At 40.6% G+C, this 288,358-nt stretch overlaps 2 long non-coding RNA genes and 1 pseudogene across 2 annotated transcripts; 1 reads left to right on the top strand and 2 right to left on the bottom strand.

The window, feature by feature from the left end:
- LOC100714883 (olfactory receptor 8U9-like) overlaps positions 1-19,609 on the top strand; it is a 22,177-nt pseudogene extending 2,568 nt beyond the window's left edge.
- Positions 19,610-54,414: 34,805 nt separating this feature from the next.
- LOC134475140 (uncharacterized) lies at positions 54,415-115,032 on the bottom strand. Its single transcript, XR_010046106.1, has 6 exons — positions 114,978-115,032; positions 96,384-96,559; positions 93,951-94,018; positions 75,369-75,544; positions 72,942-73,009; positions 54,415-54,589 (listed from the first exon to the last, which is right to left on the bottom strand). It is a non-coding gene; the product is annotated as an uncharacterized LOC134475140 (long non-coding RNA).
- Positions 115,033-117,412: 2,380 nt separating this feature from the next.
- Positions 117,413-283,469, bottom strand: LOC134475148 (uncharacterized). Its single transcript, XR_010046110.1, has 16 exons — positions 283,401-283,469; positions 264,810-264,985; positions 262,380-262,447; positions 243,826-244,001; positions 241,396-241,463; positions 222,588-222,763; positions 220,162-220,229; positions 201,580-201,755; positions 199,158-199,225; positions 180,459-180,634; positions 178,033-178,100; positions 159,490-159,665; positions 157,064-157,131; positions 138,401-138,576; positions 135,981-136,048; positions 117,413-117,577 (listed from the first exon to the last, which is right to left on the bottom strand). It is a non-coding gene; the product is annotated as an uncharacterized LOC134475148 (long non-coding RNA).
- Between the last annotated feature and the right edge of the window lie 4,889 nt (positions 283,470-288,358).

Genomic DNA, 288,358 nt, shown 5'->3' with positions numbered 1-288,358 from the left:
GATACAAAATATTAGGATAATCAATGATGTAGTTACTCCAATTCACCCAATGGTCCTTAAGCCTTTTACTATATTCTCTCATATCCTTCCCTCCACTACTCACTTCATAATCCTACACATTAAAGATGCCTTTTTTACCATTCTCCATATACTCTGATTGTCAGGATACCTTTGCGTTTATGTAGACTGACCCAGACACTCTCAGGCCTCAACAACTGACACTTGTCATCTCTATATTAGAACCTCTCCTCACAGACAGATATCACCCCCTTCCTTTCCTATTCATCAATTTCAAAGGCACACTCCTGGCCTGGCAGGTAGGTTTTACACACATTCCCTGCCACAGAACTCTCAAATATCTTCTCATATTTATTTGTACTTTTTCAGGATAGTTAAAAGCCTCTCCCATAAACAGGGAGACTGATAATATAGTTGCTAAAGTCCCATTAAAAAAATCATTCCAAAGTGTGGTCTATTTCAGAACATCCAGTCAGATAATGGTCTAGCCTGTATTTCTCAGGTATCTCAACAAGACTGCAATTAAAGTAGCGTAGACTCTACCTGGACTTCCTCAGAACTTCAACAATAGTCAAGGTTGCTCCACTGCCATCCTGGTTCCACGTCACTCAAGCTAAGCAACACCCTCGTAACTCTAACTCCCCTGACTCCAAACATCCTGAGTGGTCTTCTCATCTCCTGTCCTCTGTCTCCATCTCACCAAGGCCCCACACCCACAATTTCAGGCCAGGTCATGTTTTGCTTACCTTTTTGGTTCCCGATCCCTTTCATTCTATTCTATTAGTTAAGTCTTTCACTGGATTTATCTTGGTTCTCTCCAGCCTTACCTGTTTAGTTAAACATGACACTCTTGTAGGTCTAAGATCTTGTGTCACAGTGACACAGCTACAGCCCTCCCCACTGCCACTCTATAATTTCCCAAACATGATTCAACTGTCAGACATTATGTTTCTTGTGCTTCTTGCTCTTTCCAGCTCAACGTATGGAGGAAATATAAGTTCTACCTACACTTTGACCATCTACCCTTTCGGATAGGGGAATAATTACCTCTCATAACTCTCCCCTCCCAATGCCACACAGTTTTCAGATTCTACCTTAGTATATCCCTGATGGAATGATACATTTAGATCAAGGGCACCTTTCCTTATACCTCTCCTGCATCCTTTAATTATGACAGTGGGCTGCCTCATCATACCACCTTCTCTCTTTGTTTTTCCAATCTAGAATGTGAGCATTCAACAATTATAAATTTTTCCTGTTAAAATACCTGGTACCATCTTCTACATGGGCTTCAACTGTCATCTTGTCAACCTTCCTAAACCTCAATATGGAACCCTCTTTCAGCAGGAAATAGTAAGAGACAGACTTTGCCCTTTTTCTAAAATACAAAGATGGGAATGAAGGTTCTTGCCCTAGTATAAATTACTGTAGAGTTATTGTGGTGGTCTAATGTGAAGGAAGACCAAAGCAGGAAAACTAACCACTTCCTGCTTCTTTAGCCCTAATTGCAGCTTTCCTTCCAGTTTGCATGCACAGGGAATTCCAATTGGAATACATAAATCCACTATAAGAAAACAACATGATGATGCATCATTAGGCTATTCATTTGCTCATTAATCAATGGAAAACACTGAAGTGTTCATATTGCCTAATGTTCCCTAAAAATCATTAATTATCTAAATATTTGTATCTGAGGTGCCAAGCTTTCCACTGGTAGTGGCTTAAGTATAGTTTTATCATAAGCATAATGTCTTATAAGCTCTGCAGAGATCCAACAGATGAAAAGTGGATGTTGTAGGGTTCACTAAGCAATAGGTCACTTAAGGACCCTGGTAGTGGTTTTTACCACATTACATATAAAAATATGTAGTTTTTAGTAAGAGCACCAAGTGTTATATATTCATATCCACTGCATAAAGTTTGTGAGCTCCCTAAATAAATTGAAACAACACATATATGTTGCTTCTGGATCTCTGTAAAACATACTCCATGATTTATTTTGATCACTTAATTTGCAATTCATAATATACTAAATAAGTGCAAACATATACTCTCCCAGTTAAACTTCTGTTATAAAAAACAAGATTCTGTTTTTCCTTATGACAAAATAATAGTCCACTGTTCTTCTGTATCATTTTTTTAAATTTTATTTAAGAGGAAAAAGAGAAAAACACAAAACAAAACAAAGCAGTGTAAGGGTACACGTAATAAAGAACTACAAAAAAAAAAACACATAACAGTCAGAAATCACCTGTTAATAGATTACATATTATCATCTTGGAAATAGTTGCTCAAATCACAGTATCAAAGAATACAAAGTGGACATTCAAACAGAGAGACTGCAAACAGCTGTGTTCAATGATCCAAAAACATTAATGTAGTCAGCTATTTAACACCCCTAAACACACTTGCTGTTATATCCGTTAGAGCTCTTTTTTTTCCCTCTCTTTTTTACAACAAAATTTACACATTTTGGATTTTATTACTCCTTAGTTCTTATTACTTTTGGGGGGGGGAGAGAATAAAGTCAAATATGGCAAAACAAAGCTGTCAGTCAAAACCAAGGATAGACATAGCACATGATGTAGAACAGAGTACCAGGTTATCAACAATGGTTATCAACGTTGTCTCTTGTTTCCTTAAAAAGAATTGTCTATCTCATTAGATATTATAAAGTTGGACAAAACAGTAGAGAACAAGACCAATAAAACTTAGGCATTGTAAACATTACAGGACTTCCAAAGGAGACAATAGTCAAACCAGAATGTGCATCTTAGTGAATCTTATTGCCTTCAAAGTAGTTGGCTATACCCTCAAACTTGATACTATCACACAGAATGGAACAGAGTCTAATCAGTCAAAACAAGATCGTGGGAGTATTACAGGACTTCAAAACAAGTTAATAGGAAATCAAAAAGTTACTATTATATATCCTAAATTTTTAAATTTATCCCGTTAATTAAAACAAACATAAGAAATAACTAAATAATTTTTTTAAAGAATAAGGGAGAGATTGAGATAAAGCAGGACATAACAATATAACAATAGAGGTCAAAGCATGACTGTTTCAGCAACCTAGTGCTTCACCACCAAATAACCCGACTTAATAGTAGTTACCATAGTGTCTGTCTTTTTCCTTGAAATATTTAGATAAAACTTCATATACTATAGCTTCAAATATTTCCATATCAAGAAGCCCAGAATAAAGCCTTTCTAATTAAAAAGTGGAAACTTTATAAGGCTTCAAGGCCACATAATGGGGAATCATGATTACCACATATTTTTATATATTTGAATCATTACTTACATTAGGGAAACTATTCGGTATTCACACATGCGAGATTGATTTATTTCACTTATGAGGATGATCTCAAGCTGCGCCCATTTATTGATAAATATCTCAATGTGATCCTTCTTTATAGCTGAATAATACTCCATTGTATAGAAATACCACAACTTTTTTATCCATTCCTCAGTTGATGAACACTTGGGTTGTTTCCAAGATCTGGTGATTACAAATTGTGCTGCTATAAACATAAGTGCACATATATCACTGTGGTATGATGCTTTCAGTTCTTCTGGGAAGATGTCTAGAAGTGGAATACCTGGAATAAATTGGATTTCCAATCCCAACTTGTTGAGAAATCTCCAGACAGACCTCCACAAAGGCTGTACGAGTCTACAGTCCCACCAACAGTGTAGGAGAGTTCCTTTTTCCCTACAGCCTCTCCAGCATTTGTTGTTGGTTTTCTTGATCCTGGCCATTCTTTCAGGAGTGAGATGGTATCTCAGTGTCGTTTTAATTTGCATTTCTCTAATGACCAATGATGATGAGCATTTTTTAATGTATTTATTTTCCATTTGCATTTCTTCATCTGAGAATTGTGTATTCATCTCAGATGCCCATTTTTGGATTGGATCTTTGAATTTCGGAGGTCTGAGTTTTTTTTAATTCTTTATATGTTTTAGACAAGGGACCCTTGTCTGAGAGAGAGTTCACTAAAACCTTTTCCCAGTTTGTGAGTTTTCTTTTCACTATGCTGGAGATTTCTTTTGACATGCAGAAACTTTTTAATAAGAAGTGGTCCCAGTTATTGATTCTGGGAAGTATTTCCTGTGCGGTTTGAGTCCTGTTCATGAATTCTCTACCTACTCTTACGTCTCCAAGGTTTCTACCCAATTTGTCTTCCAATAGATTTAGTGTTTCTGTTTTAATATTCAGATCTTTGACCCATTTAGATTTTAATTTAGTACATGGTGATAAACATGGGTCTAGCTTTAGTTTTCGGCAAATGGAGAGCCAGTTTTTCCAGCAACATTTATTAAAGAGACTGTCGTTCTTCCAGTGAACCTGCTTGGCTCCTTTATCAAAAATAAGGTGGTTGAGTGTGTTCGTAGTTGTGGTTGTATCTTCTAATCTACTCCATTGATCTTCGGCTCTGTTTTGATTCCAATACCATGTTGATTTTACTACTGTTGCTTTGTAGTATAACTTCAAGTCAGGGATTGTGATGCCTCCTGCTTTGTCTTTGCTGCTTAGAATTGACTTTGCGATTCTAGGTCTCTTCTGGTTCCAGATGAAATTTAGGAGTGATTTCTCTAGATCTATAAGGTATGTTGATGGTATTTCTATTGGGATTGCATTGAATCTGTATAACAGTTTTGGGAGAATGGCCATCTTCACAATGTTTGTTCTTCCTATCCATGAGCAAGGGATGTCTTTCCATTTTCTGAGATCATCTTCAATTTCCTTTTTCAGTGTATTATAATATTCACTGTATAAGTCTTTCACTTCTTTCGTAAGAGTAATTCCTAAATATTTCATTTTTTTGCTTGCTAATGTGAATAGTCCAGTTTCTCTTATTTCCCTCTCTGTGATTTTGTTGTTCGTGTATAGGAATGCTATTGATTTCTGAGTATTGATTTTGAATCCAGCCACATTACTGAATTTATTTATTGTATCTAAGAGTCTTTCAATGGAGTTTAGGGGGTCTTCTATGTAGAGTATCATGTCATCTGCAAACAATGATAATCCAAACTCCAGAGCACCCAGTTATATAAAACAATCATTAACAGAAATGAAAACTCAAATTATCAGTAACACAATTGTAAGAGGAGACCTTAATATGCCATTGACACCAAGGGACAGATCAACCAGACAGAAAATGAGCAAAGAAATAACAGAGCTGAATCACACCTGTAAACAAATGGACTTGATAGACATATACAGAATGTTCCACCCAACAACATCACAATACACATTCTTCTCAGCAGTACATGGATCATTTTCTAAAATAGACCATATATTAGCTCACAGAACATATTTAAACAAATGCAAAAGAGTTGAAATCATCCCTTGCGTGTTATCGGATCACAGCGCTCTGAAATTAGAAATTAATGATAAAAGATACAGCAAAAATCCCGCAAACACATGGATACTGAATAACACACTCTTGAGTAATCAGTGGGTCACAGAAGAAATTAAACAATACCTAAAAGAAAGTGAAAATGCAGATACAACTTACCGGCATCTGTGGGATGCAAGGAAAGCCATCTTTAGAGGATAATTTATTGCACTGAGTTCCCACATCAGGAAAACAGAACGAATACAAATAAATAACTTGATGCTACACCTCAAACAGCTAGAAAAAGAAGAGCAAGTCAAGCCCAAAGCCAAAAGAAGAGAGGAAATTATAAAAATCAGAGCAGAAATCAATGCAATAGAGACTAAGAAAACAATCCAAAGAATCAATGAATCAAAGAGTTGGTTCTTTGAAAGAATAAATAAAATCGATAAGCCCCTAGCCAACCTTATTAAAAAAGGAAAGAAAAAGCTCAAATTCATGCAATAAGAAATGAAAAAGGAGAAATCACTACAGACCCAATAGAAATACAGAAGATCATCAACACCTATTTCGAAAACCTCTACTCTCAAAAGTTTCATAACACAGAAGAAATAGACAGATTCTTAGAACCATATGAAGTACCAAAGCTAGATCAAGAGGATGTAAAACTGTTGAATAACCCAATCTCTGTTAATGAAATTGAGAATGTAATTGGGTCCTTACCCACCAAGAAGAGCCCAGGCCCAGATGGATTCACTGCCGAATTCTACAAGAATACAAAGAAGACCTAATGCCGACACTCCTCAAACTATTCAATGAAATTGAAATGGAAGCAATCCTTCCTAAGTCATTCCTGAAAGCAAATATCACTCTAGTACCAAAACCTGAGCAAGACCCAACTAAAAAAGAGAACTATAGACCGATCTCCCTAATGAACACAGATGCAAACATCCTCAATAAAATATTGGTAAATAGGATCCAGCAAATCATCAAGAAGATTATACACCATCACCAAGTGGGATTCATCCCAGGAATGCAAGGATGGTTCAACATGCGCAAATCAATAAATGTAATCCACCATATCAATAAAGCCAAAAATAAGAATCACATGATCATTTCTATAGATGCAGAAAAAGCCTTCGATAAGGTCCAACATTTATTCATGATAAGAACTTTGCAGAAAATTGGAATAGATGGTCTTTACCTCAATATAATAAAGGCCATTTATGACAAACCAACAGCCAGCATCATACTAAATGGCCAAAAATTGAAAGCCGTTACTTTAAAATCGGGCACAAGACAAGGATGTCCTTTATCACCACTCCTATTTAATATAGTACTGGAAGTACTAGCCAGAGCAATTAGGCAAGAAAGAGAATAAAAGGGGTAAAGATAGGGAAAAAAGAAGTTAAATTATCATTGTTTGCTGTACCATTTTTTTATGTATTCATTTATTTCAGATCACCTGAGTTGATCATATATGTTGGTCATCTTAATTGTTGCTGGGCTAAGCCTGAGTCTGAATTGGAACAAGGCAGATACTTAAAGTACTTCAAACTCTATTTCATACACCAAACTTAAAGTCAAACTGATATAGGGGACTGAAACTTTTAACCTATTGTGTCTGGTATGAGTTTGTGTTTTTTAAAATCAAAGAATGCATTTGAGGAACAGCACAGATTAAAAACAGAAAATATTTATTGAGAAATGAAAGCATTTGTATGAGAGAGAGAGACAGAGACAGAGAGGGACAGACAGGCAGACACATAGATAAACAGAAGGGGTCCTGACCTAGATGCCAAGGACTCTGTGTTTTCTAGGGAGTTTATAGACTACAATCATGAGGTGAGACAGGTTTATGGTGGGGAAACTGAGAATTTTCTAGGCAGAGGGGCATGAGGTGAGACAAAACTATGGTTAACCCATAAGGTTAACACTTTAGGTAAAACTAATTAAATTGGGGACAAAAGGGGAAGGGAGTCACCTATCAAGTGGGCATTCTTAAAGAGCAGTGACTCTTACCTAGGGGTTTAAGATGGTGACTTCTGCCTTCTGCAAGGTGATTGCAAACTATTTAAAATATCAGTCATTAGGATATGGATGCATTTGTGTGCTCTTTTGTCTTGAGACCTGGCCCAAAGCAGGAAGTGTGTATCTCCTCCCAGTTGCAAGGTATCTGGGATTTTGCACTGGCTCCTTTGAGGACTTAACCCTCTGTCACTGCCTATAGTGTTTCTGACTCAGCTACCTATAAGAAAATCATACAATCAGTGGTACTAGAGGTTGAGGAGAAGGTTGGAGGAGGCTGGATAAAGGGGAGATTAGAATTCATTAGTGAATGCTATAGGCTGTGAATGCCATAGGCTGTGAATGTAGAAATTTGCAAAGCAACCCTTTAACATGTGCCACCAACGTATTTTATTCAAGAATGAAATACAAACATTTACAGTAATAAATGCCATTTCTACACACAGTGTCTTTCTTTCTTGATAAATGACTAGTTTTATATTCATTAGTACAAAACATCTCCTTCAGGATCACCTTCATCACTAATGCTCCTAATTTTTCTCTGTGTGTGTATGTGTCTGTGTATGTGTTATTTGAGCACATGAACATGTTTATATGTTGTGCCACACATACAGATGCAGCATCTCATTACTAGATCACAAGGCATGGCATTTTATCACTAAGCAAAAACAAAGATGGCATGCAGTACCAGGGGGTTGATAGCCCATCTCTATCTAACTTGAGAAAAAACTGTACAAAAAAGTGTCATCTAATACCTGGACTATAGAGTCCCCACCAATGAAATCTGTATTTTTACCATTAGTATAATTATATCTTGAGGCAACTTCTATGCATTTATTCTACTTTCCAAGTACATATTGTGTTCATATGTGAGAGCAAAAAGCATGATTCTTCTTATCACCTTCATCACTGTATTACAGTCCATGTTCACTGTTAAAAAGTTTTAAAGTATAAAACTAAAGAACAGAATTTAATTTGATGACCATAATATCATGCATAAATGCTCCCCCATACCTACATAAAACGTTGACCAAATATTTCTTACATGTCCTTGACCTCAGTCTGACTGGCAGGTAAGCACATGGCCCAAGAACTTGACATTCTATCAACATATCACAAAAAAATTGTTAGTAAAAATTCCTAAAAGGTATTTCCTAAGGACTTCAATACGAAATCTGAAGACTGACACTAACGATTTAAGATACAAATGTACCTAAATCAAATATGCACTTTTATGTTACAGGCTAGATAAATCTTAGTGATAATCCACACTATGCACATAAGGATACATAGACACTGATTCAAAACATGTCCCCATATCCGTGGGCTCCTAGAGGAGCATGCAATCTAGTTTTTCTCATCACCTTGTTTGTTCAGACTGAAGTAAGATCCCATGGGACAGAGATGCAGACAGGACCATGAGCCATCCGCCATCTGCACCCACCATAGAAACACAAAAGCACATCTTCCCTGAGTAAGTTCAAAGACATTATTTCAATGGTGGACTTTATATGTTCATGGGTAAAAACATCACAATAGTGTTTTAAGAATTTAATTAAAATGCAGGTTAGTTTGTAGGGTAGAGTAAAAACTATTTAGAGTACATTTTCTAAAATTCAGTTAAACAGTATTTTCTACATATTACTTACATTTGATACATATATTCACAATGATTTATGAATATTCCTGAATAGTTTGAATTGCATAAAACTTCTGCGTTAAAATGACCAAGCTTCTGACTGCAGAGATTACATTCCATGAACAAATTGCTTTCTACTCTTGCACACCTGAGATTTAGCTGGGTTTCGTGCACATACATTAGCGAAGGTCACCACAGCCTATGTAGAGTTATTTTACCCAGAAAGGACTATTACTTGAGAGAAAGTGGAGAAACTTTCAAATATCACTGATAAAGTATTTCTTATATTCTCTAGCACCTAATAGCTAGAAGGAACGTAATTAACAAATGAAGAACAGCTCTTCTCAGGACTATAAGGCATCTAAAGTCCATCAGAAGAAAGGGTGAGCACAGATGTGTTAAGTGAGAGAATATAAATGAGACGATATCCAAAATGTTTCCAAAACACACTTAGGGAAGATGCTGAGTTAATAGAAGGGACAGCAAGTAGGGTTTCATAAAAGAGACTTGGATTAAAAAATGTCTTGAAAGATAGGAAAGTCCCTTTTAATATCCATTTTTCCTTAAAGACAAAGGAAGTTAAGATGGCAGGAAGCAGAGATGGATCATGTTGACTGGAACACAAATGAAGGGAGCGGAGATTGTAAGTATATTCTGTACTATGGTGTAAAAAGTCACATTCCCATTAAAAAATAAGCATGAATTGTCTCTACTAGTCAATATTAAGGGAAGGGATCTGGTTTTTTCTTTCCACTTCTTTGCTTTCATTTTTCCTAGGTTTTTGGGTCCAAATTGACTTTCATTTTCGTGACATAGTCATTGGAGATTTGGAAGTTGTGGGTTCCGAAGTACTTATTTTCTTACATTTTTGTGATGCTATGATTATATCTGAATGTCTTCAGTCAGTTTTTAGGATGTCTAGTGTACACTTTACTGAGAATTCTTTGAATTTATTACATAGTGCTTCTCAATAAATGTGTTGAGAAAAAATTAGAAAACTATATTTTTCAATAAAATAAATACTTGTTAGTACCTGAAAAATTTGGTTTATTTAGAAGACACATGACAAGAGCCCAGCCTGTTTAGCTGCTGCGCCTGGCCATAGGTCTGCAGAGGAGGAGCTGGGCAGATCTGGGGTGCCCTCACTGGCCTCTCTGCGTGTCTGGAGGACTCTGGATATCTGCGCCCAGACTGCTGGAGTTCCCTCAGGCTTCCAGGTGCAGTGAAGGAGAGAGGTGGGTTTGAGGCTTCCACATCAGCCTCCCCATTCCCGGCTTCATTTGGAGACCTGCTGAGCTCCCCATAGGTGGGCTGGCCCATACTACCAGCCTAGCCCAGCCTGTTTAGCTGCCGCTCCTGGCCATAGGTCTGCAGAGGAGGAGCTGGGCAGATCTGGGGTGCCCTCACTGGCCTCTCTTCGTGTCTGGAGGACTCTGGATATCTGCGCCCAGACTGCTGGAGTTCCCTCAGGCTTCCAGGTGCAGTGAAGGGGAGAGGTGGGTTTGAGGCTTCCACATCAGCCTCCCCATTCCCGGCTTCACTTGGAGACCTGGTGACCTCCCCATAGGTGGGCTGGCCCACACTACCAGCCTAGCCCAGACTGTTTAGCTGCCGCGCCTGGCCATAGGCCTGCAGAGGAGGAGCTGGGCAGATCTGGGGTGCCCTCACTGGACTCTCTGCGTGTCTGGAGGACTCTGGATGTCTGCACCCAGACTGCTGGAGTTCCCTCAGGCTTCCAGGTGCAGTGAAGGGGAGAGGTGGGTTTGAGGCTTCCACATCAGCCTCCCCATTCCGGCTTCATTTGGAGACCTGCTGAGCTCCCTATAGGTGGGCTGGCCCACACTACCAGCCTAGCCCAGCCTGTTTAGCTGCCGCGCCTGGCCATTGGTCTGCAGAGGAGGAGCTGGGCAGATTTGGGGTGCCTGCATAGGCCTCTCCATGTGTCTGGAGGACTGTGGATATCTCTGCAACCAGGGAGCGTCCACAGGTTCCTGAAGCACTGCAGCCTGTGGTGAGTACCCTAACCCGGCTGCGATTGAAGAACTGTGGAGCTTCCAAGGGGCAGGTGGGCGCACAGTATCCCTGAGGCCCAGCTTATCTGGAACTGCGGAGTTCTGAGCAGGCAGAGGAGGGCCACTGGTTCTGTAGGCCTAATGGCTTGGGGTAGCGTGGCGCCAGAGTCTCAGTAGCTCCAAACATAGAACGGGATTTTCAACAGATCCTGAGGAAGCTTTCAAATAACACTTGAAACACAGAAATATAGGAAAATGACAAAACGAAAGACCAAATTACAACCTCAAACCTCCAGCCCATCTCAAGAAACCCTAGGAGCGATGTATATAGAACAAAATATATCCCATCCACCTCATATATCGGACACAATAGCCACTGAAATCGACAAGCAAATCAAGGAAGCGTTAAAGAAATTCAAACTCAAAATAATCGCCCAGATAAAAGAAGAAATGATAAAAGAAATGAAAGAGATTCTAAATATATCTAAAGAAAATACAGATAAAAAATTGGAGGAACTAAACAAAAAGATAGAATCCCTAGACAAGCAATATAAGAAACAAACAGAATACATAATGCAGATGCACAGAGATATACAGGAAATAAAAAACTCCACTGAAAGTTGTAAAAACCACCTTAATGAAAGTGAAGATAGAATTTCAGACCTTGAAGACAGGATTGCAGCTAGTGAACAGGAAAGGAAAGATCTTTTGAAAATAACAAGGAACCAGGAAACAACAATTCAACAACTGCAAGACGATGCAAAGAAGAATAACATAAGAATGATAGGGATTAATGAAAGAGAGGGAGACAACATGAAGGATGTCAGGAGGATATTTAGAGAAGTAATAGCTGAAAATTTCCCAAGCATGAGATCAGAAACTGACATCAGGATCAGTGAAACATATAGAACTCCAAACATTCATAACCAAAATAAAACTACACCCAGACATATAATAATCACCATCCCAGAAATCCAACACAAGAATAGATTATTAAAAGCTGTCAGAGAGAAAAGACAAATCACTTATAAAGGAAAACCTATCAGAATCACAGCAGACTTCTCAGCACAAACGATAAAGTCAAGAAGAGCATGGAGTGAAGTATTCCAGATCCTAAAGCAAAATGATTTCCAACCAAGACTGATATATCCTGCAAAACTATCATTCAAAATAGATGGTGCAATACGACACTTCCATGACAAAGAACAGCTGAAGAACTTCATGAACACCAAACCAACCCTGCAAAAAATATTGAAAGACAGTTTAGATACACAAAGGAAAAAAGCACTAAGCAAAGCAAATAATTAAACAGAACAGAAAGATAAAGATGCAACAGCAGAGAAATAACATTCCTACAATTAACCAGCATTTAACAGTAATAACCATTAATGTAAATGGTCTCAATGCACCAATCAAAAGAAACAGACTAGCAGAATGGATCAAGAAACAAAATCCAACCATATGCTGTTTACAGGAAACCCATCTAACCCAGAAAGATACTCACAGACTGAAAGTCAAAGGATGGAAAACAATTCTTCATGCAGCAGGAATCCAAAAAAAGGCAGGAGTAGCCATTCTGTTTGCAGACAACGTGAACTTTAAACCAACAATGACCATAAAGGACAAAGAAGGTCACTACATACTCGTAAGGGGAAAACTCCAAGAGGAAGAGATAACTATCTTAAATATATACGCACCAAACTCCAGAGCACCCAGTTATATAAAACAATTATTAACAGAAATGAAAACTCAAAATATCAGTAACACAATTGTAACAGGAGACCTTAATACACCACTGACACCAAGGGACAGATCAACCAGACAGAAAATGAGCAAAGAAATAACAGAACTGAATCACACCTGTGAACAAATGGGTTTGATAGACATATACAGAATGTTCCACCCAACAACATCAGAATACACATTCTTCTCACCAGTACATGGATCATTTTCTAAAATAGACCATATATTAGCTCACAGAACATATTTAAGCAAATGCAAAAGAGTTGAAATCATCCCTTGCATATTATCGGATCATAGCGCTCTGAAATTAGAAATTAATGACAAAGGATACTGCAAAAATTCCGCAAACACATGGAAACTAAATAACACACTCTTGAGTAATCAGTGGGTCACAGAAGAAATTAAAGAAGAAATTAAACAATACCTAAAAGAAAATGAAAATGCAGATACAACTTACCGGAATCTGTGGGATGCAATGAAAGCCGTTCTGAGAGGAAAATTTATTGCACTGAGTTCCCACATCAGGAAAACAGAACGAATACAAAGAAATAACTTGATGCTACACCTCAAACAGCTAGAAAAAGAAGAGCAAGTCAAGCCCAAAGCCAAAAGAAGAGAGGAAATTATAAAAATCAGAGCAGAAATCAATGCAATAGAGACTAAGAAAACAATCCAAAGAATCAACGAATCAAAGAGTTGGTTCTTTGAAAGAATAAATAAAATCGATAAGCACCTAGCCAACCTTATTTAAAAAAGGAAAGAAAAAGCTCAAATTCATGCAATAAGAAATGAAAAAGGAGAAATCACTACAGACCCAATAGAAATACAGAGGATCATCAACACCTATTTTGAAAACCTCTACTCTCAAAAGTTTGATAACACAGAATAAATAGACAGATTCTTAGAAGCATATGAAGTACCAAAGCTAGATCAAGAGGATATAAAACTGTTGAATAACCCAATCTCTGCTAATGAAATTGAGAATGTAATTGGGTCCTTGCCCACCAAGAAGAGCCCAGGCCCAGATGGATTCACTGCAGAATTCTACAAGAAATATAAAGAAGACCTAATGCCGACACTCCTCAAACTATTCAATGAAATTGAAAGGGAAGCAATCCGTCCTAAGTCATTCCTGGAAGCAAATATTACTCTAGTACCAAAACCTGAGAAAGACCCAACTACAAAAGAGAACTATAGACCGATGTCCCTAATGAACACAGATGCAAAAATCCTCAATAAAATATTGGCAAATAGGATCCAGCAAATCATCAAGAAGATTATACACCATGACCAGGTGGGATTCATCCCAGGAATGCAAGGATGGTTCAACATACGCAAATCAATAAATGTAATCCACCATATCAATAAAGCCAAAAATAAGAATCACATGATCATCTCTATAGATGCAGAAAAAGCCTTCGATAAGGTCCAACATTTATTCATGATAAGAACTTTACAGAAAATTGGAATAAATGGTCTTTACCTCAATATAATAAAGGCCATTTATGACAAACCAACAGCCAGCATCATACTAAATGGCCAAAAATTGAAAGCCTTTACTTTAAAGTCGGGTACAAGACAAGGATGTCCTTTATCACCACTCCTATTTAATATAGTACTGGAAGTACTAGCCAGAGCAATTAGGCAAGAAAGAGAAATAAAAGGGGTAAAGATAGGAAAAGAAGAAGTTAAATTATCATTGTTTGCAGATGACATGATACTCTACATAGAAGACCCCCTAAACTCCATTGAAATATTCTTAGATACAATAAATAAATTCAGTAATGTGGCTGGATGCCAAATCAATACTCAGAAATCAATAGCATTCCTATACACGAACAACAAAATTACAGAGAGGGAAATAAGAGAAACTGGACTATTCACACTAGCAAGCAAAAAAATGAAATATTTAGGAATTACTCTTACGAAAGAAGTGAAAGACTTATACAGTGAAAATTATAATACACTGAAAAAGGAAATTGAAGATGATCTCAGAAAATGGAAAGACATCCCTTGCTCATGGATAGGAAGAACAAACATTGTGAAAATGGCCATTCTCCCAAAACTGTTATACAGATTCAATGCAATCCCAATAGAAATACCATCAACATACCTTATAGATCTAGAGAAATCACTCCTAAATTTCATCTGGAACCAGAAGAGACCTAGAATCGCAAAGTCAATTCTAAGCAGCAAAGACAAAGCAGGAGGCATCACAATCCCTGACTTGAAGTTATACTACAAAGCAACAGTAGTAAAATCAACATGGTATTGGAATCAAAACAGAGCGGAAGATCAGTGGAATAGATTAGAAGATACAACCACAACTACGAACACACTCAACCACCTTATTTTTGATAAAGGAGCCAAGCAGGTTCACTGGAAGAACGACAGTCTCTTTAATAAATGGTGCTGGAAAAACTGGCTCTCCATTTGCCGAAAACTAAAGCTAGACCCATGTCTATCACCATGTACTAAATTAAAATCTAAATGGGTCAAAGATCTGAGTATTAAAACAGAAACACTAAATCTATTGGAAGACAAATTGGGTAGAAACCTTGGAGACATAGGAGTAGGTAAAGAATTCATGAACAGGACTCAAACCGCACGGGAAATACTTCCCACAATCAATAAATGGGACCACTTTTTATTAAAAAGTTTCTGCATGTCAAAAGAAATATCCAGTATACTAAAAAGAAAACCCACAAACTGGGAGAAGATTTTAGTGAACTCTCTCTCAGACAAGGGTCTCTTGTCTAAAACATATAAAGAATTAAAGAAACTCAGACCTCCGAAATTCAAAGATCCAATCCAAAAATGGGCATCTGAGATGAATATGCAATTCTCAGATGAAGAAATGCAAATGGCAAATAAATACATGAAAAAATGCTCATCATCATTGGTCATTAGAGAAATGCAAATTAAAACGACACTGAGATACCATCTCACTCCTGAAAGAATGGCCAGGATCAAGAAAACCGACAACAAATGCTGGAGAGGCTGTGGGGAAAAAGGAACTCTCCTGCACTGCTGGTGGGAGTGTAGACTGGTACAGCCTTTGTGGAGATCTGTCTGGAGATTTCTCAAAAAGTTGGGACTGGAAATCCCATTTATTCCAGCTATTCCACTTCTAGGCATATTCCCAGAAGAACTGAAAGCATCATACCACAGTGATATATGTGCACCTATGTTTATAGCAGCACAATTTGTAATCGCCAGATCTTGGAAACAACCCAAGTGCCCATCAACTGAGGAATGGATAAAAAAAGTTGTGGTATTTCTATACAATGGAGTATTATTCAGCTATAAAGAAGGATCACATTGAGATATTTATCAATAAATGGGCGCAGCTTGAGACCATACTCATTAGTGAAATAAATCAATCTCGCATGTGTGAATACCGAATAGTTTCCCTAATGTAAGTAATGATTCAAATATATAAAAATATGTGGTAATCATGATTCCCCATTAGGTGGCCTTGAAGCCTTATAAAGTTTTCTTTCATTAATTAGAAAGGCTTTATTCTGGGCTTCTTGATATGAAAATATTTGAAGCTAGAGTATATGAAGTTTTATCCAAATATTTCAAGGAAAAAGACACTATGGTAACTACTATTAAGTCAGGTTATAAGGTGGTGAAATACTAGGTTGTTGAAACAGTCATGCTGTGACCTCTATTGTTATATTGTTATGTCCTGTTTTATCTCAATCTCCCCCTTATTGTTTCAAAAAAATTATTTAGTCATTTCTTATGTTTGTCTTAATTAAAGAAAAAATTCCAAAAAATTAGGATATATAAATAGTAACTCTTTTCAATTTCCTATTAACTTGTTTTGAAGTCCTGTAGTTCTCCCACGATCTTGTTTTGACTGATTAGACTCTGTTCCATTCTATATGATAGTATCAAGTTTGAAGAAATAGGCAACTACTTTGAAGACAATAAGATTCACTAAGATACCCATTCTGGTTTGACTATTGTCTTCTTTGGAAGTCCTGTAATGTTTACAATGCCTAAGTTCTATTGGTCTTGTTCTCTACTGTTTTGTCCAACTTTATAATATCTAATAAGATAGACAATTCTTTTTAAGGAAACATGGGACAACGTTGATAACCATTGTTGATAAACTTGTACTCTGTTCTACACCATGTGCTATGTCTATCCTTGGTATTGACTGACAGCTTTGTTTTGCCATATTTGACTGTATTCTTCCCCCCCCCAAAGAAAGTAATAAGCACTAAGGAGTAATAAAATCCAAGATGTGTAAATTTTGTTTGTAAAAAAGAGAGGGAAGAAAAAAAAAAGAAAAAGAGCTCTAACGGATATAACAGCAAGTGTGTTTGGGGGTGTTAAATAGCTGACTTTATCAATGTTTTTGGAACATTGAACACAGCTGTTTGCAGTCTCCCTGTTTGAATGTCCACCTTGTGTTCTTTGATACTGTGATTTGAGGAACTATTTTCAAGAAGATAGTGTGTAATCTACTAGCAGGTGATTTCTTACTGTTATGTTTTTTTGTTTTGTTTTGTTTTGTTTTGTTTTGTAGTTCTGTATTGCGTGTACCCTTACGCCGCTTTGGTTTGTTTTGTGTTTTTCTCTTTTTCCTCTTAAATTAAAAAAAAAAAAGAAGACACATGACGAAATTGAACTCAGCTGTAGATTTCCTTGAAGAATAATTTTAGCATGTACAAAGAAATTTGCACATTTTAATAAGATTTCTGTTTCAATTTTTAGATGTAAAAAGGACAGAGAATAAGGGTGTAAGGGAAAGAAGCAAGGCAATAGGGATTACTGGCATTATTAGGACATTTGCTAATTCAATTATAAAAATTAGTATGATTAATAAAACCTAAAGATACACAAATTAAAGGAGAGCAGAGAAACCAGAATTAATTTACAAAGTATGAATTTACAAAGTGACTTGTAAGTTAATAGGTAAACAAATTTCCATAACTCTTAGAAAACAAGCATAATTTTTATTCTGATTACAATTTCAATATAATTTGATATACAATGGTGTTATATTTGAAAATTTGGATAGAAAGAAGGTATCTACCAAAAGAAGAAATATGATGTATCATATTGTGTACAGTCAAGACCTGCAAGCTCTTTAGTAGAAAGTATATGGCTATAAAGCCAAACTTATACAAAACATATCTGATGTTTGGATGTTTCTAGTTTACTCTTCCCTTTATAACTTGTAAAATGGGCATAAACATAGGATTTTCCATTAAGCTTTTGATATAAACATGATATTGTGCCTTCCATATAGTTAGTTTGAAGTATTCACATACGACTATGATTATATTGTGATCCAGACTGCTATATGTAACAAATCACTCATGCAAAATAAAAAGTACAACATTGTACACCTGGTACCCTTGGGACAATAAGCAGTTTGTTTGCATCTGTACTAGCCACATTATTGCAGTAGATTCACTGTAGTTTGTGTTGTAAATAACAACACCTCTTCTGCAAATGCACAGCTGAGGCAAGGCAACCTCTCCTTCTAAATAGCATGTAAATCCTTTGCTCCTACACCAAGATGATATGATGTATTTCACAGTCTATATTTATGTGTCTCAGAATGGAATATAGGGAAAATAAAGCACTTTTCTTACAAATATATCTTTCCACCATCCATCCATTCCCAAATCCAGTGCGATTGTCATCTTTATAGGAGGGGAAAATAAAACACACAAACAAAAAGAGTTTAACTAGCAGTACAAGATACAGTCACAGATTGTCTGAATAATGTCACAAATACAGACCTTGTATGTAAATCAGTCTCCTGTACTCAGCCACACTGATGTCCTGAGGACATAGAGCTGACACAGAGTTGAACTGCACACAGGTGACAGACTTCATTCTTTCTGGTCTCACAGACCAGGAGGTGTTGAATATATCCCTCTTCCTGGTCTTCTTATCCATCTGCATTTTCGCAGTCATGGGAAACTTGGGTTTGATTCTGGTCACCAGAGCAGTTTCAAGACTCAACACTCCCATGTACTTCTTCCTGAGCAACCTGGCTTTTGTGGATTTCTGCCACTTTGATAAGCACACACAAAATGCTGAGAAGTTTCCTCTACCCATCTTTCCATGCCTGTGCTGTTCAGCTGGGCTGCCTTCTGACCTGCATGATGTCAGCGTGCTTGCTCCTGGCCTCCATGGCCTAAACCAGGTATGTGGCCATTTGCAGCCCTCTGCTCTACATGGTCCCCGGACTTCTGCACTCAGCTCATAGCTGTGCCTCGCAGCTACTGCTTCTTCCTGGCACTGTTCCACACCACCCTGACCTTCCACCTCTGCTACTGTCACTTCAATGTCATCAATCATTTCTACTGGGATTACTTCTCAGGTTCTTCTCAGGTTCACATGTTCAGACACTCACTCCAAACTGCTGCAGGTTTTGACCTGGGCCAGGATCACATTCATTGCCTCTGTCTGCTTATGTTGGTTCCCCAAATGCTCATTGTCTCTGCCATCCTGAGGATGCACTTGGTTGAGGGAAGATACAAAGCCTTCTCCACCTGCGGCTCCCACATACTGGTGGTGGTCCTGATCTTCATGTACCTGAAGCCCAGCTCTACCCACTCCAGGGTCATGAACAAGGCGGTCTCAGTCTGCTAAACAGTGCTCATCCCATGCTGGACCCCCGGATCTGCAGCCTCCAGAACAGAGAATTCAAGGAGGCACTGAAGAAACCTGTGGATAGCAGCAGCCAGGATTCCATGCTCATGAGATTTCAAAAATTAACTCTTTCATTATCTGCTTTTATCCCCCTAATAAATCATTTTCTGGTTTTGTTTGGGTTTGGTTTTTTGTAGGCAAGTTTCACTTAGAAAGATACTTTTATAAGTAGGGGATGAAAAACATTTTACATTAAATGATGTAAAATGTCTTCCAAAAATTGCACTTTAAGCTTCTTTCATCTGATAAATATGCAACTAGATTTCATCCAATAATGAACAAATTTAATGCACCACTAGTGCCCTGTTTAGGGTTGAGTAATTGTAATAGATAATTAGTATATATTAAGCTACTTGAAGTTTCTAATTAAGTTTTGGACAGTTGTAAACTAGGTGCTTATACATCAGGTCATTTTGCTCTGCACGATTATTAAGCAATGGAGATAATTATTAATTGTTAGGACAATGGCATAGTGCAAATCTTGCTAGCTGGAGGGAGATGGCAAGCATGTTAAACCTAAGGTTCACATCAGAGACCTCTGCACATACAAGCTCCCGACAACCTGGGGAGATCCCCAGAATGAAGAAGCTCACTGTAAACAGTTATTCACTGACAGCCGCTATGACGATTTCACTCAGATCAGCAGGCTTCCTGGGCTATTCTTGTCTTGCCTGCTGGTCTCTCCTTACCTGTTCTATCAATTATTAAGTCTGATACTAGAATCTCACGCTAAATATGATTATCCCTGGTATTTGTCAGTTCTTTATGATATTTTGGTGCTTTTATCTCAAACAGTAATTTGTCCAAATAATAATCATCTTTAATTTCCTATTAACTTAATCTGGAGCTGTGTATGACTTATAATGTTTTATTATGATTGATCTTATTTAAATCTGATTTGATTGCTGTTTGGTATCAACAGATTTTATTCAAAGCTGATATGATTGATAGTATCAAGTCTGAGAGTATAGGCAACTACACTGAAGATGACAAGACTGCAATACACAGTCTGGTTTGATTACTGCCAGTTTTTGAAGTTCTATACTAAATACTACATAAAGTTTTATACTAAATACTACATTGTGTTTTTATTAATACTGTTATATACTGATGTATTCAATTATACAATATTTGATGATATAGCCAATTCTATTGAAGATAACAATAGACAACACAAGAACTATGGTAGAACTCCTTGTACAACAGTCTTATATGTCTTTTGTGTTTCATGTGTTTATAGGAATAAGCTTTGTTTTGTCTTGCTTTGTTTTGTTTCTCCCTCTAATACAGAAAGTATAGAAATACATGTTAAGGCTCATGCATGCGTAGACTCTATTAACAGTTTATGACAACTGATCTTATGACACATGATGAAATGAACAAATACTTTGAAGAAAAAGAGACATTAATGTACCCAGTGCTGATCCTGGAGTGTCATAATGTGACACCCAGCAATAGTATTATTCTTCGTTCAGAGTGATATTAGCCTGCTTGGGTTTACTCAATCTCAAAATAATTGAAAAAAATGGACAACTGCATGTATGTTTGTTTAAGTGTATAATATTGATAACCATATTTCTAAGTTTTTGTTGGGTAGTTGAACAGAATTGGTTTCAGTCTCACTATTTGAATCCCCACTTTATATGCTCCACTTTAGTATCTTGAATAACTATTTGTAAGAGGACAATCTGTAATCATCAGCTAATGATTTCTTACTGTTTTTTTTTTCTTTAAAAATATGTATTGGTTCTGCCCATTTTCTGTTTTGCTTATCCTATCTTTGGATAAAATTTAAAAAGAAAAAAGGACACTATAGTACCCAGTGCTGATCCCGGAGCATCATGATATAAAATCCAGCAATTCTGTTATTCTTTGTTCAGAATGATTTTGGCCTGCTTTGGTATGTTTAATCTTAACATAAATGAAGATATGGATAACTGCGTGTATGTTTACGTGTATAGGATTGACAACAATGTTACTAAGTTTTTGTTGGAATTCCCAATTTATCTGTTCCACTTTTATTTCTGAAATAACTATTAGTAAGAGGACATTATGTAAACATCAACTAGTTACTTCTTACTGTTTATTTTTTCTTTGAATTTATGTATAATTTCTACCCATTTTCTGTTTAGTCTTTCTTAAATAAAATTTTAAAAAATATTTCCCATAATTTTTGTTGATATTTATCTTGTTTTTTAAGAATACAAAATTTGATGGCAGAAAAGAATGAAAATGTGAATACGGAATACGAATAATTGCTGAAAGACAGGACAAATGTCAAATGAAATTTTGTTGATTTTTTTATAAGAATGCATTCATACAAATCTTGACTACAATATTCCATAAATCCTTCAATTTTTTATTTTTTAAATACACAATAATCATTTACATTCACTCAGTTAATTATAATCGTAAGACTATGCAGATAAAAACATTTTATTATAAAGGTAGAGAAACAGGAAAACCCTAATAGAAATGACTTAACATGTCTTTCATAGAAATAAATCAGCATATGACTATCTACTAATGCTGTTTTAAAAGTTTATTTCCTTGTCTCATCCCCTATGAGACAAAGTTAAAATTTTGCCATCAAAGATGGGTTTCTGCATAGAAAGAAATACGAAGACAGATAAACGTTTCTGTGAAGTTGTACACTGCGATCTCTTCCTCTCTATGTAAATTATTTCTGAAAATTGACTTAAATGACAGTGAAGATCAAAAGTTCCATGAACTTCTGCTTTAAGAAGAAGAAATAAAATCTGGTGACTTAATTCTGATCAGCATGGAATGCCTGTTGTCAAGAGGAGCTTTGAAGTTTACCTGTAGTCTAGGCAGAAGGACTGAGAACCAGGACCCAGAGTCAGGAGGCTGAGCACAACACTACCTATCGGGGGAAACCTGGAGCCAAAGTTCGGAGAACAGAGGACAAGACAGACAGATGCTCCAGAAAATAAAACATGAGAATAAGCTTTTCTTCTACCTTTGCTTTGCTTTTGTGTTCAGTCCATAGTAGGATGTCACCGGCACTGCTTGGGCGGATTTTCCCTTTTGCTATGGACTGAAAGCCTAAGTCATCCAGCAACACACTCTCATGAAGATATCTAGAAATACCTGACCACAGATCTGGATGTCCCTCAACCCAGCTAAGCTGACAGAAACAGAGCCATTCCAAGAGCCACAGATTGTATCTGGATCCACATGTTAAAACAATATCTGTTCCACTGACTGCAGAAATGCCCATGGAGAGAAAGCAGTCTTTGAAACCAACTCATGTGGGCACCTGAAAATTTGTATTTTACCTAGGATTTACAAATTTTTTAATTCATACATGCTTGTACATATAATAATTACAGTAAACAGAGGGTCGGCACACAAATGCAGAGAGAAACTTAGTCATTTCTAAGCCCCTTGCCCCTGGATTTCTCTTCTTGCTCCTGTTCCAGTCCTCCTCTCATCTCTCCAAAGCCTACCTCTCTGTTTCCTAACAGTTCTCCTGTATTTTGCTCTGTAAATTTTTACACCTTTGATCTTTCATATTAAGAAACTCTGTGATATGTAACCTTTTGTAGATGACTTATTTCATTCAGTATTATAATTTCCCAAGCCATCTATTTTCCTAAAGATGACTCATATTTATCCCTCCACCCCCTATGACTGAACACTGTTCCACTGTATACACAGTACTCTATTTTCTTTATCAATTGATTTGTTGATGTGCATATAGGTCACATTCATGATTTAGGAGCTGCAATTTATGCTACAATAAGTATGTGTATATAATATAATGAATTTCACTCTTAGCTAAATACCGAGGAATGGTAATTATGAATCAAATGAAATTTCTATTTTTACTTTTTGAAAGAGTCTCCATATCAATTTTCATAGTAGTTGCACGAGTTTACAATCCTACCAGCAACGTGGAAAGATTTCTTTTTTTCTATAATTTTGCTTTCATTTGATTGTTGTTTTTCAAATTTCTAATGAATATTCTTGCTGCAATAAGGTGAATTTTAAGTATCACTTAATTTGCATGTGTCTTCCACAAAGATTCCAGAAATTTTTACTGTTTATTTTCCATTAGTATCTCTTCTTCAGATACAGACAGATAATTACTTTTCTTCAAAATAAAAATCAATTTACCTCTATTCTTGCCAGGAGAATGATTTGCAGTTTAAGGAAAAGAAATCCCACAGTTCATGAAAACTGGACAACAAGGTGGCCATAATCTTAGAAGAACATGTTTTAAAGCGGTGGATTCCATACACTGAAGAAATGTGTGCAGGATTTTATGCAGGAAAAGAGTGAACATTTCAAAGTCAAATCACCAATGTCTCACTTTAAAAAATCTAATATATGAAATAACATAGTTATGAACAACTAGTACAAGTATTAAAAGGTTATTGCAAAAGACAATGTTTAATTTTCCAGCACAAAATATATATGAGGCTATACAATAAAATAAATAGAAAGTCATAGTGTAGGGCTGTGAAAGGTCTGTTGAGAGATGAAGGAGGAACATGGGTAGGAACCATAGATGGGCACACATTTCCAGAAAACAAGTAAGAAAGATGCAAATGGAAACCAGAGGGACCCTGAAGTGTCTCCTTTAATTCCTAGACGAGGATTTTTCTTGGGAGCTGATCCCAAGTGGCACTTTCCCCAAGGATGCAGCAGCAAATATTTGGCTGAGTCACCTGTGCTTGTGACGTGCGCTCTCAAAGTTTTACAGGGCCATCAGTTCTTACTGCTGTCACAACGTGGACTCTGACACTGACAACTGGAAGTAGCTTCCTCAGTAGAAGTGGTTACAGGGTGTGTTATTTATTTTTCTTGTAAGTACCTTTAAAAATTACAAACCATATCTCCAAAGGAGGCAACCCACTCTCATTTTGAAAGACATTATGAAATATGTAGAATCAAACAAATAATACATAATCTAAATTTATTTATAAAGTTATAATTCCTTTCAGTAATACAGGTATTTATATTTGAGACATAATAAGATCTCATGTATTAACTAAATCATACCAGTTCTTAATGTTTTTCATCAGTGAGTCTATTTATGTAACAATTTTTTCTTTACTCTTACATAAATAAAAATTCCATTAAGTAAACTATATATCTCATAGTATATTATGTGTTCTAACATTTCAATTAAAATATATTAAAATGATTACCTTGGTGCAATGTTATAGAGGTGGGCCTCCACAACAGGAGGGGCAATGGCCTGGGAAGCCTGGAAGACTCCAGCTGCATAAGCATGGACTGCTGACTTGATGAGATGAGACCTCTACGCTATTTTCAAAGAAAGAATAAACCTGAAATGAAAGTAAACACGTTTGGTTTGCCCTAGTCCAACTGACCACAATAGAGTGTTTTTAAAATTTCCCATGCCTTCTATTTTCATTTAAGGCCTCTCTTTGAGATTGGGAAGACTGGCCTCCTCTACATTAAGGGGACTGACCTTCAGTGAAAAAGCATGTGAAATCAATGGTGAACAACCAGAAAGAAAAAAAGGGGAATTCAAAACAGAAAAACCAAAATAGATGCACAAATCCTAATTATTAATACTGAGGTTATTGAAGTATGGGTAGAATGTAATATTTAGTTATCTGAATGTTTAATAAATCCTTTATAGCTGACCAAAGAGTGCTGTGTTGGAAACATCAACTCAATTACTCTGTCTTAAACCATACACCACAGGGATGGCAGATCTTTGAGAGACTGAGAGCCAAACTGTAACCCAGAAGCCATGTATTTATTACAAATTGCAAATAGTGCAAATAAATCTGAAGACTGAAATTTTAGTTCAGCAAAAGCAACCTGCACATTAACATTTTTCCCTGAAAGAAAAGCACAATAACATGGGTGTCACATGCTCATCACAGCTGCTTCAATGTGCAAAGTAGGTCATGAGCAATGACTTTTCCTCCAAAGATCTCATAAAGTCTACTTGTAGGGAACCCCACTTACTTCACGTGTGTGTCACCTGAGTCATCATATGATTTATGTGGAAGGGAGCATTGTTTTCACCTCCAAACCATCAGCTTTAACTGATTGTCTGTACATAACTTCCCAAATTTGGTTTAACAGGCATTATCTTATTTCAAAACATCCCATAAGATGTGAATAAATGATCTGATAATTTTAAAACCTTCAACATATGTCCTTCTGTATTTTTATCCAACTCCTCCTATAAATGGTTGTCTTCATAACTGCAGGAGTAATGGTTTAAACCTCAAAGGTGAGTATGAAACTCATTTGCCTTAATATATCATTATTGTAAAGATAGTTTGTGTATCTTCCACTTTTCTAGCTGCTCATTATTATTCTATGGCATTATTAAGCAACCACTTTCCACATATAATAAACCTAAGTGTTAATTCTCTACCTCTAAGATCCCCTAAATCGCCCACTGTTTGGAATCCTGCACTCCTCATGCTAGGATGTAGTGAGTAGCTGTTTCCTTCTGTTTAGATTTTGCACCAAATATCACCACCTCAGAAAGGATTTTTCAAACATCCCAGGCTAGTTTCATGAATCTTCATGTTTAATTTCCTCATTCAACAATACAACTCAGAACTACCTCTATTCAATGTTTCATAACAGATTTTTGTCTGCTCTCCATAAATGGAACAGTATTTCCATGACATGATATGAGGGACAGTAAATTCATTTATAGCTAGAACATCATTAGAGACAGAGTATAAATTCAGTAAGTATATGATTAACGAATAAATAATAAACCACTGGGAGAAATGAAAAGGACAATGCTTGCTGTCAGAAATAAATACATTATGAATTCAAGGGCTGGGGATTTAGCTCAGCATCATAAGCACCTGCCTCGCAAGCAGTTCGATCCCTGGTACCGATAAAAAGTTAAAATAAAAAAAAAATTCATTATGAATTCAAAATGTTGTTGGTTATTTTAGTCTTTAGTATAATCATTCTGTTTTCTCTTTTCCTCACATAAGACTTAATTTGCATATTTTGTCCCATGCTGCTATGCTGTATTCAGAGAGACAGACAGACTGATAAAGAGACAGAGACAGAGAGACACACAGAGACAGAGTCAGAGAGACTGAGAGAGAGAAGGTGAAAATGTATATCAACAAGTATATGGTTTTACTACTACACAGTGATTCAGTCTGTACTCTGGAAGAGCAATCCGCAAGATTTAGAGGTGGTACTGTGACCTGAGCTGCTCAGGAGAGTGCCATCCACCACTGAGACAGAGCCTCTCACTGCCCTTCCAGTGGGCATAAAATCTTCCTGCAATACACAGAAGAGGGCCAGAATGCATTAAAAATGTGATCATGTGGCAAATACACATACTGAAATTATGTTAGAAACTATACAAAGTAAACATATCTCTGAACAAAACTCCATGTATCTTCCTCCCATTTAATTAAAAATAAATAAGGACAAAGCAATTTTAAAAAGTGGATATTAAAGTAGAGACAGGAAACATTCATTCAATACAAATGGTGGGGCAGAATGTTTCCCAGAATGATTAATTCTTGAATAAAAAGCATGAGTTGGAACTAAACAGTTTTCAAACAGAATTTGGCTTTTGAAGGATTGTGAAATTTCTCAAATCTGTCTCATTTTCATTGAGATATAGTGATAATGAATTTAATCAGTGCAAGATAACCCTTCTAAAACTCAGTGAGTGCTAAAAAGTGAATGTTCACATCTTCATACCATTCAGTCATTTACTTAACTTTATAATTATTTCTGCTTTCTTCCCAGCATTGTAATTTCCCACGTAATCCTTAGAAACCTGAGGTTACAAGTAGGTTACATTAATGCGTGATTCAGGGAAATATCACCAAGTGTTGCCTTATCTTCTAAGAGAAGTATAACTGTACTCTCTTCACTTTATGCCACTTCCTCTTTTCTTCCCTGCTTTATTTAGCAGGTTCACCACCATGTTTTTCCCCAGGACCCCTTCCTCCAAATGACAAAATTCAATTGTTGCCACTGATTCCCATCATCTGAGTGTAGCCCAGCCTCACATAAATGTGTGTACCTGTGAGCATGTGTGTGGATGTGTAGATGTCTATGTTTATGCTTAAACATGAGATGCATTCCTAAATATAAATAAAAATTGCAAAATGTGACATATACATGTAGCAGTTTTTAAATCTGCACAATGGAAAGAATCACAAACATTATAAAAGAAACAAGCCAAAATCTAGGGAAAATAGCTAAGTGTGTAATTGTATTACAATTAAAAGAACTAAAAGTAAATTCCAAAGGATAATGAGGAAATGTCAGAATATTTAAGATTAGTAGAATATTAGAGGATTAAATTATATTGAGAAAGTTGTGCAAGCAGAGAAAGTTAGCAGATGGGGAAAATCTTCAAGGCCCCATCTTCTCAGAGTCACACTATTCGAAATTAATTCAAGCACAAAATGCACTTCAGAAGAGCGAAGGATTCAAGTGACAGACCTGGTCATGGAATACAATGTTGAAAAAGATGGAAAGAAAGGGTTCTGAGCATTTTCCTTCCCACCACACTAAGGCAACAGCACAGAAAATTCTGTGAAGAAAGAAGCTTCCACCTGGTGAGAGGAAGAAACAGTGCAGCTCAGGCTTTAAGCCTGAGCTCCATGTCATTCCCTGTACAGTGAATCCTACCAGTAGGAAGAGTCCCAGCCCTACATGAAGCTCTGTACCTGCTGGATGGGTCACTGGCCCTGAGATCCTGATGCTATACAGCGAACCCCAATTCTGGGGGCAGAGCAATTCAGACTCCCACCATGGGTGGAGCAGGGTGTGAGTGTGAAAGGCAGCTCACAGTCTGTTTTAAAGCTCAGCACCACTGCAGGGAAATCCATCATGAGGTAGAAAGATAGATGCCCTGGACTAACAATAGGTCCCAGAGACCAAATCTCCAGCCTCATGGTTTAGAACTTCATTTGCTATGGTAGGTGAGGTTACTTAACATGGAACTCTATCCCAAAACTCAATTCAGGGCAGTAGGGGATCTTCATTGACCCAGAACCCAGGGCTTGCTGTGAGTGGACTCAGTGACACCCTGAGGGTCAGCAGAGACACACAGTTGCAGTGCATCCACTGTCACCATAGTAGGCCAGCTGCAGGATCTGTGGCCATGAGGAGACCTCAGCAGTAGGCAGCATACATCAGTGTGCACTGTGGACTTTCCAGTACTGACTGGTCTTACAGGCTGTACACTGAGGCTATGACACAGCTTGTGTTCTTGGCAGAGAAGGGCTTAACAATGGATTCTCGGTCCAATGGGTATTTGGCACAGAACCCATCAGAATCCTAGATTTTAGGCTAAGGACAGTAGAGGAGAGAGTGGCGCCTAGTGGTGTCTGCAAATAAAGGACTGTGCAGCATTAACAATCTTTTTAAAAATCCCCTTTGTAAATAATTTAAAATAATTTTACTGAAGAGCAACATGCTTTTGCAGACCCAGCTGTGCTCCCACAGTCTTCTAGTGATGAAACAGGACAAAACATCAGCAGTCGTAGTTTGAAATACGAACTCACATTTCCATCTAGTGGTATGGAACAGAAAATGGCTATAGGATCAAAAAAGGAGCACGTTGCTTAGCTTTTCTGGAAAGACAAGTACAAAGATATCTTACAAAGATTAGAATAAAAACCCAGTCATTTGGTGACTTTATGTTATCACATGCTCACAGAAATAAAAATTTCAAGTGAATGATAATCTTGTGGAATGGTCAGAATTTCTCCACATAGATAATAGTTGTCAGTACACAGAATTTAAAAAACAAGTCATTTCCTTCCAGTAGATGGTTAAATGACCTGGTCACTTAAATAATCAATTGCATGTAGTAGGCGCATTACAATATTCAAACAAAGAAGTGGTCAAAGGTAACCCCACTTGAAGATTTTGCTTCATTTGCATAGCACTTACATGCAGCACTCTAACATGTATCATAACAAAAACTGCAGTACTGTTCTCTGCAGTACAAATACCAAAAATAACAGTGCTCTATACATAAGATTCAGTTTACAGAAGGACACTGAAGTTGTATGAATAGAGATGTGCCAAAAAAAAAAACAAAAAAAATGATGAATGGTATGGTTCTGAGCTATGGTTCCTAAGTCCTCTTAAAAAGCACACATTGGGTCTTTAATTAAGGGATCCTTGAATGTAACACATAATCAGCATCCTCAATCATAAGATAAATGCAAATCTGAAATGTTTTAAACACTGCAATATCAGCTATAAATATGTACAATATTAGTAAAAACTTAAAACATTTTAATCAGGGTTAGAAGCCGGCTAATCAACACATAGCAGCAGACTAGGCCTTATTCCAAGACTTTACACTTTTTCATTTCAGTGTAAATCATTTTGCTTCTGTTTTGGAGATAATTGAGCCCTGCTCCCTAGGAAGACAGTGAAAGGACTACATAAAAACAACTTAATCAAGCATCTTCGCAGTTTGCTGTTCCTTAGGGAAGAGAAATTTTCAGATAATTTGAAACACATTTTTGTGGAGTTACAACTAAAATTTCAGGAATATCTGTTATTTTCAGAAATTTATTTAGGGCCAGAGGTTTAGCTCAGCCAATTAGCACCTGCATGGCAAGTGCAAGGTCATGAGTTTGATCCCCAGGAACAAAAAAAAGTAGATACATTGTTGCTAACTACCAAACATTCAACATTGCTTGTGTATGCCATGTATGAATAAAGTGTACACATTAGGGTCTAATTGTACCAGAATTTTCACAAAAATTTGAAAAACACTCTTTGGAAGGAAAGAAATAATTTAAAAATACGTAACTTACAGTTGTATAACTAAAAATGAGAACTACCTTTAGAGTGAATTCTTTATTTCCAGTGACTCATGATTATAGTTCAAAATAAGAACAAGTCACAGAATCTATCAATATAGGGTAAGGAGCAATTGACATATTGAACTATAAGTACTATGCTTTGATATAAGAAAAACTACCAATAACACTTTACAATCTGTATCACTGAAATCATCTACTGTTCTTTTAATATCCTATGTGTTTTGTGTTTCTCAAATTGAGTTATTTAAAAATACAAGCACTCACCAAAATTTCTTTCCTTTTAATTCCCCAGGGAACATGGATTTTCCAGTCGTGTCATGAGGTCATTCTGCAGAAAAAGCAGGCAAGCACTGCAGAAATTGTGATGTGATAGAGGAAGATTTTGGAGTGAGTCTTGACTCTATAGTTATTAACTAAGGAACAGCAACTAACATGTCACTATTTTACCAAGTGTGTTTGCACACGCATTTTGCACTTGATTTTGCAGTGAGTGATACAAGCACTCCTATCAGTCTGACATGAATCTGTTGTGGGAAATTAATACCATCCAAACACGCTGTCATACACAGACCTTACGGAAACATACAGGCTTGGTTCCTGTTATGTAAGGTTACAGTGAGGTTCACTCTCCCCTAGAAACATCATCTATCACTCCCAGGTATCTTCAAGTTTGTCTTGTGACATGATGACATAAAGAATCTCACCAAATTCACCACATTTGCAGTGAAGGGATTCACTGAGAACCCTGATCTGCATCTCGTCCTCCTCCTCCTGTCCCTAGCAGTTTACATTTTCACTCTCCTAGGAAATTTAGGGATGACTGTGCTGTCACTGTGGATTCCCAGCTGCACAATCCAATGTACTCCTTTTTGAGTGTCGATTCCTCAGTGATTACCCAAAGTATGCTGGTAGATTTCATGTCAAAGGAGAAAGTCATTGCACTCCTGTGATGTGCAGTGCAGATGTTTCTGTCTGTACTGCTTGGAACCACATAATACTTTGTCTTGCCAGCAATGGCTTATGAGCGCTATGTGGCCATCTGTGACCTGCCCCTTTATTCCATGAGCCTGACACCCAGGGTTTACACGCTGCTCATCACCACTTCCTGCCATGGTGTAGGGGTGACTTTGCATACTACTGTGCAGACAAGGGCCACATTCAGTCTGTCCTTCTGTGGACCTAATGGAATCCAACCCATCTTCTGTGGCATCCCTGTTCTGCTCTGCACACAATTTCTTGCTCTGACACACAAACCAGCCACTACCCTGTTACTTCACTGGCTTTATTGAGATGTTTACTATACTAATCATAATGATCTCCTATGGCTTTGTCCTGTCAGTTGTTCTCAAGACAGACCCTGCAGAAGGGAGGAAAAAGTTCTCTACACGTGGATCTCACCTCACTGCAGTGTCCATGTGCCATGGATTTGTGCTTGTCATTTACAGGAGACCAAGTTCCAGTGATGCCTTGAAGCATGACATGGTGTTTTCTGAAATCTACACCATTGTGATTCCTGCACTAAAGCCTATCATTGGAAGGCTGAGGAACAAAGATGTCAAAGAAGCAATACAAAAAATGTTTGGGGGCTGGGAATTTAGCTCAACAGCATAAGCACCTGCCTTGCAAGCAGGCAGTCATGAGTTCAATCCCTGTTACCAATAAAAAGGAAAAAGACAAAAAAAACTGTTTGGGAAAAATCAGCTTATGAATAAAGTATTGTTCACATTACAGTAGTGCGAAAATTACAGTTATTCTTTTGTATGCAACTGTAAGATTAATTTGAAATATATTCAATATACTATGTGTTTCTACTTTGTGACTACTTAAAATTTAAGACATGAGCTATATTCTGCTGTGATGTATTGAAAGCAGAAATAAACTAATATACATTTGTTTTCATAATATTCATACCAATATACATACACGATCCCATACATTAGACACAGGTATCAGGCAAAGTGCACACACTGCATGCGCACACTAAATATCTGTAAACTTTCACACACTGTGTATCAGATTTCCTTAGCTTCTCTATATTTTGTCTAGGAGTTTCCCATAATTACATTTGTGAATAGTTCTGCAGCTTTAGCTAACTGCTTGATCAGAGGCTGGTATTCACTGGATGTTCACACCACTCCCACAATCCCAGAACATTTTCCATAGTGACCTGGATGCTTAATTCCAATTTGCAACAACCTCCTTCATTCTTGGCAGTGTGCATCAATTGCATCTTTATTATCTTTCAGACTTCTGGGTTCATCGGGGAGCTGATTTTAAGAGTGAGGTTATACTGCTTCATATATTAATTATATGTACTATTGAAACACAGGCAGAAATTCCATTCCTTAATTTGATAGCAATAAGAGTTAGAATTTATCAGGACTCTACTTGAACTCACCAAAGACAACCATGAAAACACAGTGCATTCAATTAAAACGTTTAGCCTCTTTGACACTGGAGTCAGCAGTACTCCTTAGGAGATTTCCCACAGCCCTGCCGCTACTCCACTTTGGTCTGTTTTCTTTTGACCTCTTCCATGCTCTGACACCCTTGGAGGACCCACCGTTCCTCGCTGCCCAGGTCGCAGATGGAAATGACAGAATATGACCTCACTGTGCTGATGCTGAGTCCTTCTCCCAACACATCTCAATTTCTCGGCACTTCTCCACCTTCATCAAGGTAAATATGACTGTACTCTCATTACCGCTTTCTCCTTAAATTATTACACTTAAATCATACTTTTCTGAATTTGGTTACTCTCTCAAGGATTCCTTTTATTCATTAATTATAGTAATTCTCTTAGAATGTAGAGCATAGCCATTTATAAATTGCTGAAATGTGATTACACATTTAAATAACACTACCACAGTCAAAAACACTGTGTACAGAGAGGTATACTCCAATATATTCCTACACACTACCGCCAAAATGATTTTATTCTTCTGTTGGACAATTCCAAGTAAACAATAAAACAATTAATGCTTTGATATCACAACATTAATTCCTTCAAATGTAAAAATTCAGACCTTACCCATGATTACTATGTAGTCAGATAATATATATTTGGGCTGTCGCAGCATATATGAACTTATATGTATATGTTACGGTATGTACATTACTAAGAACTGAAGAGTTAATTGAACAAGCTAACATAAAACCTCGCAAATTCAATGCACATACAAGTTCACTTTTGAATCAAGGGCTCAATCACAATCATAATGAAAGAATAAAGCATACACTCAAAAATTACACATTTCTTGACTTAATAAACAGCACACTATTAACCCATAGGTAAATATATAGCAAATACATCAAAATAAAAATTATAAATGAAGAAATCTCTCATGGCATTTCATTTTTAAATCACCTCAAAATCTCATATATAGAGCCATGTTAAATGCAGGCAAATCTTATAAACTTGATACAAATTTAAAAGCTCAAAGTGGAAAGTGGCGGTGGGGAAGTTTCTGTGATCTGGAAAGTTTTAACACTGACATATATTTTGCCAAATATTATAAAAACTTCTAACAGGTTTATGCATTCATCCAAATGAGAGAATATTTTATTGCTAAATGAATTAACAAAAAGGTCAAAACAAAATGAAAAACTAAGATATTGGGTAGTATGTTAGAAAGATTTGCATAAATTTCTGCATATTTATAGAATATTTTACTGATGAAAACATAAATCAACAAGAATTACATGTGATAGTTATGTCTTATATGAGAAAACTGAGTGAGCTGCATAAAACTAGAATTCATTGAAAAACATGCATACAGTCATTTCAAAGGTATAAACACAATTTAATGCTAACATGAATAAAAGATAGATTAATCTAAATATAAGTAGAGTGTCACTCTATTAAATATCTGTAATAATATTTCTAATTCAAGTTAAAAAATAAAATGCTATTATTTTTCACAAGTACAAATTGCATAAAATTTCCTTAGATTTTAAAATGTCACTAGTTGTGTGAGAACCTGACATAAACAATTTGAAAGACAAAAAGCTTATTTTGGTTCACAATCCACAGGTTGCAGTCCATGGCCTACCTTTTCTCACTTTAGACCTGCAGGAAGTCAGAAAGAGCAGAAAAGGCCAGGAAGAGGAAAGTGTCTCAGCATGGCAACCAGGCACCAAAGAAGAGTCCAGGAGTCAGACAGGAAAAATTCGGGGAACACATATATGCCTCATGTTCACCCCCATGACCCAATAAGGCTATTGCCTTTATCCATCACCTGCCTATAATGACATCCACCTATTCTTGCTGCCTTGATTATCTGATCATTTTCCAAAAACCCCATCGACTCTCAACAAAACCTTTAGTTTTATGGAACATTTCACTTCCCTACCATGACACTCCCATAGTTGCAATCATAGATAATATCACTGTATCTGAATGGCTTAAACAAACATCACCTTATCTAAAGGAAAACCATGATCAGGTAAACTCAGATGGTTTTCCACAGGCTCACTGCTACCTGATTGCAGGTTCTGCAATGTGTAACAAATAAATCATGCTATATGGTTTGGATACCAATGATAATGTGCTCAAATTCCTGATGCCATCACTGAGATGGTCACGGGGGTGAATTAGTTCCCATTTCATTATGTCCTCTAAAGCACAGGCATCCATCACATTCTTTAAATTCTCACAGATTTTTAAGACTACATCTTAGCAGTTTTCAAGGTTTGATCTAAATGGAAAATAACTTCCCCAAAACCTCATTCCACTCATAAAATTGAACCAACTGAAAGGGTTGGATTCTCTAGCAGGTGGGGGGCTCTCTCCTCCTGCTATGGGAAACCTTGTGCTTACTCATGTTTTACTGTTTTCCTTGATATCCACTTCTCTGAGTCACTTAACAATAGCACCTTCCTTACTGCCCAAGTCCTAGAAGACACAACAGAAAAGCTCACCACTACCATTTTCTGCACACTGCTGCTCATACCTCATTTTTTTTGCAAATGTGTATTTCTGAAAAAGGTTTAAATTTTCAGAGTTTTGCTCGTTTCATCTTTAAATTATTATGGTACTTTTCATTCTGTAAACTATTTCTGCCTCTAGAGCTTCCTTTATATACAGTACAAAAGTACTCTTAAAACATACAGGACAAAAAGAATATTTTCCTAAAATATTTGTGCAGGCTTCAATATTATCTCAGGAGTACAGATGTAGGCCATTTTCCATAATAATATCTAGCTACCAAAAAGGCTTTTCATTTATTGAGTTGCTCTCCTACATGATATCACATTTTTCCTCGAATCAAGTGGCACATCTTACCCACTGATATCTGTGGATCTTCTTTACTAAATGTAATACTTCGTATGCTCACAGTCTTTCTCTTTAACTCTGTTTCAACTGATATCAATACAGCCGTTACAGCACTTCTAATTATGGTATTTGCATTGTGATTCTTACTCCTTTTTGGAATGTTTCCACATTGATTTACTGTTTTTAAATTTTCATGTACATATGAAGTTCATCTCTTTTAGAAAGTACTTGGCTTGGAATGGCTCTTCTATCCAGTTGGATAATGTCCTTAACTGAATGCTACATCCTTTACATCCAGGAAAATTCTTTGTTTTTATGGTTTCATTTTTTTGTTGTTGTTGTTTTTCACATCTGTTCTTTTTCTGCATAAACCTCATCTTCCCAGTACACCGACCCCTATATATAACCCAACAATTATCAGGAACTAACCCTCCCCAAAGATTCATCCTATTAGAAAATAATCCTAACTCTAACATAACACTAACCCTAACTTTATAACCCTAAGACTCTGACTATAACACTAAAACTAAGCAATGAGCTAAGCATAAATGAGCAGTAACCCCAAACCTATTACTCATGCTCCCCTACCCTAACACTGACAATACCCTACAATAACACTGACAACATCACCCACTCTGATTCCTAATCCCACCCCTCACTCTAAAACAAAAGAGATGAAAACTAACCATAGTCCTCCACCATTCATCCTATCCCTAACTCTGCTTCTATAAACACAGATTAAACTCAACCAATGTCAAAACCTAAACACTAAACTTTACCTTAACCCTAACTTGAACCCTAAATATGACCCCAGCTCTGACACTGATATTATCCCAACTGGACCTGTATCCTGCAGTATTAATCATAAATGTAACCCTAACCTTAACTCCCAACTGGAAACTCACACTGATCCCCAAGACTAATCACTAAAACCTGCCCTAATTCCTAATCTGAACCCGAACTCTGTTTTTGAAATCTAATCCTAACCACTAACCACTGCCCCTAACACTATATTTAATACCTTTAGCACTTACTGTAGCCCTAAACGTGGGCCTAAGCTAGCCCTCATTCCAATCCCAAAGCTGACTCTGCACCATACACCTCCTTTACTTATTCCCCCAAACAAAACTGAACCCTTAAAAAACCATTAGCTCAAATAAACATCTCCTCATAAATTGGGACTGTTGCTTATTTATTCTCAATAACAAGAAAATGTCCCACATCCCCCTTAGATCTTTATCTCCCTAAACCCAAACCCTAAACTCAATTACAATGCTAATCCCTACCCAAATCCTGAGTAACAGAAAGAGCCAAGGTTTATAGCAGCATGGTCTTAAGAGCAAAATCAAGGAAGCCATCTGTGTATCCACTGGTGACTGTGTAAAGAAAATGTACTATCTACACATAACGGAAAATAAAGAGAATAAAGATATGCCATGTGCAGGAATTTAATCTGCTAAGTGAATGTGAGCACTGTGTGTTTTATGCATGAGATGAGTTTAATAACATTAATGAAATCAAGCAAAAGGGATTTAGAAGAGGAAGAGGGAAGGGGATTACAAAACAACTCTACGGTGAATGTGCACCTACTCCCCACTGTGTGTAACTACAGCTACTGCAAGGATGTACTAAGAAGGAAATACTTTTCAAAAACCTGGAACCTAATTTCTAACACTTCATCTCTCATTCTCAGCCATAACACAGTGCAAATCTCATGTTAAACCTCCACTACATCCCAACAAACCTCAACCCAAACGCCATCTTGTTCCCTCACCCTAACATTCATCCCCTTCCTCATCCTAACTGTAATGGAATTTTGAAGAAATGACCTCATGACCTCGGTGATAGAACCCAACAAGGCTTGGAACTCTGGTAACCAAGCCTCCACACTTTTGAATCTATCTCCTGCCCTGATCACTTGGAGGGAGACATTCAAGAGTAGAAGATGAGCTTTTGCTGTTTTCCTGGTTTCCAAAGTTCTAGCCGCAAAAGGCACAGGAACCAGAGCCTTTTCAGATCTTGGTTCCCACCTCACTGTGGATGTTTCAAGCTAATGTTCAGGAGGAGCCGACAAGTAAGAGAGATAACCCCATGCCAATGCCAGCCTCTTAAGGGCAGTCATTCACCAATGGATTTGGGGGGATGTGCAGGGGTTGACCCAAACAGGGGGAGATTTAAAGTGTCCCAACTTTGACCTGTCCACTTCCTATTTCCTACTTCATGGTTGGAAGTATGACAGGCATCGAAGGTCTATAGTTACGGGATTATTGGGGATCAGTTTATCTGATGGGAGGTTAATCAACTGATTCAAGCTGTCCTCTCGCACCTCTCTGTCTCAAGATTATACATATACCGCCCTATGCCGCCTAACGTGGAGAGATTTTTCTATGAGGGCGCTGTGTGGGGATGGCCAGGAGGAGTGAATGATAACTTGTGGCTCAAATGTCAGGTACTCTCTTGGCAGAGCTCTGTGCAGATCATCAGCACACCATGTGGCAACTCGGTCTCCATCAACCCAGAGCAGGAGCATGAAAACTCCAACAGTGGCCAGTGCTGGTCTAGGGTGCAAGTGAGCACACAAGGGTCTGTACAGGTGAGAACTCATGCTGACCAGCACTAAGATCAAAGAAAGATAACTTCCCCGGGTCATGGCTTAGGGCTTGACCATAGAAATGACCTGTAGTCCCATTGCCAAAGGAATCTGGTCTTCCTTATAACCCTTGTTCACTTAAATAGGTATAAAGTTTCATATCATGCATTTGTAGAATCAGAGCAAGTATGTTCTGAATCATTTCCCTCTAAATCAAGATATGGACAACTTGGTTTGATGTAGTGTTTACTTAACTGCTCCAAGTATCCCATGTGCAATCAACTCCAATACCTTTCTGGGCCTTCTACACATCCAAACTCTTACCAGGAGGGTTCCACAAACAAATGAGTTATGTACACTCACAAAAATATAAACTTTGCTAAGCTGCTCTGCACATTTCTCAATAGTGTCACATCAAGAACATGTCACTCAATTCCCAGTACCAAAAAAAGAAAATAAAAACCTATGCCTGTAGCCATAGCAGATATCAGATGTGGCCTCCCATGGCTGCACAATATTCCATTAAGAAAGGTAAATTCTGGCAGAAGCTAATTTTTTACCATGAGTGGATCAGATGGTACTTCTCAATCATGTGCAGTGAGCAGGATGTGACTCTGTGTGTCCTAGTAGGTGGTGTTTAGTGTCCAGCACTGTCACATACAATGACACAAGTGGCAGTTTTAACAACAGTTCCAGAAACTGCATGTCAAAGTGCTTCCCAGAAAGGTTTCTTCAGAGGCCACCCTGCATCTCAAAATCTCTGTGTCTTTGAAGGGAAATAAGGTTGCAGTACTGATCCTCAGGGCTCCCCTTAAACTAATCTAGGGCAAACCAGCTGTACTGCTTCAGTTAAAAAGTTTTTCCAGAATTTTGTCCCATGCACTATCCTTATCAATGTGGAGGGAAGTTGGTTACTCCAGAACCTTCCAGTCTATATCAACAGCAGCCCACATTCCAAGTATTTTAGGAGGAAGTCTACACATTACTCACTATGGGTGATTCTCAGTCCTGACACGTGTGCCACTCAACAGTCACTTGTCATACAGAACCTTTTACTTTCTCCTCTCCACAGTAGGGATATTTTGGACAACGCTCTTCATGTAAGTTATCAATAAAGGCCGGGGCTGCTGAACCACAGCAGAGACTACCTTAAAGACACAACTTGTTTAGCATTCCCTGGTCCTAACTCTGAATTTTGAGTGAAAATATTTGAATCGTTTTCACTATGGAAACACACACCCACGCCACCACCGCTGCATTCACAAACATAAATGTTTGAGTCTTTCTTGTCCGAACTCTGGATCCCAATCTTCTGGTGACTCATGCTGTTGCTCCTGGCTATATGTTTCTCCTTGTTTTCTCCAGGGTAACATTGAGTCTACTTTGAAGGAAGCAGTGACCTGCAGGGCGCAGACTCTCCAGTCAGAACAATGGGAGAAGTTGGTTGGGTTTTTGGTACCATCAAGCCTAATTAGACCCATTTCATACTTTACCAACTTTCTTTGCTCCTCCTGGGACTTTGACATCGTTCCATACTCTGTGCACAAGCTCTTCGGGAGGTGAGTGCACCCGCCAAGGCACAGTACACACACCATCACATACTGTTTCGGGAATGCAACTGCAGCTCTCCTCTCTATGCTCCTCTGAAAACTAGGAAAGGAAAGGAGCAAACCTCACAGGGTTTTTGTATGGATACATACCATAATATGTGTTAGGCCAGTGCCGTCTACCTTGGCCTGCTGAAAGGGTGCTGGACAAGCTGTCCTCATTCATGTTTGTATTTTTCTGTGTCTCCAGAGAAGAGGTTCTCTGCCTCATATCCCATGTCCATTAATATGCATAAAAACTTGTAACAGCAGGCAGGATTTCCACGTCTGAAGTACATTTATGGCTTTTTCTAGCTTGTGTTTCTCCTGATACACAATAAACAAGGGACCACTGGGTGCAGAAAGGGGAGCCTCCAAGCATGACTGATACAAAAGAAGTTACATAGCGATTTCGTTCACTCAACCTGCATCTATATAACAGTTACATTACCCAGTGACATTTCTGCACACAGAGCATAATGCTGGGATCCAAGAAAACCATTGCTGAGCTCAAATTCTACTGTTTGCACACAATAATACAGAGGCTGCAACACACAGCTCAGGACTGGGAAGAATTTCAGAACAGAGGGAGTGGTGAGAAATGAGTGATGGATATGAGGACTTTGGTAATAGAGACAGTGACAGAATCCTGGTGCTGGTATATATATATATAAATAAATATATATATATATATTATATATATATATTGGTCTTTTGCCTTTTTATCGGTACCTGAGATCGAACTCACGACTGCCTACTTGCAAGGCAGGCGCTTATGCGGCTGAGCTAAATCCCTAGTCCCTGGTATATTTTTTGATTCTATGGTAGAGACATGGTTTTGGGTTTTTCTTGTCAGAAGTAAGAGTCAGATAGTGCTGTAGGTGGAATTGTTAGAGTCCTTTAATAGGAGAGTGGAGAATGAGCTTCAATGCCAGTACCTAGGAGGCTCATCTTGAGTAAAGCAGCTTTCATTTCTGCTGGATCGCCATGTCAACATGTCCATCCCTACTCAGAGCAACCAGGGGCCAGGCTGGAGTTGGGATGCACAGACTGCTGTCAAATTTGCTTGAAGCCCAAACCTGGGAGATCAAATCCATGGAATTTTGCAACTGTTTCTTTCGGAAAGAATGATTGTAATGAAGTAGAGACTCATAGGATTAGAATTTGCCTTTGTAGGCAGACTCAGCAATGCTAGGACATTCACAGGGGGCTGGGGGGTGGGTTGGGCTTTCCTCAAGGCAGAGAGACAGGACCAGGCAAAACACAAGCTTGTCTTGGAGAGACAGGGTAACAGGCAACTCTGAGCCTCTGACTCCTGCTCATTCATTTCTCCCCAGCACAATTTCTTCCATGTTTGAAAACTGGCCTGAATGGTACCATCCACCGTACATTCCGAAACTCACAGTTTCAGAGGTCTGCATGCAGGCAAAGTCACGTGGAGCACACCTGGAGCCTGCTTTAACAGATGGTGAGGCACAAACAACACAGTCTGGAAGACTGTAAATGGGTTTCAACTGGGCATTGGAATTCCCAAAAGAGTAGCTGTGTCTTTTATGCATTTGATAGGTGACTAACTTGCTAAGCTTTCCCCCTTCTAGCTCCTGCTCCATGTCACCCGCGACATGAACCTGCTTTGCAGACAGAGCCAGCAGTAGAGTCAAAGCCTCTGCTGGAGAGAGCAGAGCAACAGAAGCCAGCTGTAGAGCCCTCCTGCCTGTCTTCTGAAATGGAGGACGGGTCCATGCAGGAGGTGCTCTTAGCCCTCTCTCCTAAGAAAGTAGCTCAACAACTGACGCGGATGGATGCGGTGAGCAGCTGAGCTCAGTGGGCAGGGTAGGGGCAGCCTCTTCTCCTGCATGCTCATCTCAGTCAAACCTTTCCTTGACCAGATTACATGGATCGATGAGAGACCACAGTTCCATGTCCTATGTTCTGTGACACCTTACTGATCCTTAGCCCCTAAGCTACTCCTGTCCTCATGTGGATGAAGGCAATGGAGATGAGGCCCTGAGGACAGCAGCTTCACAAAGTGATTGTGAAGTCCAACTAAGACTGGAAAAATGGAAGCAGGACAGAGATCAGGCCCTCATGACAAAATAGGGTGTTCACACAGATGTACGTAGGGGTATGCATCACATAGCCATCTTCCCAGAACACATGGCCACAATTACCACTTGCCAGGCATTTGAAGTACACTACCTTCTACATCAGACAGCCAGACACATCCTCTAGTCATAGTTGTCACAGGAAATTTGCATTCAAGTGAACATAGGAGCAGAGGGCAGACGAGTTTAGGAAAAGAAAAAATAATCTCAGAACTAACAGGACTGACAACCTTCTATTGCTGGAAATTTGAGGATGGTCAAGGAGGAATTCGAACTCATTTTCGCATCATTGCTGGGTCCTGGGTCTTCCTCAGTTGGCCTCCAAAAGTGGGGAGAGAACAAAACTCTGTCCTTATCTCGAGCTCATGATGTCTAACTCAGACCTCAGCCACCTGCCTGTCACCAGCTGAAACTGCCAACTCTAGCTGGGGTTGACTAGGCCCATGTGACATTTGTCCACAGGAGCTGTTCAAGAAGGTAGTGCCCTGTGACTGCCTGGGCTCCATCTGGACACAGCGAAATAAAAAGGGAAATGAACACCTGGCACCCACCGTTCGGGCCACCATCGCCCAGTTTAACCAGGTGGCCAACTGTGTCATCACCACCTGCCTTGGTGTCCCTGGCATGCGGGCCACAGACAGAGCCAAAACCGTGGAGCACTGGATAAAGGTGGCCAGGGTAAGCTGTGACAGGGCACTGACAATTTCTCTGGAGATCTAGGATCTGCCCCTCATTCAACAGATCTTAGGTTTAAAAGATTTTTCTGAGATGTACAATCCTTTGGTCCTGCCTGACATGGGTCCTGCCTGATCTAGACTCACATGTCATGTGGCATGAAGGGTGTGATCATCCTATCTCAGCTTCTTCTTTGACTTTCACTAAAATTGTTACCAATGACAGTTATGTAACTTGAGCCCTAGTGACTTTCATTCTGGCACTCAGTTAGTTGCTTGTGGGGAACCCTGGGCATCGTCTCACTGAGAAGGGTTAAACCATCTGACACAGCTGAAACTGCAACAGGCTGATCTCCAGCTGCCCCAAGCCCACATGAAATGACTGTGTTGTTTGCCTTCCTAGGAGTGTCTAAAACTGAGGAACTTCTCCTCACTGCATGCCATCATCTCTGCTCTGCAGACTGCACCCATACATCGTTTGAGCGAGACGTGGGGAGAAGTGTCCAGGTGGGTCTGCCAATCTTCATAAGGAAACCGCAGTAGATAAGTGACAGATACGGTAGACTAGATCTACCTTCTGCCCTCTGCATGGCCCTGGAAAGATCTGGGGCACTAAGGGTAGGAGTCACCTTGTAAGTGGGATATCTAACCCTCTCTGCTTTGATGCTAGGGTTTCCTTCTCAGGATTCAAGTTCCTTAATGTAATGCACAATTGTTCATAAAAAGTCTTTCTTCAAGTGATCACTAAGCAGCAGTTGAACTCTTTGTCCAGTTGAAACCATAACTGTCAAAACAGACAACTCTATGGTCAGCTAAAATGTGAGGGACAGGATGATCAAATGAGAGCTCCTATCCCAGTCCTTGGGCTTGCATAGGTTTTATATGAACTTAGTTAGAAATGCACATCCAGGTAGTTGGTTTCCTTTGGTTCTCAAGTGAAAAGAATTTGAACTCACATGCCTGCTGTTATTCTGCAGTTCCTCCTTATGGTTTCTCTCTCAAACAGGAAAACATCAAAACTTTTCACAGACCTGTGCACAAAAGACACTGCAGAGAACAGGAATCTGCTTATTAAGGTAGAGAAGGGGATCTGGGCTAAAAGCATTTCAAAGAGAGAAAGGAGCAATTTTGGAAGAGGTTCGGGGGCAGATATGGATTGCTCATTTGTTTTATCATTTCTTTGTCTTTTCCTCATTGATAATTTGAGAAATTCCAGTTGTATCTTTGGGAATCACAGGAAGGCAGCTCGATTTGTCCTTGGTGAGGCTGGAGGCTTTGGGCACATGAAATTCTAGTTTTGGTAAGCTTCTGGGCTCTCAGAAAGGCTAAGTGAGCAGGAAGGGTTGGTGGACTGGTAGAATCAGCAAGTCGCTGGCTGCCATGCTAGGAAATGAGTGGACAAAGGGAAGCTTAGCTCATGTCCCACTGGGTGCAGCTGGGACTGATTCATGGGTGTGCTGTCGTTTCTCTCTCTGCCCCTGTGCCTGAACTGATGGGTCTTCAGATTTCTACTTCAGAGCCCAGCTGGCAGCAGCACTGACTCCTGATGACTGAGAAATAACTTGAGGTCTCACATATTCAATAGCGGATCCTTAGTGAGCAGAGCTCAGACTCTACTTCCCAGGGAATTCCTTGCCCTGTCCTTCATAGATGACACTTGAGGAGACCACATTCTAAATGGATGTTCAGAGACCGTGTCAGAAGATCTCCCTTGGCAGATTCCTAGGACCAGATGAAGTTGGATGTCACCTCTGATCTAGCTGTTTGTCCATAGGTTGAGGGGCCTGGGCCAGGAAGGAGTTTCTCACACATGATAGGTCACTGACTCTTCCACTCTGCATGGGCATGGCAGGGTACCTGGACACACTCCAGGAGCTCAGAGGATAGGATGGTGATTAGGGGTGCTGCTGGAATATATGGTAAAAGCAGCTGAGATTTTATTTGAGCTGGCAGGAACAGCTGGCTGCCCTCATAGTGTCCTGGGAAAGTCACTGGCCTGCTTGAACCTGACTCCTCATTTGGAGAGAGGAAACTTGAGAGCTTAGTGCAGGGAGCACACTGTGGCAATGAGTGCAAGTTCATGTGCTTCCTCCTGGATCCTCCTCAGAAAGGTGACATTAAGAGCAATGATAATTATACAAGCTGAGTGCTTTGAGAGGCTATGAGGCAGGTGTATGTTGAGACGGGGGAGCAGGTTTAGAATTTCCAGGCCACATGCCAAGGGTGACTTTCCAAGCAGTCATGGAAGCTGGGATTGAATCTAGAAGTAGACTGAGAGGGTAACAGGTGTTTTACCAGCTGACCGGAGACTGGCCTGTAGGGCATTGCTTGGAGGGACAGGGCTGTAAGGAGAGAAAAATGTCACTAACCCTGCCTGACCCTGGCAGGTGGGGCTCTCCAAGAAGGCCACCCTGGAGACCAACCCTCAGAGAGCCCAGATGAGGCAGTGGAAGAAGAAGAAGGTGAGTGAGCTGTGCTAGGGTGGGTGTGAGGGCTCTCAGGGCAGGAGACCCTCCAGACCATCCAGCCTGAGCCAAGCCCCAGAGGGTCTTTGCTTAGAGCAGATATGGGCCCATGGGATACAAGTCAATTTTTACCACTTAATCTATGCATGGTGGGCTGTGACGTTATTCATGGCACTCTGGGAAGATGGGGTAGAAGGATCACATCTTCAAGCCCAGCCTGGCAACTCAGTGCTTTAGTAAGGCCCTGTCCCAAGGTCAAACCTACAAAAGGCTTCAGAATATGTCTTTTGCAAACACCCTAGTTTTGGTATCCAAGAAGAAAAACAATTGCCATGGAGGTTATTAGGGATATTTAATGTCATAAGAAAAGAGTCAGAAGTGAGAGAATTGAAGGAAAGTAGGTGAGTGTCCCAGAGAGGGACAGGAGAGAGGTGCATCAAATGTCAGGGGACCTTATAGGCCTCGAGTGGGACCTGGGAGTGGGGACTCATCATCACTACCTCCCAATGGCACAGGGCCTGGTCCCCTTCCTTGGCACATTCCTGACTGACTTGGTGATGCTGGACACTGCGATGGAGGAGTATGTGGATGTGAGTGATCCTTGGGGTATCAAGTGTGGGAACAGGATCACTGGACTTGAAACAAAAGGCTCCTGGCATTAACCCTTAGTCCCCAGCTAACCTACTCTTGTCAGATCCTTACACCTGGCCCTGTGTGCTGTTGGCACCAAGTCCATCATGCCCATGAGTGAAGGACCCTCTGAAATGACCCTGAGTCTCTCTTATCCAAACCCTGAAGCTGCCCTGCCACAAAGCTGCATAGGGCCTTGGCTGAGCTGAACTCAGTCTCTCCCTCAGCTGATGAGCAAGGGAGGGTAGAGATATAGGTTCCCCAAAGTCCATATGGCTAGTATTCTTTCCTTTCTTAGGCCCTAGTTTTCCAGTCTGCTCTCAACAGGTTTTTGGGTTTAAGTCCCTCAGCCTCAGCTCTCATGTATGTCCTCTCCAGAGCCCAAACCTGACCTGGGTCCTCATCCATTTCTATGCACTCTTGACCCCCATGGGCCTAGGCACAATGCACAATGGCCACAGGTAGGGATGGGCTATTCACGTTCCAGTCCTTCTCATGAATATCTGCTATCTTTTTTGCAGGATAATTTGATGAACTTTGAGAAAAAAAAGAAAGTAAGCCACTGTGTCCTAAAGTTCCTGGAGGGAGGGAGGCAGAATTCAGAGACCCCATGGGCTGAACACTCTTTAGCCCCAGCCCTCTGCATCTTGGTTTTAGTAGGAGGGGTTTTTGCACAGAAAAGATGAAAACCATCCTGATGGAGTATGTGCCTAAGACACTGGACACATGTGTAACTACCTGGACATGGGGCTGTTTCAACCCAACTCACAACAGCTTGGGTTTGGAAGAGATAGAGAAGCAGAGGGGACTACTAAACAGAAAGCCCTGTAGACCAGTCCTTAACTCTCCCTTCTCTGGGCAAGGCCCCCACCTCATTGCCAGTGCAAGCCCTCTCAGTATGCTGCCTGCCCCTCTTGCCCCAGGAAATGACAGTCCTTCAGGAGATTCAACTTTGCCAGGTAGCAGCCAGAAAATACAACTTCAAGCCAAAGGAAAATTTTCAAAACTGGTTTAACTCAAAAAAGTGGCTGACTGACAATGAAAGGTGAGGACCAGCCAGCTATTGTGGGAAAGCCCAGGGTTGGGGGTTCTCCTTCCTGGACTGCTGCAGACAGCCCAGGCCCATGGCGCCACTGCTGTCCACAGACCATGCTGCTTGGTGACTGCTGCCTGTGATAACAGGACTTGGGCTGCTGGGCAGGCATTGCTGGGCAGACTCAAGGCAGGGCTCTTGGGAGACTAAAAAATGCCTCTCTGTCCTGCAGCTACAAGGTGTCCCTTCTTCGGGAACCCCGATCCAAGCATGCCAGCAACACACTCACTGCCAAGAAACAATCATAAATCTTAGAGGCAACTGACTGCCCAGACCAGCATGTGCAGGTGGCCTCAGCACTCCATGAGATCTGCATATGAGCTCCTGCCAGAGTGTGGACAGGAGCAGGTCTCTCGCTTTGAGTGATCACCTCACCCACACTTTGGAATGACAGAATATGGCAGAAGATTGATGTCAAACGTGTAGGGCAATAGCACTGTTTTGTTAATGTATAAACACAAAACCTACAAAGTTTTAAAAAAGATAAGAAGTTATCCACTTTGCATTCTAAATAAAGTTAAATATTAAATTAGTTAAATATTAGTTAAATATTAAATTAAATTAAACTGTTAAGTTTAGGAAGCTAGTATGTCTTAATATTGAATACACTTTATATTTGTACTTTGCATATCCAAAGTAAAATACAAAAACTCTATTTGGACTGACGTTTATCAGTCTTTTACTAATTCAAAACTTTTGATGAATTCATTTGTATATTTTACATTCTATTGTATTGCTCATATTTCTGAGTTAGTGACAAAATCACACACTGTTCTACATGAATGTTATAGAAAATTATCATTTATTATTTGTTTGTATCTACATTTTATGAATGCTATCTTTGTACATATTTCTAGTTGTTTTTCTTTGCAATTTAATTAATAATTTAATATGTATGTATGTATTATTTAAAATGTTCGGGCTCATCTCTCAAAACATAAAAGTCTTCAGTTTCATACATTTACATGCTGTTGTCTTTTTTCAGTTATGTTTACTACATGTGATTTCTTCCTTACATGATTTTTTTTTTGGTACTGGAAATCAAACTCAAGAGCTCACACTTGACAGGCAGGCACTTGTGCCCCTGAGCTACACCCCAGCACTCTTACATTCATTTTTATGTATGTGTATGAGTTTGAAAGTTTGCTGTTGGTTTTGGGTATGAAACACATCAATAGAATCTGACATTGCAAATAATATATAAATTCAGGAAACTTTATAATTCTAAATAAATTAGGTATATGTTATGTCCTTTATTACACAGGGTACAAAGCATTTATATCATGTTAGTAAGTAAGCATAATACAATCTACTGGCTAGAAGGAACATCTGAACTATTTCCTTTTGCCCACTCATTTCTTATATCACTACACATATCACAAAATGGAAATTATTTCTGAAATAATTGAAGATATCATGCTGTCTCTCTTGCTGTAAGGTCAATGTGCTATGAAATACAATATGATTTTTTAAAAAACTACAATGCTGTGCAACAAATTATGAACATGTTTTTGCATCCGAATAATTAATGAGTAGAAAGTAATACTGCCGTTACATTTACTAAAACAGAGGTCAGTGGAGAGAACACTTATCAGATGGTGCCTGATTACAGGCAGGCTAATCACACCAGCAAACAGCTTTCCTAGCACAATATAATTTTCAGAAATAGACTCGTCTGACATAAAACAGCGTTGATGGCTGTCACTGGTTTTCCTGCTGCTTCATACTTATCCTATTGCTCAGGTTATTTTCAATTTGCCTGCTTTGGGCAAGTAATTCAGTGCCCAGGATGCCCTATCTTTTTCTTCTTAAATACTCTTATTAGCATCTTTCACATGAAAAGAGAGTGCATGCAATCTGTTGTCCATCATTCCAGTGGGAAGGGTAGGTGAGAATTTGCTTTACAAAGGAAAAACTACTACTAATATTTCATTCCTATGAATAATTCTCATAAAATTACTGCACTTATGAAGTAGGCAATTACTCTTATTATCTCTCTTTTTCTAATGTACCTTTAAAGAATTTTGCTTTTTCATCATCAAACTCATTAACAGGAAACTATATTTTACTTTCCATTTTAAGTTTTTTGAAGATTTGGTGATATCTTTATTCTTGATATATTTGCTTTTTTCATGCAGTAATGACCTTTTATTTTAAAATTCATGATATATTAAGGTCACTTTAATATATGAAATAATTTCATGTATTCATAATGATATATGAAATAACTTCTCTTTTGGTGTTGGAGATTGAACTCAGGTGATGGAAAACAGTAAACATGGACTATATAGGTCAACCCTTATTGAACAACCTCCTGCGTGAGAAACTTTGCATAATATAAATCAATCTTCCCCAATTCTTTATTTTCTCATAAATGTTATTATTATATGTGGCTGAAAGTTATAATTGCAATAGTATAAGTTTTCTTTAGTACTTTAAAGTTATTATTATGCAGTGTTTTCACACTGAATTTAAAATTTTTGCATTTAGTATTCCTTCTGTGCACATACTGAGGACTCTTCTAGAGTTGTCCTTCCCAGGATGCTTTGAACTGCATAACCAATGGCTTCTTCAGTTTCTTATTGCGAAAACAGTATTAACTGTTGATGGCTCAGTTTTCTCAGATTTTTTCATAGTGTCCTGAAGTTACTCTAGACTTCTGTTCATTCCTTTTTCTTAATGTTATTTCTCATTAGCGGTTTGTTGTTTCTTTTTCAAGTTCACAATTACTTCCTACTCTGAAGTACCACTTGTAGGATTGCTGATCCTCTTGCAGGATTCTAAGTATCACATTTTCTGTGTGGATACGTGTGTGTGTGTGTATGTGTGTGTGTGTGTGTGTGTGTGTGTGTGCATGCGAGTGTATTTCCAGTATTATACGGAGTACTTTTCATAACTTCCTATACCTAGGGTAAATGCTCACATATTCATGAATGGTGTTTACTATATCAACTATAACTTTTATTCAAATGACTGATGATGCTGTTAGATAAACACTAACAAGAGTGCATGTAGTTGAACAACATGATTACATTATTTATTCTCATATGTATTTGACGGTGACAAGAGAAGGCTTTCAGAGTAAGGTGAGCTCTCTCAGTGGCAGGCTGCCTGGTTTCTGCATCTGCCCAAGTTTGACTCTAACTACTGCTCTGTATTTCAGCCCCGCCTTACTCTTAATGTTCCCTCCAATAAAGCTTTACCTGGCTCCTGTCAGGATTAGCCAGGAAACCTGAAGAGGCCTTTGTCTGCCTACAGACCCCTTTCCTCTGCCTGCCAGCCTGTCAGACACATGCACCTGCTTGCTCATTCACTGGGATAATCTCATTATGTTTTTCTCACATTTCATTCAAATTCACTTCCCTTGTTTGTTCCTTCTCTTTTCATAGTCTCTCACATACTCCATCCCTCATTTCTGTTATACAAGAATATTCTCATTAAAGCCTACTGCTCCCCTAGTAGGTCCCAAATTATTACTTCCTCTGTCAGTTCCTGAGGAATGAAACACTTGGAGAATATTTCAAAGAAGTTTTAAATTACACGTGAATTTATGGATTATTTTTCAGATACCGATATACTTGGTGGTTACTCTGTCCTCAGAAACAGTGCTAAGAGCTCAATCTAGTGCCAAATTGGAGAACAAAGGGTTGACTGCATTGTTTCCTGCTGGGACCCTGACAGCCTAAGAAACATCACAATGAATAAGGCACTTCCTCAAAAGGTTTATGCACAATAGGTCTTTCACTCTCCAACCCCAGTGATCCTCAAACTTCAACATATTACACTCACACACATTCTTTCTCTGTCTCTGTCTCTGTCTCTGTCTCTCTGTCTCTCTCTCTGTCTCTCTCTCTGTCTGTCTCTCACAGACACATAAACTCACACACACTAGATTCATCAGAAAGCCAAGAAAACAGATTCCCAATATTTGCAGTTCTCTAAAACCAATTCTACTGATATCACAATTGAAATATCAAAGAATTTGAAACCAGAATACTGAAAACAATCAATTACATTAAAGATGATACAAATAAGGAGCTGAATTAATCAAATAATTTATTATTTAATGAGGTCAAATAAGATACAATAGAGAACTGAATGATTCCAAGAGGAAATCATTATGCAACATATGATACACTGCTGCAGTAGAAAAAGAGAATTAGGGAAAATAAACTAAGAATTCCTAGAAGTCAATGCACAAATAGACTTATTAGAAATACAACTGAAAAAAATTCAACTGAAATTCTCAATTTAAGATGAATCACAAGTTATAGTATCAGAATCATAGGACATACTGGATGCGCTAGATTAATGACACAGAGAATAAAAATGAGAAGTGATGAGAAGTGGAATAGGCCAGAGTAGAATATGAAATTAACATTTCAGATGTATAATAATGTTACCTAATATATATTTTAAAAATAATTCAGAAAATCATATTGCATTCACCTATTAAAGGGGAAAACTCACTTTACTGATGCAATATGAAAGAATAAGAGAAAACCAACTAAAATACAAAAGTGAAAAGTAAAGTGACACCCTCAGAGTAAATGGAATTGTATTTTAGCACTGTGAAGCACACGGAATTTAAGAAAGGGAGCTAGTAAAATTAGCAGTAGAGACAAAAATAAATTCAATCAATAAAATTAGAATAATAAAATGTTCAAATATTGGAATTGAGTACTATTTTTCACATATTCCATATCATTTATCAAACAGTGAAAGAGATTACAAGTTATATACTGCAAAGGAATGATAAAGGTGTATTTTGATATATATGCTATCACAGCTGAGTTAATAGCTATCCACATGCATGTATCAAATTAACACAGTCTAGTAAATTCACACAAATATGGTCACTTCATCTATGTAACCTGTACTTTAGTTAATCTTTGAATAATAATGGTTGAGATCTGGAATACCCTCTTAACATCTCTTACACTTATAGGCTGGGCTTTTAGAATGTGAGGAAATCACAGAGATACTTATAGCTAGGAGCCTGACCACTGGGCCCATGAACCTGGGGGAATGGATGTCTCTCTCTGGCTCCTCCCTTCTCCCCCTGCTTCCTGGTCTTCATGAGGAGAGCAGCCTTTCTTCCACGATGCCCTCCATTACCCTGTTTCTAGCTTGCAACCAGCTCACCAGGGACTGACACTGTGAAACATAGCAAACTTTACCACTTCTCTGCTGTCAACTGCTTTGTCCCAGTCACAAGGAAAGAAAGTCATGCATAGGAAGTAAGCACCAACTGTCTTCTGGCAAACACAAAGCAGAAAAAATACTGAACTTACATTTGCAGAGGTAGACATGGGTCTCCTAGTTGTGCCTGTGTGTTCCTTCTCCTGACGGTGAAGATAACCTGAAGGAAGGACAAGCAGGAGTCTAACACTAGAAGATAAATGTTTGCCACGTTCAACATTTGGTTCATTCTATTTTATGAAGAGGAAAGGAATTTCATAAAATACATGTGCTAGAATACACACATGTACACACACCCTGCACACACACACACACACACACACACACACACACCGTACACACACAAATACACATGGACATTGTTCATACCCTTGACGATCACGGTGGTCATCACAATTTGATGAAAGGATAAACTGTAAGTTTTGGCTATCTTCCATTTTGTTCTCTGAGATTTCACCATAAAGAGTATCAGGGAAGTTACTGTATTCAGACTGAGGGATTCAAAGAGAATCCTGAGCTGTGCATCATTCTCCTGTTCCTTTTACCAGCAATTTATCCCTTGATTCATGGACATTTAACACTCACTTCATCCATCGCTGGCAACTGCAAACTGAAAATCATGTGTGTGTGTGTTTTTCTTTTGCTTGTCAGTAGCTGCATGCTATTTCTCTGTCACTGTCAAACATGCTCTGGCTCTCCTATTCCTTCCATATAGACTTGAAAACTCAAGCCACAGAAACCTGCAATGCTTTCTTATGTTTTTATTTCCACCAAAAAAATATTTTGCTGGCCCCGTTAAATAACTCTGTTACACACAATTGTTCCTACACACTTTCTCAACATTCTGCCGTTTCTTCAGATGTCAGCCAGGAAGAACATTAGCTACACAAAACTGCAAATATTAAGGTTTTTTTCTTTTTTCTCTTACTCAAACCCTGACTTTGGATTTCATCGCAGGGCCTTAGTGAGTGATGTACTGTGGAAATGAAATCGTTTTTCCCAGGAGGTTAGAGATAATCTGCAATGCATCAGTGCCATGAGATAAGCATTGAATATCTTTGAAGTTATGAGTATACGTTCATCTGAAACTTTAATGCATCTACTTGGTGCTCATACACCTCCTTCACCACATATCTCAAACCTGTTCTTGATTGCATGGTTTCGGGCCTAGGACTTACCTCAATGGCATAAGTGCCTGCCCTTGCAAGCATGCAGGCATGAGTTTAATCACAGTACCAAAAAAAAAAAAAAAGAATGGATTTTGATTTCATGATTTCTTTTCTTATTGTTGAGTTTTTAAATTTCTTTGTGTATTATGGATATAATTTCTTTATCAGAAATAAATTCTTCCAATAATTTCCCCCTGCAATTATCTTCATTCTGTTTCCTGATTGCCCTAATGTATGAAATGATCTGCACATTCACAGCAGGAGAAAGAACTGAACAGTAGCTAATATAAGTATTTAATAAACTCCTGGGATAAGTTTTGTATTACTGGGATCCCATTCTTTGCTGTGATTGATTATATTCTATGTGGAAATTCAAACCAAGATACAAGACTTTCACCACTTTTAAATCCCTGGATTTAGGGGAATATCTTTGACAAATGGCTGCAACCCTAAGAAAAAAACAAGCAATAAACCAATTTAGGCAGATGCACCTTTTCTCTCTGGAAGTTTAGGGAGCAGATGCTGTTTCCTTGCGTTTTGTTTTGTCTGGGTTTGACTTTGTTTGTTTACACTGATTACACTCACTCGTGCAATTCAGTACATATTCATCCAACCAATGAAAAGACACACACATATGCTCCTGCTGTGTAACCCCTGAGTTGTACAGTGCTTTCTCTTTCCCTCCCTAGTGGATCCATGACTCTTAATTGTGGACTGAGTTGAGCTATAGCTGCTCAGTTATGCAACAGAATTACCTAAGAAATATCTACATTGTTCACTTCCAAGCCTTCAAAGATCAGAGAAACTAAAAGGCTATTTCCCTGGCCATAACAGACAGAATGGGAAAAAGAAAATTGCATGAAATTTGAATTTCCTTTTACCAAATCAAACATATGCAGAAGGCAACAAAGTGAAATGGACCCTGTAAGTCAGACCCAGGTCTGCTACTCAATGGCTGTTGACTTCATGGAACTTACTACATATCCAGTGTTGTTTTCAGATGTAAGAAAGAGTTAATGATGCATAGCGGCTTTTCAGAGTTGCTGAGAGAATGAATTTATGTAATGCATTTAAATAACTAGATGAATTATACAATATAATAAATGCTGAGTTATCCTTGGTCTTTTAAAAATTACTTTTTCATTCCCTATTCTTATATTTCTGCCCCTCTGCAATGAACGTTTTACATCTTCTACTGGTGCATAAAATGTATTACACTTTGAGATCTCTGAGTCATTCATTTTCTTCTCTCTCCTGATATATGATAATTAATTGTTTACATGATCTACATTTATGTTTATATGTTTTACACAAGTAGAAGGAGCACTCAAAACCACTCTTACTCACCAATACCTGGATAAATGCCCAACCAGCTCCAACCAACACCTGATAGCATATGATGAATGACAGCAGAACAGTGGGGTCTTTGGAGAAGCGGAACGCAGCATTCCTAGGAAGCTCAGCTCTTCTTCTACAGTGCATGGACACCTGGAGAAGCCACACAGCCATCACATTCACCAGAACTGTGGGCAGGAGAAGGATCTTTGAGAATCACCCTGAACAAAATCCTCATTTACTTCTACATATAAAATCCCAATGGCCTGGTTGTTTAGCTCTGATTTAAATGTTTCCAGTGACACCGATTTACTGCCCTCAGTAGTAACCCAAACCCAGATCTGTATACACATGGATGAACTAAAGAAGAACTAACCCTATTATAAAAACTTCTAACAGGTTTATGCATTCATCCAAATGAGAGAATATTTTATTGCTAAATGAATTAACAAAAAGGTCAAAACAAAATGAAAAAATAAGATATTGGGTAGTATGTTAGAAAGATTTGCATAAATTTCTGCATATTTATAGAATATTTTACTGATGAAAACATAAATCAACAAGAATTACATGTGATAGTTATGTCTTATATGAGAAAACTGAGTGAGCTGCATAAAACTAGAATTCATTGAAAAACATGCATACAGTCATTTTCAAAGGTATAAACACAATTTAATGCTAACATGAATAAAAGATAGATTAATCTAAATATAAGTAGAGTGTCACTCTATTAAATATCTGTAATAATATTTCTAATTCAAGTTAAAAAATAAAATGCTATTATTTTTCACAAGTACAAATTGCATAAAATTTCCTTAGATTTTAAAATGTCACTAGTTGTGTGAGAACCTGACATAAACAATTTGAAAGACAAAAAGCTTATTTTGGTTCACAATCCACAGGTTGCAGTCCATGGCCTACCTTTTCTCACTTTAGACCTGCAGGAAGTCAGAAAGAGCAGAAAAGGCCAGGAAGAGGAAAGTGTCTCAGCATGGCAACCAGGCACCAAAGAAGAGTCCAGGAGTCAGACAGGAAAAATTCGGGGAACACATATATGCCTCATGTTCACCCCCATGACCCAATAAGGCTATTGCCTTTATCCATCACCTGCCTATAATGACATCCACCTATTCTTGCTGCCTTGATTATCTGATCATTTTCCAAAAACCCCATCGACTCTCAACAAAACCTTTAGTTTTATGGAACATTTCACTTCCCTACCATGACACTCCCATAGTTGCAATCATAGATAATATCACTGTATCTGAATGGCTTAAACAAACATCACCTTATCTAAAGGAAAACCATGATCAGGTAAACTCAGATGGTTTTCCACAGGCTCACTGCTACCTGATTGCAGGTTCTGCAATGTGTAACAAATAAATCATGCTATATGGTTTGGATACCAATGATAATGTGCTCAAATTCCTGATGCCATCACTGAGATGGTCACGGGGGTGAATTAGTTCCCATTTCATTATGTCCTCTAAAGCACAGGCATCCATCACATTCTTTAAATTCTCACAGATTTTTAAGACTACATCTTAGCAGTTTTCAAGGTTTGATCTAAATGGAAAATAACTTCCCCAAAACCTCATTCCACTCATAAAATTGAACCAACTGAAAGGGTTGGATTCTCCAGCAGGTGGGGGGCTCTCTCCTCCTGCTATGGGAAACCTTGTGCTTACTCATGTTTTACTGTTTTCCTTGATATCCGCTTCTCTGAGTCACTTAACAATAACACCTTCCTTACTGCCCAAGTCCTAGAAGACACAACAGAAAAGCTCACCACTACCATTTTCTGCACACTGCTGCTCATACCTCATTTTTTTTGCAAATGTGTATTTCTGAAAAAGGTTTAAATTTTCAGAGTTTTGCTCGTTTCATCTTTAAATTATTATGGTACTTTTCATTCTGTAAACTATTTCTGCCTCTAGAGCTTCCTTTATATACAGTACAAAAGTACTCTTAAAACATACAGGACAAAAAGAATATTTTCCTAAAATATTTGTGCAGGCTTCAATATTATCTCAGGAGTACAGATGTAGGACATTTTCCATAATAATATCTAGCTACCAAAAAGGCTTTTCATTTATTGAGTTGCTCTCCTACATGATATCACATTTTTCCTTGAATCAAGTGGCACATCTTACCCACTGATATCTGTGGATCTTCTTTACTAAATGTAATACTTCGTATGCTCACAGTCTTTCTCTTTAACTCTGTTTCAACTGACATCAATACAGCCGTTACAGCACTTCTAATTATGGTATTTGCATTGTGATTCTTACTCCTTTTTGGAATGTTTCCACATTGATTTACTGTTTTTAAAATTTCATGTACATATGAAGTTCATCTCTTTTAGAAAGTACTTGGCTTGGAATGGCTCTTCTATCCAGTTGGATAATGTCCTTAACTGAATGCTACATCCTTTACATCCAGGAAAATTCTTTGTTTTTATGGTTTCATTTTTTTGTTGTTGTTGTTTTTCACATCTGTTCTTTTTCTGCATAAACCTCATCTTCCCAGTACACCGACCCCTATATATAACCCAACAATTATCAGGAACTAACCCTCCCCAAAGATTCATCCTATTAGAAAATAATCCTAACTCTAACATAACACTAACCCTAACTTTATAACCCTAAGACTCTGACTATAACACTAAAACTAAGCAATGAGCTAAGCATAAATGAGCAGTAACCCCAAACCTATTACTCATGCTCCCCTACCCTAACACTGACAATACCCTACAATAACACTGACAACATCACCCACTCTGATTCCTAATCCCACCCCTCACTCTAAAACAAAAGAGATGAAAACTAACCATAGTCCTCCACCATTCATCCTATCCCTAACTCTGCTTCTATAAACACAGATTAAACTCAACCAATGTCAAAACCTAAACACTAAACTTTACCTTAACCCTAACTTGAACCCTAAATATGACCCCAGCTCTGACACTGATATTATCCCAACTGGACCTGTATCCTGCAGTATTAATCATAAATGTAACCCTAACCTTAACTCCCAACTGGAAACTCACACTGATCCCCAAGACTAATCACTAAAACCTGCCCTAATTCCTAATCTGAACCCGAACTCTGTTTTTGAAATCTAATCCTAACCACTAACCACTGCCCCTAACACTATATTTAATACCTTTAGCACTTACTGTAGCCCTAAACGTGGGCCTAAGCTAGCCCTCATTCCAATCCCAAAGCTGACTCTGCACCATACACCTCCTTTACTTATTCCCCCAAACAAAACTGAACCCTTAAAAAACCATTAGCTCAAATAAACATCTCCTCATAAATTGGGACTGTTGCTTATTTATTCTCAATAACAAGAAAATGTCCCACATCCCCCTTAGATCTTTATCTCCCTAAACCCAAACCCTAAACTCAATTACAATGCTAATCCCTACCCAAATCCTGAGTAACAGAAAGAGCCAAGGTTTATAGCAGCATGGTCTTAAGAGCAAAATCAAGGAAGCCATCTGTGTATCCACTGGTGACTGTGTAAAGAAAATGTACTATCTACACATAACGGAAAATAAAGAGAATAAAGATATGCCATGTGCAGGAATTTAATCTGCTAAGTGAATGTGAGCACTGTGTGTTTTATGCATGAGATGAGTTTAATAACATTAATGAAATCAAGCAAAAGGGATTTAGAAGAGGAAGAGGGAAGGGGATTACAAAACAACTCTACGGTGAATGTGCACCTACTCCCCACTGTGTGTAACTACAGCTACTGCAAGGATGTACTAAGAAGGAAATACTTTTCAAAAACCTGGAACCTAATTTCTAACACTTCATCTCTCATTCTCAGCCATAACACAGTGCAAATCTCATGTTAAACCTCCACTACATCCCAACAAACCTCAACCCAAACGCCATCTTGTTCCCTCACCCTAACATTCATCCCCTTCCTCATCCTAACTGTAATGGAATTTTGAAGAAATGACCTCATGACCTCGGTGATAGAACCCAACAAGGCTTGGAACTCTGGTAACCAAGCCTCCACACTTTTGAATCTATCTCCTGCCCTGATCACTTGGAGGGAGACATTCAAGAGTAGAAGATGAGCTTTTGCTGTTTTCCTGGTTTCCAAAGTTCTAGCCGCAAAAGGCACAGGAACCAGAGCCTTTTCAGATCTTGGTTCCCACCTCACTGTGGATGTTTCAAGCTAATGTTCAGGAGGAGCCGACAAGTAAGAGAGATAACCCCATGCCAATGCCAGCCTCTTAAGGGCAGTCATTCACCAATGGATTTGGGGGGATGTGCAGGGGTTGACCCAAACAGGGGGAGATTTAAAGTGTCCCAACTTTGACCTGTCCACTTCCTATTTCCTACTTCATGGTTGGAAGTATGACAGGCATCGAAGGTCTATAGTTACGGGATTATTGGGGATCAGTTTATCTGATGGGAGGTTAATCAACTGATTCAAGCTGTCCTCTCGCACCTCTCTGTCTCAAGATTATACATATACCGCCCTATGCCGCCTAACGTGGAGAGATTTTTCTATGAGGGCGCTGTGTGGGGATGGCCAGGAGGAGTGAATGATAACTTGTGGCTCAAATGTCAGGTACTCTCTTGGCAGAGCTCTGTGCAGATCATCAGCACACCATGTGGCAACTCGGTCTCCATCAACCCAGAGCAGGAGCATGAAAACTCCAACAGTGGCCAGTGCTGGTCTAGGGTGCAAGTGAGCACACAAGGGTCTGTACAGGTGAGAACTCATGCTGACCAGCACTAAGATCAAAGAAAGATAACTTCCCCGGGTCATGGCTTAGGGCTTGACCATAGAAATGACCTGTAGTCCCATTGCCAAAGGAATCTGGTCTTCCTTATAACCCTTGTTCACTTAAATAGGTATAAAGTTTCATATCATGCATTTGTAGAATCAGAGCAAGTATGTTCTGAATCATTTCCCTCTAAATCAAGATATGGACAACTTGGTTTGATGTAGTGTTTACTTAACTGCTCCAAGTATCCCATGTGCAATCAACTCCAATACCTTTCTGGGCCTTCTACACATCCAAACTCTTACCAGGAGGGTTCCACAAACAAATGAGTTATGTACACTCACAAAAATATAAACTTTGCTAAGCTGCTCTGCACATTTCTCAATAGTGTCACATCAAGAACATGTCACTCAATTCCCAGTACCAAAAAAAGAAAATAAAAACCTATGCCTGTAGCCATAGCAGATATCAGATGTGGCCTCCCATGGCTGCACAATATTCCATTAAGAAAGGTAAATTCTGGCAGAAGCTAATTTTTTACCATGAGTGGACCAGATGGCACTTCTCAATCATGTGCAGTGAGCAGGACGTGACTCTGTGTGTCCTAGTAGGTGGTGTTTAGTGTCCAGCACTGTCACATACAATGACACAAGTGGCAGTTTTAACAACAGTTCCAGAAACTGCATGTCAAAGTGCTTCCCAGAAAGGTTTCTTCAGAGGCCACCCTGCATCTCAAAATCTCTGTGTCTTTGAAGGGAAATAAGGTTGCAGTACTGATCCTCAGGGCTCCCCTTAAACTAATCTAGGGCAAACCAGCTGTACTGCTTCAGTTAAAAAGTTTTTCCAGAATTTTGTCCCATGCACCATCCTTATCAATGTGGAGGGAAGTTGGTTACTCCAGAACCTTCCAGTCTATATCAACAGCAGCCCACATTCCAAGTATTTTAGGAGGAAGTCTACACATTACTCACTATGGGTGATTCTCAGTCCTGACACGTGTGCCACTCAACAGTCACTTGTCATACAGAACCTTTTACTTTCTCCTCTCCACAGTAGGGATATTTTGGACAACGCTCTTCATGTAAGTTATCAATAAAGGCCGGGGCTGCTGAACCACAGCAGAGACTACCTTAAAGACACAACTTGTTTAGCATTCCCTGGTCCTAACTCTGAATTTTGAGTGAAAATATTTGAATCGTTTTCACTATGGAAACACACACCCACGCCACCACCGCTGCATTCACAAACATAAATGTTTGAGTCTTTCTTGTCCGAACTCTGGATCCCAATCTTCTGGTGACTCATGCTGTTGCTCCTGGCTATATGTTTCTCCTTGTTTTCTCCAGGGTAACATTGAGTCTACTTTGAAGGAAGCAGTGACCTGCAGGGCGCAGACTCTCCAGTCAGAACAATGGGAGAAGTTGGTTGGGTTTTTGGTACCATCAAGCCTAATTAGACCCATTTCATACTTTACCAACTTTCTTTGCTCCTCCTGGGACTTTGACATCGTTCCATACTCTGTGCACAAGCTCTTCGGGAGGTGAGTGCACCCGCCAAGGCACAGTACACACACCATCACATACTGTTTCGGGAATGCAACTGCAGCTCTCCTCTCTATGCTCCTCTGAAAACTAGGAAAGGAAAGGAGCAAACCTCACAGGGTTTTTGTATGGATACATACCATAATATGTGTTAGGCCAGTGCCGTCTACCTTGGCCTGCTGAAAGGGTGCTGGACAAGCTGTCCTCATTCATGTTTGTATTTTTCTGTGTCTCCAGAGAAGAGGTTCTCTGCCTCATATCCCATGTCCATTAATATGCATAAAAACTTGTAACAGCAGGCAGGATTTCCACGTCTGAAGTACATTTATGGCTTTTTCTAGCTTGTGTTTCTCCTGATACACAATAAACAAGGGACCACTGGGTGCAGAAAGGGGAGCCTCCAAGCATGACTGATACAAAAGAAGTTACATAGCGATTTCGTTCACTCAACCTGCATCTATATAACAGTTACATTACCCAGTGACATTTCTGCACACAGAGCATAATGCTGGGATCAAATAAAACCATTGCTGAGCTCAAATTTTACTGTTTGCACACAATAATATAGAGGCTGCAACACACAGCTCAGGACTGGGAAGAATTTCAGAACAGAGGGAGTGGTGAGAAATGAGTGATGGATATGAGGACTTTGGTAATAGAGACAGTGACAGAATCCTGGTGCTGGTATATATATAAATATATCGGTACCTGAGATCGAACTCACGACTGCCTACTTGCAAGGCAGGCGCTTATGCGGCTGAGCTAAATCCCTAGTCCCTGGTATATTTTTTGATTCTATGGTAGAGACATGGTTTTGGGTTTTTCTTGTCAGAAGTAAGAGTCAGATAGTGCTGTAGGTGGAATTGTTAGAGTCCTTTAATAGGAGAGTGGAAAATGAGCTTCAATGCCAGTACCTAGGAGGCTCATCTTGAGTAAAGCAGCTTTCATTTCTGCTGGATCGCCATGTCAACATGTCCATCCCTACTCAGAGCAACCAGGGGCCAGGCTGGAGTTGGGATGCACAGACTGCTGTCAAATTTGCTTGAAGCCCAAACCTGGGAGATCAAATCCATGGAATTTTGCAACTGTTTCTTTCGGAAAGAATGATTGTAATGAAGTAGAGACTCATAGGATTAGAATTTGCCTTTGTAGGCAGACTCAGCAATGCTAGGACATTCACAGGGGGCTGGGGGGTGGGTTGGGCTTTCCTCAAGGCAGAGAGACAGGACCAGGCAAAACACAAGCTTGTCTTGGAGAGACAGGGTAACAGGCAACTCTGAGCCTCTGACTCCTGCTCATTCATTTCTCCCCAGCACAATTTCTTCCATGTTTGAAAACTGGCCCGAATGGTACCATCCACCGTACATTCCGAAACTCACAGTTTCAGAGGTCTGCATGCAGGCAAAGTCACGTGGAGCACACCTGGAGCCTGCTTTAACAGATGGTGAGGCACAAACAACACAGTCTGGAAGACTTTCATGGGTTTCAACTGGGCATTGGAATTCCCAAAAGAGTAGCTGTGTCTTTTATGCATTTGATAGGTGACTAACTTGCTAAGCTTTCCCCCTTCTAGCTCCTGCTCCATGTCACCCGCGACATGAACCTGCTTTGCAGACAGAGCCAGCAGTAGAGTCAAAGCCTCTGCTGGAGAGAGCAGAGCAACAGAAGCCAGCTGTAGAGCCCTCCTGCCTGTCTTCTGAAATGGAGGATGGGTCCATGCAGGAGGTGCTCTTAGCCCTCTCTCCTAAGAAAGTAGCTCAACAACTGACGCGGATGGATGCGGTGAGCAGCTGAGCTCAGTGGGCAGGGTAGGGGCAGCCTCTTCTCCTGCATGCTCATCTCAGTCAAACCTTTCCTTGACCAGATTACATGGATCGATGAGAGACCACAGTTCCATGTCCTATGTTCTGTGACGCCTTACTGATCCTTAGCCCCTAAGCTACTCCTGTCCTCATGTGGATGAAGGCAATGGAGATGAGGCCCTGAGGACAGCAGCTTCACAAAGTGATTGTGAAGTCCAACTAAGACTGGAAAAATGGAAGCAGGACAGAGATCAGGCCCTCATGACAAAATAGGGTGTTCACACAGATGTACGTAGGGGTATGCATCACATAGCCATCTTCCCAGAACACATGGCCACAATTACCACTTGGCAGGCATTTGAAGTACACTACCTTCTACATCAGACAGCCAGACACATCCTCTAGTCATAGTTGTCACAGGAAATTTGCATTCAAGTGAACATAGGAGCAGAGGGCAGACGAGTTTAGGAAAAGAAAAAATAATCTCAGAACTAACAGGACTGACAACCTTCTATTGCTGGAAATTTGAGGATGGTCAAGGAGGAATTCGAACTCATTTTTGCATCATTGCTGGGTCCTGGGTCTTCCTCAGTTGGCCTCCAAAAGTGGGGAGAGAACAAAACTCTGTCCTTATCTCGAGCTCATGATGTCTAACTCAGACCTCAGCCACCTGCCTGTCACCAGCTGAAACTGCCAATTCTAGCTGGGGTTAACTAGGCCCATGTGACATTTGTCCACAGGAGCTGTTCAAGAAGGTAGTGCCCTGTGACTGCCTGGGCTCCATCTGGACACAGCGAAATAAAAAGGGAAATGAACACCTGGCACCCACCGTTCGGGCCACCATCGCCCAGTTTAACCAGGTGGCCAACTGTGTCATCACCACCTGCCTTGGTGTCCCTGGCATGCGGGCCATAGACAGAGCCAAAACCGTGGAGCACTGGATAAAGGTGGCCAGGGTAAGCTGTGACAGGGCACTGACAATTTCTCTGGAGATCTACGATCTGCCCCTCATTCAACAGATCTTAGGTTTAAAAGATTTTTCTGAGATGTACAATCCTTTGGTCCTGCCTGACATGGGTCCTGCCTGATCTAGACTCACATGTCATGTGGCATGAAGGGTGTGATCATCCTATCTCAGCTTCTTCTTTGACTTTCACTAAAATTGTTACCAATGACAGTTATGTAACTTGAGCCCTAGTGACTTTCATTCTGGCACTCAGTTAGTTGCTTGTGGGGAACCCTGGGCATCGTCTCACTGAGAAGGGTTAAACCATCTGACACAGCTGAAACTGCAACAGGCTGATCTCCAGCTGCCCCAAGCCCACATGAAATGACTGTGTTGTTTGCCTTCCTAGGAGTGTCTAAAACTGAGGAACTTCTCCTCACTGCATGCCATCATCTCTGCTCTGCAGACTGCACCCATACATCGTTTGAGCGAGACGTGGGGAGAAGTGTCCAGGTGGGTCTGCCAATCTTCATAAGGAAACCGCAGTAGATAAGTGACAGATACGGTAGACTAGATCTACCTTCTGCCCTCTGCATGGCCCTGGAAAGATCTGGGGCACTAAGGGTAGGAGTCACCTTGTAAGTGGGATATCTAACCCTCTCTGCTTTGATGCTAGGGTTTCCTTCTCAGGATTCAAGTTCCTTAATGTAATGCACAATTGTTCATAAAAAGTCTTTCTTCAAGTGATCACTAAGCAGCAGTTGAACTCTTTGTCCAGTTGAAACCATAACTGTCAAAACAGACAACTCTATGGTCAGCTAAAATGTGAGGGACAGGATGATCAAATGAGAGCTCCTATCCCAGTCCTTGGGCTTGCATAGGTTTTATATGAACTTAGTTAGAAATGCACATCCAGGTAGTTGGTTTCCTTTGGTTCTCAAGTGAAAAGAATTTGAACTCACATGCCTGCTGTTATTCTGCAGTTCCTCCTTATGGTTTCTCTCTCAAACAGGAAAACATCAAAACTTTTCACAGACCTGTGCACAAAAGACACTGCAGAGAACAGGAATCTGCTTATTAAGGTAGAGAAGGGGATCTGGGCTAAAAGCATTTCAAAGAGAGAAAGGAGCAATTTTGGAAGAGGTTCGGGGGCAGATATGGATTGCTCATTTGTTTTATCATTTCTTTGTCTTTTCCTCATTGATAATTTGAGAAATTCCAGTTGTATCTTTGGGAATCACAGGAAGGCAGCTCGATTTGTCCTTGGTGAGGCTGGAGGCTTTGGGCACATGAAATTCTAGTTTTGGTAAGCTTCTGGGCTCTCAGAAAGGCTAAGTGAGCAGGAAGGGTTGGTGGACTGGTAGAATCAGCAAGTCGCTGGCTGCCATGCTAGGAAATGAGTGGACAAAGGGAAGCTTAGCTCATGTCCCACTGGGTGCAGCTGGGACTGATTCATGGGTGTGCTGTCGTTTCTCTCTCTGCCCCTGTGCCTGAACTGATGGGTCTTCAGATTTCTACTTCAGAGCCCAGCTGGCAGCAGCACTGACTCCTGATGACTGAGAAATAACTTGAGGTCTCACATATTCAATAGCGGATCCTTAGTGAGCAGAGCTCAGACTCTACTTCCCAGGGAATTCCTTGCCCTGTCCTTCATAGATGACACTTGAGGAGACCACATTCTAAATGGATGTTCAGAGACCGTGTCAGAAGATCTCCCTTGGCAGATTCCTAGGACCAGATGAAGTTGGATGTCACCTCTGATCTAGCTGTTTGTCCATAGGTTGAGGGGCCTGGGCCAGGAAGGAGTTTCTCACACATGATAGGTCACTGACTCTTCCACTCTGCATGGGCATGGCAGGGTACCTGGACACACTCCAGGAGCTCAGAGGATAGGATGGTGATTAGGGGTGCTGCTGGAATATATGGTAAAAGCAGCTGAGATTTTATTTGAGCTGGCAGGAACAGCTGGCTGCCCTCATAGTGTCCTGGGAAAGTCACTGGCCTGCTTGAACCTGACTCCTCATTTGGAGAGAGGAAACTTGAGAGCTTAGTGCAGGGAGCACACTGTGGCAATGAGTGCAAGTTCATGTGCTTCCTCCTGGATCCTCCTCAGAAAGGTGACATTAAGAGCAATGATAATTATACAAGCTGAGTGCTTTGAGAGGCTATGAGGCAGGTGTATGTTGAGACGGGGGAGCAGGTTTAGAATTTCCAGGCCACATGCCAAGGGTGACTTTCCAAGCAGTCATGGAAGCTGGGATTGAATCTAGAAGTAGACTGAGAGGGTAACAGGTGTTTTACCAGCTGACCGGAGACTGGCCTGTAGGGCATTGCTTGGAGGGACAGGGCTGTAAGGAGAGAAAAATGTCACTAACCCTGCCTGACCCTGGCAGGTGGGGCTCTCCAAGAAGGCCACCCTGGAGACCAACCCTCAGAGAGCCCAGATGAGGCAGTGGAAGAAGAAGAAGGTGAGTGAGCTGTGCTAGGGTGGGTGTGAGGGCTCTCAGGGCAGGAGACCCTCCAGACCATCCAGCCTGAGCCAAGCCCCAGAGGGTCTTTGCTTAGAGCAGATATGGGCCCATGGGATACAAGTCAATTTTTACCACTTAATCTATGCATGGTGGGCTGTGACGTTATTCATGGCACTCTGGGAAGATGGGGTAGAAGGATCACATCTTCAAGCCCAGCCTGGCAACTCAGTGCTTTAGTAAGGCCCTGTCCCAAGGTCAAACCTACAAAAGGCTTCAGAATATGTCTTTTGCAAACACCCTAGTTTTGGTATCCAAGAAGAAAAACAATTGCCATGGAGGTTATTAGGGATATTTAATGTCATAAGAAAAGAGTCAGAAGTGAGAGAATTGAAGGAAAGTAGGTGAGTGTCCCAGAGAGGGACAGGAGAGAGGTGCATCAAATGTCAGGGGACCTTATAGGCCTCGAGTGGGACCTGGGAGTGGGGACTCATCATCACTACCTCCCAATGGCACAGGGCCTGGTCCCCTTCCTTGGCACATTCCTGACTGACTTGGTGATGCTGGACACTGCGATGGAGGAGTATGTGGATGTGAGTGATCCTTGGGGTATCAAGTGTGGGAACAGGATCACTGGACTTGAAACAAAAGGCTCCTGGCATTAACCCTTAGTCCCCAGCTAACCTACTCTTGTCAGATCCTTACACCTGGCCCTGTGTGCTGTTGGCACCAAGTCCATCATGCCCATGAGTGAAGGACCCTCTGAAATGACCCTGAGTCTCTCTTATCCAAACCCTGAAGCTGCCCTGCCACAAAGCTGCATAGGGCCTTGGCTGAGCTGAACTCAGTCTCTCCCTCAGCTGATGAGCAAGGGAGGGTAGAGATATAGGTTCCCCAAAGTCCATATGGCTAGTATTCTTTCCTTTCTTAGGCCCTAGTTTTCCAGTCTGCTCTCAACAGGTTTTTGGGTTTAAGTCCCTCAGCCTCAGCTCTCATGTATGTCCTCTCCAGAGCCCAAACCTGACCTGGGTCCTCATCCATTTCTATGCACTCTTGACCCCCATGGGCCTAGGCACAATGCACAATGGCCACAGGTAGGGATGGGCTATTCACGTTCCAGTCCTTCTCATGAATATCTGCTATCTTTTTTGCAGGATAATTTGATGAACTTTGAGAAAAAAAAGAAAGTAAGCCACTGTGTCCTAAAGTTCCTGGAGGGAGGGAGGCAGAATTCAGAGACCCCATGGGCTGAACACTCTTTAGCCCCAGCCCTCTGCATCTTGGTTTTAGTAGGAGGGGTTTTTGCACAGAAAAGATGAAAACCATCCTGATGGAGTATGTGCCTAAGACACTGGACACATGTGTAACTACCTGGACATGGGGCTGTTTCAACCCAACTCACAACAGCTTGGGTTTGGAAGAGATAGAGAAGCAGAGGGGACTACTAAACAGAAAGCCCTGTAGACCAGTCCTTAACTCTCCCTTCTCTGGGCAAGGCCCCCACCTCATTGCCAGTGCAAGCCCTCTCAGTATGCTGCCTGCCCCTCTTGCCCCAGGAAATGACAGTCCTTCAGGAGATTCAACTTTGCCAGGTAGCAGCCAGAAAATACAACTTCAAGCCAAAGGAAAATTTTCAAAACTGGTTTAACTCAAAAAAGTGGCTGACTGACAATGAAAGGTGAGGACCAGCCAGCTATTGTGGGAAAGCCCAGGGTTGGGGGTTCTCCTTCCTGGACTGCTGCAGACAGCCCAGGCCCATGGCGCCACTGCTGTCCACAGACCATGCTGCTTGGTGACTGCTGCCTGTGATAACAGGACTTGGGCTGCTGGGCAGGCATTGCTGGGCAGACTCAAGGCAGGGCTCTTGGGAGACTAAAAAATGCCTCTCTGTCCTGCAGCTACAAGGTGTCCCTTCTTCGGGAACCCCGATCCAAGCATGCCAGCAACACACTCACTGCCAAGAAACAATCATAAATCTTAGAGGCAACTGACTGCCCAGACCAGCATGTGCAGGTGGCCTCAGCACTCCATGAGATCTGCATATGAGCTCCTGCCAGAGTGTGGACAGGAGCAGGTCTCTCGCTTTGAGTGATCACCTCACCCACACTTTGGAATGACAGAATATGGCAGAAGATTGATGTCAAACGTGTAGGGCAATAGCACTGTTTTGTTAATGTATAAACACAAAACCTACAAAGTTTTAAAAAAGATAAGAAGTTATCCACTTTGCATTCTAAATAAAGTTAAATATTAAATTAGTTAAATATTAGTTAAATATTAAATTAAATTAAACTGTTAAGTTTAGGAAGCTAGTATGTCTTAATATTGAATACACTTTATATTTGTACTTTGCATATCCAAAGTAAAATACAAAAACTCTATTTGGACTGACGTTTATCAGTCTTTTACTAATTCAAAACTTTTGATGAATTCATTTGTATATTTTACATTCTATTGTATTGCTCATATTTCTGAGTTAGTGACAAAATCACACACTGTTCTACATGAATGTTATAGAAAATTATCATTTATTATTTGTTTGTATCTACATTTTATGAATGCTATCTTTGTACATATTTCTAGTTGTTTTTCTTTGCAATTTAATTAATAATTTAATATGTATGTATGTATTATTTAAAATGTTCGGGCTCATCTCTCAAAACATAAAAGTCTTCAGTTTCATACATTTACATGCTGTTGTCTTTTTTCAGTTATGTTTACTACATGTGATTTCTTCCTTACATGATTTTTTTTTTTTGGTACTGGAAATCAAACTCAAGAGCTCACACTTGACAGGCAGGCACTTGTGCCCCTGAGCTACACCCCAGCACTCTTACATTCATTTTTATGTATGTGTATGAGTTTGGAAGTTTGCTGTTGGTTTTGGGTATGAAACACATCAATAGAATCTGATATTGCAAATAATATATAAATTCAGGAAACTTTATAATTCTAAATAAATTAGGTATATGTTATGTCCTTTATTACACAGGGTACAAAGCATTTATATCATGTTAGAAAGTAAGCATAATACAATCTACTGGCTAGAAGGAACATCTGAACTATTTCCTTTTGCCCACTCATTTCTTATATCACTACACATATCACAAAATGGAAATTATTTCTGAAATAATTGAAGATATCATGCTGTCTCTCTTGCTGTAAGGTCAATGTGCTATGAAATACAATATGATTTTTTAAAAAACTACAATGCTGTGCAACAAATTATGAACACGTTTTTGCATCCGAATAATTAATGAGTAGAAAGTAATACTGCCGTTACATTTACTAAAACAGAGGTCAGTGGAGAGAACACTTATCAGATGGTGCCTGATTACAGGCAGGCTAATCACACCAGCAAACAGCTTTCCTAGCACAATATAATTTTCAGAAATAGACTCGTCTGACATAAAACAGCGTTGATGGCTGTCACTGATTTTCCTGCTGCTTCATACTTATCCTATTGCTCAAGTTACTTTCAATTTGCCTGCTTTGGGCAAGTAATTCAGTGCCCAGGATGCCCTATCTTTTTCTTCTTAAATACTCTTATTAGCATCTTTCACATGAAAAGAGAGTGCATGCAATCTGTTGTCCATCATTCCAGTGGGAAGGGTAGGTGAGAATTTGCTTTACAAAGGAAAAACTACTACTAATATTTCATTCCTATGAATAATTCTCATAAAATTACTGCACTTATGAAGTAGGCAATTACTCTTATTATCTCTCTTTTTCTAATGTACCTTTAAAGAATTTTGCTTTTTCATCATCAAACTCATTAACAGGAAACTATATTTTACTTTCCATTTTAAGTTTTTTGAAGATTTGGTGATATCTTTATTCTTGATATATTTGCTTTTTTCATGCAGTAATGACCTTTTATTTTAAAATTCATGATATATTAAGGTCACTTTAATATATGAAATAATTTCATGTATTCATAATGATATATGAAATAACTTCTCTTTTGGTGTTGGAGATTGAACTCAGGTGATGGAAAACAGTAAACATGGACTATATAGGTCAACCCTTATTGAACAACCTCCTGCATGAGAAACTTTGCATAATATAAATCAATTTTCCCCAATTCTTTATTTTCTCATAAATGTTATTATTATATGTGGCTGAAAGTTATAATTGCAATAGTATAAGTTTTCTTTAGTACTTTAAAGTTATTATTATGCAGTGTTTTCACACTGAATTTAAAATTTTTGCATTTAGTATTCCTTCTGTGCACATACTGAGGACTCTTCTAGAGCTGTCCTTCCCAGGATGCTTTGAACTGCATAGCCAATGGCTTCTTCAGTTTCTTATTGCGAAATCAGTATTAACTGTTGATGGCTCAGTTTTCTCAGATTACTTCATAGTGTCCTGAAGTTACTCTAGACTTCTGTTCATTCCTTTTTCTTAATGTTATTTCTCATTAGCGGTTTGTTGTTTCTTTTTCAAGTTCACAATTACTTCCTAATCTGAAGTACCACTTGTAGGATTGCTGATCCTCTTGCAGGATTCTAAGTATCACATTTTCTGTGTGGATACGTGTGTGTGTGTGTGTGTGTGTGTGTGTGTGTGTGTATGTGTGTGTGTGTGTGCATGCGAGTGTATTTCCAGTATTATACGGAGTACTTTTCATAACTTCCTATACCTAGGGTAAATGCTCACATATTCATGAATGGTGTTTACTATATCAACTATAACTCTTATTCAAATGACTGATGATGCTGTTAGATAAACACTAACAAGAGTGCATGTAGTTGAACAACATGATTACATTATTTATTCTCATATGTATTTGACGGTGACAAGAGAAGGCTTTCAGAGTAAGGTGAGCTCTCTCAGTGGCAGGCTGCCTGGTTTCTGCATCTGCCCAAGTTTGACTCTAACTACTGCTCTGTATTTCAGCCCCGCCTTACTCTTAATGTTCCCTCCAATAAAGCTTTACCTGGCTCCTGTCAGGATTAGCCAGGAAGCCTGAAGAGGCCTTTGTCTGCCTACAGACCCCTTTCCTCTGCCTGCCAGCCTGTCAGACACATGCACCTGCTTGCTCATTCACTGGGATAATCTCATTATGTTTTTCTCACATTTCATTCAAATTCACTTCCCTTGTTTGTTCCTTCTCTTTTCATAGTCTCTCACATACTCCATCCCTCATTTCTGTTATACAAGAATATTCTCATTAAAGCCTACTGCTCCCCTAGTAGGTCCCAAATTATTACTTCCTCTGTCAGTTCCTGAGGAATGAAACACTTGGAGAATATTTCAAAGAAGTTTTAAATTACACGTGAATTTATGGATTATTTTTCAGATACCGATATACTTGGTGGTTACTCTGTCCTCAGAAACAGTGCTAAGAGCTCAATCTAGTGCCAAATTGGAGAACAAAGGGTTGACTGCATTGTTTCCTGCTGGGACCCTGACAGCCTAAGAAACATCACAATGAATAAGGCACTTCCTCAAAAGGTTTATGCACAATAGGTCTTTCACTCTCCAACCCCAGTGATCCTCAAACTTCAACATATTACACTCACACACATTCTTTCTCTGTCTCTGTCTCTGTCTCTGTCTCTCTGTCTCTCTCTCTGTCTCTCTCTCTGTCTGTCTCTCACAGACACATAAACTCACACACACTAGATTCATCAGAAAGCCAAGAAAACAGATTCCCAATATTTGCAGTTCTCTAAAACCAATTCTACTGATATCACAATTGAAATATCAAAGAATTTGAAACCAGAATACTGAAAACAATCAATTACATTAAAGATGATACAAATAAGGAGCTGAATTAATCAAATAATTTATTATTTAATGAGGTCAAATAAGATACAATAGAGAACTGAATGATTCCAAGAGGAAATCATTATGCAACATATGATACACTGCTGCAGTAGAAAAAGAGAATTAGGGAAAATAAACTAAGAATTCCTAGAAGTCAATGCACAAATAGACTTATTAGAAATACAACTGAAAAAAATTCAACTGAAATTCTCAATTTAAGATGAATCACAAGTTATAGTATCAGAATCATAGGACATACTGGATGCGCTAGATTAATGACACAGAGAATAAAAATGAGAAGTGATGAGAAGTGGAATAGGCCAGAGTAGAATATGAAATTAACATTTCAGATGTATAATAATGTTACCTAATATATATTTTAAAAATAATTCAGAAAATCATATTGCATTCACCTATTAAAGGGGAAAACTCACTTTACTGATGCAATATGAAAGAATAAGAGAAAACCAACTAAAATACAAAAGTGAAAAGTAAAGTGACACCCTCAGAGTAAATGGAATTGTATTTTAGCACTGTGAAGCACACGGAATTTAAGAAAGGGAGCTAGTAAAATTAGCAGTAGAGACAAAAATAAATTCAATCAATAAAATTAGAATAATAAAATGTTCAAATATTGGAATTGAGTACTATTTTTCACATATTCCATATCATTTATCAAACAGTGAAAGAGATTACAAGTTATATACTGCAAAGGAATGATAAAGGTGTATTTTGATATATATGCTATCACAGCTGAGTTAATAGCTATCCACATGCATGTATCAAATTAACACAGTCTAGTAAATTCACACAAATATGGTCACTTCATCTATGTAACCTGTACTTTAGTTAATCTTTGAATAATAATGGTTGAGATCTGGAATACCCTCTTAACATCTCTTACACTTATAGGCTGGGCTTTTAGAATGTGAGGAAATCACAGAGATACTTATAGCTAGGAGCCTGACCACTGGGCCCATGAACCTGGGGGAATGGATGTCTCTCTCTGGCTCCTCCCTTCTCCCCCTGCTTCCTGGTCTTCATGAGGAGAGCAGCCTTTCTTCCACGATGCCCTCCATTACCCTGTTTCTAGCTTGCAACCAGCTCACCAGGGACTGACACTGTGAAACATAGCAAACTTTACCACTTCTCTGCTGTCAACTGCTTTGTCCCAGTCACAAGGAAAGAAAGTCATGCATAGGAAGTAAGCACCAACTGTCTTCTGGCAAACACAAAGCAGAAAAAATACTGAACTTACATTTGCAGAGGTAGACATGGGTCTCCTAGTTGTGCCTGTGTGTTCCTTCTCCTGACGGTGAAGATAACCTGAAGGAAGGACAAGCAGGAGTCTAACACTAGAAGATAAATGTTTGCCACGTTCAACATTTGGTTCATTCTATTTTATGAAGAGGAAAGGAATTTCATAAAATCCATGTGCTAGAATACACACATGTACACACACCCTGCGCACACACACACACACACACACACACACACACACACTGTACACACACAAATACACATGGACATTGTTCATACCCTTGACGATCACGGTGGTCATCACAATTTGATAAAAGGATAAACTGTAAGTTTTGGCTATCTTCCATTTTGTTCTCTGAGATTTCACCATAAAGAGTATCAGGGAAGTTACTGTATTCAGACTGAGGGATTCAAAGAGAATCCTGAGCTGTGCATCATTCTCCTGTTCCTTTTACCAGCAATTTATCCCTTGATTCATGGACATTTAACACTCACTTCATCCATCGCTGGCAACTGCAAACTGAAAATCATGTGTGTGTGTGTTTTTCTTTTGCTTGTCAGTAGCTGCATGCTATTTCTCTGTCACTGTCAAACATGCTCTGGCTCTCCTATTCCTTCCGTATAGACTTGAAAACTCAAGCCACAGAAACCTGCAATGCTTTCTTATGTTTTTATTTCCACCAAAAAAATATTTTGCTGGCCCCGTTAAATAACTCTGTTACACACAATTGTTCCTACACACTTTCTCAACATTCTGCCGTTTCTTCAGATGTCAGCCAGGAAGAACATTAGCTACACAAAACTGCAAATATTAAGGTTTTTTTCTTTTTTCTCTTACTCAAACCCTGACTTTGGATTTCATCGCAGGGCCTTAGTGAGTGATGTACTGTGGAAATGAAATCGTTTTTCCCAGGAGGTTAGAGATAATCTGCAATGCATCAGTGCCATGAGATAAGCATTGAATATCTTTGAAGTTATGAGTATACGTTCATCTGAAACTTTAATGCATCTACTTGGTGCTCATACACCTCCTTCACCACATATCTCAAACCTGTTCTTGATTGCATGGTTTCGGGCCTAGGACTTACCTCAATGGCATAAGTGCCTGCCCTTGCAAGCATGCAGGCATGAGTTTAATCACAGTACCAAAAAAAAAAAAAGAATGGATTTTGATTTCATGATTTCTTTTCTTATTATTGAGTTTTTAAATTTCTTTGTGTATTATGGATATAATTTCTTTATCAGAAATAAATTCTTCCAATAATTTTCCCCCTGCAATTATCTTCATTCTGTTTCCTGATTGCCCTAATGTATGAAATGATCTGCACATTCACAGCAGGAGAAAGAACTGAACAGTAGCTAATATAAGTATTTAATAAACTCCTGGGATAAGTTTTGTATTACTGGGATCCCATTCTTTGCTGTGATTGATTATATTCTATGTGGAAATTCAAACCAAGATACAAGACTTTCACCACTTTTAAATCCCTGGATTTAGGGGAATATCTTTGACAAATGGCTGCAACCCTAAGAAAAAAACAAGCAATAAACCAATTTAGGCAGATGCACCTTTTCTCTCTGGAAGTTTAGGGAGCAGATGCTGTTTCCTTGCGTTTTGTTTTGTCTGGGTTTGACTTTGTTTGTTTACACTGATTACACTCACTCGTGCAATTCAGTACATATTCATCCAACCAATGAAAAGACACACACATATGCTCCTGCTGTGTAACCCCTGAGTTGTACAGTGCTTTCTCTTTCCCTCCCTAGTGGATCCATGACTCTTAATTGTGGACTGAGTTGAGCTATAGCTGCTCAGTTATGCAACAGAATTACCTAAGAAATATCTACATTGTTCACTTCCAAGCCTTCAAAGATCAGAGAAACTAAAAGGCTATTTCCCTGGCCATAACAGACAGAATGGGAAAAAGAAAATTGCATGAAATTTGAATTTCCTTTTACCAAATCAAATATATGCAGAAGGCAACAAAGTGAAATGGACCCTGTAAGTCAGACCCAGGTCTGCTACTCAATGGCTGTTGACTTCATGGAACTTACTACATATCCAGTGTTGTTTTCAGATGTAAGAAAGAGTTAATGATGCATAGCGGCTTTTCAGAGTTGCTGAGAGAATGAATTTATGTAATGCATTTAAATAACTAGATGAATTATACAATATAATAAATGCTGAGTTATCCTTGGTCTTTTAAAAATTACTTTTTCATTCCCTATTCTTATATTTCTGCCCCTCTGCAATGAACGTTTTACATCTTCTACTGGTGCATAAAATGTATTACACTTTGAGATCTCTGAGTCATTCATTTTCTTCTCTCTCCTGACATATGATAATTAATTGTTTACATGATCTACATTTATGTTTATATGTTTTACACAAGTAGAAGGAGCACTCAAAACCACTCTTACTCACCAATACCTGGATAAATGCCCAACCAGCTCCAACCAACACCTGATAGCATATGATGAATGACAGCAGAACAGTGGGGTCTTTGGAGAAGCGGAACGCAGCATTCCTAGGAAGCTCAGCTCTTCTTCTACAGTGCATGGACACCTGGAGAAGCCACACAGCCATCACATTCACCAGAACTGTGGGCAGGAGAAGGATCTTTGAGAATCTCCCTGAACAAAATCCTCATTTACTTCTACATATAAAATCCCAATGGCCTGGTTGTTTAGCTCTGATTTAAATGTTTCCAGTGACACCGATTTACTGCCCTCAGTAGTAACCCAAACCCAGATCTGTATACACATGGATGAACTAAAGAAGAACTAACCCTATTATAAAAACTTCTAACAGGTTTATGCATTCATCCAAATGAGAGAATATTTTATTGCTAAATGAATTAACAAAAAGGTCAAAACAAAATGAAAAAATAAGATATTGGGTAGTATGTTAGAAAGATTTGCAAAAATTTCTGCATATTTATAGAATATTTTACTGATGAAAACATAAATCAACAAGAATTACATGTGATAGTTATGTCTTATATGAGAAAACTGAGTGAGCTGCATAAAACTAGAATTCATTGAAAAACATGCATACAGTCATTTTCAAAGGTATAAACACAATTTAATGCTAACATGAATAAAAGATAGATTAATCTAAATATAAATAGAGTGTCACTCTATTAAATATCTGTAATAATATTTCTAATTCAAGTTAAAAAATAAAATGCTATTATTTTTCACAAGTACAAATTGCATAAAATTTCCTTAGATTTTAAAATGTCACTAGTTGTGTGAGAACCTGACATAAACAATTTGAAAGACAAAAAGCTTATTTTGGTTCACAATCCACAGGTTGCAGTCCATGGCCTACCTTTTCTCACTTTAGACCTGCAGGAAGTCAGAAAGAGCAGAAAAGGCCAGGAAGAGGAAAGTGTCTCAGCATGGCAACCAGGCACCAAAGAAGAGTCCAGGAGTCAGACAGGAAAAATTCGGGGAACACATATATGCCTCATGTTCACCCCCATGACCCAATAAGGCTATTGCCTTTATCCATCACCTGCCTATAATGACATCCACCTATTCTTGCTGCCTTGATTATCTGATCATTTTCCAAAAACCCCATCGACTCTCAACAAAACCTTTAGTTTTATGGAACATTTCACTTCCCTACCATGACACTCCCATAGTTGCAATCATAGATAATATCACTGTATCTGAATGGCTTAAACAAACATCACCTTATCTAAAGGAAAACCATGATCAGGTAAACTCAGATGGTTTTCCACAGGCTCACTGCTACCTGATTGCAGGTTCTGCAATGTGTAACAAATAAATCATGCTATATGGTTTGGATACCAATGATAATGTGCTCAAATTCCTGATGCCATCACTGAGATGGTCACGGGGGTGAATTAGTTCCCATTTCATTATGTCCTCTAAAGCACAGGCATCCATCACATTCTTTAAATTCTCACAGATTTTTAAGACTACATCTTAGCAGTTTTCAAGGTTTGATCTAAATGGAAAATAACTTCCCCAAAACCTCATTCCACTCATAAAATTGAACCAACTGAAAGGGTTGGATTCTCTAGCAGGTGGGGGGCTCTCTCCTCCTGCTATGGGAAACCTTGTGCTTACTCATGTTTTACTGTTTTCCTTGATATCTGCTTCTCTGAGTCACTTAACAATAGCACCTTCCTTACTGCCCAAGTCCTAGAAGACACAACAGAAAAGCTCACCACTACCATTTTCTGCACACTGCTGCTCATACCTCATTTTTTTTGCAAATGTGTATTTCTGAAAAAGGTTTAAATTTTCAGAGTTTTGCTCGTTTCATCTTTAAATTATTATGGTACTTTTCATTCTGTAAACTATTTCTGCCTCTAGAGCTTCCTTTATATACAGTATAAAAGTACTCTTAAAACATACAGGACAAAAAGAATATTTTCCTAAAATATTTGTGCAGGCTTCAATATTATCTCAGGAGTACAGATGTAGGACATTTTCCATAATAATATCTAGCTACCAAAAAGGCTTTTCATTTATTGAGTTGCTCTCCTACATGATATCACATTTTTCCTCGAATCAAGTGGCACATCTTACCCACTGATATCTGTGGATCTTCTTTACTAAATGTAATACTTCGTATGCTCACAGTCTTTCTCTTTAACTCTGTTTCAACTGATATCAATACAGCCGTTACAGCACTTCTAATTATGGTATTTGCATTGTGATTCTTACTCCTTTTTGGAATGTTTCCACATTGATTTACTGTTTTTAAATTTTCATGTACATATGAAGTTCATCTCTTTTAGAAAGTACTTGGCTTGGAATGGCTCTTCTATCCAGTTGGATAATGTCCTTAACTGAATGCTACATCCTTTACATCCAGGAAAATTCTTTGTTTTTATGGTTTCATTTTTTTGTTGTTGTTGTTTTTCACATCTGTTCTTTTTCTGCATAAACCTCATCTTCCCAGTACACCGACCCCTATATATAACCCAACAATTATCAGGAACTAACCCTCCCCAAAGATTCATCCTATTAGAAAATAATCCTAACTCTAACATAACACTAACCCTAACTTTATAACCCTAAGACTCTGACTATAACACTAAAACTAAGCAATGAGCTAAGCATAAATGAGCAGTAACCCCAAACCTATTACTCATGCTCCCCTACCCTAACACTGACAATACCCTACAATAACACTGACAACATCACCCACTCTGATTCCTAATCCCACCCCTCACTCTAAAACAAAAGAGATGAAAACTAACCATAGTCCTCCACCATTCATCCTATCCCTAAATCTGCTTCTATAAACACAGATTAAACTCAACCAATGTCAAAACCTAAACACTAAACTTTACCTTAACCCTAACTTGAACCCTAAATATGACCCCAGCTCTGACACTGATATTATCCCAACTGGACCTGTATCCTGCAGTATTAATCATAAATGTAACCCTAACCTTAACTCCCAACTGGAAACTCACACTGATCCCCAAGACTAATCACTAAAACCTGCCCTAATTCCTAATCTGAACCCGAACTCTGTTTTTGAAATCTAATCCTAACCACTAACCACTGCCCCTAACACTATATTTAATACCTTTAGCACTTACTGTAGCCCTAAACGTGGGCCTAAGCTAGCCCTCATTCCAATCCCAAAGCTGACTCTGCACCATACACCTCCTTTACTTATTCCCCCAAACAAAACTGAACCCTTAAAAAACCATTAGCTCAAATAAACATCTCCTCATAAATTGGGACTGTTGCTTATTTATTCTCAATAACAAGAAAATGTCCCACATCCCCCTTAGATCTTTATCTCCCTAAACCCAAACCCTAAACTCAATTACAATGCTAATCCCTACCCAAATCCTGAGTAACAGAAAGAGCCAAGGTTTATAGCAGCATGGTCTTAAGAGCAAAATCAAGGAAGCCATCTGTGTATCCACTGGTGACTGTGTAAAGAAAATGTACTATCTACACATAACGGAAAATAAAGAGAATAAAGATATGCCATGTGCAAGAATTTAATCTGCTAAGTGAATGTGAGCACTGTGTGTTTTATGCATGAGATGAGTTTAATAACATTAATGAAATCAAGCAAAAGGGATTTAGAAGAGGAAGAGGGAAGGGGATTACAAAACAACTCTACGGTGAATGTGCACCTACTCCCCACTGTGTGTAACTACAGCTACTGCAAGGATGTACTAAGAAGGAAATACTTTTCAAAAACCTGGAACCTAATTTCTAACACTTCATCTCTCATTCTCAGCCATAACACAGTGCAAATCTCATGTTAAACCTCCACTACATCCCAACAAACCTCAACCCAAACGCCATCTTGTTCCCTCACCCTAACATTCATCCCCTTCCTCATCCTAACTGTAATGGAATTTTGAAGAAATGACCTCATGACCTCGGTGATAGAACCCAACAAGGCTTGGAACTCTGGTAACCAAGCCTCCACACTTTTGAATCTATCTCCTGCCCTGATCACTTGGAGGGAGACATTCAAGAGTAGAAGATGAGCTTTTGCTGTTTTCCTGGTTTCCAAAGTTCTAGCCGCAAAAGGCACAGGAACCAGAGCCTTTTCAGATCTTGGTTCCCACCTCACTGTGGATGTTTCAAGCTAATGTTCAGGAGGAGCCGACAAGTAAGAGAGATAACCCCATGCCAATGCCAGCCTCTTAAGGGCAGTCATTCACCAATGGATTTGGGGGGATGTGCAGGGGTTGACCCAAACAGGGGGAGATTTAAAGTGTCCCAACTTTGACCTGTCCACTTCCTATTTCCTACTTCATGGTTGGAAGTATGACAGGCATCGAAGGTCTATAGTTACGGGATTATTGGGGATCAGTTTATCTGATGGGAGGTTAATCAACTGATTCAAGCTGTCCTCTCGCACCTCTCTGTCTCAAGATTATACATATACCGCCCTATGCCGCCTAACGTGGAGAGATTTTTCTATGAGGGGGCTGTGTGGGGATGGCCAGGAGGAGTGAATGATAACTTGTGGCTCAAATGTCAGGTACTCTCTTGGCAGAGCTCTGTGCAGATCATCAGCACACCATGTGGCAACTCGGTCTCCATCAACCCAGAGCAGGAGCATGAAAACTCCAACAGTGGCCAGTGCTGGTCTAGGGTGCAAGTGAGCACACAAGGGTCTGTACAGGTGAGAACTCATGCTGACCAGCACTAAGATCAAAGAAAGATAACTTCCCCGGGTCATGGCTTAGGGCTTGACCATAGAAATGACCTGTAGTCCCATTGCCAAAGGAATCTGGTCTTCCTTATAACCCTTGTTCACTTAAATAGGTATAAAGTTTCATATCATGCATTTGTAGAATCAGAGCAAGTATGTTCTGAATCATTTCCCTCTAAATCAAGATATGGACAACTTGGTTTGATGTAGTGTTTACTTAACTGCTCCAAGTATCCCATGTGCAATCAACTCCAATACCTTTCTGGGCCTTCTACACATCCAAACTCTTACCAGGAGGGTTCCACAAACAAATGAGTTATGTACACTCACAAAAATATAAACTTTGCTAAGCTGCTCTGCACATTTCTCAATAGTGTCACATCAAGAACATGTCACTCAATTCCCAGTACCAAAAAAAGAAAATAAAAACCTATGCCTGTAGCCATAGCAGATATCAGATGTGGCCTCCCATGGCTGCACAATATTCCATTAAGAAAGGTAAATTCTGGCAGAAGCTAATTTTTTACCATGAGTGGACCAGATGGCACTTCTCAATCATGTGCAGTGAGCAGGACGTGACTCTGTGTGTCCTAGTAGGTGGTGTTTAGTGTCCAGCACTGTCACATACAATGACACAAGTGGCAGTTTTAACAACAGTTCCAGAAACTGCATGTCAAAGTGCTTCCCAGAAAGGTTTCTTCAGAGGCCACCCTGCATCTCAAAATCTCTGTGTCTTTGAAGGGAAATAAGGTTGCAGTACTGATCCTCAGGGCTCCCCTTAAACTAATCTAGGGCAAACCAGCTGTACTGCTTCAGTTAAAAAGTTTTTCCAGAATTTTGTCCCATGCACCATCCTTATCAATGTGGAGGGAAGTTGGTTACTCCAGAACCTTCCAGTCTATATCAACAGCAGCCCACATTCCAAGTATTTTAGGAGGAAGTCTACACATTACTCACTATGGGTGATTCTCAGTCCTGACACGTGTGCCACTCAACAGTCACTTGTCATACAGAACCTTTTACTTTCTCCTCTCCACAGTAGGGATATTTTGGACAACGCTCTTCATGTAAGTTATCAATAAAGGCCGGGGCTGCTGAACCACAGCAGAGACTACCTTAAAGACACAACTTGTTTAGCATTCCCTGGTCCTAACTCTGAATTTTGAGTGAAAATATTTGAATCGTTTTCACTATGGAAACACACACCCACGCCACCACCGCTGCATTCACAAACATAAATGTTTGAGTCTTTCTTGTCCGAACTCTGGATCCCAATCTTCTGGTGACTCATGCTGTTGCTCCTGGCTATATGTTTCTCCTTGTTTTCTCCAGGGTAACATTGAGTCTACTTTGAAGGAAGCAGTGACCTGCAGGGCGCAGACTCTCCAGTCAGAACAATGGGAGAAGTTGGTTGGGTTTTTGGTACCATCAAGCCTAATTAGACCCATTTCATACTTTACCAACTTTCTTTGCTCCTCCTGGGACTTTGACATCGTTCCATACTCTGTGCACAAGCTCTTCGGGAGGTGAGTGCACCCGCCAAGGCACAGTACACACACCATCACATACTGTTTCGGGAATGCAACTGCAGCTCTCCTCTCTATGCTCCTCTGAAAACTAGGAAAGGAAAGGAGCAAACCTCACAGGGTTTTTGTATGGATACATACCATAATATGTGTTAGGCCAGTGCCGTCTACCTTGGCCTGCTGAAAGGGTGCTGGACAAGCTGTCCTCATTCATGTTTGTATTTTTCTGTGTCTCCAGAGAAGAGGTTCTCTGCCTCATATCCCATGTCCATTAATATGCATAAAAACTTGTAACAGCAGGCAGGATTTCCACGTCTGAAGTACATTTATGGCTTTTTCTAGCTTGTGTTTCTCCTGATACACAATAAACAAGGGACCACTGGGTGCAGAAAGGGGAGCCTCCAAGCATGACTGATACAAAAGAAGTTACATAGCGATTTCGTTCACTCAACCTGCATCTATATAACAGTTACATTACCCAGTGACATTTCTGCACACAGAGCATAATGCTGGGATCCAAGAAAACCATTGCTGAGCTCAAATTCTACTGTTTGCACACAATAATATAGAGGCTGCAACACACAGCTCAGGACTGGGAAGAATTTCAGAACAGAGGGAGTGGTGACAAATGAGTGATGGATATGAGGACTTTGGTAATAGAGACAGTGACAGAATCCTGGTGCTGGTATATATATATATATATATATATATATATATATATATATATATATATATATTGGTCTTTTTCCTTTTTATCGGTACCTGAGATCGAACTCACGACTGCCTACTTGCAAGGCAGGCGCTTATGCGGCTGAGCTAAATCCCTAGTCCCTGGTATATTTTTTGATTCTATGGTAGAGACATGGTTTTGGGTTTTTCTTGTCAGAAGTAAGAGTCAGATAGTGCTGTAGGTGGAATTGTTAGAGTCCTTTAATAGGAGAGTGGAGAATGAGCTTCAATGCCAGTACCTAGGAGGCTCATCTTGAGTAAAGCAGCTTTCATTTCTGCTGGATCGCCATGTCAACATGTCCATCCCTACTCAGAGCAACCAGGGGCCAGGCTGGAGTTGGGATGCACAGACTGCTGTCAAATTTGCTTGAAGCCCAAACCTGGGAGATCAAATCCATGGAATTTTGCAACTGTTTCTTTCGGAAAGAATGATTGTAATGAAGTAGAGACTCATAGGATTAGAATTTGCCTTTGTAGGCAGACTCAGCAATGCTAGGACATTCACAGGGGGCTGGGGGGTGGGTTGGGCTTTCCTCAAGGCAGAGAGACAGGACCAGGCAAAACACAAGCTTGTCTTGGAGAGACAGGGTAACAGGCAACTCTGAGCCTCTGACTCCTGCTCATTCATTTCTCCCCAGCACAATTTCTTCCATGTTTGAAAACTGGCCCGAATGGTACCATCCACCGTACATTCCGAAACTCACAGTTTCAGAGGTCTGCATGCAGGCAAAGTCACGTGGAGCACACCTGGAGCCTGATTTAACAGATGGTGAGGCACAAACAACACAGTCTGGAAGACTGTAAATGGGTTTCAACTGGGCATTGGAATTCCCAAAAGAGTAGCTGTGTCTTTTATGCATTTGATAGGTGACTAACTTGCTAAGCTTTCCCCCTTCTAGCTCCTGCTCCATGTCACCCGCGACATGAACCTGCTTTGCAGACAGAGCCAGCAGTAGAGTCAAAGCCTCTGCTGGAGAGAGCAGAGCAACAGAAGCCAGCTGTAGAGCCCTCCTGCCTGTCTTCTGAAATGGAGGACGGGTCCATGCAGGAGGTGCTCTTAGCCCTCTCTCCTAAGAAAGTAGCTCAACAACTGACGCGGATGGATGCGGTGAGCAGCTGAGCTCAGTGGGCAGGGTAGGGGCAGCCTCTTCTCCTGCATGCTCATCTCAGTCAAACCTTTCCTTGACCAGATTACATGGATCGATGAGAGACCACAGTTCCATGTCCTATGTTCTGTGACGCCTTACTGATCCTTAGCCCCTAAGCTACTCCTGTCCTCATGTGGATGAAGGCAATGGAGATGAGGCCCTGAGGACAGCAGCTTCACAAAGTGATTGTGAAGTCCAACTAAGACTGGAAAAATGGAAGCAGGACAGAGATCAGGCCCTCATGACAAAATAGGGTGTTCACACAGATGTACGTAGGGGTATGCATCACATAGCCATCTTCCCAGAACACATGGCCACAATTACCACTTGGCAGGCATTTGAAGTACACTACCTTCTACATCAGACAGCCAGACACATCCTCTAGTCATAGTTGTCACAGGAAATTTGCATTCAAGTGAACATAGGAGCAGAGGGCAGACGAGTTTAGGAAAAGAAAAAATAATCTCAGAACTAACAGGACTGACAACCTTCTATTGCTGGAAATTTGAGGATGGTCAAGGAGGAATTCGAACTCATTTTCGCATCATTGCTGGGTCCTGGGTCTTCCTCAGTTGGCCTCCAAAAGTGGGGAGAGAACAAAACTCTGTCCTTATCTCGAGCTCATGATGTCTAACTCAGACCTCAGCCACCTGCCTGTCACCAGCTGAAACTGCCAACTCTAGCTGGGGTTGACTAGGCCCATGTGACATTTGTCCACAGGAGCTGTTCAAGAAGGTAGTGCCCTGTGACTGCCTGGGCTCCATCTGGACACAGCGAAATAAAAAGGGAAATGAACACCTGGCACCCACCGTTCGGGCCACCATCGCCCAGTTTAACCAGGTGGCCAACTGTGTCATCACCACCTGCCTTGGTGTCCCTGGCATGCGGGCCACAGACAGAGCCAAAACCGTGGAGCACTGGATAAAGGTGGCCAGGGTAAGCTGTGACAGGGCACTGACAATTTCTCTGGAGATCTACGATCTGCCCCTCATTCAACAGATCTTAGGTTTAAAAGATTTTTCTGAGATGTACAATCCTTTGGTCCTGCCTGACATGGGTCCTGCCTGATCTAGACTCACATGTCATGTGGCATGAAGGGTGTGATCATCCTATCTCAGCTTCTTCTTTGACTTTCACTAAAATTGTTACCAATGACAGTTATGTAACTTGAGCCCTAGTGACTTTCATTCTGGCACTCAGTTAGTTGCTTGTGGGGAACCCTGGGCATCGTCTCACTGAGAAGGGTTAAACCATCTGACACAGCTGAAACTGCAACAGGCTGATCTCCAGCTGCCCCAAGCCCACATGAAATGACTGTGTTGTTTGCCTTCCTAGGAGTGTCTGAAACTGAGGAACTTCTCCTCACTGCATGCCATCATCTCTGCTCTGCAGACTGCACCCATACATCGTTTGAGCGAGACGTGGGGAGAAGTGTCCAGGTGGGTCTGCCAATCTTCATAAGGAAACCGCAGTAGATAAGTGACAGATACGGTAGACTAGATCTACCTTCTGCCCTCTGCATGGCCCTGGAAAGATCTGGGGCACTAAGGGTAGGAGTCACCTTGTAAGTGGGATATCTAACCCTCTCTGCTTTGATGCTAGGGTTTCCTTCTCAGGATTCAAGTTCCTTAATGTAATGCACAATTGTTCATAAAAAGTCTTTCTTCAAGTGATCACTAAGCAGCAGTTGAACTCTTTGTCCAGTTGAAACCATAACTGTCAAAACAGACAACTCTATGGTCAGCTAAAATGTGAGGGACAGGATGATCAAATGAGAGCTCCTATCCCAGTCCTTGGGCTTGCATAGGTTTTATATGAACTTAGTTAGAAATGCACATCCAGGTAGTTGGTTTCCTTTGGTTCTCAAGTGAAAAGAATTTGAACTCACATGCCTGCTGTTATTCTGCAGTTCCTCCTTATGGTTTCTCTCTCAAACAGGAAAACATCAAAACTTTTCACAGACCTGTGCACAAAAGACACTGCAGAGAACAGGAATCTGCTTCTTAAGGTAGAGAAGGGGATCTGGGCTAAAAGCATTTCAAAGAGAGAAAGGAGCAATTTTGGAAGAGGTTCGGGGGCAGATATGGATTTCTCATTTGTTTTATCATTTCTTTGTCTTTTCCTCATTGATAATTTGAGAAATTCCAGTTGTATCTTTGGGAATCACAGGAAGGCAGCTCGATTTGTCCTTGGTGAGGCTGGAGGCTTTGGGCACATGAAATTCTAGTTTTGGTAAGCTTCTGGGCTCTCAGAAAGGCTAAGTGAGCAGGAAGGGTTGGTGGACTGGTAGAATCAGCAAGTCGCTGGCTACCATGCTAGGAAATGAGTGGACAAAGGGAAGCTTAGCTCATGTCCCACTGGGTGCAGCTGGGACTGATTCATGGGTGCGCTGTCGTTTCTCTCTCTGCCCCTGTGCCTGAACTGATGGGTCTTCAGATTTCTACTTCAGAGCCCAGCTGGCAGCAGCACTGACTCCTGATGACTGAGAAATAACTTGAGGTCTCACATATTCAATAGCGGATCCTTAGTGAGCAGAGCTCAGACTCTACTTCCCAGGGAATTCCTTGCCCTGTCCTTCATAGATGACACTTGAGGAGACCACATTCTAAATGGATGTTCAGAGACCGTGTCAGAAGATCTCCCTTGGCAGATTCCTAGGACCAGATGAAGTTGGATGTCACCTCTGATCTAGCTGTTTGTCCATAGGTTGAGGGGCCTGGGCCAGGAAGGAGTTTCTCACACATGATAGGTCACTGACTCTTCCACTCTGCATGGGCATGGCAGGGTACCTGGACACACTCCAGGAGCTCAGAGGATAGGATGGTGATTAGGGGTGCTGCTGGAATATATGGTAAAAGCAGCTGAGATTTTATTTGAGCTGGCAGGAACAGCTGGCTGCCCTCATAGTGTCCTGGGAAAGTCACTGGCCTGCTTGAACCTGACTCCTCATTTGGAGAGAGGAAACTTGAGAGCTTAGTGCAGGGAGCACACTGTGGCAATGAGTGCAAGTTCATGTGCTTCCTCCTGGATCCTCCTCAGAAAGGTGACATTAAGAGCAATGATAATTATACAAGCTGAGTGCTTTGAGAGGCTATGAGGCAGGTGTATGTTGAGACGGGGGAGCAGGTTTAGAATTTCCAGGCCACATGCCAAGGGTGACTTTCCAAGCAGTCATGGAAGCTGGGATTGAATCTAGAAGTAGACTGAGAGGGTAACAGATGTTTTACCAGCTGACCGGAGACTGGCCTGTAGGGCATTGCTTGGAGGGACAGGGCTGTAAGGAGAGAAAAATGTCACTAACCCTGCCTGACCCTGGCAGGTGGGGCTCTCCAAGAAGGCCACCCTGGAGACCAACCCTCAGAGAGCCCAGATGAGGCAGTGGAAGAAGAAGAAGGTGAGTGAGCTGTGCTAGGGTGGGTGTGAGGGCTCTCAGGGCAGGAGACCCTCCAGACCATCCAGCCTGAGCCAAGCCCCAGAGGGTCTTTGCTTAGAGCAGATATGGGCCCATGGGATACAAGTCAATTTTTACCACTTAATCTATGCATGGTGGGCTGTGACGTTATTCATGGCACTCTGGGAAGATGGGGTAGAAGGATCACATCTTCAAGCCCAGCCTGGCAACTCAGTGCTTTAGTAAGGCCCTGTCCCAAGGTCAAACCTACAAAAGGCTTCAGAATATGTCTTTTGCAAACACCCTAGTTTTGGTATCCAAGAAGAAAAACAATTGCCATGGAGGTTATTAGGGATATTTAATGTCATAAGAAAAGAGTCAGAAGTGAGAGAATTGAAGGAAAGTAGGTGAGTGTCCCAGAGAGGGACAGGAGAGAGGTGCATCAAATGTCAGGGGACCTTATAGGCCTCGAGTGGGACCTGGGAGTGGGGACTCATCATCACTACCTCCCAATGGCACAGGGCCTGGTCCCCTTCCTTGGCACACTCCTGACTGACTTGGTGATGATGGACACTGCAATGGAGGAGTATGTGGATGTGAGTGATCCTTGGGGTATCAAGTGTGGGAACAGGATCACTGGACTTGAAACAAAAGGCTCCTGGCATTAACCCTTAGTCCCCAGCGAACCTACTCTTGTCAGATCCTTACACCTGGCCCTGTGTGCTGTTGGCACCAAGTCCATCATGCCCACGAGTGAAGGACCCTCTGAAATGACCCTGAGTCTCTCTTATCCAAACCCTAAGCCCTGCCACAAAGCTGCATAGGGCCTTGGCTGAGCTGAACTCAGTCTCTCCCTCAGCTGATGAGCAAGGGAGGGTAGAGATATAGGTTCCCCAAAGTCCATATGGCTAGTATTCTTTCCTTTCTTAGGCCCTAGTTTTCCAGTCTGCTCTCAACAGGTTTTTGGGTTTAAGTCCCTCAGCCTCAGCTCTCATGTATGTCCTCTCCAGAGCCCAAACCTGACCTGGGTCCTCATCCATTTCTATGCACTCTTGACCCCCATGGGCCTAGGCACAATGCACAATGGCCACAGGTAGGGATGGGCTATTCACGTTCCAGTCCTTCTCATGAATATCTGCTATCTTTTTTGCAGGATAATTTGATGAACTTTGAGAAAAAAAAGAAAGTAAGCCACTGTGTCCTAAAGTTCCTGGAGGGAGGGAGGCAGAATTCAGAGACCCCATGGGCTGAACACTCTTTAGCCCCAGCCCTCTGCATCTTGGTTTTAGTAGGAGGGGTTTTTGCACAGAAAAGATGAAAACCATCCTGATGGAGTATGTGCCTAAGACACTGGACACATGTGTAACTACCTGGACATGGGGCTGTTTCAACCCAACTCACAACAGCTTGGGTTTGGAAGAGATAGAGAAGCAGAGGGGACTACTAAACAGAAAGCCCTGTAGACCAGTCCTTAACTCTCCCTTCTCTGGGCAAGGCCCCCACCTCATTGCCAGTGCAAGCCCTCTCAGTATGCTGCCTGCCCCTCTTGCCCCAGGAAATGACAGTCCTTCAGGAGATTCAACTTTGCCAGGTAGCAGCCAGAAAATACAACTTCAAGCCAAAGGAAAATTTTCAAAACTGGTTTAACTCAAAAAAGTGGCTGACTGACAATGAAAGGTGAGGACCAGCCAGCTATTGTGGGAAAGCCCAGGGTTGGGGGTTCTCCTTCCTGGACTGCTGCAGACAGCCCAGGCCCATGGCGCCACTGCTGTCCACAGACCATGCTGCTTGGTGACTGCTGCCTGTGATAACAGGACTTGGGCTGCTGGGCAGGCATTGCTGGGCAGACTCAAGGCAGGGCTCTTGGGAGACTAAAAAATGCCTCTCTGTCCTGCAGCTACAAGGTGTCCCTTCTTCGGGAACCCCGATCCAAGCATGCCAGCAACACACTCACTGCCAAGAAACAATCATAAATCTTAGAGGCAACTGACTGCCCAGACCAGCATGTGCAGGTGGCCTCAGCACTCCATGAGATCTGCATATGAGCTCCTGCCAGAGTGTGGACAGGAGCAGGTCTCTCGCTTTGAGTGATCACCTCACCCACACTTTGGAATGACAGAATATGGCAGAAGATTGATGTCAAACGTGTAGGGCAATAGCACTGTTTTGTTAATGTATAAACACAAAACCTACAAAGTTTTAAAAAAGATAAGAAGTTATCCACTTTGCATTCTAAATAAAGTTAAATATTAAATTAGTTAAATATTAGTTAAATATTAAATTAAATTAAACTGTTAAGTTTAGGAAGCTAGTATGTCTTAATATTGAATACACTTTATATTTGTACTTTGCATATCCAAAGTAAAATACAAAAACTCTATTTGGACTGACGTTTATCAGTCTTTTACTAATTCAAAACTTTTGATGAATTCATTTGTATATTTTACATTCTATTGTATTGCTCATATTTCTGAGTTAGTGACAAAATCACACACTGTTCTACATGAATGTTATAGAAAATTATCATTTATTATTTGTTTGTATCTACATTTTATGAATGCTATCTTTGTACATATTTCTAGTTGTTTTTCTTTGCAATTTAATTAATAATTTAATATGTATGTATGTATTATTTAAAATGTTCGGGCTCATCTCTCAAAACATAAAAGTCTTCAGTTTCATACATTTACATGCTGTTGTCTTTTTTCAGTTATGTTTACTACATGTGATTTCTTCCTTACATGATTTTTTTTTTGGTACTGGAAATCAAACTCAAGAGCTCACACTTGACAGGCAGGCACTTGTGCCCCTGAGCTACACCCCAGCACTCTTACATTCATTTTTATGTATGTGTATGAGTTTGAAAGTTTGCTGTTGGTTTTGGGTATGAAACACATCAATAGAATCTGACATTGCAAATAATATATAAATTCAGGAAACTTTATAATTCTAAATAAATTAGGTATATGTTATGTCCTTTATTACACAGGGTACAAAGCATTTATATCATGTTAGTAAGTAAGCATAATACAATCTACTGGCTAGAAGGAACATCTGAACTATTTCCTTTTGCCCACTCATTTCTTATATCACTACACATATCACAAAATGGAAATTATTTCTGAAATAATTGAAGATATCATGCTGTCTCTCTTGCTGTAAGGTCAATGTGCTATGAAATACAATATGATTTTTTAAAAAACTACAATGCTGTGCAACAAATTATGAACACGTTTTTGCATCCGAATAATTAATGAGTAGAAAGTAATACTGCCGTTACATTTACTAAAACAGAGGTCAGTGGAGAGAACACTTATCAGATGGTTCCTGATTACAGGCAGGCTAATCACACCAGCAAACAGCTTTCCTAGCACAATATAATTTTCAGAAATAGACTCGTCTGACATAAAACAGCGTTGATGGCTGTCACTGGTTTTCCTGCTGCTTCATACTTATCCTATTGCTCAGGTTATTTTCAATTTGCCTGCTTTGGGCAAGTAATTCAGTGCCCAGGATGCCCTATCTTTTTCTTCTTAAATACTCTTATTAGCATCTTTCACATGAAAAGAGAGTGCATGCAATCTGTTGTCCATCATTCCAGTGGGAAGGGTAGGTGAGAATTTGCTTTACAAAGGAAAAACTACTACTAATATTTCATTCCTATGAATAATTCTCATAAAATTACTGCACTTATGAAGTAGGCAATTACTCTTATTATCTCTCTTTTTCTAATGTACCTTTAAAGAATTTTGCTTTTTCATCATCAAACTCATTAACAGGAAACTATATTTTACTTTCCATTTTAAGTTTTTTGAAGATTTGGTGATATCTTTATTCTTGATATATTTGCTTTTTTCATGCAGTAATGACCTTTTATTTTAAAATTCATGATATATTAAGGTCACTTTAATATATGAAATAATTTCATGTATTCATAATGATATATGAAATAACTTCTCTTTTGGTGTTGGAGATTGAACTCAGGTGATGGAAAACAGTAAACATGGACTATATAGGTCAACCCTTATTGAACAACCTCCTGCATGAGAAACTTTGCATAATATAAATCAATCTTCCCCAATTCTTTATTTTCTCATAAATGTTATTATTATATGTGGCTGAAAGTTATAATTGCAATAGTATAAGTTTTCTTTAGTACTTTAAAGTTATTATTATGCAGTGTTTTCACACTGAATTTAAAATTTTTGCATTTAGTATTCCTTCTGTGCACATACTGAGGACTCTTCTAGAGCTGTCCTTCCCAGGATGCTTTGAACTGCATAGCCAATGGCTTCTTCAGTTTCTTATTGCGAAATCAGTATTAACTGTTGATGGCTCAGTTTTCTCAGATTACTTCATAGTGTCCTGAAGTTACTCTAGACTTCTGTTCATTCCTTTTTCTTAATGTTATTTCTCATTAGCGGTTTGTTGTTTCTTTTTCAAGTTCACAATTACTTCCTACTCTGAAGTACCACTTGTAGGATTGCTGATCCTCTTGCAGGATTCTAAGTATCACATTTTCTGTGTGGATACGTGTGTGTGTGTGTGTGTGTGTGTGTGTGTGTGTATGTGTGTGTGTGTGTGCATGCGAGTGTATTTCCAGTATTATACGGAGTACTTTTCATAACTTCCTATACCTAGGGTAAATGCTCACATATTCATGAATGGTGTTTACTATATCAACTATAACTCTTATTCAAATGACTGATGATGCTGTTAGATAAACACTAACAAGAGTGCATGTAGTTGAACAACATGATTACATTATTTATTCTCATATGTATTTGACGGTGACAAGAGAAGGCTTTCAGAGTAAGGTGAGCTCTCTCAGTGGCAGGCTGCCTGGTTTCTGCATCTGCCCAAGTTTGACTCTAACTACTGCTCTGTATTTCAGCCCCGCCTTACTCTTAATGTTCCCTCCAATAAAGCTTTACCTGGCTCCTGTCAGGATTAGCCAGGAAACCTGAAGAGGCCTTTGTCTGCCTACAGACCCCTTTCCTCTGCCTGCCAGCCTGTCAGACACATGCACCTGCTTGCTCATTCACTGGGATAATCTCATTATGTTTTTCTCACATTTCATTCAAATTCACTTCCCTTGTTTGTTCCTTCTCTTTTCATAGTCTCTCACATACTCCATCCCTCATTTCTGTTATACAAGAATATTCTCATTAAAGCCTACTGCTCCCCTAGTAGGTCCCAAATTATTACTTCCTCTGTCAGTTCCTGAGGAATGAAACACTTGGAGAATATTTCAAAGAAGTTTTAAATTACACGTGAATTTATGGATTATTTTTCAGATACCGATATACTTGGTGGTTACTCTGTCCTCAGAAACAGTGCTAAGAGCTCAATCTAGTGCCAAATTGGAGAACAAAGGGTTGACTGCATTGTTTCCTGCTGGGACCCTGACAGCCTAAGAAACATCACAATGAATAAGGCACTTCCTCAAAAGGTTTATGCACAATAGGTCTTTCACTCTCCAACCCCAGTGATCCTCAAACTTCAACATATTACACTCACACACATTCTTTCTCTGTCTCTGTCTCTGTCTCTGTCTCTCTGTCTCTCTCTCTGTCTCTCTGTCTCTCTCTCTGTCTGTCTCTCACAGACACATAAACTCACACACACTAGATTCATCAGAAAGCCAAGAAAACAGATTCCCAATATTTGCAGTTCTCTAAAACCAATTCTACTGATATCACAATTGAAATATCAAAGAATTTGAAACCAGAATACTGAAAACAATCAATTACATTAAAGATGATACAAATAAGGAGCTGAATTAATCAAATAATTTATTATTTAATGAGGTCAAATAAGATACAATAGAGAACTGAATGATTCCAAGAGGAAATCATTATGCAACATATGATACACTGCTGCAGTAGAAAAAGAGAATTAGGGAAAATAAACTAAGAATTCCTAGAAGTCAATGCACAAATAGACTTATTAGAAATACAACTGAAAAAAATTCAACTGAAATTCTCAATTTAAGATGAATCACAAGTTATAGTATCAGAATCATAGGACATACTGGATGCGCTAGATTAATGACACAGAGAATAAAAATGAGAAGTGATGAGAAGTGGAATAGGCCAGAGTAGAATATGAAATTAACATTTCAGATGTATAATAATGTTACCTAATATATATTTTAAAAATAATTCAGAAAATCATATTGCATTCACCTATTAAAGGGGAAAACTCACTTTACTGATGCAATATGAAAGAATAAGAGAAAACCAACTAAAATACAAAAGTGAAAAGTAAAGTGACACCCTCAGAGTAAATGGAATTGTATTTTAGCACTGTGAAGCACACGGAATTTAAGAAAGGGAGCTAGTAAAATTAGCAGTAGAGACAAAAATAAATTCAATCAATAAAATTAGAATAATAAAATGTTCAAATATTGGAATTGAGTACTATTTTTCACATATTCCATATCATTTATCAAACAGTGAAAGAGATTACAAGTTATATACTGCAAAGGAATGATAAAGGTGTATTTTGATATATATGCTATCACAGCTGAGTTAATAGCTATCCACATGCATGTATCAAATTAACACAGTCTAGTAAATTCACACAAATATGGTCACTTCATCTATGTAACCTGTACTTTAGTTAATCTTTGAATAATAATGGTTGAGATCTGGAATACCCTCTTAACATCTCTTACACTTATAGGCTGGGCTTTTAGAATGTGAGGAAATCACAGAGATACTTATAGCTAGGAGCCTGACCACTGGGCCCATGAACCTGGGGGAATGGATGTCTCTCTCTGGCTCCTCCCTTCTCCCCCTGCTTCCTGGTCTTCATGAGGAGAGCAGCCTTTCTTCCACGATGCCCTCCATTACCCTGTTTCTAGCTTGCAACCAGCTCACCAGGGACTGACACTGTGAAACATAGCAAACTTTACCACTTCTCTGCTGTCAACTGCTTTGTCCCAGTCACAAGGAAAGAAAGTCATGCATAGGAAGTAAGCACCAACTGTCTTCTGGCAAACACAAAGCAGAAAAAATACTGAACTTACATTTGCAGAGGTAGACATGGGTCTCCTAGTTGTGCCTGTGTGTTCCTTCTCCTGACGGTGAAGATAACCTGAAGGAAGGACAAGCAGGAGTCTAACACTAGAAGATAAATGTTTGCCACGTTCAACATTTGGTTCATTCTATTTTATGAAGAGGAAAGGAATTTCATAAAATCCATATGCTAGAATACACACATGTACACACACCCTGCACACACACACACACACACACACACACACACACACACACACACCGTACACACACAAATACACATGGACATTGTTCATACCCTTGACGATCACGGTGGTCATCACAATTTGATGAAAGGATAAACTGTAAGTTTTGGCTATCTTCCATTTTGTTCTCTGAGATTTCACCATAAAGAGTATCAGGGAAGTTACTGTATTCAGACTGAGGGATTCAAAGAGAATCCTGAGCTGTGCATCATTCTCCTGTTCCTTTTACCAGCAATTTATCCCTTGATTCATGGACATTTAACACTCACTTCATCCATCGCTGGCAACTGCAAACTGAAAATCATGTGTGTGTGTGTTTTTCTTTTGCTTGTCAGTAGCTGCATGCTATTTCTCTGTCACTGTCAAACATGCTCTGGCTCTCCTATTCCTTCCGTATAGACTTGAAAACTCAAGCCACAGAAACCTGCAATGCTTTCTTATGTTTTTATTTCCACCAAAAAAATATTTTGCTGGCCCCGTTAAATAACTCTGTTACACACAATTGTTCCTACACACTTTCTCAACATTCTGCCGTTTCTTCAGATGTCAGCCAGGAAGAACATTAGCTACACAAAACTGCAAATATTAAGGTTTTTTTCTTTTTTCTCTTACTCAAACCCTGACTTTGGATTTCATCGCAGGGCCTTAGTGAGTGATGTACTGTGGAAATGAAATCGTTTTTCCCAGGAGGTTAGAGATAATCTGCAATGCATCAGTGCCATGAGATAAGCATTGAATATCTTTGAAGTTATGAGTATACGTTCATCTGAAACTTTAATGCATCTACTTGGTGCTCATACACCTCCTTCACCACATATCTCAAACCTGTTCTTGATTGCATGGTTTCGGGCCTAGGACGTAGCTCAATGGCATAAGTGCCTGCCCTTGCAAGCATGCAGGCATGAGTTTAATCACAGTACCAAAAAAAAAAAAAGAATGGATTTTGATTTCATGATTTCTTTTCTTATTATTGAGTTTTTAAATTTCTTTGTGTATTATGGATATAATTTCTTTATCAGAAATAAATTCTTCCAATAATTTTCCCCCTGCAATTATCTTCATTCTGTTTCCTGATTGCCCTAATGTATGAAATGATCTGCACATTCACAGCAGGAGAAAGAACTGAACAGTAGCTAATATAAGTATTTAATAAACTCCTGGGATAAGTTTTGTATTACTGGGATCCCATTCTTTGCTGTGATTGATTATATTCTATGTGGAAATTCAAACCAAGATACAAGACTTTCACCACTTTTAAATCCCTGGATTTAGGGGAATATCTTTGACAAATGGCTGCAACCCTAAGAAAAAAACAAGCAGTAAACCAATTTAGGCAGATGCACCTTTTCTCTCTGGAAGTTTAGGGAGCAGATGCTGTTTCCTTGGGTTTTGTTTTGTCTGGGTTTGACTTTGTTTGTTTACACTGATTACACTCACTCGTGCAATTCAGTACATATTCATCCAACCAATGAAAAGACACACACATATGCTCCTGCTGTGTAACCCCTGAGTTGTACAGTGCTTTCTCTTTCCCTCCCTAGTGGATCCATGACTCTTAATTGTGGACTGAGTTGAGCTATAGCTGCTCAGTTATGCAACAGAATTACCTAAGAAATATCTACATTGTTCACTTCCAAGCCTTCAAAGATCAGAGAAACTAAAAGGCTATTTCCCTGGCCATAACAGACAGAATGGGAAAAAGAAAATTGCATGAAATTTGAATTTCCTTTTACCAAATCAAATATATGCAGAAGGCAACAAAGTGAAATGGACCCTGTAAGTCAGACCCAGGTCTGCTACTCAATGGCTGTTGACTTCATGGAACTTACTACATATCCAGTGTTGTTTTCAGATGTAAGAAAGAGTTAATGATGCATAGCGGCTTTTCAGAGTTGCTGAGAGAATGAATTTATGTAATGCATTTAAATAACTAGATGAATTATACAATATAATAAATGCTGAGTTATCCTTGGTCTTTTAAAAATTACTTTTTCATTCCCTATTCTTATATTTCTGCCCCTCTGCAATGAACGTTTTACATCTTCTACTGGTGCATAAAATGTATTACACTTTGAGATCTCTGAGTCATTCATTTTCTTCTCTCTCCTGACATATGATAATTAATTGTTTACATGATCTACATTTATGTTTATATGTTTTACACAAGTAGAAGGAGCACTCAAAACCACTCTTACTCACCAATACCTGGATAAATGCCCAACCAGCTCCAACCAACACCTGATAGCATATGATGAATGACAGCAGAACAGTGGGGTCTTTGGAGAAGCGGAACGCAGCATTCCTAGGAAGCTCAGCTCTTCTTCTACAGTGCATGGACACCTGGAGAAGCCACACAGCCATCACATTCACCAGAACTGTGGGCAGGAGAAGGATCTTTGAGAATCTCCCTGAACAAAATCCTCATTTACTTCTACATATAAAATCCCAATGGCCTGGTTGTTTAGCTCTGATTTAAATGTTTCCAGTGACACCGATTTACTGCCCTCAGTAGTAACCCAAACCCAGATCTGTATACACATGGATGAACTAAAGAAGAACTAACCCTATTATAAAAACTTCTAACAGGTTTATGCATTCATCCAAATGAGAGAATATTTTATTGCTAAATGAATTAACAAAAAGGTCAAAACAAAATGAAAAAATAAGATATTGGGTAGTATGTTAGAAAGATTTGCAAAAATTTCTGCATATTTATAGAATATTTTACTGATGAAAACATAAATCAACAAGAATTACATGTGATAGTTATGTCTTATATGAGAAAACTGAGTGAGCTGCATAAAACTAGAATTCATTGAAAAACATGCATACAGTCATTTTCAAAGGTATAAACACAATTTAATGCTAACATGAATAAAAGATAGATTAATCTAAATATAAATAGAGTGTCACTCTATTAAATATCTGTAATAATATTTCTAATTCAAGTTAAAAAATAAAATGCTATTATTTTTCACAAGTACAAATTGCATAAAATTTCCTTAGATTTTAAAATGTCACTAGTTGTGTGAGAACCTGACATAAACAATTTGAAAGACAAAAAGCTTATTTTGGTTCACAATCCACAGGTTGCAGTCCATGGCCTACCTTTTCTCACTTTAGACCTGCAGGAAGTCAGAAAGAGCAGAAAAGGCCAGGAAGAGGAAAGTGTCTCAGCATGGCAACCAGGCACCAAAGAAGAGTCCAGGAGTCAGACAGGAAAAATTCGGGGAACACATATATGCCTCATGTTCACCCCCATGACCCAATAAGGCTATTGCCTTTATCCATCACCTGCCTATAATGACATCCACCTATTCTTGCTGCCTTGATTATCTGATCATTTTCCAAAAACCCCATCGACTCTCAACAAAACCTTTAGTTTTATGGAACATTTCACTTCCCTACCATGACACTCCCATAGTTGCAATCATAGATAATATCACTGTATCTGAATGGCTTAAACAAACATCACCTTATCTAAAGGAAAACCATGATCAGGTAAACTCAGATGGTTTTCCACAGGCTCACTGCTACCTGATTCCAGGTTCTGCAATGTGTAACAAATAAATCATGCTATATGGTTTGGATACCAATGATAATGTGCTCAAATTCCTGATGCCATCACTGAGATGGTCACGGGGGTGAATTAGTTCCCATTTCATTATGTCCTCTAAAGCACAGGCATCCATCACATTCTTTAAATTCTCACAGATTTTTAAGACTACATCTTAGCAGTTTTCAAGGTTTGATCTAAATGGAAAATAACTTCCCCAAAACCTCATTCCACTCATAAAATTGAACCAACTGAAAGGGTTGGATTCTCTAGCAGGTGGGGGGCTCTCTCCTCCTGCTATGGGAAACCTTGTGCTTACTCATGTTTTACTGTTTTCCTTGATATCTGCTTCTCTGAGTCACTTAACAATAGCACCTTCCTTACTGCCCAAGTCCTAGAAGACACAACAGAAAAGCTCACCACTACCATTTTCTGCACACTGCTGCTCATACCTCATTTTTTTTGCAAATGTGTATTTCTGAAAAAGGTTTAAATTTTCAGAGTTTTGCTCGTTTCATCTTTAAATTATTATGGTACTTTTCATTCTGTAAACTATTTCTGCCTCTAGAGCTTCCTTTATATACAGTACAAAAGTACTCTTAAAACATACAGGACAAAAAGAATATTTTCCTAAAATATTTGTGCAGGCTTCAATATTATCTCAGGAGTACAGATGTAGGACATTTTCCATAATAATATCTAGCTACCAAAAAGGCTTTTCATTTATTGAGTTGCTCTCCTACATGATATCACATTTTTCCTCGAATCAAGTGGCACATCTTACCCACTGATATCTGTGGATCTTCTTTACTAAATGTAATACTTCGTATGCTCACAGTCTTTCTCTTTAACTCTGTTTCAACTGATATCAATACAGCCGTTACAGCACTTCTAATTATGGTATTTGCATTGTGATTCTTACTCCTTTTTGGAATGTTTCCACATTGATTTACTGTTTTTAAAATTTCATGTACATATGAAGTTCATCTCTTTTAGAAAGTACTTGGCTTGGAATGGCTCTTCTATCCAGTTGGATAATGTCCTTAACTGAATGCTACATCCTTTACATCCAGGAAAATTCTTTGTTTTTATGGTTTCATTTTTTTGTTGTTGTTGTTTTTCACATCTGTTCTTTTTCTGCATAAACCTCATCTTCCCAGTACACCGACCCCTATATATAACCCAACAATTATCAGGAACTAACCCTCCCCAAAGATTCATCCTATTAGAAAATAATCCTAACTCTAACATAACACTAACCCTAACTTTATAACCCTAAGACTCTGAGTATAACACTAAAACTAAGCAATGAGCTAAGCATAAATGAGCAGTAACCCCAAACCTATTACTCATGCTCCCCTACCCTAACACTGACAATACCCTACAATAACACTGACAACATCACCCACTCTGATTCCTAATCCCACCCCTCACTCTAAAACAAAAGAGATGAAAACTAACCATAGTCCTCCACCATTCATCCTATCCCTAACTCTGCTTCTATAAACACAGATTAAACTCAACCAATGTCAAAACCTAAACACTAAACTTTACCTTAACCCTAACTTGAACCCTAAATATGACCCCAGCTCTGACACTGATATTATCCCAACTGGACCTGTATCCTGCAGTATTAATCATAAATGTAACCCTAACCTTAACTCCCAACTGGAAACTCACACTGATCCCCAAGACTAATCACTAAAACCTGCCCTAATTCCTAATCTGAACCCGAACTCTGTTTTTGAAATCTAATCCTAACCACTAACCACTGCCCCTAACACTATATTTAATACCTTTAGCACTTACTGTAGCCCTAAACGTGGGCCTAAGCTAGCCCTCATTCCAATCCCAAAGCTGACTCTGCACCATACACCTCCTTTACTTATTCCCCCAAACAAAACTGAACCCTTAAAAAACCATTAGCTCAAATAAACATCTCCTCATAAATTGGGACTGTTGCTTATTTATTCTCAATAACAAGAAAATGTCCCACATCCCCCTTAGATCTTTATCTCCCTAAACCCAAACCCTAAACTCAATTACAATGCTAATCCCTACCCAAATCCTGAGTAACAGAAAGAGCCAAGGTTTATAGCAGCATGGTCTTAAGAGCAAAATCAAGGAAGCCATCTGTGTATCCACTGGTGACTGTGTAAAGAAAATGTACTATCTACACATAACGGAAAATAAAGAGAATAAAGATATGCCATGTGCAGGAATTTAATCTGCTAAGTGAATGTGAGCACTGTGTGTTTTATGCATGAGATGAGTTTAATAACATTAATGAAATCAAGCAAAAGGGATTTAGAAGAGGAAGAGGGAAGGGGATTACAAAACAACTCTACGGTGAATGTGCACCTACTCCCCACTGTGTGTAACTACAGCTACTGCAAGGATGTACTAAGAAGGAAATACTTTTCAAAAACCTGGAACCTAATTTCTAACACTTCATCTCTCATTCTCAGCCATAACACAGTGCAAATCTCATGTTAAACCTCCACTACATCCCAACAAACCTCAACCCAAACGCCATCTTGTTCCCTCACCCTAACATTCATCCCCTTCCTCATCCTAACTGTAATGGAATTTTGAAGAAATGACCTCATGACCTCGGTGATAGAACCCAACAAGGCTTGGAACTCTGGTAACCAAGCCTCCACACTTTTGAATCTATCTCCTGCCCTGATCACTTGGAGGGAGACATTCAAGAGTAGAAGATGAGCTTTTGCTGTTTTCCTGGTTTCCAAAGTTCTAGCCGCAAAAGGCACAGGAACCAGAGCCTTTTCAGATCTTGGTTCCCACCTCACTGTGGATGTTTCAAGCTAATGTTCAGGAGGAGCCGACAAGTAAGAGAGATAACCCCATGCCAATGCCAGCCTCTTAAGGGCAGTCATTCACCAATGGATTTGGGGGGATGTGCAGGGGTTGACCCAAACAGGGGGAGATTTAAAGTGTCCCAACTTTGACCTGTCCACTTCCTATTTCCTACTTCATGGTTGGAAGTATGACAGGCATCGAAGGTCTATAGTTACGGGATTATTGGGGATCAGTTTATCTGATGGGAGGTTAATCAACTGATTCAAGCTGTCCTCTCGCACCTCTCTGTCTCAAGATTATACATATACCACCCTATGCCGCCTAACGTGGAGAGATTTTTCTATGAGGGCGCTGTGTGGGGATGGCCAGGAGGAGTGAATGATAACTTGTGGCTCAAATGTCAGGTACTCTCTTGGCAGAGCTCTGTGCAGATCATCAGCACACCATGTGGCAACTCGGTCTCCATCAACCCAGAGCAGGAGCATGAAAACTCCAACAGTGGCCAGTGCTGGTCTAGGGTGCAAGTGAGCACACAAGGGTCTGTACAGGTGAGAACTCATGCTGACCAGCACTAAGATCAAAGAAAGGTAACTTCCCCGGGTCATGGCTTAGGGCTTGACCATAGAAATGACCTGTAGTCCCATTGCCAAAGGAATCTGGTCTTCCTTATAACCCTTGTTCACTTAAATAGGTATAAAGTTTCATATCATGCATTTGTAGAATCAGAGCAAGTATGTTCTGAATCATTTCCCTCTAAATCAAGATATGGACAACTTGGTTTGATGTAGTGTTTACTTAACTGCTCCAAGTATCCCATGTGCAATCAACTCCAATACCTTTCTGGGCCTTCTACACATCCAAACTCTTACCAGGAGGGTTCCACAAACAAATGAGTTATGTACACTCACAAAAATATAAACTTTGCTAAGCTGCTCTGCACATTTCTCAATAGTGTCACATCAAGAACATGTCACTCAATTCCCAGTACCAAAAAAAGAAAATAAAAACCTATGCCTGTAGCCATAGCAGATATCAGATGTGGCCTCCCATGGCTGCACAATATTCCATTAAGAAAGGTAAATTCTGGCAGAAGCTAATTTTTTACCATGAGTGGACCAGATGGCACTTCTCAATCATGTGCAGTGAGCAGGACGTGACTCTGTGTGTCCTAGTAGGTGGTGTTTAGTGTCCAGCACTGTCACATACAATGACACAAGTGGCAGTTTTAACAACAGTTCCAGAAACTGCATGTCAAAGTGCTTCCCAGAAAGGTTTCTTCAGAGGCCACCCTGCATCTCAAAATCTCTGTGTCTTTGAAGGGAAATAAGGTTGCAGTACTGATCCTCAGGGCTCCCCTTAAACTAATCTAGGGCAAACCAGCTGTACTGCTTCAGTTAAAAAGTTTTTCCAGAATTTTGTCCCATGCACCATCCTTATCAATGTGGAGGGAAGTTGGTTACTCCAGAACCTTCCAGTCTATATCAACAGCAGCCCACATTCCAAGTATTTTAGGAGGAAGTCTACACATTACTCACTATGGGTGATTCTCAGTCCTGACACGTGTGCCACTCAACAGTCACTTGTCATACAGAACCTTTTACTTTCTCCTCTCCACAGTAGGGATATTTTGGACAACGCTCTTCATGTAAGTTATCAATAAAGGCCGGGGCTGCTGAACCACAGCAGAGACTACCTTAAAGACACAACTTGTTTAGCATTCCCTGGTCCTAACTCTGAATTTTGAGTGAAAATATTTGAATCGTTTTCACTATGGAAACACACACCCACGCCACCACCGCTGCATTCACAAACATAAATGTTTGAGTCTTTCTTGTCCGAACTCTGGATCCCAATCTTCTGGTGACTCATGCTGTTGCTCCTGGCTATATGTTTCTCCTTGTTTTCTCCAGGGTAACATTGAGTCTACTTTGAAGGAAGCAGTGACCTGCAGGGCGCAGACTCTCCAGTCAGAACAATGGGAGAAGTTGGTTGGGTTTTTGGTACCATCAAGCCTAATTAGACCCATTTCATACTTTACCAACTTTCTTTGCTCCTCCTGGGACTTTGACATCGTTCCATACTCTGTGCACAAGCTCTTCGGGAGGTGAGTGCACCCGCCAAGGCACAGTACACACACCATCACATACTGTTTCGGGAATGCAACTGCAGCTCTCCTCTCTATGCTCCTCTGAAAACTAGGAAAGGAAAGGAGCAAACCTCACAGGGTTTTTGTATGGATACATACCATAATATGTGTTAGGCCAGTGCCGTCTACCTTGGCCTGCTGAAAGGGTGCTGGACAAGCTGTCCTCATTCATGTTTGTATTTTTCTGTGTCTCCAGAGAAGAGGTTCTCTGCCTCATATCCCATGTCCATTAATATGCATAAAAACTTGTAACAGCAGGCAGGATTTCCACGTCTGAAGTACATTTATGGCTTTTAATAGCTTGTGTTTCTCCTGATACACAATAAACAAGGGACCACTGGGTGCAGAAAGGGGAGCCTCCAAGCATGACTGATACAAAAGAAGTTACATAGCGATTTCGTTCACTCAACCTGCATCTATATAACAGTTACATTACCCAGTGACATTTCTGCACACAGAGCATAATGCTGGGATCAAAGAAAACCATTGCTGAGCTCAAATTTTACTGTTTGCACACAATAATATAGAGGCTGCAACACACAGCTCAGGACTGGGAAGAATTTCAGAACAGAGGGAGTGGTGAGAAATGAGTGATGGATATGAGGACTTTGGTAATAGAGACAGTGACAGAATCCTGGTGCTGGTATATATATATATATATATATATATATATATATATATATATATATATATTGGTCTTTTTCCTTTTTATCGGTACCTGAGATCGAACTCACGACTGCCTACTTGCAAGGCAGGCGCTTATGCGGCTGAGCTAAATCCCTAGTCCCTGGTATATTTTTTGATTCTATGGTAGAGACATGGTTTTGGGTTTTTCTTGTCAGAAGTAAGAGTCAGATAGTGCTGTAGGTGGAATTGTTAGAGTCCTTTAATAGGAGAGTGGAGAATGAGCTTCAATGCCAGTACCTAGGAGGCTCATCTTGAGTAAAGCAGCTTTCATTTCTGCTGGATCGCCATGTCAACATGTCCATCCCTACTCAGAGCAACCAGGGGCCAGGCTGGAGTTGGGATGCACAGACTGCTGTCAAATTTGCTTGAAGCCCAAACCTGGGAGATCAAATCCATGGAATTTTGCAACTGTTTCTTTCGGAAAGAATGATTGTAATGAAGTAGAGACTCATAGGATTAGAATTTGCCTTTGTAGGCAGACTCAGCAATGCTAGGACATTCACAGGGGGCTGGGGGGTGGGTTGGGCTTTCCTCAAGGCAGAGAGACAGGACCAGGCAAAACACAAGCTTGTCTTGGAGAGACAGGGTAACAGGCAACTCTGAGCCTCTGACTCCTGCTCATTCATTTCTCCCCAGCACAATTTCTTCCATGTTTGAAAACTGGCCCGAATGGTACCATCCACCGTACATTCCGAAACTCACAGTTTCAGAGGTCTGCATGCAGGCAAAGTCACGTGGAGCACACCTGGAGCCTGCTTTAACAGATGGTGAGGCACAAACAACACAGTCTGGAAGACTTTCATGGGTTTCAACTGGGCATTGGAATTCCCAAAAGAGTAGCTGTGTCTTTTATGCATTTGATAGGTGACTAACTTGCTAAGCTTTCCCCCTTCTAGCTCCTGCTCCATGTCACCCGCGACATGAACCTGCTTTGCAGACAGAGCCAGCAGTAGAGTCAAAGCCTCTGCTGGAGAGAGCAGAGCAACAGAAGCCAGCTGTAGAGCCCTCCTGCCTGTCTTCTGAAATGGAGGATGGGTCCATGCAGGAGGTGCTCTTAGCCCTCTCTCCTAAGAAAGTAGCTCAACAACTGACGCGGATGGATGCGGTGAGCAGCTGAGCTCAGTGGGCAGGGTAGGGGCAGCCTCTTCTCCTGCATGCTCATCTCAGTCAAACCTTTCCTTGACCAGATTACATGGATCGATGAGAGACCACAGTTCCATGTCCTATGTTCTGTGACGCCTTACTGATCCTTAGCCCCTAAGCTACTCCTGTCCTCATGTGGATGAAGGCAATGGAGATGAGGCCCTGAGGACAGCAGCTTCACAAAGTGATTGTGAAGTCCAACTAAGACTGGAAAAATGGAAGCAGGACAGAGATCAGGCCCTCATGACAAAATAGGGTGTTCACACAGATGTACGTAGGGGTATGCATCACATAGCCATCTTCCCAGAACACATGGCCACAATTACCACTTGGCAGGCATTTGAAGTACACTACCTTCTACATCAGACAGCCAGACACATCCTCTAGTCATAGTTGTCACAGGAAATTTGCATTCAAGTGAACATAGGAGCAGAGGGCAGACGAGTTTAGGAAAAGAAAAAATAATCTCAGAACTAACAGGACTGACAACCTTCTATTGCTGGAAATTTGAGGATGGTCAAGGAGGAATTCGAACTCATTTTTGCATCATTGCTGGGTCCTGGGTCTTCCTCAGTTGGCCTCCAAAAGTGGGGAGAGAACAAAACTCTGTCCTTATCTCGAGCTCATGATGTCTAACTCAGACCTCAGCCACCTGCCTGTCACCAGCTGAAACTGCCAATTCTAGCTGGGGTTAACTAGGCCCATGTGACATTTGTCCACAGGAGCTGTTCAAGAAGGTAGTGCCCTGTGACTGCCTGGGCTCCATCTGGACACAGCGAAATAAAAACGGAAATGAACACCTGGCACCCACCGTTCGGGCCACCATCGCCCAGTTTAACCAGGTGGCCAACTGTGTCATCACCACCTGCCTTGGTGTCCCTGGCATGCGGGCCATAGACAGAGCCAAAACCGTGGAGCACTGGATAAAGGTGGCCAGGGTAAGCTGTGACAGGGCACTGACAATTTCTCTGGAGATCTAGGATCTGCCCCTCATTCAACAGATCTTAGGTTTAAAAGATTTTTCTGAGATGTACAATCCTTTGGTCCTGCCTGACATGGGTCCTGCCTGATCTAGACTCACATGTCATGTGGCATGAAGGGTGTGATCATCCTATCTCAGCTTCTTCTTTGACTTTCACTAAAATTGTTACCAATGACAGTTATGTAACTTGAGCCCTAGTGACTTTCATTCTGGCACTCAGTTAGTTGCTTGTGGGGAACCCTGGGCATCGTCTCACTGAGAAGGGTTAAACCATCTGACACAGCTGAAACTGCAACAGGCTGATCTCCAGCTGCCCCAAGCCCACATGAAATGACTGTGTTGTTTGCCTTCCTAGGAGTGTCTGAAACTGAGGAACTTCTCCTCACTGCATGCCATCATCTCTGCTCTGCAGACTGCACCCATACATCGTTTGAGCGAGACGTGGGGAGAAGTGTCCAGGTGGGTCTGCCAATCTTCATAAGGAAACCGCAGTAGATAAGTGACAGATACGGTAGACTAGATCTACCTTCTGCCCTCTGCATGGCCCTGGAAAGATCTGGGGCACTAAGGGTAGGAGTCACCTTGTAAGTGGGATATCTAACACTCTCTGCTTTGATGCTAGGGTTTCCTTCTCAGGATTCAAGTTCCTTAATGTAATGCACAATTGTTCATAAAAAGTCTTTCTTCAAGTGATCACTAAGCAGCAGTTGAACTCTTTGTCCAGCTGAAACCATAACTGTCAAAACAGACAACTCTATGGTCAGCTAAAATGTGAGGGACAGGATGATCAAATGAGAGCTCCTATCCCAGTCCTTGGGCTTGCATAGGTTTTATATTAACTTAGTTAGAAATGCACATCCAGGTAGTTGGTTTCCTTTGGTTCTCAAGTGAAAAGAATTTGAACTCACATGCCTGCTGTTATTCTGCAGTTCCTCCTTATGGTTTCTCTCTCAAACAGGAAAACATCAAAACTTTTCACAGACCTGTGCACAAAAGACACTGCAGAGAACAGGAATCTGCTTATTAAGGTAGAGAAGGGGATCTGGGCTAAAAGCATTTCAAAGAGAGAAAGGAGCAATTTTGGAAGAGGTTCGGGGGCAGATATGGATTTCTCATTTGTTTTATCATTTCTTTGTCTTTTCCTCATTGATAATTTGAGAAATTCCAGTTGTATCTTTGGGAATCACAGGAAGGCAGCTCGATTTGTCCTTGGTGAGGCTGGAGGCTTTGGGCACATGAAATTCTAGTTTTGGTAAGCTTCTGGGCTCTCAGAAAGGCTAAGTGAGCAGGAAGGGTTGGTGGACTGGTAGAATCAGCAAGTCGCTGGCTACCATGCTAGGAAATGAGTGGACAAAGGGAAGCTTAGCTCATGTCCCACTGGGTGCAGCTGGGACTGATTCATGGGTGTGCTGTCGTTTCTCTCTCTGCCCCTGTGCCTGAACTGATGGGTCTTCAGATTTCTACTTCAGAGCCCAGCTGGCAGCAGCACTGACTCCTGATGACTGAGAAATAACTTGAGGTCTCACATATTCAATAGCGGATCCTTAGTGAGCAGAGCTCAGACTCTACTTCCCAGGGAATTCCTTGCCCTGTCCTTCATAGATGACACTTGAGGAGACCACATTCTAAATGGATGTTCAGAGACCGTGTCAGAAGATCTCCCTTGGCAGATTCCTAGGACCAGATGAAGTTGGATGTCACCTCTGATCTAGCTGTTTGTCCATAGGTTGAGGGGCCTGGGCCAGGAAGGAGTTTCTCACACATGATAGGTCACTGACTCTTCCACTCTGCATGGGCATGGCAGGGTACCTGGACACACTCCAGGAGCTCAGAGGATAGGATGGTGATTAGGGGTGCTGCTGGAATATATGGTAAAAGCAGCTGAGATTTTATTTGAGCTGGCAGGAACAGCTGGCTGCCCTCATAGTGTCCTGGGAAAGTCACTGGCCTGCTTGAACCTGACTCCTCATTTGGAGAGAGGAAACTTGAGAGCTTAGTGCAGGGAGCACACTGTGGCAATGAGTGCAAGTTCATGTGCTTCCTCCTGGATCCTCCTCAGAAAGGTGACATTAAGAGCAATGATAATTATACAAGCTGAGTGCTTTGAGAGGCTATGAGGCAGGTGTATGTTGAGACGGGGGAGCAGGTTTAGAATTTCCAGGCCACATGCCAAGGGTGACTTTCCAAGCAGTCATGGAAGCTGGGATTGAATCTAGAAGTAGACTGAGAGGGTAACAGATGTTTTACCAGCTGACCGGAGACTGGCCTGTAGGGCATTGCTTGGAGGGACAGGGCTGTAAGGAGAGAAAAATGTCACTAACCCTGCCTGACCCTGGCAGGTGGGGCTCTCCAAGAAGGCCACCCTGGAGACCAACCCTCAGAGAGCCCAGATGAGGCAGTGGAAGAAGAAGAAGGTGAGTGAGCTGTGCTAGGGTGGGTGTGAGGGCTCTCAGGGCAGGAGACCCTCCAGACCATCCAGCCTGAGCCAAGCCCCAGAGGGTCTTTGCTTAGAGCAGATATGGGCCCATGGGATACAAGTCAATTTTTACCACTTAATCTATGCATGGTGGGCTGTGACGTTATTCATGGCACTCTGGGAAGATGGGGTAGAAGGATCACATCTTCAAGCCCAGCCTGGCAACTCAGTGCTTTAGTAAGGCCCTGTCCCAAGGTCAAACCTACAAAAGGCTTCAGAATATGTCTTTTGCAAACACCCTAGTTTTGGTATCCAAGAAGAAAAACAATTGCCATGGAGGTTATTAGGGATATTTAATGTCATAAGAAAAGAGTCAGAAGTGAGAGAATTGAAGGAAAGTAGGTGAGTGTCCCAGAGAGGGACAGGAGAGAGGTGCATCAAATGTCAGGGGACCTTATAGGCCTCGAGTGGGACCTGGAAGTGGGGACTCATCATCACTACCTCCCAATGGCACAGGGCCTGGTCCCCTTCCTTGGCACATTCCTGACTGACTTGGTGATGCTGGACACTGCGATGGAGGAGTATGTGGATGTGAGTGATCCTTGGGGTATCAAGTGTGGGAACAGGATCACTGGACTTGAAACAAAAGGCTCCTGGCATTAACCCTTAGTCCCCAGCTAACCTACTCTTGTCAGATCCTTACACCTGGCCCTGTGTGCTGTTGGCACCAAGTCCATCATGCCCATGAGTGAAGGACCCTCTGAAATGACCCTGAGTCTCTCTTATCCAAACCCTGAAGCTGCCCTGCCACAAAGCTGCATAGGGCCTTGGCTGAGCTGAACTCAGTCTCTCCCTCAGCTGATGAGCAAGGGAGGGTAGAGATATAGGTTCCCCAAAGTCCATATGGCTAGTATTCTTTCCTTTCTTAGGCCCTAGTTTTCCAGTCTGCTCTCAACAGGTTTTTGGGTTTAAGTCCCTCAGCCTCAGCTCTCATGTATGTCCTCTCCAGAGCCCAAACCTGACCTGGGTCCTCATCCATTTCTATGCACTCTTGACCCCCATGGGCCTAGGCACAATGCACAATGGCCACAGGTAGGGATGGGCTATTCACGTTCCAGTCCTTCTCATGAATATCTGCTATCTTTTTTGCAGGATAATTTGATGAACTTTGAGAAAAAAAAGAAAGTAAGCCACTGTGTCCTAAAGTTCCTGGAGGGAGGGAGGCAGAATTCAGAGACCCCATGGGCTGAACACTCTTTAGCCCCAGCCCTCTGCATCTTGGTTTTAGTAGGAGGGGTTTTTGCACAGAAAAGATGAAAACCATCCTGATGGAGTATGTGCCTAAGACACTGGACACATGTGTAACTACCTGGACATGGGGCTGTTTCAACCCAACTCACAACAGCTTGGGTTTGGAAGAGATAGAGAAGCAGAGGGGACTACTAAACAGAAAGCCCTGTAGACCAGTCCTTAACTCTCCCTTCTCTGGGCAAGGCCCCCACCTCATTGCCAGTGCAAGCCCTCTCAGTATGCTGCCTGCCCCTCTTGCCCCAGGAAATGACAGTCCTTCAGGAGATTCAACTTTGCCAGGTAGCAGCCAGAAAATACAACTTCAAGCCAAAGGAAAATTTTCAAAACTGGTTTAACTCAAAAAAGTGGCTGACTGACAATGAAAGGTGAGGACCAGCCAGCTATTGTGGGAAAGCCCAGGGTTGGGGGTTCTCCTTCCTGGACTGCTGCAGACAGCCCAGGCCCATGGCGCCACTGCTGTCCACAGACCATGCTGCTTGGTGACTGCTGCCTGTGATAACAGGACTTGGGCTGCTGGGCAGGCATTGCTGGGCAGACTCAAGGCAGGGCTCTTGGGAGACTAAAAAATGCCTCTCTGTCCTGCAGCTACAAGGTGTCCCTTCTTCGGGAACCCCGATCCAAGCATGCCAGCAACACACTCACTGCCAAGAAACAATCATAAATCTTAGAGGCAACTGACTGCCCAGACCAGCATGTGCAGGTGGCCTCAGCACTCCATGAGATCTGCATATGAGCTCCTGCCAGAGTGTGGACAGGAGCAGGTCTCTCGCTTTGAGTGATCACCTCACCCACACTTTGGAATGACAGAATATGGCAGAAGATTGATGTCAAACGTGTAGGGCAATAGCACTGTTTTGTTAATGTATAAACACAAAACCTACAAAGTTTTAAAAAAGATAAGAAGTTATCCACTTTGCATTCTAAATAAAGTTAAATATTAAATTAGTTAAATATTAGTTAAATATTAAATTAAATTAAACTGTTAAGTTTAGGAAGCTAATATGTCTTAATATTGAATACACTTTATATTTGTACTTTGCATATCCAAAGTAAAATACAAAAACTCTATTTGGACTGACGTTTATCAGTCTTTTACTAATTCAAAACTTTTGATGAATTCATTTGTATATTTTACATTCTATTGTATTGCTCATATTTCTGAGTTAGTGACAAAATCACACACTGTTCTACATGAATGTTATAGAAAATTATCATTTATTATTTGTTTGTATCTACATTTTATGAATGCTATCTTTGTACATATTTCTAGTTGTTTTTCTTTGCAATTTAATTAATAATTTAATATGTATGTATGTATTATTTAAAATGTTCGGGCTCATCTCTCAAAACATAAAAGTCTTCAGTTTCATACATTTACATGCTGTTGTCTTTTTTCAGTTATGTTTACTACATGTGATTTCTTCCTTACATGATTTTTTTTTTTGGTACTGGAAATCAAACTCAAGAGCTCACACTTGACAGGCAGGCACTTGTGCCCCTGAGCTACACCCCAGCACTCTTACATTCATTTTTATGTATGTGTATGAGTTTGAAAGTTTGCTGTTGGTTTTGGGTATGAAACACATCAATAGAATCTGACATTGCAAATAATATATAAATTCAGGAAACTTTATAATTCTAAATAAATTAGGTATATGTTATGTCCTTTATTACACAGGGTACAAAGCATTTATATCATGTTAGTAAGTAAGCATAATACAATCTACTGGCTAGAAGGAACATCTGAACTATTTCCTTTTGCCCACTCATTTCTTATATCACTACACATATCACAAAATGGAAATTATTTCTGAAATAATTGAAGATATCATGCTGTCTCTCTTGCTGTAAGGTCAATGTGCTATGAAATACAATATGATTTTTTAAAAAACTACAATGCTGTGCAACAAATTATGAACACGTTTTTGCATCCGAATAATTAATGAGTAGAAAGTAATACTGCCGTTACATTTACTAAAACAGAGGTCAGTGGAGAGAACACTTATCAGATGGTGCCTGATTACAGGCAGGCTAATCACACCAGCAAACAGCTTTCCTAGCACAATATAATTTTCAGAAATAGACTCGTCTGACATAAAACAGCGTTGATGGCTGTCACTGGTTTTCCTGCTGCTTCATACTTATCCTATTGCTCAGGTTATTTTCAATTTGCCTGCTTTGGGCAAGTAATTCAGTGCCCAGGATGCCCTATCTTTTTCTTCTTAAATACTCTTATTAGCATCTTTCACATGAAAAGAGAGTGCATGCAATCTGTTGTCCATCATTCCAGTGGGAAGGGTAGGTGAGAATTTGCTTTACAAAGGAAAAACTACTACTAATATTTCATTCCTATGAATAATTCTCATAAAATTACTGCACTTATGAAGTAGGCAATTACTCTTATTATCTCTCTTTTTCTAATGTACCTTTAAAGAATTTTGCTTTTTCATCATCAAACTCATTAACAGGAAACTATATTTTACTTTCCATTTTAAGTTTTTTGAAGATTTGGTGATATCTTTATTCTTGATATATTTGCTTTTTTCATGCAGTAATGACCTTTTATTTTAAAATTCATGATATATTAAGGTCACTTTAATATATGAAATAATTTCATGTATTCATAATGATATATGAAATAACTTCTCTTTTGGTGTTGGAGATTGAACTCAGGTGATGGAAAACAGTAAACATGGACTATATAGGTCAACCCTTATTGAACAACCTCCTGCGTGAGAAACTTTGCATAATATAAATCAATCTTCCCCAATTCTTTATTTTCTCATAAATGTTATTATTATATGTGGCTGAAAGTTATAATTGCAATAGTATAAGTTTTCTTTAGTACTTTAAAGTTATTATTATGCAGTGTTTTCACACTGAATTTAAAATTTTTGCATTTAGTATTCCTTCTGTGCACATACTGAGGACTCTTCTAGAGTTGTCCTTCCCAGGATGCTTTGAACTGCATAGCCAATGGCTTCTTCAGTTTCTTATTGCGAAAACAGTATTAACTGTTGATGGCTCAGTTTTCTCAGATTACTTCATAGTGTCCTGAAGTTACTCTAGACTTCTGTTCATTCCTTTTTCTTAATGTTATTTCTCATTAGCGGTTTGTTGTTTCTTTTTCAAGTTCACAATTACTTCCTAATCTGAAGTACCACTTGTAGGATTGCTGATCCTCTTGCAGGATTCTAAGTATCACATTTTCTGTGTGGATACGTGTGTGTGTGTGTGTGTGTGTGTGTGTGTGTGTGTGTGTGTGTGCATGCGAGTGTATTTCCAGTATTATACGGAGTACTTTTCATAACTTCCTATACCTAGGGTAAATGCTCACATATTCATGAATGGTGTTTACTATATCAACTATAACTCTTATTCAAATGACTGATGATGCTGTTAGATAAACACTAACAAGAGTGCATGTAGTTGAACAACATGATTACATTATTTATTCTCATATGTATTTGACGGTGACAAGAGAAGGCTTTCAGAGTAAGGTGAGCTCTCTCAGTGGCAGGCTGCCTGGTTTCTGCATCTGCCCAAGTTTGACTCTAACTACTGCTCTGTATTTCAGCCCCGCCTTACTCTTAATGTTCCCTCCAATAAAGCTTTACCTGGCTCCTGTCAGGATTAGCCAGGAAGCCTGAAGAGGCCTTTGTCTGCCTACAGACCCCTTTCCTCTGCCTGCCAGCCTGTCAGACACATGCACCTGCTTGCTCATTCACTGGGATAATCTCATTATGTTTTTCTCACATTTCATTCAAATTCACTTCCCTTGTTTGTTCCTTCTCTTTTCATAGTCTCTCACATACTCCATCCCTCATTTCTGTTATACAAGAATATTCTCATTAAAGCCTACTGCTCCCCTAGTAGGTCCCAAATTATTACTTCCTCTGTCAGTTCCTGAGGAATGAAACACTTGGAGAATATTTCAAAGAAGTTTTAAATTACACGTGAATTTATGGATTATTTTTCAGATACCGATATACTTGGTGGTTACTCTGTCCTCAGAAACAGTGCTAAGAGCTCAATCTAGTGCCAAATTGGAGAACAAAGGGTTGACTGCATTGTTTCCTGCTGGGACCCTGACAGCCTAAGAAACATCACAATGAATAAGGCACTTCCTCAAAAGGTTTATGCACAATAGGTCTTTCACTCTCCAACCCCAGTGATCCTCAAACTTCAACATATTACACTCACACACATTCTTTCTCTGTCTCTGTCTCTGTCTCTGTCTCTCTGTCTCTCTCTCTGTCTCTCTGTCTCTCTGTCTCTCTCTCTCTCTCTCTGTCTGTCTCTCACAGACACATAAACTCACACACACTAGATTCATCAGAGAGCCAAGAAAACAGATTCCCAATATTTGCAGTTCTCTAAAACCAATTCTACTGATATCACAATTGAAATATCAAAGAATTTGAAACTAGAATACTGAAAACAATCAATTACATTAAAGATGATACAAATAAGGAGCTGAATTAATCAAATAATTTATTATTTAATGAGGTCAAATAAGATACAATAGAGAACTGAATGATTCCAAGAGGAAATCATTATGCAACATATGATACACTGCTGCAGTAGAAAAAGAGAATTAGGGAAAATAAACTAAGAATTCCTAGAAGTCAATGCACAAATAGACTTATTAGAAATACAACTGAAAAAAATTCAACTGAAATTCTCAATTTAAGATGAATCACAAGTAATAGTATCAGAATCATAGGACATACTGGATGCGCTAGATTAATGACACAGAGAATAAAAATGAGAAGTGATGAGAAGTGGAATAGGCCAGAGTAGAATATGAAATTAACATTTCAGATGTATAATAATGTTACCTAATATATATTTTAAAAGTAATTCAGAAAATCATGTTGCATTCACCTATTAAAGGGGAAAACTCACTTTACTGATGCAATATGAAAGAATAAGAGAAAACCAACTAAAATACAAAAGTGAAAAGTAAAGTGACACCCTCAGAGTAAATGGAATTGTATTTTAGCACTGTGAAGCACACGGAATTTAAGAAAGGGAGCTAGTAAAATTAGCAGTAGAGATAAAAATAAATTCAATCAATAAAATTAGAATAATAAAATGTTCAAATATTGGAATTGAGTACTATTTTTCACATATTCCATATCATTTATCAAACAGTGAAAGAGATTACAAGTTATATACTGCAAAGGAATGATAAAGGTGTATTTTGATATATATGCTATCACAGCTGAGTTAATAGCTATCCACATGCATGTATCAAATTAACACAGTCTAGTAAATTCACACAAATATGGTCACTTCATCTATGTAACCTGTACTTTAGTTAATCTTTGAATAATAATGGTTGAGATCTGGAATACCCTCTTAACATCTCTTACACTTATAGGCTGGGCTTTTAGAATGTGAGGAAATCACAGAGATACTTATAGCTAGGAGCCTGACCACTGGGCCCATGAACCTGGGGGAATGGATGTCTCTCTCTGGCTCCTCCCTTCTCCCCCTGCTTCCTGGTCTTCATGAGGAGAGCAGCCTTTCTTCCACGATGCCCTCCATTACCCTGTTTCTAGCTTGCAACCAGCTCACCAGGGACTGACACTGTGAAACATAGCAAACTTTACCACTTCTCTGCTGTCAACTGCTTTGTCCCAGTCACAAGGAAAGAAAGTCATGCATAGGAAGTAAGCACCAACTGTCTTCTGGCAAACACAAAGCAGAAAAAATACTGAACTTACATTTGCAGAGGTAGACATGGGTCTCCTAGTTGTGCCTGTGTGTTCCTTCTCCTGACGGTTAAGATAACCTGAAGGAAGGACAAGCAGGAGTCTAACACTAGAAGATAAATGTTTGCCACGTTCAACATTTGGTTCATTCTATTTTATGAAGAGGAAAGGAATTTCATAAAATACATGTGCTAGAATACACACATGTACACACACCCTGCACACACACACACACACACACACACACACACACCGTACACACACAAATACACATGGACATTGTTCATACCCTTGACGATCACGGTGGTCATCACAATTTGATGAAAGGATAAACTGTAAGTTTTGGCTATCTTCCATTTTGTTCTCTGAGATTTCACCATAAAGAGTATCAGGGAAGTTACTGTATTCAGACTGAGGGATTCAAAGAGAATCCTGAGCTGTGCATCATTCTCCTGTTCCTTTTACCAGCAATTTATCCCTTGATTCATGGACATTTAACACTCACTTCATCCATCGCTGGCAACTGCAAACTGAAAATCATGTGTGTGTGTTTTTCTTTTGCTTGTCAGTAGCTGCATGCTATTTCTCTGTCACTGTCAAACATGCTCTGGCTCTCCTATTCCTTCCATATAGACTTGAAAACTCAAGCCACAGAAACCTGCAATGCTTTCTTATGTTTTTATTTCCACCAAAAAAATATTTTGCTGGCCCCGTTAAATAACTCTGTTACACACAATTGTTCCTACACACTTTCTCAACATTCTGCCGTTTCTTCAGATGTCAGCCAGGAAGAACATTAGCTACACAAAACTGCAAATATTAAGGTTTTTTTCTTTTTTCTCTTACTCAAACCCTGACTTTGGATTTCATCGCAGGGCCTTAGTGAGTGATGTACTGTGGAAATGAAATCGTTTTTCCCAGGAGGTTAGAGATAATCTGCAATGCATCAGTGCCATGAGATAAGCATTGAATATCTTTGAAGTTATGAGTATACGTTCATCTGAAACTTTAATGCATCTACTTGGTGCTCATACACCTCCTTCACCACATATCTCAAACCTGTTCTTGATTGCATGGTTTCGGGCCTAGGACTTAGCTCAATGGCATAAGTGCCTGCCCTTGCAAGCATGCAGGCATGAGTTTAATCACAGTACCAAAAAAAAAAAAAAAAAGAATGGATTTTGATTTCATGATTTCTTTTCTTATTATTGAGTTTTTAAATTTCTTTGTGTATTATGGATATAATTTCTTTATCAGAAATAAATTCTTCCAATAATTTCCCCCTGCAATTATCTTCATTCTGTTTCCTGATTGCCCTAATGTATGAAATGATCTGCACATTCACAGCAGGAGAAAGAACTGAACAGTAGCTAATATAAGTATTTAATAAACTCCTGGGATAAGTTTTGTATTACTGGGATCCCATTCTTTGCTGTGATTGATTATATTCTATGTGGAAATTCAAACCAAGATACAAGACTTTCACCACTTTTAAATCCCTGGATTTAGGGGAATATCTTTGACAAATGGCTGCAACCCTAAGAAAAAAACAAGCAATAAACCAATTTAGGCAGATGCACCTTTTCTCTCTGGAAGTTTAGGGAGCAGATGCTGTTTCCTTGCGTTTTGTTTTGTCTGGGTTTGACTTTGTTTGTTTACACTGATTACACTCACTCGTGCAATTCAGTACATATTCATCCAACCAATGAAAAGACACACACATATGCTCCTGCTGTGTAACCCCTGAGTTGTACAGTGCTTTCTCTTTCCCTCCCTAGTGGATCCATGACTCTTAATTGTGGACTGAGTTGAGCTATAGCTGCTCAGTTATGCAACAGAATTACCTAAGAAATATCTACATTGTTCACTTCCAAGCCTTCAAAGATCAGAGAAACTAAAAGGCTATTTCCCTGGCCATAACAGACAGAATGGGAAAAAGAAAATTGCATGAAATTTGAATTTCCTTTTACCAAATCAAACATATGCAGAAGGCAACAAAGTGAAATGGACCCTGTAAGTCAGACCCAGGTCTGCTACTCAATGGCTGTTGACTTCATGGAACTTACTACATATCCAGTGTTGTTTTCAGATGTAAGAAAGAGTTAATGATGCATAGCGGCTTTTCAGAGTTGCTGAGAGAATGAATTTATGTAATGCATTTAAATAACTAGATGAATTATACAATATAATAAATGCTGAGTTATCCTTGGTCTTTTAAAAATTACTTTTTCATTCCCTATTCTTATATTTCTGCCCCTCTGCAATGAACGTTTTACATCTTCTACTGGTGCATAAAATGTATTACACTTTGAGATCTCTGAGTCATTCATTTTCTTCTCTCTCCTGATATATGATAATTAATTGTTTACATGATCTACATTTATGTTTATATGTTTTACACAAGTAGAAGGAGCACTCAAAACCACTCTTACTCACCAATACCTGGATAAATGCCCAACCAGCTCCAACCAACACCTGATAGCATATGATGAATGACAGCAGAACAGTGGGGTCTTTGGAGAAGCGGAACGCAGCATTCCTAGGAAGCTCAGCTCTTCTTCTACAGTGCATGGACACCTGGAGAAGCCACACAGCCATCACATTCACCAGAACTGTGGGCAGGAGAAGGATCTTTGAGAATCACCCTGAACAAAATCCTCATTTACTTCTACATATAAAATCCCAATGGCCTGGTTGTTTAGCTCTGATTTAAATGTTTCCAGTGACACCGATTTACTGCCCTCAGTAGTAACCCAAACCCAGATCTGTATACACATGGATGAACTAAAGAAGAACTAACCCTATTATAAAAACTTCTAACAGGTTTATGCATTCATCCAAATGAGAGAATATTTTATTGCTAAATGAATTAACAAAAAGGTCAAAACAAAATGAAAAAATAAGATATTGGGTAGTATGTTAGAAAGATTTGCATAAATTTCTGCATATTTATAGAATATTTTACTGATGAAAACATAAATCAACAAGAATTACATGTGATAGTTATGTCTTATATGAGAAAACTGAGTGAGCTGCATAAAACTAGAATTCATTGAAAAACATGCATACAGTCATTTTCAAAGGTATAAACACAATTTAATGCTAACATGAATAAAAGATAGATTAATCTAAATATAAATAGAGTGTCACTCTATTAAATATCTGTAATAATATTTCTAATTCAAGTTAAAAAATAAAATGCTATTATTTTTCACAAGTACAAATTGCATAAAATTTCCTTAGATTTTAAAATGTCACTAGTTGTGTGAGAACCTGACATAAACAATTTGAAAGACAAAAAGCTTATTTTGGTTCACAATCCACAGGTTGCAGTCCATGGCCTACCTTTTCTCACTTTAGACCTGCAGGAAGTCAGAAAGAGCAGAAAAGGCCAGGAAGAGGAAAGTGTCTCAGCATGGCAACCAGGCACCAAAGAAGAGTCCAGGAGTCAGACAGGAAAAATTCGGGGAACACATATATGCCTCATGTTCACCCCCATGACCCAATAAGGCTATTGCCTTTATCCATCACCTGCCTATAATGACATCCACCTATTCTTGCTGCCTTGATTATCTGATCATTTTCCAAAAACCCCATCGACTCTCAACAAAACCTTTAGTTTTATGGAACATTTCACTTTCCTACCATGACACTCCCATAGTTGCAATCATAGATAATATCACTGTATCTGAATGGCTTAAACAAACATCACCTTATCTAAAGGAAAACCATGATCAGGTAAACTCAGATGGTTTTCCACAGGCTCACTGCTACCTGATTGCAGGTTCTGCAATGTGTAACAAATATATCATGCTATATGGTTTGGATACCAATGATAATGTGCTCAAATTCCTGATGCCATCACTGAGATGGTCACGGGGGTGAATTAGTTCCCATTTCATTATGTCCTCTAAAGCACAGGCATCCATCACATTCTTTAAATTCTCACAGATTTTTAAGACTACATCTTAGCAGTTTTCAAGGTTTGATCTAAATGGAAAATAACTTCCCCAAAACCTCATTCCACTCATAAAATTGAACCAACTGAAAGGGTTGGATTCTCCAGCAGGTGGGGGGCTCTCTCCTCCTGCTATGGGAAACCTTGTGCTTACTCATGTTTTACTGTTTTCCTTGATATCTGCTTCTCTGAGTCACTTAACAATAGCACCTTCCTTACTGCCCAAGTCCTAGAAGACACAACAGAAAAGCTCACCACTACCATTTTCTGCACACTGCTGCTCATACCTCATTTTTTTTGCAAATGTGTATTTCTGAAAAAGGTTTAAATTTTCAGAGTTTTGCTCGTTTCATCTTTAAATTATTATGGTACTTTTCATTCTGTAAACTATTTCTGCCTCTAGAGCTTCCTTTATATACAGTACAAAAGTACTCTTAAAACATACAGGACAAAAAGAATATTTTCCTAAAATATTTGTGCAGGCTTCAATATTATCTCAGGAGTACAGATGTAGGACATTTTCCATAATAATATCTAGCTACCAAAAAGGCTTTTCATTTATTGAGTTGCTCTCCTACATGATATCACATTTTTCCTCGAATCAAGTGGCACATCTTACCCACTGATATCTGTGGATCTTCTTTACTAAATGTAATACTTCGTATGCTCACAGTCTTTCTCTTTAACTCTGTTTCAACTGATATCAATACAGCCGTTACAGCACTTCTAATTATGGTATTTGCATTGTGATTCTTACTCCTTTTTGGAATGTTTCCACATTGATTTACTGTTTTTAAATTTTCATGTACATATGAAGTTCATCTCTTTTAGAAAGTACTTGGCTTGGAATGGCTCTTCTATCCAGTTGGATAATGTCCTTAACTGAATGCTACATCCTTTACATCCAGGAAAATTCTTTGTTTTTATGGTTTCATTTTGTTGTTGTTGTTGTTTTTCACATCTGTTCTTTTTCTGCATAAACCTCATCTTCCCAGTACACCGACCCCTATATATAACCCAACAATTATCAGGAACTAACCCTCCCCAAAGATTCATCCTATTAGAAAATAATCCTAACTCTAACATAACACTAACCCTAACTTTATAACCCTAAGACTCTGACTATAACACTAAAACTAAGCAATGAGCTAAGCATAAATGAGCAGTAACCCCAAACCTATTACTCATGCTCCCCTACCCTAACACTGACAATACCCTACAATAACACTGACAACATCACCCACTCTGATTCCTAATCCCACCCCTCACTCTAAAACAAAAGAGATGAAAACTAACCATAGTCCTCCACCATTCATCCTATCCCTAACTCTGCTTCTATAAACACAGATTAAACTCAACCAATGTCAAAACCTAAACACTAAACTTTACCTTAACCCTAACTTGAACCCTAAATATGACCCCAGCTCTGACACTGATATTATCCCAACTGGACCTGTATCCTGCAGTATTAATCATAAATGTAACCCTAACCTTAACTCCCAACTGGAAACTCACACTGATCCCCAAGACTAATCACTAAAACCTGCCCTAATTCCTAATCTGAACCCGAACTCTGTTTTTGAAATCTAATCCTAACCACTAACCACTGCCCCTAACACTATATTTAATACCTTTAGCACTTACTGTAGCCCTAAACGTGGGCCTAAGCTAGCCCTCATTCCAATCCCAAAGCTGACTCTGCACCATACACCTCCTTTACTTATTCCCCCAAACAAAACTGAACCCTTAAAAAACCATTAGCTCAAATAAACATCTCCTCATAAATTGGGACTGTTGCTTATTTATTCTCAATAACAAGAAAATGTCCCACATCCCCCTTAGATCTTTATCTCCCTAAACCCAAACCCTAAACTCAATTACAATGCTAATCCCTACCCAAATCCTGAGTAACAGAAAGAGCCAAGGTTTATAGCAGCATGGTCTTAAGAGCAAAATCAAGGAAGCCATCTGTGTATCCACTGGTGACTGTGTAAAGAAAATGTACTATCTACACATAACGGAAAATAAAGAGAATAAAGATATGCCATGTGCAGGAATTTAATCTGCTAAGTGAATGTGAGCACTGTGTGTTTTATGCATGAGATGAGTTTAATAACATTAATGAAATCAAGCAAAAGGGATTTAGAAGAGGAAGAGGGAAGGGGATTACAAAACAACTCTACGGTGAATGTGCACCTACTCCCCACTGTGTGTAACTACAGCTACTGCAAGGATGTACTAAGAAGGAAATACTTTTCAAAAACCTGGAACCTAATTTCTAACACTTCATCTCTCATTCTCAGCCATAACACAGTGCAAATCTCATGTTAAACCTCCACTACATCCCAACAAACCTCAACCCAAACGCCATCTTGTTCCCTCACCCTAACATTCATCCCCTTCCTCATCCTAACTGTAATGGAATTTTGAAGAAATGACCTCATGACCTCGGTGATAGAACCCAACAAGGCTTGGAACTCTGGTAACCAAGCCTCCACACTTTTGAATCTATCTCCTGCCCTGATCACTTGGAGGGAGACATTCAAGAGTAGAAGATGAGCTTTTGCTGTTTTCCTGGTTTCCAAAGTTCTAGCCGCAAAAGGCACAGGAACCAGAGCCTTTTCAGATCTTGGTTCCCACCTCACTGTGGATGTTTCAAGCTAATGTTCAGGAGGAGCCGACAAGTAAGAGAGATAACCCCATGCCAATGCCAGCCTCTTAAGGGCAGTCATTCACCAATGGATTTGGGGGGATGTGCAGGGGTTGACCCAAACAGGGGGAGATTTAAAGTGTCCCAACTTTGACCTGTCCACTTCCTATTTCCTACTTCATGGTTGGAAGTATGACAGGCATCGAAGGTCTATAGTTACGGGATTATTGGGGATCAGTTTATCTGATGGGAGGTTAATCAACTGATTCAAGCTGTCCTCTCGCACCTCTCTGTCTCAAGATTATACATATACCGCCCTATGCCGCCTAACGTGGAGAGATTTTTCTATGAGGGGGCTGTGTGGGGATGGCCAGGAGGAGTGAATGATAACTTGTGGCTCAAATGTCAGGTACTCTCTTGGCAGAGCTCTGTGCAGATCATCAGCACACCATGTGGCAACTCGGTCTCCATCAACCCAGAGCAGGAGCATGAAAACTCCAACAGTGGCCAGTGCTGGTCTAGGGTGCAAGTGAGCACACAAGGGTCTGTACAGGTGAGAACTCATGCTGACCAGCACTAAGATCAAAGAAAGATAACTTCCCCGGGTCATGGCTTAGGGCTTGACCATAGAAATGACCTGTAGTCCCATTGCCAAAGGAATCTGGTCTTCCTTATAACCCTTGTTCACTTAAATAGGTATAAAGTTTCATATCATGCATTTGTAGAATCAGAGCAAGTATGTTCTGAATCATTTCCCTCTAAATCAAGATATGGACAACTTGGTTTGATGTAGTGTTTACTTAACTGCTCCAAGTATCCCATGTGCAATCAACTCCAATACCTTTCTGGGCCTTCTACACATCCAAACTCTTACCAGGAGGGTTCCACAAACAAATGAGTTATGTACACTCACAAAAATATAAACTTTGCTAAGCTGCTCTGCACATTTCTCAATAGTGTCACATCAAGAACATGTCACTCAATTCCCAGTACCAAAAAAAGAAAATAAAAACCTATGCCTGTAGCCATAGCAGATATCAGATGTGGCCTCCCATGGCTGCACAATATTCCATTAAGAAAGGTAAATTCTGGCAGAAGCTAATTTTTTACCATGAGTGGACCAGATGGCACTTCTCAATCATGTGCAGTGAGCAGGACGTGACTCTGTGTGTCCTAGTAGGTGGTGTTTAGTGTCCAGCACTGTCACATACAATGACACAAGTGGCAGTTTTAACAACAGTTCCAGAAACTGCATGTCAAAGTGCTTCCCAGAAAGGTTTCTTCAGAGGCCACCCTGCATCTCAAAATCTCTGTGTCTTTGAAGGGAAATAAGGTTGCAGTACTGATCCTCAGGGCTCCCCTTAAACTAATCTAGGGCAAACCAGCTGTACTGCTTCAGTTAAAAAGTTTTTCCAGAATTTTGTCCCATGCACCATCCTTATCAATGTGGAGGGAAGTTGGTTACTCCAGAACCTTCCAGTCTATATCAACAGCAGCCCACATTCCAAGTATTTTAGGAGGAAGTCTACACATTACTCACTATGGGTGATTCTCAGTCCTGACACGTGTGCCACTCAACAGTCACTTGTCATACAGAACCTTTTACTTTCTCCTCTCCACAGTAGGGATATTTTGGACAACGCTCTTCATGTAAGTTATCAATAAAGGCCGGGGCTGCTGAACCACAGCAGAGACTACCTTAAAGACACAACTTGTTTAGCATTCCCTGGTCCTAACTCTGAATTTTGAGTGAAAATATTTGAATCGTTTTCACTATGGAAACACACACCCACGCCACCACCGCTGCATTCACAAACATAAATGTTTGAGTCTTTCTTGTCCGAACTCTGGATCCCAATCTTCTGGTGACTCATGCTGTTGCTCCTGGCTATATGTTTCTCCTTGTTTTCTCCAGGGTAACATTGAGTCTACTTTGAAGGAAGCAGTGACCTGCAGGGCGCAGACTCTCCAGTCAGAACAATGGGAGAAGTTGGTTGGGTTTTTGGTACCATCAAGCCTAATTAGACCCATTTCATACTTTACCAACTTTCTTTGCTCCTCCTGGGACTTTGACATCGTTCCATACTCTGTGCACAAGCTCTTCGGGAGGTGAGTGCACCCGCCAAGGCACAGTACACACACCATCACATACTGTTTCGGGAATGCAACTGCAGCTCTCCTCTCTATGCTCCTCTGAAAACTAGGAAAGGAAAGGAGCAAACCTCACAGGGTTTTTGTATGGATACATACCATAATATGTGTTAGGCCAGTGCCGTCTACCTTGGCCTGCTGAAAGGGTGCTGGACAAGCTGTCCTCATTCATGTTTGTATTTTTCTGTGTCTCCAGAGAAGAGGTTCTCTGCCTCATATCCCATGTCCATTAATATGCATAAAAACTTGTAACAGCAGGCAGGATTTCCACGTCTGAAGTACATTTATGGCTTTTTCTAGCTTGTGTTTCTCCTGATACACAATAAACAAGGGACCACTGGGTGCAGAAAGGGGAGCCTCCAAGCATGACTGATACAAAAGAAGTTACATAGCAATTTCGTTCACTCAACCTGCATCTATATAACAGTTACATTACCCAGTGACATTTCTGCACACAGAGCATAATGCTGGGATCCAAGAAAACCATTGCTGAGCTCAAATTCTACTGTTTGCACACAATAATATAGAGGCTGCAACACACAGCTCAGGACTGGGAAGAATTTCAGAACAGAGGGAGTGGTGAGAAATGAGTGATGGAAATGAGGACTTTGGTAATAGAGACAGTGACAGAATCCTGGTGCTGGTATATATATATATATATAGATATAGATATAGATATTGGTCTTTTTCCTTTTTATCGGTACCTGAGATCGAACTCACGACTGCCTACTTGCAAGGCAGGCGCTTATGCGGCTGAGCTAAATCCCTAGTCCCTGGTATATTTTTTGATTCTATGGTAGAGACATGGTTTTGGGTTTTTCTTGTCAGAAGTAAGAGTCAGATAGTGCTGTAGGTGGAATTGTTAGAGTCCTTTAATAGGAGAGTGGAGAATGAGCTTCAATGCCAGTACCTAGGAGGCTCATCTTGAGTAAAGCAGCTTTCATTTCTGCTGGATCGCCATGTCAACATGTCCATCCCTACTCAGAGCAACCAGGGGCCAGGCTGGAGTTGGGATGCACAGACTGCTGTCAAATTTGCTTGAAGCCCAAACCTGGGAGATCAAATCCATGGAATTTTGCAACTGTTTCTTTCGGAAAGAATGATTGTAATGAAGTAGAGACTCATAGGATTAGAATTTGCCTTTGTAGGCAGACTCAGCAATGCTAGGACATTCACAGGGGGCTGGGGGGTGGGTTGGGCTTTCCTCAAGGCAGAGAGACAGGACCAGGCAAAACACAAGCTTGTCTTGGAGAGACAGGGTAACAGGCAACTCTGAGCCTCTGACTCCTGCTCATTCATTTCTCCCCAGCACAATTTCTTCCATGTTTGAAAACTGGCCCGAATGGTACCATCCACCGTACATTCCGAAACTCACAGTTTCAGAGGTCTGCATGCAGGCAAAGTCACGTGGAGCACACCTGGAGCCTGCTTTAACAGATGGTGAGGCACAAACAACACAGTCTGGAAGACTTTCATGGGTTTCAACTGGGCATTGGAATTCCCAAAAGAGTAGCTGTGTCTTTTATGCATTTGATAGGTGACTAACTTGCTAAGCTTTCCCCCTTCTAGCTCCTGCTCCATGTCACCCGCGACATGAACCTGCTTTGCAGACAGAGCCAGCAGTAGAGTCAAAGCCTCTGCTGGAGAGAGCAGAGCAACAGAAGCCAGCTGTAGAGCCCTCCTGCCTGTCTTCTGAAATGGAGGACAGGTCCATGCAGGAGGTGCTCTTAGCCCTCTCTCCTAAGAAAGTAGCTCAACAACTGACGCGGATGGATGCGGTGAGCAGCTGAGCTCAGTGGGCAGGGTAGGGGCAGCCTCTTCTCCTGCATGCTCATCTCAGTCAAACCTTTCCTTGACCAGATTACATGGATCGATGAGAGACCACAGTTCCATGTCCTATGTTCTGTGACGCCTTACTGATCCTTAGCCCCTAAGCTACTCCTGTCCTCATGTGGATGAAGGCAATGGAGATGAGGCCCTGAGGACAGCAGCTTCACAAAGTGATTGTGAAGTCCAACTAAGACTGGAAAAATGGAAGCAGGACAGAGATCAGGCCCTCATGACAAAATAGGGTGTTCACACAGATGTACGTAGGGGTATGCATCACATAGCCATCTTCCCAGAACACATGGCCACAATTACCACTTGGCAGGCATTTGAAGTACACTACCTTCTACATCAGACAGCCAGACACATCCTCTAGTCATAGTTGTCACAGGAAATTTGCATTCAAGTGAACATAGGAGCAGAGGGCAGACGAGTTTAGGAAAAGAAAAAATAATCTCAGAACTAACAGGACTGACAACCTTCTATTGCTGGAAATTTGAGGATGGTCAAGGAGGAATTCGAACTCATTTTCGCATCATTGCTGGGTCCTGGGTCTTCCTCAGTTGGCCTCCAAAAGTGGGGAGAGAACAAAACTCTGTCCTTATCTCGAGCTCATGATGTCTAACTCAGACCTCAGCCACCTGCCTGTCACCAGCTGAAACTGCCAACTCTAGCTGGGGTTGACTAGGCCCATGTGACATTTGTCCACAGGAGCTGTTCAAGAAGGTAGTGCCCTGTGACTGCCTGGGCTCCATCTGGACACAGCGAAATAAAAAGGGAAATGAACACCTGGCACCCACCGTTCGGGCCACCATCGCCCAGTTTAACCAGGTGGCCAACTGTGTCATCACCACCTGCCTTGGTGTCCCTGGCATGCGGGCCACAGACAGAGCCAAAACCGTGGAGCACTGGATAAAGGTGGCCAGGGTAAGCTGTGACAGGGCACTGACAATTTCTCTGGAGATCTACGATCTGCCCCTCATTCAACAGATCTTAGGTTTAAAAGATTTTTCTGAGATGTACAATCCTTTGGTCCTGCCTGACATGGGTCCTGCCTGATCTAGACTCACATGTCATGTGGCATGAAGGGTGTGATCATCCTATCTCAGCTTCTTCTTTGACTTTCACTAAAATTGTTACCAATGACAGTTATGTAACTTGAGCCCTAGTGACTTTCATTCTGGCACTCAGTTAGTTGCTTGTGGGGAACCCTGGGCATCGTCTCACTGAGAAGGGTTAAACCATCTGACACAGCTGAAACTGCAACAGGCTGATCTCCAGCTGCCCCAAGCCCACATGAAATGACTGTGTTGTTTGCCTTCCTAGGAGTGTCTGAAACTGAGGAACTTCTCCTCACTGCATGCCATCATCTCTGCTCTGCAGACTGCACCCATACATCGTTTGAGCGAGACGTGGGGAGAAGTGTCCAGGTGGGTCTGCCAATCTTCATAAGGAAACCGCAGTAGATAAGTGACAGATACGGTAGACTAGATCTACCTTCTGCCCTCTGCATGGCCCTGGAAAGATCTGGGGCACTAAGGGTAGGAGTCACCTTGTAAGTGGGATATCTAACCCTCTCTGCTTTGATGCTAGGGTTTCCTTCTCAGGATTCAAGTTCCTTAATGTAATGCACAATTGTTCATAAAAAGTCTTTCTTCAAGTGATCACTAAGCAGCAGTTGAACTCTTTGTCCAGTTGAAACCATAACTGTCAAAACAGACAACTCTATGGTCAGCTAAAATGTGAGGGACAGGATGATCAAATGAGAGCTCCTATCCCAGTCCTTGGGCTTGCATAGGTTTTATATTAACTTAGTTAGAAATGCACATCCAGGTAGTTGGTTTCCTTTGGTTCTCAAGTGAAAAGAATTTGAACTCACATGCCTGCTGTTATTCTGCAGTTCCTCCTTATGGTTTCTCTCTCAAACAGGAAAACATCAAAACTTTTCACAGACCTGTGCACAAAAGACACTGCAGAGAACAGGAATCTGCTTATTAAGGTAGAGAAGGGGATCTGGGCTAAAAGCATTTCAAAGAGAGAAAGGAGCAATTTTGGAAGAGGTTCGGGGGCAGATATGGATTTCTCATTTGTTTTATCATTTCTTTGTCTTTTCCTCATTGATAATTTGAGAAATTCCAGTTGTATCTTTGGGAATCACAGGAAGGCAGCTCGATTTGTCCTTGGTGAGGCTGGAGGCTTTGGGCACATGAAATTCTAGTTTTGGTAAGCTTCTGGGCTCTCAGAAAGGCTAAGTGAGCAGGAAGGGTTGGTGGACTGGTAGAATCAGCAAATCGCTGGTTACCATGCTAGGAAATGAGTGGACAAAGGGAAGCTTAGCTCATGTCCCACTGGGTGCAGCTGGGACTGATTCATGGGTGCGCTGTCGTTTCTCTCTCTGCCCCTGTGCCTGAACTGATGGGTCTTCAGATTTCTACTTCAGAGCCCAGCTGGCAGCAGCACTGACTCCTGATGACTGAGAAATAACTTGAGGTCTCACATATTCAATAGCGGATCCTTAGTGAGCAGAGCTCAGACTCTACTTCCCAGGGAATTCCTTGCCCTGTCCTTCATAGATGACACTTGAGGAGACCACATTCTAAATGGATGTTCAGAGACCGTGTCAGAAGATCTCCCTTGGCAGATTCCTAGGACCAGATGAAGTTGGATGTCACCTCTGATCTAGCTGTTTGTCCATAGGTTGAGGGGCCTGGGCCAGGAAGGAGTTTCTCACACATGATAGGTCACTGACTCTTCCACTCTGCATGGGCATGGCAGGGTACCTGGACACACTCCAGGAGCTCAGAGGATAGGATGGTGATTAGGGGTGCTGCTGGAATATATGGTAAAAGCAGCTGAGATTTTATTTGAGCTGGCAGGAACAGCTGGCTGCCCTCATAGTGTCCTGGGAAAGTCACTGGCCTGCTTGAACCTGACTCCTCATTTGGAGAGAGGAAACTTGAGAGCTTAGTGCAGGGAGCACACTGTGGCAATGAGTGCAAGTTCATGTGCTTCCTCCTGGATCCTCCTCAGAAAGGTGACATTAAGAGCAATGATAATTATACAAGCTGAGTGCTTTGAGAGGCTATGAGGCAGGTGTATGTTGAGACAGGGGAGCAGGTTTAGAATTTCCAGGCCACATGCCAAGGGTGACTTTCCAAGCAGTCATGGAAGCTGGGATTGAATCTAGAAGTAGACTGAGAGGGTGACAGATGTTTTACCAGCTGACCGGAGACTGGCCTGTAGGGCATTGCTTGGAGGGACAGGGCTGTAAGGAGAGAAAAATGTCACTAACCCTGCCTGACCCTGGCAGGTGGGGCTCTCCAAGAAGGCCACCCTGGAGACCAACCCTCAGAGAGCCCAGATGAGGCAGTGGAAGAAGAAGAAGGTGAGTGAGCTGTGCTAGGGTGGGTGTGAGGTCTCTCAGGGCAGGAGACCCTCCAGACCATCCAGCCTGAGCCAAGCCCCAGAGGGTCTTTGCTTAGAGCAGATATGGGCCCATGGGATACAAGTCAATTTTTACCACTTAATCTATGCATGGTGGGCTGTGACGTTATTCATGGCACTCTGGGAAGATGGGGCAGAAGGATCACATCTTCAAGCCCAGCCTGGCAACTCAGTGCTTTAGTAAGGCCCTGTCCCAAGGTCAAACCTACAAAAGGCTTCAGAATATGTCTTTTGCAAACACCCTAGTTTTGGTATCCAAGAAGAAAAACAATTGCCATGGAGGTTATTAGGGATATTTAATGTCATAAGAAAAGAGTCAGAAGTGAGAGAATTGAAGGAAAGTAGGTGAGTGTCCCAGAGAGGGACAGGAGAGAGGTGCATCAAATGTCAGGGGACCTTATAGGCCTCGAGTGGGACCTGGGAGTGGGGACTCATCATCACTACCTCCCAATGGCACAGGGCCTGGTCCCCTTCCTTGGCACATTCCTGACTGACTTGGTGATGCTGGACACTGCGATGGAGGAGTATGTGGATGTGAGTGATCCTTGGGGTATCAAGTGTGGGAACAGGATCACTGGACTTGAAACAAAAGGCTCCTGGCATTAACCCTTAGTCCCCAGCTAACCTACTCTTGTCAGATCCTTACACCTGGCCCTGTGTGCTGTTGGCACCAAGTCCATCATGCCCACGAGTGAAGGACCCTCTGAAATGACCCTGAGTCTCTCTTATCCAAACCCTGAAGCTGCCCTGCCACAAAGCTGCATAGGGCCTTGGCTGAGCTGAACTCAGTCTCTCCCTCAGCTGATGAGCAAGGGAGGGTAGAGATATAGGTTCCCCAAAGTCCATATGGCTAGTATTCTTTCCTTTCTTAGGCCCTAGTTTTCCAGTCTGCTCTCAACAGGTTTTTGGGTTTAAGTCCCTCAGCCTCAGCTCTCATGTATGTCCTCTCCAGAGCCCAAACCTGACCTGGGTCCTCATCCATTTCTATGCACTCTTGACCCCCATGGGCCTAGGCACAATGCACAATGGCCACAGGTAGGGATGGGCTATTCACGTTCCAGTCCTTCTCATGAATATCTGCTATCTTTTTTGCAGGATAATTTGATGAACTTTGAGAAAAAAAAGAAAGTAAGCCACTGTGTCCTACAGTTCCTGGAGGGAGGGAGGCAGAATTCAGAGACCCCATGGGCTGAACACTCTTTAGCCCCAGCCCTCTGCATCTTGGTTTTAGTAGGAGGGGTTTTTGCACAGAAAAGATGAAAACCATCCTGATGGAGTATGTGCCTAAGACACTGGACACATGTGTAACTACCTGGACATGGGGCTGTTTCAACCCAACTCACAACAGCTTGGGTTTGGAAGAGATAGAGAAGCAGAGGGGACTACTAAACAGAAAGCCCTGTAGACCAGTCCTTAACTCTCCCTTCTCTGGGCAAGGCCCCCACCTCATTGCCAGTGCAAGCCCTCTCAGTATGCTGCCTGCCCCTCTTGCCCCAGGAAATGACAGTCCTTCAGGAGATTCAACTTTGCCAGGTAGCAGCCAGAAAATACAACTTCAAGCCAAAGGAAAATTTTCAAAACTGGTTTAACTCAAAAAAGTGGCTGACTGACAATGAAAGGTGAGGACCAGCCAGCTATTGTGGGAAAGCCCAGGGTTGGGGGTTCTCCTTCCTGGACTGCTGCAGACAGCCCAGGCCCATGGCGCCACTGCTGTCCACAGACCATGCTGCTTGGTGACTGCTGCCTGTGATAACAGGACTTGGGCTGCTGGGCAGGCATTGCTGGGCAGACTCAAGGCAGGGCTCTTGGGAGACTAAAAAATGCCTCTCTGTCCTGCAGCTACAAGGTGTCCCTTCTTCGGGAACCCCGATCCAAGCATGCCAGCAACACACTCACTGCCAAGAAACAATCATAAATCTTAGAGGCAACTGACTGCCCAGACCAGCATGTGCAGGTGGCCTCAGCACTCCATGAGATCTGCATATGAGCTCCTGCCAGAGTGTGGACAGGAGCAGGTCTCTCGCTTTGAGTGATCACCTCACCCACACTTTGGAATGACAGAATATGGCAGAAGATTGATGTCAAACGTGTAGGGCAATAGCACTGTTTTGTTAATGTATAAACACAAAACCTACAAAGTTTTAAAAAAGATAAGAAGTTATCCACTTTGCATTCTAAATAAAGTTAAATATTAAATTAGTTAAATATTAGTTAAATATTAAATTAAATTAAACTGTTAAGTTTAGGAAGCTAGTATGTCTTAATATTGAATACACTTTATATTTGTACTTTGCATATCCAAAGTAAAATACAAAAACTCTATTTGGACTGACGTTTATCAGTCTTTTACTAATTCAAAACTTTTGATGAATTCATTTGTATATTTTACATTCTATTTTATTGCTCATATTTCTGAGTTAGTGACAAAATCACACACTGTTCTACATGAATGTTATAGAAAATTATCATTTATTATTTGTTTGTATCTACACTTTATGAATGCTATCTTTGTACATATTTCTAGTTGTTTTTCTTTGCAATTTAATTAATAATTTAATATGTATGTATGTATTATTTAAAATGTTCGGGCTCATCTCTCAAAACATAAAAGTCTTCAGTTTCATACATTTACATGCTGTTGTCTTTTTCAGTTATGTTTACTACATGTGATTTCTTCCTTATATGATTTTTTTTTTTGGTACTGGAAATCAAACTCAAGAGCTCACACTTGACAGGCAGGCACTTGTGCCCCTGAGCTACACCCCAGCACTCTTACATTCATTTTTATGTATGTGTATGAGTTTGGAAGTTTGCTGTTGGTTTTGGGTATGAAACACATCAATAGAATCTGACATTGCAAATAATATATAAATTCAGGAAACTTTATAATTCTAAATAAATTAGGTATATGTTATGTCCTTTATTACACAGGGTACAAAGCATTTATATCATGTTAGTAAGTAAGCATAATACAATCTACTGGCTAGAAGGAACATCTGAACTATTTCCTTTTGCCCACTCATTTCTTATATCACTACACATATCACAAAATGGAAATTATTTCTGAAATAATTGAAGATATCATGCTGTCTCTCTTGCTGTAAGGTCAATGTGCTATGAAATACAATATGATTTTTTAAAAAACTACAATGCTGTGCAACAAATTATGAACACGTTTTTGCATCCGAATAATTAATGAGTAGAAAGTAATACTGCCGTTACATTTACTAAAACAGAGGTCAGTGGAGAGAACACTTATCAGATGGTGCCTGATTACAGGCAGGCTAATCACACCAGCAAACAGCTTTCCTAGCACAATATAATTTTCAGAAATAGACTCGTCTGACATAAAACAGCGTTGATGGCTGTCGCTGGTTTTCCTGCTGCTTCATACTTATCCTATTGCTCAGGTTATTTTCAATTTGCCTGCTTTGGGCAAGTAATTCAGTGCCCAGGATGCCCTATCTTTTTCTTCTTAAATACTCTTATTAGCATCTTTCACATGAAAAGAGAGTGCATGCAATCTGTTGTCCATCATTCCAGTGGGAAGGGTAGGTGAGAATTTGCTTTACAAAGGAAAAACTACTACTAATATTTCATTCCTATGAATAATTCTCATAAAATTACTGCACTTATGAAGTAGGCAATTACTCTTATTATCTCTCTTTTTCTAATGTACCTTTAAAGAATTTTGCTTTTTCATCATCAAACTCATTAACAGGAAACTATATTTTACTTTCCATTTTAAGTTTTTTGAAGATTTGGTGATATCTTTATTCTTGATATATTTGCTTTTTTCATGCAGTAATGACCTTTTATTTTAAAATTCATGATATATTAAGGTCACTTTAATATATGAAATAATTTCATGTATTCATAATGATATATGAAATAACTTCTCTTTTGGTGTTGGAGATTGAACTCAGGTGATGGAAAACAGTAAACATGGACTATATAGGTCAACCCTTATTGAACAACCTCCTGCGTGAGAAACTTTGCATAATATAAATCAATCTTCCCCAATTCTTTATTTTCTCATAAATGTTATTATTATATGTGGCTGAAAGTTATAATTGCAATAGTATAAGTTTTCTTTAGTACTTTAAAGTTATTATTATGCAGTGTTTTCACACTGAATTTAAAATTTTTGCATTTAGTATTCCTTCTGTGCACATACTGAGGACTCTTCTAGAGTTGTCCTTCCCAGGATGCTTTGAACTGCATAGCCAATGGCTTCTTCAGTTTCTTATTGCGAAAACAGTATTAACTGTTGATGGCTCAGTTTTCTCAGATTTTTTCATAGTGTCCTGAAGTTACTCTAGACTTCTGTTCATTCCTTTTTCTTAATGTTATTTCTCATTAGCGGTTTGTTGTTTCTTTTTCAAGTTCACAATTACTTCCTAATCTGAAGTACCACTTGTAGGATTGCTGATCCTCTTGCAGGATTCTAAGTATCACATTTTCTGTGTGGATACGTGTGTCTGTGTGTGTGTATGTGTGTGTGTGTGTGTGTGTGTGTGTGTGTGCATGCGAGTGTATTTCCAGTATTATACGGAGTACTTTTCATAACTTCCTATACCTAGGGTAAATGCTCACATATTCATGAATGGTGTTTACTATATCAACTATAACTCTTATTCAAATGACTGATGATGCTGTTAGATAAACACTAACAAGAGTGCATGTAGTTGAACAACATGATTACATTATTTATTCTCATATGTATTTGACGGTGACAAGAGAAGGCTTTCAGAGTAAGGTGAGCTCTCTCAGTGGCAGGCTGCCTGGTTTCTGCATCTGCCCAAGTTTGACTCTAACTACTGCTCTGTATTTCAGCCCCGCCTTACTCTTAATGTTCCCTCCAATAAAGCTTTACCTGGCTCCTGTCAGGATTAGCCAGGAAGCCTGAAGAGGCCTTTGTCTGCCTACAGACCCCTTTCCTCTGCCTGCCAGCCTGTCAGACACATGCACCTGCTTGCTCATTCACTGGGATAATCTCATTATGTTTTTCTCACATTTCATTCAAATTCACTTCCCTTGTTTGTTCCTTCTCTTTTCATAGTCTCTCACATACTCCATCCCTCATTTCTGTTATACAAGAATATTCTCATTAAAGCCTACTGCTCCCCTAGTAGGTCCCAAATTATTACTTCCTCTGTCAGTTCCTGAGGAATGAAACACTTGGAGAATAGTTCAAAGAAGTTTTAAATTACACGTGAATTTATGGATTATTTTTCAGATACCGATATACTTGGTGGTTACTCTGTCCTCAGAAACAGTGCTAAGAGCTCAATCTAGTGCCAAATTGGAGAACAAAGGGTTGACTGCATTGTTTCCTGCTGGGACCCTGACAGCCTAAGAAACATCACAATGAATAAGGCACTTCCTCAAAAGGTTTATGCACAATAGGTCTTTCACTCTCCAACCCCAGTGATCCTCAAACTTCAACATATTACACTCACACACATTCTTTCTCTGTCTGTGTCTCTGTCTCTGTCTCTGTCTCTCTGTCTCTCTGTCTCTCTGTCTCTCTGTCTCTCTCTCTGTCTGTCTCTCACAGACACATAAACTCACACACACTAGATTCATCAGAGAGCCAAGAAAACAGATTCCCAATATTTGCAGTTCTCTAAAACCAATTCTACTGATATCACAATTGAAATATCAAAGAATTTGAAACCAGAATACTGAAAACAATCAATTACATTAAAGATGATACAAATAAGGAGCTGAATTAATCAAATAATTTATTATTTAATGAGGTCAAATAAGATACAATAGAGAACTGAATGATTCCAAGAGGAAATCATTATGCAACATATGATACACTGCTGCAGTAGAAAAAGAGAATTAGGGAAAATAAACTAAGAATTCCTAGAAGTCAATGCACAAATAGACTTATTAGAAATACAACTGAAAAAAATTCAACTGAAATTCTCAATTTAAGATGAATCACAAGTTATAGTATCAGAATCATAGGACATACTGGATGCGCTAGATTAATGACACAGAGAATAAAAATGAGAAGTGATGAGAAGTGGAATAGGCCAGAGTAGAATATGAAATTAACATTTCAGATGTATAATAATGTTACCTAATATATATTTTAAAAATAATTCAGAAAATCATATTGCATTCACCTATTAAAGGGGAAAACTCACTTTACTGATGCAATATGAAAGAATAAGAGAAAACCAACTAAAATACAAAAGTGAAAAGTAAAGTGACACCCTCAGAGTAAATGGAATTGTATTTTAGCACTGTGAAGCACACGGAATTTAAGAAAGGGAGCTAGTAAAATTAGCAGTAGAGACAAAAATAAATTCAATCAATAAAATTAGAATAATAAAATGTTCAAATATTGGAATTGAGTACTATTTTTCACATATTCCATATCATTTATCAAACAGTGAAAGAGATTACAAGTTATATACTGCAAAGGAATGATAAAGGTGTATTTTGATATATATGCTATCACAGCTGAGTTAATAGCTATCCACATGCATGTATCAAATTAACACAGTCTAGTAAATTCACACAAATATGGTCACTTCATCTATGTAACCTGTACTTTAGTTAATCTTTGAATAATAATGGTTGAGATCTGGAATACCCTCTTAACATCTCTTACACTTATAGGCTGGGCTTTTAGAATGTGAGGAAATCACAGAGATACTTATAGCTAGGAGCCTGACCACTGGGCCCATGAACCTGGGGGAATGGATGTCTCTCTCTGGCTCCTCCCTTCTCCCCCTGCTTCCTGGTCTTCATGAGGAGAGCAGCCTTTCTTCCACGATGCCCTCCATTACCCTGTTTCTAGCTTGCAACCAGCTCACCAGGGACTGACACTGTGAAACATAGCAAACTTTACCACTTCTCTGCTGTCAACTGCTTTGTCCCAGTCACAAGGAAAGAAAGTCATGCATAGGAAGTAAGCACCAACTGTCTTCTGGCAAACACAAAGCAGAAAAAATACTGAACTTACATTTGCAGAGGTAGACATGGGTCTCCTAGTTGTGCCTGTGTGTTCCTTCTCCTGACGGTGAAGATAACCTGAAGGAAGGACAAGCAGGAGTCTAACACTAGAAGATAAATGTTTGCCACGTTCAACATTTGGTTCATTCTATTTTATGAAGAGGAAAGGAATTTCATAAAATCCATGTGCTAGAATACACACATGTACACACACCCTGCGCGCACACACACACACACACACACACACCGTACACACACAAATACACATGGACATTGTTCATACCCTTGACGATCACGGTGGTCATCACAATTTGATGAAAGGATAAACTGTAAGTTTTGGCTATCTTCCATTTTGTTCTCTGAGATTTCACCATAAAGAGTATCAGGGAAGTTACTGTATTCAGACTGAGGGATTCAAAGAGAATCCTGAGCTGTGCATCATTCTCCTGTTCCTTTTACCAGCAATTTATCCCTTGATTCATGGACATTTAACACTCACTTCATCCATCGCTGGCAACTGCAAACTGAAAATCATGTGTGTGTGTGTTTTTCTTTTGCTTGTCAGTAGCTGCATGCTATTTCTCTGTCACTGTCAAACATGCTCTGGCTCTCCTATTCCTTCCATATAGACTTGAAAACTCAAGCCACAGAAACCTGCAATGCTTTCTTATGTTTTTATTTCCACCAAAAAAATATTTTGCTGGCCCCGTTAAATAACTCTGTTACACACAATTGTTCCTACACACTTTCTCAACATTCTGCCGTTTCTTCAGATGTCAGCCAGGAAGAACATTAGCTACACAAAACTGCAAATATTAAGGTTTTTTTCTTTTTTCTCTTACTCAAACCCTGACTTTGGATTTCATCGCAGGGCCTTAGTGAGTGATGTACTGTGGAAATGAAATTGTTTTTCCCAGGAGGTTAGAGATAATCTGCAATGCATCAGTGCCATGAGATAAGCATTGAATATCTTTGAAGTTATGAGTATACGTTCATCTGAAACTTTAATGCATCTACTTGGTGCTCATACACCTCCTTCACCACATATCTCAAACCTGTTCTTGATTGCATGGTTTCGGGCCTAGGACGTAGCTCAATGGCATAAGTGCCTGCCCTTGCAAGCATGCAGGCATGAGTTTAATCACAGTACCAAAAAAAAAAAAAAGAATGGATTTTGATTTCATGATTTCTTTTCTTATTATTGAGTTTTTAAATTTCTTTGTGTATTATGGATATAATTTCTTTATCAGAAATAAATTCTTCCAATAATTTTCCCCCTGCAATTATCTTCATTCTGTTTCCTGATTGCCCTAATGTATGAAATGATCTGCACATTCACAGCAGGAGAAAGAACTGAACAGTAGCTAATATAAGTATTTAATAAACTCCTGGGATAAGTTTTGTATTACTGGGATCCCATTCTTTGCTGTGATTGATTATATTCTATGTGGAAATTCAAACCAAGATACAAGACTTTCACCACTTTTAAATCCCTGGATTTAGGGGAATATCTTTGACAAATGGCTGCAACCCTAAGAAAAAAACAAGCAGTAAACCAATTTAGGCAGATGCACCTTTTCTCTCTGGAAGTTTAGGGAGCAGATGCTGTTTCCTTGGGTTTTGTTTTGTCTGGGTTTGACTTTGTTTGTTTACACTGATTACACTCACTCGTGCAATTCAGTACATATTCATCCAACCAATGAAAAGACACACACATATGCTCCTGCTGTGTAACCCCTGAGTTGTACAGTGCTTTCTCTTTCCCTCCCTAGTGGATCCATGACTCTTAATTGTGGACTGAGTTGAGCTATAGCTGCTCAGTTATGCAACAGAATTACCTAAGAAATATCTACATTGTTCACTTCCAAGCCTTCAAAGATCAGAGAAACTAAAAGGCTATTTCCCTGGCCATAACAGACAGAATGGGAAAAAGAAAATTGCATGAAATTTGAATTTCCTTTTACCAAATCAAATATATGCAGAAGGCAACAAAGTGAAATGGACCCTGTAAGTCAGACCCAGGTCTGCTACTCAATGGCTGTTGACTTCATGGAACTTACTACATATCCAGTGTTGTTTTCAGATGTAAGAAAGAGTTAATGATGCATAGCGGCTTTTCAGAGTTGCTGAGAGAATGAATTTATGTAATGCATTTAAATAACTAGATGAATTATACAATATAATAAATGCTGAGTTATCCTTGGTCTTTTAAAAATTACTTTTTCATTCCCTATTCTTATATTTCTGCCCCTCTGCAATGAACGTTTTACATCTTCTACTGGTGCATAAAATGTATTACACTTTGAGATCTCTGAGTCATTCATTTTCTTCTCTCTCCTGACATATGATAATTAATTGTTTACATGATCTACATTTATGTTTATATGTTTTACACAAGTAGAAGGAGCACTCAAAACCACTCTTACTCACCAATACCTGGATAAATGCCCAACCAGCTCCAACCAACACCTGATAGCATATGATGAATGACAGCAGAACAGTGGGGTCTTTGGAGAAGCGGAACGCAGCATTCCTAGGAAGCTCAGCTCTTCTTCTACAGTGCATGGACACCTGGAGAAGCCACACAGCCATCACATTCACCAGAACTGTGGGCAGGAGAAGGATCTTTGAGAATCACCCTGAACAAAATCCTCATTTACTTCTACATATAAAATCCCAATGGCCTGGTTGTTTAGCTCTGATTTAAATGTTTCCAGTGACACCGATTTACTGCCCTCAGTAGTAACCCAAACCCAGATCTGTATACACATGGATGAACTAAAGAAGAACTAACCCTATTATAAAAACTTCTAACAGGTTTATGCATTCATCCAAATGAGAGAATATTTTATTGCTAAATGAATTAACAAAAAGGTCAAAACAAAATGAAAAAATAAGATATTGGGTAGTATGTTAGAAAGATTTGCAAAAATTTCTGCATATTTATAGAATATTTTACTGATGAAAACATAAATCAACAAGAATTACATGTGATAGTTATGTCTTATATGAGAAAACTGAGTGAGCTGCATAAAACTAGAATTCATTGAAAAACATGCATACAGTCATTTTCAAAGGTATAAACACAATTTAATGCTAACATGAATAAAAGATAGATTAATCTAAATATAAATAGAGTGTCACTCTATTAAATATCTGTAATAATATTTCTAATTCAAGTTAAAAAATAAAATGCTATTATTTTTCACAAGTACAAATTGCATAAAATTTCCTTAGATTTTAAAATGTCACTAGTTGTGTGAGAACCTGACATAAACAATTTGAAAGACAAAAAGCTTATTTTGGTTCACAATCCACAGGTTGCAGTCCATGGCCTACCTTTTCTCACTTTAGACCTGCAGGAAGTCAGAAAGAGCAGAAAAGGCCAGGAAGAGGAAAGTGTCTCAGCATGGCAACCAGGCACCAAAGAAGAGTCCAGGAGTCAGACAGGAAAAATTCGGGGAACACATATATGCCTCATGTTCACCCCCATGACCCAATAAGGCTATTGCCTTTATCCATCACCTGCCTATAATGACATCCACCTATTCTTGCTGCCTTGATTATCTGATCATTTTCCAAAAACCCCATCGACTCTCAACAAAACCTTTAGTTTTATGGAACATTTCACTTCCCTACCATGACACTCCCATAGTTGCAATCATAGATAATATCACTGTATCTGAATGGCTTAAACAAACATCACCTTATCTAAAGGAAAACCATGATCAGGTAAACTCAGATGGTTTTCCACAGGCTCACTGCTACCTGATTGCAGGTTCTGCAATGTGTAACAAATAAATCATGCTATATGGTTTGGATACCAATGATAATGTGCTCAAATTCCTGATGCCATCACTGAGATGGTCACGGGGGTGAATTAGTTCCCATTTCATTATGTCCTCTAAAGCACAGGCATCCATCACATTCTTTAAATTCTCACAGATTTTTAAGACTACATCTTAGCAGTTTTCAAGGTTTGATCTAAGTGGAAAATAACTTTCCCAAAACCTCATTCCACTCATAAAATTGAACCAACTGAAAGGGTTGGATTCTCCAGCAGGTGGGGGGCTCTCTCCTCCTGCTATGGGAAACCTTGTGCTTACTCATGTTTTACTGTTTTCCTTGATATCTGCTTCTCTGAGTCACTTAACAATAGCACCTTCCTTACTGCCCAAGTCCTAGAAGACACAACAGAAAAGCTCACCACTACCATTTTCTGCACACTGCTGCTCATACCTCATTTTTTTGCAAATGTGTATTTCTGAAAAAGGTTTAAATTTTCAGAGTTTTGCTCGTTTCATCTTTAAATTATTATGGTACTTTTCATTCTGTAAACTATTTCTGCCTCTAGAGCTTCCTTTATATACAGTACAAAAGTACTCTTAAAACATACAGGACAAAAAGAATATTTTCCTAAAATATTTGTGCAGGCTTCAATATTATCTCAGGAGTACAGATGTAGGACATTTTCCATAATAATATCTAGCTACCAAAAAGGCTTTTCATTTATTGAGTTGCTCTCCTACATGATATCACATTTTTCCTCGAATCAAGTGGCACATCTTACCCACTGATATCTGTGGATCTTCTTTACTAAATGTAATACTTCGTATGCTCACAGTCTTTCTCTTTAACTCTGTTTCAACTGATATCAATACAGCCGTTACAGCACTTCTAATTATGGTATTTGCATTGTGATTCTTACTCCTTTTTGGAATGTTTCCACATTGATTTACTGTTTTTAAATTTTCATGTACATATGAAGTTCATCTCTTTTAGAAAGTACTTGGCTTGGAATGGCTCTTCTATCCAGTTGGATAATGTCCTTAACTGAATGCTACATCCTTTACATCCAGGAAAATTCTTTGTTTTTATGGTTTCATTTTGTTGTTGTTGTTGTTTTTCACATCTGTTCTTTTTCTGCATAAACCTCATCTTCCCAGTACACCGACCCCTATATATAACCCAACAATTATCAGGAACTAACCCTCCCCAAAGATTCATCCTATTAGAAAATAATCCTAACTCTAACATAACACTAACCCTAACTTTATAACCCTAAGACTCTGACTATAACACTAAAACTAAGCAATGAGCTAAGCATAAATGAGCAGTAACCCCAAACCTATTACTCATGCTCCCCTACCCTAACACTGACAATACCCTACAATAACACTGACAACATCACCCACTCTGATTCCTAATCCCACCCCTCACTCTAAAACAAAAGAGATGAAAACTAACCATAGTCCTCCACCATTCATCCTATCCCTAACTCTGCTTCTATAAACACAGATTAAACTCAACCAATGTCAAAACCTAAACACTAAACTTTACCTTAACCCTAACTTGAACCCTAAATATGACCCCAGCTCTGACACTGATATTATCCCAACTGGACCTGTATCCTGCAGTATTAATCATAAATGTAACCCTAACCTTAACTCCCAACTGGAAACTCACACTGATCCCCAAGACTAATCACTAAAACCTGCCCTAATTCCTAATCTGAACCCGAACTCTGTTTTTGAAATCTAATCCTAACCACTAACCACTGCCCCTAACACTATATTTAATACCTTTAGCACTTACTGTAGCCCTAAACGTGGGCCTAAGCTAGCCCTCATTCCAATCCCAAAGCTGACTCTGCACCATACACCTCCTTTACTTATTCCCCCAAACAAAACTGAACCCTTAAAAAACCATTAGCTCAAATAAACATCTCCTCATAAATTGGGACTGTTGCTTATTTATTCTCAATAACAAGAAAATGTCCCACATCCCCCTTAGATCTTTATCTCCCTAAACCCAAACCCTAAACTCAATTACAATGCTAATCCCTACCCAAATCCTGAGTAACAGAAAGAGCCAAGGTTTATAGCAGCATGGTCTTAAGAGCAAAATCAAGGAAGCCATCTGTGTATCCACTGGTGACTGTGTAAAGAAAATGTACTATCTACACATAACGGAAAATAAAGAGAATAAAGATATGCCATGTGCAGGAATTTAATCTGCTAAGTGAATGTGAGCACTGTGTGTTTTATGCATGAGATGAGTTTAATAACATTAATGAAATCAAGCAAAAGGGATTTAGAAGAGGAAGAGGGAAGGGGATTACAAAACAACTCTACGGTGAATGTGCACCTACTCCCCACTGTGTGTAACTACAGCTACTGCAAGGATGTACTAAGAAGGAAATACTTTTCAAAAACCTGGAACCTAATTTCTAACACTTCATCTCTCATTCTCAGCCATAACACAGTGCAAATCTCATGTTAAACCTCCACTACATCCCAACAAACCTCAACCCAAACGCCATCTTGTTCCCTCACCCTAACATTCATCCCCTTCCTCATCCTAACTGTAATGGAATTTTGAAGAAATGACCTCATGACCTCGGTGATAGAACCCAACAAGGCTTGGAACTCTGGTAACCAAGCCTCCACACTTTTGAATCTATCTCCTGCCCTGATCACTTGGAGGGAGACATTCAAGAGTAGAAGATGAGCTTTTGCTGTTTTCCTGGTTTCCAAAGTTCTAGCCGCAAAAGGCACAGGAACCAGAGCCTTTTCAGATCTTGGTTCCCACCTCACTGTGGATGTTTCAAGCTAATGTTCAGGAGGAGCCGACAAGTAAGAGAGATAACCCCATGCCAATGCCAGCCTCTTAAGGGCAGTCATTCACCAATGGATTTGGGGGGATGTGCAGGGGTTGACCCAAACAGGGGGAGATTTAAAGTGTCCCAACTTTGACCTGTCCACTTCCTATTTCCTACTTCATGGTTGGAAGTATGACAGGCATCGAAGGTCTATAGTTACGGGATTATTGGGGATCAGTTTATCTGATGGGAGGTTAATCAACTGATTCAAGCTGTCCTCTCGCACCTCTCTGTCTCAAGATTATACATATACCGCCCTATGCCGCCTAACGTGGAGAGATTTTTCTATGAGGGCGCTGTGTGGGGATGGCCAGGAGGAGTGAATGATAACTTGTGGCTCAAATGTCAGGTACTCTCTTGGCAGAGCTCTGTGCAGATCATCAGCACACCATGTGGCAACTCGGTCTCCATCAACCCAGAGCAGGAGCATGAAAACTCCAACAGTGGCCAGTGCTGGTCTAGGGTGCAAGTGAGCACACAAGGGTCTGTACAGGTGAGAACTCATGCTGACCAGCACTAAGATCAAAGAAAGATAACTTCCCCGGGTCATGGCTTAGGGCTTGACCATAGAAATGACCTGTAGTCCCATTGCCAAAGGAATCTGGTCTTCCTTATAACCCTTGTTCACTTAAATAGGTATAAAGTTTCATATCATGCATTTGTAGAATCAGAGCAAGTATGTTCTGAATCATTTCCCTCTAAATCAAGATATGGACAACTTGGTTTGATGTAGTGTTTACTTAACTGCTCCAAGTATCCCATGTGCAATCAACTCCAATACCTTTCTGGGCCTTCTACACATCCAAACTCTTACCAGGAGGGTTCCACAAACAAATGAGTTATGTACACTCACAAAAATATAAACTTTGCTAAGCTGCTCTGCACATTTCTCAATAGTGTCACATCAAGAACATGTCACTCAATTCCCAGTACCAAAAAAAGAAAATAAAAACCTATGCCTGTAGCCATAGCAGATATCAGATGTGGCCTCCCATGGCTGCACAATATTCCATTAAGAAAGGTAAATTCTGGCAGAAGCTAATTTTTTACCATGAGTGGATCAGATGGCACTTCTCAATCATGTGCAGTGAGCAGGACGTGACTCTGTGTGTCCTAGTAGGTGGTGTTTAGTGTCCAGCACTGTCACATACAATGACACAAGTGGCAGTTTTAACAACAGTTCCAGAAACTGCATGTCAAAGTGCTTCCCAGAAAGGTTTCTTCAGAGGCCACCCTGCATCTCAAAATCTCTGTGTCTTTGAAGGGAAATAAGGTTGCAGTACTGATCCTCAGGGCTCCCCTTAAACTAATCTAGGGCAAACCAGCTGTACTGCTTCAGTTAAAAAGTTTTTCCAGAATTTTGTCCCATGCACCATCCTTATCAATGTGGAGGGAAGTTGGTTACTCCAGAACCTTCCAGTCTATATCAACAGCAGCCCACATTCCAAGTATTTTAGGAGGAAGTCTACACATTACTCACTATGGGTGATTCTCAGTCCTGACACGTGTGCCACTCAACAGTCACTTGTCATACAGAACCTTTTACTTTCTCCTCTCCACAGTAGGGATATTTTGGACAACGCTCTTCATGTAAGTTATCAATAAAGGCCGGGGCTGCTGAACCACAGCAGAGACTACCTTAAAGACACAACTTGTTTAGCATTCCCTGGTCCTAACTCTGAATTTTGAGTGAAAATATTTGAATCGTTTTCACTATGGAAACACACACCCACGCCACCACCGCTGCATTCACAAACATAAATGTTTGAGTCTTTCTTGTCCGAACTCTGGATCCCAATCTTCTGGTGACTCATGCTGTTGCTCCTGGCTATATGTTTCTCCTTGTTTTCTCCAGGGTAACATTGAGTCTACTTTGAAGGAAGCAGTGACCTGCAGGGCGCAGACTCTCCAGTCAGAACAATGGGAGAAGTTGGTTGGGTTTTTGGTACCATCAAGCCTAATTAGACCCATTTCATACTTTACCAACTTTCTTTGCTCCTCCTGGGACTTTGACATCGTTCCATACTCTGTGCACAAGCTCTTCGGGAGGTGAGTGCACCCGCCAAGGCACAGTACACACACCATCACATACTGTTTCGGGAATGCAACTGCAGCTCTCCTCTCTATGCTCCTCTGAAAACTAGGAAAGGAAAGGAGCAAACCTCACAGGGTTTTTGTATGGATACATACCATAATATGTGTTAGGCCAGTGCCGTCTACCTTGGCCTGCTGAAAGGGTGCTGGACAAGCTGTCCTCATTCATGTTTGTATTTTTCTGTGTCTCCAGAGAAGAGGTTCTCTGCCTCATATCCCATGTCCATTAATATGCATAAAAACTTGTAACAGCAGGCAGGATTTCCACGTCTGAAGTACATTTATGGCTTTTTCTAGCTTGTGTTTCTCCTGATACACAATAAACAAGGGACCACTGGGTGCAGAAAGGGGAGCCTCCAAGCATGACTGATACAAAAGAAGTTACATAGCGATTTCGTTCACTCAACCTGCATCTATATAACAGTTACATTACCCAGTGACATTTCTGCACACAGAGCATAATGCTGGGATCAAAGAAAACCATTGCTGAGCTCAAATTTTACTGTTTGCACACAATAATATAGAGGCTGCAACACACAGCTCAGGACTGGGAAGAATTTCAGAACAGAGGGAGTGGTGAGAAATGAGTGATGGATATGAGGACTTTGGTAATAGAGACAGTGACAGAATCCTGGTGCTGGTATATATATAAATATATCGGCACCTGAGATCGAACTCACGACTGCCTACTTGCAAGGCAGGCGCTTATGCGGCTGAGCTAAATCCCTAGTCCCTGGTATATTTTTTGATTCTATGGTAGAGACATGGTTTTGGGTTTTTCTTGTCAGAAGTAAGAGTCAGATAGTGCTGTAGGTGGAATTGTTAGAGTCCTTTAATAGGAGAGTGGAAAATGAGCTTCAATGCCAGTACCTAGGAGGCTCATCTTGAATAAACAGCTTTCATTTCTTCTGGATCGCCATGTCAACATGTCCATCCCTACTCAGAGCAACCAGGGGCCAGGATGGAGTTGGGATGCACAGACTGCTGTCAAATTTGCTTGAAGCCCAAACCTGGGAGATCAAATCCATGGAATTTTGCAACTGTTTCTTTCGGAAAGAATGATTGTAATGAAGTAGAGACTCATAGGATTAGAATTTGCCTTTGTAGGCAGACTCAGCAATGCTAGGACATTCACAGGGGGCTGGGGGGTGGGTTGGGCTTTCCTCAAGGCAGAGAGACAGGACCAGGCAAAACACAAGCTTGTCTTGGAGAGACAGGGTAACAGGCAACTCTGAGCCTCTGACTCCTGCTCATTCATTTCTCCCCAGCACAATTTCTTCCATGTTTGAAAACTGGCCCGAATGGTACCATCCACCGTACATTCCGAAACTCACAGTTTCAGAGGTCTGCATGCAGGCAAAGTCACGTGGAGCACACCTGGAGCCTGCTTTAACAGATGGTGAGGCACAAACAACACAGTCTGGAAGACTGTAAATGGGTTTCAACTGGGCATTGGAATTCCCAAAAGAGTAGCTGTGTCTTTTATGCATTTGATAGGTGACTAACTTGCTAAGCTTTCCCCCTTCTAGCTCCTGCTCCATGTCACCCGCGACATGAACCTGCTTTGCAGACAGAGCCAGCAGTAGAGTCAAAGCCTCTGCTGGAGAGAGCAGAGCAACAGAAGCCAGCTGTAGAGCCCTCCTGCCTGTCTTCTGAAATGGAGGACAGGTCCATGCAGGAGGTGCTCTTAGCCCTCTCTCCTAAGAAAGTAGCTCAACAACTGACGCGGATGGATGCGGTGAGCAGCTGAGCTCAGTGGGCAGGGTAGGGGCAGCCTCTTCTCCTGCATGCTCATCTCAGTCAAACCTTTCCTTGACCAGATTACATGGATCGATGAGAGACCACAGTTCCATGTCCTATGTTCTGTGACGCCTTACTGATCCTTAGCCCCTAAGCTACTCCTGTCCTCATGTGGATGAAGGCAATGGAGATGAGGCCCTGAGGACAGCAGCTTCACAAAGTGATTGTGAAGTCCAACTAAGACTGGAAAAATGGAAGCAGGACAGAGATCAGGCCCTCATGACAAAATAGGGTGTTCACACAGATGTACGTAGGGGTATGCATCACATAGCCATCTTCCCAGAACACATGGCCACAATTACCACTTGGCAGGCATTTGAAGTACACTACCTTCTACATCAGACAGCCAGACACATCCTCTAGTCATAGTTGTCACAGGAAATTTGCATTCAAGTGAACATAGGAGCAGAGGGCAGACGAGTTTAGGAAAAGAAAAAATAATCTCAGAACTAACAGGACTGACAACCTTCTATTGCTGGAAATTTGAGGATGGTCAAGGAGGAATTCGAACTCATTTTTGCATCATTGCTGGGTCCTGGGTCTTCCTCAGTTGGCCTCCAAAAGTGGGGAGAGAACAAAACTCTGTCCTTATCTCGAGCTCATGATGTCTAACTCAGACCTCAGCCACCTGCCTGTCACCAGCTGAAACTGCCAATTCTAGCTGGGGTTGACTAGGCCCATGTGACATTTGTCCACAGGAGCTGTTCAAGAAGGTAGTGCCCTGTGACTGCCTGGGCTCCATCTGGACACAGCGAAATAAAAAGGGAAATGAACACCTGGCACCCACCGTTCGGGCCACCATCGCCCAGTTTAACCAGGTGGCCAACTGTGTCATCACCACCTGCCTTGGTGTCCCTGGCATGCGGGCCATAGACAGAGCCAAAACCGTGGAGCACTGGATAAAGGTGGCCAGGGTAAGCTGTGACAGGGCACTGACAATTTCTCTGGAGATCTACGATCTGCCCCTCATTCAACAGATCTTAGGTTTAAAAGATTTTTCTGAGATGTACAATCCTTTGGTCCTGCCTGACATGGGTCCTGCCTGATCTAGACTCACATGTCATGTGGCATGAAGGGTGTGATCATCCTATCTCAGCTTCTTCTTTGACTTTCACTAAAATTGTTACCAATGACAGTTATGTAACTTGAGCCCTAGTGACTTTCATTCTGGCACTCAGTTAGTTGCTTGTGGGGAACCCTGGGCATCGTCTCACTGAGAAGGGTTAAACCATATGACACAGCTGAAACTGCAACAGGCTGATCTCCAGCTGCCCCAAGCCCACATGAAATGACTGTGTTGTTTGCCTTCCTAGGAGTGTCTGAAACTGAGGAACTTCTCCTCACTGCATGCCATCATCTCTGCTCTGCAGACTGCACCCATACATCGTTTGAGCGAGACGTGGGGAGAAGTGTCCAGGTGGGTCTGCCAATCTTCATAAGGAAACCGCAGTAGATAAGTGACAGATACGGTAGACTAGATCTACCTTCTGCCCTCTGCATGGCCCTGGAAAGATCTGGGGCACTAAGGGTAGGAGTCACCTTGTAAGTGGGATATCTAACCCTCTCTGCTTTGATGCTAGGGTTTCCTTCTCAGGATTCAAGTTCCTTAATGTAATGCACAATTGTTCATAAAAAGTCTTTCTTCAAGTGATCACTAAGCAGCAGTTGAACTCTTTGTCCAGTTGAAACCATAACTGTCAAAACAGACAACTCTATGGTCAGCTAAAATGTGAGGGACAGGATGATCAAATGAGAGCTCCTATCCCAGTCCTTGGGCTTGCATAGGTTTTATATTAACTTAGTTAGAAATGCACATCCAGGTAGTTGGTTTCCTTTGGTTCTCAAGTGAAAAGAATTTGAACTCACATGCCTGCTGTTATTCTGCAGTTCCTCCTTATGGTTTCTCTCTCAAACAGGAAAACATCAAAACTTTTCACAGACCTGTGCACAAAAGACACTGCAGAGAACAGGAATCTGCTTATTAAGGTAGAGAAGGGGATCTGGGCTAAAAGCATTTCAAAGAGAGAAAGGAGCAATTTTGGAAGAGGTTCGGGGGCAGATATGGATTTCTCATTTGTTTTATCATTTCTTTGTCTTTTCCTCATTGATAATTTGAGAAATTCCAGTTGTATCTTTGGGAATCACAGGAAGGCAGCTCGATTTGTCCTTGGTGAGGCTGGAGGCTTTGGGCACATGAAATTCTAGTTTTGGTAAGCTTCTGGGCTCTCAGAAAGGCTAAGTGAGCAGGAAGGGTTGGTGGACTGGTAGAATCAGCAAGTCGCTGGCTGCCATGCTAGGAAATGAGTGGACAAAGGGAAGCTTAGCTCATGTCCCACTGGGTGCAGCTGGGACTGATTCATGGGTGTGCTGTCGTTTCTCTCTCTGCCCCTGTGCTTGAACTGATGGGTCTTCAGATTTCTACTTCAGAGCCCAGCTGGCAGCAGCACTGACTCCTGATGACTGAGAAATAACTTGAGGTCTCACATATTCAATAGCGGATCCTTAGTGAGCAGAGCTCAGACTCTACTTCCCAGGGAATTCCTTGCCCTGTCCTTCATAGATGACACTTGAGGAGACCACATTCTAAATGGATGTTCAGAGACCGTGTCAGAAGATCTCCCTTGGCAGATTCCTAGGACCAGATGAAGTTGGATGTCACCTCTGATCTAGATGTTTGTCCATAGGTTGAGGGGCCTGGGCCAGGAAGGAGTTTCTCACACATGATAGGTCACTGACTCTTCCACTCTGCATGGGCATGGCAGGGTACCTGGACACACTCCAGGAGCTCAGAGGATAGGATGGTGATTAGGGGTGCTGCTGGAATATATGGTAAAAGCAGCTGAGATTTTATTTGAGCTGGCAGGAACAGCTGGCTGCCCTCATAGTGTCCTGGGAAAGTCACTGGCCTGCTTGAACCTGACTCCTCATTTGGAGAGAGGAAACTTGAGAGCTTAGTGCAGGGAGCACACTGTGGCAATGAGTGCAAGTTCATGTGCTTCCTCCTGGATCCTCCTCAGAAAGGTGACATTAAGAGCAATGATAATTATACAAGCTGAGTGCTTTGAGAGGCTATGAGGCAGGTGTATGTTGAGACGGGGGAGCAGGTTTAGAATTTCCAGGCCACATGCCCAGGGTGACTTTCCAAGCAGTCATGGAAGCTGGGATTGAATCTAGAAGTAGACTGAGAGGGTAACAGATGTTTTACCAGCTGACCGGAGACTGGCCTGTAGGGCATTGCTTGGAGGGACAGGGCTGTAAAGAGAGAAAAATGTCACTAACCCTGCCTGACCCTGGCAGGTGGGGCTCTCCAAGAAGGCCACCCTGGAGACCAACCCTCAGAGAGCCCAGATGAGGCAGTGGAAGAAGAAGAAGGTGAGTGAGCTGTGCTAGGGTGGGTGTGAGGGCTCTCAGGGCAGGAGACCCTCCAGACCATCCAGCCTGAGCCAAGCCCCAGAGGGTCTTTGCTTAGAGCAGATATGGGCCCATGGGATACAAGTCAATTTTTACCACTTAATCTATGCATGGTGGGCTGTGACGTTATTCATGGCACTCTGGGAAGATGGGGTAGAAGGATCACATCTTCAAGCCCAGCCTGGCAACTCAGTGCTTTAGTAAGGCCCTGTCCCAAGGTCAAAACTACAAAAGGCTTCAGAATATGTCTTTTGCAAACACCCTAGTTTTGGTATCCAAGAAGAAAAACAATTGCCATGGAGGTTATTAGGGATATTTAATGTCATAAGAAAAGAGTCAGAAGTGAGAGAATTGAAGGAAAGTAGGTGAGTGTCCCAGAGAGGGACAGGAGAGAGGTGCATCAAATGTCAGGGGACCTTATAGGCCTCGAGTGGGACCTGGGAGTGGGGACTCATCATCACTACCTCCCAATGGCACAGGGCCTGGTCCCCTTCCTTGGCACATTCCTGACTGACTTGGTGATGCTGGACACTGCGATGGAGGAGTATGTGGATGTGAGTGATCCTTGGGGTATCAAGTGTGGGAACAGGATCATTGGACTTGAAACAAAAGGCTCCTGGCATTAACCCTTAGTCCCCAGCTAACCTACTCTTGTCAGATCCTTACACCTGGCCCTGTGTGCTGTTGGCACCAAGTCCATCATGCCCATGAGTGAAGGACCCTCTGAAATGACCCTGAGTCTCTCTTATCCAAACCCTGAAGCTGCCCTGCCACAAAGCTGCATAGGGCCTTGGCTGAGCTGAACTCAGTCTCTCCCTCAGCTGATGAGCAAGGGAGGGTAGAGATATAGGTTCCCCAAAGTCCATATGGCTAGTATTCTTTCCTTTCTTAGGCCCTAGTTTTCCAGTCTGCTCTCAACAGGTTTTTGGGTTTAAGTCCCTCAGCCTCAGCTCTCATGTATGTCCTCTCCAGAGCCCAAACCTGACCTGGGTCCTCATCCATTTCTATGCACTCTTGACCCCCATGGGCCTAGGCACAATGCACAATGGCCACAGGTAGGGATGGGCTATTCACGTTCCAGTCCTTCTCATGAATATCTGCTATCTTTTTTGCAGGATAATTTGATGAACTTTGAGAAAAAAAAGAAAGTAAGCCACTGTGTCCTACAGTTCCTGGAGGGAGGGAGGCAGAATTCAGAGACCCCATGGGCTGAACACTCTTTAGCCCCAGCCCTCTGCATCTTGGTTTTAGTAGGAGGGGTTTTTGCACAGAAAAGATGAAAACCATCCTGATGGAGTATGTGCCTAAGACACTGGAAACATGTGTAACTACCTGGACATGGGGCTGTTTCAACCCAACTCACAACAGCTTGGGTTTGGAAGAGATAGAGAAGCAGAGGGGACTACTAAACAGAAAGCCCTGTAGACCAGTCCTTAACTCTCCCTTCTCTGGGCAAGGCCCCCACCTCATTGCCAGTGCAAGCCCTCTCAGTATGCTGCCTGCCCCTCTTGCCCCAGGAAATGACAGTCCTTCAGGAGATTCAACTTTGCCAGGTAGCAGCCAGAAAATACAACTTCAAGCCAAAGGAAAATTTTCAAAACTGGTTTAACTCAAAAAAGTGGCTGACTGACAATGAAAGGTGAGGACCAGCCAGCTATTGTGGGAAAGCCCAGGGTTGGGGGTTCTCCTTCCTGGACTGCTGCAGACAGCCCAGGCCCATGGCGCCACTGCTGTCCACAGACCATGCTGCTTGGTGACTGCTGCCTGTGATAACAGGACTTGGGCTGCTGGGCAGGCATTGCTGGGCAGACTCAAGGCAGGGCTCTTGGGAGACTAAAAAATGCCTCTCTGTCCTGCAGCTACAAGGTGTCCCTTCTTCGGGAACCCCGATCCAAGCATGCCAGCAACACACTCACTGCCAAGAAACAATCATAAATCTTAGAGGCAACTGACTGCCCAGACCAGCATGTGCAGGTGGCCTCAGCACTCCATGAGATCTGCATATGAGCTCCTGCCAGAGTGTGGACAGGAGCAGGTCTCTCGCTTTGAGTGATCACCTCACCCACACTTTGGAATGACAGAATATGGCAGAAGATTGATGTCAAACGTGTAGGGCAATAGCACTGTTTTGTTAATGTATAAACACAAAACCTACAAAGTTTTAAAAAAGATAAGAAGTTATCCACTTTGCAGGGCTGGGGATTTAGCTCAGCTGCATAAGCACCTGCCTTGGAAGCAGGCAGTCTGAGTTCGATCCCTGGTACCGATAAAAAGGAAAAAGACAAAAAAAAAAAAAAAAAAAAAAAAGAAGTTATCCACTTTGCATTCTAAATAAAGTTAAATATTAAATTAGTTAAATATTAGTTAAATATTAAATTAAATTAAACTGTTAAGTTTAGGAAGCTAGTATGTCTTAATATTGAATACACTTTATATTTGTACTTTGCATATCCAAAGTAAAATACAAAAACTCTATTTGGACTGACGTTTATCAGTCTTTTACTAATTCAAAACTTTTGATGAATTCATTTGTATATTTTACATTCTATTTTATTGCTCATATTTCTGAGTTAGTGACAAAATCACACACTGTTCTACATGAATGTTATAGAAAATTATCATTTATTATTTGTTTGTATCTACATTTTATGAATGCTATCTTTGTACATATTTCTAGTTGTTTTTCTTTGCAATTTAATTAATAATTTAATATGTATGTATGTATTATTTAAAATGTTCGGGCTCATCTCTCAAAACATAAAAGTCTTCAGTTTCATACATTTACATGCTGTTGTCTTTTTTCAGTTATGTTTACTACATGTGATTTCTTCCTTACATGATTTTTTTTTTTTTTGGTACTGGAAATCAAACTCAAGAGCTCACACTTGACAGGCAGGCACTTGTGCCCCTGAGCTACACCCCAGCACTCTTACATTCATTTTTATGTATGTGTATGAGTTTGGAAGTTTGCTGTTGGTTTTGGGTATGAAACACATCAATAGAATCTGATATTGCAAATAATATATAAATTCAGGAAACTTTATAATTCTAAATAAATTAGGTATATGTTATGTCCTTTATTACACAGGGTACAAAGCATTTATATCATGTTAGAAAGTAAGCATAATACAATCTACTGGCTAGAAGGAACATCTGAACTATTTCCTTTTGCCCACTCATTTCTTATATCACTACACATATCACAAAATGGAAATTATTTCTGAAATAATTGAAGATATCATGCTGTCTCTCTTGCTGTAAGGTCAATGTGCTATGAAATACAATATGATTTTTAAAAAACTACAATGCTGTGCAACAAATTATGAACACGTTTTTGCATCCGAATAATTAATGAGTAGAAAGTAATACTGCCGTTACATTTACTAAAACAGAGGTCAGTGGAGAGAACACTTATCAGATGGTGCCTGATTACAGGCAGGCTAATCACACCAGCAAACAGCTTTCCTAGCACAATATAATTTTCAGAAATAGACTCGTCTGACATAAAACAGCGTTGATGGCTGTCACTGATTTTCCTGCTGCTTCATACTTATCCTATTGCTCAAGTTATTTTCAATTTGCCTGCTTTGGGCAAGTAATTCAGTGCCCAGGATGCCCTATCTTTTTCTTCTTAAATACTCTTATTAGCATCTTTCACATGAAAAGAGAGTGCATGCAATCTGTTGTCCATCATTCCAGTGGGAAGGGTAGGTGAGAATTTGCTTTACAAAGGAAAAACTACTACTAATATTTCATTCCTATGAATAATTCTCATAAAATTACTGCACTTATGAAGTAGGCAATTACTCTTATTATCTCTCTTTTTCTAATGTACCTTTAAAGAATTTTGCTTTTTCATCATCAAACTCATTAACAGGAAACTATATTTTACTTTCCATTTTAAGTTTTTTGAAGATTTGGTGATATCTTTATTCTTGATATATTTGCTTTTTTCATGCAGTAATGACCTTTTATTTTAAAATTCATGATATATTAAGGTCACTTTAATATATGAAATAATTTCATGTATTCATAATGATATATGAAATAACTTCTCTTTTGGTGTTGGAGATTGAACTCAGGTGATGGAAAACAGTAAACATGGACTATATAGGTCAACCCTTATTGAACAACCTCCTGCATGAGAAACTTTGCATAATATAAATCAATCTTCCCCAATTCTTTATTTTCTCATAAATGTTATTATTATATGTGGCTGAAAGTTATAATTGCAATAGTATAAGTTTTCTTTAGTACTTTAAAGTTATTATTATGCAGTGTTTTCACACTGAATTTAAAATTTTTGCATTTAGTATTCCTTCTGTGCACATACTGAGGACTCTTCTAGAGTTGTCCTTCCCAGGATGCTTTGAACTGCATAGCCAATGGCTTCTTCAGTTTCTTATTGCGAAATCAGTATTAACTGTTGATGGCTCAGTTTTCTCAGATTACTTCATAGTGTCCTGAAGTTACTCTAGACTTCTGTTCATTCCTTTTTCTTAATGTTATTTCTCATTAGCGGTTTGTTGTTTCTTTTTCAAGTTCACAATTACTTCCTAATCTGAAGTACCACTTGTAGGATTGCTGATCCTCTTGCAGGATTCTAAGTATCACATTTTCTGTGTGGATACGTGTGTGTGTGTGTGTGTGTGTGTGTGTGTATGTGTGTGTGTGTGTGCATGCGAGTGTATTTCCAGTATTATACGGAGTACTTTTCATAACTTCCTATACCTAGGGTAAATGCTCACATATTCATGAATGGTGTTTACTATATCAACTATAACTCTTATTCAAATGACTGATGATGCTGTTAGATAAACACTAACAAGAGTGCATGTAGTTGAACAACATGATTACATTATTTATTCTCATATGTATTTGACGGTGACAAGAGAAGGCTTTCAGAGTAAGGTGAGCTCTCTCAGTGGCAGGCTGCCTGGTTTCTGCATCTGCCCAAGTTTGACTCTAACTACTGCTCTGTATTTCAGCCCCGCCTTACTCTTAATGTTCCCTCCAATAAAGCTTTACCTGGCTCCTGTCAGGATTAGCCAGGAAGCCTGAAGAGGCCTTTGTCTGCCTACAGACCCCTTTCCTCTGCCTGCCAGCCTGTCAGACACATGCACCTGCTTGCTCATTCACTGGGATAATCTCATTATGTTTTTCTCACATTTCATTCAAATTCACTTCCCTTGTTTGTTCCTTCTCTTTTCATAGTCTCTCACATACTCCATCCCTCATTTCTGTTATACAAGAATATTCTCATTAAAGCCTACTGCTCCCCTAGTAGGTCCCAAATTATTACTTCCTCTGTCAGTTCCTGAGGAATGAAACACTTGGAGAATAGTTCAAAGAAGTTTTAAATTACACGTGAATTTATGGATTATTTTTCAGATACCGATATACTTGGTGGTTACTCTGTCCTCAGAAACAGTGCTAAGAGCTCAATCTAGTGCCAAATTGGAGAACAAAGGGTTGACTGCATTGTTTCCTGCTGGGACCCTGACAGCCTAAGAAACATCACAATGAATAAGGCACTTCCTCAAAAGGTTTATGCACAATAGGTCTTTCACTCTCCAACCCCAGTGATCCTCAAACTTCAACATATTACACTCACACACATTCTTTCTCTGTCTCTGTCTCTGTCTCTGTCTCTCTGTCTCTCTCTCTGTCTCTCTGTCTCTCTCTCTGTCTGTCTCTCACAGACACATAAACTCACACACACTAGATTCATCAGAAAGCCAAGAAAACAGATTCCCAATATTTGCAGTTCTCTAAAACCAATTCTACTGATATCACAATTGAAATATCAAAGAATTTGAAACCAGAATACTGAAAACAATCAATTACATTAAAGATGATACAAATAAGGAGCTGAATTAATCAAATAATTTATTATTTAATGAGGTCAAATAAGATACAATAGAGAACTGAATGATTCCAAGAGGAAATCATTATGCAACATATGATACACTGCTGCAGTAGAAAAAGAGAATTAGGGAAAATAAACTAAGAATTCCTAGAAGTCAATGCACAAATAGACTTATTAGAAATACAACTGAAAAAAATTCAACTGAAATTCTCAATTTAAGATGAATCACAAGTTATAGTATCAGAATCATAGGACATACTGGATGCGCTAGATTAATGACACAGAGAATAAAAATGAGAAGTGATGAGAAGTGGAATAGGCCAGAGTAGAATATGAAATTAACATTTCAGATGTATAATAATGTTACCTAATATATATTTTAAAAATAATTCAGAAAATCATATTGCATTCACCTATTAAAGGGGAAAACTCACTTTACTGATGCAATATGAAAGAATAAGAGAAAACCAACTAAAATACAAAAGTGAAAAGTAAAGTGACACCCTCAGAGTAAATGGAATTGTATTTTAGCACTGTGAAGCACACGGAATTTAAGAAAGGGAGCTAGTAAAATTAGCAGTAGAGACAAAAATAAATTCAATCAATAAAATTAGAATAATAAAATGTTCAAATATTGGAATTGAGTACTATTTTTCACATATTCCATATCATTTATCAAACAGTGAAAGAGATTACAAGTTATATACTGCAAAGGAATGATAAAGGTGTATTTTGATATATATGCTATCACAGCTGAGTTAATAGCTATCCACATGCATGTATCAAATTAACACAGTCTAGTAAATTCACACAAATATGGTCACTTCATCTATGTAACCTGTACTTTAGTTAATCTTTGAATAATAATGGTTGAGATCTGGAATACCCTCTTAACATCTCTTACACTTATAGGCTGGGCTTTTAGAATGTGAGGAAATCACAGAGATACTTATAGCTAGGAGCCTGACCACTGGGCCCATGAACCTGGGGGAATGGATGTCTCTCTCTGGCTCCTCCCTTCTCCCCCTGCTTCCTGGTCTTCATGAGGAGAGCAGCCTTTCTTCCACGATGCCCTCCATTACCCTGTTTCTAGCTTGCAACCAGCTCACCAGGGACTGACACTGTGAAACATAGCAAACTTTACCACTTCTCTGCTGTCAACTGCTTTGTCCCAGTCACAAGGAAAGAAAGTCATGCATAGGAAGTAAGCACCAACTGTCTTCTGGCAAACACAAAGCAGAAAAAATACTGAACTTACATTTGCAGAGGTAGACATGGGTCTCCTAGTTGTGCCTGTGTGTTCCTTCTCCTGACGGTGAAGATAACCTGAAGGAAGGACAAGCAGGAGTCTAACACTAGAAGATAAATGTTTGCCACGTTCAACATTTGGTTCATTCTATTTTATGAAGAGGAAAGGAATTTCATAAAATCCATGTGCTAGAATACACACATGTACACACACCCTGCGCACACACACACACACACACACACACACACACACACCGTACACACACAAATACACATGGACATTGTTCATACCCTTGACGATCACGGTGGTCATCACAATTTGATAAAAGGATAAACTGTAAGTTTTGGCTATCTTCCATTTTGTTCTCTGAGATTTCACCATAAAGAGTATCAGGGAAGTTACTGTATTCAGACTGAGGGATTCAAAGAGAATCCTGAGCTGTGCATCATTCTCCTGTTCCTTTTACCAGCAATTTATCCCTTGATTCATGGACATTTAACACTCACTTCATCCATCGCTGGCAACTGCAAACTGAAAATCATGTGTGTGTGTGTTTTTCTTTTGCTTGTCAGTAGCTGCATGCTATTTCTCTGTCACTGTCAAACATGCTCTGGCTCTCCTATTCCTTCCGTATAGACTTGAAAACTCAAGCCACAGAAACCTGCAATGCTTTCTTATGTTTTTATTTCCACCAAAAAAATATTTTGCTGGCCCCGTTAAATAATTCTGTTACACACAATTGTTCCTACACACTTTCTCAACATTCTGCCGTTTCTTCAGATGTCAGCCAGGAAGAACATTAGCTACACAAAACTGCAAATATTAAGGTTTTTTTCTTTTTTCTCTTACTCAAACCCTGACTTTGGATTTCATCGCAGGGCCTTAGTGAGTGATGTACTGTGGAAATGAAATCGTTTTTCCCAGGAGGTTAGAGATAATCTGCAATGCATCAGTGCCATGAGATAAGCATTGAATATCTTTGAAGTTATGAGTATACGTTCATCTGAAACTTTAATGCATCTACTTGGTGCTCATACACCTCCTTCACCACATATCTCAAACCTGTTCTTAATTGCATGGTTTCGGGCCTAGGACTTAGCTCAATGGCATAAGTGCCTGCCCTTGCAAGCATGCAGGCATGAGTTTAATCACAGTACCAAAAAAAAAAAAGAATGGATTTTGATTTCATGATTTCTTTTCTTATTATTGAGTTTTTAAATTTCTTTGTGTATTATGGATATAATTTCTTTATCAGAAATAAATTCTTCCAATAATTTTCCCCCTGCAATTATCTTCATTCTGTTTCCTGATTGCCCTAATGTATGAAATGATCTGCACATTCACAGCAGGAGAAAGAACTGAACAGTAGCTAATATAAGTATTTAATAAACTCCTGGGATAAGTTTTGTATTACTGGGATCCCATTCTTTGCTGTGATTGATTATATTCTATGTGGAAATTCAAACCAAGATACAAGACTTTCACCACTTTTAAATCCCTGGATTTAGGGGAATATCTTTGACAAATGGCTGCAACCCTAAGAAAAAAACAAGCAATAAACCAATTTAGGCAGATGCACCTTTTCTCTCTGGAAGTTTAGGGAGCAGATGCTGTTTCCTTGCGTTTTGTTTTGTCTGGGTTTGACTTTGTTTGTTTACACTGATTACACTCACTCGTGCAATTCAGTACATATTCATCCAACCAATGAAAAGACACACACATATGCTCCTGCTGTGTAACCCCTGAGTTGTACAGTGCTTTCTCTTTCCCTCCCTAGTGGATCCATGACTCTTAATTGTGGACTGAGTTGAGCTATAGCTGCTCAGTTATGCAACAGAATTACCTAAGAAATATCTACATTGTTCACTTCCAAGCCTTCAAAGATCAGAGAAACTAAAAGGCTATTTCCCTGGCCATAACAGACAGAATGGGAAAAAGAAAATTGCATGAAATTTGAATTTCCTTTTACCAAATCAAATATATGCAGAAGGCAACAAAGTGAAATGGACCCTGTAAGTCAGACCCAGGTCTGCTACTCAATGGCTGTTGACTTCATGGAACTTACTACATATCCAGTGTTGTTTTCAGATGTAAGAAAGAGTTAATGATGCATAGCGGCTTTTCAGAGTTGCTGAGAGAATGAATTTATGTAATGCATTTAAATAACTAGATGAATTATACAATATAATAAATGCTGAGTTATCCTTGGTCTTTTAAAAATTACTTTTTCATTCCCTATTCTTATATTTCTGCCCCTCTGCAATGAACGTTTTACATCTTCTACTGGTGCATAAAATGTATTACACTTTGAGATCTCTGAGTCATTCATTTTCTTCTCTCTCCTGACATATGATAATTAATTGTTTACATGATCTACATTTATGTTTATATGTTTTACACAAGTAGAAGGAGCACTCAAAACCACTCTTACTCACCAATACCTGGATAAATGCCCAACCAGCTCCAACCAACACCTGATAGCATATGATGAATGACAGCAGAACAGTGGGGTCTTTGGAGAAGCGGAACGCAGCATTCCTAGGAAGCTCAGCTCTTCTTCTACAGTGCATGGACACCTGGAGAAGCCACACAGCCATCACATTCACCAGAACTGTGGGCAGGAGAAGGATCTTTGAGAATCTCCCTGAACAAAATCCTCATTTACTTCTACATATAAAATCCCAATGGCCTGGTTGTTTAGCTCTGATTTAAATGTTTCCAGTGACACCGATTTACTGCCCTCAGTAGTAACCCAAACCCAGATCTGTATACACATGGATGAACTAAAGAAGAACTAACCCTATTATAAAAACTTCTAACAGGTTTATGCATTCATCCAAATGAGAGAATATTTTATTGCTAAATGAATTAACAAAAAGGTCAAAACAAAATGAAAAAATAAGATATTGGGTAGTATGTTAGAAAGATTTGCAAAAATTTCTGCATATTTATAGAATATTTTACTGATGAAAACATAAATCAACAAGAATTACATGTGATAGTTATGTCTTATATGAGAAAACTGAGTGAGCTGCATAAAACTAGAATTCATTGAAAAACATGCATACAGTCATTTTCAAAGGTATAAACACAATTTAATGCTAACATGAATAAAAGATAGATTAATCTAAATATAAATAGAGTGTCACTCTATTAAATATCTGTAATAATATTTCTAATTCAAGTTAAAAAATAAAATGCTATTATTTTTCACAAGTACAAATTGCATAAAATTTCCTTAGATTTTAAAATGTCACTAGTTGTGTGAGAACCTGACATAAACAATTTGAAAGACAAAAAGCTTATTTTGGTTCACAATCCACAGGTTGCAGTCCATGGCCTACCTTTTCTCACTTTAGACCTGCAGGAAGTCAGAAAGAGCAGAAAAGGCCAGGAAGAGGAAAGTGTCTCAGCATGGCAACCAGGCACCAAAGAAGAGTCCAGGAGTCAGACAGGAAAAATTCGGGGAACACATATATGCCTCATGTTCACCCCCATGACCCAATAAGGCTATTGCCTTTATCCATCACCTGCCTATAATGACATCCACCTATTCTTGCTGCCTTGATTATCTGATCATTTTCCAAAAACCCCATCGACTCTCAACAAAACCTTTAGTTTTATGGAACATTTCACTTCCCTACCATGACACTCCCATAGTTGCAATCATAGATAATATCACTGTATCTGAATGGCTTAAACAAACATCACCTTATCTAAAGGAAAACCATGATCAGGTAAACTCAGATGGTTTTCCACAGGCTCACTGCTACCTGATTCCAGGTTCTGCAATGTGTAACAAATAAATCATGCTATATGGTTTGGATACCAATGATAATGTGCTCAAATTCCTGATGCCATCACTGAGATGGTCACGGGGGTGAATTAGTTCCCATTTCATTATGTCCTCTAAAGCACAGGCATCCATCACATTCTTTAAATTCTCACAGATTTTTAAGACTACATCTTAGCAGTTTTCAAGGTTTGATCTAAGTGGAAAATAACTTTCCCAAAACCTCATTCCACTCATAAAATTGAACCAACTGAAAGGGTTGGATTCTCCAGCAGGTGGGGGGCTCTCTCCTCCTGCTATGGGAAACCTTGTGCTTACTCATGTTTTACTGTTTTCCTTGATATCTGCTTCTCTGAGTCACTTAACAATAGCACCTTCCTTACTGCCCAAGTCCTAGAAGACACAACAGAAAAGCTCACCACTACCATTTTCTGCACACTGCTGCTCATACCTCATTTTTTTGCAAATGTGTATTTCTGAAAAAGGTTTAAATTTTCAGAGTTTTGCTCGTTTCATCTTTAAATTATTATGGTACTTTTCATTCTGTAAACTATTTCTGCCTCTAGAGCTTCCTTTATATACAGTACAAAAGTACTCTTAAAACATACAGGACAAAAAGAATATTTTCCTAAAATATTTGTGCAGGCTTCAATATTATCTCAGGAGTACAGATGTAGGACATTTTCCATAATAATATCTAGCTACCAAAAAGGCTTTTCATTTATTGAGTTGCTCTCCTACATGATATCACATTTTTCCTCGAATCAAGTGGCACATCTTACCCACTGATATCTGTGGATCTTCTTTACTAAATGTAATACTTCGTATGCTCACAGTCTTTCTCTTTAACTCTGTTTCAACTGATATCAATACAGCCGTTACAGCACTTCTAATTATGGTATTTGCATTGTGATTCTTACTCCTTTTTGGAATGTTTCCACATTGATTTACTGTTTTTAAATTTTCATGTACATATGAAGTTCATCTCTTTTAGAAAGTACTTGGCTTGGAATGGCTCTTCTATCCAGTTGGATAATGTCCTTAACTGAATGCTACATCCTTTACATCCAGGAAAATTCTTTGTTTTTATGGTTTCATTTTGTTGTTGTTGTTGTTTTTCACATCTGTTCTTTTTCTGCATAAACCTCATCTTCCCAGTACACCGACCCCTATATATAACCCAACAATTATCAGGAACTAACCCTCCCCAAAGATTCATCCTATTAGAAAATAATCCTAACTCTAACATAACACTAACCCTAACTTTATAACCCTAAGACTCTGACTATAACACTAAAACTAAGCAATGAGCTAAGCATAAATGAGCAGTAACCCCAAACCTATTACTCATGCTCCCCTACCCTAACACTGACAATACCCTACAATAACACTGACAACATCACCCACTCTGATTCCTAATCCCACCCCTCACTCTAAAACAAAAGAGATGAAAACTAACCATAGTCCTCCACCATTCATCCTATCCCTAAATCTGCTTCTATAAACACAGATTAAACTCAACCAATGTCAAAACCTAAACACTAAACTTTACCTTAACCCTAACTTGAACCCTAAATATGACCCCAGCTCTGACACTGATATTATCCCAACTGGACCTGTATCCTGCAGTATTAATCATAAATGTAACCCTAACCTTAACTCCCAACTGGAAACTCACACTGATCCCCAAGACTAATCACTAAAACCTGCCCTAATTCCTAATCTGAACCCGAACTCTGTTTTTGAAATCTAATCCTAACCACTAACCACTGCCCCTAACACTATATTTAATACCTTTAGCACTTACTGTAGCCCTAAACGTGGGCCTAAGCTAGCCCTCATTCCAATCCCAAAGCTGACTCTGCACCATACACCTCCTTTACTTATTCCCCCAAACAAAACTGAACCCTTAAAAAACCATTAGCTCAAATAAACATCTCCTCATAAATTGGGACTGTTGCTTATTTATTCTCAATAACAAGAAAATGTCCCACATCCCCCTTAGATCTTTATCTCCCTAAACCCAAACCCTAAACTCAATTACAATGCTAATCCCTACCCAAATCCTGAGTAACAGAAAGAGCCAAGGTTTATAGCAGCATGGTCTTAAGAGCAAAATCAAGGAAGCCATCTGTGTATCCACTGGTGACTGTGTAAAGAAAATGTACTATCTACACATAACGGAAAATAAAGAGAATAAAGATATGCCATGTGCAGGAATTTAATCTGCTAAGTGAATGTGAGCACTGTGTGTTTTATGCATGAGATGAGTTTAATAACATTAATGAAATCAAGCAAAAGGGATTTAGAAGAGGAAGAGGGAAGGGGATTACAAAACAACTCTACGGTGAATGTGCACCTACTCCCCACTGTGTGTAACTACAGCTACTGCAAGGATGTACTAAGAAGGAAATACTTTTCAAAAACCTGGAACCTAATTTCTAACACTTCATCTCTCATTCTCAGCCATAACACAGTGCAAATCTCATGTTAAACCTCCACTACATCCCAACAAACCTCAACCCAAACGCCATCTTGTTCCCTCACCCTAACATTCATCCCCTTCCTCATCCTAACTGTAATGGAATTTTGAAGAAATGACCTCATGACCTCGGTGATAGAACCCAACAAGGCTTGGAACTCTGGTAACCAAGCCTCCACACTTTTGAATCTATCTCCTGCCCTGATCACTTGGAGGGAGACATTCAAGAGTAGAAGATGAGCTTTTGCTGTTTTCCTGGTTTCCAAAGTTCTAGCCGCAAAAGGCACAGGAACCAGAGCCTTTTCAGATCTTGGTTCCCACCTCACTGTGGATGTTTCAAGCTAATGTTCAGGAGGAGCCGACAAGTAAGAGAGATAACCCCATGCCAATGCCAGCCTCTTAAGGGCAGTCATTCACCAATGGATTTGGGGGGATGTGCAGGGGTTGACCCAAACAGGGGGAGATTTAAAGTGTCCCAACTTTGACCTGTCCACTTCCTATTTCCTACTTCATGGTTGGAAGTATGACAGGCATCGAAGGTCTATAGTTACGGGATTATTGGGGATCAGTTTATCTGATGGGAGGTTAATCAACTGATTCAAGCTGTCCTCTCGCACCTCTCTGTCTCAAGATTATACATATACCGCCCTATGCCGCCTAACGTGGAGAGATTTTTCTATGAGGGCGCTGTGTGGGGATGGCCAGGAGGAGTGAATGATAACTTGTGGCTCAAATGTCAGGTACTCTCTTGGCAGAGCTCTGTGCAGATCATCAGCACACCATGTGGCAACTCGGTCTCCATCAACCCAGAGCAGGAGCATGAAAACTCCAACAGTGGCCAGTGCTGGTCTAGGGTGCAAGTGAGCACACAAGGGTCTGTACAGGTGAGAACTCATGCTGACCAGCACTAAGATCAAAGAAAGATAACTTCCCCGGGTCATGGCTTAGGGCTTGACCATAGAAATGACCTGTAGTCCCATTGCCAAAGGAATCTGGTCTTCCTTATAACCCTTGTTCACTTAAATAGGTATAAAGTTTCATATCATGCATTTGTAGAATCAGAGCAAGTATGTTCTGAATCATTTCCCTCTAAATCAAGATATGGACAACTTGGTTTGATGTAGTGTTTACTTAACTGCTCCAAGTATCCCATGTGCAATCAACTCCAATACCTTTCTGGGCCTTCTACACATCCAAACTCTTACCAGGAGGGTTCCACAAACAAATGAGTTATGTACACTCACAAAAATATAAACTTTGCTAAGCTGCTCTGCACATTTCTCAATAGTGTCACATCAAGAACATGTCACTCAATTCCCAGTACCAAAAAAAGAAAATAAAAACCTATGCCTGTAGCCATAGCAGATATCAGATGTGGCCTCCCATGGCTGCACAATATTCCATTAAGAAAGGTAAATTCTGGCAGAAGCTAATTTTTTACCATGAGTGGACCAGATGGCACTTCTCAATCATGTGCAGTGAGCAGGACGTGACTCTGTGTGTCCTAGTAGGTGGTGTTTAGTGTCCAGCACTGTCACATACAATGACACAAGTGGCAGTTTTAACAACAGTTCCAGAAACTGCATGTCAAAGTGCTTCCCAGAAAGGTTTCTTCAGAGGCCACCCTGCATCTCAAAATCTCTGTGTCTTTGAAGGGAAATAAGGTTGCAGTACTGATCCTCAGGGCTCCCCTTAAACTAATCTAGGGCAAACCAGCTGTACTGCTTCAGTTAAAAAGTTTTTCCAGAATTTTGTCCCATGCACCATCCTTATCAATGTGGAGGGAAGTTGGTTACTCCAGAACCTTCCAGTCTATATCAACAGCAGCCCACATTCCAAGTATTTTAGGAGGAAGTCTACACATTACTCACTATGGGTGATTCTCAGTCCTGACACGTGTGCCACTCAACAGTCACTTGTCATACAGAACCTTTTACTTTCTCCTCTCCACAGTAGGGATATTTTGGACAACGCTCTTCATGTAAGTTATCAATAAAGGCCGGGGCTGCTGAACCACAGCAGAGACTACCTTAAAGACACAACTTGTTTAGCATTCCCTGGTCCTAACTCTGAATTTTGAGTGAAAATATTTGAATCGTTTTCACTATGGAAACACACACCCACGCCACCACCGCTGCATTCACAAACATAAATGTTTGAGTCTTTCTTGTCCGAACTCTGGATCCCAATCTTCTGGTGACTCATGCTGTTGCTCCTGGCTATATGTTTCTCCTTGTTTTCTCCAGGGTAACATTGAGTCTACTTTGAAGGAAGCAGTGACCTGCAGGGCGCAGACTCTCCAGTCAGAACAATGGGAGAAGTTGGTTGGGTTTTTGGTACCATCAAGCCTAATTAGACCCATTTCATACTTTACCAACTTTCTTTGCTCCTCCTGGGACTTTGACATCGTTCCATACTCTGTGCACAAGCTCTTCGGGAGGTGAGTGCACCCGCCAAGGCACAGTACACACACCATCACATACTGTTTCGGGAATGCAACTGCAGCTCTCCTCTCTATGCTCCTCTGAAAACTAGGAAAGGAAAGGAGCAAACCTCACAGGGTTTTTGTATGGATACATACCATAATATGTGTTAGGCCAGTGCCGTCTACCTTGGCCTGCTGAAAGGGTGCTGGACAAGCTGTCCTCATTCATGTTTGTATTTTTCTGTGTCTCCAGAGAAGAGGTTCTCTGCCTCATATCCCATGTCCATTAATATGCATAAAAACTTGTAACAGCAGGCAGGATTTCCACGTCTGAAGTACATTTATGGCTTTTTCTAGCTTGTGTTTCTCCTGATACACAATAAACAAGGGACCACTGGGTGCAGAAAGGGGAGCCTCCAAGCATGACTGATACAAAAGAAGTTACATAGCGATTTCGTTCACTCAACCTGCATCTATATAACAGTTACATTACCCAGTGACATTTCTGCACACAGAGCATAATGCTGGGATCCAAGAAAACCATTGCTGAGCTCAAATTCTACTGTTTGCACACAATAATATAGAGGCTGCAACACACAGCTCAGGACTGGGAAGAATTTCAGAACAGAGGGAGTGGTGAGAAATGAGTGATGGATATGAGGACTTTGGTAATAGAGACAGTGACAGAATCCTGGTGCTGGTATATATATATATTGGTCTTTTTCCTTTTTATCGGTACCTGAGATCGAACTCACGACTGCCTACTTGCAAGGCAGGCGCTTATGCGGCTGAGCTAAATCCCTAGTCCCTGGTATATTTTTTGATTCTATGGTAGAGACATGGTTTTGGGTTTTTCTTGTCAGAAGTAAGAGTCAGATAGTGCTGTAGGTGGAATTGTTAGAGTCCTTTAATAGGAGAGTGGAGAATGAGCTTCAATGCCAGTACCTAGGAGGCTCATCTTGAGTAAAGCAGCTTTCATTTCTGCTGGATCGCCATGTCAACATGTCCATCCCTACTCAGAGCAACCAGGGGCCAGGCTGGAGTTGGGATGCACAGACTGCTGTCAAATTTGCTTGAAGCCCAAACCTGGGAGATCAAATCCATGGAATTTTGCAACTGTTTCTTTCGGAAAGAATGATTGTAATGAAGTAGAGACTCATAGGATTAGAATTTGCCTTTGTAGGCAGACTCAGCAATGCTAGGACATTCACAGGGGGCTGGGGGGTGGGTTGGGCTTTCCTCAAGGCAGAGAGACAGGACCAGGCAAAACACAAGCTTGTCTTGGAGAGACAGGGTAACAGGCAACTCTGAGCCTCTGACTCCTGCTCATTCATTTCTCCCCAGCACAATTTCTTCCATGTTTGAAAACTGGCCCGAATGGTACCATCCACCGTACATTCCGAAACTCACAGTTTCAGAGGTCTGCATGCAGGCAAAGTCACGTGGAGCACACCTGGAGCCTGCTTTAACAGATGGTGAGGCACAAACAACACAGTCTGGAAGACTGTAAATGGGTTTCAACTGGGCATTGGAATTCCCAAAAGAGTAGCTGTGTCTTTTATGCATTTGATAGGTGACTAACTTGCTAAGCTTTCCCCCTTCTAGCTCCTGCTCCATGTCAGCCGCGACATGAACCTGCTTTGCAGACAGAGCCAGCAGTAGAGTCAAAGCCTCTGCTGGAGAGAGCAGAGCAACAGAAGCCAGCTGTAGAGCCCTCCTGCCTGTCTTCTGAAATGGAGGACGGGTCCATGCAGGAGGTGCTCTTAGCCCTCTCTCCTAAGAAAGTAGCTCAACAACTGACGCGGATGGATGCGGTGAGCAGCTGAGCTCAGTGGGCAGGGTAGGGGCAGCCTCTTCTCCTGCATGCTCATCTCAGTCAAACCTTTCCTTGACCAGATTACATGGATCGATGAGAGACCACAGTTCCATGTCCTATGTTCTGTGACGCCTTACTGATCCTTAGCCCCTAAGCTACCCCTGTCCTCATGTGGATGAAGGCAATGGAGATGAGGCCCTGAGGACAGCAGCTTCACAAAGTGATTGTGAAGTCCAACTAAGACTGGAAAAATGGAAGCAGGACAGAGATCAGGCCCTCATGACAAAATAGGGTGTTCACACAGATGTACGTAGGGGTATGCATCACATAGCCATCTTCCCAGAACACATGGCCACAATTACCACTTGGCAGGCATTTGAAGTACACTACCTTCTACATCAGACAGCCAGACACATCCTCTAGTCATAGTTGTCACAGGAAATTTGCATTCAAGTGAACATAGGAGCAGAGGGCAGACGAGTTTAGGAAAAGAAAAAATAATCTCAGAACTAACAGGACTGACAACCTTCTATTGCTGGAAATTTGAGGATGGTCAAGGAGGAATTCGAACTCATTTTTGCATCATTGCTGGGTCCTGGGTCTTCCTCAGTTGGCCTCCAAAAGTGGGGAGAGAACAAAACTCTGTCCTTATCTCGAGCTCATGATGTCTAACTCAGACCTCAGCCACCTGCCTGTCACCAGCTGAAACTGCCAACTCTAGCTGGGGTTGACTAGGCCCATGTGACATTTGTCCACAGGAGCTGTTCAAGAAGGTAGTGCCCTGTGACTGCCTGGGCTCCATCTGGACACAGCGAAATAAAAAGGGAAATGAACACCTGGCACCCACCGTTCGGGCCACCATCGCCCAGTTTAACCAGGTGGCCAACTGTGTCATCACCACCTGCCTTGGTGTCCCTGGCATGCGGGCCACAGACAGAGCCAAAACCGTGGAGCACTGGATAAAGGTGGCCAGGGTAAGCTGTGACAGGGCACTGACAATTTCTCTGGAGATCTACGATCTGCCCCTCATTCAACAGATCTTAGGTTTAAAAGATTTTTCTGAGATGTACAATCCTTTGGTCCTGCCTGACATGGGTCCTGCCTGATCTAGACTCACATGTCATGTGGCATGAAGGGTGTGATCATCCTATCTCAGCTTCTTCTTTGACTTTCACTAAAATTGTTACCAATGACAGTTATGTAACTTGAGCCCTAGTGACTTTCATTCTGGCACTCAGTTAGTTGCTTGTGGGGAACCCTGGGCATCGTCTCACTGAGAAGGGTTAAACCATCTGACACAGCTGAAACTGCAACAGGCTGATCTCCAGCTGCCCCAAGCCCACATGAAATGACTGTGTTGTTTGCCTTCCTAGGAGTGTCTGAAACTGAGGAACTTCTCCTCACTGCATGCCATCATCTCTGCTCTGCAGTCTGCACCCATACATCGTTTGAGCGAGACGTGGGGAGAAGTGTCCAGGTGGGTCTGCCAATCTTCATAAGGAAACCGCAGTAGATAAGTGACAGATACGGTAGACTAGATCTACCTTCTGCCCTCTGCATGGCCCTGGAAAGATCTGGGGCACTAAGGGTAGGAGTCACCTTGTAAGTGGGATATCTAACCCTCTCTGCTTTGATGCTAGGGTTTCCTTCTCAGGATTCAAGTTCCTTAATGTAATGCACAATTGTTCATAAAAAGTCTTTCTTCAAGTGATCACTAAGCAGCAGTTGAACTCTTTGTCCAGTTGAAACCATAACTGTCAAAACAGACAACTCTATGGTCAGCTAAAATGTGAGGGACAGGATGATCAAATGAGAGCTCCTATCCCAGTCCTTGGGCTTGCATAGGTTTTATATTAACTTAGTTAGAAATGCACATCCAGGTAGTTGGTTTCCTTTGGTTCTCAAGTGAAAAGAATTTGAACTCACATGCCTGCTGTTATTCTGCAGTTCCTCCTTATGGTTTCTCTCTCAAACAGGAAAACATCAAAACTTTTCACAGACCTGTGCACAAAAGACACTGCAGAGAACAGGAATCTGCTTCTTAAGGTAGAGAAGGGGATCTGGGCTAAAAGCATTTCAAAGAGAGAAAGGAGCAATTTTGGAAGAGGTTCGGGGGCAGATATGGATTTCTCATTTGTTTTATCATTTCTTTGTCTTTTCCTCATTGATAATTTGAGAAATTCCAGTTGTATCTTTGGGAATCACAGGAAGGCAGCTCGATTTGTCCTTGGTGAGGCTGGAGGCTTTGGGCACATGAAATTCTAGTTTTGGTAAGCTTCTGGGCTCTCAGAAAGGCTAAGTGAGCAGGAAGGGTTGGTGGACTGGTAGAATCAGCAAGTCGCTGGCTGCCATGCTAGGAAATGAGTGGACAAAGGGAAGCTTAGCTCATGTCCCACTGGGTGCAGCTGGGACTGATTCATGGGTGTGCTGTAGTTTCTCTCTCTGCCCCTGTGCCTGAACTGATGGGTCTTCAGATTTCTACTTCAGAGCCCAGCTGGCAGCAGCACTGACTCCTGATGACTGAGAAATAACTTGAGGTCTCACATATTCAATAGCGGATCCTTAGTGAGCAGAGCTCAGACTCCACTTCCCAGGGAATTCCTTGCCCTGTCCTTCATAGATGACACTTGAGGAGACCACATTCTAAATGGATGTTCAGAGACCGTGTCAGAAGATCTCCCTTGGCAGATTCCTAGGACCAGATGAAGTTGGATGTCACCTCTGATCTAGCTGTTTGTCCATAGGTTGAGGGGCCTGGGCCAGGAAGGAGTTTCTCACACATGATAGGTCACTGACTCTTCCACTCTGCATGGGCATGGCAGGGTACCTGGACACACTCCAGGAGCTCAGAGGATAGGATGGTGATTAGGGGTGCTGCTGGAATATATGGTAAAAGCAGCTGAGATTTTATTTGAGCTGGCAGGAACAGCTGGCTGCCCTCATAGTGTCCTGGGAAAGTCACTGGCCTGCTTGAACCTGACTCCTCATTTGGAGAGAGGAAACTTGAGAGCTTAGTGCAGGGAGCACACTGTGGCAATGAGTGCAAGTTCATGTGCTTCCTCCTGGATCCTCCTCAGAAAGGTGACATTAAGAGCAATGATAATTATACAAGCTGAGTGCTTTGAGAGGCTATGAGGCAGGTGTATGTTGAGACGGGGGAGCAGGTTTAGAATTTCCAGGCCACATGCCCAGGGTGACTTTCCAAGCAGTCATGGAAGCTGGGATTGAATCTAGAAGTAGACTGAGAGGGTAACAGATGTTTTACCAGCTGACCGGAGACTGGCCTGTAGGGCATTGCTTGGAGGGACAGGGCTGTAAGGAGAGAAAAATGTCACTAACCCTGCCTGACCCTGGCAGGTGGGGCTCTCCAAGAAGGCCACCCTGGAGACCAACCCTCAGAGAGCCCAGATGAGGCAGTGGAAGAAGAAGAAGGTGAGTGAGCTGTGCTAGGGTGGGTGTGAGGGCTCTCAGGGCAGGAGACCCTCCAGACCATCCAGCCTGAGCCAAGCCCCAGAGGGTCTTTGCTTAGAGCAGATATGGGCCCATGGGATACAAGTCAATTTTTACCACTTAATCTATGCATGGTGGGCTGTGACGTTATTCATGGCACTCTGGGAAGATGGGGTAGAAGGATCACATCTTCAAGCCCAGCCTGGCAACTCAGTGCTTTAGTAAGGCCCTGTCCCAAGGTCAAAACTACAAAAGGCTTCAGAATATGTCTTTTGCAAACACCCTAGTTTTGGTATCCAAGAAGAAAAACAATTGCCATGGAGGTTATTAGGGATATTTAATGTCATAAGAAAAGAGTCAGAAGTGAGAGAATTGAAGGAAAGTAGGTGAGTGTCCCAGAGAGGGACAGGAGAGAGGTGCATCAAATGTCAGGGGACCTTATAGGCCTCGAGTGGGACCTGGGAGTGGGGACTCATCATCACTACCTCCCAATGGCACAGGGCCTGGTCCCCTTCCTTGGCACATTCCTGACTGACTTGGTGATGCTGGACACTGCGATGGAGGAGTATGTGGATGTGAGTGATCCTTGGGGTATCAAGTGTGGGAACAGGATCATTGGACTTGAAACAAAAGGCTCCTGGCATTAACCCTTAGTCCCCAGCTAACCTACTCTTGTCAGATCCTTACACCTGGCCCTGTGTGCTGTTGGCACCAAGTCCATCATGCCCATGAGTGAAGGACCCTCTGAAATGACCCTGAGTCTCTCTTATCCAAACCCTGAAGCTGCCCTGCCACAAAGCTGCATAGGGCCTTGGCTGAGCTGAACTCAGTCTCTCCCTCAGCTGATGAGCAAGGGAGGGTAGAGATATAGGTTCCCCAAAGTCCATATGGCTAGTATTCTTTCCTTTCTTAGGCCCTAGTTTTCCAGTCTGCTCTCAACAGGTTTTTGGGTTTAAGTCCCTCAGCCTCAGCTCTCATGTATGTCCTCTCCAGAGCCCAAACCTGACCTGGGTCCTCATCCATTTCTATGCACTCTTGACCCCCATGGGCCTAGGCACAATGCACAATGGCCACAGGTAGGGATGGGCTATTCACGTTCCAGTCCTTCTCATGAATATCTGCTATCTTTTTTGCAGGATAATTTGATGAACTTTGAGAAAAAAAAGAAAGTAAGCCACTGTGTCCTACAGTTCCTGGAGGGAGGGAGGCAGAATTCAGAGACCCCATGGGCTGAACACTCTTTAGCCCCAGCCCTCTGCATCTTGGTTTTAGTAGGAGGGGTTTTTGCACAGAAAAGATGAAAACCATCCTGATGGAGTATGTGCCTAAGACACTGGAAACATGTGTAACTACCTGGACATGGGGCTGTTTCAACCCAACTCACAACAGCTTGGGTTTGGAAGAGATAGAGAAGCAGAGGGGACTACTAAACAGAAAGCCCTGTAGACCAGTCCTTAACTCTCCCTTCTCTGGGCAAGGCCCCCACCTCATTGCCAGTGCAAGCCCTCTCAGTATGCTGCCTGCCCCTCTTGCCCCAGGAAATGACAGTCCTTCAGGAGATTCAACTTTGCCAGGTAGCAGCCAGAAAATACAACTTCAAGCCAAAGGAAAATTTTCAAAACTGGTTTAACTCAAAAAAGTGGCTGACTGACAATGAAAGGTGAGGACCAGCCAGCTATTGTGGGAAAGCCCAGGGTTGGGGGTTCTCCTTCCTGGACTGCTGCAGACAGCCCAGGCCCATGGCGCCACTGCTGTCCACAGACCATGCTGCTTGGTGACTGCTGCCTGTGATAACAGGACTTGGGCTGCTGGGCAGGCATTGCTGGGCAGACTCAAGGCAGGGCTCTTGGGAGACTAAAAAATGCCTCTCTGTCCTGCAGCTACAAGGTGTCCCTTCTTCGGGAACCCCGATCCAAGCATGCCAGCAACACACTCACTGCCAAGAAACAATCATAAATCTTAGAGGCAACTGACTGCCCAGACCAGCATGTGCAGGTGGCCTCAGCACTCCATGAGATCTGCATATGAGCTCCTGCCAGAGTGTGGACAGGAGCAGGTCTCTCGCTTTGAGTGATCACCTCACCCACACTTTGGAATGACAGAATATGGCAGAAGATTGATGTCAAACGTGTAGGGCAATAGCACTGTTTTGTTAATGTATAAACACAAAACCTACAAAGTTTTAAAAAAGATAAGAAGTTATCCACTTTGCATTCTAAATAAAGTTAAATATTAAATTAGTTAAATATTAGTTAAATATTAAATTAAATTAAACTGTTAAGTTTAGGAAGCTAGTATGTCTTAATATTGAATACACTTTATATTTGTACTTTGCATATCCAAAGTAAAATACAAAAACTCTATTTGGACTGACGTTTATCAGTCTTTTACTAATTCAAAACTTTTGATGAATTCATTTGTATATTTTACATTCTATTTTATTGCTCATATTTCTGAGTTAGTGACAAAATCACACACTGTTCTACATGAATGTTATAGAAAATTATCATTTATTATTTGTTTGTATCTACATTTTATGAATGCTATCTTTGTACATATTTCTAGTTGTTTTTCTTTGCAATTTAATTAATAATTTAATATGTATGTATGTATTATTTAAAATGTTCGGGCTCATCTCTCAAAACATAAAAGTCTTCAGTTTCATACATTTACATGCTGTTGTCTTTTTTCAGTTATGTTTACTACATGTGATTTCTTCCTTACATGATTTTTTTTTTTTTGGTACTGGAAATCAAACTCAAGAGCTCACACTTGACAGGCAGGCACTTGTGCCCCTGAGCTACACCCCAGCACTCTTACATTCATTTTTATGTATGTGTATGAGTTTGGAAGTTTGCTGTTGGTTTTGGGTATGAAACACATCAATAGAATCTGATATTGCAAATAATATATAAATTCAGGAAACTTTATAATTCTAAATAAATTAGGTATATGTTATGTCCTTTATTACACAGGGTACAAAGCATTTATATCATGTTAGAAAGTAAGCATAATACAATCTACTGGCTAGAAGGAACATCTGAACTATTTCCTTTTGCCCACTCATTTCTTATATCACTACACATATCACAAAATGGAAATTATTTCTGAAATAATTGAAGATATCATGCTGTCTCTCTTGGTGTAAGGTCAATGTGCTATGAAATACAATATGATTTTTAAAAAACTACAATGCTGTGCAACAAATTATGAACACGTTTTTGCATCCGAATAATTAATGAGTAGAAAGTAATACTGCCGTTACATTTACTAAAACAGAGGTCAGTGGAGAGAACACTTATCAGATGGTGCCTGATTACAGGCAGGCTAATCACACCAGCAAACAGCTTTCCTAGCACAATATAATTTTCAGAAATAGACTCGTCTGACATAAAACAGCGTTGATGGCTGTCGCTGGTTTTCCTGCTGCTTCATACTTATCCTATTGCTCAGGTTATTTTCAATTTGCCTGCTTTGGGCAAGTAATTCAGTGCCCAGGATGCCCTATCTTTTTCTTCTTAAATACTCTTATTAGCATCTTTCACATGAAAAGAGAGTGCATGCAATCTGTTGTCCATCATTCCAGTGGGAAGGGTAGGTGAGAATTTGCTTTACAAAGGAAAAACTACTACTAATATTTCATTCCTATGAATAATTCTCATAAAATTACTGCACTTATGAAGTAGGCAATTACTCTTATTATCTCTCTTTTTCTAATGTACCTTTAAAGAATTTTGCTTTTTCATCATCAAACTCATTAACAGGAAACTATATTTTACTTTCCATTTTAAGTTTTTTGAAGATTTGGTGATATCTTTATTCTTGATATATTTGCTTTTTTCATGCAGTAATGACCTTTTATTTTAAAATTCATGATATATTAAGGTCACTTTAATATATGAAATAACTTCATGTATTCATAATGATATATGAAATAACTTCTCTTTTGGTGTTGGAGATTGAACTCAGGTGATGGAAAACAGTAAACATGGACTATATAGGTCAACCCTTATTGAACAACCTCCTGCATGAGAAACTTTGCATAATATAAATCAATCTTCCCCAATTCTTTATTTTCTCATAAATGTTATTATTATATGTGGCTGAAAGTTATAATTGCAATAGTATAAGTTTTCTTTAGTACTTTAAAGTTATTATTATGCAGTGTTTTCACACTGAATTTAAAATTTTTGCATTTAGTATTCCTTCTGTGCACATACTGAGGACTCTTCTAGAGTTGTCCTTCCCAGGATGCTTTGAACTGCATAGCCAATGGCTTCTTCAGTTTCTTATTGCGAAATCAGTATTAACTGTTGATGGCTCAGTTTTCTCAGATTACTTCATAGTGTCCTGAAGTTACTCTAGACTTCTGTTCATTCCTTTTTCTTAATGTTATTTCTCATTAGCGGTTTGTTGTTTCTTTTTCAAGTTCACAATTACTTCCTAATCTGAAGTACCACTTGTAGGATTGCTGATCCTCTTGCAGGATTCTAAGTATCACATTTTCTGTGTGGATACGTGTGTGTGTGTGTGTGTGTGTGTGTGTGTGTGTGTGTGTGTGTGCATGCGAGTGTATTTCCAGTATTATACGGAGTACTTTTCATAACTTCCTATACCTAGGGTAAATGCTCACATATTCATGAATGGTGTTTACTATATCAACTATAACTCTTATTCAAATGGCTGATGATGCTGTTAGATAAACACTAACAAGAGTGCATGTAGTTGAACAACATGATTACATTATTTATTCTCATATGTATTTGACGGTGACAAGAGAAGGCTTTCAGAGTAAGGTGAGCTCTCTCAGTGGCAGGCTGCCTGGTTTCTGCATCTGCCCAAGTTTGACTCTAACTACTGCTCTGTATTTCAGCCCCGCCTTACTCTTAATGTTCCCTCCAATAAAGCTTTACCTGGCTCCTGTCAGGATTAGCCAGGAAGCCTGAAGAGGCCTTTGTCTGCCTACAGACCCCTTTCCTCTGCCTGCCAGCCTGTCAGACACATGCACCTGCTTGCTCATTCACTGGGATAATCTCATTATGTTTTTCTCACATTTCATTCAAATTCACTTCCCTTGTTTGTTCCTTCTCTTTTCATAGTCTCTCACATACTCCATCCCTCATTTCTGTTATACAAGAATATTCTCATTAAAGCCTACTGCTCCCCTAGTAGGTCCCAAATTATTACTTCCTCTGTCAGTTCCTGAGGAATGAAACACTTGGAGAATAGTTCAAAGAAGTTTTAAATTACACGTGAATTTATGGATTATTTTTCAGATACCGATATACTTGGTGGTTACTCTGTCCTCAGAAACAGTGCTAAGAGCTCAATCTAGTGCCAAATTGGAGAACAAAGGGTTGACTGCATTGTTTCCTGCTGGGACCCTGACAGCCTAAGAAACATCACAATGAATAAGGCACTTCCTCAAAAGGTTTATGCACAATAGGTCTTTCACTCTCCAACCCCAGTGATCCTCAAACTTCAACATATTACACTCACACACATTCTTTCTCTGTCTCTGTCTCTGTCTCTGTCTCTCTGTCTCTCTCTCTGTCTCTCTGTCTCTCTCTCTGTCTGTCTCTCACAGACACATAAACTCACACACACTAGATTCATCAGAAAGCCAAGAAAACAGATTCCCAATATTTGCAGTTCTCTAAAACCAATTCTACTGATATCACAATTGAAATATCAAAGAATTTGAAACCAGAATACTGAAAACAATCAATTACATTAAAGATGATACAAATAAGGAGCTGAATTAATCAAATAATTTATTATTTAATGAGGTCAAATAAGATACAATAGAGAACTGAATGATTCCAAGAGGAAATCATTATGCAACATATGATACACTGCTGCAGTAGAAAAAGAGAATTAGGGAAAATAAACTAAGAATTCCTAGAAGTCAATGCACAAATAGACTTATTAGAAATACAACTGAAAAAAATTCAACTGAAATTCTCAATTTAAGATGAATCACAAGTTATAGTATCAGAATCATAGGACATACTGGATGCGCTAGATTAATGACACAGAGAATAAAAATGAGAAGTGATGAGAAGTGGAATAGGCCAGAGTAGAATATGAAATTAACATTTCAGATGTATAATAATGTTACCTAATATATATTTTAAAAATAATTCAGAAAATCATATTGCATTCACCTATTAAAGGGGAAAACTCACTTTACTGATGCAATATGAAAGAATAAGAGAAAACCAACTAAAATACAAAAGTGAAAAGTAAAGTGACACCCTCAGAGTAAATGGAATTGTATTTTAGCACTGTGAAGCACACGGAATTTAAGAAAGGGAGCTAGTAAAATTAGCAGTAGAGACAAAAATAAATTCAATCAATAAAATTAGAATAATAAAATGTTCAAATATTGGAATTGAGTACTATTTTTCACATATTCCATATCATTTATCAAACAGTGAAAGAGATTACAAGTTATATACTGCAAAGGAATGATAAAGGTGTATTTTGATATATATGCTATCACAGCTGAGTTAATAGCTATCCACATGCATGTATCAAATTAACACAGTCTAGTAAATTCACACAAATATGGTCACTTCATCTATGTAACCTGTACTTTAGTTAATCTTTGAATAATAATGGTTGAGATCTGGAATACCCTCTTAACATCTCTTACACTTATAGGCTGGGCTTTTAGAATGTGAGGAAATCACAGAGATACTTATAGCTAGGAGCCTGACCACTGGGCCCATGAACCTGGGGGAATGGATGTCTCTCTCTGGCTCCTCCCTTCTCCCCCTGCTTCCTGGTCTTCATGAGGAGAGCAGCCTTTCTTCCACGATGCCCTCCATTACCCTGTTTCTAGCTTGCAACCAGCTCACCAGGGACTGACACTGTGAAACATAGCAAACTTTACCACTTCTCTGCTGTCAACTGCTTTGTCCCAGTCACAAGGAAAGAAAGTCATGCATAGGAAGTAAGCACCAACTGTCTTCTGGCAAACACAAAGCAGAAAAAATACTGAACTTACATTTGCAGAGGTAGACATGGGTCTCCTAGTTGTGCCTGTGTGTTCCTTCTCCTGACGGTGAAGATAACCTGAAGGAAGGACAAGCAGGAGTCTAACACTAGAAGATAAATGTTTGCCACGTTCAACATTTGGTTCATTCTATTTTATGAAGAGGAAAGGAATTTCATAAAATCCATGTGCTAGAATACACACATGTACACACACCCTGCGCACACACACACACACACACACACACACACACACACTGTACACACACAAATACACATGGACATTGTTCATACCCTTGACGATCACGGTGGTCATCACAATTTGATAAAAGGATAAACTGTAAGTTTTGGCTATCTTCCATTTTGTTCTCTGAGATTTCACCATAAAGAGTATCAGGGAAGTTACTGTATTCAGACTGAGGGATTCAAAGAGAATCCTGAGCTGTGCATCATTCTCCTGTTCCTTTTACCAGCAATTTATCCCTTGATTCATGGACATTTAACACTCACTTCATCCATCGCTGGCAACTGCAAACTGAAAATCATGTGTGTGTGTGTTTTTCTTTTGCTTGTCAGTAGCTGCATGCTATTTCTCTGTCACTGTCAAACATGCTCTGGCTCTCCTATTCCTTCCGTATAGACTTGAAAACTCAAGCCACAGAAACCTGCAATGCTTTCTTATGTTTTTATTTCCACCAAAAAAATATTTTGCTGGCCCCGTTAAATAACTCTGTTACACACAATTGTTCCTACACACTTTCTCAACATTCTGCCGTTTCTTCAGATGTCAGCCAGGAAGAACATTAGCTACACAAAACTGCAAATATTAAGGTTTTTTTCTTTTTTCTCTTACTCAAACCCTGACTTTGGATTTCATCGCAGGGCCTTAGTGAGTGATGTACTGTGGAAATGAAATCGTTTTTCCCAGGAGGTTAGAGATAATCTGCAATGCATCAGTGCCATGAGATAAGCATTGAATATCTTTGAAGTTATGAGTATACGTTCATCTGAAACTTTAATGCATCTACTTGGTGCTCATACACCTCCTTCACCACATATCTCAAACCTGTTCTTGATTGCATGGTTTCGGGCCTAGGACTTACCTCAATGGCATAAGTGCCTGCCCTTGCAAGCATGCAGGCATGAGTTTAATCACAGTACCAAAAAAAAAAAAGAATGGATTTTGATTTCATGATTTCTTTTCTTATTATTGAGTTTTTAAATTTCTTTGTGTATTATGGATATAATTTCTTTATCAGAAATAAATTCTTCCAATAATTTTCCCCCTGCAATTATCTTCATTCTGTTTCCTGATTGCCCTAATGTATGAAATGATCTGCACATTCACAGCAGGAGAAAGAACTGAACAGTAGCTAATATAAGTATTTAATAAACTCCTGGGATAAGTTTTGTATTACTGGGATCCCATTCTTTGCTGTGATTGATTATATTCTATGTGGAAATTCAAACCAAGATACAAGACTTTCACCACTTTTAAATCCCTGGATTTAGGGGAATATCTTTGACAAATGGCTGCAACCCTAAGAAAAAAACAAGCAATAAACCAATTTAGGCAGATGCACCTTTTCTCTCTGGAAGTTTAGGGAGCAGATGCTGTTTCCTTGCGTTTTGTTTTGTCTGGGTTTGACTTTGTTTGTTTACACTGATTACACTCACTCGTGCAATTCAGTACATATTCATCCAACCAATGAAAAGACACACACATATGCTCCTGCTGTGTAACCCCTGAGTTGTACAGTGCTTTCTCTTTCCCTCCCTAGTGGATCCATGACTCTTAATTGTGGACTGAGTTGAGCTATAGCTGCTCAGTTATGCAACAGAATTACCTAAGAAATATCTACATTGTTCACTTCCAAGCCTTCAAAGATCAGAGAAACTAAAAGGCTATTTCCCTGGCCATAACAGACAGAATGGGAAAAAGAAAATTGCATGAAATTTGAATTTCCTTTTACCAAATCAAATATATGCAGAAGGCAACAAAGTGAAATGGACCCTGTAAGTCAGACCCAGGTCTGCTACTCAATGGCTGTTGACTTCATGGAACTTACTACATATCCAGTGTTGTTTTCAGATGTAAGAAAGAGTTAATGATGCATAGCGGCTTTTCAGAGTTGCTGAGAGAATGAATTTATGTAATGCATTTAAATAACTAGATGAATTATACAATATAATAAATGCTGAGTTATCCTTGGTCTTTTAAAAATTACTTTTTCATTCCCTATTCTTATATTTCTGCCCCTCTGCAATGAACGTTTTACATCTTCTACTGGTGCATAAAATGTATTACACTTTGAGATCTCTGAGTCATTCATTTTCTTCTCTCTCCTGACATATGATAATTAATTGTTTACATGATCTACATTTATGTTTATATGTTTTACACAAGTAGAAGGAGCACTCAAAACCACTCTTACTCACCAATACCTGGATAAATGCCCAACCAGCTCCAACCAACACCTGATAGCATATGATGAATGACAGCAGAACAGTGGGGTCTTTGGAGAAGCGGAACGCAGCATTCCTAGGAAGCTCAGCTCTTCTTCTACAGTGCATGGACACCTGGAGAAGCCACACAGCCATCACATTCACCAGAACTGTGGGCAGGAGAAGGATCTTTGAGAATCTCCCTGAACAAAATCCTCATTTACTTCTACATATAAAATCCCAATGGCCTGGTTGTTTAGCTCTGATTTAAATGTTTCCAGTGACACCGATTTACTGCCCTCAGTAGTAACCCAAACCCAGATCTGTATACACATGGATGAACTAAAGAAGAACTAACCCTATTATAAAAACTTCTAACAGGTTTATTATGCATTCATCCAAATGAGAGAATATTTTATTGCTAAATGAATTAACAAAAAGGTCAAAACAAAATGAAAAAATAAGATATTGGGTAGTATGTTAGAAAGATTTGCAAAAATTTCTGCATATTTATAGAATATTTTACTGATGAAAACATAAATCAACAAGAATTACATGTGATAGTTATGTCTTATATGAGAAAACTGAGTGAGCTGCATAAAACTAGAATTCATTGAAAAACATGCATACAGTCATTTTCAAAGGTATAAACACAATTTAATGCTAACATGAATAAAAGATAGATTAATCTAAATATAAATAGAGTGTCACTCTATTAAATATCTGTAATAATATTTCTAATTCAAGTTAAAAAATAAAATGCTATTATTTTTCACAAGTACAAATTGCATAAAATTTCCTTAGATTTTAAAATGTCACTAGTTGTGTGAGAACCTGACATAAACAATTTGAAAGACAAAAAGCTTATTTTGGTTCACAATCCACAGGTTGCAGTCCATGGCCTACCTTTTCTCACTTTAGACCTGCAGGAAGTCAGAAAGAGCAGAAAAGGCCAGGAAGAGGAAAGTGTCTCAGCATGGCAACCAGGCACCAAAGAAGAGTCCAGGAGTCAGACAGGAAAAATTCGGGGAACACATATATGCCTCATGTTCACCCCCATGACCCAATAAGGCTATTGCCTTTATCCATCACCTGCCTATAATGACATCCACCTATTCTTGCTGCCTTGATTATCTGATCATTTTCCAAAAACCCCATCGACTCTCAACAAAACCTTTAGTTTTATGGAACATTTCACTTCCCTACCATGACACTCCCATAGTTGCAATCATAGATAATATCACTGTATCTGAATGGCTTAAACAAACATCACCTTATCTAAAGGAAAACCATGATCAGGTAAACTCAGATGGTTTTCCACAGGCTCACTGCTACCTGATTGCAGGTTCTGCAATGTGTAACAAATAAATCATGCTATATGGTTTGGATACCAATGATAATGTGCTCAAATTCCTGATGCCATCACTGAGATGGTCACGGGGGTGAATTAGTTCCCATTTCATTATGTCCTCTAAAGCACAGGCATCCATCACATTCTTTAAATTCTCACAGATTTTTAAGACTACATCTTAGCAGTTTTCAAGGTTTGATCTAAGTGGAAAATAACTTTCCCAAAACCTCATTCCACTCATAAAATTGAACCAACTGAAAGGGTTGGATTCTCCAGCAGGTGGGGGGCTCTCTCCTCCTGCTATGGGAAACCTTGTGCTTACTCATGTTTTACTGTTTTCCTTGATATCTGCTTCTCTGAGTCACTTAACAATAGCACCTTCCTTACTGCCCAAGTCCTAGAAGACACAACAGAAAAGCTCACCACTACCATTTTCTGCACACTGCTGCTCATACCTCATTTTTTTGCAAATGTGTATTTCTGAAAAAGGTTTAAATTTTCAGAGTTTTGCTCGTTTCATCTTTAAATTATTATGGTACTTTTCATTCTGTAAACTATTTCTGCCTCTAGAGCTTCCTTTATATACAGTACAAAAGTACTCTTAAAACATACAGGACAAAAAGAATATTTTCCTAAAATATTTGTGCAGGCTTCAATATTATCTCAGGAGTACAGATGTAGGACATTTTCCATAATAATATCTAGCTACCAAAAAGGCTTTTCATTTATTGAGTTGCTCTCCTACATGATATCACATTTTTCCTCGAATCAAGTGGCACATCTTACCCACTGATATCTGTGGATCTTCTTTACTAAATGTAATACTTCGTATGCTCACAGTCTTTCTCTTTAACTCTGTTTCAACTGATATCAATACAGCCGTTACAGCACTTCTAATTATGGTATTTATTTGCATTGTGATTCTTACTCCTTTTTGGAATGTTTCCACATTGATTTACTGTTTTTAAATTTTCATGTACATATGAAGTTCATCTCTTTTAGAAAGTACTTGGCTTGGAATGGCTCTTCTATCCAGTTGGATAATGTCCTTAACTGAATGCTACATCCTTTACATCCAGGAAAATTCTTTGTTTTTATGGTTTCATTTTGTTGTTGTTGTTGTTTTTCACATCTGTTCTTTTTCTGCATAAACCTCATCTTCCCAGTACACCGACCCCTATATATAACCCAACAATTATCAGGAACTAACCCTCCCCAAAGATTCATCCTATTAGAAAATAATCCTAACTCTAACATAACACTAACCCTAACTTTATAACCCTAAGACTCTGACTATAACACTAAAACTAAGCAATGAGCTAAGCATAAATGAGCAGTAACCCCAAACCTATTACTCATGCTCCCCTACCCTAACACTGACAATACCCTACAATAACACTGACAACATCACCCACTCTGATTCCTAATCCCACCCCTCACTCTAAAACAAAAGAGATGAAAACTAACCATAGTCCTCCACCATTCATCCTATCCCTAACTCTGCTTCTATAAACACAGATTAAACTCAACCAATGTCAAAACCTAAACACTAAACTTTACCTTAACCCTAACTTGAACCCTAAATATGACCCCAGCTCTGACACTGATATTATCCCAACTGGACCTGTATCCTGCAGTATTAATCATAAATGTAACCCTAACCTTAACTCCCAACTGGAAACTCACACTGATCCCCAAGACTAATCACTAAAACCTGCCCTAATTCCTAATCTGAACCCGAACTCTGTTTTTGAAATCTAATCCTAACCACTAACCACTGCCCCTAACACTATATTTAATACCTTTAGCACTTACTGTAGCCCTAAACGTGGGCCTAAGCTAGCCCTCATTCCAATCCCAAAGCTGACTCTGCACCATACACCTCCTTTACTTATTCCCCCAAACAAAACTGAACCCTTAAAAAACCATTAGCTCAAATAAACATCTCCTCATAAATTGGGACTGTTGCTTATTTATTCTCAATAACAAGAAAATGTCCCACATCCCCCTTAGATCTTTATCTCCCTAAACCCAAACCCTAAACTCAATTACAATGCTAATCCCTACCCAAATCCTGAGTAACAGAAAGAGCCAAGGTTTATAGCAGCATGGTCTTAAGAGCAAAATCAAGGAAGCCATCTGTGTATCCACTGGTGACTGTGTAAAGAAAATGTACTATCTACACATAACGGAAAATAAAGAGAATAAAGATATGCCATGTGCAGGAATTTAATCTGCTAAGTGAATGTGAGCACTGTGTGTTTTATGCATGAGATGAGTTTAATAACATTAATGAAATCAAGCAAAAGGGATTTAGAAGAGGAAGAGGGAAGGGGATTACAAAACAACTCTACGGTGAATGTGCACCTACTCCCCACTGTGTGTAACTACAGCTACTGCAAGGATGTACTAAGAAGGAAATACTTTTCAAAAACCTGGAACCTAATTTCTAACACTTCATCTCTCATTCTCAGCCATAACACAGTGCAAATCTCATGTTAAACCTCCACTACATCCCAACAAACCTCAACCCAAATGCCATCTTGTTCCCTCACCCTAACATTCATCCCCTTCCTCATCCTAACTGTAATGGAATTTTGAAGAAATGACCTCATGACCTCGGTGATAGAACCCAACAAGGCTTGGAACTCTGGTAACCAAGCCTCCACACTTTTGAATCTATCTCCTGCCCTGATCACTTGGAGGGAGACATTCAAGAGTAGAAGATGAGCTTTTGCTGTTTTCCTGGTTTCCAAAGTTCTAGCCGCAAAAGGCACAGGAACCAGAGCCTTTTCAGATCTTGGTTCCCACCTCACTGTGGATGTTTCAAGCTAATGTTCAGGAGGAGCCGACAAGTAAGAGAGATAACCCCATGCCAATGCCAGCCTCTTAAGGGCAGTCATTCACCAATGGATTTGGGGGGATGTGCAGGGGTTGACCCAAACAGGGGGAGATTTAAAGTGTCCCAACTTTGACCTGTCCACTTCCTATTTCCTACTTCATGGTTGGAAGTATGACAGGCATCGAAGGTCTATAGTTACGGGATTATTGGGGATCAGTTTATCTGATGGGAGGTTAATCAACTGATTCAAGCTGTCCTCTCGCACCTCTCTGTCTCAAGATTATACATATACCGCCCTATGCCGCCTAACGTGGAGAGATTTTTCTATGAGGGCGCTGTGTGGGGATGGCCAGGAGGAGTGAATGATAACTTGTGGCTCAAATGTCAGGTACTCTCTTGGCAGAGCTCTGTGCAGATCATCAGCACACCATGTGGCAACTCGGTCTCCATCAACCCAGAGCAGGAGCATGAAAACTCCAACAGTGGCCAGTGCTGGTCTAGGGTGCAAGTGAGCACACAAGGGTCTGTACAGGTGAGAACTCATGCTGACCAGGACTAAGATCAAAGAAAGATAACTTCCCCGGGTCATGGCTTAGGGCTTGACCATAGAAATGACCTGTAGTCCCATTGCCAAAGGAATCTGGTCTTCCTTATAACCCTTGTTCACTTAAATAGGTATAAAGTTTCATATCATGCATTTGTAGAATCAGAGCAAGTATGTTCTGAATCATTTCCCTCTAAATCAAGATATGGACAACTTGGTTTGATGTAGTGTTTACTTAACTGCTCCAAGTATCCCATGTGCAATCAACTCCAATACCTTTCTGGGCCTTCTACACATCCAAACTCTTACCAGGAGGGTTCCACAAACAAATGAGTTATGTACACTCACAAAAATATAAACTTTGCTAAGCTGCTCTGCACATTTCTCAATAGTGTCACATCAAGAACATGTCACTCAATTCCCAGTACCAAAAAAAGAAAATAAAAACCTATGCCTGTAGCCATAGCAGATATCAGATGTGGCCTCCCATGGCTGCACAATATTCCATTAAGAAAGGTAAATTCTGGCAGAAGCTAATTTTTTACCATGAGTGGACCAGATGGCACTTCTCAATCATGTGCAGTGAGCAGGACGTGACTCTGTGTGTCCTAGTAGGTGGTGTTTAGTGTCCAGCACTGTCACATACAATGACACAAGTGGCAGTTTTAACAACAGTTCCAGAAACTGCATGTCAAAGTGCTTCCCAGAAAGGTTTCTTCAGAGGCCACCCTGCATCTCAAAATCTCTGTGTCTTTGAAGGGAAATAAGGTTGCAGTACTGATCCTCAGGGCTCCCCTTAAACTAATCTAGGGCAAACCAGCTGTACTGCTTCAGTTAAAAAGTTTTTCCAGAATTTTGTCCCATGCACTATCCTTATCAATGTGGAGGGAAGTTGGTTACTCCAGAACCTTCCAGTCTATATCAACAGCAGCCCACATTCCAAGTATTTTAGGAGGAAGTCTACACATTACTCACTATGGGTGATTCTCAGTCCTGACACGTGTGCCACTCAACAGTCACTTGTCATACAGAACCTTTTACTTTCTCCTCTCCACAGTAGGGATATTTTGGACAACGCTCTTCATGTAAGTTATCAATAAAGGCCGGGGCTGCTGAACCACAGCAGAGACTACCTTAAAGACACAACTTGTTTAGCATTCCCTGGTCCTAACTCTGAATTTTGAGTGAAAATATTTGAATCGTTTTCACTATGGAAACACACACCCACGCCACCACCGCTGCATTCACAAACATAAATGTTTGAGTCTTTCTTGTCCGAACTCTGGATCCCAATCTTCTGGTGACTCATGCTGTTGCTCCTGGCTATATGTTTCTCCTTGTTTTCTCCAGGGTAACATTGAGTCTACTTTGAAGGAAGCAGTGACCTGCAGGGCGCAGACTCTCCAGTCAGAACAATGGGAGAAGTTGGTTGGGTTTTTGGTACCATCAAGCCTAATTAGACCCATTTCATACTTTACCAACTTTCTTTGCTCCTCCTGGGACTTTGACATCGTTCCATACTCTGTGCACAAGCTCTTCGGGAGGTGAGTGCACCCGCCAAGGCACAGTACACACACCATCACATACTGTTTCGGGAATGCAACTGCAGCTCTCCTCTCTATGCTCCTCTGAAAACTAGGAAAGGAAAGGAGCAAACCTCACAGGGTTTTTGTATGGATACATACCATAATATGTGTTAGGCCAGTGCCGTCTACCTTGGCCTGCTGAAAGGGTGCTGGACAAGCTGTCCTCATTCATGTTTGTATTTTTCTGTGTCTCCAGAGAAGAGGTTCTCTGCCTCATATCCCATGTCCATTAATATGCATAAAAACTTGTAACAGCAGGCAGGATTTCCACGTCTGAAGTACATTTATGGCTTTTTCTAGCTTGTGTTTCTCCTGATACACAATAAACAAGGGACCACTGGGTGCAGAAAGGGGAGCCTCCAAGCATGACTGATACAAAAGAAGTTACATAGCGATTTCGTTCACTCAACCTGCATCTATATAACAGTTACATTACCCAGTGACATTTCTGCACACAGAGCATAATGCTGGGATCCAAGAAAACCATTGCTGAGCTCAAATTCTACTGTTTGCACACAATAATATAGAGGCTGCAACACACAGCTCAGGACTGGGAAGAATTTCAGAACAGAGGGAGTGGTGAGAAATGAGTGATGGATATGAGGACTTTGGTAATAGAGACAGTGACAGAATCCTGGTGCTGGTATATATATATATATATATATATATATTGGTCTTTTTCCTTTTTATCGGTACCTGAGATCGAACTCACGACTGCCTACTTGCAAGGCAGGCGCTTATGCGGCTGAGCTAAATCCCTAGTCCCTGGTATATTTTTTGATTCTATGGTAGAGACATGGTTTTGGGTTTTTCTTGTCAGAAGTAAGAGTCAGATAGTGCTGTAGGTGGAATTGTTAGAGTCCTTTAATAGGAGAGTGGAGAATGAGCTTCAATGCCAGTACCTAGGAGGCTCATCTTGAGTAAAGCAGCTTTCATTTCTGCTGGATCGCCATGTCAACATGTCCATCCCTACTCAGAGCAACCAGGGGCCAGGCTGGAGTTGGGATGCACAGACTGCTGTCAAATTTGCTTGAAGCCCAAACCTGGGAGATCAAATCCATGGAATTTTGCAACTGTTTCTTTCGGAAAGAATGATTGTAATGAAGTAGAGACTCATAGGATTAGAATTTGCCTTTGTAGGCAGACTCAGCAATGCTAGGACATTCACAGGGGGCTGGGGGGTGGGTTGGGCTTTCCTCAAGGCAGAGAGACAGGACCAGGCAAAACACAAGCTTGTCTTGGAGAGACAGGGTAACAGGCAACTCTGAGCCTCTGACTCCTGCTCATTCATTTCTCCCCAGCACAATTTCTTCCATGTTTGAAAACTGGCCCGAATGGTACCATCCACCGTACATTCCGAAACTCACAGTTTCAGAGGTCTGCATGCAGGCAAAGTCACGTGGAGCACACCTGGAGCCTGCTTTAACAGATGGTGAGGCACAAACAACACAGTCTGGAAGACTGTAAATGGGTTTCAACTGGGCATTGGAATTCCCAAAAGAGTAGCTGTGTCTTTTATGCATTTGATAGGTGACTAACTTGCTAAGCTTTCCCCCTTCTAGCTCCTGCTCCATGTCACCCGCGACATGAACCTGCTTTGCAGACAGAGCCAGCAGTAGAGTCAAAGCCTCTGCTGGAGAGAGCAGAGCAACAGAAGCCAGCTGTAGAGCCCTCCTGCCTGTCTTCTGAAATGGAGGACGGGTCCATGCAGGAGGTGCTCTTAGCCCTCTCTCCTAAGAAAGTAGCTCAACAACTGACGCGGATGGATGCGGTGAGCAGCTGAGCTCAGTGGGCAGGGTAGGGGCAGCCTCTTCTCCTGCATGCTCATCTCAGTCAAACCTTTCCTTGACCAGATTACATGGATCGATGAGAGACCACAGTTCCATGTCCTATGTTCTGTGACGCCTTACTGATCCTTAGCCCCTAAGCTACCCCTGTCCTCATGTGGATGAAGGCAATGGAGATGAGGCCCTGAGGACAGCAGCTTCACAAAGTGATTGTGAAGTCCAACTAAGACTGGAAAAATGGAAGCAGGACAGAGATCAGGCCCTCATGACAAAATAGGGTGTTCACACAGATGTACGTAGGGGTATGCATCACATAGCCATCTTCCCAGAACACATGGCCACAATTACCACTTGGCAGGCATTTGAAGTACACTACCTTCTACATCAGACAGCCAGACACATCCTCTAGTCATAGTTGTCACAGGAAATTTGCATTCAAGTGAACATAGGAGCAGAGGGCAGACGAGTTTAGGAAAAGAAAAAATAATCTCAGAACTAACAGGACTGACAACCTTCTATTGCTGGAAATTTGAGGATGGTCAAGGAGGAATTCGAACTCATTTTCGCATCATTGCTGGGTCCTGGGTCTTCCTCAGTTGGCCTCCAAAAGTGGGGAGAGAACAAAACTCTGTCCTTATCTCGAGCTCATGATGTCTAACTCAGACCTCAGCCACCTGCCTGTCACCAGCTGAAACTGCCAACTCTAGCTGGGGTTGACTAGGCCCATGTGACATTTGTCCACAGGAGCTGTTCAAGAAGGTAGTGCCCTGTGACTGCCTGGGCTCCATCTGGACACAGCGAAATAAAAAGGGAAATGAACACCTGGCACCCACCGTTCGGGCCACCATCGCCCAGTTTAACCAGGTGGCCAACTGTGTCATCACCACCTGCCTTGGTGTCCCTGGCATGCGGGCCACAGACAGAGCCAAAACCGTGGAGCACTGGATAAAGGTGGCCAGGGTAAGCTGTGACAGGGCACTGACAATTTCTCTGGAGATCTACGATCTGCCCCTCATTCAACAGATCTTAGGTTTAAAAGATTTTTCTGAGATGTACAATCCTTTGGTCCTGCCTGACATGGGTCCTGCCTGATCTAGACTCACATGTCATGTGGCATGAAGGGTGTGATCATCCTATCTCAGCTTCTTCTTTGACTTTCACTAAAATTGTTACCAATGACAGTTATGTAACTTGAGCCCTAGTGACTTTCATTCTGGCACTCAGTTAGTTGCTTGTGGGGAACCCTGGGCATCGTCTCACTGAGAAGGGTTAAACCATCTGACACAGCTGAAACTGCAACAGGCTGATCTCCAGCTGCCCCAAGCCCACATGAAATGACTGTGTTGTTTGCCTTCCTAGGAGTGTCTGAAACTGAGGAACTTCTCCTCACTGCATGCCATCATCTCTGCTCTGCAGACTGCACCCATACATCGTTTGAGCGAGACGTGGGGAGAAGTGTCCAGGTGGGTCTGCCAATCTTCATAAGGAAACCGCAGTAGATAAGTGACAGATACGGTAGACTAGATCTACCTTCTGCCCTCTGCATGGCCCTGGAAAGATCTGGGGCACTAAGGGTAGGAGTCACCTTGTAAGTGGGATATCTAACCCTCTCTGCTTTGATGCTAGGGTTTCCTTCTCAGGATTCAAGTTCCTTAATGTAATGCACAATTGTTCATAAAAAGTCTTTCTTCAAGTGATCACTAAGCAGCAGTTGAACTCTTTGTCCAGTTGAAACCATAACTGTCAAAACAGACAACTCTATGGTCAGCTAAAATGTGAGGGACAGGATGATCAAATGAGAGCTCCTATCCCAGTCCTTGGGCTTGCATAGGTTTTATATGAACTTAGTTAGAAATGCACATCCAGGTAGTTGGTTTCCTTTGGTTCTCAAGTGAAAAGAATTTGAACTCACATGCCTGCTGTTATTCTGCAGTTCCTCCTTATGGTTTCTCTCTCAAACAGGAAAACATCAAAACTTTTCACAGACCTGTGCACAAAAGACACTGCAGAGAACAGGAATCTGCTTCTTAAGGTAGAGAAGGGGATCTGGGCTAAAAGCATTTCAAAGAGAGAAAGGAGCAATTTTGGAAGAGGTTCGGGGGCAGATATGGATTTCTCATTTGTTTTATCATTTCTTTGTCTTTTCCTCATTGATAATTTGAGAAATTCCAGTTGTATCTTTGGGAATCACAGGAAGGCAGCTCGATTTGTCCTTGGTGAGGCTGGAGGCTTTGGGCACATGAAATTCTAGTTTTGGTAAGCTTCTGGGCTCTCAGAAAGGCTAAGTGAGCAGGAAGGGTTGGTGGACTGGTAGAATCAGCAAGTCGCTGGCTGCCATGCTAGGAAATGAGTGGACAAAGGGAAGCTTAGCTCATGTCCCACTGGGTGCAGCTGGGACTGATTCATGGGTGTGCTGTAGTTTCTCTCTCTGCCCCTGTGCCTGAACTGATGGGTCTTCAGATTTCTACTTCAGAGCCCAGCTGGCAGCAGCACTGACTCCTGATGACTGAGAAATAACTTGAGGTCTCACATATTCAATAGCGGATCCTTAGTGAGCAGAGCTCAGACTCCACTTCCCAGGGAATTCCTTGCCCTGTCCTTCATAGATGACACTTGAGGAGACCACATTCTAAATGGATGTTCAGAGACCGTGTCAGAAGATCTCCCTTGGCAGATTCCTAGGACCAGATGAAGTTGGATGTCACCTCTGATCTAGCTGTTTGTCCATAGGTTGAGGGGCCTGGGCCAGGAAGGAGTTTCTCACACATGATAGGTCACTGACTCTTCCACTCTGCATGGGCATGGCAGGGTACCTGGACACACTCCAGGAGCTCAGAGGATAGGATGGTGATTAGGGGTGCTGCTGGAATATATGGTAAAAGCAGCTGAGATTTTATTTGAGCTGGCAGGAACAGCTGGCTGCCCTCATAGTGTCCTGGGAAAGTCACTGGCCTGCTTGAACCTGACTCCTCATTTGGAGAGAGGAAACTTGAGAGCTTAGTGCAGGGAGCACACTGTGGCAATGAGTGCAAGTTCATGTGCTTCCTCCTGGATCCTCCTCAGAAAGGTGACATTAAGAGCAATGATAATTATACAAGCTGAGTGCTTTGAGAGGCTATGAGGCAGGTGTATGTTGAGACGGGGGAGCAGGTTTAGAATTTCCAGGCCACATGCCCAGGGTGACTTTCCAAGCAGTCATGGAAGCTGGGATTGAATCTAGAAGTAGACTGAGAGGGTAACAGATGTTTTACCAGCTGACCGGAGACTGGCCTGTAGGGCATTGCTTGGAGGGACAGGGCTGTAAGGAGAGAAAAATGTCACTAACCCTGCCTGACCCTGGCAGGTGGGGCTCTCCAAGAAGGCCACCCTGGAGACCAACCCTCAGAGAGCCCAGATGAGGCAGTGGAAGAAGAAGAAGGTGAGTGAGCTGTGCTAGGGTGGGTGTGAGGGCTCTCAGGGCAGGAGACCCTCCAGACCATCCAGCCTGAGCCAAGCCCCAGAGGGTCTTTGCTTAGAGCAGATATGGGCCCATGGGATACAAGTCAATTTTTACCACTTAATCTATGCATGGTGGGCTGTGACGTTATTCATGGCACTCTGGGAAGATGGGGTAGAAGGATCACATCTTCAAGCCCAGCCTGGCAACTCAGTGCTTTAGTAAGGCCCTGTCCCAAGGTCAAAACTACAAAAGGCTTCAGAATATGTCTTTTGCAAACACCCTAGTTTTGGTATCCAAGAAGAAAAACAATTGCCATGGAGGTTATTAGGGATATTTAATGTCATAAGAAAAGAGTCAGAAGTGAGAGAATTGAAGGAAAGTAGGTGAGTGTCCCAGAGAGGGACAGGAGAGAGGTGCATCAAATGTCAGGGGACCTTATAGGCCTCGAGTGGGACCTGGGAGTGGGGACTCATCATCACTACCTCCCAATGGCACAGGGCCTGGTCCCCTTCCTTGGCACATTCCTGACTGACTTGGTGATGCTGGACACTGCGATGGAGGAGTATGTGGATGTGAGTGATCCTTGGGGTATCAAGTGTGGGAACAGGATCATTGGACTTGAAACAAAAGGCTCCTGGCATTAACCCTTAGTCCCCAGCTAACCTACTCTTGTCAGATCCTTACACCTGGCCCTGTGTGCTGTTGGCACCAAGTCCATCATGCCCATGAGTGAAGGACCCTCTGAAATGACCCTGAGTCTCTCTTATCCAAACCCTGAAGCTGCCCTGCCACAAAGCTGCATAGGGCCTTGGCTGAGCTGAACTCAGTCTCTCCCTCAGCTGATGAGCAAGGGAGGGTAGAGATATAGGTTCCCCAAAGTCCATATGGCTAGTATTCTTTCCTTTCTTAGGCCCTAGTTTTCCAGTCTGCTCTCAACAGGTTTTTGGGTTTAAGTCCCTCAGCCTCAGCTCTCATGTATGTCCTCTCCAGAGCCCAAACCTGACCTGGGTCCTCATCCATTTCTATGCACTCTTGACCCCCATGGGCCTAGGCACAATGCACAATGGCCACAGGTAGGGATGGGCTATTCACGTTCCAGTCCTTCTCATGAATATCTGCTATCTTTTTTGCAGGATAATTTGATGAACTTTGAGAAAAAAAAGAAAGTAAGCCACTGTGTCCTACAGTTCCTGGAGGGAGGGAGGCAGAATTCAGAGACCCCATGGGCTGAACACTCTTTAGCCCCAGCCCTCTGCATCTTGGTTTTAGTAGGAGGGGTTTTTGCACAGAAAAGATGAAAACCATCCTGATGGAGTATGTGCCTAAGACACTGGAAACATGTGTAACTACCTGGACATGGGGCTGTTTCAACCCAACTCACAACAGCTTGGGTTTGGAAGAGATAGAGAAGCAGAGGGGACTACTAAACAGAAAGCCCTGTAGACCAGTCCTTAACTCTCCCTTCTCTGGGCAAGGCCCCCACCTCATTGCCAGTGCAAGCCCTCTCAGTATGCTGCCTGCCCCTCTTGCCCCAGGAAATGACAGTCCTTCAGGAGATTCAACTTTGCCAGGTAGCAGCCAGAAAATACAACTTCAAGCCAAAGGAAAATTTTCAAAACTGGTTTAACTCAAAAAAGTGGCTGACTGACAATGAAAGGTGAGGACCAGCCAGCTATTGTGGGAAAGCCCAGGGTTGGGGGTTCTCCTTCCTGGACTGCTGCAGACAGCCCAGGCCCATGGCGCCACTGCTGTCCACAGACCATGCTGCTTGGTGACTGCTGCCTGTGATAACAGGACTTGGGCTGCTGGGCAGGCATTGCTGGGCAGACTCAAGGCAGGGCTCTTGGGAGACTAAAAAATGCCTCTCTGTCCTGCAGCTACAAGGTGTCCCTTCTTCGGGAACCCCGATCCAAGCATGCCAGCAACACACTCACTGCCAAGAAACAATCATAAATCTTAGAGGCAACTGACTGCCCAGACCAGCATGTGCAGGTGGCCTCAGCACTCCATGAGATCTGCATATGAGCTCCTGCCAGAGTGTGGACAGGAGCAGGTCTCTCGCTTTGAGTGATCACCTCACCCACACTTTGGAATGACAGAATATGGCAGAAGATTGATGTCAAACGTGTAGGGCAATAGCACTGTTTTGTTAATGTATAAACACAAAACCTACAAAGTTTTAAAAAAGATAAGAAGTTATCCACTTTGCAGGGCTGGGGATTTAGCTCAGCGGCATAAGCACCTGCCTTGGAAGCAGGCAGTCTGAGTTCGATCCCTGGTACCGATAAAAAGGAAAAAGACAAAAAAAAAAAAAAAAAAAAAAAAAAAGAAGTTATCCACTTTGCATTCTAAATAAAGTTAAATATTAAATTAGTTAAATATTAGTTAAATATTAAATTAAATTAAACTGTTAAGTTTAGGAAGCTAGTATGTCTTAATATTGAATACACTTTATATTTGTACTTTGCATATCCAAAGTAAAATACAAAAACTCTATTTGGACTGACGTTTATCAGTCTTTTACTAATTCAAAACTTTTGATGAATTCATTTGTATATTTTACATTCTATTTTATTGCTCATATTTCTGAGTTAGTGACAAAATCACACACTGTTCTACATGAATGTTATAGAAAATTATCATTTATTATTTGTTTGTATCTACATTTTATGAATGCTATCTTTGTACATATTTCTAGTTGTTTTTCTTTGCAATTTAATTAATAATTTAATATGTATGTATGTATTATTTAAAATGTTCGGGCTCATCTCTCAAAACATAAAAGTCTTCAGTTTCATACATTTACATGCTGTTGTCTTTTTTCAGTTATGTTTACTACATGTGATTTCTTCCTTACATGATTTTTTTTTTTTTTGGTACTGGAAATCAAACTCAAGAGCTCACACTTGACAGGCAGGCACTTGTGCCCCTGAGCTACACCCCAGCACTCTTACATTCATTTTTATGTATGTGTATGAGTTTGGAAGTTTGCTGTTGGTTTTGGGTATGAAACACATCAATAGAATCTGATATTGCAAATAATATATAAATTCAGGAAACTTTATAATTCTAAATAAATTAGGTATATGTTATGTCCTTTATTACACAGGGTACAAAGCATTTATATCATGTTAGAAAGTAAGCATAATACAATCTACTGGCTAGAAGGAACATCTGAACTATTTCCTTTTGCCCACTCATTTCTTATATCACTACACATATCACAAAATGGAAATTATTTCTGAAATAATTGAAGATATCATGCTGTCTCTCTTGGTGTAAGGTCAATGTGCTATGAAATACAATATGATTTTTAAAAAACTACAATGCTGTGCAACAAATTATGAACACGTTTTTGCATCCGAATAATTAATGAGTAGAAAGTAATACTGCCGTTACATTTACTAAAACAGAGGTCAGTGGAGAGAACACTTATCAGATGGTGCCTGATTACAGGCAGGCTAATCACACCAGCAAACAGCTTTCCTAGCACAATATAATTTTCAGAAATAGACTCGTCTGACATAAAACAGCGTTGATGGCTGTCGCTGGTTTTCCTGCTGCTTCATACTTATCCTATTGCTCAGGTTATTTTCAATTTGCCTGCTTTGGGCAAGTAATTCAGTGCCCAGGATGCCCTATCTTTTTCTTCTTAAATACTCTTATTAGCATCTTTCACATGAAAAGAGAGTGCATGCAATCTGTTGTCCATCATTCCAGTGGGAAGGGTAGGTGAGAATTTGCTTTACAAAGGAAAAACTACTACTAATATTTCATTCCTATGAATAATTCTCATAAAATTACTGCACTTATGAAGTAGGCAATTACTCTTATTATCTCTCTTTTTCTAATGTACCTTTAAAGAATTTTGCTTTTTCATCATCAAACTCATTAACAGGAAACTATATTTTACTTTCCATTTTAAGTTTTTTGAAGATTTGGTGATATCTTTATTCTTGATATATTTGCTTTTTTCATGCAGTAATGACCTTTTATTTTAAAATTCATGATATATTAAGGTCACTTTAATATATGAAATAACTTCATGTATTCATAATGATATATGAAATAACTTCTCTTTTGGTGTTGGAGATTGAACTCAGGTGATGGAAAACAGTAAACATGGACTATATAGGTCAACCCTTATTGAACAACCTCCTGCATGAGAAACTTTGCATAATATAAATCAATCTTCCCCAATTCTTTATTTTCTCATAAATGTTATTATTATATGTGGCTGAAAGTTATAATTGCAATACTATAAGTTTTCTTTAGTACTTTAAAGTTATTATTATGCAGTGTTTTCACACTGAATTTAAAATTTTTGCATTTAGTATTCCTTCTGTGCACATACTGAGGACTCTTCTAGAGTTGTCCTTCCCAGGATGCTTTGAACTGCATAGCCAATGGCTTCTTCAGTTTCTTATTGCGAAATCAGTATTAACTGTTGATGGCTCAGTTTTCTCAGATTACTTCATAGTGTCCTGAAGTTACTCTAGACTTCTGTTCATTCCTTTTTCTTAATGTTATTTCTCATTAGCGGTTTGTTGTTTCTTTTTCAAGTTCACAATTACTTCCTAATCTGAAGTACCACTTGTAGGATTGCTGATCCTCTTGCAGGATTCTAAGTATCACATTTTCTGTGTGGATACGTGTGTGTGTGTGTGTGTGTGTGTGTGTGTGTGTGTGTGTGTGCATGCGAGTGTATTTCCAGTATTATACGGAGTACTTTTCATAACTTCCTATACCTAGGGTAAATGCTCACATATTCATGAATGGTGTTTACTATATCAACTATAACTCTTATTCAAATGGCTGATGATGCTGTTAGATAAACACTAACAAGAGTGCATGTAGTTGAACAACATGATTACATTATTTATTCTCATATGTATTTGACGGTGACAAGAGAAGGCTTTCAGAGTAAGGTGAGCTCTCTCAGTGGCAGGCTGCCTGGTTTCTGCATCTGCCCAAGTTTGACTCTAACTACTGCTCTGTATTTCAGCCCCGCCTTACTCTTAATGTTCCCTCCAATAAAGCTTTACCTGGCTCCTGTCAGGATTAGCCAGGAAGCCTGAAGAGGCCTTTGTCTGCCTACAGACCCCTTTCCTCTGCCTGCCAGCCTGTCAGACACATGCACCTGCTTGCTCATTCACTGGGATAATCTCATTATGTTTTTCTCACATTTCATTCAAATTCACTTCCCTTGTTTGTTCCTTCTCTTTTCATAGTCTCTCACATACTCCATCCCTCATTTCTGTTATACAAGAATATTCTCATTAAAGCCTACTGCTCCCCTAGTAGGTCCCAAATTATTACTTCCTCTGTCAGTTCCTGAGGAATGAAACACTTGGAGAATAGTTCAAAGAAGTTTTAAATTACACGTGAATTTATGGATTATTTTTCAGATACCGATATACTTGGTGGTTACTCTGTCCTCAGAAACAGTGCTAAGAGCTCAATCTAGTGCCAAATTGGAGAACAAAGGGTTGACTGCATTGTTTCCTGCTGGGACCCTGACAGCCTAAGAAACATCACAATGAATAAGGCACTTCCTCAAAAGGTTTATGCACAATAGGTCTTTCACTCTCCAACCCCAGTGATCCTCAAACTTCAACATATTACACTCACACACATTCTTTCTCTGTCTCTGTCTCTGTCTCTGTCTCTCTGTCTCTCTCTCTGTCTCTCTGTCTCTCTCTCTGTCTGTCTCTCACAGACACATAAACTCACACACACTAGATTCATCAGAAAGCCAAGAAAACAGATTCCCAATATTTGCAGTTCTCTAAAACCAATTCTACTGATATCACAATTGAAATATCAAAGAATTTGAAACCAGAATACTGAAAACAATCAATTACATTAAAGATGATACAAATAAGGAGCTGAATTAATCAAATAATTTATTATTTAATGAGGTCAAATAAGATACAATAGAGAACTGAATGATTCCAAGAGGAAATCATTATGCAACATATGATACACTGCTGCAGTAGAAAAAGAGAATTAGGGAAAATAAACTAAGAATTCCTAGAAGTCAATGCACAAATAGACTTATTAGAAATACAACTGAAAAAAATTCAACTGAAATTCTCAATTTAAGATGAATCACAAGTTATAGTATCAGAATCATAGGACATACTGGATGCGCTAGATTAATGACACAGAGAATAAAAATGAGAAGTGATGAGAAGTGGAATAGGCCAGAGTAGAATATGAAATTAACATTTCAGATGTATAATAATGTTACCTAATATATATTTTAAAAATAATTCAGAAAATCATATTGCATTCACCTATTAAAGGGGAAAACTCACTTTACTGATGCAATATGAAAGAATAAGAGAAAACCAACTAAAATACAAAAGTGAAAAGTAAAGTGACACCCTCAGAGTAAATGGAATTGTATTTTAGCACTGTGAAGCACACGGAATTTAAGAAAGGGAGCTAGTAAAATTAGCAGTAGAGACAAAAATAAATTCAATCAATAAAATTAGAATAATAAAATGTTCAAATATTGGAATTGAGTACTATTTTTCACATATTCCATATCATTTATCAAACAGTGAAAGAGATTACAAGTTATATACTGCAAAGGAATGATAAAGGTGTATTTTGATATATATGCTATCACAGCTGAGTTAATAGCTATCCACATGCATGTATCAAATTAACACAGTCTAGTAAATTCACACAAATATGGTCACTTCATCTATGTAACCTGTACTTTAGTTAATCTTTGAATAATAATGGTTGAGATCTGGAATACCCTCTTAACATCTCTTACACTTATAGGCTGGGCTTTTAGAATGTGAGGAAATCACAGAGATACTTATAGCTAGGAGCCTGACCACTGGGCCCATGAACCTGGGGGAATGGATGTCTCTCTCTGGCTCCTCCCTTCTCCCCCTGCTTCCTGGTCTTCATGAGGAGAGCAGCCTTTCTTCCACGATGCCCTCCATTACCCTGTTTCTAGCTTGCAACCAGCTCACCAGGGACTGACACTGTGAAACATAGCAAACTTTACCACTTCTCTGCTGTCAACTGCTTTGTCCCAGTCACAAGGAAAGAAAGTCATGCATAGGAAGTAAGCACCAACTGTCTTCTGGCAAACACAAAGCAGAAAAAATACTGAACTTACATTTGCAGAGGTAGACATGGGTCTCCTAGTTGTGCCTGTGTGTTCCTTCTCCTGACGGTGAAGATAACCTGAAGGAAGGACAAGCAGGAGTCTAACACTAGAAGATAAATGTTTGCCACGTTCAACATTTGGTTCATTCTATTTTATGAAGAGGAAAGGAATTTCATAAAATCCATGTGCTAGAATACACACATGTACACACACCCTGCGCACACACACACACACACACACACACACACACCGTACACACACAAATACACATGGACATTGTTCATACCCTTGACGATCACGGTGGTCATCACAATTTGATAAAAGGATAAACTGTAAGTTTTGGCTATCTTCCATTTTGTTCTCTGAGATTTCACCATAAAGAGTATCAGGGAAGTTACTGTATTCAGACTGAGGGATTCAAAGAGAATCCTGAGCTGTGCATCATTCTCCTGTTCCTTTTACCAGCAATTTATCCCTTGATTCATGGACATTTAACACTCACTTCATCCATCGCTGGCAACTGCAAACTGAAAATCATGTGTGTGTGTGTTTTTCTTTTGCTTGTCAGTAGCTGCATGCTATTTCTCTGTCACTGTCAAACATGCTCTGGCTCTCCTATTCCTTCCGTATAGACTTGAAAACTCAAGCCACAGAAACCTGCAATGCTTTCTTATGTTTTTATTTCCACCAAAAAAATATTTTGCTGGCCCCGTTAAATAACTCTGTTACACACAATTGTTCCTACACACTTTCTCAACATTCTGCCGTTTCTTCAGATGTCAGCCAGGAAGAACATTAGCTACACAAAACTGCAAATATTAAGGTTTTTTTCTTTTTTCTCTTACTCAAACCCTGACTTTGGATTTCATCGCAGGGCCTTAGTGAGTGATGTACTGTGGAAATGAAATCGTTTTTCCCAGGAGGTTAGAGATAATCTGCAATGCATCAGTGCCATGAGATAAGCATTGAATATCTTTGAAGTTATGAGTATACGTTCATCTGAAACTTTAATGCATCTACTTGGTGCTCATACACCTCCTTCACCACATATCTCAAACCTGTTCTTGATTGCATGGTTTCGGGCCTAGGACTTAGCTCAATGGCATAAGTGCCTGCCCTTGCAAGCATGCAGGCATGAGTTTAATCACAGTACCAAAAAAAAAAAAGAATGGATTTTGATTTCATGATTTCTTTTCTTATTATTGAGTTTTTAAATTTCTTTGTGTATTATGGATATAATTTCTTTATCAGAAATAAATTCTTCCAATAATTTTCCCCCTGCAATTATCTTCATTCTGTTTCCTGATTGCCCTAATGTATGAAATGATCTGCACATTCACAGCAGGAGAAAGAACTGAACAGTAGCTAATATAAGTATTTAATAAACTCCTGGGATAAGTTTTGTATTACTGGGATCCCATTCTTTGCTGTGATTGATTATATTCTATGTGGAAATTCAAACCAAGATACAAGACTTTCACCACTTTTAAATCCCTGGATTTAGGGGAATATCTTTGACAAATGGCTGCAACCCTAAGAAAAAAACAAGCAATAAACCAATTTAGGCAGATGCACCTTTTCTCTCTGGAAGTTTAGGGAGCAGATGCTGTTTCCTTGCGTTTTGTTTTGTCTGGGTTTGACTTTGTTTGTTTACACTGATTACACTCACTCGTGCAATTCAGTACATATTCATCCAACCAATGAAAAGACACACACATATGCTCCTGTTGTGTAACCCCTGAGTTGTACAGTGCTTTCTCTTTCCCTCCCTAGTGGATCCATGACTCTTAATTGTGGACTGAGTTGAGCTATAGCTGCTCAGTTATGCAACAGAATTACCTAAGAAATATCTACATTGTTCACTTCCAAGCCTTCAAAGATCAGAGAAACTAAAAGGCTATTTCCCTGGCCATAACAGACAGAATGGGAAAAAGAAAATTGCATGAAATTTGAATTTCCTTTTACCAAATCAAATATATGCAGAAGGCAACAAAGTGAAATGGACCCTGTAAGTCAGACCCAGGTCTGCTACTCAATGGCTGTTGACTTCATGGAACTTACTACATATCCAGTGTTGTTTTCAGATGTAAGAAAGAGTTAATGATGCATAGCGGCTTTTCAGAGTTGCTGAGAGAATGAATTTATGTAATGCATTTAAATAACTAGATGAATTATACAATATAATAAATGCTGAGTTATCCTTGGTCTTTTAAAAATTACTTTTTCATTCCCTATTCTTATATTTCTGCCCCTCTGCAATGAACGTTTTACATCTTCTACTGGTGCATAAAATGTATTACACTTTGAGATCTCTGAGTCATTCATTTTCTTCTCTCTCCTGACATATGATAATTAATTGTTTACATGATCTACATTTATGTTTATATGTTTTACACAAGTAGAAGGAGCACTCAAAACCACTCTTACTCACCAATACCTGGATAAATGCCCAACCAGCTCCAACCAACACCTGATAGCATATGATGAATGACAGCAGAACAGTGGGGTCTTTGGAGAAGCGGAACGCAGCATTCCTAGGAAGCTCAGCTCTTCTTCTACAGTGCATGGACACCTGGAGAAGCCACACAGCCATCACATTCACCAGAACTGTGGGCAGGAGAAGGATCTTTGAGAATCTCCCTGAACAAAATCCTCATTTACTTCTACATATAAAATCCCAATGGCCTGGTTGTTTAGCTCTGATTTAAATGTTTCCAGTGACACCGATTTACTGCCCTCAGTAGTAACCCAAACCCAGATCTGTATACACATGGATGAACTAAAGAAGAACTAACCCTATTATAAAAACTTCTAACAGGTTTATTATGCATTCATCCAAATGAGAGAATATTTTATTGCTAAATGAATTAACAAAAAGGTCAAAACAAAATGAAAAAATAAGATATTGGGTAGTATGTTAGAAAGATTTGCAAAAATTTCTGCATATTTATAGAATATTTTACTGATGAAAACATAAATCAACAAGAATTACATGTGATAGTTATGTCTTATATGAGAAAACTGAGTGAGCTGCATAAAACTAGAATTCATTGAAAAACATGCATACAGTCATTTTCAAAGGTATAAACACAATTTAATGCTAACATGAATAAAAGATAGATTAATCTAAATATAAATAGAGTGTCACTCTATTAAATATCTGTAATAATATTTCTAATTCAAGTTAAAAAATAAAATGCTATTATTTTTCACAAGTACAAATTGCATAAAATTTCCTTAGATTTTAAAATGTCACTAGTTGTGTGAGAACCTGACATAAACAATTTGAAAGACAAAAAGCTTATTTTGGTTCACAATCCACAGGTTGCAGTCCATGGCCTACCTTTTCTCACTTTAGACCTGCAGGAAGTCAGAAAGAGCAGAAAAGGCCAGGAAGAGGAAAGTGTCTCAGCATGGCAACCAGGCACCAAAGAAGAGTCCAGGAGTCAGACAGGAAAAATTCGGGGAACACATATATGCCTCATGTTCACCCCCATGACCCAATAAGGCTATTGCCTTTATCCATCACCTGCCTATAATGACATCCACCTATTCTTGCTGCCTTGATTATCTGATCATTTTCCAAAAACCCCATCGACTCTCAACAAAACCTTTAGTTTTATGGAACATTTCACTTCCCTACCATGACACTCCCATAGTTGCAATCATAGATAATATCACTGTATCTGAATGGCTTAAACAAACATCACCTTATCTAAAGGAAAACCATGATCAGGTAAACTCAGATGGTTTTCCACAGGCTCACTGCTACCTGATTGCAGGTTCTGCAATGTGTAACAAATAAATCATGCTATATGGTTTGGATACCAATGATAATGTGCTCAAATTCCTGATGCCATCACTGAGATGGTCACGGGGGTGAATTAGTTCCCATTTCATTATGTCCTCTAAAGCACAGGCATCCATCACATTCTTTAAATTCTCACAGATTTTTAAGACTACATCTTAGCAGTTTTCAAGGTTTGATCTAAGTGGAAAATAACTTTCCCAAAACCTCATTCCACTCATAAAATTGAACCAACTGAAAGGGTTGGATTCTCCAGCAGGTGGGGGGCTCTCTCCTCCTGCTATGGGAAACCTTGTGCTTACTCATGTTTTACTGTTTTCCTTGATATCTGCTTCTCTGAGTCACTTAACAATAGCACCTTCCTTACTGCCCAAGTCCTAGAAGACACAACAGAAAAGCTCACCACTACCATTTTCTGCACACTGCTGCTCATACCTCATTTTTTTGCAAATGTGTATTTCTGAAAAAGGTTTAAATTTTCAGAGTTTTGCTCGTTTCATCTTTAAATTATTATGGTACTTTTCATTCTGTAAACTATTTCTGCCTCTAGAGCTTCCTTTATATACAGTACAAAAGTACTCTTAAAACATACAGGACAAAAAGAATATTTTCCTAAAATATTTGTGCAGGCTTCAATATTATCTCAGGAGTACAGATGTAGGACATTTTCCATAATAATATCTAGCTACCAAAAAGGCTTTTCATTTATTGAGTTGCTCTCCTACATGATATCACATTTTTCCTCGAATCAAGTGGCACATCTTACCCACTGATATCTGTGGATCTTCTTTACTAAATGTAATACTTCGTATGCTCACAGTCTTTCTCTTTAACTCTGTTTCAACTGATATCAATACAGCCGTTACAGCACTTCTAATTATGGTATTTGCATTGTGATTCTTACTCCTTTTTGGAATGTTTCCACATTGATTTACTGTTTTTAAATTTTCATGTACATATGAAGTTCATCTCTTTTAGAAAGTACTTGGCTTGGAATGGCTCTTCTATCCAGTTGGATAATGTCCTTAACTGAATGCTACATCCTTTACATCCAGGAAAATTCTTTGTTTTTATGGTTTCATTTTGTTGTTGTTGTTGTTTTTCACATCTGTTCTTTTTCTGCATAAACCTCATCTTCCCAGTACACCGACCCCTATATATAACCCAACAATTATCAGGAACTAACCCTCCCCAAAGATTCATCCTATTAGAAAATAATCCTAACTCTAACATAACACTAACCCTAACTTTATAACCCTAAGACTCTGACTATAACACTAAAACTAAGCAATGAGCTAAGCATAAATGAGCAGTAACCCCAAACCTATTACTCATGCTCCCCTACCCTAACACTGACAATACCCTACAATAACACTGACAACATCACCCACTCTGATTCCTAATCCCACCCCTCACTCTAAAACAAAAGAGATGAAAACTAACCATAGTCCTCCACCATTCATCCTATCCCTAACTCTGCTTCTATAAACACAGATTAAACTCAACCAATGTCAAAACCTAAACACTAAACTTTACCTTAACCCTAACTTGAACCCTAAATATGACCCCAGCTCTGACACTGATATTATCCCAACTGGACCTGTATCCTGCAGTATTAATCATAAATGTAACCCTAACCTTAACTCCCAACTGGAAACTCACACTGATCCCCAAGACTAATCACTAAAACCTGCCCTAATTCCTAATCTGAACCCGAACTCTGTTTTTGAAATCTAATCCTAACCACTAACCACTGCCCCTAACACTATATTTAATACCTTTAGCACTTACTGTAGCCCTAAACGTGGGCCTAAGCTAGCCCTCATTCCAATCCCAAAGCTGACTCTGCACCATACACCTCCTTTACTTATTCCCCCAAACAAAACTGAACCCTTAAAAAACCATTAGCTCAAATAAACATCTCCTCATAAATTGGGACTGTTGCTTATTTATTCTCAATAACAAGAAAATGTCCCACATCCCCCTTAGATCTTTATCTCCCTAAACCCAAACCCTAAACTCAATTACAATGCTAATCCCTACCCAAATCCTGAGTAACAGAAAGAGCCAAGGTTTATAGCAGCATGGTCTTAAGAGCAAAATCAAGGAAGCCATCTGTGTATCCACTGGTGACTGTGTAAAGAAAATGTACTATCTACACATAACGGAAAATAAAGAGAATAAAGATATGCCATGTGCAGGAATTTAATCTGCTAAGTGAATGTGAGCACTGTGTGTTTTATGCATGAGATGAGTTTAATAACATTAATGAAATCAAGCAAAAGGGATTTAGAAGAGGAAGAGGGAAGGGGATTACAAAACAACTCTACGGTGAATGTGCACCTACTCCCCACTGTGTGTAACTACAGCTACTGCAAGGATGTACTAAGAAGGAAATACTTTTCAAAAACCTGGAACCTAATTTCTAACACTTCATCTCTCATTCTCAGCCATAACACAGTGCAAATCTCATGTTAAACCTCCACTACATCCCAACAAACCTCAACCCAAACGCCATCTTGTTCCCTCACCCTAACATTCATCCCCTTCCTCATCCTAACTGTAATGGAATTTTGAAGAAATGACCTCATGACCTCGGTGATAGAACCCAACAAGGCTTGGAACTCTGGTAACCAAGCCTCCACACTTTTGAATCTATCTCCTGCCCTGATCACTTGGAGGGAGACATTCAAGAGTAGAAGATGAGCTTTTGCTGTTTTCCTGGTTTCCAAAGTTCTAGCCGCAAAAGGCACAGGAACCAGAGCCTTTTCAGATCTTGGTTCCCACCTCACTGTGGATGTTTCAAGCTAATGTTCAGGAGGAGCCGACAAGTAAGAGAGATAACCCCATGCCAATGCCAGCCTCTTAAGGGCAGTCATTCACCAATGGATTTGGGGGGATGTGCAGGGGTTGACCCAAACAGGGGGAGATTTAAAGTGTCCCAACTTTGACCTGTCCACTTCCTATTTCCTACTTCATGGTTGGAAGTATGACAGGCATCGAAGGTCTATAGTTACGGGATTATTGGGGATCAGTTTATCTGATGGGAGGTTAATCAACTGATTCAAGCTGTCCTCTCGCACCTCTCTGTCTCAAGATTATACATATACCGCCCTATGCCGCCTAACGTGGAGAGATTTTTCTATGAGGGCGCTGTGTGGGGATGGCCAGGAGGAGTGAATGATAACTTGTGGCTCAAATGTCAGGTACTCTCTTGGCAGAGCTCTGTGCAGATCATCAGCACACCATGTGGCAACTCGGTCTCCATCAACCCAGAGCAGGAGCATGAAAACTCCAACAGTGGCCAGTGCTGGTCTAGGGTGCAAGTGAGCACACAAGGGTCTGTACAGGTGAGAACTCATGCTGACCAGGACTAAGATCAAAGAAAGATAACTTCCCCGGGTCATGGCTTAGGGCTTGACCATAGAAATGACCTGTAGTCCCATTGCCAAAGGAATCTGGTCTTCCTTATAACCCTTGTTCACTTAAATAGGTATAAAGTTTCATATCATGCATTTGTAGAATCAGAGCAAGTATGTTCTGAATCATTTCCCTCTAAATCAAGATATGGACAACTTGGTTTGATGTAGTGTTTACTTAACTGCTCCAAGTATCCCATGTGCAATCAACTCCAATACCTTTCTGGGCCTTCTACACATCCAAACTCTTACCAGGAGGGTTCCACAAACAAATGAGTTATGTACACTCACAAAAATATAAACTTTGCTAAGCTGCTCTGCACATTTCTCAATAGTGTCACATCAAGAACATGTCACTCAATTCCCAGTACCAAAAAAAGAAAATAAAAACCTATGCCTGTAGCCATAGCAGATATCAGATGTGGCCTCCCATGGCTGCACAATATTCCATTAAGAAAGGTAAATTCTGGCAGAAGCTAATTTTTTACCATGAGTGGACCAGATGGCACTTCTCAATCATGTGCAGTGAGCAGGACGTGACTCTGTGTGTCCTAGTAGGTGGTGTTTAGTGTCCAGCACTGTCACATACAATGACACAAGTGGCAGTTTTAACAACAGTTCCAGAAACTGCATGTCAAAGTGCTTCCCAGAAAGGTTTCTTCAGAGGCCACCCTGCATCTCAAAATCTCTGTGTCTTTGAAGGGAAATAAGGTTGCAGTACTGATCCTCAGGGCTCCCCTTAAACTAATCTAGGGCAAACCAGCTGTACTGCTTCAGTTAAAAAGTTTTTCCAGAATTTTGTCCCATGCACTATCCTTATCAATGTGGAGGGAAGTTGGTTACTCCAGAACCTTCCAGTCTATATCAACAGCAGCCCACATTCCAAGTATTTTAGGAGGAAGTCTACACATTACTCACTATGGGTGATTCTCAGTCCTGACACGTGTGCCACTCAACAGTCACTTGTCATACAGAACCTTTTACTTTCTCCTCTCCACAGTAGGGATATTTTGGACAACGCTCTTCATGTAAGTTATCAATAAAGGCCGGGGCTGCTGAACCACAGCAGAGACTACCTTAAAGACACAACTTGTTTAGCATTCCCTGGTCCTAACTCTGAATTTTGAGTGAAAATATTTGAATCGTTTTCACTATGGAAACACACACCCACGCCACCACCGCTGCATTCACAAACATAAATGTTTGAGTCTTTCTTGTCCGAACTCTGGATCCCAATCTTCTGGTGACTCATGCTGTTGCTCCTGGCTATATGTTTCTCCTTGTTTTCTCCAGGGTAACATTGAGTCTACTTTGAAGGAAGCAGTGACCTGCAGGGCGCAGACTCTCCAGTCAGAACAATGGGAGAAGTTGGTTGGGTTTTTGGTACCATCAAGCCTAATTAGACCCATTTCATACTTTACCAACTTTCTTTGCTCCTCCTGGGACTTTGACATCGTTCCATACTCTGTGCACAAGCTCTTCGGGAGGTGAGTGCACCCGCCAAGGCACAGTACACACACCATCACATACTGTTTCGGGAATGCAACTGCAGCTCTCCTCTCTATGCTCCTCTGAAAACTAGGAAAGGAAAGGAGCAAACCTCACAGGGTTTTTGTATGGATACATACCATAATATGTGTTAGGCCAGTGCCGTCTACCTTGGCCTGCTGAAAGGGTGCTGGACAAGCTGTCCTCATTCATGTTTGTATTTTTCTGTGTCTCCAGAGAAGAGGTTCTCTGCCTCATATCCCATGTCCATTAATATGCATAAAAACTTGTAACAGCAGGCAGGATTTCCACGTCTGAAGTACATTTATGGCTTTTTCTAGCTTGTGTTTCTCCTGATACACAATAAACAAGGGACCACTGGGTGCAGAAAGGGGAGCCTCCAAGCATGACTGATACAAAAGAAGTTACATAGCGATTTCGTTCACTCAACCTGCATCTATATAACAGTTACATTACCCAGTGACATTTCTGCACACAGAGCATAATGCTGGGATCCAAGAAAACCATTGCTGAGCTCAAATTCTACTGTTTGCACACAATAATATAGAGGCTGCAACACACAGCTCAGGACTGGGAAGAATTTCAGAACAGAGGGAGTGGTGAGAAATGAGTGATGGATATGAGGACTTTGGTAATAGAGACAGTGACAGAATCCTGGTGCTGGTATATATATATATATATATATATATATATATATATATATATATATATATTGGTCTTTTTCCTTTTTATCGGTACCTGAGATCGAACTCACGACTGCCTACTTGCAAGGCAGGCGCTTATGCGGCTGAGCTAAATCCCTAGTCCCTGGTATATTTTTTGATTCTATGGTAGAGACATGGTTTTGGGTTTTTCTTGTCAGAAGTAAGAGTCAGATAGTGCTGTAGGTGGAATTGTTAGAGTCCTTTAATAGGAGAGTGGAGAATGAGCTTCAATGCCAGTACCTAGGAGGCTCATCTTGAGTAAAGCAGCTTTCATTTCTGCTGGATCGCCATGTCAACATGTCCATCCCTACTCAGAGCAACCAGGGGCCAGGCTGGAGTTGGGATGCACAGACTGCTGTCAAATTTGCTTGAAGCCCAAACCTGGGAGATCAAATCCATGGAATTTTGCAACTGTTTCTTTCGGAAAGAATGATTGTAATGAAGTAGAGACTCATAGGATTAGAATTTGCCTTTGTAGGCAGACTCAGCAATGCTAGGACATTCACAGGGGGCTGGGGGGTGGGTTGGGCTTTCCTCAAGGCAGAGAGACAGGACCAGGCAAAACACAAGCTTGTCTTGGAGAGACAGGGTAACAGGCAACTCTGAGCCTCTGACTCCTGCTCATTCATTTCTCCCCAGCACAATTTCTTCCATGTTTGAAAACTGGCCCGAATGGTACCATCCACCGTACATTCCGAAACTCACAGTTTCAGAGGTCTGCATGCAGGCAAAGTCACGTGGAGCACACCTGGAGCCTGCTTTAACAGATGGTGAGGCACAAACAACACAGTCTGGAAGACTGTAAATGGGTTTCAACTGGGCATTGGAATTCCCAAAAGAGTAGCTGTGTCTTTTATGCATTTGATAGGTGACTAACTTGCTAAGCTTTCCCCCTTCTAGCTCCTGCTCCATGTCACCCGCGACATGAACCTGCTTTGCAGACAGAGCCAGCAGTAGAGTCAAAGCCTCTGCTGGAGAGAGCAGAGCAACAGAAGCCAGCTGTAGAGCCCTCCTGCCTGTCTTCTGAAATGGAGGACGGGTCCATGCAGGAGGTGCTCTTAGCCCTCTCTCCTAAGAAAGTAGCTCAACAACTGACGCGGATGGATGCGGTGAGCAGCTGAGCTCAGTGGGCAGGGTAGGGGCAGCCTCTTCTCCTGCATGCTCATCTCAGTCAAACCTTTCCTTGACCAGATTACATGGATCGATGAGAGACCACAGTTCCATGTCCTATGTTCTGTGACGCCTTACTGATCCTTAGCCCCTAAGCTACCCCTGTCCTCATGTGGATGAAGGCAATGGAGATGAGGCCCTGAGGACAGCAGCTTCACAAAGTGATTGTGAAGTCCAACTAAGACTGGAAAAATGGAAGCAGGACAGAGATCAGGCCCTCATGACAAAATAGGGTGTTCACACAGATGTACGTAGGGGTATGCATCACATAGCCATCTTCCCAGAACACATGGCCACAATTACCACTTGGCAGGCATTTGAAGTACACTACCTTCTACATCAGACAGCCAGACACATCCTCTAGTCATAGTTGTCACAGGAAATTTGCATTCAAGTGAACATAGGAGCAGAGGGCAGACGAGTTTAGGAAAAGAAAAAATAATCTCAGAACTAACAGGACTGACAACCTTCTATTGCTGGAAATTTGAGGATGGTCAAGGAGGAATTCGAACTCATTTTCGCATCATTGCTGGGTCCTGGGTCTTCCTCAGTTGGCCTCCAAAAGTGGGGAGAGAACAAAACTCTGTCCTTATCTCGAGCTCATGATGTCTAACTCAGACCTCAGCCACCTGCCTGTCACCAGCTGAAACTGCCAACTCTAGCTGGGGTTGACTAGGCCCATGTGACATTTGTCCACAGGAGCTGTTCAAGAAGGTAGTGCCCTGTGACTGCCTGGGCTCCATCTGGACACAGCGAAATAAAAAGGGAAATGAACACCTGGCACCCACCGTTCGGGCCACCATCGCCCAGTTTAACCAGGTGGCCAACTGTGTCATCACCACCTGCCTTGGTGTCCCTGGCATGCGGGCCACAGACAGAGCCAAAACCGTGGAGCACTGGATAAAGGTGGCCAGGGTAAGCTGTGACAGGGCACTGACAATTTCTCTGGAGATCTACGATCTGCCCCTCATTCAACAGATCTTAGGTTTAAAAGATTTTTCTGAGATGTACAATCCTTTGGTCCTGCCTGACATGGGTCCTGCCTGATCTAGACTCACATGTCATGTGGCATGAAGGGTGTGATCATCCTATCTCAGCTTCTTCTTTGACTTTCACTAAAATTGTTACCAATGACAGTTATGTAACTTGAGCCCTAGTGACTTTCATTCTGGCACTCAGTTAGTTGCTTGTGGGGAACCCTGGGCATCGTCTCACTGAGAAGGGTTAAACCATCTGACACAGCTGAAACTGCAACAGGCTGATCTCCAGCTGCCCCAAGCCCACATGAAATGACTGTGTTGTTTGCCTTCCTAGGAGTGTCTGAAACTGAGGAACTTCTCCTCACTGCATGCCATCATCTCTGCTCTGCAGACTGCACCCATACATCGTTTGAGCGAGACGTGGGGAGAAGTGTCCAGGTGGGTCTGCCAATCTTCATAAGGAAACCGCAGTAGATAAGTGACAGATACGGTAGACTAGATCTACCTTCTGCCCTCTGCATGGCCCTGGAAAGATCTGGGGCACTAAGGGTAGGAGTCACCTTGTAAGTGGGATATCTAACCCTCTCTGCTTTGATGCTAGGGTTTCCTTCTCAGGATTCAAGTTCCTTAATGTAATGCACAATTGTTCATAAAAAGTCTTTCTTCAAGTGATCACTAAGCAGCAGTTGAACTCTTTGTCCAGTTGAAACCATAACTGTCAAAACAGACAACTCTATGGTCAGCTAAAATGTGAGGGACAGGATGATCAAATGAGAGCTCCTATCCCAGTCCTTGGGCTTGCATAGGTTTTATATTAACTTAGTTAGAAATGCACATCCAGGTAGTTGGTTTCCTTTGGTTCTCAAGTGAAAAGAATTTGAACTCACATGCCTGCTGTTATTCTGCAGTTCCTCCTTATGGTTTCTCTCTCAAACAGGAAAACATCAAAACTTTTCACAGACCTGTGCACAAAAGACACTGCAGAGAACAGGAATCTGCTTCTTAAGGTAGAGAAGGGGATCTGGGCTAAAAGCATTTCAAAGAGAGAAAGGAGCAATTTTGGAAGAGGTTCGGGGGCAGATATGGATTTCTCATTTGTTTTATCATTTCTTTGTCTTTTCCTCATTGATAATTTGAGAAATTCCAGTTGTATCTTTGGGAATCACAGGAAGGCAGCTCGATTTGTCCTTGGTGAGGCTGGAGGCTTTGGGCACATGAAATTCTAGTTTTGGTAAGCTTCTGGGCTCTCAGAAAGGCTAAGTGAGCAGGAAGGGTTGGTGGACTGGTAGAATCAGCAAGTCGCTGGCTGCCATGCTAGGAAATGAGTGGACAAAGGGAAGCTTAGCTCATGTCCCACTGGGTGCAGCTGGGACTGATTCATGGGTGTGCTGTAGTTTCTCTCTCTGCCCCTGTGCCTGAACTGATGGGTCTTCAGATTTCTACTTCAGAGCCCAGCTGGCAGCAGCACTGACTCCTGATGACTGAGAAATAACTTGAGGTCTCACATATTCAATAGCGGATCCTTAGTGAGCAGAGCTCAGACTCCACTTCCCAGGGAATTCCTTGCCCTGTCCTTCATAGATGACACTTGAGGAGACCACATTCTAAATGGATGTTCAGAGACCGTGTCAGAAGATCTCCCTTGGCAGATTCCTAGGACCAGATGAAGTTGGATGTCACCTCTGATCTAGCTGTTTGTCCATAGGTTGAGGGGCCTGGGCCAGGAAGGAGTTTCTCACACATGATAGGTCACTGACTCTTCCACTCTGCATGGGCATGGCAGGGTACCTGGACACACTCCAGGAGCTCAGAGGATAGGATGGTGATTAGGGGTGCTGCTGGAATATATGGTAAAAGCAGCTGAGATTTTATTTGAGCTGGCAGGAACAGCTGGCTGCCCTCATAGTGTCCTGGGAAAGTCACTGGCCTGCTTGAACCTGACTCCTCATTTGGAGAGAGGAAACTTGAGAGCTTAGTGCAGGGAGCACACTGTGGCAATGAGTGCAAGTTCATGTGCTTCCTCCTGGATCCTCCTCAGAAAGGTGACATTAAGAGCAATGATAATTATACAAGCTGAGTGCTTTGAGAGGCTATGAGGCAGGTGTATGTTGAGACGGGGGAGCAGGTTTAGAATTTCCAGGCCACATGCCCAGGGTGACTTTCCAAGCAGTCATGGAAGCTGGGATTGAATCTAGAAGTAGACTGAGAGGGTAACAGATGTTTTACCAGCTGACCGGAGACTGGCCTGTAGGGCATTGCTTGGAGGGACAGGGCTGTAAGGAGAGAAAAATGTCACTAACCCTGCCTGACCCTGGCAGGTGGGGCTCTCCAAGAAGGCCACCCTGGAGACCAACCCTCAGAGAGCCCAGATGAGGCAGTGGAAGAAGAAGAAGGTGAGTGAGCTGTGCTAGGGTGGGTGTGAGGGCTCTCAGGGCAGGAGACCCTCCAGACCATCCAGCCTGAGCCAAGCCCCAGAGGGTCTTTGCTTAGAGCAGATATGGGCCCATGGGATACAAGTCAATTTTTACCACTTAATCTATGCATGGTGGGCTGTGACGTTATTCATGGCACTCTGGGAAGATGGGGTAGAAGGATCACATCTTCAAGCCCAGCCTGGCAACTCAGTGCTTTAGTAAGGCCCTGTCCCAAGGTCAAAACTACAAAAGGCTTCAGAATATGTCTTTTGCAAACACCCTAGTTTTGGTATCCAAGAAGAAAAACAATTGCCATGGAGGTTATTAGGGATATTTAATGTCATAAGAAAAGAGTCAGAAGTGAGAGAATTGAAGGAAAGTAGGTGAGTGTCCCAGAGAGGGACAGGAGAGAGGTGCATCAAATGTCAGGGGACCTTATAGGCCTCGAGTGGGACCTGGGAGTGGGGACTCATCATCACTACCTCCCAATGGCACAGGGCCTGGTCCCCTTCCTTGGCACATTCCTGACTGACTTGGTGATGCTGGACACTGCGATGGAGGAGTATGTGGATGTGAGTGATCCTTGGGGTATCAAGTGTGGGAACAGGATCATTGGACTTGAAACAAAAGGCTCCTGGCATTAACCCTTAGTCCCCAGCTAACCTACTCTTGTCAGATCCTTACACCTGGCCCTGTGTGCTGTTGGCACCAAGTCCATCATGCCCATGAGTGAAGGACCCTCTGAAATGACCCTGAGTCTCTCTTATCCAAACCCTGAAGCTGCCCTGCCACAAAGCTGCATAGGGCCTTGGCTGAGCTGAACTCAGTCTCTCCCTCAGCTGATGAGCAAGGGAGGGTAGAGATATAGGTTCCCCAAAGTCCATATGGCTAGTATTCTTTCCTTTCTTAGGCCCTAGTTTTCCAGTCTGCTCTCAACAGGTTTTTGGGTTTAAGTCCCTCAGCCTCAGCTCTCATGTATGTCCTCTCCAGAGCCCAAACCTGACCTGGGTCCTCATCCATTTCTATGCACTCTTGACCCCCATGGGCCTAGGCACAATGCACAATGGCCACAGGTAGGGATGGGCTATTCACGTTCCAGTCCTTCTCATGAATATCTGCTATCTTTTTTGCAGGATAATTTGATGAACTTTGAGAAAAAAAAGAAAGTAAGCCACTGTGTCCTACAGTTCCTGGAGGGAGGGAGGCAGAATTCAGAGACCCCATGGGCTGAACACTCTTTAGCCCCAGCCCTCTGCATCTTGGTTTTAGTAGGAGGGGTTTTTGCACAGAAAAGATGAAAACCATCCTGATGGAGTATGTGCCTAAGACACTGGAAACATGTGTAACTACCTGGACATGGGGCTGTTTCAACCCAACTCACAACAGCTTGGGTTTGGAAGAGATAGAGAAGCAGAGGGGACTACTAAACAGAAAGCCCTGTAGACCAGTCCTTAACTCTCCCTTCTCTGGGCAAGGCCCCCACCTCATTGCCAGTGCAAGCCCTCTCAGTATGCTGCCTGCCCCTCTTGCCCCAGGAAATGACAGTCCTTCAGGAGATTCAACTTTGCCAGGTAGCAGCCAGAAAATACAACTTCAAGCCAAAGGAAAATTTTCAAAACTGGTTTAACTCAAAAAAGTGGCTGACTGACAATGAAAGGTGAGGACCAGCCAGCTATTGTGGGAAAGCCCAGGGTTGGGGGTTCTCCTTCCTGGACTGCTGCAGACAGCCCAGGCCCATGGCGCCACTGCTGTCCACAGACCATGCTGCTTGGTGACTGCTGCCTGTGATAACAGGACTTGGGCTGCTGGGCAGGCATTGCTGGGCAGACTCAAGGCAGGGCTCTTGGGAGACTAAAAAATGCCTCTCTGTCCTGCAGCTACAAGGTGTCCCTTCTTCGGGAACCCCGATCCAAGCATGCCAGCAACACACTCACTGCCAAGAAACAATCATAAATCTTAGAGGCAACTGACTGCCCAGACCAGCATGTGCAGGTGGCCTCAGCACTCCATGAGATCTGCATATGAGCTCCTGCCAGAGTGTGGACAGGAGCAGGTCTCTCGCTTTGAGTGATCACCTCACCCACACTTTGGAATGACAGAATATGGCAGAAGATTGATGTCAAACGTGTAGGGCAATAGCACTGTTTTGTTAATGTATAAACACAAAACCTACAAAGTTTTAAAAAAGATAAGAAGTTATCCACTTTGCATTCTAAATAAAGTTAAATATTAAATTAGTTAAATATTAGTTAAATATTAAATTAAATTAAACTGTTAAGTTTAGGAAGCTAGTATGTCTTAATATTGAATACACTTTATATTTGTACTTTGCATATCCAAAGTAAAATACAAAAACTCTATTTGGACTGACGTTTATCAGTCTTTTACTAATTCAAAACTTTTGATGAATTCATTTGTATATTTTACATTCTATTTTATTGCTCATATTTCTGAGTTAGTGACAAAATCACACACTGTTCTACATGAATGTTATAGAAAATTATCATTTATTATTTGTTTGTATCTACATTTTATGAATGCTATCTTTGTACATATTTCTAGTTGTTTTTCTTTGCAATTTAATTAATAATTTAATATGTATGTATGTATTATTTAAAATGTTCGGGCTCATCTCTCAAAACATAAAAGTCTTCAGTTTCATACATTTACATGCTGTTGTCTTTTTTCAGTTATGTTTACTACATGTGATTTCTTCCTTACATGATTTTTTTTTTTTTGGTACTGGAAATCAAACTCAAGAGCTCACACTTGACAGGCAGGCACTTGTGCCCCTGAGCTACACCCCAGCACTCTTACATTCATTTTTATGTATGTGTATGAGTTTGGAAGTTTGCTGTTGGTTTTGGGTATGAAACACATCAATAGAATCTGATATTGCAAATAATATATAAATTCAGGAAACTTTATAATTCTAAATAAATTAGGTATATGTTATGTCCTTTATTACACAGGGTACAAAGCATTTATATCATGTTAGAAAGTAAGCATAATACAATCTACTGGCTAGAAGGAACATCTGAACTATTTCCTTTTGCCCACTCATTTCTTATATCACTACACATATCACAAAATGGAAATTATTTCTGAAATAATTGAAGATATCATGCTGTCTCTCTTGGTGTAAGGTCAATGTGCTATGAAATACAATATGATTTTTAAAAAACTACAATGCTGTGCAACAAATTATGAACACGTTTTTGCATCCGAATAATTAATGAGTAGAAAGTAATACTGCCGTTACATTTACTAAAACAGAGGTCAGTGGAGAGAACACTTATCAGATGGTGCCTGATTACAGGCAGGCTAATCACACCAGCAAACAGCTTTCCTAGCACAATATAATTTTCAGAAATAGACTCGTCTGACATAAAACAGCGTTGATGGCTGTCGCTGGTTTTCCTGCTGCTTCATACTTATCCTATTGCTCAGGTTATTTTCAATTTGCCTGCTTTGGGCAAGTAATTCAGTGCCCAGGATGCCCTATCTTTTTCTTCTTAAATACTCTTATTAGCATCTTTCACATGAAAAGAGAGTGCATGCAATCTGTTGTCCATCATTCCAGTGGGAAGGGTAGGTGAGAATTTGCTTTACAAAGGAAAAACTACTACTAATATTTCATTCCTATGAATAATTCTCATAAAATTACTGCACTTATGAAGTAGGCAATTACTCTTATTATCTCTCTTTTTCTAATGTACCTTTAAAGAATTTTGCTTTTTCATCATCAAACTCATTAACAGGAAACTATATTTTACTTTCCATTTTAAGTTTTTTGAAGATTTGGTGATATCTTTATTCTTGATATATTTGCTTTTTTCATGCAGTAATGACCTTTTATTTTAAAATTCATGATATATTAAGGTCACTTTAATATATGAAATAATTTCATGTATTCATAATGATATATGAAATAACTTCTCTTTTGGTGTTGGAGATTGAACTCAGGTGATGGAAAACAGTAAACATGGACTATATAGGTCAACCCTTATTGAACAACCTCCTGCATGAGAAACTTTGCATAATATAAATCAATCTTCCCCAATTCTTTATTTTCTCATAAATGTTATTATTATATGTGGCTGAAAGTTATAATTGCAATAGTATAAGTTTTCTTTAGTACTTTAAAGTTATTATTATGCAGTGTTTTCACACTGAATTTAAAATTTTTGCATTTAGTATTCCTTCTGTGCACATACTGAGGACTCTTCTAGAGTTGTCCTTCCCAGGATGCTTTGAACTGCATAGCCAATGGCTTCTTCAGTTTCTTATTGCGAAATCAGTATTAACTGTTGATGGCTCAGTTTTCTCAGATTACTTCATAGTGTCCTGAAGTTACTCTAGACTTCTGTTCATTCCTTTTTCTTAATGTTATTTCTCATTAGCGGTTTGTTGTTTCTTTTTCAAGTTCACAATTACTTCCTAATCTGAAGTACCACTTGTAGGATTGCTGATCCTCTTGCAGGATTCTAAGTATCACATTTTCTGTGTGGATACGTGTGTGTGTGTGTGTGTGTGTGTGTGTGTGTGTGTGTGTGTGTGCATGCGAGTGTATTTCCAGTATTATACGGAGTACTTTTCATAACTTCCTATACCTAGGGTAAATGCTCACATATTCATGAATGGTGTTTACTATATCAACTATAACTCTTATTCAAATGGCTGATGATGCTGTTAGATAAACACTAACAAGAGTGCATGTAGTTGAACAACATGATTACATTATTTATTCTCATATGTATTTGACGGTGACAAGAGAAGGCTTTCAGAGTAAGGTGAGCTCTCTCAGTGGCAGGCTGCCTGGTTTCTGCATCTGCCCAAGTTTGACTCTAACTACTGCTCTGTATTTCAGCCCCGCCTTACTCTTAATGTTCCCTCCAATAAAGCTTTACCTGGCTCCTGTCAGGATTAGCCAGGAAGCCTGAAGAGGCCTTTGTCTGCCTACAGACCCCTTTCCTCTGCCTGCCAGCCTGTCAGACACATGCACCTGCTTGCTCATTCACTGGGATAATCTCATTATGTTTTTCTCACATTTCATTCAAATTCACTTCCCTTGTTTGTTCCTTCTCTTTTCATAGTCTCTCACATACTCCATCCCTCATTTCTGTTATACAAGAATATTCTCATTAAAGCCTACTGCTCCCCTAGTAGGTCCCAAATTATTACTTCCTCTGTCAGTTCCTGAGGAATGAAACACTTGGAGAATAGTTCAAAGAAGTTTTAAATTACACGTGAATTTATGGATTATTTTTCAGATACCGATATACTTGGTGGTTACTCTGTCCTCAGAAACAGTGCTAAGAGCTCAATCTAGTGCCAAATTGGAGAACAAAGGGTTGACTGCATTGTTTCCTGCTGGGACCCTGACAGCCTAAGAAACATCACAATGAATAAGGCACTTCCTCAAAAGGTTTATGCACAATAGGTCTTTCACTCTCCAACCCCAGTGATCCTCAAACTTCAACATATTACACTCACACACATTCTTTCTCTGTCTCTGTCTCTGTCTCTGTCTCTCTGTCTCTCTCTCTGTCTCTCTGTCTCTCTCTCTGTCTGTCTCTCACAGACACATAAACTCACACACACTAGATTCATCAGAAAGCCAAGAAAACAGATTCCCAATATTTGCAGTTCTCTAAAACCAATTCTACTGATATCACAATTGAAATATCAAAGAATTTGAAACCAGAATACTGAAAACAATCAATTACATTAAAGATGATACAAATAAGGAGCTGAATTAATCAAATAATTTATTATTTAATGAGGTCAAATAAGATACAATAGAGAACTGAATGATTCCAAGAGGAAATCATTATGCAACATATGATACACTGCTGCAGTAGAAAAAGAGAATTAGGGAAAATAAACTAAGAATTCCTAGAAGTCAATGCACAAATAGACTTATTAGAAATACAACTGAAAAAAATTCAACTGAAATTCTCAATTTAAGATGAATCACAAGTTATAGTATCAGAATCATAGGACATACTGGATGCGCTAGATTAATGACACAGAGAATAAAAATGAGAAGTGATGAGAAGTGGAATAGGCCAGAGTAGAATATGAAATTAACATTTCAGATGTATAATAATGTTACCTAATATATATTTTAAAAATAATTCAGAAAATCATATTGCATTCACCTATTAAAGGGGAAAACTCACTTTACTGATGCAATATGAAAGAATAAGAGAAAACCAACTAAAATACAAAAGTGAAAAGTAAAGTGACACCCTCAGAGTAAATGGAATTGTATTTTAGCACTGTGAAGCACACGGAATTTAAGAAAGGGAGCTAGTAAAATTAGCAGTAGAGACAAAAATAAATTCAATCAATAAAATTAGAATAATAAAATGTTCAAATATTGGAATTGAGTACTATTTTTCACATATTCCATATCATTTATCAAACAGTGAAAGAGATTACAAGTTATATACTGCAAAGGAATGATAAAGGTGTATTTTGATATATATGCTATCACAGCTGAGTTAATAGCTATCCACATGCATGTATCAAATTAACACAGTCTAGTAAATTCACACAAATATGGTCACTTCATCTATGTAACCTGTACTTTAGTTAATCTTTGAATAATAATGGTTGAGATCTGGAATACCCTCTTAACATCTCTTACACTTATAGGCTGGGCTTTTAGAATGTGAGGAAATCACAGAGATACTTATAGCTAGGAGCCTGACCACTGGGCCCATGAACCTGGGGGAATGGATGTCTCTCTCTGGCTCCTCCCTTCTCCCCCTGCTTCCTGGTCTTCATGAGGAGAGCAGCCTTTCTTCCACGATGCCCTCCATTACCCTGTTTCTAGCTTGCAACCAGCTCACCAGGGACTGACACTGTGAAACATAGCAAACTTTACCACTTCTCTGCTGTCAACTGCTTTGTCCCAGTCACAAGGAAAGAAAGTCATGCATAGGAAGTAAGCACCAACTGTCTTCTGGCAAACACAAAGCAGAAAAAATACTGAACTTACATTTGCAGAGGTAGACATGGGTCTCCTAGTTGTGCCTGTGTGTTCCTTCTCCTGACGGTGAAGATAACCTGAAGGAAGGACAAGCAGGAGTCTAACACTAGAAGATAAATGTTTGCCACGTTCAACATTTGGTTCATTCTATTTTATGAAGAGGAAAGGAATTTCATAAAATCCATGTGCTAGAATACACACATGTACACACACCCTGCGCACACACACACACACACACACACACACACACACACCGTACACACACAAATACACATGGACATTGTTCATACCCTTGACGATCACGGTGGTCATCACAATTTGATAAAAGGATAAACTGTAAGTTTTGGCTATCTTCCATTTTGTTCTCTGAGATTTCACCATAAAGAGTATCAGGGAAGTTACTGTATTCAGACTGAGGGATTCAAAGAGAATCCTGAGCTGTGCATCATTCTCCTGTTCCTTTTACCAGCAATTTATCCCTTGATTCATGGACATTTAACACTCACTTCATCCATCGCTGGCAACTGCAAACTGAAAATCATGTGTGTGTGTGTTTTTCTTTTGCTTGTCAGTAGCTGCATGCTATTTCTCTGTCACTGTCAAACATGCTCTGGCTCTCCTATTCCTTCCGTATAGACTTGAAAACTCAAGCCACAGAAACCTGCAATGCTTTCTTATGTTTTTATTTCCACCAAAAAAATATTTTGCTGGCCCCGTTAAATAACTCTGTTACACACAATTGTTCCTACACACTTTCTCAACATTCTGCCGTTTCTTCAGATGTCAGCCAGGAAGAACATTAGCTACACAAAACTGCAAATATTAAGGTTTTTTTCTTTTTTCTCTTACTCAAACCCTGACTTTGGATTTCATCGCAGGGCCTTAGTGAGTGATGTACTGTGGAAATGAAATCGTTTTTCCCAGGAGGTTAGAGATAATCTGCAATGCATCAGTGCCATGAGATAAGCATTGAATATCTTTGAAGTTATGAGTATACGTTCATCTGAAACTTTAATGCATCTACTTGGTGCTCATACACCTCCTTCACCACATATCTCAAACCTGTTCTTGATTGCATGGTTTCGGGCCTAGGACTTAGCTCAATGGCATAAGTGCCTGCCCTTGCAAGCATGCAGGCATGAGTTTAATCACAGTACCAAAAAAAAAAAAGAATGGATTTTGATTTCATGATTTCTTTTCTTATTATTGAGTTTTTAAATTTCTTTGTGTATTATGGATATAATTTCTTTATCAGAAATAAATTCTTCCAATAATTTTCCCCCTGCAATTATCTTCATTCTGTTTCCTGATTGCCCTAATGTATGAAATGATCTGCACATTCACAGCAGGAGAAAGAACTGAACAGTAGCTAATATAAGTATTTAATAAACTCCTGGGATAAGTTTTGTATTACTGGGATCCCATTCTTTGCTGTGATTGATTATATTCTATGTGGAAATTCAAACCAAGATACAAGACTTTCACCACTTTTAAATCCCTGGATTTAGGGGAATATCTTTGACAAATGGCTGCAACCCTAAGAAAAAAACAAGCAATAAACCAATTTAGGCAGATGCACCTTTTCTCTCTGGAAGTTTAGGGAGCAGATGCTGTTTCCTTGCGTTTTGTTTTGTCTGGGTTTGACTTTGTTTGTTTACACTGATTACACTCACTCGTGCAATTCAGTACATATTCATCCAACCAATGAAAAGACACACACATATGCTCCTGCTGTGTAACCCCTGAGTTGTACAGTGCTTTCTCTTTCCCTCCCTAGTGGATCCATGACTCTTAATTGTGGACTGAGTTGAGCTATAGCTGCTCAGTTATGCAACAGAATTACCTAAGAAATATCTACATTGTTCACTTCCAAGCCTTCAAAGATCAGAGAAACTAAAAGGCTATTTCCCTGGCCATAACAGACAGAATGGGAAAAAGAAAATTGCATGAAATTTGAATTTCCTTTTACCAAATCAAATATATGCAGAAGGCAACAAAGTGAAATGGACCCTGTAAGTCAGACCCAGGTCTGCTACTCAATGGCTGTTGACTTCATGGAACTTACTACATATCCAGTGTTGTTTTCAGATGTAAGAAAGAGTTAATGATGCATAGCGGCTTTTCAGAGTTGCTGAGAGAATGAATTTATGTAATGCATTTAAATAACTAGATGAATTATACAATATAATAAATGCTGAGTTATCCTTGGTCTTTTAAAAATTACTTTTTCATTCCCTATTCTTATATTTCTGCCCCTCTGCAATGAACGTTTTACATCTTCTACTGGTGCATAAAATGTATTACACTTTGAGATCTCTGAGTCATTCATTTTCTTCTCTCTCCTGACATATGATAATTAATTGTTTACATGATCTACATTTATGTTTATATGTTTTACACAAGTAGAAGGAGCACTCAAAACCACTCTTACTCACCAATACCTGGATAAATGCCCAACCAGCTCCAACCAACACCTGATAGCATATGATGAATGACAGCAGAACAGTGGGGTCTTTGGAGAAGCGGAACGCAGCATTCCTAGGAAGCTCAGCTCTTCTTCTACAGTGCATGGACACCTGGAGAAGCCACACAGCCATCACATTCACCAGAACTGTGGGCAGGAGAAGGATCTTTGAGAATCTCCCTGAACAAAATCCTCATTTACTTCTACATATAAAATCCCAATGGCCTGGTTGTTTAGCTCTGATTTAAATGTTTCCAGTGACACCGATTTACTGCCCTCAGTAGTAACCCAAACCCAGATCTGTATACACATGGATGAACTAAAGAAGAACTAACCCTATTATAAAAACTTCTAACAGGTTTATTATGCATTCATCCAAATGAGAGAATATTTTATTGCTAAATGAATTAACAAAAAGGTCAAAACAAAATGAAAAAATAAGATATTGGGTAGTATGTTAGAAAGATTTGCAAAAATTTCTGCATATTTATAGAATATTTTACTGATGAAAACATAAATCAACAAGAATTACATGTGATAGTTATGTCTTATATGAGAAAACTGAGTGAGCTGCATAAAACTAGAATTCATTGAAAAACATGCATACAGTCATTTTCAAAGGTATAAACACAATTTAATGCTAACATGAATAAAAGATAGATTAATCTAAATATAAATAGAGTGTCACTCTATTAAATATCTGTAATAATATTTCTAATTCAAGTTAAAAAATAAAATGCTATTATTTTTCACAAGTACAAATTGCATAAAATTTCCTTAGATTTTAAAATGTCACTAGTTGTGTGAGAACCTGACATAAACAATTTGAAAGACAAAAAGCTTATTTTGGTTCACAATCCACAGGTTGCAGTCCATGGCCTACCTTTTCTCACTTTAGACCTGCAGGAAGTCAGAAAGAGCAGAAAAGGCCAGGAAGAGGAAAGTGTCTCAGCATGGCAACCAGGCACCAAAGAAGAGTCCAGGAGTCAGACAGGAAAAATTCGGGGAACACATATATGCCTCATGTTCACCCCCATGACCCAATAAGGCTATTGCCTTTATCCATCACCTGCCTATAATGACATCCACCTATTCTTGCTGCCTTGATTATCTGATCATTTTCCAAAAACCCCATCGACTCTCAACAAAACCTTTAGTTTTATGGAACATTTCACTTCCCTACCATGACACTCCCATAGTTGCAATCATAGATAATATCACTGTATCTGAATGGCTTAAACAAACATCACCTTATCTAAAGGAAAACCATGATCAGGTAAACTCAGATGGTTTTCCACAGGCTCACTGCTACCTGATTCCAGGTTCTGCAATGTGTAACAAATAAATCATGCTATATGGTTTGGATACCAATGATAATGTGCTCAAATTCCTGATGCCATCACTGAGATGGTCACGGGGGTGAATTAGTTCCCATTTCATTATGTCCTCTAAAGCACAGGCATCCATCACATTCTTTAAATTCTCACAGATTTTTAAGACTACATCTTAGCAGTTTTCAAGGTTTGATCTAAGTGGAAAATAACTTTCCCAAAACCTCATTCCACTCATAAAATTGAACCAACTGAAAGGGTTGGATTCTCCAGCAGGTGGGGGGCTCTCTCCTCCTGCTATGGGAAACCTTGTGCTTACTCATGTTTTACTGTTTTCCTTGATATCTGCTTCTCTGAGTCACTTAACAATAGCACCTTCCTTACTGCCCAAGTCCTAGAAGACACAACAGAAAAGCTCACCACTACCATTTTCTGCACACTGCTGCTCATACCTCATTTTTTTGCAAATGTGTATTTCTGAAAAAGGTTTAAATTTTCAGAGTTTTGCTCGTTTCATCTTTAAATTATTATGGTACTTTTCATTCTGTAAACTATTTCTGCCTCTAGAGCTTCCTTTATATACAGTACAAAAGTACTCTTAAAACATACAGGACAAAAAGAATATTTTCCTAAAATATTTGTGCAGGCTTCAATATTATCTCAGGAGTACAGATGTAGGACATTTTCCATAATAATATCTAGCTACCAAAAAGGCTTTTCATTTATTGAGTTGCTCTCCTACATGATATCACATTTTTCCTCGAATCAAGTGGCACATCTTACCCACTGATATCTGTGGATCTTCTTTACTAAATGTAATACTTCGTATGCTCACAGTCTTTCTCTTTAACTCTGTTTCAACTGATATCAATACAGCCGTTACAGCACTTCTAATTATGGTATTTATTTGCATTGTGATTCTTACTCCTTTTTGGAATGTTTCCACATTGATTTACTGTTTTTAAATTTTCATGTACATATGAAGTTCATCTCTTTTAGAAAGTACTTGGCTTGGAATGGCTCTTCTATCCAGTTGGATAATGTCCTTAACTGAATGCTACATCCTTTACATCCAGGAAAATTCTTTGTTTTTATGGTTTCATTTTGTTGTTGTTGTTGTTTTTCACATCTGTTCTTTTTCTGCATAAACCTCATCTTCCCAGTACACCGACCCCTATATATAACCCAACAATTATCAGGAACTAACCCTCCCCAAAGATTCATCCTATTAGAAAATAATCCTAACTCTAACATAACACTAACCCTAACTTTATAACCCTAAGACTCTGACTATAACACTAAAACTAAGCAATGAGCTAAGCATAAATGAGCAGTAACCCCAAACCTATTACTCATGCTCCCCTACCCTAACACTGACAATACCCTACAATAACACTGACAACATCACCCACTCTGATTCCTAATCCCACCCCTCACTCTAAAACAAAAGAGATGAAAACTAACCATAGTCCTCCACCATTCATCCTATCCCTAACTCTGCTTCTATAAACACAGATTAAACTCAACCAATGTCAAAACCTAAACACTAAACTTTACCTTAACCCTAACTTGAACCCTAAATATGACCCCAGCTCTGACACTGATATTATCCCAACTGGACCTGTATCCTGCAGTATTAATCATAAATGTAACCCTAACCTTAACTCCCAACTGGAAACTCACACTGATCCCCAAGACTAATCACTAAAACCTGCCCTAATTCCTAATCTGAACCCGAACTCTGTTTTTGAAATCTAATCCTAACCACTAACCACTGCCCCTAACACTATATTTAATACCTTTAGCACTTACTGTAGCCCTAAACGTGGGCCTAAGCTAGCCCTCATTCCAATCCCAAAGCTGACTCTGCACCATACACCTCCTTTACTTATTCCCCCAAACAAAACTGAACCCTTAAAAAACCATTAGCTCAAATAAACATCTCCTCATAAATTGGGACTGTTGCTTATTTATTCTCAATAACAAGAAAATGTCCCACATCCCCCTTAGATCTTTATCTCCCTAAACCCAAACCCTAAACTCAATTACAATGCTAATCCCTACCCAAATCCTGAGTAACAGAAAGAGCCAAGGTTTATAGCAGCATGGTCTTAAGAGCAAAATCAAGGAAGCCATCTGTGTATCCACTGGTGACTGTGTAAAGAAAATGTACTATCTACACATAACGGAAAATAAAGAGAATAAAGATATGCCATGTGCAGGAATTTAATCTGCTAAGTGAATGTGAGCACTGTGTGTTTTATGCATGAGATGAGTTTAATAACATTAATGAAATCAAGCAAAAGGGATTTAGAAGAGGAAGAGGGAAGGGGATTACAAAACAACTCTACGGTGAATGTGCACCTACTCCCCACTGTGTGTAACTACAGCTACTGCAAGGATGTACTAAGAAGGAAATACTTTTCAAAAACCTGGAACCTAATTTCTAACACTTCATCTCTCATTCTCAGCCATAACACAGTGCAAATCTCATGTTAAACCTCCACTACATCCCAACAAACCTCAACCCAAATGCCATCTTGTTCCCTCACCCTAACATTCATCCCCTTCCTCATCCTAACTGTAATGGAATTTTGAAGAAATGACCTCATGACCTCGGTGATAGAACCCAACAAGGCTTGGAACTCTGGTAACCAAGCCTCCACACTTTTGAATCTATCTCCTGCCCTGATCACTTGGAGGGAGACATTCAAGAGTAGAAGATGAGCTTTTGCTGTTTTCCTGGTTTCCAAAGTTCTAGCCGCAAAAGGCACAGGAACCAGAGCCTTTTCAGATCTTGGTTCCCACCTCACTGTGGATGTTTCAAGCTAATGTTCAGGAGGAGCCGACAAGTAAGAGAGATAACCCCATGCCAATGCCAGCCTCTTAAGGGCAGTCATTCACCAATGGATTTGGGGGGATGTGCAGGGGTTGACCCAAACAGGGGGAGATTTAAAGTGTCCCAACTTTGACCTGTCCACTTCCTATTTCCTACTTCATGGTTGGAAGTATGACAGGCATCGAAGGTCTATAGTTACGGGATTATTGGGGATCAGTTTATCTGATGGGAGGTTAATCAACTGATTCAAGCTGTCCTCTCGCACCTCTCTGTCTCAAGATTATACATATACCGCCCTATGCCGCCTAACGTGGAGAGATTTTTCTATGAGGGGGCTGTGTGGGGATGGCCAGGAGGAGTGAATGATAACTTGTGGCTCAAATGTCAGGTACTCTCTTGGCAGAGCTCTGTGCAGATCATCAGCACACCATGTGGCAACTCGGTCTCCATCAACCCAGAGCAGGAGCATGAAAACTCCAACAGTGGCCAGTGCTGGTCTAGGGTGCAAGTGAGCACACAAGGGTCTGTACAGGTGAGAACTCATGCTGACCAGGACTAAGATCAAAGAAAGATAACTTCCCCGGGTCATGGCTTAGGGCTTGACCATAGAAATGACCTGTAGTCCCATTGCCAAAGGAATCTGGTCTTCCTTATAACCCTTGTTCACTTAAATAGGTATAAAGTTTCATATCATGCATTTGTAGAATCAGAGCAAGTATGTTCTGAATCATTTCCCTCTAAATCAAGATATGGACAACTTGGTTTGATGTAGTGTTTACTTAACTGCTCCAAGTATCCCATGTGCAATCAACTCCAATACCTTTCTGGGCCTTCTACACATCCAAACTCTTACCAGGAGGGTTCCACAAACAAATGAGTTATGTACACTCACAAAAATATAAACTTTGCTAAGCTGCTCTGCACATTTCTCAATAGTGTCACATCAAGAACATGTCACTCAATTCCCAGTACCAAAAAAAGAAAATAAAAACCTATGCCTGTAGCCATAGCAGATATCAGATGTGGCCTCCCATGGCTGCACAATATTCCATTAAGAAAGGTAAATTCTGGCAGAAGCTAATTTTTTACCATGAGTGGACCAGATGGCACTTCTCAATCATGTGCAGTGAGCAGGACGTGACTCTGTGTGTCCTAGTAGGTGGTGTTTAGTGTCCAGCACTGTCACATACAATGACACAAGTGGCAGTTTTAACAACAGTTCCAGAAACTGCATGTCAAAGTGCTTCCCAGAAAGGTTTCTTCAGAGGCCACCCTGCATCTCAAAATCTCTGTGTCTTTGAAGGGAAATAAGGTTGCAGTACTGATCCTCAGGGCTCCCCTTAAACTAATCTAGGGCAAACCAGCTGTACTGCTTCAGTTAAAAAGTTTTTCCAGAATTTTGTCCCATGCACTATCCTTATCAATGTGGAGGGAAGTTGGTTACTCCAGAACCTTCCAGTCTATATCAACAGCAGCCCACATTCCAAGTATTTTAGGAGGAAGTCTACACATTACTCACTATGGGTGATTCTCAGTCCTGACACGTGTGCCACTCAACAGTCACTTGTCATACAGAACCTTTTACTTTCTCCTCTCCACAGTAGGGATATTTTGGACAACGCTCTTCATGTAAGTTATCAATAAAGGCCGGGGCTGCTGAACCACAGCAGAGACTACCTTAAAGACACAACTTGTTTAGCATTCCCTGGTCCTAACTCTGAATTTTGAGTGAAAATATTTGAATCGTTTTCACTATGGAAACACACACCCACGCCACCACCGCTGCATTCACAAACATAAATGTTTGAGTCTTTCTTGTCCGAACTCTGGATCCCAATCTTCTGGTGACTCATGCTGTTGCTCCTGGCTATATGTTTCTCCTTGTTTTCTCCAGGGTAACATTGAGTCTACTTTGAAGGAAGCAGTGACCTGCAGGGCGCAGACTCTCCAGTCAGAACAATGGGAGAAGTTGGTTGGGTTTTTGGTACCATCAAGCCTAATTAGACCCATTTCATACTTTACCAACTTTCTTTGCTCCTCCTGGGACTTTGACATCGTTCCATACTCTGTGCACAAGCTCTTCGGGAGGTGAGTGCACCCGCCAAGGCACAGTACACACACCATCACATACTGTTTCGGGAATGCAACTGCAGCTCTCCTCTCTATGCTCCTCTGAAAACTAGGAAAGGAAAGGAGCAAACCTCACAGGGTTTTTGTATGGATACATACCATAATATGTGTTAGGCCAGTGCCGTCTACCTTGGCCTGCTGAAAGGGTGCTGGACAAGCTGTCCTCATTCATGTTTGTATTTTTCTGTGTCTCCAGAGAAGAGGTTCTCTGCCTCATATCCCATGTCCATTAATATGCATAAAAACTTGTAACAGCAGGCAGGATTTCCACGTCTGAAGTACATTTATGGCTTTTTCTAGCTTGTGTTTCTCCTGATACACAATAAACAAGGGACCACTGGGTGCAGAAAGGGGAGCCTCCAAGCATGACTGATACAAAAGAAGTTACATAGCGATTTCGTTCACTCAACCTGCATCTATATAACAGTTACATTACCCAGTGACATTTCTGCACACAGAGCATAATGCTGGGATCCAAGAAAACCATTGCTGAGCTCAAATTCTACTGTTTGCACACAATAATATAGAGGCTGCAACACACAGCTCAGGACTGGGAAGAATTTCAGAACAGAGGGAGTGGTGAGAAATGAGTGATGGATATGAGGACTTTGGCAATAGAGACAGTGACAGAATCCTGGTGCTGGTATATATATATATATATATATATATATATTGGTCTTTTTCCTTTTTATCAGTACCTGAGATCGAACTCACGACTGCCTACTTACAAGGCAGGCGGTTATGCGGCTGAGCTAAATCCCTAGTCCCTGGTATATTTTTTGATTCTATGGTAGAGACATGGTTTTGGGTTTTTCTTGTCAGAAGTAAGAGTCAGATAGTGCTGTAGGTGGAATTGTTAGAGTCCTTTAATAGGAGAGTGGAGAATGAGCTTCAATGCCAGTACCTAGGAGGCTCATCTTGAGTAAAGCAGCTTTCATTTCTGCTGGATCGCCATGTCAACATGTCCATCCCTACTCAGAGCAACCAGGGGCCAGGCTGGAGTTGGGATGCACAGACTGCTGTCAAATTTGCTTGAAGCCCAAACCTGGGAGATCAAATCCATGGAATTTTGCAACTGTTTCTTTCGGAAAGAATGATTGTAATGAAGTAGAGACTCATAGGATTAGAATTTGCCTTTGTAGGCAGACTCAGCAATGCTAGGACATTCACAGGGGGCTGGGGGGTGGGTTGGGCTTTCCTCAAGGCAGAGAGACAGGACCAGGCAAAACACAAGCTTGTCTTGGAGAGACAGGGTAACAGGCAACTCTGAGCCTCTGACTCCTGCTCATTCATTTCTCCCCAGCACAATTTCTTCCATGTTTGAAAACTGGCCCGAATGGTACCATCCACCGTACATTCCGAAACTCACAGTTTCAGAGGTCTGCATGCAGGCAAAGTCACGTGGAGCACACCTGGAGCCTGCTTTAACAGATGGTGAGGCACAAACAACACAGTCTGGAAGACTGTAAATGGGTTTCAACTGGGCATTGGAATTCCCAAAAGAGTAGCTGTGTCTTTTATGCATTTGATAGGTGACTAACTTGCTAAGCTTTCCCCCTTCTAGCTCCTGCTCCATGTCACCCGCGACATGAACCTGCTTTGCAGACAGAGCCAGCAGTAGAGTCAAAGCCTCTGCTGGAGAGAGCAGAGCAACAGAAGCCAGCTGTAGAGCCCTCCTGCCTGTCTTCTGAAATGGAGGACGGGTCCATGCAGGAGGTGCTCTTAGCCCTCTCTCCTAAGAAAGTAGCTCAACAACTGACGCGGATGGATGCGGTGAGCAGCTGAGCTCAGTGGGCAGGGTAGGGGCAGCCTCTTCTCCTGCATGCTCATCTCAGTCAAACCTTTCCTTGACCAGATTACATGGATCGATGAGAGACCACAGTTCCATGTCCTATGTTCTGTGACGCCTTACTGATCCTTAGCCCCTAAGCTACTCCTGTCCTCATGTGGATGAAGGCAATGGAGATGAGGCCCTGAGGACAGCAGCTTCACAAAGTGATTGTGAAGTCCAACTAAGACTGGAAAAATGGAAGCAGGACAGAGATCAGGCCCTCATGACAAAATAGGGTGTTCACACAGATGTACGTAGGGGTATGCATCACATAGCCATCTTCCCAGAACACATGGCCACAATTACCACTTGGCAGGCATTTGAAGTACACTACCTTCTACATCAGACAGCCAGACACATCCTCTAGTCATAGTTGTCACAGGAAATTTGCATTCAAGTGAACATAGGAGCAGAGGGCAGACGAGTTTAGGAAAAGAAAAAATAATCTCAGAACTAACAGGACTGACAACCTTCTATTGCTGGAAATTTGAGGATGGTCAAGGAGGAATTCGAACTCATTTTCGCATCATTGCTGGGTCCTGGGTCTTCCTCAGTTGGCCTCCAAAAGTGGGGAGAGAACAAAACTCTGTCCTTATCTCGATGTCTAACTCAGACCTCAGCCACCTGCCTGTCACCAGCTGAAACTGCCAACTCTAGCTGGGGTTGACTAGGCCCATGTGACATTTGTCCACAGGAGCTGTTCAAGAAGGTAGTGCCCTGTGACTGCCTGGGCTCCATCTGGACACAGCGAAATAAAAAGGGAAATGAACACCTGGCACCCACCGTTCGGGCCACCATCGCCCAGTTTAACCAGGTGGCCAACTGTGTCATCACCACCTGCCTTGGTGTCCCTGGCATGCGGGCCACAGACAGAGCCAAAACCGTGGAGCACTGGATAAAGGTGGCCAGGGTAAGCTGTGACAGGGCACTGACAATTTCTCTGGAGATCTACGATCTGCCCCTCATTCAACAGATCTTAGGTTTAAAAGATTTTTCTGAGATGTACAATCCTTTGGTCCTGCCTGACATGGGTCCTGCCTGATCTAGACTCACATGTCATGTGGCATGAAGGGTGTGATCATCCTATCTCAGCTTCTTCTTTGACTTTCACTAAAATTGTTACCAATGACAGTTATGTAACTTGAGCCCTAGTGACTTTCATTCTGGCACTCAGTTAGTTGCTTGTGGGGAACCCTGGGCATCGTCTCACTGAGAAGGGTTAAACCATCTGACACAGCTGAAACTGCAACAGGCTGATCTCCAGCTGCCCCAAGCCCACATGAAATGACTGTGTTGTTTGCCTTCTTAGGAGTGTCTGAAACTGAGGAACTTCTCCTCACTGCATGCCATCATCTCTGCTCTGCAGACTGCACCCATACATCGTTTGAGCGAGACGTGGGGAGAAGTGTCCAGGTGGGTCTGCCAATCTTCATAAGGAAACCGCAGTAGATAAGTGACAGATACGGTAGATTAGATCTACCTTCTGCCCTCTGCATGGCCCTGGAAAGATCTGGGGCACTAAGGGTAGGAGTCACCTTGTAAGTGGGATATCTAACCCTCTCTGCTTTGATGCTAGGGTTTCCTTCTCAGGATTCAAGTTCCTTAATGTAATGCACAATTGTTCATAAAAAGTCTTTCTTCAAGTGATCACTAAGCAGCAGTTGAACTCTTTGTCCAGTTGAAACCATAACTGTCAAAACAGACAACTCTATGGTCAGCTAAAATGAGAGGGACTGGATGATCAAATGAGAGCTCCTATCCCAGTCCTTGGGCTTGCATAGGTTTTATATTAACTTAGTTAGAAATGCACATCCAGGTAGTTGGTTTCCTTTGGTTCTCAAGTGAAAAGAATTTGAACTCACATGCCTGCTGTTATTCTGCAGTTCCTCCTTATGGTTTCTCTCTCAAACAGGAAAACATCAAAACTTTTCACAGACCTGTGCACAAAAGACACTGCAGAGAACAGGAATCTGCTTCTTAAGGTAGAGAAGGGGATCTGGGCTAAAAGCATTTCAAAGAGAGAAAGGAGCAATTTTGGAAGAGGTTCAGGGGCAGATATGGATTTCTCATTTGTTTTATCATTTCTTTGTCTTTTCCTCATTGATAATTTGAGAAATTCCAGTTGTATCTTTGGAAATCACAGGAAGGCAGCTCGATTTGTCCTTGGTGAGGCTGGAGGCTTTGGGCACATGAAATTCTAGTTTTGGTAAGCTTCTGGGCTCTCAGAAAGGCTAAGTGAGCAGGAAGGGTTGGTGGACTGGTAGAATCAGCAAGTCGCTGGCTGCCATGCTAGGAAATGAGTGGACAAAGGGAAGCTTAGCTCATGTCCCACTGGGTGCAGCTGGGACTGATTCATGGGTGCGCTGTCGTTTCTCTCTCTGCCCCTGTGCCTGAACTGATGGGTCTTCAGATTTCTACTTCAGAGCCCAGCTGGCAGCAGCACTGACTCCTGATGACTGAGAAATAACTTGAGGTCTCACATATTCAATAGCGGATCCTTAGTGAGCAGAGCTCAGACTCCACTTCCCAGGGAATTCCTTGCCCTGTCCTTCATAGATGACACTTGAGGAGACCACATTCTAAATGGATGTTCAGAGACCGTGTCAGAAGATCTCCCTTGGCAGATTCCTAGGACCAGATGAAGTTGGATGTCACCTCTGATCTAGCTGTTTGTCCATAGGTTGAGGGGCCTGGGCCAGGAAGGAGTTTCTCACACATGATAGGTCACTGACTCTTCCACTCTGCATGGGCATGGCAGGGTACCTGGACACACTCCAGGAGCTCAGAGGATAGGATGGTGATTAGGGGTGCTGCTGGAATATATGGTAAAAGCAGCTGAGATTTTATTTGAGCTGGCAGGAACAGCTGGCTGCCCTCATAGTGTCCTGGGAAAGTCACTGGCCTGCTTGAACCTGACTCCTCATTTGGAGAGAGGAAACTTGAGAGCTTAGTGCAGGGAGCACACTGTGGCAATGAGTGCAAGTTCATGTGCTTCCTCCTGGATCCTCCTCAGAAAGGTGACATTAAGAGCAATGATAATTATACAAGCTGAGTGCTTTGAGAGGCTATGAGGCAGGTGTATGTTGAGACGGGGGAGCAGGTTTAGAATTTCCAGGCCACATGCCCAGGGTGACTTTCCAAGCAGTCATGGAAGCTGGGATTGAATCTAGAAGTAGACTGAGAGGGTAACAGATGTTTTACCAGCTGACCGGAGACTGGCCTGTAGGGCATTGCTTGGAGGGACAGGGCTGTAAGGAGAGAAAAATGTCACTAACCCTGCCTGACCCTGGCAGGTGGGGCTCTCCAAGAAGGCCACCCTGGAGACCAACCCTCAGAGAGCCCAGATGAGGCAGTGGAAGAAGAAGAAGGTGAGTGAGCTGTGCTAGGGTGGGTGTGAGGGCTCTCAGGGCAGGAGACCCTCCAGACCATCCAGCCTGAGCCAAGCCCCAGAGGGTCTTTGCTTAGAGCAGATATGGGCCCATGGGATACAAGTCAATTTTTACCACTTAATCTATGCATGGTGGGCTGTGACGTTATTCATGGCACTCTGGGAAGATGGGGTAGAAGGATCACATCTTCAAGCCCAGCCTGGCAACTCAGTGCTTTAGTAAGGCCCTGTCCCAAGGTCAAAACTACAAAAGGCTTCAGAATATGTCTTTTTGCAAACACCCTAGTTTTGGTATCCAAGAAGAAAAACAATTGCCATGGAGGTTATTAGGGATATTTAATGTCATAAGAAAAGAGTCAGAAGTGAGAGAATTGAAGGAAAGTAGGTGAGTGTCCCAGAGAGGGACAGGAGAGAGGTGCATCAAATGTCAGGGGACCTTATAGGCCTCGAGGGGGACCTGGGAGTGGGGACTCATCATCACTACCTCCCAATGGCACAGGGCCTGGTCCCCTTCCTTGGCACATTCCTGACTGACTTGGTGATGCTGGACACTGCGATGGAGGAGTATGTGGATGTGAGTGATCCTTGGGGTATCAAGTGTGGGAACAGGATCATTGGACTTGAAACAAAAGGCTCCTGGCATTAACCCTTAGTCCCCAGCTAACCTACTCTTGTCAGATCCTTACACCTGGCCCTGTGTGCTGTTGGCACCAAGTCCATCATGCCCACGAGTGAAGGACCCTCTGAAATGACCCTGAGTCTCTCTTATCCAAACCCTGAAGCTGCCCTGCCACAAAGCTGCATAGGGCCTTGGCTGAGCTGAACTCAGTCTCTCCCTCAGCTGATGAGCAAGGGAGGGTAGAGATATAGGTTCCCCAAAGTCCATATGGCTAGTATTCTTTCCTTTCTTAGGCCCTAGTTTTCCAGTCTGCTCTCAACAGGTTTTTGGGTTTAAGCCCCTCAGCCTCAGCTCTCATGTATGTCCTCTCCAGAGCCCAAACCTGACCTGGGTCCTCATCCATTTCTATGCACTCTTGACCCCCATGGGCCTAGGCACAATGCACAATGGCCACAGGTAGGGATGGGCTATTCACGTTCCAGTCCTTCTCATGAATATCTGCTATCTTTTTTGCAGGATAATTTGATGAACTTTGAGAAAAAAAAGAAAGTAAGCCACTGTGTCCTACAGTTCCTGGAGGGAGGGAGGCAGAATTCAGAGACCCCATGGGCTGAACACTCTTTAGCCCCAGCCCTCTGCATCTTGGTTTTAGTAGGAGGGGTTTTTGCACAGAAAAGATGAAAACCATCCTGATGGAGTATGTGCCTAAGACACTGGACACATGTGTAACTACCTGGACATGGGGCTGTTTCAACCCAACTCACAACAGCTTGGGTTTGGAAGAGATAGAGAAGCAGAGGGGACTACTAAACAGAAAGCCCTGTAGACCAGTCCTTAACTCTCCCTTCTCTGGGCAAGGCCCCCACCTCATTGCCAGTGCAAGCCCTCTCAGTATGCTGCCTGCCCCTCTTGCCCCAGGAAATGACAGTCCTTCAGGAGATTCAACTTTGCCAGGTAGCAGCCAGAAAATACAACTTCAAGCCAAAGGAAAATTTTCAAAACTGGTTTAACTCAAAAAAGTGGCTGACTGACAATGAAAGGTGAGGACCAGCCAGCTATTGTGGGAAAGCCCAGGGTCGGGGGTTCTCCTTCCTGGACTGCTGCAGACAGCCCAGGCCCATGGCGCCACTGCTGTCCACAGACCATGCTGCTTGGTGACTGCTGCCTGTGATAACAGGACTTGGGCTGCTGGGCAGGCATTGCTGGGCAGACTCAAGGCAGGGCTCTTGGGAGACTAAAAAATGCCTCTCTGTCCTGCAGCTACAAGGTGTCCCTTCTTCGGGAACCCCGATCCAAGCATGCCAGCAACACACTCACTGCCAAGAAACAATCATAAATCTTAGAGGCAACTGACTGCCCAGACCAGCATGTGCAGGTGGCCTCAGCACTCCATGAGATCTGCATATGAGCTCCTGCCAGAGTGTGGACAGGAGCAGGTCTCTCGCTTTGAGTGATCACCTCACCCACACTTTGGAATGACAGAATATGGCAGAAGATTGATGTCAAACGTGTAGGGCAATAACACTGTTTTGTTAATGTATAAACACAAAACCTACAAAGTTTTAAAAAAGATAAGAAGTTATCCACTTTGCATTCTAAATAAAGTTAAATATTAAATTAGTTAAATATTAGTTAAATATTAAATTAAATTAAACTGTTAAGTTTAGGAAGCTAATATGTCTTAATATTGAATACACTTTATATTTGTACTTTGCATATCCAAAGTAAAATACAAAAACTCTATTTGGACTGACGTTTATCAGTCTTTTACTAATTCAAAACTTTTGATGAATTCATTTGTATATTTTACATTCTATTGTATTGCTCATATTTCTGAGTTAGTGACAAAATCACACACTGTTCTACATGAATGTTATAGAAAATTATCATTTATTATTTGTTTGTATCTACATTTTATGAATGCTATCTTTGTACATATTTCTAGTTGTTTTTCTTTGCAATTTAATTAATAATTTAATATGTATGTATGTATTATTTAAAATGTTCGGGCTCATCTCTCAAAACATAAAAGACGGGGCTGGGGATTTAGCTCAGCGGCATAAGCGCCTGCCTTGAAAGCAGGCAGTCGTGAGTTCGATCCCCGGTACCGATAAAAAGGAAAAAGACAAAAAAAAAAAAAAACATAAAAGTCTTCAGTTTCATACATTTACATGCTGTTGTCTTTTTTCAGTTATGTTTACTACATGTGATTTCTTCCTTACATGATTTTTTTTTTTTGGTACTGGAAAGCAAACTCAAGAGCTCACACTTGACAGGCAGGCACTTGTGCCCCTGAGCTACACCCCAGCACTCTTACATTCATTTTTATGTATGTGTATGAGTTTGAAAGTTTGCTGTTGGTTTTGGGTATGAAACACATCAATAGAATCTGACATTGCAAATAATATATAAATTCAGGAAACTTTATAATTCTAAATAAATTAGGTATATGTTATGTCCTTTATTACACAGGGTACAAAGCATTTATATCATGTTAGTAAGTAAGCATAATACAATCTACTGGCTAGAAGGAACATCTGAACTATTTCCTTTTGCCCACTCATTTCTTATATCACTACACATATCACAAAATGGAAATTATTTCTGAAATAATTGAAGATATCATGCTGTCTCTCTTGCTGTAAGGTCAATGTGCTATGAAATACAATATGATTTTTTTAAAAACTACAATGCTGTGCAACAAATTATGAACACGTTTTTGCATCCGAATAATTAATGAGTAGAAAGTAATACTGCCGTTACATTTACTAAAACAGAGGTCAGTGGAGAGAACACTTATCAGATGGTGCCTGATTACAGGCAGGCTAATCACACCAGCAAACAGCTTTCCTAGCACAATATAATTTTCAGAAATAGACTCGTCTGACATAAAACAGCGTTGATGGCTGTCACTGATTTTCCTGCTGCTTCATACTTATCCTATTGCTCAGGTTATTTTCAATTTGCCTGCTTTGGGCAAGTAATTCAGTGCCCAGGATGCCCTATCTTTTTCTTCTTAAATACTCTTATTAGCATCTTTCACATGAAAAGAGAGTGCATGCAATCTGTTGTCCATCATTCCAGTGGGAAGGGTAGGTGAGAATTTGCTTTACAAAGGAAAAACTACTACTAATATTTCATTCCTATGAATAATTCTCATAAAATTACTGCACTTATGAAGTAGGCAATTACTCTTATTATCTCTCTTTTTCTAATGTACCTTTAAAGAATTTTGCTTTTTCATCATCAAACTCATTAACAGGAAACTATATTTTACTTTCCATTTTAAGTTTTTTGAAGATTTGGTGATATCTTTATTCTTGATATGTTTCCTTTTTTCATGCAGTAATGACCTTTTATTTTAAAATTCATGATATATTAAGGTCACTTTAATATATGAAATAATTTCATGTATTCATAATGATATATGAAATAACTTCTCTTTTGGTGTTGGAGATTGAACTCAGGTGATGGAAAACAGTAAACATGGACTATATAGGTCAACCCTTATTGAACAACCTCCTGCATGAGAAACTTTGCATAATATAAATCAATCTTCCCCAATTCTTTATTTTCTCATAAATGTTATTATTATATGTGGCTGAAAGTTATAATTGCAATAGTATAAGTTTTCTTTAGTACTTTAAAGTTATTATTATGCGGTGTTTTCACACTGAATTTAAAATTTTTGCATTTAGTATTCCTTCTGTGCACATACTGAGGACTCTTTTTTTTTTTTTTTTTTTTTGCCTTTTTCCTTTTTTATCGGTACCAGGGATCAAACTCACGACTTCCTGATTGCAAGGCAGGTTCTTATGCCGCTGAGCTAAATCCCCAGCCCCACTGAGGACTCTTTTGGAGTTGTCCTTCCCAGGATGCTTTGAACTGCATAGCCAATGGCTTCTTCAGTTTCTTATTGCGAAAACAGTATTAACTGTTGATGGCTCAGTTTTCTCAGATTATTTCATAGTGTCCTGAAGTTACTCTAGACTTCTGTTCATTCCTTTTTCTTAATGTTATTTCTCATTAGCGGTTTGTTGTTTCTTTTTCAAGTTCACAATTACTTCCTAATCTGAAGTACCACTTGTAGGATTGCTGATCCTCTTGCAGGATTCTAAGTATCACATTTTCTGTGTGGATACGTGTGTGTGTGTGTGTGTGTGTGTGTGTGTGTGTGTGTGCATGCGAGTGTATTTCCAGTATTATACGGAGTACTTTTCATAACTTCCTATACCTAGGGTAAATGCTCACATATTCATGAATGGTGTTTACTATATCAACTATAACTCTTATTCAAATGACTGATGATGCTGTTAGATAAAACACTAACAAGAGTGCATGTAGTTGAACAACATGATTACATTATTTATTCTCATATGTATTTGACGGTGACAAGAGAAGGCTTTCAGAGTAAGGTGAGCTCTCTCAGTGGCAGGCTGCCTGGTTTCTGCATCTGCCCAAGTTTGACTCTAACTACTGCTCTGTATTTCAGCCCCGCCTTACTCTTAATGTTCCCTCCAATAAAGCTTTACCTGGCTCCTGTCAGGATTAGCCAGGAAACCTGAAGACGCCTTTGTCTGCCTACAGATCCCTTTCCTCTGCCTGCCAGCCTGTCAGACACATGCACCTGCTTGCTCATTCACTGGGATAATCTCATTATGTTTTTCTCACATTTCATTCAAATTCACTTCCCTTGTTTGTTCCTTCTCTTTTCATAGTCTCTCACATACTCCATCCCTCATTTCTGTTATACAAGAATATTCTCATTAAAGCCTACTGCTCCCCTAGTAGGTCCCAAATTATTACTTCCTCTGTCAGTTCCTGAGGAATGAAACACTTGGAGAATATTTCAAAGAAGTTTTAAATTACACGTGAATTTATGGATTATTTTTCAGATACCGATATACTTGGTGGTTACTCTGTCCTCAGAAACAGTGCTAAGAGCTCAATCTAGTGCCAAATTGGAGAACAAAGGGTTGACTGCATTGTTTCCTGCTGGGACCCTGACAGCCTAAGAAACATCACAATGAATAAGGCACTTCCTCAAAAGGTTTATGCACAATAGGTCTTTCACTCTCCAACCCCAGTGATCCTCAAACTTCAACATATTACACTCACACACATTCTTTCTCTGTCTCTGTCTCTGTCTCTGTCTCTCTGTCTCTCTCTCTGTCTCTCTGTCTCTCTCTCTCTCTCTCTCTGTCTGTCTCTCACAGACACATAAACTCACACACACTAGATTCATCAGAGAGCCAAGAAAACAGATTCACAATATTTGCAGTTCTCTAAAACCAATTCTACTGATATCACAATTGAAATATCAAAGAATTTGAAACCAGAATACTGAAAACAATCAATTACATTAAAGATGATACAAATAAGGAGCTGAATTAATCAAATAATTTATTATTTAATGAGGTCAAATAAGATACAATAGAGAACTGAATGATTCCAAGAGGAAATCATTATGCAACATATGATACACTGCTGCAGTAGAAAAAGAGAATTAGGGAAAATAAACTAAGAATTCCTAGAAGTCAATGCACAAATAGACTTATTAGAAATACAACTGAAAAAAATTCAACTGAAATTCTCAATTTAAGATGAATCACAAGTAATAGTATCAGAATCATAGGACATACTGGATGCGCTAGATTAATGACACAGAGAATAAAAATGAGAAGTGATGAGAAGTGGAATAGGCCAGAGTAGAATATGAAATTAACATTTCAGATGTATAATAATGTTACCTAATATATATTTTAAAAATAATTCAGAAAATCATGTTGCATTCACCTATTAAAGGGGAAAACTCACTTTACTGATGCAATATGAAAGAATAAGAGAAAACCAACTAAAATACAAAAGTGAAAAGTAAAGTGACACCCTCAGAGTAAATGGAATTGTATTTTAGCACTGTGAAGCACACGGAATTTAAGAAAGGGAGCTAGTAAAATTAGCAGTAGAGATAAAAATAAATTCAATCAATAAAATTAGAATAATAAAATGTTCAAATATTGGAATTGAGTACTATTTTTCACATATTCCATATCATTTATCAAACAGTGAAAGAGATTACAAGTTATATACTGCAAAGGAATGATAAAGGTGTATTTTGATATATATGCTATCACAGCTGAGTTAATAGCTATCCACATGCATGTATCAAATTAACACAGTCTAGTAAATTCACACAAATATGGTCACTTCATCTATGTAACCTGTACTTTAGTTAATCTTTGAATAATAATGGTTGAGATCTGGAATACCCTCTTAACATCTCTTACACTTATAGGCTGGGCTTTTAGAATGTGAGGAAATCACAGAGATACTTATAGCTAGGAGCCTGACCACTGGGCCCATGAACCTGGGGGAATGGATGTCTCTCTCTGGCTCCTCCCTTCTCCCCCTGCTTCCTGGTCTTCATGAGGAGAGCAGCCTTTCTTCCACGATGCCCTCCATTACCCTGTTTCTAGCTTGCAACCAGCTCACCAGGGACTGACACTGTGAAACATAGCAAACTTTACCACTTCTCTGCTGTCAACTGCTTTGTCCCAGTCACAAGGAAAGAAAGTCATGCATAGGAAGTAAGCACCAACTGTCTTCTGGCAAACACAAAGCAGAAAAAATACTGAACTTACATTTGCAGAGGTAGACATGGGTCTCCTAGTTGTGCCTGTGTGTTCCTTCTCCTGACGGTGAAGATAACCTGAAGGAAGGACAAGCAGGAGTCTAACACTAGAAGATAAATGTTTGCCACGTTCAACATTTGGTTCATTCTATTTTATGAAGAGGAAAGGAATTTCATAAAATACATGTGCTAGAATACACACATGTACACACACCCTGCACACACACACACACACACACACACACACACACACACACACACCGTACACACACAAATACACATGGACATTGTTCATACCCTTGACGATCACGGTGGTCATCACAATTTGATAAAAGGATAAACTGTAAGTTTTGGCTATCTTCCATTTTGTTCTCTGAGATTTCACCATAAAGAGTATCAGGGAAGTTACTGTATTCAGACTGAGGGATTCAAAGAGAATCCTGAGCTGTGCATCATTCTCCTGTTCCTTTTACCAGCAATTTATCCCTTGATTCATGGACATTTAACACTCACTTCATCCATCGCTGGCAACTGCAAACTGAAAATCATGTGTGTGTGTTTTTCTTTTGTCAGTAGCTGCATGCTATTTCTCTGTCACTGTCAAACATGCTCTGGCTCTCCTATTCCTTCCATATAGACTTGAAAACTCAAGCCACAGAAACCTGCAATGCTTTCTTATGTTTTTATTTCCACCAAAAAAATATTTTGCTGGCCCCGTTAAATAACTCTGTTACACACAATTGTTCCTACACACTTTCTCAACATTCTGCCGTTTCTTCAGATGTCAGCCAGGAAGAACATTAGCTACACAAAACTGCAAATATTAAGGTTTTTTTCTTTTTTCTCTTACTCAAACCCTGACTTTGGATTTCATCGCAGGGCCTTAGTGAGTGATGTACTGTGGAAATGAAATCGTTTTTCCCAGGAGGTTAGAGATAATCTGCAATGCATCAGTGCCATGAGATAAGCATTGAATATCTTTGAAGTTATGAGTATACGTTCATCTGAAACTTTATGCATCTACTTGGTGCTCATACACCTCCTTCACCACATATCTCAAACCTGTTCTTGATTGCATGGTTTCGGGCCTAGGACTTACCTCAATGGCATAAGTGCCTGCCCTTGCAAGCATGCAGGCATGAGTTTAATCACAGTACCAAAAAAAAAAAAAAAAAGAATGGATTTTGATTTCATGATTTCTTTTCTTATTATTGAGTTTTTAAATTTCTTTGTGTATTATGGATATAATTTCTTTATCAGAAATAAATTCTTCCAATAATTTTCCCCCTGCAATTATCTTCATTCTGTTTCCTGATTGCCCTAATGTATGAAATGATCTGCACATTCACAGCAGGAGAAAGAACTGAACAGTAGCTAATATAAGTATTTAATAAACTCCTGGGATAAGTTTTGTATTACTGGGATCCCATTCTTTGCTGTGATTGATTATATTCTATGTGGAAATTCAAACCAAGATACAAGACTTTCACCACTTTTAAATCCCTGGATTTAGGGGAATATCTTTGACAAATGGCTGCAACCCTAAGAAAAAAACAAGCAGTAAACCAATTTAGGCAGATGCACCTTTTCTCTCTGGAAGTTTAGGGAGCAGATGCTGTTTCCTTGCGTTTTGTTTTGTCTGGGTTTGACTTTGTTTGTTTACACTGATTACACTCACTCGTGCAATTCAGTACATATTCATCCAACCAATGAAAAGACACACACATATGCTCCTGCTGTGTAACCCCTGAGTTGTACAGTGCTTTCTCTTTCCCTCCCTAGTGGATCCATGACTCTTAATTGTGGACTGAGTTGAGCTATAGCTGCTCAGTTATGCAACAGAATTACCTAAGAAATATCTACATTGTTCACTTCCAAGCCTTCAAAGATCAGAGAAACTAAAAGGCTATTTCCCTGGCCATAACAGACAGAATGGGAAAAAGAAAATTGCATGAAATTTGAATTTCCTTTTACCAAATCAAATATATGCAGAAGGCAACAAAGTGAAATGGACCCTGTAAGTCAGACCCAGGTCTGCTACTCAATGGCTGTTGACTTCATGGAACTTACTACATATCCAGTGTTGTTTTCAGATGTAAGAAAGAGTTAATGATGCATAGCGGCTTTTCAGAGTTGCTGAGAGAATGAATTTATGTAATGCATTTAAATAACTAGATGAATTATACAATATAATAAATGCTGAGTTATCCTTGGTCTTTTAAAAATTACTTTTTCATTCCCTATTCTTATATTTCTGCCCCTCTGCAATGAACGTTTTACATCTTCTACTGGTGCATAAAATGTATTACACTTTGAGATCTCTGAGTCATTCATTTTCTTCTCTCTCCTGACATATGATAATTAATTGTTTACATGATCTACATTTATGTTTATATGTTTTACACAAGTAGAAGGAGCACTCAAAACCACTCTTACTCACCAATACCTGGATAAATGCCCAACCAGCTCCAACCAACACCTGATAGCATATGATGAATGACAGCAGAACAGTGGGGTCTTTGGAGAAGCGGAACGCAGCATTCCTAGGAAGCTCAGCTCTTCTTCTACAGTGCATGGACACCTGGAGAAGCCACACAGCCATCACATTCACCAGAACTGTGGGCAGGAGAAGGATCTTTGAGAATCTCCCTGAACAAAATCCTCATTTACTTCTACATATAAAATCCCAATGGCCTGGTTGTTTAGCTCTGATTTAAATGTTTCCAGTGACACCGATTTACTGCCCTCAGTAGTAACCCAAACCCAGATCTGTATACACATGGATGAACTAAAGAAGAACTAACCCTATTATAAAAACTTCTAACAGGTTTATTATGCATTCATCCAAATGAGAGAATATTTTATTGCTAAATGAATTAACAAAAAGGTCAAAACAAAATGAAAAAATAAGATATTGGGTAGTATGTTAGAAAGATTTGCAAAAATTTCTGCATATTTATAGAATATTTTACTGATGAAAACATAAATCAACAAGAATTACATGTGATAGTTATGTCTTATATGAGAAAACTGAGTGAGCTGCATAAAACTAGAATTCATTGAAAAACATGCATACAGTCATTTTCAAAGGTATAAACACAATTTAATGCTAACATGAATAAAAGATAGATTAATCTAAATATAAATAGAGTGTCACTCTATTAAATATCTGTAATAATATTTCTAATTCAAGTTAAAAAATAAAATGCTATTATTTTTCACAAGTACAAATTGCATAAAATTTCCTTAGATTTTAAAATGTCACTAGTTGTGTGAGAACCTGACATAAACAATTTGAAAGACAAAAAGCTTATTTTGGTTCACAATCCACAGGTTGCAGTCCATGGCCTACCTTTTCTCACTTTAGACCTGCAGGAAGTCAGAAAGAGCAGAAAAGGCCAGGAAGAGGAAAGTGTCTCAGCATGGCAACCAGGCACCAAAGAAGAGTCCAGGAGTCAGACAGGAAAAATTCGGGGAACACATATATGCCTCATGTTCACCCCCATGACCCAATAAGGCTATTGCCTTTATCCATCACCTGCCTATAATGACATCCACCTATTCTTGCTGCCTTGATTATCTGATCATTTTCCAAAAACCCCATCGACTCTCAACAAAACCTTTAGTTTTATGGAACATTTCACTTCCCTACCATGACACTCCCATAGTTGCAATCATAGATAATATCACTGTATCTGAATGGCTTAAACAAACATCACCTTATCTAAAGGAAAACCATGATCAGGTAAACTCAGATGGTTTTCCACAGGCTCACTGCTACCTGATTCCAGGTTCTGCAATGTGTAACAAATAAATCATGCTATATGGTTTGGATACCAATGATAATGTGCTCAAATTCCTGATGCCATCACTGAGATGGTCACGGGGGTGAATTAGTTCCCATTTCATTATGTCCTCTAAAGCACAGGCATCCATCACATTCTTTAAATTCTCACAGATTTTTAAGACTACATCTTAGCAGTTTTCAAGGTTTGATCTAAATGGAAAATAACTTCCCCAAAACCTCATTCCACTCATAAAATTGAACCAACTGAAAGGGTTGGATTCTCCAGCAGGTGGGGGGCTCTCTCCTCCTGCTATGGGAAACCTTGTGCTTACTCATGTTTTACTGTTTTCCTTGATATCTGCTTCTCTGAGTCACTTAACAATAGCACCTTCCTTACTGCCCAAGTCCTAGAAGACACAACAGAAAAGCTCACCACTACCATTTTCTGCACACTGCTGCTCATACCTCATTTTTTTTGCAAATGTGTATTTCTGAAAAAGGTTTAAATTTTCAGAGTTTTGCTCGTTTCATCTTTAAATTATTATGGTACTTTTCATTCTGTAAACTATTTCTGCCTCTAGAGCTTCCTTTATATACAGTACAAAAGTACTCTTAAAACATACAGGACAAAAAGAATATTTTCCTAAAATATTTGTGCAGGCTTCAATATTATCTCAGGAGTACAGATGTAGGACATTTTCCATAATAATATCTAGCTACCAAAAAGGCTTTTCATTTATTGAGTTGCTCTCCTACATGATATCACATTTTTCCTCGAATCAAGTGGCACATCTTACCCACTGATATCTGTGGATCTTCTTTACTAAATGTAATACTTCGTATGCTCACAGTCTTTCTCTTTAACTCTGTTTCAACTGATATCAATACAGCCGTTACAGCACTTCTAATTATGGTATTTGCATTGTGATTCTTACTCCTTTTTGGAATGTTTCCACATTGATTTACTGTTTTTAAAATTTCATGTACATATGAAGTTCATCTCTTTTAGAAAGTACTTGGCTTGGAATGGCTCTTCTATCCAGTTGGATAATGTCCTTAACTGAATGCTACATCCTTTACATCCAGGAAAATTCTTTGTTTTTATGGTTTCATTTTTTTGTTGTTGTTGTTTTTCACATCTGTTCTTTTTCTGCATAAACCTCATCTTCCCAGTACACCGACCCCTATATATAACCCAACAATTATCAGGAACTAACCCTCCCCAAAGATTCATCCTATTAGAAAATAATCCTAACTCTAACATAACACTAACCCTAACTTTATAACCCTAAGACTCTGACTATAACACTAAACCTAAGCAATGAGCTAAGCATAAATGAGCAGTAACCCCAAACCTATTACTCATGCTCCCCTACCCTAACACTGACAATACCCTACAATAACACTGACAACATCACCCACTCTGATTCCTAATCCCACCCCTCACTCTAAAACAAAAGAGATGAAAACTAACCATAGTCCTCCACCATTCATCCTATCCCTAACTCTGCTTCTATAAACACAGATTAAACTCAACCAATGTCAAAACCTAAACACTAAACTTTACCTTAACCCTAACTTGAACCCTAAATATGACCCCAGCTCTGACACTGATATTATCCCAACTGGACCTGTATCCTGCAGTATTAATCATAAATGTAACCCTAACCTTAACTCCCAACTGGAAACTCACACTGATCCCCAAGACTAATCACTAAAACCTGCCCTAATTCCTAATCTGAACCCGAACTCTGTTTTTGAAATCTAATCCTAACCACTAACCACTGCCCCTAACACTATATTTAATACCTTTAGCACTTACTGTAGCCCTAAACGTGGGCCTAAGCTAGCCCTCATTCCAATCCCAAAGCTGACTCTGCACCATACACCTCCTTTACTTATTCCCCCAAACAAAACTGAACCCTTAAAAAACCATTAGCTCAAATAAACATCTCCTCATAAATTGGGACTGTTGCTTATTTATTCTCAATAACAAGAAAATGTCCCACATCCCCCTTAGATCTTTATCTCCCTAAACCCAAACCCTAAACTCAATTACAATGCTAATCCCTACCCAAATCCTGAGTAACAGAAAGAGCCAAGGTTTATAGCAGCATGGTCTTAAGAGCAAAATCAAGGAAGCCATCTGTGTATCCACTGGTGACTGTGTAAAGAAAATGTACTATCTACACATAACGGAAAATAAAGAGAATAAAGATATGCCATGTGCAGGAATTTAATCTGCTAAGTGAATGTGAGCACTGTGTGTTTTGTGCATGAGATGAGTTTAATAACATTAATGAAATCAAGCAAAAGGGATTTAGAAGAGGAAGAGGGAAGGGGATTACAAAACAACTCTACGGTGAATGTGCACCTACTCCCCACTGTGTGTAACTACAGCTACTGCAAGGATGTACTAAGAAGGAAATACTTTTCAAAAACCTGGAACCTAATTTCTAACACTTCATCTCTCATTCTCAGCCATAACACAGTGCAAATCTCATGTTAAACCTCCACTACATCCCAACAAACCTCAACCCAAACGCCATCTTGTTCCCTCACCCTAACATTCATCCCCTTCCTCATCCTAACTGTAATGGAATTTTGAAGAAATGACCTCATGACCTCGGTGATAGAACCCAACAAGGCTTGGAACTCTGGTAACCAAGCCTCCACACTTTTGAATCTATCTCCTGCCCTGATCACTTGGAGGGAGACATTCAAGAGTAGAAGATGAGCTTTTGCTGTTTTCCTGGTTTCCAAAGTTCTAGCCGCAAAAGGCACAGGAACCAGAGCCTTTTCAGATCTTGGTTCCCACCTCACTGTGGATGTTTCAAGCTAATGTTCAGGAGGAGCCGACAAGTAAGAGAGATAACCCCATGCCAATGCCAGCCTCTTAAGGGCAGTCATTCACCAATGGATTTGGGGGGATGTGCAGGGGTTGACCCAAACAGGGGGAGATTTAAAGTGTCCCAACTTTGACCTGTCCACTTCCTATTTCCTACTTCATGGTTGGAAGTATGACAGGCATCGAAGGTCTATAGTTACGGGATTATTGGGGATCAGTTTATCTGATGGGAGGTTAATCAACTGATTCAAGCTGTCCTCTCGCACCTCTCTGTCTCAAGATTATACATATACCGCCCTATGCTGCCTAACGTGGAGAGATTTTTCTATGAGGGGGCTGTGTGGGGATGGCCAGGAGGAGTGAATGATAACTTGTGGCTCAAATGTCAGGTACTCTCTTGGCAGAGCTCTGTGCAGATCATCAGCACACCATGTGGCAACTCTGTCTCCATCAACCCAGAGCAGGAGCATGAAAACTCCAACAGTGGCCAGTGCTGGTCTAGGGTGCAAGTGAGCACACAAGGGTCTGTACAGGTGAGAACTCATGCTGACCAGCACTAAGATCAAAGAAAGATAACTTCCCCGGGTCATGGCTTAGGGCTTGACCATAGAAATGACCTGTAGTCCCATTGCCAAAGGAATCTGGTCTTCCTTATAACCCTTGTTCACTTAAATAGGTATAAAGTTTCATATCATGCATTTGTAGAATCAGAGCAAGTATGTTCTGAATCATTTCCCTCTAAATCAAGATATGGACAACTTGGTTTGATGTAGTGTTTACTTAACTGCTCCAAGTATCCCATGTGCAATCAACTCCAATACCTTTCTGGGCCTTCTACACATCCAAACTCTTACCAGGAGGGTTCCACAAACAAATGAGTTATGTACACTCACAAAAATATAAACTTTGCTAAGCTGCTCTGCACATTTCTCAATAGTGTCACATCAAGAACATGTCACTCAATTCCCAGTACCAAAAAAAGAAAATAAAAACCTATGCCTGTAGCCATAGCAGATATCAGATGTGGCCTCCCATGGCTGCACAATATTCCATTAAGAAAGGTAAATTCTGGCAGAAGCTAATTTTTTACCATGAGTGGACCAGATGGCACTTCTCAATCATGTGCAGTGAGCAGGACGTGACTCTGTGTGTCCTAGTAGGTGGTGTTTAGTGTCCAGCACTGTCACATACAATGACACAAGTGGCAGTTTTAACAACAGTTCCAGAAACTGCATGTCAAAGTGCTTCCCAGAAAGGTTTCTTCAGAGGCCACCCTGCATCTCAAAATCTCTGTGTCTTTGAAGGGAAATAAGGTTGCAGTACTGATCCTCAGGGCTCCCCTTAAACTAATCTAGGGCAAACCAGCTGTACTGCTTCAGTTAAAAAGTTTTTCCAGAATTTTGTCCCATGCACCATCCTTATCAATGTGGAGGGAAGTTGGTTACTCCAGAACCTTCCAGTCTATATCAACAGCAGCCCACATTCCAAGTATTTTAGGAGGAAGTCTACACATTACTCACTATGGGTGATTCTCAGTCCTGACACGTGTGCCACTCAACAGTCACTTGTCATACAGAACCTTTTACTTTCTCCTCTCCACAGTAGGGATATTTTGGACAACGCTCTTCATGTAAGTTATCAATAAAGGCCGGGGCTGCTGAACCACAGCAGAGACTACCTTAAAGACACAACTTGTTTAGCATTCCCTGGTCCTAACTCTGAATTTTGAGTGAAAATATTTGAATCGTTTTCACTATGGAAACACACACCCACGCCACCACCGCTGCATTCACAAACATAAATGTTTGAGTCTTTCTTGTCCGAACTCTGGATCCCAATCTTCTGGTGACTCATGCTGTTGCTCCTGGCTATATGTTTCTCCTTGTTTTCTCCAGGGTAACATTGAGTCTACTTTGAAGGAAGCAGTGACCTGCAGGGCGCAGACTCTCCAGTCAGAACAATGGGAGAAGTTGGTTGGGTTTTTGGTACCATCAAGCCTAATTAGACCCATTTCATACTTTACCAACTTTCTTTGCTCCTCCTGGGACTTTGACATAGTTCCATACTCTGTGCACAAGCTCTTCGGGAGGTGAGTGCACCCGCCAAGGCACAGTACACACACCATCACATACTGTTTCGGGAATGCAACTGCAGCTCTCCTCTCTATGCTCCTCTGAAAACTAGGAAAGGAAAGGAGCAAACCTCACAGGGTTTTTGTATGGATACATACCATAATATGTGTTAGGCCAGTGCCGTCTACCTTGGCCTGCTGAAAGGGTGCTGGACAAGCTGTCCTCATTCATGTTTGTATTTTTCTGTGTCTCCAGAGAAGAGGTTCTCTGCCTCATATCCCATGTCCATTAATATGCATAAAAACTTGTAACAGCAGGCAGGATTTCCACGTCTGAAGTACATTTATGGCTTTTTCTAGCTTGTGTTTCTCCTGATACACAATAAACAAGGGACCACTGGGTGCAGAAAGGGGAGCCTCCAAGCATGACTGATACAAAAGAAGTTACATAGCGATTTCGTTCACTCAACCTGCATCTATATAACAGTTACATTACCCAGTGACATTTCTGCACACAGAGCATAATGCTGGGATCCAAGAAAACCATTGCTGAGCTCAAATTCTACTGTTTGCACACAATAATATAGAGGCTGCAACACACAGCTCAGGACTGGGAAGAATTTCAGAACAGAGGGAGTGGTGAGAAATGAGTGATGGATATGAGGACTTTGGCAATAGAGACAGTGACAGAATCCTGGTGCTGGTATATATATATATATATATATATTGGTCTTTTTCCTTTTTATCAGTACCTGAGATCGAACTCACGACTGCCTACTTACAAGGCAGGCGGTTATGCGGCTGAGCTAAATCCCTAGTCCCTGGTATATTTTTTGATTCTATGGTAGAGACATGGTTTTGGGTTTTTCTTGTCAGAAGTAAGAGTCAGATAGTGCTGTAGGTGGAATTGTTAGAGTCCTTTAATAGGAGAGTGGAGAATGAGCTTCAATGCCAGTACCTAGGAGGCTCATCTTGAGTAAAGCAGCTTTCATTTCTGCTGGATCGCCATGTCAACATGTCCATCCCTACTCAGAGCAACCAGGGGCCAGGCTGGAGTTGGGATGCACAGACTGCTGTCAAATTTGCTTGAAGCCCAAACCTGGGAGATCAAATCCATGGAATTTTGCAACTGTTTCTTTCGGAAAGAATGATTGTAATGAAGTAGAGACTCATAGGATTAGAATTTGCCTTTGTAGGCAGACTCAGCAATGCTAGGACATTCACAGGGGGCTGGGGGGTGGGTTGGGCTTTCCTCAAGGCAGAGAGACAGGACCAGGCAAAACACAAGCTTGTCTTGGAGAGACAGGGTAACAGGCAACTCTGAGCCTCTGACTCCTGCTCATTCATTTCTCCCCAGCACAATTTCTTCCATGTTTGAAAACTGGCCCGAATGGTACCATCCACCGTACATTCCGAAACTCACAGTTTCAGAGGTCTGCATGCAGGCAAAGTCACGTGGAGCACACCTGGAGCCTGCTTTAACAGATGGTGAGGCACAAACAACACAGTCTGGAAGACTGTAAATGGGTTTCAACTGGGCATTGGAATTCCCAAAAGAGTAGCTGTGTCTTTTATGCATTTGATAGGTGACTAACTTGCTAAGCTTTCCCCCTTCTAGCTCCTGCTCCATGTCACCCGCGACATGAACCTGCTTTGCAGACAGAGCCAGCAGTAGAGTCAAAGCCTCTGCTGGAGAGAGCAGAGCAACAGAAGCCAGCTGTAGAGCCCTCCTGCCTGTCTTCTGAAATGGAGGACGGGTCCATGCAGGAGGTGCTCTTAGCCCTCTCTCCTAAGAAAGTAGCTCAACAACTGACGCGGATGGATGCGGTGAGCAGCTGAGCTCAGTGGGCAGGGTAGGGGCAGCCTCTTCTCCTGCATGCTCATCTCAGTCAAACCTTTCCTTGACCAGATTACATGGATCGATGAGAGACCACAGTTCCATGTCCTATGTTCTGTGACGCCTTACTGATCCTTAGCCCCTAAGCTACTCCTGTCCTCATGTGGATGAAGGCAATGGAGATGAGGCCCTGAGGACAGCAGCTTCACAAAGTGATTGTGAAGTCCAACTAAGACTGGAAAAATGGAAGCAGGACAGAGATCAGGCCCTCATGACAAAATAGGGTGTTTACACAGATGTACGTAGGGGTATGCATCACATAGCCATCTTCCCAGAACACATGGCCACAATTACCACTTGGCAGGCATTTGAAGTACACTACCTTCTACATCAGACAGCCAGACACATCCTCTAGTCATAGTTGTCACAGGAAATTTGCATTCAAGTGAACATAGGAGCAGAGGGCAGACGAGTTTAGGAAAAGAAAAAATAATCTCAGAACTAACAGGACTGACAACCTTCTATTGCTGGAAATTTGAGGATGGTCAAGGAGGAATTCGAACTCATTTTCGCATCATTGCTGGGTCCTGGGTCTTCCTCAGTTGGCCTCCAAAAGTGGGGAGAGAACAAAACTCTGTCCTTATCTCGATGTCTAACTCAGACCTCAGCCACCTGCCTGTCACCAGCTGAAACTGCCAACTCTAGCTGGGGTTGACTAGGCCCATGTGACATTTGTCCACAGGAGCTGTTCAAGAAGGTAGTGCCCTGTGACTGCCTGGGCTCCATCTGGACACAGCGAAATAAAAAGGGAAATGAACACCTGGCACCCACCGTTCGGGCCACCATCGCCCAGTTTAACCAGGTGGCCAACTGTGTCATCACCACCTGCCTTGGTGTCCCTGGCATGCGGGCCACAGACAGAGCCAAAACCGTGGAGCACTGGATAAAGGTGGCCAGGGTAAGCTGTGACAGGGCACTGACAATTTCTCTGGAGATCTACGATCTGCCCCTCATTCAACAGATCTTAGGTTTAAAAGATTTTTCTGAGATGTACAATCCTTTGGTCCTGCCTGACATGGGTCCTGCCTGATCTAGACTCACATGTCATGTGGCATGAAGGGTGTGATCATCCTATCTCAGCTTCTTCTTTGACTTTCACTAAAATTGTTACCAATGACAGTTATGTAACTTGAGCCCTAGTGACTTTCATTCTGGCACTCAGTTAGTTGCTTGTGGGGAACCCTGGGCATCGTCTCACTGAGAAGGGTTAAACCATCTGACACAGCTGAAACTGCAACAGGCTGATCTCCAGCTGCCCCAAGCCCACATGAAATGACTGTGTTGTTTGCCTTCTTAGGAGTGTCTGAAACTGAGGAACTTCTCCTCACTGCATGCCATCATCTCTGCTCTGCAGACTGCACCCATACATCGTTTGAGCGAGACGTGGGGAGAAGTGTCCAGGTGGGTCTGCCAATCTTCATAAGGAAACCGCAGTAGATAAGTGACAGATACGGTAGATTAGATCTACCTTCTGCCCTCTGCATGGCCCTGGAAAGATCTGGGGCACTAAGGGTAGGAGTCACCTTGTAAGTGGGATATCTAACCCTCTCTGCTTTGATGCTAGGGTTTCCTTCTCAGGATTCAAGTTCCTTAATGTAATGCACAATTGTTCATAAAAAGTCTTTCTTCAAGTGATCACTAAGCAGCAGTTGAACTCTTTGTCCAGTTGAAACCATAACTGTCAAAACAGACAACTCTATGGTCAGCTAAAATGAGAGGGACTGGATGATCAAATGAGAGCTCCTATCCCAGTCCTTGGGCTTGCATAGGTTTTATATTAACTTAGTTAGAAATGCACATCCAGGTAGTTGGTTTCCTTTGGTTCTCAAGTGAAAAGAATTTGAACTCACATGCCTGCTGTTATTCTGCAGTTCCTCCTTATGGTTTCTCTCTCAAACAGGAAAACATCAAAACTTTTCACAGACCTGTGCACAAAAGACACTGCAGAGAACAGGAATCTGCTTCTTAAGGTAGAGAAGGGGATCTGGGCTAAAAGCATTTCAAAGAGAGAAAGGAGCAATTTTGGAAGAGGTTCAGGGGCAGATATGGATTTCTCATTTGTTTTATCATTTCTTTGTCTTTTCCTCATTGATAATTTGAGAAATTCCAGTTGTATCTTTGGAAATCACAGGAAGGCAGCTCGATTTGTCCTTGGTGAGGCTGGAGGCTTTGGGCACATGAAATTCTAGTTTTGGTAAGCTTCTGGGCTCTCAGAAAGGCTAAGTGAGCAGGAAGGGTTGGTGGACTGGTAGAATCAGCAAGTCGCTGGCTGCCATGCTAGGAAATGAGTGGACAAAGGGAAGCTTAGCTCATGTCCCACTGGGTGCAGCTGGGACTGATTCATGGGTGCGCTGTCGTTTCTCTCTCTGCCCCTGTGCCTGAACTGATGGGTCTTCAGATTTCTACTTCAGAGCCCAGCTGGCAGCAGCACTGACTCCTGATGACTGAGAAATAACTTGAGGTCTCACATATTCAATAGCGGATCCTTAGTGAGCAGAGCTCAGACTCCACTTCCCAGGGAATTCCTTGCCCTGTCCTTCATAGATGACACTTGAGGAGACCACATTCTAAATGGATGTTCAGAGACCGTGTCAGAAGATCTCCCTTGGCAGATTCCTAGGACCAGATGAAGTTGGATGTCACCTCTGATCTAGCTGTTTGTCCATAGGTTGAGGGGCCTGGGCCAGGAAGGAGTTTCTCACACATGATAGGTCACTGACTCTTCCACTCTGCATGGGCATGGCAGGGTACCTGGACACACTCCAGGAGCTCAGAGGATAGGATGGTGATTAGGGGTGCTGCTGGAATATATGGTAAAAGCAGCTGAGATTTTATTTGAGCTGGCAGGAACAGCTGGCTGCCCTCATAGTGTCCTGGGAAAGTCACTGGCCTGCTTGAACCTGACTCCTCATTTGGAGAGAGGAAACTTGAGAGCTTAGTGCAGGGAGCACACTGTGGCAATGAGTGCAAGTTCATGTGCTTCCTCCTGGATCCTCCTCAGAAAGGTGACATTAAGAGCAATGATAATTATACAAGCTGAGTGCTTTGAGAGGCTATGAGGCAGGTGTATGTTGAGACGGGGGAGCAGGTTTAGAATTTCCAGGCCACATGCCCAGGGTGACTTTCCAAGCAGTCATGGAAGCTGGGATTGAATCTAGAAGTAGACTGAGAGGGTAACAGATGTTTTACCAGCTGACCGGAGACTGGCCTGTAGGGCATTGCTTGGAGGGACAGGGCTGTAAGGAGAGAAAAATGTCACTAACCCTGCCTGACCCTGGCAGGTGGGGCTCTCCAAGAAGGCCACCCTGGAGACCAACCCTCAGAGAGCCCAGATGAGGCAGTGGAAGAAGAAGAAGGTGAGTGAGCTGTGCTAGGGTGGGTGTGAGGGCTCTCAGGGCAGGAGACCCTCCAGACCATCCAGCCTGAGCCAAGCCCCAGAGGGTCTTTGCTTAGAGCAGATATGGGCCCATGGGATACAAGTCAATTTTTACCACTTAATCTATGCATGGTGGGCTGTGACGTTATTCATGGCACTCTGGGAAGATGGGGTAGAAGGATCACATCTTCAAGCCCAGCCTGGCAACTCAGTGCTTTAGTAAGGCCCTGTCCCAAGGTCAAAACTACAAAAGGCTTCAGAATATGTCTTTTTGCAAACACCCTAGTTTTGGTATCCAAGAAGAAAAACAATTGCCATGGAGGTTATTAGGGATATTTAATGTCATAAGAAAAGAGTCAGAAGTGAGAGAATTGAAGGAAAGTAGGTGAGTGTCCCAGAGAGGGACAGGAGAGAGGTGCATCAAATGTCAGGGGACCTTATAGGCCTCGAGGGGGACCTGGGAGTGGGGACTCATCATCACTACCTCCCAATGGCACAGGGCCTGGTCCCCTTCCTTGGCACATTCCTGACTGACTTGGTGATGCTGGACACTGCGATGGAGGAGTATGTGGATGTGAGTGATCCTTGGGGTATCAAGTGTGGGAACAGGATCATTGGACTTGAAACAAAAGGCTCCTGGCATTAACCCTTAGTCCCCAGCTAACCTACTCTTGTCAGATCCTTACACCTGGCCCTGTGTGCTGTTGGCACCAAGTCCATCATGCCCACGAGTGAAGGACCCTCTGAAATGACCCTGAGTCTCTCTTATCCAAACCCTGAAGCTGCCCTGCCACAAAGCTGCATAGGGCCTTGGCTGAGCTGAACTCAGTCTCTCCCTCAGCTGATGAGCAAGGGAGGGTAGAGATATAGGTTCCCCAAAGTCCATATGGCTAGTATTCTTTCCTTTCTTAGGCCCTAGTTTTCCAGTCTGCTCTCAACAGGTTTTTGGGTTTAAGCCCCTCAGCCTCAGCTCTCATGTATGTCCTCTCCAGAGCCCAAACCTGACCTGGGTCCTCATCCATTTCTATGCACTCTTGACCCCCATGGGCCTAGGCACAATGCACAATGGCCACAGGTAGGGATGGGCTATTCACGTTCCAGTCCTTCTCATGAATATCTGCTATCTTTTTTGCAGGATAATTTGATGAACTTTGAGAAAAAAAAGAAAGTAAGCCACTGTGTCCTACAGTTCCTGGAGGGAGGGAGGCAGAATTCAGAGACCCCATGGGCTGAACACTCTTTAGCCCCAGCCCTCTGCATCTTGGTTTTAGTAGGAGGGGTTTTTGCACAGAAAAGATGAAAACCATCCTGATGGAGTATGTGCCTAAGACACTGGACACATGTGTAACTACCTGGACATGGGGCTGTTTCAACCCAACTCACAACAGCTTGGGTTTGGAAGAGATAGAGAAGCAGAGGGGACTACTAAACAGAAAGCCCTGTAGACCAGTCCTTAACTCTCCCTTCTCTGGGCAAGGCCCCCACCTCATTGCCAGTGCAAGCCCTCTCAGTATGCTGCCTGCCCCTCTTGCCCCAGGAAATGACAGTCCTTCAGGAGATTCAACTTTGCCAGGTAGCAGCCAGAAAATACAACTTCAAGCCAAAGGAAAATTTTCAAAACTGGTTTAACTCAAAAAAGTGGCTGACTGACAATGAAAGGTGAGGACCAGCCAGCTATTGTGGGAAAGCCCAGGGTCGGGGGTTCTCCTTCCTGGACTGCTGCAGACAGCCCAGGCCCATGGCGCCACTGCTGTCCACAGACCATGCTGCTTGGTGACTGCTGCCTGTGATAACAGGACTTGGGCTGCTGGGCAGGCATTGCTGGGCAGACTCAAGGCAGGGCTCTTGGGAGACTAAAAAATGCCTCTCTGTCCTGCAGCTACAAGGTGTCCCTTCTTCGGGAACCCCGATCCAAGCATGCCAGCAACACACTCACTGCCAAGAAACAATCATAAATCTTAGAGGCAACTGACTGCCCAGACCAGCATGTGCAGGTGGCCTCAGCACTCCATGAGATCTGCATATGAGCTCCTGCCAGAGTGTGGACAGGAGCAGGTCTCTCGCTTTGAGTGATCACCTCACCCACACTTTGGAATGACAGAATATGGCAGAAGATTGATGTCAAACGTGTAGGGCAATAGCACTGTTTTGTTAATGTATAAACACAAAACCTACAAAGTTTTAAAAAAGATAAGAAGTTATCCACTTTGCATTCTAAATAAAGTTAAATATTAAATTAGTTAAATATTAGTTAAATATTAAATTAAATTAAACTGTTAAGTTTAGGAAGCTAATATGTCTTAATATTGAATACACTTTATATTTGTACTTTGCATATCCAAAGTAAAATACAAAAACTCTATTTGGACTGACGTTTATCAGTCTTTTACTAATTCAAAACTTTTGATGAATTCATTTGTATATTTTACATTCTATTGTATTGCTCATATTTCTGAGTTAGTGACAAAATCACACACTGTTCTACATGAATGTTATAGAAAATTATCATTTATTATTTGTTTGTATCTACATTTTATGAATGCTATCTTTGTACATATTTCTAGTTGTTTTTCTTTGCAATTTAATTAATAATTTAATATGTATGTATGTATTATTTAAAATGTTCGGGCTCATCTCTCAAAACATAAAAGTCTTCAGTTTCATACATTTACATGCTGTTGTCTTTTTTCAGTTATGTTTACTATATGTGATTTCTTCCTTACATGATTTTTTTTTTTTGGTACTGGAAATCAAACTCAAGAACTCACACTTGACAGGCAGGCACTTGTGCCCCTGAGCTACACCCCAGCACTCTTACATTCATTTTTATGTATGTGTATGAGTTTGAAAGTTTGCTGTTGGTTTTGGGTATGAAACACATCAATAGAATCTGACACTGCAAATAATATATAAATTCAGGAAACTTTATAATTCTAAATAAATTAGGTATATGTTATGTCCTTTATTACACAGGGTACAAAGCATTTATATCATGTTAGTAAGTAAGCATAATACAATCTACTGGCTAGAAGGAACATCTGAACTATTTCCTTTTGCCCACTCATTTCTTATATCACTACACATATCACAAAATGGAAATTATTTCTGAAATAATTGAAGATATCATGCTGTCTCTCTTGCTGTAAGGTCAATGTGCTATGAAATACAATATGATTTTTTTAAAAACTACAATGCTGTGCAACAAATTATGAACACGTTTTTGCATCCGAATAATTAATGAGTAGAAAGTAATACTGCCGTTACATTTACTAAAACAGAGGTCAGTGGAGAGAACACTTATCAGATGGTGCCTGATTACAGGCAGGCTAATCACACCAGCAAACAGCTTTCCTAGCACAATATAATTTTCAGAAATAGACTCGTCTGACATAAAACAGCGTTGATGGCTGTCACTGATTTTCCTGCTGCTTCATACTTATCCTATTGCTCAGGTTATTTTCAATTTGCCTGCTTTGGGCAAGTAATTCAGTGCCCAGGATGCCCTATCTTTTTCTTCTTAAATACTCTTATTAGCATCTTTCACATGAAAAGAGAGTGCATGCAATCTGTTGTCCATCATTCCAGTGGGAAGGGTAGGTGAGAATTTGCTTTACAAAGGAAAAACTACTACTAATATTTCATTCCTATGAATAATTCTCATAAAATTACTGCACTTATGAAGTAGGCAATTACTCTTATTATCTCTCTTTTTCTAATGTACCTTTAAAGAATTTTGCTTTTTCATCATCAAACTCATTAACAGGAAACTATATTTTACTTTCCATTTTAAGTTTTTTGAAGATTTGGTGATATCTTTATTCTTGATATGTTTCCTTTTTTCATGCAGTAATGACCTTTTATTTTAAAATTCATGATATATTAAGGTCACTTTAATATATGAAATAATTTCATGTATTCATAATGATATATGAAATAACTTCTCTTTTGGTGTTGGAGATTGAACTCAGGTGATGGAAAACAGTAAACATGGACTATATAGGTCAACCCTTATTGAACAACCTCCTGCATGAGAAACTTTGCATAATATAAATCAATCTTCCCCAATTCTTTATTTTCTCATAAATGTTATTATTATATGTGGCTGAAAGTTATAATTGCAATAGTATAAGTTTTCTTTAGTACTTTAAAGTTATTATTATGCAGTGTTTTCACACTGAATTTAAAATTTTTGCATTTAGTATTCCTTCTGTGCACATACTGAGGACTCTTCTAGAGTTGTCCTTCCCAGGATGCTTTGAACTGCATAGCCAATGGCTTCTTCAGTTTCTTATTGCGAAAACAGTATTAACTGTTGATGGCTCAGTTTTCTCAGATTTTTTCATAGTGTCCTGAAGTTACTCTAGACTTCTGTTCATTCCTTTTTCTTAATGTTATTTCTCATTAGCGGTTTGTTGTTTCTTTTTCAAGTTCACAATTACTTCCTAATCTGAAGTACCACTTGTAGGATTGCTGATCCTCTTGCAGGATTCTAAGTATCACATTTTCTGTGTGGATACGTGTGTGTGTGTGTGTGTGTGTGTGTGTGTGTGTGTGTGCATGCGAGTGTATTTCCAGTATTATACGGAGTACTTTTCGTAACTTCCTATACCTAGGGTAAATGCTCACATATTCATGAATGGTGTTTACTATATCAACTATAACTCTTATTCAAATGACTGATGATGCTGTTAGATAAACACTAACAAGAGTGCATGTAGTTGAACAACATGATTACATTATTTATTCTCATATGTATTTGACGGTGACAAGAGAAGGCTTTCAGAGTAAGGTGAGCTCTCTCAGTGGCAGGCTGCCTGGTTTCTGCATCTGCCCAAGTTTGACTCTAACTACTGCTCTGTATTTCAGCCCCGCCTTACTCTTAATGTTCCCTCCAATAAAGCTTTACCTGGCTCCTGTCAGGATTAGCCAGGAAACCTGAAGACGCCTTTGTCTGCCTACAGACCCCTTTCCTCTGCCTGCCAGCCTGTCAGACACATGCACCTGCTTGCTCATTCACTGAGATAATCTCATTACGTTTTTCTCACATTTCATTCAAATTCACTTCCCTTGTTTGTTCCTTCTCTTTTCATAGTCTCTCACATACTCCATCCCTCATTTCTGTTATACAAGAATATTCTCATTAAAGCCTACTGCTCCCCTAGTAGGTCCCAAATTATTACTTCCTCTGTCAGTTCCTGAGGAATGAAACACTTGGAGAATAGTTCAAAGAAGTTTTAAATTACACGTGAATTTATGGATTATTTTTCAGATACCGATATACTTGGTGGTTACTCTGTCCTCAGAAACAGTGCTAAGAGCTCAATCTAGTGCCAAATTGGAGAACAAAGGGTTGACTGCATTGTTTCCTGCTGGGACCCTGACAGCCTAAGAAACATCACAATGAATAAGGCACTTCCTCAAAAGGTTTATGCACAATAGGTCTTTCACTCTCCAACCCCAGTGATCCTCAAACTTCAACATATTACACTCACACACATTCTTTCTCTGTCTCTGTCTCTGTCTCTGTCTCTCTGTCTCTCTCTCTGTCTCTCTGTCTCTCTCTCTCTCTCTCTCTGTCTGTCTCTCACAGACACATAAACTCACACACACTAGATTCATCAGAGAGCCAAGAAAACAGATTCACAATATTTGCAGTTCTCTAAAACCAATTCTACTGATATCACAATTGAAATATCAAAGAATTTGAAACCAGAATACTGAAAACAATCAATTACATTAAAGATGATACAAATAAGGAGCTGAATTAATCAAATAATTTATTATTTAATGAGGTCAAATAAGATACAATAGAGAACTGAATGATTCCAAGAGGAAATCATTATGCAACATATGATACACTGCTGCAGTAGAAAAAGAGAATTAGGGAAAATAAACTAAGAATTCCTAGAAGTCAATGCACAAATAGACTTATTAGAAATACAACTGAAAAAAATTCAACTGAAATTCTCAATTTAAGATGAATCACAAGTAATAGTATCAGAATCATAGGACATACTGGATGCGCTAGATTAATGACACAGAGAATAAAAATGAGAAGTGATGAGAAGTGGAATAGGCCAGAGTAGAATATGAAATTAACATTTCAGATGTATAATAATGTTACCTAATATATATTTTAAAAATAATTCAGAAAATCATGTTGCATTCACCTATTAAAGGGGAAAACTCACTTTACTGATGCAATATGAAAGAATAAGAGAAAACCAACTAAAATACAAAAGTGAAAAGTAAAGTGACACCCTCAGAGTAAATGGAATTGTATTTTAGCACTGTGAAGCACACGGAATTTAAGAAAGGGAGCTAGTAAAATTAGCAGTAGAGATAAAAATAAATTCAATCAATAAAATTAGAATAATAAAATGTTCAAATATTGGAATTGAGTACTATTTTTCACATATTCCATATCATTTATCAAACAGTGAAAGAGATTACAAGTTATATACTGCAAAGGAATGATAAAGGTGTATTTTGATATATATGCTATCACAGCTGAGTTAATAGCTATCCACATGCATGTATCAAATTAACACAGTCTAGTAAATTCACACAAATATGGTCACTTCATCTATGTAACCTGTACTTTAGTTAATCTTTGAATAATAATGGTTGAGATCTGGAATACCCTCTTAACATCTCTTACACTTATAGGCTGGGCTTTTAGAATGTGAGGAAATCACAGAGATACTTATAGCTAGGAGCCTGACCACTGGGCCCATGAACCTGGGGGAATGGATGTCTCTCTCTGGCTCCTCCCTTCTCCCCCTGCTTCCTGGTCTTCATGAGGAGAGCAGCCTTTCTTCCACGATGCCCTCCATTACCCTGTTTCTAGCTTGCAACCAGCTCACCAGGGACTGACACTGTGAAACATAGCAAACTTTACCACTTCTCTGCTGTCAACTGCTTTGTCCCAGTCACAAGGAAAGAAAGTCATGCATAGGAAGTAAGCACCAACTGTCTTCTGGCAAACACAAAGCAGAAAAAATACTGAACTTACATTTGCAGAGGTAGACATGGGTCTCCTAGTTGTGCCTGTGTGTTCCTTCTCCTGACGGTGAAGATAACCTGAAGGAAGGACAAGCAGGAGTCTAACACTAGAAGATAAATGTTTGCCACGTTCAACATTTGGTTCATTCTATTTTATGAAGAGGAAAGGAATTTCATAAAATACATGTGCTAGAATACACACATGTACACACACCCTGCACACACACACACACACACACACACACACACACACACACACACCGTACACACACAAATACACATGGACATTGTTCATACCCTTGACGATCACGGTGGTCATCACAATTTGATAAAAGGATAAACTGTAAGTTTTGGCTATCTTCCATTTTGTTCTCTGAGATTTCACCATAAAGAGTATCAGGGAAGTTACTGTATTCAGACTGAGGGATTCAAAGAGAATCCTGAGCTGTGCATCATTCTCCTGTTCCTTTTACCAGCAATTTATCCCTTGATTCATGGACATTTAACACTCACTTCATCCATCGCTGGCAACTGCAAACTGAAAATCATGTGTGTGTGTTTTTCTTTTGTCAGTAGCTGCATGCTATTTCTCTGTCACTGTCAAACATGCTCTGGCTCTCCTATTCCTTCCATATAGACTTGAAAACTCAAGCCACAGAAACCTGCAATGCTTTCTTATGTTTTTATTTCCACCAAAAAAATATTTTGCTGGCCCCGTTAAATAACTCTGTTACACACAATTGTTCCTACACACTTTCTCAACATTCTGCCGTTTCTTCAGATGTCAGCCAGGAAGAACATTAGCTACACAAAACTGCAAATATTAAGGTTTTTTTCTTTTTTCTCTTACTCAAACCCTGACTTTGGATTTCATCGCAGGGCCTTAGTGAGTGATGTACTGTGGAAATGAAATCGTTTTTCCCAGGAGGTTAGAGATAATCTGCAATGCATCAGTGCCATGAGATAAGCATTGAATATCTTTGAAGTTATGAGTATACGTTCATCTGAAACTTTATGCATCTACTTGGTGCTCATACACCTCCTTCACCACATATCTCAAACCTGTTCTTGATTGCATGGTTTCGGGCCTAGGACTTACCTCAATGGCATAAGTGCCTGCCCTTGCAAGCATGCAGGCATGAGTTTAATCACAGTACCAAAAAAAAAAAAAAAAAGAATGGATTTTGATTTCATGATTTCTTTTCTTATTATTGAGTTTTTAAATTTCTTTGTGTATTATGGATATAATTTCTTTATCAGAAATAAATTCTTCCAATAATTTTCCCCCTGCAATTATCTTCATTCTGTTTCCTGATTGCCCTAATGTATGAAATGATCTGCACATTCACAGCAGGAGAAAGAACTGAACAGTAGCTAATATAAGTATTTAATAAACTCCTGGGATAAGTTTTGTATTACTGGGATCCCATTCTTTGCTGTGATTGATTATATTCTATGTGGAAATTCAAACCAAGATACAAGACTTTCACCACTTTTAAATCCCTGGATTTAGGGGAATATCTTTGACAAATGGCTGCAACCCTAAGAAAAAAACAAGCAGTAAACCAATTTAGGCAGATGCACCTTTTCTCTCTGGAAGTTTAGGGAGCAGATGCTGTTTCCTTGCGTTTTGTTTTGTCTGGGTTTGACTTTGTTTGTTTACACTGATTACACTCACTCGTGCAATTCAGTACATATTCATCCAACCAATGAAAAGACACACACATATGCTCCTGCTGTGTAACCCCTGAGTTGTACAGTGCTTTCTCTTTCCCTCCCTAGTGGATCCATGACTCTTAATTGTGGACTGAGTTGAGCTATAGCTGCTCAGTTATGCAACAGAATTACCTAAGAAATATCTACATTGTTCACTTCCAAGCCTTCAAAGATCAGAGAAACTAAAAGGCTATTTCCCTGGCCATAACAGACAGAATGGGAAAAAGAAAATTGCATGAAATTTGAATTTCCTTTTACCAAATCAAATATATGCAGAAGGCAACAAAGTGAAATGGACCCTGTAAGTCAGACCCAGGTCTGCTACTCAATGGCTGTTGACTTCATGGAACTTACTACATATCCAGTGTTGTTTTCAGATGTAAGAAAGAGTTAATGATGCATAGCGGCTTTTCAGAGTTGCTGAGAGAATGAATTTATGTAATGCATTTAAATAACTAGATGAATTATACAATATAATAAATGCTGAGTTATCCTTGGTCTTTTAAAAATTACTTTTTCATTCCCTATTCTTATATTTCTGCCCCTCTGCAATGAACGTTTTACATCTTCTACTGGTGCATAAAATGTATTACACTTTGAGATCTCTGAGTCATTCATTTTCTTCTCTCTCCTGACATATGATAATTAATTGTTTACATGATCTACATTTATGTTTATATGTTTTACACAAGTAGAAGGAGCACTCAAAACCACTCTTACTCACCAATACCTGGATAAATGCCCAACCAGCTCCAACCAACACCTGATAGCATATGATGAATGACAGCAGAACAGTGGGGTCTTTGGAGAAGCGGAACGCAGCATTCCTAGGAAGCTCAGCTCTTCTTCTACAGTGCATGGACACCTGGAGAAGCCACACAGCCATCACATTCACCAGAACTGTGGGCAGGAGAAGGATCTTTGAGAATCTCCCTGAACAAAATCCTCATTTACTTCTACATATAAAATCCCAATGGCCTGGTTGTTTAGCTCTGATTTAAATGTTTCCAGTGACACCGATTTACTGCCCTCAGTAGTAACCCAAACCCAGATCTGTATACACATGGATGAACTAAAGAAGAACTAACCCTATTATAAAAACTTCTAACAGGTTTATTATGCATTCATCCAAATGAGAGAATATTTTATTGCTAAATGAATTAACAAAAAGGTCAAAACAAAATGAAAAAATAAGATATTGGGTAGTATGTTAGAAAGATTTGCAAAAATTTCTGCATATTTATAGAATATTTTACTGATGAAAACATAAATCAACAAGAATTACATGTGATAGTTATGTCTTATATGAGAAAACTGAGTGAGCTGCATAAAACTAGAATTCATTGAAAAACATGCATACAGTCATTTTCAAAGGTATAAACACAATTTAATGCTAATATGAATAAAAGATAGATTAATCTAAATATAAATAGAGTGTCACTCTATTAAATATCTGTAATAATATTTCTAATTCAAGTTAAAAAATAAAATGCTATTATTTTTCACAAGTACAAATTGCATAAAATTTCCTTAGATTTTAAAATGTCACTAGTTGTGTGAGAACCTGACATAAACAATTTGAAAGACAAAAAGCTTATTTTGGTTCACAATCCACAGGTTGCAGTCCATGGCCTACCTTTTCTCACTTTAGACCTGCAGGAAGTCAGAAAGAGCAGAAAAGGCCAGGAAGAGGAAAGTGTCTCAGCATGGCAACCAGGCACCAAAGAAGAGTCCAGGAGTCAGACAGGAAAAATTCGGGGAACACATATATGCCTCATGTTCACCCCCATGACCCAATAAGGCTATTGCCTTTATCCATCACCTGCCTATAATGACATCCACCTATTCTTGCTGCCTTGATTATCTGATCATTTTCCAAAAACCCCATCGACTCTCAACAAAACCTTTAGTTTTATGGAACATTTCACTTCCCTACCATGACACTCCCATAGTTGCAATCATAGATAATATCACTGTATCTGAATGGCTTAAACAAACATCACCTTATCTAAAGGAAAACCATGATCAGGTAAACTCAGATGGTTTTCCACAGGCTCACTGCTACCTGATTCCAGGTTCTGCAATGTGTAACAAATAAATCATGCTATATGGTTTGGATACCAATGATAATGTGCTCAAATTCCTGATGCCATCACTGAGATGGTCACGGGGGTGAATTAGTTCCCATTTCATTATGTCCTCTAAAGCACAGGCATCCATCACATTCTTTAAATTCTCACAGATTTTTAAGACTACATCTTAGCAGTTTTCAAGGTTTGATCTAAATGGAAAATAACTTCCCCAAAACCTCATTCCACTCATAAAATTGAACCAACTGAAAGGGTTGGATTCTCCAGCAGGTGGGGGGCTCTCTCCTCCTGCTATGGGAAACCTTGTGCTTACTCATGTTTTACTGTTTTCCTTGATATCTGCTTCTCTGAGTCACTTAACAATAGCACCTTCCTTACTGCCCAAGTCCTAGAAGACACAACAGAAAAGCTCACCACTACCATTTTCTGCACACTGCTGCTCATACCTCATTTTTTTTGCAAATGTGTATTTCTGAAAAAGGTTTAAATTTTCAGAGTTTTGCTCGTTTCATCTTTAAATTATTATGGTACTTTTCATTCTGTAAACTATTTCTGCCTCTAGAGCTTCCTTTATATACAGTACAAAAGTACTCTTAAAACATACAGGACAAAAAGAATATTTTCCTAAAATATTTGTGCAGGCTTCAATATTATCTCAGGAGTACAGATGTAGGACATTTTCCATAATAATATCTAGCTACCAAAAAGGCTTTTCATTTATTGAGTTGCTCTCCTACATGATATCACATTTTTCCTCGAATCAAGTGGCACATCTTACCCACTGATATCTGTGGATCTTCTTTACTAAATGTAATACTTCGTATGCTCACAGTCTTTCTCTTTAACTCTGTTTCAACTGATATCAATACAGCCGTTACAGCACTTCTAATTATGGTATTTGCATTGTGATTCTTACTCCTTTTTGGAATGTTTCCACATTGATTTACTGTTTTTAAAATTTCATGTACATATGAAGTTCATCTCTTTTAGAAAGTACTTGGCTTGGAATGGCTCTTCTATCCAGTTGGATAATGTCCTTAACTGAATGCTACATCCTTTACATCCAGGAAAATTCTTTGTTTTTATGGTTTCATTTTTTTGTTGTTGTTGTTTTTCACATCTGTTCTTTTTCTGCATAAACCTCATCTTCCCAGTACACCGACCCCTATATATAACCCAACAATTATCAGGAACTAACCCTCCCCAAAGATTCATCCTATTAGAAAATAATCCTAACTCTAACATAACACTAACCCTAACTTTATAACCCTAAGACTCTGACTATAACACTAAAACTAAGCAATGAGCTAAGCATAAATGAGCAGTAACCCCAAACCTATTACTCATGCTCCCCTACCCTAACACTGACAATACCCTACAATAACACTGACAACATCACCCACTCTGATTCCTAATCCCACCCCTCACTCTAAAACAAAAGAGATGAAAACTAACCATAGTCCTCCACCATTCATCCTATCCCTAACTCTGCTTCTATAAACACAGATTAAACTCAACCAATGTCAAAACCTAAACACTAAACTTTACCTTAACCCTAACTTGAACCCTAAATATGACCCCAGCTCTGACACTGATATTATCCCAACTGGACCTGTATCCTGCAGTATTAATCATAAATGTAACCCTAACCTTAACTCCCAACTGGAAACTCACACTGATCCCCAAGACTAATCACTAAAACCTGCCCTAATTCCTAATCTGAACCCGAACTCTGTTTTTGAAATCTAATCCTAACCACTAACCACTGCCCCTAACACTATATTTAATACCTTTAGCACTTACTGTAGCCCTAAACGTGGGCCTAAGCTAGCCCTCATTCCAATCCCAAAGCTGACTCTGCACCATACACCTCCTTTACTTATTCCCCCAAACAAAACTGAACCCTTAAAAAACCATTAGCTCAAATAAACATCTCCTCATAAATTGGGACTGTTGCTTATTTATTCTCAATAACAAGAAAATGTCCCACATCCCCCTTAGATCTTTATCTCCCTAAACCCAAACCCTAAACTCAATTACAATGCTAATCCCTACCCAAATCCTGAGTAACAGAAAGAGCCAAGGTTTATAGCAGCATGGTCTTAAGAGCAAAATCAAGGAAGCCATCTGTGTATCCACTGGTGACTGTGTAAAGAAAATGTACTATCTACACATAACGGAAAATAAAGAGAATAAAGATATGCCATGTGCAGGAATTTAATCTGCTAAGTGAATGTGAGCACTGTGTGTTTTGTGCATGAGATGAGTTTAATAACATTAATGAAATCAAGCAAAAGGGATTTAGAAGAGGAAGAGGGAAGGGGATTACAAAACAACTCTACGGTGAATGTGCACCTACTCCCCACTGTGTGTAACTACAGCTACTGCAAGGATGTACTAAGAAGGAAATACTTTTCAAAAACCTGGAACCTAATTTCTAACACTTCATCTCTCATTCTCAGCCATAACACAGTGCAAATCTCATGTTAAACCTCCACTACATCCCAACAAACCTCAACCCAAACGCCATCTTGTTCCCTCACCCTAACATTCATCCCCTTCCTCATCCTAACTGTAATGGAATTTTGAAGAAATGACCTCATGACCTCGGTGATAGAACCCAACAAGGCTTGGAACTCTGGTAACCAAGCCTCCACACTTTTGAATCTATCTCCTGCCCTGATCACTTGGAGGGAGACATTCAAGAGTAGAAGATGAGCTTTTGCTGTTTTCCTGGTTTCCAAAGTTCTAGCCGCAAAAGGCACAGGAACCAGAGCCTTTTCAGATCTTGGTTCCCACCTCACTGTGGATGTTTCAAGCTAATGTTCAGGAGGAGCCGACAAGTAAGAGAGATAACCCCATGCCAATGCCAGCCTCTTAAGGGCAGTCATTCACCAATGGATTTGGGGGGATGTGCAGGGGTTGACCCAAACAGGGGGAGATTTAAAGTGTCCCAACTTTGACCTGTCCACTTCCTATTTCCTACTTCATGGTTGGAAGTATGACAGGCATCGAAGGTCTATAGTTACGGGATTATTGGGGATCAGTTTATCTGATGGGAGGTTAATCAACTGATTCAAGCTGTCCTCTCGCACCTCTCTGTCTCAAGATTATACATATACCGCCCTATGCTGCCTAACGTGGAGAGATTTTTCTATGAGGGGGCTGTGTGGGGATGGCCAGGAGGAGTGAATGATAACTTGTGGCTCAAATGTCAGGTACTCTCTTGGCAGAGCTCTGTGCAGATCATCAGCACACCATGTGGCAACTCGGTCTCCATCAACCCAGAGCAGGAGCATGAAAACTCCAACAGTGGCCAGTGCTGGTCTAGGGTGCAAGTGAGCACACAAGGGTCTGTACAGGTGAGAACTCATGCTGACCAGCACTAAGATCAAAGAAAGATAACTTCCCCGGGTCATGGCTTAGGGCTTGACCATAGAAATGACCTGTAGTCCCATTGCCAAAGGAATCTGGTCTTCCTTATAACCCTTGTTCACTTAAATAGGTATAAAGTTTCATATCATGCATTTGTAGAATCAGAGCAAGTATGTTCTGAATCATTTCCCTCTAAATCAAGATATGGACAACTTGGTTTGATGTAGTGTTTACTTAACTGCTCCAAGTATCCCATGTGCAATCAACTCCAATACCTTTCTGGGCCTTCTACACATCCAAACTCTTACCAGGAGGGTTCCACAAACAAATGAGTTATGTACACTCACAAAAATATAAACTTTGCTAAGCTGCTCTGCACATTTCTCAATAGTGTCACATCAAGAACATGTCACTCAATTCCCAGTACCAAAAAAAGAAAATAAAAACCTATGCCTGTAGCCATAGCAGATATCAGATGTGGCCTCCCATGGCTGCACAATATTCCATTAAGAAAGGTAAATTCTGGCAGAAGCTAATTTTTTACCATGAGTGGACCAGATGGCACTTCTCAATCATGTGCAGTGAGCAGGACGTGACTCTGTGTGTCCTAGTAGGTGGTGTTTAGTGTCCAGCACTGTCACATACAATGACACAAGTGGCAGTTTTAACAACAGTTCCAGAAACTGCATGTCAAAGTGCTTCCCAGAAAGGTTTCTTCAGAGGCCACCCTGCATCTCAAAATCTCTGTGTCTTTGAAGGGAAATAAGGTTGCAGTACTGATCCTCAGGGCTCCCCTTAAACTAATCTAGGGCAAACCAGCTGTACTGCTTCAGTTAAAAAGTTTTTCCAGAATTTTGTCCCATGCACCATCCTTATCAATGTGGAGGGAAGTTGGTTACTCCAGAACCTTCCAGTCTATATCAACAGCAGCCCACATTCCAAGTATTTTAGGAGGAAGTCTACACATTACTCACTATGGGTGATTCTCAGTCCTGACACGTGTGCCACTCAACAGTCACTTGTCATACAGAACCTTTTACTTTCTCCTCTCCACAGTAGGGATATTTTGGACAACGCTCTTCATGTAAGTTATCAATAAAGGCCGGGGCTGCTGAACCACAGCAGAGACTACCTTAAAGACACAACTTGTTTAGCATTCCCTGGTCCTAACTCTGAATTTTGAGTGAAAATATTTGAATCGTTTTCACTATGGAAACACACACCCACGCCACCACCGCTGCATTCACAAACATAAATGTTTGAGTCTTTCTTGTCCGAACTCTGGATCCCAATCTTCTGGTGACTCATGCTGTTGCTCCTGGCTATATGTTTCTCCTTGTTTTCTCCAGGGTAACATTGAGTCTACTTTGAAGGAAGCAGTGACCTGCAGGGCGCAGACTCTCCAGTCAGAACAATGGGAGAAGTTGGTTGGGTTTTTGGTACCATCAAGCCTAATTAGACCCATTTCATACTTTACCAACTTTCTTTGCTCCTCCTGGGACTTTGACATCGTTCCATACTCTGTGCACAAGCTCTTCGGGAGGTGAGTGCACCCGCCAAGGCACAGTACACACACCATCACATACTGTTTCGGGAATGCAACTGCAGCTCTCCTCTCTATGCTCCTCTGAAAACTAGGAAAGGAAAGGAGCAAACCTCACAGGGTTTTTGTATGGATACATACCATAATATGTGTTAGGCCAGTGCCGTCTACCTTGGCCTGCTGAAAGGGTGCTGGACAAGCTGTCCTCATTCATGTTTGTATTTTTCTGTGTCTCCAGAGAAGAGGTTCTCTGCCTCATATCCCATGTCCATTAATATGCATAAAAACTTGTAACAGCAGGCAGGATTTCCACGTCTGAAGTACATTTATGGCTTTTTCTAGCTTGTGTTTCTCCTGATACACAATAAACAAGGGACCACTGGGTGCAGAAAGGGGAGCCTCCAAGCATGACTGATACAAAAGAAGTTACATAGCGATTTCGTTCACTCAACCTGCATCTATATAACAGTTACATTACCCAGTGACATTTCTGCACACAGAGCATAATGCTGGGATCCAAGAAAACCATTGCTGAGCTCAAATTCTACTGTTTGCACACAATAATATAGAGGCTGCAACACACAGCTCAGGACTGGGAAGAATTTCAGAACAGAGGGAGTGGTGAGAAATGAGTGATGGATATGAGGACTTTGGTAATAGAGACAGTGACAGAATCCTGGTGCTGGTATATATATATATATATATATATATATATATATATATATATAGATAGATAGATAGATCTTTTTCCTTTTTATCGGTACCTGAGATCGAACTCACGACTGCCTACTTGCAAGGCAGGCGCTTATGCGGCTGAGCTAAATCCCTAGTCCCTGGTATATTTTTTGATTCTATGGTAGAGACATGGTTTTGGGTTTTTCTTGTCAGAAGTAAGAGTCAGATAGTGCTGTAGGTGGAATTGTTAGAGTCCTTTAATAGGAGAGTGGAGAATGAGCTTCAATGCCAGTACCTAGGAGGCTCATCTTGAGTAAAGCAGCTTTCATTTCTGCTGGATCGCCATGTCAACATGTCCATCCCTACTCAGAGCAACCAGGGGCCAGGCTGGAGTTGGGATGCACAGACTGCTGTCAAATTTGCTTGAAGCCCAAACCTGGGAGATCAAATCCATGGAATTTTGCAACTGTTTCTTTCGGAAAGAATGATTGTAATGAAGTAGAGACTCATAGGATTAGAATTTGCCTTTGTAGGCAGACTCAGCAATGCTAGGACATTCACAGGGGGCTGGGGGGTGGGTTGGGCTTTCCTCAAGGCAGAGAGACAGGACCAGGCAAAACACAAGCTTGTCTTGGAGAGACAGGGTAACAGGCAACTCTGAGCCTCTGACTCCTGCTCATTCATTTCTCCCCAGCACAATTTCTTCCATGTTTGAAAACTGGCCCGAATGGTACCATCCACCGTACATTCCGAAACTCACAGTTTCAGAGGTCTGCATGCAGGCAAAGTCACGTGGAGCACACCTGGAGCCTGCTTTAACAGATGGTGAGGCACAAACAACACAGTCTGGAAGACTTTCATGGGTTTCAACTGGGCATTGGAATTCCCAAAAGAGTAGCTGTGTCTTTTATGCATTTGATAGGTGACTAACTTGCTAAGCTTTCCCCCTTCTAGCTCCTGCTCCATGTCACCCGCGACATGAACCTGCTTTGCAGACAGAGCCAGCAGTAGAGTCAAAGCCTCTGCTGGAGAGAGCAGAGCAACAGAAGCCAGCTGTAGAGCCCTCCTGCCTGTCTTCTGAAATGGAGGATGGGTCCATGCAGGAGGTGCTCTTAGCCCTCTCTCCTAAGAAAGTAGCTCAACAACTGACGCGGATGGATGCGGTGAGCAGCTGAGCTCAGTGGGCAGGGTAGGGGCAGCCTCTTCTCCTGTATGCTCATCTCAGTCAAACCTTTCCTTGACCAGATTACATGGATCGATGAGAGACCACAGTTCCATGTCCTATGTTCTGTGACGCCTTACTGATCCTTAGCCCCTAAGCTACTCCTGTCCTCATGTGGATGAAGGCAATGGAGATGAGGCCCTGAGGACAGCAGCTTCACAAAGTGATTGTGAAGTCCAACTAAGACTGGAAAAATGGAAGCAGGACAGAGATCAGGCCCTCATGACAAAATAGGGTGTTCACACAGATGTACGTAGGGGTATGCATCACATAGCCATCTTCCCAGAACACATGGCCACAATTACCACTTGGCAGGCATTTGAAGTACACTACCTTCTACATCAGACAGCCAGACACATCCTCTAGTCATAGTTGTCACAGGAAATTTGCATTCAAGTGAACATAGGAGCAGAGGGCAGACGAGTTTAGGAAAAGAAAAAATAATCTCAGAACTAACAGGACTGACAACCTTCTATTGCTGGAAATTTGAGGATGGTCAAGGAGGAATTCGAACTCATTTTCGCATCATTGCTGGGTCCTGGGTCTTCCTCAGTTGGCCTCCAAAAGTGGGGAGAGAACAAAACTCTGTCCTTATCTCGAGCTCATGATGTCTAACTCAGACCTCAGCCACCTGCCTGTCACCAGCTGAAACTGCCAACTCTAGCTGGGGTTGACTAGGCCCATGTGACATTTGTCCACAGGAGCTGTTCAAGAAGGTAGTGCCCTGTGACTGCCTGGGCTCCATCTGGACACAGCGAAATAAAAAGGGAAATGAACACCTGGCACCCACCGTTCGGGCCACCATCGCCCAGTTTAACCAGGTGGCCAACTGTGTCATCACCACCTGCCTTGGTGTCCCTGGCATGCGGGCCACAGACAGAGCCAAAACCGTGGAGCACTGGATAAAGGTGGCCAGGGTAAGCTGTGACAGGGCACTGACAATTTCTCTGGAGATCTAGGATCTGCCCCTCATTCAACAGATCTTAGGTTTAAAAGATTTTTCTGAGATGTACAATCCTTTGGTCCTGCCTGACATGGGTCCTGCCTGATCTAGACTCACATGTCATGTGGCATGAAGGGTGTGATCATCCTATCTCAGCTTCTTCTTTGACTTTCACTAAAATTGTTACCAATGACAGTTATGTAACTTGAGCCCTAGTGACTTTCATTCTGGCACTCAGTTAGTTGCTTGTGGGGAACCCTGGGCATCGTCTCACTGAGAAGGGTTAAACCATCTGACACAGCTGAAACTGCAACAGGCTGATCTCCAGCTGCCCCAAGCCCACATGAAATGACTGTGTTGTTTGCCTTCCTAGGAGTGTCTGAAACTGAGGAACTTCTCCTCACTGCATGCCATCATCTCTGCTCTGCAGACTGCACCCATACATCGTTTGAGCGAGACGTGGGGAGAAGTGTCCAGGTGGGTCTGCCAATCTTCATAAGGAAACCGCAGTAGATAAGTGACAGATACGGTAGACTAGATCTACCTTCTGCCCTCTGCATGGCCCTGGAAAGATCTGGGGCACTAAGGGTAGGAGTCACCTTGTAAGTGGGATATCTAACCCTCTCTGCTTTGATGCTAGGGTTTCCTTCTCAGGATTCAAGTTCCTTAATGTAATGCACAATTGTTCATAAAAAGTCTTTCTTCAAGTGATCACTAAGCAGCAGTTGAACTCTTTGTCCAGTTGAAACCATAACTGTCAAAACAGACCAACTCTATGGTCAGCTAAAATGAGAGGGACAGGATGATCAAATGAGAGCTCCTATCCCAGTCCTTGGGCTTGCATAGGTTTTATATGAACTTAGTTAGAAATGCACATCCAGGTAGTTGGTTTCCTTTGGTTCTCAAGTGAAAAGAATTTGAACTCACATGCCTGCTGTTATTCTGCAGTTCCTCCTTATGGTTTCTCTCTCAAACAGGAAAACATCAAAACTTTTCACAGACCTGTGCACAAAAGACACTGCAGAGAACAGGAATCTGCTTATTAAGGTAGAGAAGGGGATCTGGGCTAAAAGCATTTCAAAGAGAGAAAGGAGCAATTTTGGAAGAGGTTCGGGGGCAGATATGGATTTCTCATTTGTTTTATCATTTCTTTGTCTTTTCCTCATTGATAATTTGAGAAATTCCAGTTGTATCTTTGGGAATCACAGGAAGGCAGCTCGATTTGTCCTTGGTGAGGCTGGAGGCTTTGGGCACATGAAATTCTAGTTTTGGTAAGCTTCTGGGCTCTCAGAAAGGCTAAGTGAGCAGGAAGGGTTGGTGGACTGGTAGAATCAGCAAGTCGCTGGCTGCCATGCTAGGAAATGAGTGGACAAAGGGAAGCTTAGCTCATGTCCCACTGGGTGCAGCTGGGACTGATTCATGGGTGTGCTGTCGTTTCTCTCTCTGCCCCTGTGCCTGAACTGATGGGTCTTCAGATTTCTACTTCAGAGCCCAGCTGGCAGCAGCACTGACTCCTGATGACTGAGAAATAACTTGAGGTCTCACATATTCAATAGCGGATCCTTAGTGAGCAGAGCTCAGACTCCACTTCCCAGGGAATTCCTTGCCCTGTCCTTCATAGATGACACTTGAGGAGACCACATTCTAAATGGATGTTCAGAGACCGTGTCAGAAGATCTCCCTTGGCAGATTCCTAGGACCAGATGAAGTTGGATGTCACCTCTGATCTAGCTGTTTGTCCATAGGTTGAGGGGCCTGGGCCAGGAAGGAGTTTCTCACACATGATAGGTCACTGACTCTTCCACTCTGCATGGGCATGGCAGGGTACCTGGACACACTCCAGGAGCTCAGAGGATAGGATGGTGATTAGGGGTGCTGCTGGAATATATGGTAAAAGCAGCTGAGATTTTATTTGAGCTGGCAGGAACAGCTGGCTGCCCTCATAGTGTCCTGGGAAAGTCACTGGCCTGCTTGAACCTGACTCCTCATTTGGAGAGAGGAAACTTGAGAGCTTAGTGCAGGGAGCACACTGTGGCAATGAGTGCAAGTTCATGTGCTTCCTCCTGGATCCTCCTCAGAAAGGTGACATTAAGAGCAATGATAATTATACAAGCTGAGTGCTTTGAGAGGCTATGAGGCAGGTGTATGTTGAGACGGGGGAGCAGGTTTAGAATTTCCAGGCCACATGCCCAGGGTGACTTTCCAAGCAGTCATGGAAGCTGGGATTGAATCTAGAAGTAGACTGAGAGGGTAACAGATGTTTTACCAGCTGACCGGAGACTGGCCTGTAGGGCATTGCTTGGAGGGACAGGGCTGTAAGGAGAGAAAAATGTCACTAACCCTGCCTGACCCTGGCAGGTGGGGCTCTCCAAGAAGGCCACCCTGGAGACCAACCCTCAGAGAGCCCAGATGAGGCAGTGGAAGAAGAAGAAGGTGAGTGAGCTGTGCTAGGGTGGGTGTGAGGTCTCTCAGGGCAGGAGACCCTCCAGACCATCCAGCCTGAGCCAAGCCCCAGAGGGTCTTTGCTTAGAGCAGATATGGGCCCATGGGATACAAGTCAATTTTTACCACTTAATCTATGCATGGTGGGCTGTGACGTTATTCATGGCACTCTGGGAAGATGGGGTAGAAGGATCACATCTTCAAGCCCAGCCTGGCAACTCAGTGCTTTAGTAAGGCCCTGTCCCAAGGTCAAAACTACAAAAGGCTTCAGAATATGTCTTTTGCAAACACCCTAGTTTTGGTATCCAAGAAGAAAAACAATTGCCATGGAGGTTATTAGGGATATTTAATGTCATAAGAAAAGAGTCAGAAGTGAGAGAATTGAAGGAAAGTAGGTGAGTGTCCCAGAGAGGGACAGGAGAGAGGTGCATCAAATGTCAGGGGACCTTATAGGCCTCGAGTGGGACCTGGGAGTGGGGACTCATCATCACTACCTCCCAATGGCACAGGGCCTGGTCCCCTTCCTTGGCACATTCCTGACTGACTTGGTGATGCTGGACACTGCGATGGAGGAGTATGTGGATGTGAGTGATCCTTGGGGTATCAAGTGTGGGAACAGGATCATTGGACTTGAAACAAAAGGCTCCTGGCATTAACCCTTAGTCCCCAGCTAACCTACTCTTGTCAGATCCTTACACCTGGCCCTGTGTGCTGTTGGCACCAAGTCCATCATGCCCATGAGTGAAGGACCCTCTGAAATGACCCTGAGTCTCTCTTATCCAAACCCTGAAGCTGCCCTGCCACAAAGCTGCATAGGGCCTTGGCTGAGCTGAACTCAGTCTCTCCCTCAGCTGATGAGCAAGGGAGGGTAGAGATATAGGTTCCCCAAAGTCCATATGGCTAGTATTCTTTCCTTTCTTAGGCCCTAGTTTTCCAGTCTGCTCTCAACAGGTTTTTGGGTTTAAGTCCCTCAGCCTCAGCTCTCATGTATGTCCTCTCCAGAGCCCAAACCTGACCTGGGTCCTCATCCATTTCTATGCACTCTTGACCCCCATGGGTCTAGGCACAATGCACAATGGCCACAGGTAGGGATGGGCTATTCACGTTCCAGTCCTTCTCATGAATATCTGCTATCTTTTTTGCAGGATAATTTGATGAACTTTGAGAAAAAAAAGAAAGTAAGCCACTGTGTCCTACAGTTCCTGGAGGGAGGGAGGCAGAATTCAGAGACCCCATGGGCTGAACACTCTTTAGCCCCAGCCCTCTGCATCTTGGTTTTAGTAGGAGGGGTTTTTGCACAGAAAAGATGAAAACCATCCTGATGGAGTATGTGCCTAAGACACTGGAAACATGTGTAACTACCTGGACATGGGGCTGTTTCAACCCAACTCACAACAGCTTGGGTTTGGAAGAGATAGAGAAGCAGAGGGGACTACTAAACAGAAAGCCCTGTAGACCAGTCCTTAACTCTCCCTTCTCTGGGCAAGGCCCCCACCTCATTGCCAGTGCAAGCCCTCTCAGTATGCTGCCTGCCCCTCTTGCCCCAGGAAATGACAGTCCTTCAGGAGATTCAACTTTGCCAGGTAGCAGCCAGAAAATACAACTTCAAGCCAAAGGAAAATTTTCAAAACTGGTTTAACTCAAAAAAGTGGCTGACTGACAATGAAAGGTGAGGACCAGCCAGGTATTGTGGGAAAGCCCAGGGCTGGGGGTTCTCCTTCCTGGACTGCTGCAGACAGCCCAGGCCCATGGCGCCACTGCTGTCCACACATCATGTTGCTTGGTGACTGCTGCCTGTGATAACAGGACTTGGGCTGCTGGGCAGGCATTGCTGGGCAGACTCAAGGCAGGGCTCTTGGGAGACTAAAAAATGCCTCTCTGTCCTGCAGCTACAAGGTGTCCCTTCTTCGGGAACCCCGATCCAAGCATGCCAGCAACACACTCACTGCCAAGAAACAATCATAAATCTTAGAGGCAACTGACTGCCCAGACCAGCATGTGCAGGTGGCCTCAGCACTCCATGAGATCTGCATATGAGCTCCTGCCAGAGTGTGGACAGGAGCAGGTCTCTCGCTTTGAGTGATCACCTCACCCACACTTTGGAATGACAGAATATGGCAGAAGATTGATGTCAAACGTGTAGGGCAATAGCACTGTTTTGTTAATGTATAAACACAAAACCTACAAAGTTTTAAAAAAGATAAGAAGTTATCCACTTTGCATTCTAAATAAAGTTAAATATTAAATTAGTTAAATATTAGTTAAATATTAAATTAAATTAAACTGTTAAGTTTAGGAAGCTAATATGTCTTAATATTGAATACACTTTATATTTGTACTTTGCATATCCAAAGTAAAATACAAAAACTCTATTTGGACTGACGTTTATCAGTCTTTTACTAATTCAAAACTTTTGATGAATTCATTTGTATATTTTACATTCTATTGTATTGCTCATATTTCTGAGTTAGTGACAAAATCACACACTGTTCTACATGAATGTTATAGAAAATTATCATTTATTATTTGTTTGTATCTACATTTTATGAATGCTATCTTTGTACATATTTCTAGTTGTTTTTCTTTGCAATTTAATTAATAATTTAATATGTATGTATGTATTATTTAAAATGTTCGGGCTCATCTCTCAAAACATAAAAGTCTTCAGTTTCATACATTTACATGCTGTTGTCTTTTTTCAGTTATGTTTACTATATGTGATTTCTTCCTTACATGATTTTTTTTTTTTGGTACTGGAAATCAAACTCAAGAACTCACACTTGACAGGCAGGCACTTGTGCCCCTGAGCTACACCCCAGCACTCTTACATTCATTTTTATGTATGTGTATGAGTTTGAAAGTTTGCTGTTGGTTTTGGGTATGAAACACATCAATAGAATCTGACACTGCAAATAATATATAAATTCAGGAAACTTTATAATTCTAAATAAATTAGGTATATGTTATGTCCTTTATTACACAGGGTACAAAGCATTTATATCATGTTAGTAAGTAAGCATAATACAATCTACTGGCTAGAAGGAACATCTGAACTATTTCCTTTTGCCCACTCATTTCTTATATCACTACACATATCACAAAATGGAAATTATTTCTGAAATAATTGAAGATATCATGCTGTCTCTCTTGCTGTAAGGTCAATGTGCTATGAAATACAATATGATTTTTTTAAAAACTACAATGCTGTGCAACAAATTATGAACACGTTTTTGCATCCGAATAATTAATGAGTAGAAAGTAATACTGCCGTTACATTTACTAAAACAGAGGTCAGTGGAGAGAACACTTATCAGATGGTGCCTGATTACAGGCAGGCTAATCACACCAGCAAACAGCTTTCCTAGCACAATATAATTTTCAGAAATAGACTCGTCTGACATAAAACAGCGTTGATGGCTGTCACTGATTTTCCTGCTGCTTCATACTTATCCTATTGCTCAGGTTATTTTCAATTTGCCTGCTTTGGGCAAGTAATTCAGTGCCCAGGATGCCCTATCTTTTTCTTCTTAAATACTCTTATTAGCATCTTTCACATGAAAAGAGAGTGCATGCAATCTGTTGTCCATCATTCCAGTGGGAAGGGTAGGTGAGAATTTGCTTTACAAAGGAAAAACTACTACTAATATTTCATTCCTATGAATAATTCTCATAAAATTACTGCACTTATGAAGTAGGCAATTACTCTTATTATCTCTCTTTTTCTAATGTACCTTTAAAGAATTTTGCTTTTTCATCATCAAACTCATTAACAGGAAACTATATTTTACTTTCCATTTTAAGTTTTTTGAAGATTTGGTGATATCTTTATTCTTGATATGTTTCCTTTTTTCATGCAGTAATGACCTTTTATTTTAAAATTCATGATATATTAAGGTCACTTTAATATATGAAATAATTTCATGTATTCATAATGATATATGAAATAACTTCTCTTTTGGTGTTGGAGATTGAACTCAGGTGATGGAAAACAGTAAACATGGACTATATAGGTCAACCCTTATTGAACAACCTCCTGCATGAGAAACTTTGCATAATATAAATCAATCTTCCCCAATTCTTTATTTTCTCATAAATGTTATTATTATATGTGGCTGAAAGTTATAATTGCAATAGTATAAGTTTTCTTTAGTACTTTAAAGTTATTATTATGCAGTGTTTTCACACTGAATTTAAAATTTTTGCATTTAGTATTCCTTCTGTGCACATACTGAGGACTCTTCTAGAGTTGTCCTTCCCAGGATGCTTTGAACTGCATAGCCAATGGCTTCTTCAGTTTCTTATTGCGAAAACAGTATTAACTGTTGATGGCTCAGTTTTCTCAGATTTTTTCATAGTGTCCTGAAGTTACTCTAGACTTCTGTTCATTCCTTTTTCTTAATGTTATTTCTCATTAGCGGTTTGTTGTTTCTTTTTCAAGTTCACAATTACTTCCTAATCTGAAGTACCACTTGTAGGATTGCTGATCCTCTTGCAGGATTCTAAGTATCACATTTTCTGTGTGGATACGTGTGTGTGTGTGTGTGTGTGTGTGTGTGTGTGTGTGTGTGCATGCGAGTGTATTTCCAGTATTATACGGAGTACTTTTCGTAACTTCCTATACCTAGGGTAAATGCTCACATATTCATGAATGGTGTTTACTATATCAACTATAACTCTTATTCAAATGACTGATGATGCTGTTAGATAAACACTAACAAGAGTGCATGTAGTTGAACAACATGATTACATTATTTATTCTCATATGTATTTGACGGTGACAAGAGAAGGCTTTCAGAGTAAGGTGAGCTCTCTCAGTGGCAGGCTGCCTGGTTTCTGCATCTGCCCAAGTTTGACTCTAACTACTGCTCTGTATTTCAGCCCCGCCTTACTCTTAATGTTCCCTCCAATAAAGCTTTACCTGGCTCCTGTCAGGATTAGCCAGGAAACCTGAAGACGCCTTTGTCTGCCTACAGACCCCTTTCCTCTGCCTGCCAGCCTGTCAGACACATGCACCTGCTTGCTCATTCACTGAGATAATCTCATTACGTTTTTCTCACATTTCATTCAAATTCACTTCCCTTGTTTGTTCCTTCTCTTTTCATAGTCTCTCACATACTCCATCCCTCATTTCTGTTATACAAGAATATTCTCATTAAAGCCTACTGCTCCCCTAGTAGGTCCCAAATTATTACTTCCTCTGTCAGTTCCTGAGGAATGAAACACTTGGAGAATAGTTCAAAGAAGTTTTAAATTACACGTGAATTTATGGATTATTTTTCAGATACCGATATACTTGGTGGTTACTCTGTCCTCAGAAACAGTGCTAAGAGCTCAATCTAGTGCCAAATTGGAGAACAAAGGGTTGACTGCATTGTTTCCTGCTGGGACCCTGACAGCCTAAGAAACATCACAATGAATAAGGCACTTCCTCAAAAGGTTTATGCACAATAGGTCTTTCACTCTCCAACCCCAGTGATCCTCAAACTTCAACATATTACACTCACACACATTCTTTCTCTGTCTCTGTCTCTGTCTCTGTCTCTCTGTCTCTCTCTCTGTCTCTCTGTCTCTCTCTCTCTCTCTCTGTCTGTCTCTCACAGACACATAAACTCACACACACTAGATTCATCAGAGAGCCAAGAAAACAGATTCACAATATTTGCAGTTCTCTAAAACCAATTCTACTGATATCACAATTGAAATATCAAAGAATTTGAAACCAGAATACTGAAAACAATCAATTACATTAAAGATGATACAAATAAGGAGCTGAATTAATCAAATAATTTATTATTTAATGAGGTCAAATAAGATACAATAGAGAACTGAATGATTCCAAGAGGAAATCATTATGCAACATATGATACACTGCTGCAGTAGAAAAAGAGAATTAGGGAAAATAAACTAAGAATTCCTAGAAGTCAATGCACAAATAGACTTATTAGAAATACAACTGAAAAAAATTCAACTGAAATTCTCAATTTAAGATGAATCACAAGTAATAGTATCAGAATCATAGGACATACTGGATGCGCTAGATTAATGACACAGAGAATAAAAATGAGAAGTGATGAGAAGTGGAATAGGCCAGAGTAGAATATGAAATTAACATTTCAGATGTATAATAATGTTACCTAATATATATTTTAAAAATAATTCAGAAAATCATGTTGCATTCACCTATTAAAGGGGAAAACTCACTTTACTGATGCAATATGAAAGAATAAGAGAAAACCAACTAAAATACAAAAGTGAAAAGTAAAGTGACACCCTCAGAGTAAATGGAATTGTATTTTAGCACTGTGAAGCACACGGAATTTAAGAAAGGGAGCTAGTAAAATTAGCAGTAGAGATAAAAATAAATTCAATCAATAAAATTAGAATAATAAAATGTTCAAATATTGGAATTGAGTACTATTTTTCACATATTCCATATCATTTATCAAACAGTGAAAGAGATTACAAGTTATATACTGCAAAGGAATGATAAAGGTGTATTTTGATATATATGCTATCACAGCTGAGTTAATAGCTATCCACATGCATGTATCAAATTAACACAGTCTAGTAAATTCACACAAATATGGTCACTTCATCTATGTAACCTGTACTTTAGTTAATCTTTGAATAATAATGGTTGAGATCTGGAATACCCTCTTAACATCTCTTACACTTATAGGCTGGGCTTTTAGAATGTGAGGAAATCACAGAGATACTTATAGCTAGGAGCCTGACCACTGGGCCCATGAACCTGGGGGAATGGATGTCTCTCTCTGGCTCCTCCCTTCTCCCCCTGCTTCCTGGTCTTCATGAGGAGAGCAGCCTTTCTTCCACGATGCCCTCCATTACCCTGTTTCTAGCTTGCAACCAGCTCACCAGGGACTGACACTGTGAAACATAGCAAACTTTACCACTTCTCTGCTGTCAACTGCTTTGTCCCAGTCACAAGGAAAGAAAGTCATGCATAGGAAGTAAGCACCAACTGTCTTCTGGCAAACACAAAGCAGAAAAAATACTGAACTTACATTTGCAGAGGTAGACATGGGTCTCCTAGTTGTGCCTGTGTGTTCCTTCTCCTGACGGTGAAGATAACCTGAAGGAAGGACAAGCAGGAGTCTAACACTAGAAGATAAATGTTTGCCACGTTCAACATTTGGTTCATTCTATTTTATGAAGAGGAAAGGAATTTCATAAAATACATGTGCTAGAATACACACATGTACACACACCCTGCACACACACACACACACACACACACACACACACCGTACACACACAAATACACATGGACATTGTTCATACCCTTGACGATCACGGTGGTCATCACAATTTGATAAAAGGATAAACTGTAAGTTTTGGCTATCTTCCATTTTGTTCTCTGAGATTTCACCATAAAGAGTATCAGGGAAGTTACTGTATTCAGACTGAGGGATTCAAAGAGAATCCTGAGCTGTGCATCATTCTCCTGTTCCTTTTACCAGCAATTTATCCCTTGATTCATGGACATTTAACACTCACTTCATCCATCGCTGGCAACTGCAAACTGAAAATCATGTGTGTGTGTTTTTCTTTTGTCAGTAGCTGCATGCTATTTCTCTGTCACTGTCAAACATGCTCTGGCTCTCCTATTCCTTCCATATAGACTTGAAAACTCAAGCCACAGAAACCTGCAATGCTTTCTTATGTTTTTATTTCCACCAAAAAAATATTTTGCTGGCCCCGTTAAATAACTCTGTTACACACAATTGTTCCTACACACTTTCTCAACATTCTGCCGTTTCTTCAGATGTCAGCCAGGAAGAACATTAGCTACACAAAACTGCAAATATTAAGGTTTTTTTCTTTTTTCTCTTACTCAAACCCTGACTTTGGATTTCATCGCAGGGCCTTAGTGAGTGATGTACTGTGGAAATGAAATCGTTTTTCCCAGGAGGTTAGAGATAATCTGCAATGCATCAGTGCCATGAGATAAGCATTGAATATCTTTGAAGTTATGAGTATACGTTCATCTGAAACTTTATGCATCTACTTGGTGCTCATACACCTCCTTCACCACATATCTCAAACCTGTTCTTGATTGCATGGTTTCGGGCCTAGGACTTACCTCAATGGCATAAGTGCCTGCCCTTGCAAGCATGCAGGCATGAGTTTAATCACAGTACCAAAAAAAAAAAAAAAGAATGGATTTTGATTTCATGATTTCTTTTCTTATTATTGAGTTTTTAAATTTCTTTGTGTATTATGGATATAATTTCTTTATCAGAAATAAATTCTTCCAATAATTTTCCCCCTGCAATTATCTTCATTCTGTTTCCTGATTGCCCTAATGTATGAAATGATCTGCACATTCACAGCAGGAGAAAGAACTGAACAGTAGCTAATATAAGTATTTAATAAACTCCTGGGATAAGTTTTGTATTACTGGGATCCCATTCTTTGCTGTGATTGATTATATTCTATGTGGAAATTCAAACCAAGATACAAGACTTTCACCACTTTTAAATCCCTGGATTTAGGGGAATATCTTTGACAAATGGCTGCAACCCTAAGAAAAAAACAAGCAGTAAACCAATTTAGGCAGATGCACCTTTTCTCTCTGGAAGTTTAGGGAGCAGATGCTGTTTCCTTGCGTTTTGTTTTGTCTGGGTTTGACTTTGTTTGTTTACACTGATTACACTCACTCGTGCAATTCAGTACATATTCATCCAACCAATGAAAAGACACACACATATGCTCCTGCTGTGTAACCCCTGAGTTGTACAGTGCTTTCTCTTTCCCTCCCTAGTGGATCCATGACTCTTAATTGTGGACTGAGTTGAGCTATAGCTGCTCAGTTATGCAACAGAATTACCTAAGAAATATCTACATTGTTCACTTCCAAGCCTTCAAAGATCAGAGAAACTAAAAGGCTATTTCCCTGGCCATAACAGACAGAATGGGAAAAAGAAAATTGCATGAAATTTGAATTTCCTTTTACCAAATCAAATATATGCAGAAGGCAACAAAGTGAAATGGACCCTGTAAGTCAGACCCAGGTCTGCTACTCAATGGCTGTTGACTTCATGGAACTTACTACATATCCAGTGTTGTTTTCAGATGTAAGAAAGAGTTAATGATGCATAGCGGCTTTTCAGAGTTGCTGAGAGAATGAATTTATGTAATGCATTTAAATAACTAGATGAATTATACAATATAATAAATGCTGAGTTATCCTTGGTCTTTTAAAAATTACTTTTTCATTCCCTATTCTTATATTTCTGCCCCTCTGCAATGAACGTTTTACATCTTCTACTGGTGCATAAAATGTATTACACTTTGAGATCTCTGAGTCATTCATTTTCTTCTCTCTCCTGACATATGATAATTAATTGTTTACATGATCTACATTTATGTTTATATGTTTTACACAAGTAGAAGGAGCACTCAAAACCACTCTTACTCACCAATACCTGGATAAATGCCCAACCAGCTCCAACCAACACCTGATAGCATATGATGAATGACAGCAGAACAGTGGGGTCTTTGGAGAAGCGGAACGCAGCATTCCTAGGAAGCTCAGCTCTTCTTCTACAGTGCATGGACACCTGGAGAAGCCACACAGCCATCACATTCACCAGAACTGTGGGCAGGAGAAGGATCTTTGAGAATCTCCCTGAACAAAATCCTCATTTACTTCTACATATAAAATCCCAATGGCCTGGTTGTTTAGCTCTGATTTAAATGTTTCCAGTGACACCGATTTACTGCCCTCAGTAGTAACCCAAACCCAGATCTGTATACACATGGATGAACTAAAGAAGAACTAACCCTATTATAAAAATTTCTAACAGGTTTATTATGCATTCATCCAAATGAGAGAATATTTTATTGCTAAATGAATTAACAAAAAGGTCAAAACAAAATGAAAAAATAAGATATTGGGTAGTATGTTAGAAAGATTTGCAAAAATTTCTGCATATTTATAGAATATTTTACTGATGAAAACATAAATCAACAAGAATTACATGTGATAGTTATGTCTTATATGAGAAAACTGAGTGAGCTGCATAAAACTAGAATTCATTGAAAAACATGCATACAGTCATTTTCAAAGGTATAAACACAATTTAATGCTAACATGAATAAAAGATAGATTAATCTAAATATAAATAGAGTGTCACTCTATTAAATATCTGTAATAATATTTCTAATTCAAGTTAAAAAATAAAATGCTATTATTTTTCACAAGTACAAATTGCATAAAATTTCCTTAGATTTTAAAATGTCACTAGTTGTGTGAGAACCTGACATAAATAATTTGAAAGACAAAAAGCTTATTTTGGTTCACAATCCACAGGTTGCAGTCCATGGCCTACCTTTTCTCACTTTAGACCTGCAGGAAGTCAGAAAGAGCAGAAAAGGCCAGGAAGAGGAAAGTGTCTCAGCATGGCAACCAGGCACCAAAGAAGAGTCCAGGAGTCAGACAGGAAAAATTCGGGGAACACATATATGCCTCATGTTCACCCCCATGACCCAATAAGGCTATTGCCTTTATCCATCACCTGCCTATAATGACATCCACCTATTCTTGCTGCCTTGATTATCTGATCATTTTCCAAAAACCCCATCGACTCTCAACAAAACCTTTAGTTTTATGGAACATTTCACTTCCCTACCATGACACTCCCATAGTTGCAATCATAGATAATATCACTGTATCTGAATGGCTTAAACAAACATCACCTTATCTAAAGGAAAACCATGATCAGGTAAACTCAGATGGTTTTCCACAGGCTCACTGCTACCTGATTCCAGGTTCTGCAATGTGTAACAAATAAATCATGCTATATGGTTTGGATACCAATGATAATGTGCTCAAATTCCTGATGCCATCACTGAGATGGTCACGGGGGTGAATTAGTTCCCATTTCATTATGTCCTCTAAAGCACAGGCATCCATCACATTCTTTAAATTCTCACAGATTTTTAAGACTACATCTTAGCAGTTTTCAAGGTTTGATCTAAATGGAAAATAACTTCCCCAAAACCTCATTCCACTCATAAAATTGAACCAACTGAAAGGGTTGGATTCTCCAGCAGGTGGGGGGCTCTCTCCTCCTGCTATGGGAAACCTTGTGCTTACTCATGTTTTACTGTTTTCCTTGATATCTGCTTCTCTGAGTCACTTAACAATAGCACCTTCCTTACTGCCCAAGTCCTAGAAGACACAACAGAAAAGCTCACCACTACCATTTTCTGCACACTGCTGCTCATACCTCATTTTTTTTGCAAATGTGTATTTCTGAAAAAGGTTTAAATTTTCAGAGTTTTGCTCGTTTCATCTTTAAATTATTATGGTACTTTTCATTCTGTAAACTATTTCTGCCTCTAGAGCTTCCTTTATATACAGTACAAAAGTACTCTTAAAACATACAGGACAAAAAGAATATTTTCCTAAAATATTTGTGCAGGCTTCAATATTATCTCAGGAGTACAGATGTAGGACATTTTCCATAATAATATCTAGCTACCAAAAAGGCTTTTCATTTATTGAGTTGCTCTCCTACATGATATCACATTTTTCCTCGAATCAAGTGGCACATCTTACCCACTGATATCTGTGGATCTTCTTTACTAAATGTAATACTTCGTATGCTCACAGTCTTTCTCTTTAACTCTGTTTCAACTGATATCAATACAGCCGTTACAGCACTTCTAATTATGGTATTTGCATTGTGATTCTTACTCCTTTTTGGAATGTTTCCACATTGATTTACTGTTTTTAAAATTTCATGTACATATGAAGTTCATCTCTTTTAGAAAGTACTTGGCTTGGAATGGCTCTTCTATCCAGTTGGATAATGTCCTTAACTGAATGCTACATCCTTTACATCCAGGAAAATTCTTTGTTTTTATGGTTTCATTTTTTTGTTGTTGTTGTTTTTCACATCTGTTCTTTTTCTGCATAAACCTCATCTTCCCAGTACACCGACCCCTATATATA

Source organism: Cavia porcellus, unplaced genomic scaffold, assembly GCF_034190915.1.
Source record: "Cavia porcellus strain 051 isolate PalLab524CR breed Dunkin Hartley unplaced genomic scaffold, mCavPor4.1 scaffold_136, whole genome shotgun sequence".
Taxonomy (NCBI): Eukaryota; Metazoa; Chordata; class Mammalia; order Rodentia; family Caviidae; genus Cavia; species Cavia porcellus.
This window is presented reverse-complemented; position numbering and strand designations above follow the sequence as displayed.